This window comes from Neovison vison, chromosome 1, assembly GCF_020171115.1.
Source record: "Neovison vison isolate M4711 chromosome 1, ASM_NN_V1, whole genome shotgun sequence".
Taxonomy (NCBI): Eukaryota; Metazoa; Chordata; class Mammalia; order Carnivora; family Mustelidae; genus Neogale; species Neogale vison.
The window spans coordinates 171,381,495-171,669,852 of NC_058091.1; the positions used below are offsets into that span (position 1 = coordinate 171,381,495).

Below are 288,358 nucleotides of genomic sequence, written 5' to 3' on the forward strand. Positions count from 1 at the left end.
GGCCCCCAGAGCGGGTGGGGTGGTTTGCACTCTGCGTGTCCGGGAGCTGGTGGCGTGACTGAAGGCCAGACTTATCACTGTGCGGCCCCCCGCCAGCCTCATGGGACCTCCCTCCAGCCCTGTACCCATGGAGGGTGGAGCTTTCCCTTCTTAACTCGCCCAGGAGCACGGCAGAAACCAGCAGCCCGGCAGCCCTTCCAGGCAAGAACAAAGCCCCCACTCTGTGGGACATGCCCTGGAGGCCTGAACTGGAGCTGGGTTGTTCCTCACCCCTACTCCTGTGTAAGGCAAGGAACAATAACATGAAGCCATTTCTTCCGGCTCATCCACTGTGTCTGCTGTAGGATGCCTTCCCCAGCCTCCAGGAAACTGTCCTGCGGAGTTCAGAGTGGGCTCCTTGTGGGGAGGATGGACGGGGTGGTTCTTCCAAGGAGGAAACACCTGTTGCCGGGTCACCTGGCAGCGCCTGGCCCTTCTGCGGTGGAGAGTGCTCGAAGGAGCTGATCACAGACTGCGCACGGTTCCTCAAGCCCGGGGGGACCCTGCTGTGTATTTCCCTGCTTGCTTCTGGGCCCCACTAGGTAATGCGGGACATGCCCTTGGGGACAGCAAGAAGGTTGGGTCCTAGCACAGCCTGGTTCCCTTTCTAGCCTCTTTCAAAAGCAAAAATCATTTTCAGCTTTTAATTTTGTGCAGAGAACTCCCACTTTCGCGTCTCCTCGTTTCCTCTGTCCTCTGCGTGTGTGACGCTCAGGATAGACCCAGGTTTTGCGGGGCCGAATGCTTCCACACTTTGGAGGGACCGTTTTATGAAAAACAAATGTAAAATAACAATATGTCTTTCGGTATAACAGTAAATTGCTTTGAGTGTGAGAACGGAAGGGGCTGGAGCAAGTACCAGGTCCTGAAGCCTGAGCTTTACAAACTTCAGGGTACTTCTGGCCCTGAGCACAATTGATGTGATTTCTGCCGCTTTGGTCTGGGAGGCTGAGAGCCAGGAGCCAGAGCCTCCTCAGAGGGGAGGAGGAGAAAGGTCCCCCCTGGGCTTCCTGAGGGGACAGCCTTCCATGTGCCCTCTGCCAGGCCAGGGGCACCCTGCCAACATGGCTGCCGGCCACCATGTGTAGGGTTCCCCTCACAGGGTACCAGCAAGGGCATGGCCAGACTGCTTGGCCAGATTCAACCCTCCTGACCACAGAATGAGTGGGATACTCATGCCGAGGTCTCACCCTGTGTCACGTGCTACCCTCAGCCCTTTGATCATCCCGTTGGGGGAGCCCACCAGTAGAACAACAGGGAGACTCTGGAAGCATCCACCACCACTTCCTGTTTTCTCAAGGAGCACAACCAAACCTCCCCAAAGACCACTGGCTCTAAAATAGTCTCTTCCAATGTTTCCTTTTCTTAAAATGGCTACAGTGTACCACTCTTTGAGGGAAAGGTTGGTGTGAGGGCTTTTTACCCTACAAACAGGTCTAAGAGAGGATTAGAAAAAAAAAAAAAAAGGTGGCCAGGGGTGGGGGGTGGGTAACGAGGTCTTTACTGGGTAGTTTTTCAGGCCTTAGGAAGAACAAGAAAGGAACCCGGCCAAGTGTGGAGGACCTGATATCCAGAATTAATGCAGCCCTAGTTTGGGATCAGTCAGGCCCCGCTGCTGTTTTCCTTTATGGGAAAGCCTGCTCAGCCTGTTTTGGGTCATGTTACCACTCCTCGTTTATGACACACTGGGTCATTCTGAGCAGCAGTCCTGTCAAGGAGGCTTGCAACTCTTTCTGCACAGGCAGCAGGAGGGCTGGTACCAGGGGTGGGGACGAGGCTCAGGAGGCACCACACCAGATGTGGACTCCAGAGGGGGACGTCTGCCATCAGAAGGGACTCCCACCATTGGGCCATTCTCCACTGGGCAAAATCACGGAGTTGAGGGCAGGTGATGGAAGGTGGGGCTTCATGAAAGGTCTAGAACATGGAAAGTGATCACAGGTAAACCTGGGTGAAGGATCCAGGAGAAAGAGAAGATCTGAGCCCTTGAGCTTGAGGAGGATGCGGAGAACTGCATCACCGAGTGAGATGGACAGGCCAGGAAGAGGAGAACCAGAGAATGGGTTACAACCCCAGCTGTCTAGGGAGACTTCTGACTTTCAGACTGGAGTTTCTTCTGTAACTAAGCCCCATCCTTACAGAGTAGCCATTTTCAAAGTTTTATCTTGGCGGCCCAGTCCACGTGGGGTCAGAGAGTAAAGGAGGCAAGATCCAAGGAGAGGGTGATTTTGTCTTTAGTACCTGAGTGCGAAGCTCCCAGGAGCTCGCGTCTCTGCAAGGGATTCTGGGAGATCTGAGGTGTCGCATGGTCATAGGCAAATTTGGCCAGAGACATGTTTGTGGGGAGGTCATGAAAGCCACGGGAGATGATCAAAGGGTCATTCTCTGAAAGAAGAGAGAACATGAAAAAGGAAAAAAAAAAAGGCAGAGAGAAAATAAATCACTTCTGCATTTTGAGAAGGCAAACTTAGGACATGGCTCAGCCCTGTTGAAGGACTTACCGTGTCCAACAGCACGTCATCGTGAATGCTCAGGAGAGACACGCCAAGGTCCTGAGAGTCATAAAAGGAGAGTGTGCTTTTGGTATCCTATATTCCTTGCACGTTCAAACCATAGAACTATTTCCTTCTCTAGCCGGATTCTCCAGGCTCAGAACACATGTCAGGAGCAAATCCTAGCCTGGCCGACGGGTGCAAGGACCCTGGGCTGGGAACGGGCGGCTGCTGAGACTTGTCAGGGAGGAAGAGGGCATTTGGTTATTGTCAGAGACAGAGAAGTAAGCAGTCCCGTCTTTCTCCTGCAGAGAGCTGGCAAGAGGAACGTTCTGCAGCTTCGTGCTTCTTCCCAGCCTCCCAGGCTCTCCCTCTCCCTGACATGGAGAACAGGTGTATTTCCTGTCCTCATGCCCCTCCAACCACTGGGCTCTGCCTGGAACCTACTTCATTCTGGGCTCCTGTCCCTCATTCACCTGTGCTGCCCTTGGCTTTTTATGCAGTTAGAAACCTACAGCACTAATGGGAACAATCCTTTTTCTTCTACTTTTCTTTCTTTTCTTTTTTTTGGTCCTTTTAACTACAGAGAAGCAGGAGGTACCTGTGTGTCCTTCACCAAGGAATATATTTTTAGATGGCTTCCAAATGCATTCTTTTTTTTTTTTTTTTTCCTTTCCAAACTCCTAGATTTATTCTTGGAAGCAACCCCCCACTGCTGACTTGACTTCTCTTCTTGGCTGCGCCTAAGAGGACGTCTGAGCCAGAGTCCGTTGTTACCTGTTTTATGATGGGGAAGGACACACAGTTCTACTTTGCAAAAGAACACCGAGCTTATATGGAATGCCCTTGTTTCAGCTCCTGGTTGCTGTAGGTGAGGAACTGTGGGCCAATTTTTGACTCACTCTAAGCTTTCTGGACGTGGATTTAAGGACCATAAGCAAATACACAAAACCCACAATATGAGTTCATCCCTCCCTGCTTTAATATCTTTGATGGTTTTGACACCAAAGCCCAGATTCTTCAGCCCTCCTTCAAAGGCCCTTCATGATTTAAGAGCAGCCAAATTTTCAGGCTCCCACATGTTCCACCATGACCATGACCATGACCAGGACCATGCACACCACCTTGCATCCTTCTGCCAACGCCGGCTGCCAGCCAGTGTGCACGCTCTTTACCCAGGGAGGCCCTCCGCTGGGAGCTCGCCTGTGCTCCATATTGGTCTCCCAGGCACCAGCGTGCCTCACAAGTGAAGTTCACAGCTCCCGTCTATGTTTCCATGCTGGGTATTCATCCCTTTACCTGGACATTTAGCAAGGTGCATGTTAACTGTTTACTCAGGTCTATCTTCCTTGAGTGTGAGTTCCCCAAAGAAAGGGGCCACGTTCCTATTCTTAATTTTAAATCCTAAGGGTTTAGAAGTCTGGCCAGAGCAGGCGCTCGGTGAATATCCGATGAGTAAAATGAACAATTCCGCAAGAGCTGCTGCCTCTTCGGCACTGGATTATTAGTGCTTTTTCAATGGACACATGTCTCTCCGTCCTGAGCTGGCAGGAGGTTTGGGGAAGGACTCGCCCCTATTGTCCTTCCCTTGCCTGGCTCTCTGCAGGCCAAAGGGGCCAGAATTCCAGGGTGTTCGCTAATGCCTCTCCTGGTGATGCGTTTCCTGTTTCTAGCTAAAGAGAACTCTACGCCATTGTGTATTCTTTATTTTTTCTCTCTTGGAGGACGGGAAGTTGGAAGCAAAGACTTTGCTTTCTGGTGTAATTATTCTATAATTGTTCTATCCCCTCCCCCACTGCCTCTTGTCCTTCTTGGCTCTTGCCCTCTGGCATATGTTTTAGAGATGGAGTGGTGCTTTCATATCTGAGCCTTTCCCCGAAAGCCGGGTCACATCCCTTTGGAAGCAGGTGGAGTATAAATAATAAATTAGGGAGGAACATATGATCCAGTGCTCTTCTGACGCTGCGCGGGGGCCTTGCCTGCTAAAGCAGGACGGGGGGGAGTGATGCCACCCTGTGTGTGGGGGGGTGCTCCTGCCCCTCTGGGGGGCACACTCTGAATTCTTGGTCACACAAAAAAAGAGGCCTCTCAGTGTTCCTATGCTCGCTAGCCAAGGGACCAAGTCCCTTGGCTGTGTTACTCTCCAGAGCATCTCTCGCAAATCCCAGAGAAGGGGTTCTGTGCAGGCGGTGAATTCATCTTTACTGCGTGCTGTCCACCCTGACTTGCCTGCCAGGGGCTGTGTAGGAGATGTTGCAGAGGTGGGGTGATGAGAAAACGGTTATGACTCAGAACGACCCGTATGGTTTTACGTACAACATGGAGGGGGTCAGGAGCCCCAGCCGAGAAACCCGTTCTCTACACGGTGGCGTAAACAGGACGCTGTTTGAAGTTGGGGGTGAGGACACATTCATCAGGGCTACGTTACATGCGGATAAGTAAACACGTGGAACCTGCCAAGGAGAAGTGAAAAACAGAGCATTGTGATGGCGTTTCATTACGTGCTTTAAAACTATCGTAACTCTGGACGCCTGGGTGGCTCAGTCGGTTGAGCTCTCACTCCTGGTTTCGGCTCAGGTCATGATCTCAGGGTTGTGAGATTGAGCCCTGGGTCGGGCTCCGCACTCAGCGGGGAGTCTGCTTGAGATTCTCTCTCTCCCTCTGCCCCTGCCCCCACAGCTTGCTCTGCCCCCTCCCCCCTAAAAGATAAAGGACTGATCACAGGAAGTAGACCTCAAACAAGAGTAGGAGCTTGCTGAGAATTCCATGCAAGGCTCCTGTCTCTGCTGTTAGGGCCTGGTCACCATAGCGCAGATGGGAAGACAAGCCGGCATGGAGTGGGTGAGGAAAAGGACACACTGGGGAGAAGCAGCGAGGATAAGCTGGAATCTGTGAGAACCAGCTGGAACCGGTGTCTGACTCTCAGCATCTTGATTCGCGGGTGACCTGCCAGAGAGGCTGGAATTCCATGCTAAAGGGCCCCACAGGCAGAGGCATCTGGCCCGGGGCAGGGGAAGATGACGTTGCTTCAGGGCTGGTCAGTGCCCCAAGCGGATCACACGCAAGAGCCCCTTGCCCTTGACAGTGACCTTCAAAGCATAATGGCTGCTGTGTTACTTCCAACTTCTCATTTTTGCTCCTAGTCATCCGTAACCTGGAACCATACAGGAAAGGGAATTGGGGGAAACTACAGGTCTGTCTTAGCTGGGTTGACGGAGTTCAAAGAGATACCTTACTTCATTAAATAGGGCTAGAACAAGTTGTACCAGTTTGGAAGACAAGAGGCTTAAAATCACTCCTAATGCACCTAGAAAAAGAAATGAAGAAAACGGAGAAAATCCATGGGAAAAAAGAGAAAACATTCTCTTTTTTTCCTCCTAAGCCCACGAAAAGTTGCTTAACTTTACTAACATTCAGAAACATGGACACTAAAAACAGTTAGAATTTTTACCCATGAGGTTGACCAAACTTATAAAGAGAGAGGCCTGGGGCACCTGGGTGGCTCAGTGGGTTAAAGCCTCTGCCTTCAGCTCAGGTCATGGTCCCAGGGTCCTGGGATCGAGCCCCGAATTGGGCTCTCTGCTCAGCGGGGAGCCTACTTCCCCTCCCCCTCTACCTGCCTTTCTGCCTACTTGTGATCTCTCTCTCTCTCTCTCTTTCTCTCTGTTAAAGAAATAAAATATTAAAAATAAATAAACAAAAAAATAAAATTAAAAAAAAAATAAAGAGAAAGGCCTTCCAAGGGTGGTGAGCAGACGGGGAGAAGGGAAGTCACATTTGATTGTTCTAGACTGACTGTGTTCCTCCCCCCATTTTTTTTTTTAAAAGATCTTATCCATTTATTTGAGAGAGAGAAAAACAGAGTGAGAGTGTACAAGCAGGGGGAGGGGCAGAGGGAGAAGCAGCCTTCTCACAGAGCAAGGAGCCCGATACAGGACTTGATCTCGGGACCTTGAGATCATGACCTGAGCTGAAGACAGGTGCTTAACTGACTCAGCTACCCAGGCATCCCAAAATTTATCTTTTTTAAAATGAGGGATTTGGGGCTCAGAGAGATTAAGTCATTCCCTCCCCCAAATACCCCAAGCTTTTCAGTGCTCATTCTTGAACCCCCAAATCAGACTATGCTCCCACTTTCTGTCCTTAGATGGCACGTGAGCAGTTCTCCAGAGGACAAGATGAAGACTGATCTGCATGGAGACTCCTCGGAGCCAAGGTATGCTACGATCTGGCCAGGCAGGATCGCTTCCAGGCCTCCTCCGACATCAGCGATCCCAGCCATCGACTCCCGCCCCTGGGCTCTTATCCCAGTTCCCAAGGCTGAGCCTCAGAGAGGCTGGTCAGTTTCTGCCAAGCGTGTGCATAGGGAGGTGAGGTACTTCGGAAGCTCGAGCCACCGTTCTGAAGTGGCCGCTGTAGCCTCACGTGTAGATGCTAGGAAAGCAGCAGTCTCTGGGACTACATCAAGACAGGGCCCTGGAGGCCAAGGGGCCCCAGATGGACGCAGAGAGCACCCTCCTTCTTGACTTTCTATGTTCTGAGTTCCAGGCTCTCGTGAGCCCAGTGAACTCTGGCAGCCAGTATGTGTGATGACCCCACGTCCTGATAACAAACTGTGACTGTACTTAACGGAAGCTTGACGACGTGTCGTGTTAGTTTGGTGCCAAGTTGCACCCTATGTCCAGAAGGTTCAGTGCCCCCTGATTCACCAGTGCTCTGTGCAAACTGCCTTAATCACCATGCCTTCCAGAAGATTGGCAAGGATGATTTAGCGGAATGATGCTGCCTGTGGTCCCACTTGTTCTAGACGCATTGCAGCGGCTCAGTCAGTAGCTTCCGATTCCCATCTCACCTCCTCGTGTGCCGACACGCGCTCTCCCTCTCATACAGCGCTGGTCCCGGTCCTTAGGGGATGTGGATCTTCTACCATCTCCATATTTGGAGAAGCTTTTGGCTCTGAAGCCTGAGCCTGAGCTTTCCGGGATACATCTGCTGAGGCGTGAGTACTCGCTACGGAGGGCATCTTTCTTTTGAAGATTCTGGGGAAAAGCCTTTGGTCTAGCTTGGGCCACCTGTCCACCTCTTGTTTCGGGGAGAGAGAGCAATCTTAATGTATGGCCCCATCAAGATCATAACAAAGGGGACGCCAACTCTCCAAAAGAAAATTGGGATGATGCTGTTATTAAAAAAACAAACAAGGAAACATGACCTCCAAATGTCCACCTTAAAAAAAAAAGATTTTATGTATTTATTTGACAGAGAGATCACAAGCAGGCAGAGCAGCAGGAAGCGGGGGGGGGGAGCAGGCTCCCTGCTGAGCAGACAGCCCGATGTGGGGCTCGATCCCAGGACCCTGAGATCATCACCTGAGCCACAGGCAGAGGCTTTACCCCACTGAGCCAGCCAGGCGCCCCTTCAAATGTCCACCATTACCTGAGGCTTTTGTGTGTATCCTCTGCTCATTTTCCCCTGGGTCCTTACCGTACCAAGGCAAATGGGAAGGTTACTTTGTTCTCTCCCCATGTATCGCACTGTATTCATTTCATTCCAGTTCCAGCTGCATTAAAAATGTGTAGGCTGGGGTTGTAGGATCCCTCCAGGGCCTGCCACGTCCTTTCGCGTGAGCTGGATCCCATGAAGCCCTCATGATGACTGACCATCATGCCTGTCAATCTTCTTCTGTTGGTTTGGCATCTCATGGTTTTTTGTTTTCATTTTTGTTTTATTTAAGATTTTATTTATGTATTTGAGGGAGAGAGCGCACACAAACAGGGGGCGAGGGAGAGAAAGAGGGAGAAGCAGGCTCCCCACTGGGCAGGGAGCCCCATGTGGGGCTTGATCCCAGCAGGCTGGGATCATGACTTGAGCTGAAGGCAGCTGCTTAACCAACTGAGGCACCCAGGTGCTCTCACCGTTTTTTATCTTAGTGAAAAGTCTTCAGGTTCTGGGTTTCCCTCCTCCTTCTTGGACAACTGTCCCATCCCAGTAAGTAATCCCATTAAAGGTCATTATTAAGTGTGTTTCAAAGACCCTAAAGACTTATACTCATTCTCCTCAAAGATCCTGAATGAGACACAATGGTATTGTCTTTAATTTGAAGAAGTTTCCTCCAGGAATAGCATGCTTACCCAGACTCAGTGATAGTGAAGAAAGGGTGAGTGGGGGTCTGCTGCCATTGCAAGAGAGGGTCCATTACCAACAGTCCTCTGGCCCCACCACCTTCTCTGGGCTCTCCCCAGTTCTTTGCACAGATGTGGGGAGAGAGTACCCACGAGTGAGAACCTTTGCAGGAGGCTGAAGCCCCCTCCCACCCTTGCCCACCCACAGACACATCCCAAACTTCTTTAAAACAACATGATGATTTTCCTCTTCAATTTTTGAACAAGTAAAACTTGAGGCTTGGATGCCTTATTTATTTTAAAATCAGACTTAACTCCTTCCCACACAGCCCAGATGTTCCTTCACTTTTCCTATTTTGATTTCCTCTTGACATGAGGGATGAATGATAGAAACTGGGGCCACCGGAGGTGTTCCTGGAAACAGCCGTGAGCTCCTTGAAGGATTCCTGACCTGCAGATTCCCCCCATTCCTTGATCCAGAGTGTCCCTGCCACCTCTTGACCCTGGTGATCTTGCCTCTGAACTTGGGAAATGGGTAAGCCTGCTAATTCAGGCATCATTGGCCAGCCTCCATACCCTGCCACATCACAGAGACGGGTGAAGTTCCAGAATAAAAATAAACCTAAAATAAACGGTATTTGAAGACCTTGAAACAGATTAGTTTAGACTGGGTTTGAAAAAGAGTGGGTTGGCATCCCCCCCTCCCTTTCCTTTAATGTCTTCGCGGGGATTTGTTGTTGTTGTTTTTAAGTGATAGAGCAAAAAGTTCAAATTCTCTTCCTTTAATTTCTTACTTCAGATTGCTGCAGAGAGTAATGAAGGCTCAACTTGGCTCTGATATTTTTCCTTTGTGTAAAGCGGGCACTCAATTAACAAGAGGACACTCAGGCTGCTGGGGACCCGAGAGCTTCTCTACCCTTCTCGCTCTCACCGCAGGGAAAGGGAGAAGCAGATATTAAACACCGTTCCAAAAAAAAAAAATTAAATAAGTGAAGAGGAGTCCTGGTCCTTGAACTACCTCTAAGAGATACCGTGTTACATTTTTTCAGGGTTTCCTAGGAAACCGGTTCCGTGTAAAAACGAATTCTTTGTCTTCTGCTCTTTGCAAAATTGTTTGAACCATCATATCTCATAAAAGGTTGCTTCACAGGCAATTTGAACAGCATTTAAAAAAAAAAAGTTTAATCTGCAGTATGCTGCACCAACGAAGGCGATACACCTTTATCGGAGGCTTGAATGCCTGATTGTATTTGCTGCAAACGGATAAGATTATGCCATTATTTCTGAAGCGTCTGTGAAATCAAATCTTGTTGTCTTTTCCCCCTCCGAATCATGAGTCTCCCCCCCCAACACACCTAAGTTGCACTAAAATATCTCCTAAAATAGTTTTAGGAGATTCGTATCAGCACTTACGCAGCAAAGCATCGACGAAGGGAGAAATAACCCCCTCCCTCTCCCTCTCTCTCTCTCTCTCTCTCATATTTAGCGCGAATGGGCTTGGTCTCCAGAGCAGAGACATTGTGTGTCCCCAGTGTCACCCCCCACCAGGTCAGAATCCCACCAGGCCCTTTCTGCTGCCATGGGTCAGCTCTGATGTATATTCCACGAGCCCTGCGCATTCCGTGGGTGTGAAGGTTTTGCAAACAAGGGGGTACTTGACCGTGCCCTGGGGCGGGGAATCTCCAGACGGGTAAGGTTTTAGGGTATTGGAAAGTTTAATGGCTTTAAACATTTGAAATCTCAGCTCCTAAGTTTCCGTCCTATGTGGAAAAGCCCCAGGAAAATAGGACCGGCATGTCCGCAGCATCCACGCAGACGCGCCCCTATGAATGTGTGGGGGATGGGCTGCATATCGCTGTCTGGGTTGTTGGACATGTCGCTAAAGGCTTAGTCTGCCTACCATCCTCGGGGCCATTAATATGGGGTTCCCGATGGTGTTGGCTTTCTCTTGGTTTCTTATCTTTTTATTTTTTAAGATTTTAGTTATTTATTTAACAGACAGAGATCACAAGTAGGCAGAGAGGTAGGCAGAGAAAGAGAGGGGGAAGCAGGCCCCGTGCTGAGCAGAGAGCCAGATGCGGGACTCCATCCCAGGACCCCGAGATCATGACCTGAGCCAAAGGCAGAGGCTTAACCCACTGAGCCACCCAGGTGCCTCTTTCTCTTGGTTTCTTACAGGCATTCTTGGTCATGTTAAAAAAGCATCCCCTAGGCCACCTTGCCTGATCAGATCCAGGAGGATTAAAAACACTAGCCATGGGTTCACCCAAATGTACATTATGGGTCCATCAGTTAGTTACCAGCTCCCCGAATGTAGGAAAGTTCTTCAGTTTCTCTGTGCCTTATCTTTCAAATGCACGTAACAAAGGGTAGGATTCTCATCAAATTAAAGGAGCTCATCCTGGTGCCGGGCTTGTGCTGGTGGACGTGGGGTCCATGCTGCGGCTCTTAGGACGATCGTGGTGGTAATTTTGTTTCTGTATGGATGAATTGTTGTACACCTACTATATGTAGTTCCTGCCCTTGATATGCTAACAGTCAAATGGAGAAGCAGATCTTTCCAATGCATGGTGGTACATAATAGAGACTTTTATGCATGGGGTACTTTGGGGGAGGAGAGAAGGAGAGCCCCGTACTGCCTGGGAGCGCAGGGAAAGCTTGCTGGAGGCTGGGTTCCTAAACCAGGTCTTGATATAGCACATGCACTGGCTGATTGAGTTTTATTTTTGTAAAGTGTGTCTATTCATGCATGCACGCATTTATGTGTCTACAGCACGTTTGCACCATGCAGTGAGATGTATGTGTTCTTCTGTGTGCAGAATGGGGAAGCCTGCTGATTTTCTACAGGATCCATTCCCTCTTGTGTCTTTAAAGTAGTGCGTGAGGGCACCTGGGTGGCTCAGGAGGTGAAGCATCTGCCTTCAGCTCAGATCCCAGGGGCCTACGATCAAACCCTGCATCGATCCAAGGACACCTGGCCTCAGGTACTGGTGGTCATGGGCATACACCTCATGGACAAACGGGGTGAGTGACCGGGGTGAGTGACCTTTCAATTTTGTCCTTTGGAGTGCATTCTGGGGTCCATTCTGGAGACCAGAGAGTCTGGCTGGGAGGGAATAGTTCAGGCTGAGCAGATAGGAAGAGTCCTTAGGTAGGAGGCAGAGGGCCTATTTAGTGAGGGCACCTCCCTGTCCTCCAGAGCCCCGCATCGGGGAGGGAGGAGGAGGAGAGCAGCTCTCAGGTGCTGAGAGGACCCCAGCTCCCGCTGCTGTGCAAACATCCTGTGGCTGAGGGGGTTACACGCATGACAAAGAGCCAGACTCTCAGGCCAAGCTCCTCTTCTGTTTAACCAGGTCCGGCTGGCTGCTTTTGTTGGCAGATGAGAATTTAGGAGAGAGATTAAAAAAAGAGACATTTTCATTATCAGCAGGATGGGGACTTCAAGTCATTTATTTAATTTGAAGATTTGAGGACCAAGATCTTGGTTTGGAATGCCAAGCCGGAGGAGGAGGACACAGCGCGATATTTGAGTTTTCCAAGCGCTGGTAAACATTCACCTCGTGTGACTTTTCCACACTCCTGTGAGGCAGGCAGGGCAGCCGTAACTTAAATCGACTTTGCAGATGGAGAAAATGAACCCGGGGAGAGTTTGAAAGACCGCCCCCCCCCGAAACACAGAGGCCAGCTTGGACCGGAAGCCAGGCCCACAGACTCACAACGTGGGCGCTTCTGTCCAAGCTTCTTTGTGTTGTGAGAAGCAAAAACTCTAAATTGCCAGATTAGGGACAACTGCTCCTAGGATTCTCTGGGGGCTGGCCTTTGGAGGGGGAAGCTGGCTTTGGGGTATGTCACCCTCATGGTATCTCCCCCCCACCCCCCCCACTGAGCCCAGTTCTTCCCTGGGCCCAGGCTTGTCTGCTGCTCTGGCCAAGTAATTAGAGAGGATCTTTCTGGGTCACTCTTTCCTGAGGACAAAACAAGCCCTTTGGTTTCTCGATTAGAAAGCTCAACAGATTGAGTGACAAGGAAAAGTTTTTGATCTTGCTCTTAGAGTCACCTAATTAAAATGAAATGCAGATGCCGAACACCTAGTAATTTTCACCTCACTTACTTGGGATCCAATTACAGGCCTTCCCTACTGACTTACACTGTTTAAATTACAAAGTCAGGAGGAAATATGACTATTTACCTATTTCTGTTTATACATATAAGTCTAACACGTTATCTTTTCTCTCCAACCAAGAAATGTGATCACAGGTCTTCTCTTCACCCTGGAAACAGAGGGGGATGAATCCTGGTCCTTAAATAAAATTAAACACCAATAAGAACTGAATTCACCCAATACCTGGGTCCAGCTTCAATAGACAGCTCTGTTTCCCACACACCAAAATATGTATCCTTTCTCCAGGAATGTTCTAGAAGGCAGGTCTTTTCTGTTCAGCATGACTTTAGCATTTGGTGTGGTCCTGGAATGCATGCTTTGGCATAGAAGACTCCCTTTTCAGAGTCAGTCGGTTATTAACTGGCACCCTTCAGATTAGGGAAAGTCAAATGTTTCTGAAGGCTTGCTACCTTTCCTGAGAACAGAATTGAATAGGTAGCCCTGTGTAGCAGTTGGAATTACATACAAATTTTCTACCAAAGTTAGCAAAGTTGGTGGCAACCCAGCCTAAAACGCATTTTTTGTGTCCTGGGAAAAGGCTTGGTGGGAACAGGGCTTCAGCTGGCAAACAAGCAGACGAACCCAACAACAACCAACCAACCAAGCAGAAAGAGGACAATGGAGTTCTAAAAAGAACGGCCATTTTCCTCTCCCACTGAGTGACGTCTGTGTGCAGTTTCCTGTCATGGCGGCTGGTGGAAGATGCTGGCTTTCTCGCGGCACTGCAGAAGAGTTCTGTGTGGTGACTGGCTGGGCCATGCTGTCTCCCAGGCAGGAGGGAGGCCTGGTGTCCCATTGTGGAGAAGATGGTCCTGTCTCTTCTGCACTGAGGCACTCACACCAAGTAGCTTATTAATCATGGGAGGGCCAGTCTGTGGCCATAGCACATAGAATATGGACAGTGATATGGAGGAGGGAGAGACAATCTCTACCTTCTGTCTCTTTCTGGGCGATTTTGCTAGCTCGCCACCAAGTTATCCCACCATTGACACCAGAGAGGAAGTCTCGGTGTCGAGTTGGTACCCTAAGTGGCTGATGGTGCCAACTTGAAAAGACAACAGTGATATTTCTTACTTATCTTTCCTTTCACACTTCCTTTACCTCCATCTTCTATGATGGGAAGGGTGAGCAAATTCTTTACCCTTGCAAGTGTAGGGCTCTTCTTCTCTGTTCCTAATCAACCCTGTGTTCTCTTAGACGCTTCTTAAACTTCTCTTGTGATGTGTGCTTGAGTAGGATGAAGAAGCTATAAAAGCTGGCCTTCCACCTCTTTTTTGGTCCACTGAGAGTTTGTGTCAGTGCCCCAGAAGTGGCAGGGTGCGTCTCAAGAAGGGAGGTCGCTGAATTTGGCTTCGGCTCTCCCTTTTCCTGCTTTGTGGACGGTTCCTAATAACACTGCAGGCCCCAGGACTTTGCAGACGCAGGAAGGAAGAGATGTGTTCTTTAATGATGGAAAAATCTTAGAGCACAATGCCCTTAAAATAGAACGTGTGTGCCTGGCCTTTATTTTGGGGCCTTTATATTGTTATAATCATCTCTCCTGGGAAATGCTGTGGGAGGCTTTTCCCCTTTGGTGAAGCCTAGTGCTGGTGTAACCTGAGGTGTCCCCAAGAGGGTTGAGGGAGTGACATCAGCTCACAGGTTTTTGAAACATTACTACATTTTCATGGTGATCCATGATCCAATGGATTCCTTCTCTCCCAATCCCAGTCTCTGTAAACTGAGGACAATCGTACATGGGCTGACCTGCCCCACGAAGCTGTGAGGAGAATCAAGCCATATCATGGACATAATTAGGTTGCAAACTGTAAGATGCTATCAAGGTAAATTGTCATCATCGCTGACCATTGGAAGCCCTGCCTCCCTTGGGCAGTACCCTTCTCCTTCTAATGTCTTTGAAATAAACCTTAGCCCTACTGTTGAAATTCATGCTTTTGCACTATGTGTGTAGTAAGTTCAGTATCCACACAAGAGAACGGACACTAAGTTTGCCAAGGTCGGCTCACATCCTTACCAACCCCATAACACAATGAGGGCAGTTGTCACGATGAGCAGGAGAAAAGAGAGCGCTGGGCTCTCAACACAGATTTTCCATCATCTGGCTCATCCTAGGACCCCTGGGAATCCCGCCTGAATTTCTTTCATGTTGGTTTTCTGGCGTTTGGTATTGTGTCCAATGTCACTTTCCTCCTTTTTTTTGGCTGAAAATCGTCTGCGAGAAATGCTTCTGATTTCATGGTTACCTATTTTTCCCCTTCATTAGCATCCCCTTATTTGGACCATTATTGTGGCCCATTAACAGGACCTATGACTTGCTTTGGGTATGTTAATGATTCTCAAGAGACTCTTCGATGTGAAAGTGACGAGAAGAATGAGAAAGTCACTGGCCACCTGAGTTTATTGTCAGCAGAGCTGGAAGGGGCCTGTGTCTAGGCACCTCTTCTTCCGTCCCTGAGGCTATTGTTGATGACAGTTTCTTTTTTTACCAGAACGCGCTCAAGCGGAACCCACGTTTTACTAGGAAAAGGGGCAAAAGATCTTCCAAAGGGTCCCCCTTCCACAAACACGGGCTCTGACCACTGGGACATTTTGGGTATTAGACCCAAGAGGAGAAAGCTTCATGATAAGCATTTGTGGGCGCATGTCTGTGTGGACGTGTTTGCAGAGGGGGATGGGGAACTCCCCACGACTCAGCTGCCTCTCTTGATTTGCTCAAATTTCATTTCCATTTGCTAGAGGGACATCTGCACATTTTTCTGCCCAGCCACATTTAATGCGCATCAGTGCAGCCCAGCCCTCTGTGGAGGTCACCCACCCCCCACCCCCAGACATCCCCAGGGGTTTAGAGCTGAGGAGACACAATACTCTAAATGGAATATTGAAGATCCCCATCTGTCTGGCAGTCCCGATCAATAAATGGGAGCCCTTCCTTCCTGATTCTGTGCGAGAGACACGTCACCACCCGGGGTTAAGACAAGCGTGAGATGGAGGTTTCTAAGGGTTACCGAGTGCATGCACCCAGCTGTCACCGTGCTCAGCTAAGATGAGGATTATGTCCTTAATCATGTTATTTTGTTACGGAGGCGTTCTTTTAAATTCCCCTCGTCCCTTTCCCTCGAGCAGAAACATGCCAGTGCCTGACTTTGTAGGTGCCTTCTGGATACTTCTATGCTCAACTTCTCGTATGACTTTTTTTGAAAGAGCTTTTGTTTGGGCTGTTCAAACATAGGCACTGGGGTTCCAGGGTTATGCTTTGTGTGGCTTCTGCCAACTTATAAGGCTGAACTATGAGACCTGTTTGGGTTTACTTGACACGGAGGTTAAGGAAAGCTGGTGGTCTCAGATGCCAGCTGTGGCCCCCTAGGCTGCCTAGCCCGTTGGCTGTATTGGGACAGCCACCTCTTCGGGCCTGCGGTCTAAAAGCCCTCTGCAGACCCCGCTCACCCTGCCACCAGCAAGCAACAACCGAAGAGCTGGGTTATCTGAGGCACTTCTTGAGTCTGAGCGAGGAGATCCCGGGGGCCCCAGCGAAAATGCCGGCTGCACCTGTCTGTTCTTGTCACCCCTTCACCAGACCGGAACAAAGTTGACTGCGGCTAGAGCCACCGTCGCGGGTATCCGGTTGCAATGCAGGGATGGTCCAGCTTCTAACCGGTCTGATTCTAGCTCCAGCCCGCCCCCTCAACTCAGCCCCCAAGAAGGCATTTGGGGTGCTCCACCCGGGAAGGGGAAGGCGTGCTCTAAGGGCTGCGGGGGCATGGAGGAGGGGTTGGGCAGTGCGTATGGGCAGTGTGTTGAGGTCTCCCTAGCTAGTCTTCCTCTAATGTTATAAATGAATGCGGGTATGAGACAACGCATCTGTTCTTGGAAGAGCTGCTCTCTCACCAGCTCTGGAATCATGGGCAAATCCTTTCATTCCCTGGATTTCAGCTTCCCCATTTAAAAAAAAAAAAAAAATTCAGACGAGCTGTCTTTCAGTTTTATATTTGGCTGGAGCCGGGCAGGGCAAACCCATGGGTCACACAAGGGGAAGGAAGGTCTTTGGTTTGGCACATTGGGGGGACGGTCACAGAGCTGATTCGGTTCAAGTTTCCTAGGACTCTGAAATCAGGCGAGGAGTTATTGCTCGCGGTGCTCCTACCTACTTGGCGTGCTGTTGGGCACGTTGCCCCGTGGCCACGGCCTTTCTCGGGACCAGTCCATTTTCCACATTGCTGACCGGTAGCTTTCTAAAGCACAGACACATGGGGCTTCTGCCTCGTCTACTCCAGACGCTCTCTGCTGCCCATTCCGCTCAATTCCCAGCACACGGCAACCAAGCCCTTCCTGGTCTCCCCTTTCCCAGCCTTGCTTCCAGCAGCTTCTCTCATAGACCCTGCTCCAGGCCTGATAAACCTTTTGGCTCTCAATGGCAGCGCACCTGGCCACATTGTACACGTCATCCCTTGTTCCTGGTCTAGCTGTCCAGAGAGCTCATTCCCTAAAGAACCACCCCAGGGGCACCTGGGTGGCTCAGTCGGTTGAGGGTCTGGCTCTTGGTTTGGGCTCAGGTCATGATCTCAGGGTCCTGGAATTGAGCCCCAAGTCGGGCTCCACACCAGCATGGCGGCGTCTGCTTGAGATTCTCTCTCTCTCTCCCTCTGCCCCTCCCTCCACTCACATGCTTTGTCACTCACAAATAAATCAAGCTTAAAAAAACAACAACAACAAAAAAAAACCCAGTTCAGACGTAGTCTAGTGCTCCTCAACCTCTGGGCCACTCTCTCAGCACTTTGTTCCCGTGTCCTGGTGGCAGTTTCAGAGAGCCTGCCCATGTCTCCTTATAAGTGAGGAGCCAGGAACTGTATTCTAGACAGCTTCATGCCTGACACGCCTGGCCCTCTGGGTGGGATTCCCGAAATGGAGCTGGAAATACCCAGAGGTAACTGCATCACTATAGGGGGGAACCGAGGCCCCACCCATAGCTTCCCACATGCAAGCTGACTTAAAACACTTAAAAAAAAAAATGACTTCAGAGGGTCAAAAGTAAAATACTGAGGCTGAGGGCTTATTTAAATAATGGTTTTAAAAATACTCCAGAGGGGAAAACCTTATCTCGGCATTTCGCAGTGCTAGTGCGCAAAATAACAGGGTTACATCCCAATATGCCTCCACCCCAGTCTTCTGGGGTAACAAGCAAGAAATGCTAACAAGGGGTGAAATCCAGCACCCTTCCGCTTATTAATATGTAGAAAGGCTTAAGTCACATCTGGGCAAGGATCTATTTTTAGTGGACCCTACCTACTAAAATCCTAGTCTTGATCTCTTAAACTATCAAACCTGCCATAAATGTTTGATGGTGAACAAGCCCGTAAAAAGAAAATGCGTAAAATGAATGGAGGGAGTCAGTGCGTGCCCTGCCTTTTAATTACTGGTGGCTTCTGCTACAACCCAGCTCCAGGCTGGGGTACAAGGAGAGAAAACACATCATAATTTGGGTTGGGGGTTGAGGGCTGGGCGGGGTGTGAGTACTGACCCCACTGTTGTTTATGCTCTGGAAACCAGACAGCGATGGGGGAAAGAGTAGAATCCAATCCCAGGAAGGTGGGATTCAAAAAGGAAAGAACTAAGAGATAAATAAAAGCATTCATGACACAAAGGGTAATGTAGAACAGTCTTGTTTTATTACTTTTAAGTAATAAAGAGCCTTTTCCTTGCGTTTTTTTTGTCTTTTTTCCCTTTTTTTTTCTTTTCTTTTCTTTTTTTTTTTTTTCTTCCTGTTTTACAACATACATTAAGTCATGAATCAGATGTTACGGGATGTGGAGATGAAAGGAAAGTTGGTGACATCACAATATTTTTTACAACTTTACAACAAATAGAAATCTTGAGTTTGTTGCATCTACCAGTGTCTAGCAAGGGTGGAAAGCAAAGGCACACTCAGGTTTATGGACCCTCCCCCCACACGCAGTGGGGGAAAAAAAAAAGAAAAGGGAAAAAAATACTTAAATGTAAAAGACCAGCTCAATACATATGGGCATTTTAGGGTGAACACCACAAGTGATAAGTTCTTGGGAGGTAGGGACGCAGGATGAAAGTTTTGACACAGGTCTCTGTAACACAGCTGAGGCAGTGAGGCCCACCCGTGGGGACACAAGAGTGGGTGCTGCCTGGTCAATACTCTTGGGGGACAAGCTTCGGGGAGAAGGGGAAACAACGATGATCTGTTTCTAGAAAAGACTTCTTCGCAGTTTCAGGGGTACAGAGTTCAGGGGATGTGAACATTGATTCCACTAACAAAAGAGAAGAGAAACATAACAACACCAAACAACAGAAACCTACCCCAAAGAGCAGCAAAGCTGCGAGAGAGGTTTGCAGGAACGCAAAGCTAATGCGGGAGTGCTCGGACACACCTAGTCTCACTCTGATTACAGAGGTACCACTTTTGCACCAGCCAACTCAAAATTGTCCCCAGTCGTCTTTTTTTAAAAGATTTTTTTTCTTTTTTTTTTTTTTCTTTTTAAAGACAAGACCAAACCCAGAAGATCAAACTGGAAATAAAAAGAGACCAAGAGGCCACCAAATATACTGTTTAGCTCTTTAAAAACACAACAACCTCAAACAATGCTCACTGTTTACATTCTGTTGACAGTTCTTTTGTTCATGATAGAGTAAACAATAGTCCCCTCTGTGTCTTCGTGCTAATTAGAACCAAGGGGGGGGGCAAACACCCCCCCCACCCCGCCCCTGTACAAACAATAACAACAAATGGATGAAGAAGTTTGTTAAAAAATTAAAAAAATCCTCTTCCCCAATCAATGTTTTTGCAGCATCCATTGTGGTTGGCTTTGTACTTGGAGCTACTGTTCCATCACAGCACGGACCAGCCCGCCTGCATCTACTTCCATGTCATTTCTTTGTATGCTGAGTCCACGGCTTGGAGACACCTCCCAGGTGCCCAACAACTGCGCACACGGCATGTTCTCCAGCCAGTGGACCCAGCGGAAATGAGGGCTGGGACATTAGTCTCTTCTCTGCTGGTCAATAAGGATATCACCATGTTGAAATGATCTGAGAATACCGGGGAAGCAGGGAGCTCTGGAGGGAGACAGGGTATTGCCACCCACCACACTGGTGTCCATGCTGGGTAGCACGGCCAGGGGGTGGTTGGAGTTGGCACTAGAAGGAAGTGTGAATTGGAGGGTGTGCTGCCGCCTAGCTCTCCCAGGGGGCAGGCTTCTAACCACTCCCACTGCATTCTTCTTCTGCTAGATGCTAATCTGGGGGTGGGGGGAGGGAGGGTCAAATAAATATCTGCATTTATTTCAAAAGGCGGGAGGAAAGTTTATCATAACGACAGTTTACAAGTGTACACAACTCAGGTGTAAGGCACAAATTTACATGTGGAAAAGAGGCTATTCACAGATGTAACCCCACGAAAAACCCGTGTGAGCAAACCATTAATTTATGCAAGGTAGCAGCCAGCATATTAATTAGTTCACGCCTTTAGTGGATTTTGTTTGCTGTCTCACATGCAAGGTGAAATGAGATGGGTATCACAAGCTGGTGCCTTCACAGAAAGTAAGAACCACTGACAAAGCCATGTTGGCAGCAATGGGATGCAGGACGTGTCTTTCTAAAAGTTCCTCTCCCGGATGCTTTGTAAGTTAGGATCTGGAAGGACTTTTAAACTAATTAATTTTTTGCATGTTATAGGCCAGAGACCTGACCAGCAAATTAATGGGTTGATTTAAATAAATATTCCCCTCTCAACTTTTTCCTTTAGCTAGAGATCAGACAGTCCAAACACAAAGCTCAGAATTGCAGCTCCAACTTATTTACTCAGTGAATTTATTGTAAAAATAAACTCAATTATTCCAGTTAATGGATTTCCCGTTAAATAGTTTAACTTTCAAGGGGCCTTTCTGAAGCACTGTTCATAGGATGGTAGGTGGAAGAGTCCTTTCCTTAAGGAAAAAAAAGGGTGAACAATAAATAAAGAGTTACTTGCGTTAACGGTCACGTTATTTCATTAAAAGAGAGGAGCAGAAATCTATGACATAGTTGCCCAACATGGCATTCATCTGCTAATAACAGAAAGCTGTAACACTGGTGGGCATTTCACAGTATCTGCGCATAGTAAACTTCTGCCATTGTTAAAGTCTGAGTTAGAATTATCAAGGAATTCTTTATTTTTTAATTTTTTGTCTTTTTAATTTTCATGATTTTTAAAAAATGTGTTTTGTGTTTTGCCGGTGGAACGCCAGCCCTGGTGGGCAGCGCCCCGTGCAGTCCCGGACAACAGGTTGCAGTCATTGTTCCCCTGCAGGTGCGCACGGTGTGGGTGTGTGTGTGGGCGTGGGGCGTGGGGCATGGGGCGTGGGTGCGGGTGTGGGCCGGTGCGCCTGCGCACGTGCGCGCGCATGCGTGTGAAGGTTGGGCGGGGGGTGGGTATGTGCTTTTGGCTCATGTTTGTGAAGAGAATTCAAGTCTCTCGTGAGTCCGACCTGCTGCACGGCGTGAGGGGACAGTGAAGTCAGAGAATGGAGGTGAGTCCCGCGTCGCAAACCTTCACCCCACCATGTGGCCCAATTTTCCAGAGTCCCCCTGCGCCCCCGAGGGGGGGACCCAGCGTCCTCCGCGCCGCCGCGGCCATCTTGGTCTGGTGGGTACTCAGGCAGTGGAGGGCCTCGCCGAGCTGGGCGCGTGCCCGGCCGTTCCTGCTGGTTCGACACCTGACCCCTCCCCCTGGGATTATGTACACGCATCATTGGGCTTCATGGATGTGGAAAGGGGGGCGAAAGAGGGTTTGGGGGGCACGTCCGGCTTTAGCGAGGGGGTGCGCTTCAGCCCCGACCTCGTCAGCGAGTTGTAGGCGTTGAGGCTGGGCTGCCGCGAAACAGTCACGGCCTGGCCGGAGGGCTGCGCGCCGTGCACCTGGATCGAGTCCACCCTCTGCGGGGCGGGGGGCGGGTTGTCTCCCCGGCCAAAGCTCTGGTTTCTGGACAGGTGGGAGGAATTGGAGCAGTTAGTATTGTTTCTTTTGAGAGTGGTGGCCTGGTGGCTTCTCGTGAGCGAGTTCGTGGTGGGGTAGCTCCTCTTATAGTCAAGGCCGTAGGAGGAGGAGTGGTGCATTTCCAGCCGCTTGCTCAGGCCGTTCTGAGACAGGGAGGCTCCCGGAGGGCCCAGGGAGGCTTCCCGCTGGGGGACTTTGGGGGGCAGGCTGTCCAGGTTGTCCACCAGGTTCACCCCGTGGTTGGGGCTCTTGCTGCTGAGATGCTCCTTGATGGTTTTATACTCCAGGGTGGCGGCCTGGTCCTCCAGCGCCATCTGGGCCACCTCGCTCATTTTGGGCTGGTCCACGTACTCGTGCTGGTAGCCCTGCTGCGTGATGGGCAGGACCACCACGCTGGGGATGTGGCTGGGGGAGGCCCGCAGGGGCAGGTCCGTGGGGATCACAGGGGAGCCCATGGGGGGCATGTCCTTGGTGCAGGCGTTGATGAGGTTCTGGTTCCTCTCCCACTCGCGGCTGCCGCGGCTGGGCTTCCGCTTCTGCTGCAGCGTCGGCGTGGACTCGGGGGTGGGCAAGGCCGCCAGGTCTAAGTGGTGCTGATCAGCCTTGATGAGCATCTTGGCCGTGTTGCCGGGCGTGGCGAGCTTGCCGTTGTGCATGAGTGGCGTGAGGATGGCCTCCGGCTTTGGGTCTTTGGACTGGGTGTCCCCAAAGAGGCCGCTGAGCTTGGTGACGCTGCTCATGGAGCCCCGGCGCGAGTGGGTGAGCTCCTTCTCCTTGCGCTGCACGGCGGACCCGTCCTTGCGCCTGTGATCGCAGACGCAATAGACGATGATGCCGGAGAAGACGGCCCCCATGACAAAAGCCAGAATGACTGCAATGGCCAAGAGGGTGACCGGGACGAGCTGGTCATGGCCTTTGAGGTAACTTTCCCGAATCACTCCTGCAATAGACATCGTATTGGGTGTTAAGAAGTGAAAGCACGCCGCGGGGCTTTATTTTTGTTTGGCGTTCACCCCGTTAATTAATAACAGTAATAAGTGACAATAGCACCTCTGCCTAACTTGTCTTGGGGCGCAGCTTGCCAGACATTAACTAATTAATCCTCTCCAAGTCGCCTCCCCTCCCCATGACATATGTAAATAGACTTCATTTGTTGCCTTCTTTGTGTTCTGAAAAAGTGCTTTTTTCCCTACCCCTTCTCTCAAGCATATGCTCTTTCTGCTTGCTTCAGTCTGTGGAATAGGACAGTTTTCATTTACAAAATTTGTCCCCCCCCCCCCAGCCTTTTCTCAGTCTTACTCTCAGGAAATTGGGATAAGGGAGATACTTTGAGTCTGGGTGGTGGGTGGGGAAGAGGCAACAATTTTATGCCTGTTAAATGAACAAATGGCCCAACGCTCCAGGGTTCCAAGGTCTTCTCTGCTGACCCCTTTGTGGGCACCATGGCCTCTGTCTGGAGAAGAAGCTATGTGTGCATTTCAGGCAACTGGAAGAAAGACCTTGTGTGTCATTTATGGTGAAAAAAACAAAAAACAACAACAAAAAAACACCTAAAACTCACATTACAAATGTTTATGCTGATTTTGTATCATCCTTCAGAAAACAAAAAACAAAAAACCCATGCACACTCAATTTCAGGTAAATATGCTGAATATTTGAACTGAGCTTTTCCCTTACTTGAACTGAAAGAATATTTAGGGGAAAAAAAAAAAAAAAAGACCATTTGGGGCCCTGGAGTGGGTTTGAGAAGTGTCAGGTCTCATTATTACGGCTAGAATTTGCTGTCACGGTGAGATTCTTCAGCAGAACTAATCTCTTCAATTTAATAAAAATTATGTGACTACACCCGTCAATAATCTTACACTACATTAACCCAGAGGCTGTGTTTCTGAAGAAAGTTGCCTTCCCTGTTCCTGCTTAATCAGCCACCAAGCTGAGAGACTATAATCAAATGCAAACACTGAGACTTTTATTTTTTAATACCAAGTGAGAATACACATCACAATTGTCAGATCTTAAGTGCTTGATGCGGTAGCTAAAAAATAAAATCTCAAATACCTCAATTCCTGCCTCTGGAGAGTGGAAGAACATGAATACATTAGAGGCACTGCATGGGCTGAGGAAATGTAAACATTGTTCCTATTATGGAAATGATAGTAAGACAGAAAATGTACCTTCTCTGGTCTCAGGAGACACATTTTTCATCTGCTAAATCAACTCTTTCTGGAATATGTTTAATGTATTTTACTGGCAGATATCACTGGCACAGAATTAGAATGAAATGAAATAAAAACCTCTACCCCTTCCTAAACCCACAACGTGCAGCCCTTCAACTTCTGCTGAAATGCTTCCTGTGTCACAGCTGAGACCTTGAAATGCAGCTTTGTCATAGGGTCTTTCTGCTAAAATATTTTGATTAGGGAAGCAATGGTTTTAAATCTCAGGTACCTCTGCCTGTGGGAGAGAACATTCTCTTTCTCTTTTCTTTCTAAACATTCCTCCTCCCCTCTCTTGTGACATCACAGTTGGTTGCTGTGGAAATGATTGTCCCATGACAAAGGATTGCGACTTCAGGGGGAATAAATAGAAGCATCTCTTGAGAAACAAAGATTCTGTGATTAAACAATTGCCCTTGGTAATGAAGGGCAGGGCAGGGGATTCACCCCTGGGGGGAAAGTATGTGTAAGATGGCAAGACCCTGAATAATTTCCAAATGTGACACTTCTTAAATATTTCCAGATTTATCTTCATGAACTTTTAAGGGGTAGAAATGGAGAAGCAAAGAAACAGCAGGAAATTAGGCTATAACTCACACCTTTTATAACCCGGAGCTCCCCAAACTGTGAGGTGTCTTGCTTTCAAATACGTTTAAATACCTAGTTACCAAGAAACTGTGTTAATGAAAATTTCTTACTTAACTATGCATTTCCTTGTTGTAATGCTAAAATAGCAACTGATTTTCTTTCAGTTTTGATTGTTTGGGGTTCTGTTGAAGATCATTTTTTTTTTTTTTTAAAGATTTCATTTATTTATTTGACAGAGAGAGATCACAAGTAGGCAGAGAGGCAGGCAGAGAGAGAGAGAGGAGGAAGCAGGCTCCCTGTCGAGCAGAGAGCCCGATGTGGGACTCGATCCCAGGACCCTGAGATCATGACCTGAGCCGAAGGCAGCGGCTTAACCCACTGAGCCACCCAGGCGCCCCATCTGTTGAAGATCATTTTTAACCATCTATGTACAATGGCACAAAAATGTACACCTGTGAATAAAATAGGTTTAATTTCCATCATTGACTTGGAGATGTCTGGAATGTAACCACAGGGTAGACCTCACCGATGCGGGTGTGGGGGGTACTAGGTAGGTTTTTCATGGCAGTGGGCATTTCAGATATCCCCTCCTGGCAATCACCTTCATGGGGGCTATGTCTTCCCAATAAATGCATCCTTAGAATAACAGGTATCTACAATTGACTTTGGGATTTTATGATTTAAATTCACCTCTCAGCTTAAGAGGAACAGGGAAAGAAGGCGGCTCAAGTAGTTCATTTGTCTCATTCATTGTTTAATTGGGAAAACTGCAAAAATTTCAAGTTTAGTCATGGCTTTTTTTTTACTTAAAGCTATTCTTCTTTCATGTCTGAAGGTCCTTGACTATCTTAATCTCATGGAAACCACTTGCTCTTTCACTGGGTCAGACTTTTCTAGGGGATGACATTTGAGTTCAGGTTTTTGGCTGTTAACAAATTAAGTAGGATATGACCTTTGAGAAAAATGGTGTCTCAAACAGTCCCCCCACCCCCATCTCATTTTGTTATGTAAATAGTGCCCTTAAAAGCCTGCATCTCTTCACTTTTGAGATATCTACCCCAAAGCAAGTGGCCTTGCCTCATTTGCTTGTGCAAATTCAGAAATCCCATGTACAGAGTTAGAAACAGATCCGAGATTAAGTTGAAAGCACAAGTCAGGAAGATAAGTTTTAAGTCATTTTTGGAAAATGCCTTCCAAACTTAAAGCTTTCTGCTTAAACCTGGAAAAGAGCAAAGGGGCATTCATAGAAATGATTAAATCAACTTTGTGACATTGGCCACTGTGAAGGATTGAACATAGTGGTCTTGTCAGAGACGTTGGGGGTGGGTGATGGTACAAGCAACACCAGAGATCTCCACGGGCCTGGGGTCTTTGGAGCCCATGTACTGCTGGGTGACCTTTTGGCCCATCTCTGGGCCTCAGTTTTTTTTCATTTGTGTTGTGGGGTTAATACACTTAATGCCTTACTGGGTTCTTGCAGGAATCAAATGAAATAACGAATAAGAAAGAACTTAAATGCTGTAGTTTGCTGGACAAATCTGTAGGTCGAAGAAGCCACAAATGAGACCTGGTGGGCCAGCAGCTCATGGAGGGCTTAAGAGTTAACAGCTACAACCTCTCCATTTGGTTGATTTGCTATGGGTCTCCCAGGGGAGGGGGAAGACCTGTTCTTCTCAGCTCCAAACCTTGTACCATCCAAATGTTGCCAAAGGGATTATGTTGGGGCAACATAAGGGAACACGTACCTCTGTCTCAGGACTGCCCATAGGTCCTGCATTTTGAAATAAGTAAAACAACAAAAGCAGGAAATGTTGAGCAAAATGAAGCAATTCTAGTTAGATGCCTACTGGAGTAATAATCTTGCATCTGGCCCCTTGAGAGTGGGCCCTTTTTTTAAAAAATGCATTTCTAACCCTCACTGTCACCAGAGCTCCTTAGTTGGGCACTTAATAAATGATTATTGGATAAATGGTTTTGCAGTACATTGAACAGACACTTTCAAATGGGCCTCTAAACTTGGTGGGACATTTTTGCAGTGACCATAACCTTCTGAATTTGCAGAACCAAGTTATATCTCCATTCAGAATATATTCATACTAACATCCATTAGACAAAAGAAATCTATAAAGGTGCTCAGTATATGTTCAAAATAATAATATAAACTATTTCAAAAATGAGAAATTCATTCTGAGATAATTCCAAAAGAGATGATGAGGGTAGATAGGTTACTTGTAACTGGCTTGTCTGGTTGAGTTGAGTAATTGAATAATTTGAAATAAATACAGCTCTGCCAAGGGAGCTGCTTGAATGTCATCAGTGCTTCTTCACATGCTGCATGTAAACTCTGGCACGTGGAGGGGCTTTTGTAGGGGGAAAGTCCCTCTCCAGGTATCTCCCCTGCCCCCCACCTCCCAGGGAGACCAGTAAGACCTGGCGTCTCTATCCTGGAGCACTGAAGTGCCTTCCTTTACTAACCCCTGGGCCTTCAGCTCTCCGCAGTTGAAAATGGGGCATTATGATGAAAACAGTATCTGAAACATCCTTTGCATTGATTCATTAACCACCAGCTATTTCTCACCAGTCATGAGGTGCTAAATGGTTATTCTTTCCACCTTCCTATTGCTGGAAGCCAGGCACACAATGGCTTAGAGATTTCTCTGAAATCGGGCCTTAAATTGGCAGAACTGAGAAAGAAGAGAATCTTCACTTTTTTTCTCCCCCTGAGGTGACAGAGTTTTCAGATGCAGGAGGGATGCTAGAGGGAGGTCTCAGAGGGACAATGGGCTGCTCTGTAGAGGCTGAAGCAATGAAAAGGTTATGAAAAACCCCACCCTCCAGGCCCCACAAAATGTAATTAAAATAAGAACAGTTACAAAGCGTAAAGAGGAAGTCCAACACAGTTGTGAATTTTCCTATGATGATCATGTGAAGGCATTTTGAGATTTCAGACATCAGATTCTTTATTTAGAAAACAGTGAATGGTTTCTGGTAGCCCTGCTGTGGGATTGTCTGCAATTGTCTGGTCTGCATGGCAAGCCCAGTGATAGGCTCCAGGACGGCATGTCCCAGAAAAGATCTCCTAACTCAGGGTTGAACTGGGATGTTCTTAGTTCCTTTACTCTCATTGTCATGGCATAACAAGGGTTCAGCTCCAATCTTTGTGGGTGCCTCAGCAAACATTTCCTGAGCACAGACCAAAGCACTGCAAGGTGTTGGAGACAAAGTGAGGAGGCACAAACCCTGCCATCCACTAGGGGAGAAGGCCTGTGCTAATGCATGAACTGCTTCCAGAGTGGGGAAGCGCTGTGAGATGCCTTGCTTCAGGCTCAGGTTAGGATGTCCGCTGAAGCAGAACAATAAGAGCTAGTATATGGAGGGAAGAAATGTGGAAGCTGTGTTCCTTGTGAATGGCCTAACTCCCATCTAGTCTCTCATGCTCTAGGCACGAGCTGCTTGGCTGACCTCTCCCTTGCTTCTGGGCATTTACACAGGCTGTTCCCTGTGCCTGGAATATCCCTGCTCACCCCTCATTTTTCCGACCTCGTCTTTAAGGCCTTAGCTTAAATGAGGAAATCTTTTCTTTTTTTTTTTTTTTTTTTTTTTAAATTTTTTTTTTATTATTTTTTTATTTTTTTTAAAGATTTTATTTATTTATTTGACAGAGAGAGAGATCACAAGCAGGCGGAGAGTCAGGCAGAGAGAGAGAGAGAGAAGCAGGCTCCCGCCAAGCAAAGAGCCCGATGCGGGGCTCGATCCCAGGACACTGAGATCATGACCTGAGCCGAAGGCAGCGGCTTAATCCACTGAGCCACCCAGGCGCCCCGAGGAAATCTTTTCTAACTTACTCCAACCAGGTTAGTTCTTCTACGAGTGCCCCGGCGATCTGCACTTCTTTCTTAAAGTCACCACTCTTATATGTTACTTTATGTTTGTTTTTTTCACCTAGATTGTTTTAGGAGGGAGATTCACCCCTCAGTTTCCAGGGATGCAGGTGCACAGTAAGTATCTGCTAAATAAATAGTGAATGAATGCAGGAGGACTTGCAGAGGAAAAGTAAGAACAAGAGCTAAAGACCATTTAAAAGTAGGCCGTGGAAAGCCTTGAATGACTGAAAAAGAGATTTAGAATACACGTCCATTTTGGAAGGAAAGTTCTTGGTTAATTTACCTGCAATTTTAAGGGTTGTCTTGCCTGAGAGAGCTGACTTTCAGCTTATTCTGCCTGATGTTGGATCCACCCTTGAAAAACAGCTGGCTTCAGAGAGTCAGTACCTTTGTGTCAGGAGCACAGCTAGTCCACCTAAATTTATTTTCACTGTTTTTAAAATGAAAGCTTTTTTTTCACCTACACTTATCCCCTGCATCCTAACAGAAATAGCTGGGAGAGGGCTGTCCTGTCAAAGCATGAAATGAGACAAATGCAAACACATAAACTCAACTGCACCTGTTAAGCCACATGCCAAGGAAGAGCCCTCCCCACAGCCACCCCATTACCTTGCTCAGTACAGGAGCCCCCAGCAGCCAGGCCATGAAATGGTTAAGTGAGCACTTTCCCCTCTCACCCCTGCTCACTGGACTGCCTGTTTCGGAGCTGCTGTGATATGATGGATGTGTCTGTCTCCATAGTGAAGTGATTAATAGGCATCTGTGTAGAGCGGACCCGGTGACCACAAAGACAACAAAGCCTCTCTGTGTCCTTTAGAGAAATATGCAAAGGCAAAAAGGAGGATGGACATTTCCTTCAGGGCCAAGCCAGAGCGGGTTTCGTGTTGGGCCTGAGAGCTAACAAAGATGGCAAAACACCAAGAAAAGCCCTGGAGTAGGATCCCCTAAAAATAAACTCTTGATTTTCCTTTAGAGTAAGACAAGCCTGCAGTTTCCTTGAAATCCTCATAACAACTTGGGTGAATGGAATCTAACAACCCAATTTTTCTTGTTTGAAAATCTTATTGCAACAAAATGCCAGGCTCCCAGTCCTGCAAGGCAGTATGAATGAATGACCTAATCGTGGGCCAGGCATCATGGCTGCTAACCACAGAGGGCCGGCTGTAATCCCTAGTAAGGAGAGAAGAAAACAAAACGGGGGAAAAACCTCCTAACTGGAGACAATTTATCCTCAAAGCCACGCCCCACGGGTGGAGATGACTGCAGTGAAAATGCAATGGGAACTCTCTGTGGTTATCTTGGCAGGAAGGAGCCCTCTTCTTGTCTCAGGGCATAACGTGAACCAGATGGTTTAAGAATAAACTGAAGAGCCGGCAGCCATGGAAATGGGCTCAGAGTTTATAACTCAAACTTTCCTTTTCCTGCCCCCCACCACCCTGAAGATCAGGTGCTGGGAGGAGCCATGGTCCTCAAGGGTATCAAGTTAACAACTCACCAAAGTAGAGGCAACTTCCCAGCTGTATTAACTATCCTCAGTTCAGAAGCTATTTAAAGCTCACATAGTGAAATAGTGCTTACTGTGGTTGCCTGTGGATGAAGCCACTTCCAGTCTTGTCACCTGTGAAATTGATGCTTTTTTTTTTTCTTTTAATTGTTGGGATGCCATCGCAGGCCGGAAAGGAAGAACGGGAGTGAAATTTGTTCTGTTTCACATTTTTTAGAGGAGAAACAGCTTAATTTCTCTTTGTGCCAGCGGGGGCCCTCGGGTCTGTGAGGTCTCACACTTGGCACTGCCTGTGGAGGGCTACACCCTTGCATGGATTGGGGTCTTGATTGGGCCTCATGATAAGATGGTTTTTAAAGCCATGCCCTGAAGTGTTGGTCTGTGGTTGCATGTGTTAGAACTGTCACTGTCTTCGTAAAGGTAATGATTATTTCACATGGGCAAAGTTTTGTGCAATTTATGTGGTTTACTTTCCTTCTTTTTGAGGTTCTCTTCCTAATAAGACTGGAAACCCACCATCTAAGCAATTTCTCAAACCAGACAAAGCATTTGTTTTCCAGCTTCCTACTCCCATTGTCTTGCTTTCCTCTCGCACAAGGCATCAAAGCTACAAAATGGGGAAGTGGATCTCCCACTAAAATTTCACTAATATTTGAAATTCACGTGATTCTTTGAATCATATGCAGTGCTTAGATTTTTTTTTTCTCTACAAAGCAAAGATAAATATGAGAAAACAGGTCTGTTTGAATACTAAAGCTGCCACGGAAATACAGTTCTTGGGACCTGGATTATAGATGAGGCTGGGTGTTAACTGGTGAAGAACCTAAACCTAGAAGTCATAAAGACCTGGATTTGAGTCTTGGCTTTATATCTAACTAGTTTTGTGACCTTGGGCAAATCACTCAGTTTCTCTGAGCATCAGTATTATGAGATGAATGTTGTTGGAAGAATTAAGAGGTTAAATAAATGAATGCATGTAAAGCATTTGGCATTGTGGAGGACATTTGTTAAGGCCCGATTAATAATGTAATAGAAGGGGAGCCTGGTGGCTCAGTCGTTACGTGTCTGCCTTCTGCTCAGTTCATCCCAGGTTTCTGGGATCAAGCCCTGCACTGGGCTCCCTGCTCTGCTGGGAGCCTGCTTCTGTCTCTGTCTGTCTCTCTCCCTGTCTGTCATGAATAAATCTTAAAAAAAAAATGTGATAAAAGTATTTCTAGAATTTCTGACAAGTTACCTGCCTCGTACAGGGTCCAAGATAGGCTCTTTTAATCCAGCACTTTGCTAGGGTTTGACTGTGTCAGCCAAGAGTAGAAAAGTAAAGATTTAAACATAAAATCTTAGAGAATGACCTTCATTAAGATAACCCACAGCCACTTGCAAAGTGTCTTAAATAATTGCTGCTTGGGGCGCCTGGATGGCTCTGTCAGTGAGGCATCTGTCTACCTTTGGTTCAGGGCCTGACCCCAGGGGGTCCTGGTCCTGAACCCCTCGGGCTCCCTGCTCAGCAGGGAGTCTGCTGGTCCCTTTGTCCAGGCTTGTGCACGCTTGCACACTCTTGCTCTCTCTCACTCACATGAGCACTCTCTTTCAAATAAAATCTTTTAAAAAATTTTAAAAAAAAGTCATTGCTGCTCAGCAATCAGCGTCACCTGGAACTTGTTAGAAATACACATCCTTGGGTCCTGCTCAGACTTTTCTGAATCAGAATCTTTGGAGTTGAGGTTCATAAATTTGTGTGTGTGGTTTTTTTTTTTTTAAAGATTTTATTTATTTATTTGAGGGAGAATGAGTGAGAGAGAACATGAGAGAGGAGAAGGTCAGAGGGAGAAGCAGACTCCCCAAGGAGCTGGGAGCCCAATGCGGGACTCGATTCTGGAAGTCCGGGATCATGACCTGAGCTGAAGGCAGTTGGCCAACCAACTGAGCCACCCAGGCGCCCCCATAAATTTGTGTTTTAACAAGCCCACCAGGTGATTCTTATTTTCACTAAAACTTGAGAAACCCTGTCCGGTCTGACATGAATGATAGGCCAGAAAACACATGTTTAGCTTTAAAAGTCCAGCCTCAGATACCACCGAGGGAAGCCAGACATTCAGACTGATGGCTAATGTAAATAAAAAAATGCAGTCTTCCTTGGTGTTCAGAGCCTGGGTCTTTAGCAGGCCTTGGGTATGACAGCTCTTTACTGCAGTTCCCTTTTTCTGGCAACGAATACAAAATCAGTGTGATTTTATTGGAAAGACAAACAAATCCCTAACATTTTCCCTTGGTACCTGACAGAAGCTTGACACAGGCCTCAAATGCGGTGGCCCTGCTGTAGCAGAATCAACCCAGTTTGCTTAGAGCCACAGGCTGTTGGATAAACGCCTGTGGTTTATGTGCCCCAGCATGCAGACGGGGAGGGGAATGTCTGATGTGTCCCTCTCCCATCATAGGGGCCCTCCAGGAGGGACTGGTCCTACAGAGCCCAGGTGGGTCCTAGGTTCGGTCAGCCCCATTGGGACTGGGTCCCAGGGACAGAAGCAGCAGTGTCTCCGGGAGCTCACTCTAACTAGGCAGCCTCCTCAAGGGGCCTGTGCATGACATCCTGTCACCTGGAAACTGACTGTAGTGAGTGCGCACCGTCAGGCAACGTTTGACAGTGGATCAGGGCCTTCTTCCTCCTCTTCCTGCATGCTCTGACAAGAGAATTATGAAACTCCTAAAGTTTCTTTTATATTTCTGAATTAGAGGAGGGACTGGAGCTCATTCCTCAAATCCAAGTCCTGCTTTCTGATCATAAAGGTGCCGAGCTCAACAACGCACTGCATACAGCTTAGTGCTTCCAGATCTGCTGAGTCGAACTGAATCTGCAAATCCATAGACTTAAGATGTAAGACATCTTCAGTTACATTAAATTTCTGCTGTGTGCTTTTAAATCACGCAGCGCAAGGCCCATCAGCACTTAGGGTATATTTATTGCTGTAACAAATGTCAGATGATTGTGTCCAGTGTTATCCATTATTTATGAATAACAGAGGCTGTAGGACTGGAAACGACAAGCTTTAATATGTCCAAAAGGTTAGGCATAATGCAGAATGCTGCTCTATAAATTTCTTGACACTATTTTCCCTCCTAATAAAGCACTGTCAGTGCTGACCGTACTGAACTTTGCATTATTTCTGTACCATTCATGACTGCCTCTGCCTTCAGTGAAGACGTGTAATTGTAGGAACATATTTAACAAGAAAGCATCCTTTTAAAAAGTAGGAAATTTTAAAAGTAATCAGAGTCGGAAATTCCTCTTTTCCCATTAAAAATTAAATCTCTTTATGAGGACAGTTCCTCGGCTGTAGGCTTATGAGAGTTTAAGAAATATTAATTAAAGATGACAAACCCTCACACTGCCCATAATTAGCTTTCTGACACTGATTAAGATCCTATCTACCATGCACTCGGCATGTTTGAGCATAGCCACCTACTTTTTGCTAGTTAACTTTTCACTGGTTAACCTTTCTGTGACTGGAGGTGCTGAGAGGTTTACAAGTGATGCAGTCTGGGGGGATCTTGTCCGGCCTGCAGCTCGGCCCATATGCTTCACGGGACTTGAACTCTTATTCCCGCAGCCTGTCTCTCCCTGGGACCCACACATGGATACAGCTTTCCCATCTTCTCTCTCTCTCTCTCTGGTAAGGACGTGAATTGTGTATTCTGAGCAACACTTGGAGCTTTCGAGGCTGTGCTCCCGTATAATGTCAAGAAAAGAGAAGCCGTCCTCAGGAAATTTCCCAGTTCCCACTTTTTGGCCCTTCCTAGGCTACTTTGCTTATGAAACAGTAAGGTTTGCAAAGTGAACCTTGTAACAAACTCTTTCTTTAAAACAAAACACAAGGAAGTGAGGCTATCAGAAAGTTTTGAGATAAAGCGAATATTATTTTTCCATTATTATGCATGATCCAAAATACAAATCGACTCTTTGCTGTTTTATTGTTAGAACAAAACAAATCTTAGAGGAACACCATGCCGTCCAACCAATTAAAGAGCAAATTTTTAACTCCTCCAGAAGTTCAGTTAATAAGATCATGCCTAGGGCGCCTGGGTGGCTCAGTGGGTTAAGCCTCTGCCTTCTGCTCAGGTCATGATCCCAGGGTCCTGGGATGGAGTCCCGCATTGGGCTCTCTGCTCAGCAGGGAGCCTGCTTCCTCCTCTTTCTCTGCTTGCCTCTTTGACTACTCATGATCTCTCTGTGTCAAATAAATAAATAAAATCTTAAAAAAAAAAAAAAGGATCATGCCTAGCCTAGTCCCTATAGTCCTTGAAAGTTCCATTAAGCTGTCAGAAAACTTTATCATTGTGTGTGTTTTTGTGCAAAAGAGAGAGAATGGAAAAAAAAAAAAAAGATTGAGGGGAAAGGGTTGGGGGTAAAATGAATTCATGTCAAGGATGATGTGGCTTGGAAAAGTGGCTTCAGATTAAAGATAAGAGGCACCTCTAGAATGTGAATTGATTGGTAAAATACCCTAAGGTGTAAGTTGCTTATTTTAGAAGAAAAAATTTAAGTCTGCATAATCATAATTTCAGCCTTTTTTTTTTTTTTTTTGAGAAAATGGATGTTAGGTGAAGAAAAAGATTTTAGTTGGTATCTCTTGCAAAGAAACTTTAAATATTGGTGTGCATATGCAGGCAGGGAGATGAAATAGCTTCCTATACGAATGACATTTAACACCCCCCCCCTAACCTTTCCACAATAATCTCATCAAGACCTTAGATAAATTCAGCAAGTTGTCAGGAGGATACAAAATTCATTAGATCAAATCTACATCTCTGCCCGCACCGCTGGGCATGTCTTCTCTTTCCACGTGGGCTGCTCCGTCCGGCCCCTCCTCCCAAGCACGGGCTCACGGGAGCCATGCATATCCTCAGTCCCAACTCCTGGCACCCGAAATGCTTATGGTCCCGCTTTCCTTTGCTATTCAGATTCCGCCTTTGGTAGGTGGCTTGGAAATTACTAATCTAGTAAACCCTGGGTTATATTAGCGTTTCTTTCTCAACTTCCCCCAATCTCAGAGTCAGATTTGGACAAAAACTCGGTGCCATGCATCCCAGTGTTTCAACTAGAGAGACAGAGAATCACAAATTGGGAGTTGAGCTGGCTTGGAGCTCTACCTAGGATAGAGCTCGTAGCTTGGCAAGGAGCATCTACCAGGGAAATGCCAGTGAGGTGTAGAAACAGACACTTTAGATCCAAAACAGATGTAGAGTTCCATTTCCCCAACTTGCTGTATATTTGTAACTCATAACCTAATGTTATTGAGGGATCCATTCGTTGCATGTCTGTCATCCTCATGATCTCCGTCCTTCCTTCCCTCCCATGCTCCTTTCATCCCCTTTTCCCACCCATCCACCTTCTATCCGCCACTGCCCACAGCTACAGCCCAAAGCCCTTAGCGTAACTTTGAAGGCTCCAGACTACCATTTCAATCTCAGGTCGAGTTGTGGCCCTCCAAATAGTCCATCACGCTAGTCACAGCACACTCTGTCTTACACTCTGTACTTTCTTAGCTTCATGTTCGGTCATGTGGCTTATTTGGCCCGGAATGGCTGCCTTCCTCCTTGTTATCCTTCAGTACTTTGCAAGGCCTTTCCCTTAGATCCCAGCTTGGATTTGAGCTATGTCTCCCTTCCTACTGTCTCAGACCACCACTGGTCCCTCTTTCCTTCTCTTACTTGGAATTCACTCTGCCCCACTGGCTAGCTAGGAGGTCACCTGCACATAGCCCCTGAGAAACTGATTTCCTTGACTTGAAGACTTATGTGGAATTCAGATCTGTAGCCACTGTAACATTCAGTTATGGCTAAATGTTTGTGGAAAGCTTGAACCAAGAAAGTGAGGTTGCCCTTATGTCTTGCTTTTATCTCGGGTTTTTTGTCGCCATTATTAAACACATTTTCTGGTGCTTTCTAGATTCTAGTTGATCTCTTTCAAAGGCATGGAAATGAGAAATAGAAAAAAAGGGCAGCCGTGTAATTAAAGAAGAAAAAATTTAACATATTGGGTTAACATAACAGTTGATAAAAATCTGAGGTTAAATAAAATTAAAAAGAACCAATAGTTTTAACCATGCCCTTGTTTAGGAACAGTTTGATTTCTGAGTCTTTCTAACTTAAAAAGGACGTTTGAGGTGAGCCTGGGTGGCTCAGTCGGTTAAACATCTGATTCTTGGTTTCAGCTCATGTCTGATCTCAGGGTTGTGAGATCAAGTGGCCTTGGGCTCATTGCTCAGCAGGGAGTCTGCTTGTCCCTCTCCCTCTGCTCCTCCCACCACTCCATGCTCGCTCTCATTCAAATAAATTTTTTTAAAGTGGCATTTGAAAGTCTACATTCAGTGATAATCTGTTGAATTACTCTGTCACATTTCAAATGCAGGTATAACTTTAGTGATAATTCTCTGGTAATATTTTTCACAGAATGAAAATTTTAATTCCTTTTATATGGGTTATTCTAGGGTTTTCTCAGAGTTATAGGGTAGATGTAATCTAGACATTAGATTTTATGTATGCACTGAAGAAATTATCAGCAGTCTCTCCCCAAAGGATTGCCAGGTAGCAAGTATGCAGAACATCCAGTTAAATTTCAACTTAAGCGGAATGATAATGTTTTAGTATAAGTATGTCTCAAGTGATCTGTTGGATATACTTACCTAGTATTCATGACTTGTCTGAAATTCAGATTTAACTAGGAATTCTATAATCTAGTAACTTTACCCTGGGACCCATAAATAATGTACTCCTAATGATTCCCACAAATATTCTTTGGACCCATCTGTACTTTGGAGATGAAAATAACAGTAACAAAAATGGTGCCAAACCTTTATGGGGCCAGTATAGGATAATTTACAAATTAAAATACTAATGGACTAAATATCAAAAATTGTATCTTATTTTTCATCATCAGCAGCAGTAGCAACTTTAGATACTTTTCATGAACTTTGAAGGATCGCTTTTCTCTAACACAGCAGAAAAAAGTGCACTTTAATTCAGAATGGTTGTTGGTACAACAACCATTGTCTGAGCATGCCCACTCCTACCCGGTCCAGTGAGGTGTGGATTGTGGAGGGGCAGGTGGGGCCTCCTGTCCCATCCACTGGTAGTCTTCCCCACCAGACTGAACCCCGTGCTCTGAATTCTCCAACTTGAAAATGGTTTTACTAATAAATAAATGGTTTTACTAATAAATGCTGTGCAAATTATCAAGGGCTTCGTTTTTTTGGAACAAAGTTAAGGCTGTTGGAAAAAAAGCCCGAGTTTGGCAGCATTTCTACCAAACCTTAAAATGTGAATGCTGCATCAACCATACCTCCCTCCTCTCCCCTCATCTCCTCTCCTTGCTGTGTCCACTGGTGCATGACGCCCACAACATGGTGCTGAAGGGAAGGGCTAAAAAAATGGGTCTGAGAAACCGTCTTCCAGAAGCTGTGTCCTGACATCAGCCAAGCAGATGAGTTTGTCCACTACCTTTTTCTAAAATCTGCTGTGCGCACTTCAGCTTTGTTCACGCAGGCAGTGGTGGCCAGAAAGGCTTTTCAGGGCACGTCTTGACTATGTGTGCTTTGTCTGTCTGACAGTTTGCTGGTTCTTGGATAGGAGCCGCGTCTATCTCTAGTTTAGCCTCTGACTCCTTATTGGCTTCCCATACTGCATGTGCAGCCAGTCATAAATTTTGCTTGAGACGCCTCAGAAGACATTTTTGTTATGGCAGTGGTACTGAGGAAATGGCAGAGAATATCTGGCCCCAGTGTGGGAGTCAGGAGAGGCGGAGGACCTTGTTTTTCTTCCTTTACTGCTGTCCTCCCTAACAATTCTCTCTGGGTGTGAGATCACCTACATGAGACTTGATAGAAGCCAAGAAATTACTTTCCCCATAGAATTGGGGCACTTTAAAATCCCCAATCCATTAGATTTTAAGGATCAGAGGTTGTTAAAAAGCTAGTGCCATTGGGGCCATGCTCCCCTCAAATTGGATTTCTCAGCTTGTTAATGAGGAAAGCCTGGCTCTGAGGTTTTGAGGCTCAGCATAGGTAGAGTTTGAATGGGATCAGAGGGACAAAGGGGTCAGGAGTAGGCTACTGCCAGGTCAGGGGAACACTGTGTCACGAGTCCAGACTCGTAATGGTAAAGCAGATGGGCAGCAGAAATGCTGACGCTCAGCTTTCCCTCAGCCACAACTTGGGGAATCACTAGCTACAGGTATCCTTGCAGGGCCCACAGCTGGTCTGGAGAAGCTGCTCACCAGATGCTCAGCAAGACTAGAATCAGTAATTTCCTTTTAGTCTAAACCCGTTTTACTCTAAATTCCTACTTGACCAAACTTCTCATCCCCAGTCACAAAGCTCAGTAGTTGGAAGAGATGTCAGAAGTGCACTAGATCATAACATTGCAACACAAGGAGCCCAGCCCACAGAAGCATGGTGGTTATAAATCTTGTTCCTCCAAATGCCAGAAGCCATGTTTTGATAGTAGTTGAATCCCCACTGGACTCCTCTAATTGCCTGAGGCCAGAGTTACCCAAACTTTAGTCATGCAGCTACTAATACTACAGTTTTAGTGGTACCCGTGAGTCTTACCTACCATATTACTTAGTAATTTTATCCCCCTGGACTTCCCACATTCTCATTTACTTAGTATTTTATTTAAATTACCTTTAAAATGTCTTTGAAGTAGAAACTTTGTCGTTATCATAAATGGGGGTAAAAGCATCACTTTTCATGGATAGAAGGTAACCATAAAAAAGATAACTGAAAGCAAAACCACTGTAATTTCCAGTTGGTTCCAGCTGCATGGCAGAGCCCCCAGTCCAAACCTATTTATTCTTCTCAAAGTGGGAAGTGGCAAGTTAAGGGAGTTGTTAACAATGAAGCACCAAACTGAGACTCTTCCCTTGACATAACCAGGAAGGCCGAAAGAGGAATGAAAAGGACATGACCTTCTCGCACAGGATTCAGTATTCTTGAAGGCCGTGATGTCCCCAGCGACCTAAATCCTGTCCTATAAGGAGCTGCCTGTCCCACTGTGAGGCCCTACTGCTGGAGGCCACATGGTGTTGGAGGAACCATTGATGAACTCTTATCATCTAGAAAATTCTGTTCAGGATTGTTTTTGAAGTATGGACAACATACTCATCACCATACTTGACAGACCTTATGAATCTTGCTGCAATGTTATTTCCCAAAGTAGGAATTGCTTACACAAGTGGCTTGTACATTGATTAAAATATATTCAACATTTACTGTATGTTTTAGTTTAAATTATTCATCTGATCTCTAATTTAAATTCGGTTTCCACATCTTTTTCTTGTGTGCGGCAAGTATATTTCCTCTTGACTAAATGTAATTGATAGTATCTCAGTTTAGAGATTTTCCAAAATATATAAGCATACTACAGCGCTGGCATTTCCAATCAAATAGGAACATCTTTGTATATATTGACTGTTTTATCTGTTTTCTGACAGCTCACAAGAATCTATAAAGTCTTAAGTAGGGGATTTTCTCCTGCTCTGATGTATTGTGTCCTAACAGCAGTGGTCAGCATTTACATTTTATATTTATGCTACACAGCTCCCTTGGCAGATCAGTACATGGCCAATTTCCTCACATATCTCTCAGTCTTCTTGGAAATCAGGTTTTATGGTATTATTACTTTTGGTCAGAAACAAGAAGCACAAGAGTGGCTATTAATTTTCAGTATTGCTTAACCTAAAAAAGAAACCTCTTATTTCTTTCGCTGTGGGAAGGGGGTGGTGGTGGGGGAGATGAGCCAGATCTAAAAATAAAGTGGATTTTCTTTCTTATTCATATGTAATTAGAGCCCCTTTGTAACTACTCATTACCACCTCAATAGTTATAGGATGAATAAATAATATATATTTTTAAATGTGGCAAAACCAAGAAAGAAGTAGCCAGGGCTGCATCCAATTTCTCAACTTGGTGATTAAAGGGCTGGCTCTAGAGGCTCCAGACATCTAGGGACCCAGAGATAAAACAGAGCAGTTGGCTGTGTTTTTACTAATGAATCTAGGGCTTGAAAGGTATCAGGCAATTTTAAAGAAAAGCAGCAAGGGCAAGAGACATTAGACAAGGCCAGTAGGGTAATGAAGGGCAAGGCCAGTTACTGAGAGAGAAAATTACTTCATTTTCAGTGATAATGCTTCTGTGAGCCTTACAGGCCTCTTAGTATGGCCGTCTCTGTACACGTACAGTGTCAGAAGGCTACTCACGGTGTAGAAGGAAAGAGCCTTGGAACATTCCACAGAAGGGCAGAGGGCTTGGGTCTATTATTTGGAAAGGGGGAGGCTGAGAACAATGGTAGCAGAAGGGGTTAGATTGCAAGGTGAGGATTGGTGCTTTGACAGAATGTGAGGAACGCACAGGATTAAGTCAAGACGAAAGACAACAGCAAGGAAAAGAAAGAAAAAGACAAGCAAACATACTCTGGAAATGCAGAATTGTTTGGAGGATGACGTGGGACATAGAGTGGGGCTGGCTCAGCGGTGGTCAGCAGATCTGCAGGGCAGAGCTGCGGGCTCCTGGGCTTGGGGCCTCTTACTCAGCAGCCAGAATGAAAAAACAAGGCATGGGGCACTTGACTTCTCCTCAGCAAGCTGGTGAGTGGGACACATTTTCTGCTTAGCGGGGAAATGTGTGATGTTTTAGAGACAATTCCAGAGTATATTTAGCTCCTAAAGCTGGGGCACACAAATGTCACATTCCCATGAGACAACTGACCCAGTGAAAAGAGCACCCGCCAGAGGCCCTCACCAAAACCCATGAAACTCTCGCATCCTGGGAGATGCTTGCACACACGGATGTGACATCTTTAAGGGACCCACATCAGGAAATGAAAAGAAGCGAGGAGATCACGGATTGAGCCAAGTTAAGGGACGTCATCATTGAGTCAGAAAAGAAATAAGACTTTTCCAACGGAATAACGCCATCACCAAGTCATACCACACAGTGTTTAGCAAAACAGAACAGAAGTTGAAAATAAATCATGAACATTAAACAGAAAAACAATTCAGAGCAAAATGGAAATTAAAATCATAAAAATCATGGCAAAAGGAACATTAAGCTACAATTTTGTTTTGTTTTGGAAAAATTTTTCTGCATAACAACCCATTGTCATTGCCCCGTCAAACCATAATCAATTGTCAAAAACCAAACTTGAATTTGACAGGGCAAGGCAAGGAGTCAACAGCACAAGAACAGTGATCATGTTACACACCCATGCAGTCCCCTCTGCCACCATTGTTTGACAATTTGTAGACTGCTTCCAGCTTTGTCAATATTCATAATAAGACCCAAGAGAATGAACAATGCCGGATTTTAAAATGATCTGTCAAAGTGTTAATTGGACTCTTTGATAACCTCCATCCCTTGGGGAGTTAACGACTGGAGAAGATTCACGCCACCCGTCTCGGTGAAGTGAAGAGGAAATGATTGGAACCAACAGCCAGCTATTTGGTTGACATATTGAATGCTTTACGGGGATGGCTGTTTGGTTTTTCAGAAAGTCACAGTGGGCAAACACCCAGTGAGTTCACGGAGCCGTCTCTTCTGGAGAACTCGGCCAAGACCAACACATCTGCGGTCTGGAGCCACACATGACAAATAATGGCACGTGGTAGGCTTGTGGCCCGCCATGATGGTTCTGTCCCGCCCCCCGTGAGCCTGGCGCGCTCTCGGAACGGGAAGAGCGGGGATGCCTCCAGCTTCAGGAGGCTGCTGAGGCAGAAGCCACTCTTCTTAAGATTTGGGGCAGGGAATACGAATCAGAAGTTCTAGAGGAGTAAGAAAATGGACTTTGGAGGGGACATGCTCTGGAACAAATTACAAGGGCCGCACCTGCACACGGCAGCTTGGCCCACGCAGCAGCGGAGATGAGTTGCAAAAAAGAGGGCGAGAGTCCAGTGCATGGGTCAGCCTGGCAAATGGCCTCTTGAAGTAAAGATGGAAATATGTACATAGAGAACCCCGGGAGGGGGTACGCGGGACATGACAGAGACTGGCCTCCAGGGGTCATGGTGGCTGGTCTGCCCTTGAGACTCCAACCCCCGCTTGGATGAAACTCTTGAAAACATATAGAAGTGAACAATTCTGAATGAGGGGAAGCAGCTCACGACATAACTGGGCTTTTCAGGCTCTGATTTACAAGACTGTTTTCTGGACAAGTAAAGGCCTCTTCGATTGCAGCTGCAACTAAAGTAGGATGTGTTACCAGAAGCAGCCACCGGCGAGAAAAGAGAGGACATTTCCTGTCTCTCGTTGAGCAAAGAAAGCAGGGGAGAATTTAGGACAGTTCACAGTAGAGTCCCTTTCATTGAGCGCAGCTTCCTTTCGGTTTTAAATGCATAGCAATTCTGCTTGATTAAATGACATATTTTTGTCTCAGCCGTTGTCCTCAAAGGGCAGTTACAGTTACATCGCGGGATCACGGCTCCATTCAAATTCAGCACCACGCATGAGTGAGGGACGCTACTGGCCAGAGGACACTCTGGCCCACTGTTTCCCCATTCACGCAGGAGACGGGCCTTTGCTTGGATTGCATGCACATGCTGAGGCCGGCTCTGCCATCCGTCGGTTAACGGAATGGGGGAAGAGGACCTAGAATCCCAGAATGAGCTCAGAGGAATGGAGAGGGGTCTGCTTTGGGCCAAACTGCACCTCTTTTGGGTGGAGGGAGCTTAGAGGATGTGTTATTTGTTTTGTGTGGTTTCTCCTTGATGGTGGGATAATTTGGGATCAACCCGAGCACAGAGGACTGGATTGCGGTCTTTTTTTTTTTTTTTTAAGAAGCTTTCAATCAGAGTGTGTTGGAGGTTCCTTCAACACTGCACGGTTCAGCTGGAAGCAGTTACACAGTCCTCCTCACTTTTCCCCTCCCTCTCCCCCCAGAGGAAGAGTCATTTCCAAGGCCTTACCCTTCTTGTCTTGGTGATTACGGGAAGACACCGCCCCCAAAGAGTCTGTGCTGTCGGGTGAATGGAGCAGGTCCTTCCAGTCCAGCATTCCTGCCCTAGACTCATACCCCTCTTGAGCCGCCGTGTCTGACGTGGTGGTGCTGGGCAAGAGGGAACTGGAGTGCCCTGTTTTCATCACAAATACAGTTAGGGAGAACATCGCTGGACACCCCCACATTCCCTTTGCTCAGAGGCCAGGAGGGGGCCCCCCAGGCTGGCTGGAGGACTGAAAGGAGGTTGCCCTCCAGGTAACAGGCTTGGGAGTGGGGTTCTGCAGAAGACTCTCTGTAGGTGGAGGGTGAAGGGCCACAGCCTGTCTCTGCTGCTTGCTCGGTGAACCTGGGAGATTCACTTAATCTCTCTGGGCCTTGATTTTCCTTGTGCACAAAATGGGGATGATGATACCTTATCCTCCTCACACGGGGAGGAGGAGGTGACATCGTGGGGAAAGTACCCAGCAGTGTCTGACACACAGCACGTGCTCAGGAAGGACCGGTGGCCTTCTCTGATATTCGTGTAGCACGACTTAAGGCAGGATGTGTCCACTCTGGCGGACACCCTCTGTGACTAATGGGGTGGATGGATGGTAATGGAGGAGCCTCTTGCCTGTTAGGAACAACTCTTCGGTCCCAAGCCCTTCTCCCTGAGCCTCTCTCATGGAGGGTGTGTCTTGCGTTCAGCTTCAACTCAGCTTCACGGGTTCCCCATTTCTAAGGGAAGTGACAGCTTTCTAAAGGGACCTGCTCCCACCACCGCTTCTCTGGAATGATATCCTCTGCTGTCCCGTGTTGCCATGCCTGTGCCTTCTGTGTCTTGTTCCAGCAAAGTCAGCTGCATGGCTTCCTGACTCTGGCTTGGGAGAGGCCTTTCTTGAGGCCGCACTGACTGACATGCTTTAGATTAGAAAGGGACAGCTTTTTGACATCCAGAGGCTACCAGAGGATGACGTCAGGAAAAGCATGGCTAGGTTGGGAGTTAGGGCAGAAACTCTGGATACTTCTGTGAACACATTGCTAAGCTTTCCTGCCACCATCCCACAAGGTTAAATACAGGTCGCACCAGGTGCTTTGATGTAAACTGCCACAGTGATTTAAAGGAAGCCTCACTACCTGTTCTCTCCAGGAGAAATAAATTTTAACCTCTCCGTGATTTTCAACTTAAGTCTTTGGCTCATTAAACCATTTTCGCTATGGCAACCTCCTCTTTCACAGTGTTTGAAAGACCATCGAGGCAAATACTGTGAATGTGGAGTCAGTGGCTTTGGCAGAAAGGAGGAGAGTCACAGGTGGCTCCAGCCTTGGGCTGTGAATACCACGTATGTGACAAATAAAATACTGGTGACCAGGAAGGTAGATGACAGTGATCAGTGCACTGCATTCTTCTTTATGACACTTACTATAATAAGTTGGGTTCCCAGGAGACTCCAGTACTGCACGTAACAGACAACGTATGTAAAAAAGACTGAGGGAAAAGCAAAGAAGCCATGTGGCTCACCTACACGCTCATGATTTCTGCGGAAACACCACTCTCCAATGCCACCACAGCATGTGCATAACATTTAAGAAACCTCTTTCTGCGTAAATTTTGTTCGCCTCCACGCAGCTTCCAACGTTGGCTTTGGTGCACATAGTCTGGTTTCTATCCAGCTATTAGGAACATGTTCTTTTGCAACTCAAGAATGCTTGCCTCTAGACTTTCTCTTTTTTTATTTCTGGGTTTCACAGCGCATCTCTTAATACCGATAAGAGAACAGGAGTAGTGAAAATAAGCCAAACTTGTAAATGCAGATTTTCTGACTTCTTTTTTGCTTATATTGCAGTCTGAAACAGAGCCTCTTGTTTTCTACTCCTGAATTCTACACCGCTCTTAGGCGATACATGGTCATCCCAAGAGAGAATTCAGCACCCAGCCTAGGCAAACCGTTAGAAATCGCTTTGTAGGGAGTTAGAATGGAGGTGGGGTGGGGTGGGGAACAAAACCCTTTTCTCCAAGTAGCAGGAATTTCTTTTACCTGAATTGATACGCATTTTGAGTACTTTCAATTTAACTGTGTTCAAGGGGCAATTTTATGGTAATGCCATAAGTATGGTTTAGGGAGAACATTTCTTAATACGGTAATCTAGGGGAAATATATGCCTAAGGGACACATTCTCCGTCGAAAGATTTCCTGGACCATATGCTGCAAATACATGGAAAACTCATTGGTAATGGAAAGCTGTGGCTATGAGAGGAAATTAATGTGGACCAGATGGTAGTTAGGTAGAAAAATGCTTTACACAAATGTGAGAAATCAGCTCCTTCCTATTGCTGAAGTGTTAGTCTAATACCCACCGCATCCCCATTTTCTATATGTAAATCTAGAGAAACCGTGCATCTGATGTATTCAAGATTAAAGAAAAAAATTGAGCATACTGAGGTTTGTATTCTTTTAAACTTAGGCTTGAGATAGGCAACACGTGTCACTAGTGAGCCAGACAGTTGGAGAAAGCAATGCCTGATTCTCAAAAATTTTAGAACTGCCTTGTAAGAGCACAGTTAAACAGCAGTCCTTCGTTTGAAATCAGAGAGGTGTGTCATTACTACTTCTTCAAGCTTAAAATGTTAAAAGTAAATCACTTACATTCTTTCTTAAAATCTGATTCTACAGGCTGTATCATTTTTGTATATTCCCTAAGAGACTCCTTAACCAAAATAATGCTACGCAAATAGGCATTTATTTGTAGATATGGTGTTACAGGTCAGTAGATTTGGAGCCTATGGTTTTGTCTTGTTCATCCATTAAGAAGGGTCATATTTTAATCAGTGGAGCTTAAGATGTGTTCTTTTTTTTTTTTTTAAGTAATCTCTCCATCCAATGTGGGACTTGAACTCACGGCCCTGAGATTAAGAGTCGCATACTCCACTGACTGAGCCAGCCAGGCGCCCCTGATATATTATTCTTATCATATGCAAAGGAATAGATTTTAGGAGTTAATTTTAATATGCATCATATTGTTTCTCTATATCTACAAGTCTTTGTGACTCCAGAGGTTAGAGACCCTTCAAACCACTGTTATCTATTAACAATGATTGTAGCCAATTAGACACAAAACAAGAGATACTAAATCAATACAAGAAAGGGAGAGAGAAGGAAAATAGGGTCCAATTCACTAAAAAGAGGTTCTTGCAGTTGTGACTGCTGTTGCACAGAATTTTTGCCAAGCAGAGAGATTGCAAGACTTATCGCAATGATTCCTTTTTGTGAGTCAGGCAGTTCGCGTTTCATGGCTCTATGAGCCTCAGCTCAGCCACTGAACATTTTAGGGGGGATGTGCAAAGGACACAGCTAGAAACAGTGGGTGCATTTTAGACTTTGTGGTTGGCTTCTTAGTCTGTGTCCGTGCTCATACAAATAGCAATTTGGTCTTTGATGGTAGAAATACAGTGCCTAGTCCAGCGCCTGACATCATGGTGGGCATTCAACACATATTTGAGTGAATTAATTAAATCTGTTCTAGGTTTTTTAACTCTAAAATAAGCATCTCTTGGAATAGTTTGTGAAAAGAAAGTCTCCTGTGTTTTTGTAAGTACTGTCTGGACCAGTTCTTATTTTGGTGGTCAGTCAGTCATCTAGCCACTTGACGCTGGACAGATGTAGCTTAAAATGGACAGGATCATTAGCTGAAAGGAAAATTCCAACTCTTCTTTAGTTTCATCACAGAAGCCACTGATCAAGAGCTGAGGGTGAACAGGCATCATTCCTTAAGATGTTAATATGGAGGAATTAAAATGTTCCTTTTCCTTTGTAAAGGAACTAGAGATCCATAGTTTGGAGGGTGACTTTTTGTTCATAGAAAGTGTCCCATCGTCTAATTATTCTTTCTGTGTGAGAAATTACCTGGGAGTTAAAAAATGGTCTCCGTCCAATTGATGAATGCTCGGTAGTAGGTTGCTGGTTCAATTAGATTTAAGACCTGAATTCCTCAGTATCTGGTAAAGATTATTCAATTATAGGAAATGATTGCAAAGCATGATAGTGGAGGAGAGCAGATGCTCAGTGGGTTCTCCTTCTGAAGGTGAGCTAAGCTAGACGACATCTGCCTCCTGAGAAATTTTTGTTCATTGTTGGTGTTCAGCGTTCTGGCTTGAGTCACAGATACAACTAAGGGTGGATGAATTCTGTGGGCTCATCTGCTCTCATGGCCTCCCTTTACAAGGGAACCAGGCATCATTTCCCATATCAGCACAGCTCACTTAGGAGTGCACAGGCTTTAGGCCTTCCAAAGAGGCTTTTTATTTATGCTAATTAGACACAGGGAGTAAGAGTTTATTACATAGAGCTGTTAAACACATTTGTAGCCATCTTGAATTATTTCTCTGAATCCTAAACCTGCCTTTCTTTTCTCCCCCTCCCCCGCCCCACCTTCCTTTATTCCCTGCCTCTACATTTAAAGGCTGTCCTGGAATTGTTACTGTTAACATATTTTTAACACAAAAGCTATACAGCGTTTGTGCATCAGTGAAACTCATAGTCCCCATTATAATGCAAAGCTTCAGTCTTCCATCACATGTGTTTTCCATATTTAAAAAACACATGAATAGTTTATCCTATAAACGTTTGGGGGAACTCTGAGAAACAGCAGTGGAACACTTCAGTTCCATTTCAGTTTTTCTTATAAAGGGCTCAGAATATTTTGTTTATGGACTTCATGGCTTTGTTTAATGTAGTGTCTGTGTATTTCAGAGCAGGAACAATGGGTAAATCCTGTTTGCACATCGTTTCCCCTGCGTCAGTCTTCCTTGTATACATTTGGAAGAACTCTCACTGAAAATACGTCTAAATACACATACTCTTTGGGAACTTAAATTTCGATGGCTAATTTTCATGTGATATTGGAAAGGTCTGCCTCCTGAGAACTGGTCTCTGCATGATGTACAGATTTTTTTTCCCCCTGCAGAGGGCAGCGCCCTGAAAGTCAGCATTTTCGGGAATGGTTCCCTGCCAGTTGAGAGCTATGGCCTATTACTTACACGCACTGTTCTTTTATCTTGGATATACTTATATCCAAAAGCAATTTCTTCTCCCTCAAGAACTCATTAAATATATTCACCAAATTCCCTGAGGTTGGCGAATTTTGTGTTCTGTGGATTAAAAATGTAGAAGCCAGTCTCATATGTCAATTGTCTCTCACAGGCAGTGATTTTTGAAGCATCATGAGATGGAGAAATAATTTTAGTGAATTGGGGCCCTGAAGTAACAAAGAATCTGGTCCATGATGTTTAGGGATGAAAACTATAAGCTATGACAGGATAAGTGGGTTGGAATTACCAAAAAAAATAAAAAAATAAAAAAAATTCCGTAAACTGACCATATACTGTGTTGTAAGACATTTCATGATCTGGAAGAGGAGTTGAAATGTCTATAAAAAAATAATGAGGATAAAAAAATTAATTAAAAAAGAAACCTTCAAGGTTTGAAAATACTCAAGAGGATTAGTGAAACAGGATTTCCCACATAGATTTCTATCGATATTAAATTATGAGTAATATCTTTCTTACCATTCAGGGCCACGAAGGAATCTGGAAGACAAAAGGGAGGAGAAGGTTACTTAATGTTTAACACTCTGCTTAGCGTGACTTACATAATAAGCAGGAGTGAGCTAATAGAGAATTATGCTTACAAATGGTCCCCAGTACTAAGTGCTTTTTAATTTCTGCTTTATATCGGGTCCAATTTCACACCCTCCCATCTCTCCCCGAGTGAGTTTCCTCAAAGTCACTGCCCTTTGTTGTCAAGACTCAAATGCAAGAGTTAGTAGACGGAATGCGAACTGCTAGTGTATGTGATTCTGGGACTTGAGGCCTTACTCTAATAGAGAAGGACGTGTATGTGGGCAAAAGAAGTGACACCTGGACCACACTTAGAAACGCTTTTGTCTACGTTCTCCGTCGTGTCATCATCTTAGCCACACAGGTATTTGCATGCTGTGTGTCTGAGTCACGTCGCTGGTTCATTCATCTTGCTCTGAGTTCAGCCTCTGATACTGACTTCATGATTTCCTCATTTCCTCTTAAAATCCTGTTCAGGAGTCACTGTGCACCAGTTATCTAAACCCTGAATGCCTGTATGTGAACAGGTCTGTAACAGAAGTAGGTCATGCCCCAGCAGGAGCAGAGAGCAGAGAAGCCATCAGGAAAGGCAGCAGAGCGGGGGCTGTACTTCCTGCCCTGAGTGCCCCCCCGCCAAGTGCCTTGCTGGGACTGGAGTTCAAGGTTAGGGAGCACACCATAACACAGAGATTGAAGAGTAAATCGCGGGCTGGGGACCTGAGGGGCTCCCCTGCGTTAGATACAGAGGTTTCCTTTGGATTTCCTTTGCCCCAGAACACACAGGTCATGTGGACACGTGACAGAGATGGTAACAGCCATTTTCACAGTCATTCAGTCCATTCAGTCATTCAGTCCCAGTCGACACTCCTGTTTTCTACAGATGCCCATAGCACCAGATCATAAAAATAGGAAGAAAATTATTCACTGAAGTCAGCTAATTAAGTTTGCTCACACAGACGCACACACAAACCAGAACTTGTTTCCCTGAAAACGGAGCCATAAGGCTCCGTCCGACATGACTAACATGATTTAAGATCCACTGATCAAACATCAAGCAGTTTCACGGCACACAAGTAATGGAGGCCTTTTGGTGAGGACACTGTCTCCTAGGTACATTTCTTTCCCTAAGTTTTGTGTTTGAAGACCTAATAAAAAGCTTTGGCCAATATGTAATATTTGCAAATGAAATAATACAGCAAAGAATTTGGGAGATAAGGCTGCCTGTAGTCCTCTTTATTGGATTATTTTTGATCTCCAAAAAAAGGTAAGGTAGAAATTTGAGTGGTACCTCAGAGTCTGCGAGTTCAGTGCTCATGCCTCAAGGATTGAGGGTTGGATCTGTGATTTTCATTTTGGAATCAGGTATCAGAGTATACCTGATTTTAATTCCCCCAGGAATTTAATTCCCACAGGAGTTTAATTCCCTCAGGAGCTATTTTTTGGGTGCCATTTTGAATGAATAAGCTTTCTGGAATTCATCATCTATAACATGTAAAACACTGTAAACTATTTTCCAAGAAAGTGGCATTGTTCTCTAAATCAGCATTAATAAACCTTTTCAGGAGAATACCCATGTTAATCAGATCATAGGACAACTGGGCAGACTTTTGACCAGCATCTTTTATATGAAGTTCCAGCTAAAGTGTTACAACTTAATAACTTTTGAGATGAACTCCAAGGTAAGCATAATAGATTAATTCCTATAAAAAAAGGTTATTTGGAGTCATCTTGCACTTAGTGGGTTCTTTCTGAAATCTTTTTCTACTGTGAGTGGTAACCGATATCAATAAAAAAATAGTTTTTTATTAGGCATATGTTCAAGAACAAAACACTGCCATTCAGTTAAAAAGCTAGAGTACAGCGATCAGTCTTTTTATTATTCGGCTAAAAAGTATGGTGTAATAAGACATTTTTTAAAACAACAAAACCAGTTTTTTAATGGACATGCTGATTTGATTTATTGCTCGGCTATAATTAATATCCTCTGGAATGAATTGGAATGAATTGGTTATAACAAGGAAACAGGCGCCGGCACTTGACAGCAACAGCACTGACACACTGGCTTTCCAACACACTGTTTTTTCTCTCTGATATTTAGAAGATGATTCCTGTTACTTCTGCCTGGTTTGGGGCCATCCACACCTAGCCCCACATGTGGGGTCGTGTTTCTGGGCTATCCGACCAAAGGGTCTTTGCACAAAGATGAGCATGGATAAAAAGCAGTACTTACTGTGACAGTCTCCCAGGCCCTCTGTGCTGCCATGTTCTATGTCCTGTTCAAAAGTCAGTCTTAAAAAAAAAAAAAAAAAAAAAGAAAAGGGAGAAGAAGGAAACAAATTCAATAATGCACGTCCTTACTCTGGAATGAGTCTGAAGTTTCACTCCAGAAATGAACATGGTTTGATAAACTGAATGGCAGGTGCAAAAAAAGAAACAGATAACAGCTGGAAAATCTCTCTGAATTTTATGGAAACAAGTCTTTATGGGACTCTTCAAAGAGAAGGCAGGGTTTAAGCCACTAATACCGATATTATTCAGGGAGCTAATTAGTTGGTGGATTATTTATATGCTTCTTTTATGGATTCGTTGAGCATTTCTTAAACGTTAGAAAAGTTTAAATCTTAACATAACTTTTTTTTTTTTTTTTAAGATTTTATGTATTTGACAGAGAGAGATCACAAGTAGGCAGAGAGGCAAGCAGAGAAAGAGGGAGGAGGAAGCAGGCTCCCTGCCTAGCAGAGAGCCCGATGCGGGACTCGATCCCAGGACCCGAGATCATGACCTGAGCTGAAGGCAGAGGCTTAACCCACTGAGCCACCCAGGCAGCCCATAACTCTTTTTTAAAATATTTTTACTCCTTTATTTAATAGAATGATCACAACTAGGCAGAGAGGCAGGCAGAGAGAGAGGGGGAAGGAAGCATGCTCCCTGCTGAGCAGAGAACCCGATGTGGGGCTCGAGAGACCATGACCTGAGCCAAAGGCAGAGGCTTAACCCATTGAGCCACCCAGGTACCCCATATTAACCCCTTTTTTTTTTTTTTTAAAGATTTTATTTATTTATTTGACAGAGATCACAAGGAGGCAGAGAGGCAGGCAGAGAGAGGAAGGGAAGCAGGCTCCCTGCTGAGCTGGGAGCCCGATATAGGGTTCCATCCCAGGACCCTGAGACCATGACCTAAGCCGAAGGCAGAGGCTTTAACCCACTAAGCTGCCCAGGGGCCCCTAAAATGTTAACATAACTCTTTATAAGTGATATAGAAGTCTATAAATTAAAAAAAAAAAAAAAAGAAAGAAAAAGAAAAAAGAAAAATATGTCCCTAAAAAAAAGAAAGAAAAAAGAAAAGAAAAAGAAAAGGTCTCTTTCTCTTTCCTTTTCCTTGACTCCAGCACTGTTTTCCTAGACCCTCATCTGTTTCTTTGCCTAGAAAAGACCTGTGTGACAGTATGTTCCAAAGAACAAATGGCCAGGGGCCTGTAGCACCCTCGAGGGGTGTGGTGGTACATTGTGCCGAGACCCCCAGAGACCCTGCGACCCTGTGACCTTGAGAACCTTGCCTTATTACCTCATACTTGCCCACAAGCTCACTCTTCTTTCAGACCCCTTTGGTTACCATTGGGCTGCGCAAGGTATATAACAAGACCAGTCTCAGCATCTCTTTTGATTTTTGAAAGAAGCACGCTGGACTCACTCGGAGGAGTACTGTCCTTTTTGTGGGGACGCTCTGTGCTCCTTCGCACAACATTGTTGACACTCTGTTTTGCAACTGCCTTTAGAGTTTATTTTATGGACCGTCTAGGAGAACCATCTGGAAAGTCACAGCCTTGATCGAATCATTCACTGTGTTTGCTTTCCAGTGTTTTTCTCTGTTAAAAATCAAATTTGTATTCCAAAGATAAAGATTTTCAGAGGTATCGGAAGCCAGGATTCATCAGGCTCTGAAGGCCGTTTTCCAAAGGGAGTTCCACATGTTTTGAGCAATGAGATATAGATGTAGATCCTTAAGGGAACAATTTTGGAGTTCAGATGTTGACTTAAAAATTACTTTCTTTTTAAGATTTTATTTATTTATTAGAGTGACTGCACACAAGCAGGGGGCAGGGAGCGAGGGAGAGGGAGAAGCAGACTCCCCACTGAGCAAGGAGCCCAATGTGAGGCTTGATTTCTGCACCCTAGGATCATGACCTTAGTTTAACCTACAGAGCCACCCAGGAGCCCCTACCTAAAAATGATTTTTAAAAATCAGTCTTATCACCTCAGGTCATACCTTGAATATAGAAAGGAGATAAGTCATTTCTTAGCTTCCCTCCCATAATTTGTGACCTTTACTCCTTCACCTCAAGGGTTCCCAGGAAAAGATACAAATCTCTAACGCCTAGTATATCAGCATTGCTACTTGTGAAGTGATCTAATCAATGAATCATGAGGCAGATTGTCAGGTCGGACTTGACAACTGTCCTGAGTTATGTTTGTGGGAATACTTTCCCTCAAATTAGCGTGTGGTGGTCATCAGATCTGCTCTCCTGCCTCTCCAGCTATTCTAAAATGGGAGAGGAGGCTCAGAGTGATGCCAAGATGGTTCTTTGCCCTCTAGGATCTGGGGACATTGAAGGAATGGTTCAGATAGAACTGTGCTGCCATATGGCACCTTCCTTGAGTTGCCCTAACTTGTCAAGGACGTGCATGGGATTTCATGTCCACCAAAGTAAAGACAGAAAAAACAAAACAAAACAAAACAAAACCTTCTAACTAATGCCATCTAAGCATTTAAAGCCAGGGTAACAATTTTATGCACCAAAATCACAGGCATGATACACTGGCCTGATCTAGCTGATCTGCTGGACAACTGCCAAGAACTGATTGACTCCCTAACGAGTAATAGGGTCAGCTGTTCTTCAGTGCCTGGAATGGCTTATTGGACTCGCTGTACCGACGCATCGCTGAACAAATGCTCTGTGACCTCTTCTCAGCCCTGCACAGTCCATTAGAGGAGTTAGTTTGGCTGTGGCCGGACAGACCACAGCACTAATCTAATCGGGACCCTGTTGCGCCTTTCCTCTACTGTTCCTACGCTGCTGCGATCAAGGCGTGCACCTTCTTGTTCCTCTCTTCAGGGAATACTTAGAAGCCCACTGTGTTTCTTTTCCCTGTGTTTTTCAACAGTTTGAGGACGGATGATGAATCAATTGAAAATCTGCCACATGTGATGATGGCATGTTCTGTGAATGGGAAAAGGAAGGAGGGGGGTGGCAGTCCCACTGATGAGGTCTGTGCACAGAAGGCTGGGTGGCAGTGGGGTGACGGTGTGTCTAAGATGCATGGCAGCCTAAGGCTGCCTTACCCTCCCGCACAGCCCAGGCTCCTTACCTGCTGCTGGGTGATAGGTGGGCGCAGGCACCACCTTCCTTTACCCACCCGCAGTACGGGTCTCTGGAGGCGATGCAGGTTCTGCGGGAAGAATGGGACCGTGAGCTACTGGGACTGCTCTCTAAGCACTGTGGACCTTCTCAGGGTCAGCGAGGTCAGATACCTACTTTTTACACTTCCCGTGTCGTTCACACCGGCCAAGGGGAAGCTTTATCACACAGGTGGAGAATGCAACATACAGAGAGCTGCTGGCTTTGTCCAGCTGCATGCCCATGATCCTCTTGTCCTCCACTCCGTCGTAACTGCACCTGGTGGCACAAGGCAGGATGGTGCTGCTCAGAGTCTCTCTGGAGTCTGCTCTCTTTCTCCTGATATGCCCTCCCACCCCGCCTCCCAGCCCACGGGGTGGTGTCTTAGTCTGGTCTCACTGAAGGTGAAGCAGATCCTTTAAGTTGTCCCCCTCCCTTTTGTGTGTATTTAAATAAACACACACATTACTGGCAAGGAGAAAACAATGCTTTTTATGAACTAAAGTATTTTTTGCAAATAATATTAAAAGTCACCTAAACATGCTATCCTCAGATAGTCTCTGAATGAAAAGGATCATAATGACCAATAATTACTAAGAAAGAGCCAAAGATTCTACGTACTTTTCAGGGTTATAAACGCTCATCTCCTCCAGGAAAAGGCTGTCATTTAGGAAACCACTGTTTCCTACCCTGGCCAAGAACTTCAAGATGATTCCCTTCTCTGATCCCAGGAAAACCACAGTGTGATTCTGATATGGGCCGGCAGCAGTGTCCACTGCAATCTTGGTCAGGCGGTATCTAAAATGACAGGATCACGGTTTTTAGCTCTTTTGTCGGTCTGTCATTAAAGGGTCCCCGTTTCCACTTCAAACAGTTGTGACATAGCTTTCTAGTAATAACCCCAAGAAAAATACATGCATGTAGATAATGTTCTCAAGCTGTTCTGGTCCTTTATTTCCACATGCGGAGCATTAGGATGGCTCCAAGGGGAGGACGGAGGTATGTGTGGAGGCCAAGTCACATAACAAATAGACAGCCATCGCCATCTGCAACCGCTCAGCGGTGATCTCTTCCATGAGCAGCAAGGAAAGGCTGAGGTCTCCCAGGAAGAGGGGAAGAAATACTAACCAAACTCACTGAACATTTCATTAACCACTGTAAAGGCAAGCAACAGAGACCAATTTTCCGTACTCTGCCTCTGAAGTGCAAAGCCTTGTCAACAAATTGGAAGGCTTTCCACGTGTACATAGAGGGGCTGAGAAAGTGCTGAGGGATGGGAAGGTGGCGTGCTGATGGCACTGTAAATAAAGACAAGGACATGCAGGCCAAACAGGGTCCATCTGAAGCCGTAGATGAAGGACATCAGGCCTTTGATAAGTCCTGTCGGGCACCGTCTTTCGCGGGTATCTCTCAGCCATTGGCCACTCGGTGGATACCTGTTTGTGCCAAGCACTTTGGCGGAAACCAGAAAACACAGGCCCTCCTACAAGTTTTACACCACAGTTTCCAGTTTATGGGCGAAAGCCGTTATCGTCCTTTAACATCTTCCCTAACGTCACTGTTTAAAAAATGGTGTAAAGACGAGTAACATTTTGTTTGTTGGCTGCCACCAACAGGATGGTACTTGGGAAATCCTGTGGAATGGTTTGGAAAAAAACTCTAAAGAGATACAAGAAGGAGTATTTAATGCTAACATAAACTTCTGATCAGCTGTCCCTTCTCTTCTGGCCACCCCTTCAGATTACAAATGGTACAGTGTGACTCCCTCACTCTTGCGTCCTTGTGCAAGTGCCGTCCATCCCCGGTCTGTCTGACAGCTAACAAGCTGGGGACAGGACTTGGATGGGATCTGGAGCACGTTTTGCAACCATATCCAACCACACATGTATTCATATCCATCGACTGGCTCTCCTTCACTGCTTCTCTGCTTTTGCCCAGAAGGCTCTCACCCGGAAGGAGGAATCTTTGTTCCCTCTAGTTGCTGGCACGGGTCCTCTTAGCCTGGAGATATCAGAACTCTTCCCACTGGGAATGTGGTGATGGGGGTTTGGTGGCAGACCCCCAACTGGCCAGCATTTCCTAGCCAAAGCAACACCAAGGATAACAGAAGATGTTTGTGGCATTTCAGATCATGATGTACTGGCAGGTTCTGTGAGCATGAGATGGAGGAAGGAACAGCCCGGTTAGGGCGTGATCTTCTTGACACCCACCTGACCATCGTCCTCAGGAACCACGGCCTGTTGATGACAGAAGGCACGGCCTCATCCATGAGGGGGTGGGTTTTGATGAAGTTCAGGGTATCATCGGGAAACTCATTGGAGGTTGTGTATTTTTCTAAGGATGATGAGCCTGCGCAGCAACCTGGCCTGGAAAGAAACAAAGAGAGGGAGCTTTTTTTAAAAATGCCTTATGGCAAATTCTTTGAACTGACTCCTTCCCTAAGCATCTGGCATGAGGGAGAATATGCTGTAGGCTGAGAAGGGGAAGTTGAACGGTGCAGAATGCCACCAAACAAAATAGGCTTAGCTTCTCTCCTGGCTGCCTCATTCCATATCTAAGTTGCAGCCAGGGCAGCCTGGCTTCCCCCCAGAAGCCCAGACCAACCTCCCAGACAGTGACGGAGCTTCAGTCAAGGCGGGAGGTGTGTGCTCTGCCCACATGGCAGGAGCTCCGCTGCCCGTCCTTAAACCCTGCTGGACATCCTTTAGGCATATTTGCTCTACCAGAGGAGAGAAGGCAGCTAACTTCTGCACGATGTAGAAGACAGAGGTGCCCTCAGAGCGGCCAGCCAGCGTAGAGCCCAGCAACACTCACTGTAACTGGCTCTCTTTACCTGGAGCTCCAAGAATGTGTAGGGTTTGTCTTTAGTGTTTTTTTTAAATTTTTTTTTTTAAAATATTTTATTCATTTATTTGACAGACAGAGATCACAAGTAGGCAGAGAGGCAGGCAGAGAGAGAGAGAGAGGAGGAAGCAGGCTCCCTGCCAAGCAGGGAGCCCGATGCGGGACTCGATCCCAGGACCCCGAGATCATGACCTGAGCTGAAGGCAGCGGCTTAACCCACTGAGCCACCCAGGCGCCCCTGTCTTTAGTGTTTTTGATTGATTTGGGCAGGTATGAAAAGCCAGTTACACTGAAGATTCTCTCCTGAAAGGTCATTTCTTTATTTCTGAACAGTGACAGCAGAAAGTCATCTCTACAAGCAGTACCGTGGTTTCAGGAGTCTGCGGACAGCCTAGTAAAGTCAGGTCAGGGAAACCCGACCCCAGTCCTGTCCACACCCTGTCTCTGCCTGCTGGTTCAGGAGAGTACACTGGACCCTGATAGCCCTGGCATGATCCAGCCTCATCTATGCACTGTTTTACGGCACTAACACAGCCAGTCTGTGAAAGCATCCTGATGTCGGCCAGAGGCACAAGGAGGCCCGTGGAAGGATGGGGAGAAACCCATTGTCACCATCTGAAAATCACAGTTTGTGTCCTGGCGATAGCTGGCTGTCACCGTCTTCACACATCAAGGGGAGCAGTCTGTGAGTATTCCTTGGAATCTCACTCCTCCAGCCTAGCTCCCCTTCCTGCCTATTTGCAAAGTAGCTAACTTTCCCAGGCAGTGACTTTTTGGGGATCTCTCTGAGCCGGCCACAGTGTGCCTTTTTGCACCCGGTCTGCTCTCCGTGAGTAGCAGCGAATACACACGGCAGATAATTCGGGTGATGAAGACCGATGAACCACAGAGGGCTTCCTGTGGTTGGGGGGGTGGAGGGAGCTGGGTAACATTACCTAAGTCAGTTCAGTTGAATGGACTGGCCAGCTCTGTGTGGGGGACTGGTGGCTGGAGGAGAGTGTTGGAAACCAAAAAAAAGGAAGATACTGGGCTTTTCTGCAGAAGCTCAAAAATTCAGTGGAGGAAGCTGGACACACACGTTTCTACAGACCTTAGATAGCCTGTGTTCTAATGGAAGTGTGCAGCGCGTGCTCCATGGGGAGGGCAGGCGTGGAGGCGGGGCAGAGTCTCATCCTGTCCCTTTGAAAGAGAACGAATTAGCTGACTCCGTGCGAAGATTTCGCAGAGGTTACACAGGACCAAGAGGTCTCTGCATTGTCCTGGGACAGCAGGTTCCCCATGAAAGCAATTCTGGGGCTCTACATTTTGGTGGAGGGATGTGGAATATGTCTGGATCCATTAACAGACTAGAACCCAGTAGAGCAGAGCAAACACGATGGTCCACTGTACCCACTGGTCTCTACCCACCCTTGCCCCGGAGTCCTGGATGCAGCTCTGATCCAGCCTGGTTACAGAATCCAGGGATCACCATGTATATTTCACATTTGATTAGGGTGTGAGGACGTGGGTCTCTGTAGAAGGACGGGAAAGCAGGGTGGAGTGGTGGAAATAACCTACTCAGGTCTGTGCACTTGCACAAGACACATTCTGCCTCTCCGGGCCTCCCACTTCCCAACCATACACCAGCAGGGCTGGACGGGATGGATTACACTGGATAAGCCACTGGGATAGAGGTTAAATAGAAGACTTGAGCCTTGTTCTGAATATAGCTAGAGGTAATGCTGAGTTTAGGTTAAGGGGATGAAGGCAAATGGCCCTCTAGGTCTTTCTGTTGTTCCAGCATTTATATCTCTGGGGCCCCATGGAGGGTACAGGTGTGCGGTTCTCTAAGACATTCACTGTCAGAGGACCAAGGTGCCCATTTTTTGCTGTTCAGAATCTCCACAGAAATATTTACACATACCTGGGCTTGGGTACTCGTTCATCAGGAACTGGTGTCCAAGTGGAATCTGGAGACTTCTGCTCTTTGAACCTCCCCGTGAAAACATTGGCAATGTCGAGCATGTCGTAGGCACACACTGCAGACCCCGGGATGCTGTAACATAGCATTTCATGCTGCATTACTTTCACAACTGTTACACACGCAGCTTGGAAAACAGACTCCAAAGCACCTCTCCTGTTGTGGGCACTGGAAATTTCAAGTCTGCACCCCAATACTGTAAGGAACGCTGGTATACACAGGGAACGTTTCCCTGAATCATGTTTGCCATGGGTGGCTTTAAAGAAAAGACTGCTTACCAGCAAAGAGGAAAAAACCTCTTCCTTTGGTTATTGACTTTGGAACTGCGTTTGTTCATAACTGGTGGTTCAGAAATTCCCTGAATTTTCACTCACTAACCTTAAAGTCTTTGAAAAATGTTTTACATCTCTAATATTGGGGTACATTTGAAGTAAAAGTGTCTCCATTGTCCACTCATTGCTTTTTTGTATTCGGTTTATTCCATTCAGAGACCCCAGGAGGGGAATGCATGTGTGGGGAAAGCACGCTTATTTTCTGTTTGCCCACTGCCCATTTCAAGTTTTACTTCCTGTTTATTTGCATCAGACAAAGCAGCTTAAGCCTCTAAAGCACCAATGTTTTGCAAATAAAGTGCTCTATTACGTGCTAAATAATAATAATGGTGGTAATCTCTACCTGTAATTACATCCTTCTCTGGTACTCTTGGAAGGACTGGGGGGGTTTTTAATCAGTGGGGAGGAGGCATGAATTATTCATTCATTTGAACCCCTGTTTGTCTCTAACTATGGTCATTCCTTGATTTTGATCAAATAAATGGCTGGCACCAGCTGGCCGAGAGCGCTCACCAGACTTTGAGGTAGTGACCGAGGCATGGGCGGGAGCACCCGGGCCAAAGACCGGGCGCTGTGCACGGTGACTGCGCTGTCCAGGGCAGAGAGACCCGTTTAGTCTTGACTTCGCAAATATTGAAAGGATATGGAAATCACTTCCTAAGTGATTAGGGGAATTTTCTGCCATCTTTAATTTCATAACACGGTTATTGAAGTATTACTAATAAAGCAAGAATTAGAGGATTAGAAAGCTTGTTTAAAACGAAGTGGCAGGATGAATTTTCAAACATGTGGACTGTATATACATTGTGTATAGAATTGGGTAGATAAGACAGCGATCCCTTTGGTTTTGGAATCTTAGAACCCTAGCATTACTTACTTAATTTTGTGAAAGTCTTTTCACATCTCCCTATTCTAACAGTAACAGGGATACATAATATAAATATTGTGGTGAATAGGATAGCTACTGAAGTATTTTATGAGGCATCTCATAATAACTAAAGTTACCCTAGAGTTCCATAATCTTCCCAAGGTTAGAATCACTTGTGAAATCCTTTCGTCTTCCTCCTTTACTCCCTCCCACCTTCTGTTCATCTTTCCTTCATTCATCCTTTCTTCCCACCGTCTGTTCCTTTAGCGTGTATTTATGGAATCCCTAATCTCCAGCAGCAAATGCTCAATAAATGACAGCAGGTCTCCACTAAGACACGTTGGTGGGACTGGCAGACCTGGCAGAGGAGGGCACGAATGGGCACAGCACATCTAAGAACTACCTTTTAGCTCCAGCCCATAAACAAGTGCAGCTGGAAGAGGGGAAGGGCCTGACCATGGTGGGACCGCTATGCTCACCAGGGAACTTGGGTTTTGTCCCCAGGGCAGAGAGGAGCACCTAAAGAGCTTGAAACAGCCCTTCCCGACCAAGTTTTCGTGTATGGAGGATGGGGTGGAAAGGGACGAGACCAGAGCCAGTAAAACCAAGGGCACACTCTATAGTTGAAAATGGGTACGTGCATTGTTATCCTTTTCTCATTTTACTGAACAAGTAAGGTTTCTGAGAATGCATAAGCATGTACTAAGTGGGGGCTTCCTAGGGTACTTCTAAGAAAATACTTTAAACGGAGTATCTGTAATGGACAAGAGTCAACTACTGTGTTGTGATTACACGATATCTCCCCCTCAACTCCCCACCTAGCCCCCCATCAAACTAGAAACGTGCTCTGAAATTCCTCCAGCCCCTGCATTCCCATGTACCAAGACAGGTTCTTTTTAAACAATCCTAGATACTTGGGTTCCAAAGTATGAACAGTCACGGCCTAGATTTTGTATCTTTTCTGTGCTCAAGCCTAAAAATCCCTGCAGATGTTTAAGCTCACTCGGATGGAACTGAACACATCTCGCTGCATTATGGACTCATATTGTCACGTGTCTTCCGTGGAGAGCTCTTGACTCTCGCCCTCCAGCTAACTGAGGAACGTTAGTGTGTTCTTCGGTGTGTTCTGCTTCAGACTCTCCCTGGTTTGTAAGCATTTCTGTGTGCCGTCCTTCAGTCTCCTCACGCAGGTGCCTGTCATATGGACACCCCTCAGCTTCTTAAAAGTCTTCATCAAAAGGATGATTAGGATTGCAACAGTGTTTATCCAGAAGAGGGGAATATGGAACATCCCAGGTTCTCCACAGAAATGAGAAAGATATTCCATGTTTTAAGATTTTATGACCATGTCCGGTCATACAACAGTGCTAGGACTCTAAGGTTTAAGGTTTGGTAGAGCTTAGTACCAGGGAACTCTGCCTGACTTCCTCCTATTTTTTAATCTCTGTACAGTTCTGCTCCAGGAAGAATTTTTAGTTTGTCATTAGATTACTCAAAGCCTTAACCTAAGTAAACATGAACATAGGAATGAACAGGCTGCCACCATTTCTAGGTTCATTGCTGGATGATTTGTAAGTCCTCACTCAAGCCTCCGGAGTCAGTGGCGGTTGGGGTCCAGGTTCCTCGAACAGGGTAATAAGCAGGGCCCCTTAGGTAGGGTGCACGATGGACTTATTGGAATCTCACATGTCACTCTGTAGCCTTTAAATACATTTTCAGTGGTTTCGCTTCCAAAGTTTTCAAAACAGTCATAGAAATATTTGAAGTTACACAGAACGTTAGATGACCTTGAGGAGGAAGGAGGAATGAACGCTCTTGAGTTCCAGGGGTGCCTCTTTCATCTCCTGACTACTTGGACCAGGTGACAGAATTGAGGTTAGTTTCCTCAGGTGGTAAAAGAGGGCAACAGTATTCAGTTTCTGGTACGACTAGAGAGATTCAGAAATAACACGAGGCATGTTTCCTTGCGAGACATAGAAATAGGAGATACCGTTATAGTTTATCTAATTACTTCCCCTAAAATCCTAATCTAATAATGCTTGTGACTGACTGTTAATTTGTTGATGAAAACCGAGTGTTAAGTGCTTTTAACCACAAACAGCGGGCGGCATGTTTGGCGTCAGTTGTGAAGCTTGTGCACTGGGAGAGAACCCCCCCCAGGGAAGAGGAAGCCGGGAAGGACCCGCAAGGCGAGCACCGCCAGGGCATGGTTACCTGTTATAAGGTGTGGAGAAGGTTGCCAGCACGACATCGCGCCCATTGATACGAATCACATCCGTGACCGCTTGGAGTATGTTAAAATAAAAATGAGAGTCTCCAGGAACCGAGCAGTTGAGGCGAGCCTTCAGGAAAGACGTCCACTGTTTCTCCAGGACTCTCTGAGACCCCCCCATGTCATTCTTACACACCTGAGCCACTCTCGGAAAGACTACCTGCAGAGGAAACACACCCGGGACAATCAGATGCACGCAACCTGGCGAGATTGTGGTGGAATTTGCCTTTCTTCGAAAACAGAAACACAACAAGGTGCTTAATTTAATCCCATTTTTCTAAAATTAGTGGCAAAAAAAAAAAAAAAAAAAAGGCGGGGGTGGGGAGACTCACTGGAACAGTATGTTTTGAAAGATAAGGCTGTGGTATTTAATACAGAGCCACAAATCCTTCAGGGGATCAGCTCCCAGCCAGATAAACTCATTTCCATACAGAATGCTTAGCTTTTTATTTCCTCAAACAAAAGCATACTTGGAGGCGTCTTCTCTGCCATCCTCACTGGCTGCCTCGAGGCCCTCTCAGGCTCCCTATTCCTCAACCTTGCCAGCCGCTGGGCACTGACTTTGTGCCCTCCAGCTTCCGGACCGCGACCCACCCTGTGGTAGAGGTAACTGGAGTGGACATTCAGTAAACGTTCTGCTGTTTTTTGCAATAAAGACAATCAACACTCTCAGTTTGCTTAAAGGTGCTGGATATTTACTCTCCTCCTATGGAACAGCTCCGTTGAAAAGAAAAAAAAAAAAAAAAAAAGAACAAAAAACGATGAGTACACTGGGAAACCACCTCTCCAGACGCTTGAGACTCAGTATGAAGTCAACCAAACAAACATCAGTGGGTTGCATTTTCAGTAGAGGCGGTTCAGAGGTTCCCTGTGATCTGGGACTGTGCTGAAAAAGGCTCCCAGGGCCCCAAGGCAGAACTGTGTTTGTTGCCACCAGTCTTTGACTGAGTCTTGTCAAAATGATGACCTTGAGCTTAGATTTCTGGTTCTTCTTTAAAGGTTATTCGTCACAACATTGGGGCGAGTGAGACTTCACCCTCCTTACCTTTCCCATGGTGTTGTACTCCACAGCTATTTCCCTGAAGAAGAAGTAGATGTAGTCTCCATAATCCACTGCTTGGACAAAGTACGGCTCTATAGGCAAATGGCATTTTAATTGGGGACATGTCACACAGAGTTAAAAGAACTTCAAATCAGTCGCAACCAGAGACATGGCATTAATTAAAAGTGTAGGGCCATTAGCCATGGGGTTAACGTGAACCATTTCTAATGACCACACATGCAAGTGCTAGTGATTCCAGGAGGCACTCAAGCCTACCAATTCTATCTTTCAGAAGTGGTTGCAATGAACAATGAAGAATAAATGAATTTTCATATGTCTCTAATTTTATTTTCCACAAAAATCCCTGCATCGCATAAGGGATTTTGTACACGTCTCCTTGTGAACCCTGACTCATAAAGGGTCGTGAATAGCTTTTTTCCTGCTCCCCACCACCTCCAGGCCCTTCCATGAATGAAATATTCAGTTCCTTTCATGTTGGACTCTGAAATGAGAGCTCGAGGCAGGAAAGATGAATGTACTGTATTCTGTTGTAGTGACATTGGTTGTTGTGTTAATACTCTTGAAACTCACGGTAAGTGAAAGAGGGAGGTAAAGAAATCAGTTGGGGCAAAAGATGGCATTTCCACCTTCCTGTCTGTCAGAAGCCATTACTAAAATGAAACTACAGTCTGGTCTGTCCAGGCTCTAAATCTCCCTTAAGCTACGTATCTCCACCCCCACCCCCATCCCCCTCTTCTCTTAATTATTTGTTCACCTTTCAACCATTTGGAATCATGCTTGACGGTCCGTAGGGTTGGGCTGTCTCCAAGACTCCGGTAAATGACTGCATCGATGGCAAGGAAGTCAGTCACTGTGGCTGAGTATAGTTTTCCATCTTAGAAGAAACAGAAAAGAGGTGAGCAGGGTGGGAACAAGGCGGTGGGTGTGGGGGGAATAATAGAGACATCCCCCGGACGGCTTTCCTACATCAGGCAAATGAGATAGGACAACTGGGAAAAATCCAAGAGTCGCTGGGAAAATACTTGGCCCGCATTCCTAACCATTTTAAATTAGGATCTTGAGAGATGAAACATTTTTCATTTTTAAATTGCATGGCAATTTCTGAGCAGCAGCAGCAGCAGCAGCAGCAGCTCAGGGAACAGGGCAAATGAAAAATGTTGTTTGCTTCACTTGATGAGATGGACCTTGGCTGGAATCTCAAGGCTGAGGGCCCCTGGATGCTGTTGCTGCCACCACGCTGTGGCCCGCTGGATTAGGTGGGAGCCCGGGGAAAGACAGAAACTGACAGTATCACCAGAAATGTGAAATATGAGAAGTGATGGGAGTCCTTAGCCTGGGCAGGTGCGGGGAGTCAGAAAGAGGGGTTTCAGAAGCAAAAAGAAGTGGCTGAGTTGCAACTTCGATCATGAGACTCGTTGCTTCTCTTTACTTCAGTCGCGAGAGCCACGGAGCCCTGCCTATGGAGCTTCAAGAAGAGATACTTACTTCAGTGTTTCAAAGTCCTAAACCGAAAACATTCTGACACTGAAGATGCCAAAGCAAGGAAAAAAGGGGAAGGGATGCCCCAGTTCAGCCTGGCCTTTGTTTGAGAACTCATGGCTTTTGGGGGATGTGCTTTAAAGGTCTATCCAAGGCAGAAGAGCATGAGGAAAATTGAAGATTAATCCCTAGTGCTTTTGGTTCTCTTCCTGGATTCATAAAGATGCTGTGTACAAATAATCCAGTAGGATCATGTGGAATAGTAAAATCTATGCAAGTTGTGAGACAGAAACAGTAATTACGTTCAAAATAAAAAAGTCCTTCTGTGATTCATTTTTAGTGGATGCCCTCATCAGCTGTGTGTCCATGTGGCTTACATACGTGGCAGCACCATTTCAGCTCTCCCGCTGGTGGGATAAGCATCACGTTTTTTTAGAAAAGTTTATCCCAACAGATCTTAGCAAAGTTCTTGAGTCTCCTTTTGGTCTAAAAATAACTGAAATTTGCCGAGGTTGGAGGTAGAGCTGTCTTGGACATCGGCATCGTTAACAGCCGTCTGTCAATGACGTGCTGACTGGTTAGATCCAACCTGCAGACGGCAAACCTAGCTACCGATCAGCACGCGTCTACAAAAATCACAGCTTTTCTTCAAGAATCCATCAGAGCCCCAGGTCGTGCGGGTATGCTGGGGAGTGGGGGGACAGCGTGTGTGCAGCCATGTGTGTTTTATGTGTGTATTTTCTGTCCACTTTCTGTTATGCTTTCAGTTTTGCATTCAGCATTGGCTATCTCACCAGAACTTTTACTTATAACACAGAGCACTGTTCTGCCCCTCTTGCTAAGATGACAACCATTTTCCTTGCAACAAGGATCTTCTATTAATAAGGGCTGAGCTTTCATGAGATTTCCAACAGTCCAATGAAAAGCTCCCCAGGTATGCTTGTCGGGGGAGTAGGAGGGGTATTCGGCGTGTTGCCTGTTGCTCACAGGGCTTGCTCCGTGGAGTCCTGGAAGTTTCCTGGAAGACTGGTGACCTTAGCCACTCCTCTGATGCTCCCACCCCCTTTGATTGACAGTTAACTTCTATATGGCGGCCCATATCCTCCAGGGGCCCAGCAGGTTCAAGTGTCAGGAAAGGGGCTGTAGCAGAAGTTATGCACTTGGGTACTCTTTGCTCTGGCTTTGCTCCTGCCTATGCTGACTGATGGGTTTACAAGACTCTTCTACAGTGTCACATGTCCCCCTGATACTGCGCGCTACTACTGGGGAAAAAGCCTGAGGAGGCCTTCCTGGCACAAGCCATTTCCCCACCCTGGGACTGCAGCCTGAGGCTCACAAGCACGTGGCACTGAGGATGAGGTTCAGGGAGCTGAGCTTATTTCATAATGGAAGCCCTAAAGTTTCCCATCGAGCTGGGATGTGCCAGTTTTGAGCTGTTGTGATGGAAATTACAGCTAACTGCTTTATTACATGCTATAACCACCACTATTATACCAACACTTCTCCCCGCACCCACCTTCGCGCAGCTGGCAATGAATTCCTAAATAAATTCCTAATTAAAACACACACACACACACACACACACACACACACACTCATATGCATAAGAATCCCAATCTGAAGATAAACGGCTTAGTTGCTGCTGTTTTCTACCCTTGGCAGGGGAGGCAAGGGGAGAGGATGATGAATATACATCCCCCCCCATTATCTTTCCATCAGAGAGAAGCACACACCCTAATCAGGTCAGTGGTATTTGAGGTGTCTGCTGGAAACTTGCGGGCTTATGGACTCCTGCTTGGACATCTTCCTGCAGCTTTACCTTGTCTCCTCCCTTTCCCCTTCTATGTGTGGACAAGAACACACATGTCTGTGAGAGCAGTCCCTCCCTCTCCAAGGAAGAATTGAAAGAGCAGAGACATGAAAAGGCCCTGTGTCCCAGATCATGGCACTGAGCCACTGAATCATACCAGCCTCAAAGTCCCACCTTGAATAATCAATCAATCTACATTGGCCATTCAAGGGGGAATCTCTGATTATTTGAACCCAAACATGCCCTACTCAATGTGTCACACACTGAGTGTGAAGCCGTGATCCTTTCCTGAGGCACACAGGCATGGGGTGGTGGAAATTGTCTAGAAGTACAATTTCCATGCGAATTTCAAATGGAAGAGGTGCTATTAATTACGGTATTCCCCAGAGAATCAGAGGACAGCCATAACTGCACGAATCCTCCAGGGGACCTGCAGAGACAGGCATGTGAGAGCAGATGCAACGAGAGGAAATCACGTCGTTTACCTGCAAACAGTGCGACGTTGGCATGTTTGGCATCATATGGGCATCTGGCCATTCCACTGAATTCATCTCCAGAAGGTTCCAGAGTATCCATCTAAACGAAATAATGGGACTTCATTAGGAACCAATAGTAGTCAGAGCAACACATACCTGTAAGTCACTTAATACTTGAACTCATTCGTACACATAGTACAAAAGATCCTCAGATCCCCTGAGATAAGTCTGTTGGTTTCAGGTTTGGAAACAGCTTCAGAGAGATGAACTCACTTGCCTGAGGTTCTGCAGCTAGGAGAGCCTGAGACTCAGTCATGTTTCCTTGACTCTTAACTGTTAGAGTCAATAGCTTCCCGTATCCTTTAGAAATGGCCTAGAAATAAGTGTCTTTTCCTTGGAAAAGGAATTTTTAAGGGGGGGAAAAAAAAAGCCAAAAAACTTCCTCCTTTCCTCCCCTACTGCCTCTGAATTAAATGTTGAGTCATAAACTCTAGAGAATGATCTCAGTCTTTGGTTTTGTTTTGCCTGAGGAGCCCTGCCTTTGTGGGTTAAATCCCAGTAGAAGACACTGGAATTCTTCCTCTGGCTAGCTGGCAGAAGAGGATGGCGTCAGGAGAGGCACAGAAATGTTGATGCAAGTGGAGCTCTGGTTGGCCCTTTGCACCAACTTCAGAAACCTCTCCCACCCTCCAGTCGTGTAGATGAGAAGGAAAGGTCCAGAAGATGAGGGGCTCACACAAGTCAGTGGCAGTCAGGAGTGGGGCTGCCGTTTGACACCCACATGTGTGCTCACCCCAGGCCTTGTCCCTGCACGCAGAGGGTTCTCACAGGTCTGTCAGTGAGTTTTGTTTGGCCCTCTTAGTATGGAAAGAAAGAAGTGGGGGAGGGGAGGGAGAGAGAGAAAGAGGAGAAGAGGAAAGAAAAAAGAAAAACTGAGCTCTATTTTAAAACAAGGCGATTGCACTCCTGGGTATTTACCCCAAAGACACAGATGTGAAAAGAAGGGCCATCTGTACCCCAACATTTATAGCAGCAATGGCCACGGTCGCCAAACTATGGAAACAACCAAGACGCCCTTCAACGGATGAATGGATGAGGAAGATGTGGTCCATATACACTATGGAGTATTATGCCTCCATCAGAAAGGATGAATACCCAACTTTTGTAGCAACATGGACGGGACTGGAAGGGATTATGCTGAGTGAAATAAGTCAAGCAGAGAGAGTCAATTATATGGTTTCACTTATTTGTGGAGCATAACAAATAGCATGGAGGACAAGGGGCGTTAGAGAGGAGTAGGGAATTTGGGTAAATTGGAAGGGGAGGTGAACCATGAGAGACTATGGACTCTGAAAAACAATCTGAGGGGTTTGAAGTGGCGGTGGGGGGAGGTTGGGGTACCAGGTGGTGGGTATTATAGAGGGCACGGCTTGAATGGAGCACTGGGTGTGGTGAAAAAATAATGAATAATGTTTTTTTGAAAATAAATAAATTGAAAAAAAAATAGCAAAAAAACAAAACAAAACAAGGCGATTGTAAATGAAACCCGATTTCTTATTTTTGAGCAAGTGGAAAAGTCACCTCAAGCCTTTCTTACCCAAGTGGCAGCAACCAGCTGATGAAAATGGCAGGGGGCCGTTACTTCTCTTACAGCTGGTTGCTGCCACTTGGGTAAGAGAAGTAACAGCCCCCCCTGCCATTTTCGTCCAACAGGCCCATAGACCTCAGCACCAAGGCCTCTTTGCCCACAGAATGTGAGCACGCCCTGCTTGTCTTGCTTCTGCAAGTTACCCACCTAGCTTCCTAGGGTTTGCGGGTATGCTGAAGCCTCACCGAATTCTATTTCCCTTTCCTCCACATCACACGGAACTCCATTTCCCACCCTCTCTTGCAGTTAGGTGTGCTCACAGAATGCGCTCTGGCCAATAGAATGTGGGCGGGGGGAGGCTGTGTGCCCCCTCTAGGTCTTGCCTCTATAAACCTTCCATTGTCCTCCTCGCCAGGTCTCTGTATTCCGCCCTGCTAGATACAAAGGATCCAGTCCAGAATCCCAAGATCCTAGGAGATGGCTGAGGTAGGAGCAGGATGAAGTAGAGCCTTCTGCATAACCTAGTGGAGCAGAGCCTCCATCACTGACCGAGCAGGAGAGAAAGTTTTCCGGGCCAGCTCCTGGCCTCTGTCAGATGGGTTGGCGCATCTTGGCCAGTGATTCGGTGGTCTCTGCCTCCTGCCCTGTGGTCTTTCTCCTGACACCGTGGGATTTCCCTAGCATTTATAGCTCAGTACTAGAGTCCGCACAGTTATCTCCTCCACGTTGTTATTGTTTTTATAACCCTCTGTGGCTCAGTCTTCTTTCTGTAGTGGGAGGTATCTTGTTTACCTCTGGCGGTTGCGTGGTTTGACTACAGGGCCACAGATACAGAGCTGGGAGAAGAGAAGCCTGAGACAGCGCAAGTGCCCAGGGACGACCCGCTGAAAGGCACTGAGTCGGGAACCCTTAAATCACGGTATATGGACTCGTGCGGGAGGAGTGAGGTGCTTTCTGAGCAGCTGGGAGTGGTGTCCAGTTGTGTTTTTTGCCCTCAAGCCCCAGGAAACTGTTTCAGGGAGATAGTAGAAGTTCTGTTTTCTCAACTGCTTCGAAATAGCTCCTATTAAAGCCCGTCCTATCTGCTCAAACTCATTCACAATCCCAAAAGCAGTTGTAGTAAAAACACATATTTTTAGGGGAAAGATGTTCAGGTGAGATATCCTTTAAATGTACTCTTCTCCCCTCAGCACACTTATGAGAGGTTTGGTTTTTAAAAATTAAAAAAATTTTTTTTATCCCAATAATAGCATCGTGTTGAACTGTGACAGACTTTGTGGTCTGCGGGTCTGGCAAGCATCCAGAAGTAATGCTTAGTCCACAGTGATGCAGTGGAAATGCCTTTTCCCCCACCCATGCGTGCTGTAATCCTGGCAATGGGGAGACCGTAGACAAGGGGGGATTTATGTTATTAAGTGTGCCTACTTCTAAAAAAAAAGGGAGTCATAGCTATAGCAAGTCAAAGGCAAGAAGCAGTGAAGTATTAACGTTTCGGTTTGTGAGTCTGGAAAGGTCCAGAGACAAAACAACGCCATGGTGAAATCCTCTTTCCATGAAGTTAGAACTAATCCTTGTCGTAGTCTCCAAATCTTAGACTTAACAGTAGCCTCTGGAAATTAAATCACCATAGGGTACAGGTAATTATACTGAGAGCCAGCCTGACTTCCTGCACAAGTTGAAGAGGTTTAGAGAGCAGGAGGGAAAAGACATGGAGTATAGTTTTGGGTTTATAGTGGGTGGCCTGCGGACTGCTTCCCTAGGTAATCTTATTTGGGGCCTGTAATCTTTCTGATACATTTGGCTTACTTCTGTTTTAAAACTGTGCAAACTGGGGCATAGTGCAGAGGTGGAGACCAAAAATTTGTCACCGTCCTGCTTCAAGTTAGTATAATCCACTTGATGCCTCTGTGCTAAGAGACTTGGGTTTGGGTTTTTGGTGGGGGGAGGGGAGAAAGATGGGCCATTGTTTTTGCTTTGAACCTGTAGTCCTGATCTATTCATCAAAGGTGCTTAAGAGAGTCTGTCCATTCTTCCTGCAGTCAAGTACATTCTTGTCTTCTACTGTCAACAAAGCTTGCTGTGCCCTGAGTCTGGAAACACACTTCTTTGAGCACTGCCAAGACAGACAGAACTGTGCAGGAAGAGTGTCCCATGTGTGGTGTCTGAGAGGCCCAGGCTTCTGAACAGGTCCCAGCAGGTGTGGCTAGAACAAGGGAGAGGTGACGGTCTCGCCACAGGTGAGGCGTCCCGGGGAATGGAACATGTGTGGGGAGAATGAGCGAGACCACTTCTGGTCTGTGTGTCACAGTGCCAAGAAAACCTGTCCTTTGTCATAAAAGATAGCTTTCCAGCTAGGGAATTGGTTGGGAATTGTGAAGAGCATTAATCTTAATGAGTCCTAAACAATGACAAACGGGGATGGAATATTAAGTGGGAGAATGAGAGTCAGAATGTCAGCTGTCATGGCCAGAGGAAATGTTTGCACTCACTGCCTGCTGCAGACCGAATAGGTCCTGTTGTTATTAGAAAGTTTGCTATTTTAGGACAGTGTTTTTTACATTAATTTAGATTTTTCTGAATTATCACTTACCTTACCTTGCCACTGAATGTTTTTAGTAGGTCCCCTACATTTTGTGCCTGGGGTGAATGCCTCCCTTGCCTCACCCTAATCGCGCCCCTGCAGGTGCCCATTTCCAAGTGTCAGATGGAAGTTGAGCATGAGGTTAATAAGACAGACCCTCCCTCTGATGTCTGTGTGAAGGCTGAGGGTCTTTTTTCCCCCCTAATTTTAAACAATGATTTTATTTATTTATTTGACACAGAGAGAGAGAGATCACAAGTAGGCAGAGAGGCAGGCAGAGAGAGGGGTGGGGGAAGCAGGCTCCCTGCTGAGCAGAGAGCCGGATACGGGGCTCAGTCCCAGGACCCTGAGATCATGACCTGAGCCACCCAGGTGCCTGCCCAGGCTGATGGTCTTTTAAAACTGTCCCACGAAACGTTGCTTTGGATATCAGCCCATCATTTCTCTTTGCATTCTTTACACCCTGGGGCTTCACTTTATGCCGGTGATACCCAAATGTGTATTTCTCTCCATGTCTCTCCCTAAATTAAGGCTCACCCATCTGTCTTATTGTTAGCTCTTCCTGTTCACATCTCCCAGGCAGTAACGTCCACGGGGCTGGGCGTCCTGACTGAGCGGGAACCCAAGCCCCGCCTTCTGACAACCTGCTCCCAGCCCCAGTGCTCTTTCTCTCTTCCTCCCGGTTGGAGTGCGGGCAGCTCCATCCGTCCACTTCCCCAGGAGCGAGCACAGCAGTCATTCTTACCCCCTCTTTCTCCTTATCCTGGGCTGCTTATCCGTTATGACGTCCTACTGGTTTTTGTCCCTTGAGTAGTTCCCGAATCTGTTCTTCTCCCTTCGTCCCTAGGGGGCACCTACCTCTCCAGTCTCTGCTGGTACTACTTGTCGCTTCAGAGTCCAGCACTTAAGCCCACAGGAAGTTTCTCAAGCTCAACAGACCGTTTCTTACTCAGTGCCTTTGTTCCTGCCATTCCCCCTGCCTGGAATGTCCTCCTCTCTTTCTTTGGCTAAGGTCTACTTTAAAACAAAGGTTAGACGCCTCAGTCCCTGTTACCCCACACAAATGAATAGAGCATGCATTGGGAGGCACTAGGTCAGGACGTCGTGGAGCTTGAGGGTGTCTCCCGGGCTGGGTGCATTCATGTTCCCTATGTGAGAACAGCTGCGGGGAGCATCTCCAGAGTGGGGCCATCTGCCCCCTTCTGGAAGCCTTCTCTGATTCTGCACCTCAGGCTAAGGTGAGCACCTTTCTGTTGTCCTTCCATAATGCTCTGCCCCTCATGGAATTATAGTTTTCTTCTTCCTGTGTGGCTTCCCTAAGGATGGAGGCCCCCCTCTTTGTCCTTACGGCCTCAGTGCCTGGCCACACGAGGAACACAGTACATGTGTGCGGGAAGAAGGGCTGCAGCGGGAAGGACGGGCAAAGGGGGAGAACAGATGTGGGGCTGCTTCAGCAGCGCCTCCGTCTGCTGCTCAGAACTAACTTGATCTGTTAATGCTCCAAGACTTAATTTTGCTTTCCCTTGCATAAAGGCCACAGTGGCGAGTACTAAATGGAATTAAACTTCTGCATTCTTAGAAGTCTCTCCTAGAAGAAAGCCCACAGTTTGCACTGGTGTGTGTTTGAGATACCTCTTAAAACAGGAATCACTCACAACCCAAGTGTGTTTTTGTGCTCAGAGAGGATGGTGAAGTGGGAGGGAGAAGGTGGGAGGGAGAGAGGGGAAGTCCACATGGTGTACATGCAAAAGTCTGTTGGCACTCTGAACAATGAAGAATAGGGTCTTACAGAAACGAACTTTGCTGGGAAGGCTCCTTAAAGATGTGTCAGTCAGTCCTGCACAAACAGGAAGCTTAGGAGCCTGCTCAGAATCACTCATGTGGAGCAGTACATTAAGTCCAGTGGGTGAGAGGAACCCAGATGGTGTTGAATTACCCCTCTTAGGTTGCTGCAGGTACACTCACAGTAAATCATGGAATACCTCCGGCCTGTGTGGTTCTAGCAGACAAAACCGCACTTACCTTATAGTTTCTGCAGGAAGGGTTGAAGGCATTCGTTCCACAGACAAACAAAGTATCATCGTTTTTCTTTAGAAGAACTTTAATAAAGTTGTGACACTCATCCTGAAAAATAATTCAAACTGTTTTGTGTTCTGTCTGGCCAACAGAGAAATCCATCCTTCACCATCTCCCACCATCTGCTGATGGTAGGATTAAAGAGTTCCCCTGTTAAGAATTCGAGCTCCTCCTCATGCTTAACCAAAAAATGATGTGGACAACAACGGCTTTTTTTTTTTTTTTTTTTTTAAACAGTAACTAAAAGCACAGGGTAGAGAGAACAAGCGTGCAAGTGCCAACCTCCCACTGTATTAATTTTAATGCCAGATGTCCCAAGGTCCCTTGCTGGGCAAGGCTCCTAGCTGAAGTGTGTTTTTATGCTGTTCTGGGACTCAAGGTACAAACCCCTGTCTGTCTGCGCAGCTCTGTTCTGAGCTCTTCCTCACCCTCCCCAAGGACTCAGGTCTGTGCGGTGGGCTACTGGCCAGTGCGCTCAGAAGAGCTGGGGCAGCGGGCTTGGTGTCCATAATCCCTCGTGCCCCTTAGTAGTTCATGATGCAGCCCTAGCAGCTGTCGTAATATTTCATCACATTAAAAGCAAACTGTTTTTGCAAATTAAAGCCTTCAATACGTTGATGGAAAAAGCAATTACTGGGGGAAAAGGGACTAGCATGATCCATTTCACATCACGGTCTACGGCCGGAGATAACCGTCAAAAACTTAACCCAAAGTGGCAGCTGCAGGAGGAATGAAAATTGCCTACCTTATGTTTTCCCTTCATTCTGCATGTGTCTACATCAGCCTGTCTAGATTTCCATGTCAGTTTCTGCAGGGATCAAGAAAGAAATCAATTAGAGCCTAGAGGTTGTTGCATTTGATTTTAGAAGTAAGAGTTCCCTTGGGGAGATGGTGGCTGAACATATATTTATTGAAAGCTTTCCGCACCCTTTCTCCATGATTAATTCACCATAACAACAAAAGATTGGAGATGGGAACCGTTCATTTAATTTTGAACTCCTATCTATTCATTAAACTACAGAATGAGCTTCTTCTCCTTGAGATAAAGATGAAGGAGAAAAGGAAAAAAGAACAAACAACAGCATGGAAATTTCTCATAAAATAACCAAATCAACTTGCTAAACGACGCTCATTTTGATAAACTACATGTCCTTGCCCTTTCCTTTCAGTTGATAAATCAGTTTTCATAAAGCATGCTTTTCCCCTTAAAATATGGAAGTCATTTACTTAAACATAAAGGGGACATTCACTTTGGGTGGACAAAGGTTTAATTCAGGTTCCACTCCACGTAAATTCATGGACTGAAGGGATCGTCTACTTCTGTGGCAGATTTTATTAACTAAAATACCTCCATGTGGAGTTATAGGGGAAGCTTAAGTTATATTTTATGTCTTTCTGAAGTGGTTAATGATTAGATTCCTGAGCCACAACAGGCAAATCAAACTTAATACTGCAAGACGTGGAAACATAACATTGAAACATTTGTGGGGCAGAATTTTACATATGAAAACTGTTATTTTCCTGGACAAACATGGTATTATTTTTTTAAAGGAATTTGGAAATGACCTAAAACTCCAGAGGACACAGGCACACATATTTGGTGAATAAACTTTGAAGTAGATAGCTGTTTTCAAACACAGATTCATCCCATGTTAGTAGGACCGCAAAAAAAAAAAAAAAAATCCAAATTATTCCAAATTATTCGCCATGTCATCTCACTCAGTGCATTTCAAATACGTAATCCCTTCTAGAGCTATCCTAAACCTCTTCGTTTTAGAAAGATGGTTTTAAAACTACTTACTTTGCTACAATAGATTTCTTCTGTGTGTGAGGTGTCCATATCAACAGTATAAATATGGTCCCTGTAAACAATGAGAAATTGATACCGTGTCAGATACAGGGGTCAGGATAGTTAATTTTCTCCTGAATGAGTGTCTGTCTCATTCAAGGCAGATAAATCCATATCCGCTTTATTAGAAAAGAGACCTCTGCATGCAAGAAAAAGGGAACAGTTCAGCCTGCAAGAGATACCCCTCGGTCACACTTTGCTACTTCCGATAAGTCGTGGCATCTTGCTGAGAAGGACACCTTTTATGAAAACTTTGCTGTTGTCTCCCTCATACCAGTACTACAATCTCTGTATGTATGTAGTTCAGGAGAGAGGACTTTGAAAGTGAAACTGTCCCAAAACCCAGAACACAGGTGGGTTTCCCCATGCCCTTTCAGTATTTTCCAATCCATGTACCAAACACTTGGTAATCAACAGACCACCTTCCTTCATCATGGGAGCTAACAAAGAGCTCATCTCCGGCTGTTTCTCCCCGTATGAAACTTATTTCCGGCCTTAGCTTTGATGATGTGATTGACAAGATGGGAGATGATAAAGGTGAAATTATTTCCAGAAAGCACTGTTTTCTTCACACAGTGATGGTCAATTAAGGTCTAAAATGTGCTTGAGCTAAAGTTTACATTTCTTGCTTCTGTTCACCTTCCTGTTCTGCTGAGAATCTGGTTGCCTTTACGATCTGCTGCCAATCTCCCCCTGGAAGGGAAGAAACAGAATCAGCAGCTCAGGTGTGGGGCTATATTTAAACATCCCCTTCTGTGTGAGCCGAGTACAAGGGCGTTTTTGTCTGGGATTCAGAAGAAAGAAAAGAAAAGAACTCACTCAACTGAGGAGATGGGGGGCTAGTGAGGGAAAGCAAAACAGCTCATTTTCCCTTGAAATAACATTGACTTTTTCTAAAACGCAGGAAGTCCTGGAGCTGGAAAATTACCCACAGCTTTTAACCAGGACCTCAAGGCTCCCATGTACTTTTAGGGCGCCTCATTACTTAGGAGAAAGTGGAGAGAGTGGCGAAGGAAAAAAAAAAAAGAAGAAGAAGAAAGGAATGATCTGCTGTCAGGATTCCCTTAAATTCCCCCTCCCCCACCTTCTTTGGAGATCTGCTACTGCTTTTAGGAAAAGTACAACAGAGAAAAACAGAAATACAAACAGGCTTTCTCATGTGAAAATAAAAGTTGGGGGCAAGGCGGTTGGCTTACAGAATTTCCTTGCAACTGTGAGCCTTTGAGCCGTGTGTGTGTGTGTGTGTGTGTGTGTGTCTCTCTCTCTCTCTCTCTGTGTCTCTCTCTCTCTCTGTGTCTCTCTCTCAGGGTGGTGAGGGGGAGAATGGTGAGCCTGTTTTTGTAAATTGCTGAATTGGGAAGTTCTTGGAACCTCAGTAGGGTGCCAGAATCACCCTGCCCTTTAATTTCAAGGCAGTTTTATTGCATTCGTTTATTACTTGTTTGACTTTATTGGTGGTGCTGTGGGTCAGGATCATTATTGGGATGGAATTGCCTATTACTTTGGTATCAGGTTTGAGATGACTCTAGGTTTTTCCTTGCCCTTCCTCCCCTGAAAACTTTAAGTAGGAGCAGAACATATGAATTGTAAATTAACAGCTGATTAATATGCACTGGCAATTCCTCTGAAAGCTCTGGGATTGCTCCCTTCTGGCATGGCCTGTTTATGTTAATTAGCAGTTTGGAGATTACACAACAACAAAAAAGAATTTTCAAAATGGATAGTAATAAGGCAGAATTGAAGGGTCCCTGCCATCAAGGCTCACTCAGTCTCTGGGTTCTGGATGGGACTTGTCTTCTGATGACTGACTGACACCAGTTGTCTACAAGACTCAGGAAGCCCATTTTAAAAATAGAATTCTGTGAATGAAGTCTTTTGGACCACTGCAGTCTTTTTCAGTATCCAAGAGAGCACATTACCTAGCAAACAGAAAGCACACTTTATGCTAAACCTAAGGCCGTGGTGGGCGGTTATTCCCTCCTGTCCGTGTGTACATCTCAGGATTCATAAGCTTCTGAATTCAGTTATTTGAACACAAATTGACTTAGTCTGAGGACTTCCCTCTTCCCCCCCTTTAGTGAGCAAAACTGAATTGTGTTGCCGTGATTTGAGCCTGGGGGAAGGACTGGACTTCACATCGTGTCACTTGCTGCCCAGAAACTGGGATATCTCTGGGCTGTGCTGGGAAAAGGGAGGGGAGAGACCTTAAACATAGTGACCAGGAAAATTCTTCAGGAGTTTTCCCAAGGGTGGGTACTAAAGGCAAGTTGCTGTGTGTAGAATGGAAACCGATAGGTCAGTGCAGGGGTCTTACAAATTTGACTTTTATGAAAGGTCCGTTCTGACGTCTGCAGGTCTGTTCATTTTTTGGTTTTAAAAAAATGAATGTGTTTCTCTCCTTTTTCTCCCTTACGTTTCTCCTTTTGGCAGGGGGCATGGGGAGGATAACACTGTCTGGGTTTTAACGAGCTGGAATAACTGTCACTTTTTAAGTTTACACAGCACTTTGCTCCTGACTCAGGGGCCACCCTGGACCTGCAGTCCACACCGGCACTAAATCATCAGGTACGAGGGTCGTCTGTTATCCTGTTTTCACCCTTAGAGACTGAATTGCAGACTGAATCATTCATAGAAGATTCTTGACTCAGCCTATTTCTCATAGATCCAGTGTTGAATCATTTGTTTTGACCAGCCTATAGACAATCGACTACATGTGAAATCTTCCAGTGCTGCTACATTTAGGATCCAAAAATGATATTTAAAAAGGAACTGATGGGAGCGCCTGGGTGGCTCAGTCATTAAGTGGCTGCTTTCGGCTGAGGTCGTGATCCCAGGGTCCTGGGATCGAGTCCCGTACCGGGCTCCCTGTTTATCGGGAGCCTGCTTCTCTCTCAGTTCCTACCCCGACTCATGCCTCTCTATCAGATAATTAAATAAAATCTTAGGCCCCCACCCTAAAGGAAGAAGGACCTACTCTTCTACCAGAGGGTCACCTACTGAGGACCTCATTGCAGCTGAGGAATACCCACGCTGGCCGTGTTCCTGCACAGAAGCTGGGAGAAAGTTACTGCTAGGACCAGTGGTCCCAGCTCACCTCCTCAGCAGGCTGCCCAGTACTGGGAGTCGATGCCCAGCTTCTAGAGAAGGCCACCCTACTTCAAATCCTGCCTTTTGTCATTTTGGTCCCAGGCATTTCCCCTTCCTCTCCCTGGGTTTCTTCCTGTAAGACAGGGAGATAATAGCTTCTTCACTGAACTAGGGTTCTTTTCCAGGATCGAATGAACAAACATTTGTAAAGAACTTACACAGCACATACAACTAATATGTAACATGTACGTATTTGTGAAGTACAGTTGTTGGAAAGGGTTTCGGCATTGCTCCCCGGGACATGTTGTGGGGTACTCGCAGGATATTGTAATGTGGCCATCGGTTTTTGGTTTATGTCGCACAGCTTTTCGTTTGAGAACACCTAAGTGCTTTAGAAGAATGAACCACTGCTCTTATTGACCCGCTCTTTATCCACACTCACAGCCGTGCAACTATCACGGACATAATCTCTGTTTCTTCTTCCCACTGTGCAGTGATTCCTCGGTGTGGACCCAGGTGAAGATCAGTGTGGAACCCCACAAGATAGTGTTCTTTGTCACTTTTCATTTAGAATTTTTTTGAATGAACTAGGCACCTCCAAGATTGGGAATCATCCACTGTTAGAACCCCAAGGGACTTCTTAAAATAATCTGACATCTGATTTGAGAGAGGACACATCATGGCCAGAGAGGTTGTGGTCCAGGTTAATGAAGAATAAAGACATAAGCCTAAATCTGTATGAGCCCTGTTTGGGCTGTTTTCTTGCTATGCTATTCAGCCCTTAAGACACGGTCTGTTTAAATGACATTACCCAGTGGTTGAGTGTTTTGTTAACTAGATCCAAATTAAAAACTCTTTTAAAACTGGTGCTACTGTCATTCTATTGCAGTAATGATAAATACTACATACTCACTACAAAGTGACTATTACACTTACACACACACTGGATAATACATGTTTACACATTCGGATTAATTTAACAAGTATCAAGGATGGAAGTGCTCTCCTGGTTGCCTGATTAGCTATTTGCATATATTTTCAAGACAAACAGTGGATTATTTAAGTCTAAGCTTCTGCGTATGCAAACACTTCCATCTAAATCCACCTGTAGTTAAACAGACACAGAAAATCTTAAAAGCATGATTGACCAACAAAAGTAGCCTTTTTAAGCTCAGCAGCGCGTTGTTTGGGAACGTCATGGTCTTTAAAATGGTGCATCACAGGTACGTTCAGATCTGAGCCCTCCAAACGCTCTTCAGGCAGACATGAGGGAAAGGCCACTCACCTAGCAGCAACGTAGAGGGTTCTGTTCATGGTCATAATCATCTGGATGTCCAGTCGGTGCCTCTGTGTGGTGTTCCGTCCTGGCTTGTGGCCCACAAACACCGGATACTGTTTTGTATCTGTGAAGAGATGGGGCAAGAGAGGGAGAGGAAATCAAGCCAGGGATTGACAGGGCAGGCAGGGGAGGGCCCTGGCCCCAAAACAAAACCATATTTAAGTCAGTCCATGCCACCCCTTTCCCTATCCAAGGAGTCTTATTACTTTAGGAAAGCCTGTGATAGATGGGTGCTCTGTGAGGACGATCAAGTTACAGTTTCATTTCCAGATGATAATCAGCCCGGACTTCTGTTTCTCGGTGTCACAATTTCTGACTTGTCCCTCTTTTGGGGGGTTATACTTGCAAGTGAACCCTTTACATGAAGGTGCTCTTTTCTTCCAGTTTCTTTTCATCTTCTTTAGAGTGCTAAGCCTAAGGGGCAGCCTGCCAAAGATCTTGTCTCCGGACAAAACTATTTCAAAGCAGCTTTCCCATCAATCACCACAAAGGCAATGTGGTCTGGAGGCGAGAACCCTCATCCAGGAGCCAGAAGAAAAATACAGTCTCCACAGGCGTCCAGTTGGAATAATCTACTATTGAAGGCAGCCCCGCTACATTGGTTGGCATTCTAGGAACTGTGGGAAGTTCACTCTTGAGTTAAGCAATTGGCTAATCTCACAGAAGCGGGGGCTTTGACAGGACAGGGTCAAACGAAGTGTAGCCAGTCGGGTGATCTGGAATTTTCCCTGACTTGGAGATCCGTCAATGAACATATTTCTGCTTTCCTCCTGTTCTCTTGAGCTGAGAGCGGGCAATTTGTAATAATATCTGACCTTTAGAAATACCTACATTTCAAAAATCTCTCTGCCTTTAAACCTACACTCTCCAGAGCACTGGCAATCCTCCAGAGAAACTCAGAAGGAAAGAAGGATGAGTCATATTTAAAAATGTTTTTTGGGGTGGGTTGTAAATAATGGCTTGAAACCCATTCACAGATTCATGCTCGACCCCAGCACTGAAATCCCCGAGTCTCCGAGCATTACTCACAGTGGGTATTAGAGAGCCTCGGTATATTTGACTCACAGTCAGGCTTGGTATGGGATTATCTTGTGCGTTCCCCTGCACCCTCGGAAGTTTCATTTGCCCATTCATCAAGGAACTTGCTAAGATAGTTCGTGTCCCTCTTCTGTCAAGGATTTGAGTGTCCACTGACATTCCCATTTTCAGCAGCATATTTGGGCTGGGGACTCTTCTTTACAGGGGCACCAGAGATCAAATACCTATCCCAAATGGGGATTAATAAATGCGTATGAAGGTTTGGTACACTGAGTCAGGTGGACTGCCTCTTTAGTCATTTTGAACTCCACAGTTTGGTCCTTAAGCACGCCCTGACTTTTGTATACTCATTGTCTTCTGTGCCAAGTCCTGCCAGCTCACTTTCATGAAATTCTTTCCCTTTTCAGGGACTGTCCAGCTGAAAGCCACATATGATGGTTCTCCTTCATATCCCCTGTAGCTAAATACTTTCCTTAGGGTCTGTTCAGTGTTTGTTTTGGGATGGCTACGGGGAAAATGGATATTTGGGTAAAACGGCTCCCTTTCACCTTTACTACGATAAAACATTTTGTTTTTTGGAGGGAAGGGAAAGAAGTAGTACATGGGCTATTGGATCCCACGTGCGGGTAGGACTTTTCCCCTTGGATAGTCATCTGAACTCTTAATTACATGGCTCTCTACCCTTCACAGTGAAGCAGAGACCAAAAGACAGTTACAAATAGTTAAAATAGGTCCTCTGTGAATCCAAAGTCCCGCAAAGTTTTTACCTCTAAATCTAAGAGAAGAAAATAGTGTTTTTTTCTTGTTCTCATCTTGTAACAGGGCCCACATGTTAACCACACGTGAGAAGGCATGGTCCGGGCGATACCCACATGGTAGTGATACTTTCCCACTGCTGGTTTCCAGGCACGATCGAGGATGGCCTGCTTGTCGTGGCCAGACACTTCATCAGAGGGACTTGAGGAACGTTTCAGATCCTCACACACATGTTCACACAGGGGTCGCCCCGACAGTATTTAACTGAGTTACAGAACAGCCATCTCCCCAATTTGATGAGGCTCTGCTGTTGTCTACTAGCAAGTCTCCTGTTGTATTAAGTTTTAGAAAAGGTGGGTGTTTTGCTGGGTGATGCAACCTAAAATGCCCACAGAAGGAGTGAATGACAGTGATGATTGCGGGTACTTACAGTTGCCATGCGAAATACTGATTGGCTCAGAATCTTCTGGGAAGCCAGCCCCAGCGAAGTGTAGCAGTGTGAAATATAGCAGCAAGGCTTCTGACCTCATAGTAGTTCAGCGGAGAGACTTTATTTCTCTACTTCACCCTGCCAGAGAGCAAAGAAGGATATTATTAAATATATATATATATATATATATTTTTTTTTTTTTGTCAAGTCAGCTGTGTTCACCTCCCTAAAATGAAATGACCTTGAAGATAAATTTAAGAGAAAAGGGGTCTGTGTTTCATATCTTTTCATTTGTGAATTCATGGATTCCTGTGTTTTATATTAGAAACCTGTATCTGTTACCCACGGCAGCCTCCTTCCTGGTGCATCAGAGCCCTTTCACAAAGCTGCTCCTGGAACACAGGACCCAGAACCTTGTTAGTTCCTCTGTCCAAAGCCATCTTAAGGCTGTCAAAGGTTCCTATTCACGGTCATGAAAACGCATTCCAAAAAGTATGGATGACTGAGAAAGCATTTTTTTCTTTTTAATGTAAATACTTTTCTTCTCAGCAGGTTTAAGGCAGCCTGCCACCCGCCAGATGTGTTTTGTTTGTCGAGCTCTGGTTCTTTAAAAAAATTTGAAGTGGTTGCCAATACTGGGGGGGAGGGAGGAGGTTTCTGATAAAAATCGGAAGATCTGACCTCTTGACCTAAATGTGACTATTCCCTTCAGGCACCACACCCCACCCGCAACACACAGGCAGACTTGCTTACATGTGCGTGTGCTCGCGCGTGTGCACACACACACACACCATAATGAACCCTGTTTGTTAATTTCTGTTACCTGCTTCACCCCTTTGTTGAAATAATTCCATAATTCCATAGTAATTCTAGAATGACTTTAGACATAAATAAAACCACACAATGTTTGTTTAAAAAGAAAGAAATGTATCCTTTTAGACTCTGAAGAATACTATAGGGAGAATCTGAAACCACATCCTGAAATGGTATTTTTTTTTAAAAGACTTTTTTTATTTATTTGAGAGAGTGAGCACAGGAATTGGGAGGGGCAGAGCGAGAAGCAGAGACTGCTAAGCAGGGAGCCTGACCTGGGGCTTGATCCCATGACTTGGCAATCATGACCTGAGCTGAAGTCAGACACTTAACCAACTGAGCCACCCAGGCATCCCCTGAAATGGTATTGGTTAAAAAAACTTCTCTCTGTATATTTTAGTTTCAAATACTGCCTTGCACTGGAACAGTAGTGAATAAAAATGCCAGATATACTGTTCTGACCGCTGTATATATTCTTAAAAATGCTGTATTTGTGTAGAAAACTCTCCTAAATCTTAGAAATAAAAGCAGTCCCATTGGGGCTGCTGATTATGGGGAAAGAAGGCACATAATTCAGTAAATATCGCATAATTCTCAGGCATATTTCAAATAAGCCTTAATCTATAGGGGAAATCATGTAAAATGGGGATACCTTTTCATCTTTCCAGACTGGTAAAGCCTTTGAAGTAGCCTGCCAAAGATGATCTTTGTTGAACAAAGCTATTTTACAGTAGTCCATCGATCGTTTAAGATTTGTGTGTAGGAAGGTCAAACTTAGTAAGTGAGGGGTCTTTGAAAGTTAATTTGGCGAACAGACTGCCAACTTACACTTTTGAGAACACTTAATGTTAGATACCTGTGTCTCTCTTCTTCATGCCAAAAAAAGCAGTAACAAGTCCCAAGTGTAGCATCGCAACTTACAGTTTCACAGACACAGCTGGGTCTTAATCATTTCTTCAGTTGGAAAGTACACATTAATTAATTTGATTTATCTTGAAAAAGAGGGAAAGAGTGTGAGAGAGAAGCCCAAGCCATTCCGTATCTCCATCTCTGGTGTGGAGATTAAAATTAAGCTTTAAATGATGACTTGCTCACCAGGGCAATCCATTACCCAGAGACATAAGCATGTATTTATAGACAGGTTAAAAGCGATTGTCTGTTCACTCATTGATTTGCTGGTTCTTCCTATTGCAGAAACTCTGAACCCAAAGGGAAGAAGCCTTGAGGTCCCCTTGTTTGTTTCTCCTGGCTTCTGTTCAGTAGAACACTAAAGAGGAGAAATCAGTGATGGGAGTAAGCAAGACATAAACCAGATCCCAGTCAGCTGTTAGATGTTAGATGAGAAACTATAGCGGGCCGGCAGAAGTGGCAACATTTACTGAGGGCTCCAGAGTGGTATTGTAGCCTAATACAGAAACAGATACCTCAGGTCATTTGCAGCGGGTGAAGAAAGAATAACAGACTCAAAATTCTGGTTCTCAATCTTGGGAAATACATGTGTACTTTCAAAGATTAATTTGTCTCGACACGACACTTGAGTCTTTGGCCTTCCCCAGTTGGCATCCGTGTCTGTACATGTGCCCTACAAGGCAACGAGGCTGAGCCCTGCTATTTTATTGCATCTCCCAAGTTTCATGGTTCCCATGTTAAGACGGCATGGGGCAGACGCACCGTGCTCCACACCCAGAAGCTGGCCGGCAGGGTGATGCTTGCAGAAGAAACCTGTTCTGCGCATCCTTTAATCCTTACACTTAGCCAGGACTGAGGCTGCGATGGGGTATTTAAGTATCTCCAGGTTTACAGTAGGGCTCCATGCCAGGAAAAATAGCTGTTTTATGTGTCTTTCTATCATCATATCATCAGATTGTTAACATGTACATCATAGGGGAGGAAGCGTTCTGGCAAGACCGTGGGCCGTCCGCACGAACACTTCACAGTTGTCTTCGGCCGGGGTTGTGATGTATTACTCCCTTCCTACACAACTTTGGGCTCAACCCTTGTAAATACGTAGATAATATATTTTCTTGTTGAAACGATTATTTCGTGGAGAGATCCCCGTTCAATCACATTGTCATTTCCCATTCCACGGAATGCGGGCTGGGTCTTCCCACTAAGACTGCAGCGATGTAGACAGGCCTTGAGCTTAGGAGAACAAAACACAAACAGGTACTTGCCTCTGAATTTCAGACTCTGGAGCTAGCTGGGCTCTTGCAATTGAAGAGGTTCTTTAAGGAATTTTTGAGACTTGGAGCAGTGCTACCCACGGACCGTGTGTTTCTGGGCATCTACAGCCATTTGCTGGTTTCCCTCTCTGTTGACTGTGCTTCCCTGGGCTCCACTAGACTTAGACTTCAGCAGATACCCAGACAATGAGACAGCGGGGAGGCTGTCAACATGAGCATTTTTTTTTTTTAAGATTTTATTTATGTATTTGACAGAGATCACAAGTAGGTAAAGAGGCAGACAGAGAGAGAGGAAGGGAAGCAGGCTCCCTGCTGATCAGAGAGCCTGATGCGGGGCTCAATCCCAGGACCCTAGAATCATGCGTGACCTGAGCCGAAGGCAGAGGCTTAACCCATTGAGCCACCCAGGCGTCCCAATATGAGCATTCTAAACAAAAACATTTACTTCAAAAGTCAGCTTCTCCTGCCTGATTTCCCATCTCATCGTCTCAACTTTCCACTCTTCTGAGCCTGAAGAGAAAGGGCCTTTGTAGAATCCACCACTACTTTAAAGGTATAACCCTCCTCTTCTCCAACCTGCAGTATTTGTGGAAAACCTTAAGAGCATTTTTAATTTTAATAGGCATCTGCCGGGTGAATTTATTAGATCTGTTTGGATTCATCTAAAATTAGTTACATGACTTTACTCCGAGTCACATGGGCGAGAATTGTGTTGACTTAACTACACGCTCTCAGCCCAGATAAAAATTCTCTTCTACTGTAATTTTTCCCCTACAATTTTTAAGACCAAATTGACTTAACAGATCCACGGCGTACAAGTGGTGTTGGAGCTATTGGCTGCTGTGAGCTGAATAGTCTGTGCAGAATGCTGATTGGCCAGGAACCCAGCTTCCAGTATTCCAGATTGAGGGCTGAACAAAAGGGGCTGAAAGGAAGTCTGTCTGAAAATCCTGTGGCTGCATTCGTGGTGATAATTGTGTTTTGAAATGCTCAAGTATTTTCAGTAGTTGGAGCTTCCATCCACCTCCCTCCTGCACACCCCTGTCATATAGCAGCAGGTGACTGTGTCAGCAAAGCATGAAGTAAAGGGGATGTCACTGAGGTCACAAATGACCATGTCTTCCTTCTGATTAATCTGGTGCCATGAGGACTGGGGAGCCATGACAAGCCTGTGCAGCCAGAGTACCACTCACGCTTAACCCCAGTCCTCTGCCCAGCCATTCCCCCAACGCCTGCCCTGGAAAATTCTGCTTGGGCTCACAGACTGGTAGGACTTGGCCAAAGTTTGGCTCACAGAGCAGAAAAAAAGCAAAATTAGTTGCCAGCATTTCGGGGGAAATAAAAATTGGAGATTTAACATAGAACTCTGGGTTTCTGGCTTCTTAAAAAAAGAAAAAGCAGCGATCTGCCTTCACTGGCCAACATTTCACATGGCCAGTGCTCTGGAGCCGAGCGGTGGCTTCCCCAAGGAGAGCATGCTAGCCCTCTCCACTTGGAAACATTTCCGCCATTTTCCATTGTCTTAGGAAGCCTCATCACCCACTCACCTCACCTGTCTGACCCTTGAAGACTCTGAGGGCAGCCTTCATGCCCCTCAGGAAAAGCACATCAGCATGGCAGACAAGGGAAAAACAAGCAGAATAGCTCACATCAGTCTTAGTATGTGAGCCTTGGGGGACTCAGTGTCTGCACACAAACGTGAATGGATGTTGCTTGTTTTGAAGACCCACCGGGGTGCTCCACACATGGAGGACATGTGCCCCAGCAGCAGGGGTGCTTGCCTTTGTACCTGGACTTGGCTGGGTAGATACAACTTGGGGTACTGTCTTCTCGAGTGTTGGCATCCGATGAACTTTTTTTTTTTTTTTAAGATTTTATTTATTTGACAGAGATCACAAGTAGGTGGAGAAGCTGGCAGAGAGAGAGGAGGAAGCAGGCTCCTCGCGGAGCAGAGAGCCCAGTGCGGGGCTCGATCCCAGGACCCTGGGATCATGACCTGAGCCAAATGCAGATGCTTTAACCCACTGAGCCACCTAGACGCCCCCCCCATGAACATTTTAATAATAAGTAATAATAAGTGCGGACAGTGAGAAAAATAATTTATCTGGAGACTTGCTAATGCAAAGTACTCTTGATAATAACTCTATATATTTGTTCTAGGAATGAAGAGGATGATGGTAGTGGTGGGTTTTTTTTTTTTCTTACGAAGTAAATCATTTACTACTGTGTTTCAGTAATTCTTTTAAAAAACCCTTTTTCTGCTGACATCATAGAAGTTTTACAGCTAATCAATAATTCACACTGTCATTAAAAGAAGGAAGGGCACACTAACAGGGTGACTCTAGGCAAGTCACGTAGCCTTGCTGGCTCTGTTTCCTCACCTGTAAAATGAAAGCATATGAAATGTTATGGGCTCTGGAGTCCAGGCTCTGGGGTTATATGATTCTGGGTGATTCTGCCCTGGTGACGAACAGAATGAGTATGTGGTGATTAGGGAGCACAGGACGTGGAAGGAGTTTGAACCTGGGCACTCCTGTTTCAAGTTCCTTGAGCTAGAGCTGAGAAATCCCGGCCTGTGACACTTCGTTTCAACATCAGGACAAGGTTCAAATCCCATAAGGAGTTCTAATCTGGCCAGAGAGACGGCAGTTGTTACCAGTTAGTTATATTCTGATAGTTGGGTTTTACAGTAAGGATGACGTTTCCATTTTTATTGCTCTAGCTTTGAAACTATTTTTTTTCCTTTTTAAAAAAATTGATGTGTAACTGACATATAATACCCTATTAGTTTTAGGTCTACATCATAGTGATTCAGTGTTTCTATACATTACAAAATGGTCCCCATAATCAGAGTGGTTACCATCTGTCACCATATGAAGTTGTTGCAATGCTATTTGGCTCTGCTCCCTACGCTGGACCTTACATCTCATGACTGACTTGTTTTATAACTGAACTTGCAAACCTCTTAATCCTCTTCTTCTGTTTCACCTGTCCCCCTCAGGCATCCCCCCTCTGGTAACCCACAGTTTTATTTCCTGGGCCTATGAGTCTGTTTCTGTTTTGTTCTGTTCATTTATTTTGTTTTTAAGATTCCACATAGAAGTGAAATGTGTTATCTTTCTCAGTCTTCCTTCACTTAGCAGAATACCCTCTAGATCCACCCATGTAGCAAATGGCAAGCTTTCATTATATTTTATGGCTGAGTAGTATTCCACTGTGCATATATGTGTGCGTGCATACATGCACACACACACACACACCACTTCTTCTTTTTTTTTTTTTTTAAAGATTTTATTTATTTATTTGAGACAGAGAGATCACAAGTAGGCAGAGAGGCAGGCAGAGAGAGAGAGAGGGAAGCAGGCTCCCTGCTGAGCAGAGAGCCCGATGCGGGACTCGAACCCAGGACCCCGAGATCATGACCCGAGCCGAAGGCAGCGGCTTAACCCACTGAGGCACCCAGGCGCCCACACCACTTCTTCTTCCTCATCCGTTCTTCTATCAGAGGATACTTGGCTCACTTCCGTACCTTGGTTACTGTGCTCCAGCTCTCTGACCTCAAAGTTTGTGTCTTTGTAATGTCACTTTCTTTCTTTTTTAAAGATTTTATTTATTTGACAGAGAGACAGCAAGAGAGGGAACACAAGCAAGGGGAGTGGGAGAGGGAGAAAGCAGGCCTCCCACTGAGCAGGGAGCCCGATGATGGGCTTGATCCCAGGACTCCGAGATCATGACCTGAGCTGAAGTCAGATGCTTAACCGACTGAGCCACCCAGGTGTAAAAGCTTGACATTGGTGTAAAAGCTCCTCAATGAAACCAGACTATTGCTCACAATGTAGGTGACAGAAAGAGCAGAGAGTTTTGAATCCCACTTACCAGCTGAAGGTCTCTGAGCCAGATTCCTCAGCTTTAGGGTGGTCAAAACAGTATCTCAAGCTTGGATGTGAGCTAATAATGCTCTGAAAAGTTGTACCCCTCAATAAATGTGCATTCTTGGAATTCCTTAAGAAATTCTCAGGTGGACCCCAGATTAGCAGCTGGTATTGCCTTTCTTCAGTGGGAGAGGAAGCCCCCTCTTCTTCCTCCTTCTCTTTTCCTCCTGCCCTCACTCCGCCCTTCCCCTTCCAAGTCACGAAGCTTCCTGTCTCTGGGTGGGGGACCATCTGGGAGAGGCGGAGAGCCCATCTCAGAATGGCGTAACTCTCATCATGTGATTGTAAAATGTGAATCCTGACCGTCAAAGGAAAATAGCAGTGTGGAAGATGGGCAAGGGATGGGGTGGGCATGGAGCTTTATCACGCACTCTCTGCATACAGGGTCCATATGCATACTGTCTTATTTAAACACTGTGGCAACCCAGGTAGACAGGCCTTATGGTCTAAGGCCTTAGGCACACAAGGAAACTGAGGCTCCGGGAGGTTAAGGGATGTGCCCAGGTGCCACAGTCAATATTTACAGCACCATCAGTAAGAAGGGAAGGTGCAGACGCAAGCCAGGTCTGTGTGACGCCAAAGTCAGTGTCCTTCCAGGACATCAAAGAAAGGGGAACAGAAGGAAGGTTGGAAAAGAGAGAGCTGCTGACATAAATAGCGACTGTGCTTAAGATAGTAGTTGAATATATGTTGATGCATCACTGCTCCCGTGAACAGAGTGGCTTGACGTTCCTAATGGCTTCAGTAATAAAAATCTATCAGAGGAGTATGCAGTTGCTTCCACACGTGTAGGCATGCAAAGGCTCATTCCATTCTAGAGCCCCGTGATTGCAGGCTTCACGTAAGAAGACGCAAATGTTTCTGAGCCACAGCATTAGGAGAAGTGGATTGGCTCATGACAACACTGTGTTAAGTGGAGCCACTTGCCTGCCGGCCACCGCCTCAACAACAATGTTTTAAAGTCAGTACATCCTAGAGAACAGAGTCTGTTGGGAAGGGTAGAAACAAGCCCGCTTCAGCAGCTGATAAGATAAACAGATCTGGACACCCCTCAAGTCAGTGGAAGGAAGCTCTCTGCCCAGAGACAGGAGGGAGAGCAAGGATTGGTGCAGAAAGCCCAGCTTGCTGGACACTTGTCTCAGGGGACCCAGCTGCTGATCGTTCTCGCACCAGAGGACCGGTTCAGGAATTGAAGAGTGCTGAGGCAGCAGGTGGCCCTCCCCGGCCTGCACAGCCCTGTTTCAAGGCCTGCGGACACTGGGACGCTGCTGCTGTCCTCAGGATGCATAACCGGGCCACCAAAGAACACTTCCCGGGGGCGATGAGGAATGACTTGGGCCTGGCGATGCTGGTGGAAACCTCTGCTCTATCCAGGCTTCAAGGGCCACATCCACCTCTTGGGTGATATTTGCCTTGAGATCTAAGGGTCATGCAAATGAGAAAAATGGCCCTAACCTTGTAATGAAGACCTGGTTTCCTCCTCTTCTCAGCCATCAGCAGAAGCCTAGAAACCCCCATTTCAGGGGAAATGCCACAGACCCAACCTCAACACATTTTGGAGAATGGCATGTGCATTCAGTGGCATCTAATCATGAACAGCCACTGTGTGTAATATCCCATTTTAGGGCCAAAACCAGTTGCAAGGGAGCAGGAAAACAGCTTTGGATTCAGAAGTCCTATTAGGAAAAACAGTTTTGTTGGAAAAATCAGGCTGTAAAGCTATTTCATTTTTAAAGGGGAAGAGGCAAGTCTTCTCTTTCAGGAGGTTCTGTGTTACAGCGGCTTTCCTTGTGTTTCCTCTCCTCCCAACACATGCACTCCTCAGCCAGCACATCCGGTGGGCTTCACTTGGACATTTCGGATACAGTCCCCTATCTCACTGACGCTCCTCGAGTGAAGTCATGACCTTGGCCCCACTGTCTGGAGCTCAGAAGGCTACAGCAGTCCCAGCCACAATGTAGCCGCGTCTCCCACCAGCTTCTGGGCACCTCCATCTTTCCAGCTTTTATAACATGGTTGAACTCAAACATCTGCTCCAGAGGCAGAAACACGCGCCCCCTTTGTTTTACTGCTAAGGAAACTGAGGCCTGAGAAGGGAGGTCACTTGCCAAGCGTGGCACAGCTCAAAAGTGGCAAAGCCGAATAGCAGTGGACTCCTGACTCCCTCACGGAGCTCTGTCCCTATGTTACACTGCCTTCAGAAAGGCAGCCAAGACTCATTCATTTCTCCTGGGCTTGCTGCCTGGTGTTCACTCCTGCCACTGCCCAGTTCCCTGCCTTCTGTCGGGAGCCAGGCTCTGTGCTCGCTGCTGAGGCAGGAGGCGATGGGAGAAAAGTTCTCCTCGCACCCCCTGCCCCAGGATGTTCTCTTTAGTAGATGGACCCCACAGCTCCTGCCTGTTATCCCAAGATAGAATACATAAACAAATATCCGTAAGGTTTCAGAAAGAAAGAAAAGAGTCCTGGGAAGAATACTGTCTAGAGCGAGGAGGTGTAAAGGCAAGTAGCTGGGGTGATCACCCTAGGGCCTCCAGATGGAGAGAGGCTTGGCACGTTGCGGGGTGGGGGGTCAGTGTGGACTGGGGAGGGTAGAGGAGGCGCCGGTGGGAGCGGAGAGATTTCAGGTGGGCTAGGTCTAGAGAACAGTGTGTTACCATGAGCAACTCCATGCCGATCGGATTTTCAGACACTGGAACTGGACCATTTCCCTCTTTGCCTAAGGAATTTAAAGTATTTGTCTGAAGTAATGGGTGGATTTTTGCACTTCTCCCTAAGTTCAGTTTAAAGAATTATAGGTGAGAATAAAGAGTGTATCACATTACTCTTTCCTTCTAAGACTATGACCTGGGATGAAGAAGGATGGGGGCGGGGAAGCTCTGCAGCAGGAGCTCAGAATATTGGTGTTCGTTCACCTGAGGTGCTGATTATGGGAGTTTTTTCCTCATTACTCTCCCTGGTTTTCTGTACATCGCTAATTTCATTAAAAATGAAACAGGGCAAAAAAATAACAGGCTTACATTGAAGGTACTTTCCTTCTGCCTTTAGAAAGCTACTTGGAGAGTAACTCTATAGAGAGCAAACTCGAGATCAGTGTCTGGGGCTTTCCACGAAACTTTGTCAAAATCCGGAGTTGCTTTCAACTAAAAGGCAGCAGTTGCCAACCTTTGATGGGGTGACTCTCCCCAGTCACTTCTCCTCTGCTTGCTCTCAGCGCAGTTAATGGAAAACAGACTCTCCCAGCTGCAGCCCTCACCTTTCTGCTCCTCACTGGCCTGGGATTGCCTCTGGCTGAGTTGGGCTGCCGGGCTCTGTTCTTGCTCCTGTGGTTTGACGTCAACTTCCAACATGGCTCCGAGAGAAATGAAAACTACCTGCAAAGTCTCTCTCCTCCTTTGAGCTCAGAATAACAACCCAAAGTAACAATATCATCAGTCACACGTGATGGACGCTTTGACTGAGCCCTACACGTTTTATGGCCCCCCCCCGGCCCCCAGTTAAAACAGCCTCAAGATCAGGCAGTGAAAAACACCTTCTTGCACTAAACCTTATGAATCAGGTTCTCTGGTGTTGGCTGCATGCTGTCTTTCACTGTATCTCTTATCTCTCTCAGTGAGCTCTGATGCTCTTCCAGGAACGCGAAGGCCAAAAATAGTTTATGTTTGACGACAAGCTTCTAATTGTATATAGAGAAACATAATATAGTTTCAGGATCTGCTCCATAACCAGGCATGATATTGCCGACTGGTTCTTACCATCCCTGAAACATCTACATGCACAGTGGATTATCTGTGTCTCCGTCTAGACGAGACGCACCCAGGACAGAAACGAGATGGAAGCATTAGCTCTTGGCTTTCCATTATTTTCTTACATTCTTTAGGAAATTCATTTCGTTTATTAAGAGGAAAAACTGGTGGTCTTCATATCCCGGCGAATCGGATGAAAACCGCAAACCCATGCATTTAAAATGATTTAAATTTACTAGTGCCGTTGGTAGATAACTGCTTAATTTTCCTGAAATCGAATGAATGATATCTTTATTGGCTTTCTTCATGTTCTTTATTCGGCTGGCTTGATTGACTTCGAGCAGGTATCCCTTTGAACTGGGATAGAGAGAGCACTGTTCATTAGTTCCTTCTTTTCAGATCAAGTCCAATCTGGTGCTAATACTCCCTATAGTGTTCGTTTATTTGTAATGTGAAATCCTACCCTGAAAATTAATAATGATTTCCAAACATCCTGAAAATATGCTTCCTTAAGGCCAGTAAGAGTAAGTTCCAGGAAATTACGGGTTTGTTTAAATGTCTATGCCACTTAATGACTTGATTCCTTACATAGGTGACTTCGAGTTCACTGCACAGAAACTTTGAGATTTAAAGCCCTATTCATTGAGAGGAAGGCGGTAAGCATCTGGATGAACTATTTTCACAGCAGTGGTTGTTTTGAAAAATGCCTCACTTTTTCTTAAGTGTAAAGAAAAACAAGATTTGCTTTTCTGTTTCTCTAGATCTGGATGAAGCGAGTTGGTTTTTGAAATAGAGGCATACAGCCCCTCATTGCAGTTACAAAAACCAGACCAACCCAAACCCAGGGAACAAACCCTGAAAACCAAACATTCTTTCCTATTTATGTGGTGACAAAATTTGACCTAAATTGGCATGAGACCATCTATAGACTTTATTGATTCCTCTTGGGATGAGTATTTATACATTTCACTGCAAAAAAAAAAAAAAAAAAAAATTAATGGAAATGTAGTTGCCATACAGTGTTACTACATTCATTTCGGGTGTGGGACATGATCCTACAATTCTAGACATTACTCAGTGCTCACCACAGGTGTGTAATCACCATCTGTCACCAAACAGCATTACTGCAACTTGACTGTGTTCCCTGTGCCCCACACTTCAGCTCTGTGACTTACTTAATTTGTAACTAAAGGTGTGTACCTCTTAATCGCCTCCATTTCATCCATCTTCCACTCTCCTCCCTTCTGGCAACTACCAGGTCCCTGTTTTTAAGAGTGGTTTCTTGTTTGTTTTGTTTCTTAAATTCCACATATGGGTGAAATCATATGGGATTTGCCTTTCTCTGTCTGACTTCTTTCTCTTAGCATTAATATCCTCTAGGTCCATCCCTGTTGTTGCAAATGGCAAGGTTTCATTCTTTTTGATGGCTGAGTAGTACTCCATTATATTCATATGCTACCTCTTCTTTATCCATTCATCTATGGATGGACTCTTGGGCTGCTTCCACATCTTGGCTATTGTACATAATGCTCCATTGCCAAAAATATGAACAATTTGGTTACCGGATGCTGCCCTCACTGGGGTATATGTCCCACGCCACTTTTCTAAAATCTGAAAAATTAAAAATGCTGAAGCACATCTGTTGCAAAGCTTTGAGAAGGAGACTGTGGAACTATATTCCTTGGTTCCTGAGGAGATTAAAATCAGGATAAAAGACAAGAGCAAAGGAGATGCTTTAGAGCCTAATTCCCAGCCCTGGCTTTGCTAATAGCAGGAGCTCTCTAATTATCCTAGACCAGACGTACTGCATTGAGTCTCACAGTGAAAACAATGTAATCTGATTTCCCTCCCCCCCCCTTTTTAAAAAGTGTATCATATGATACTTGAAAGAATAATTCAGAGATTAGGAATTGCTGACTGAATCATCTTATTTGCATTTCCTCTGTTCTGTGCTCCTGGTGACGGGTTTCTGTCCGTACTAAGGGCTGACAACAGACTTTTACAGAATGAGCACAGCTCACGGAGCAGAGGGGATCTAGGTAGAGAGGGTCTCAGACACGGGTGGGTGAGTAGCGACATCCCCCACCAGCAGAAGGGACTGCCTCCCCAGGGGCAGCACCCCCCCTCCTCCCGCACCCCTGTGTGCTACCTTCCTCCTCCCACCTGACAGCCTTCCCCTCTTGCCCAGTGTTTAGTGGGTAGACTTCACGGCCATTTCTGTGCAGTTAGTGGTAGTTTCTCCAAAGTAGCATTCACAGTGCCTGGAAGCCTGGAATCTGGAATCTTTGTCTTTCCCCATGAAGTGACCCTGCTTGTGGCTTTTGCCGATTCCCATAATCAGAGGGAACTGTCAAATGACAGTATTTGCTTTTTGTACTGGCCTTTAGTTTTCAAATACCTGCAGCTTTGTTTTCATAGGTAATACTGGTCCATTGAAGGATCAGTTAGTAGAATGAAGCATTTGAATTTCAAGAATATTTTGGGAGGAGAGCTTTTATCTCGGGCAACAGGTGGGGGGAAGGGAGGGGACGAAGACATACTCGCTTCTCTTCTCTGAGGGCCTCTGCACAAATGATCCCCTCCACAAACTGCCTGCTTCCATTGCCTCTCACAACAGGGGCCTGGGCATCAGGCTCAATGGTGATCAATTCTAGCTCTGAGGTAAAAATAGAGGCAAATGGCGAATAGCAGATAGCCTGGACACAAGGTTAATCACGGCGGTCCAAATTATCTGGAGGGAAAACAGCACATTGTTATCAGCAATTAACCCCTAAATCTAAGAATGAATGAATGAATGAATAAATAAATCACAGTTCCCTTAATTAATAGCACAGCAGACAATCAGTATAATTACTATCTGTGTGAGAGACCAGAATCTGGAGAAAAGTGAAATTATCCAGGAAGCCTAAGCATGACAGGTAAAAGCCCAACCTAAGGGCTGAGGGTCAGACAAGAGAGAGGTGATAAATCTGGATGGAAGGAAGGGCGAGACCCCTGCCCAGCCCAGCAGACATGCCCAGGCGGCTGGTCACCCTGGGACAGCATGGGGGTCCCGGTACACACATGCAGCGCATTCCTGGGGGAGGCAGTGGAGGCACAGGAAGTGTAGAAATGGCCCTGAGAGCTCGCCATCCTCTGGTTACCGGACAGTGTAGAGGTCTGGCTGGGTCCTGCAGGCTTCCTCCCTGGGAAGAATCCCTGGGTCGGAGCCGTGAGATGGGGAGAGCACAGCTGTGGAGCACAAGGAGAGGGAATAACGCATGAACTTCTTTCTGAAAGGGAGATTCCCCAGGTTCACTTTGAATAAGTAAAAGACTAAGGCAGAATAATTTTCTACTCAAATAGCGATATTCTGCCTGTTGAGTTAACAGTCTTCAGCTCTCCTAAGAGCGAAAAAGGGAAGAGTCATTCAGGAGTGTTCTGCAAGGGTAGGCACATGGGCTTCCCCACATTTCTATTCAATCAGCCCTTGCCGGCAGCACTGAGCCAGGAAAGGAAGGCTGTCTCCTCCAGAATCTTATTGAGGAGGAGGCAGTGTACTGTGTGGCATGTGGCCGTGATGACCTAGGTTTGGACGCTGTGTCCCCGTCTGAAAATCAAGGCTATGCAGGTGCCTCTCCTCCCTCACGAAAGGTAGACATGGAGGTTGAGAATCACCAATAGTAATTTTTCCATTTTTTGCACGTGCTTTCATTCTGAAGGAATGTTGCTTTTGTGCATCATGGATTACTTCTTTAATGTTTGGGGAGTGAGCAGTGAGAACGTGAGACATGGGGAAGTATGAGCCGGGGTGTTAGCCTGGGAGAGGACGTAATTGTCGGTGTTCAAGTTGAATAAGCAAACGCCTTGGTTAGTGGTTCCCCTTCATCTGTCCATCTGCTCCACGCATGGTGGAGTCTCCAATGTGCCAACGAAGCTGGGACATGGGGATACTGAGGTCTTGGGCCCCATAGTGGGTTCTGCCCTTTCGGATCCCCCAGACCACTGTAGGAAGCGTGAACAGCTGTAACAGAGCAGACAGCAGCGGAAGCTCAAAATACTACAGGTTCAGAGGACTGAGAGGTAACACTGGGTAGAGATTTTACAACTGAAACACACCATATCCTTCCGCCTCTCCACGTGCTAACCTAGGACGGTCTTTTGAAAACTCAAGTCGCACCCTCCCCTGTATAAACTCCCCAGTGGCTTCTAACTACATTTACGCCAGAACTGAAACCACCAGTCCTGGGTGCAGAAAGCACCACCTGATCTCCGAGACTGCATCGTGTTCCATTCCACCTTTCACACTTGGCTCCTGCTGCCCTGTTTGGCATCTCATTCCTGCCTTACTGACCTGTGCCCCTCACCTTCCACCACTTGGAATTACCCCCCATTCTTCAATTGTCTGTTCACCTTTGTCCTTTAGAACCATGTTAAAACATCACTTCTGGGTGGCTCAGGAGGTTAAGCTTCCAGCCTGGTTGTGACCTCAGGATTCTAAGATCGAGCCCCATATCTGGCTCAGGCTCTGTGCTGAGCAATCTGCTTGAGATTCTCTCTCTACCTCTGCCCTGCTCCCTACTCCCACGCGCTCATTCTCTCTCTCTCTCAACTAAATCAATCTTTTTTTCTTTCTTTTTTTTAAAAGTCACTTCTTTGAACAGACCTTTCCTGACCTGGAAAACAACCCAATTCCCCCCCCCCCCTTGCCTTTAAAAAAAAATCACATTATTCTAAGTTTCTGAGTGGATTTGTCCTTAGTTGATATTTCTACATTTATAATCTTATTTGCTTTTATCTCTCCTTCTCCCCCTGCCCATCCATCAGAATGTAAGCTTGGTATGGACAAGCTTGTCTTGTTAACATATCTACACATTCTGGAACAAAGCTCATTACTATACAGTGAACTTTTAATAATATTCATTGAATAATATGTAAATGTTACCACAAGAAAGAACATCAGAACAATTTCTGACAGACAGGTGTTAAAAGGAAGTGGAGATGCAAGGAGCAAGGGTGGGTGTTCTCAGATACCTGAAGAGAAACCCTGAAGACAAGAGGGTAGAGCTAACATCAGTGGGTAGAAATCACCAGCATAGAATTTCTGCTCAAAATAAGGAGGAACTTTCTAGTAGTCCCAGGAACACAAAGATGGACTGGCTTGCCCAAGGGGCAGGAGGCCAGCTGAGTGCTGGAGTGGAAGGAATATTATCTAGGGCAGTCAGACATCGGATGTGGGGCTAGACTAGACAACATGTAAGGTCCCACTGGAGAGCCTTATTGCCTAGGTTTCTTGGATCCTCTGACAAGTTCTTCCTCCCACATACTGAGGAAGCACTGCTTAGAGCAGGAAACCACAGATGGTCCAGGAAAATCCTGCTGTTGACTCAGGCTTTTGCTGGAGGCTGCCCATATAGCTCTGTTGATGAAGTAACCTGCCTAGAACTGAAGGACCGAAGAGAAGGTTCTCAGGATTTGTCTAGGCCCCATTCTTCCAGGATCCCAGGTTGACCAGCGTGTGTAGGGGATAGGTCTGTAACCCAAGTGTGTGCGCAAGGAGAGGGATGGTCATAACCTAATGAACATCACGGGCACTAGCCAGAGGCCTTTTGGGGTGGGAATGTCCAGCATCCATACTCCCCCCACCTCTTCTCATCTCTGCTCAGAGGGCCCAGAGGAGGTCTCCAAGTGTGGGATCCAAAATTAAGCTCTGGTGTGTGGCCTTTCTGGGCGTGAATGTCATCCACTGGCTTGTTCCTAAGGCACTATTGCCAATGACATAGAGACCCCAAGAGATGATTTAACTCCACTCTTGTCTCAAATCCCTTCCTGATGACTCATAACTTTCTCTTGACACCAGAACAGCTGGGCCAGCCAGCTGGAGAGAAGACATACAGATGTTGCTGGCGGAAGCTGGAGGGGGTGGTGGGGCGCTCATCAGTGTGGTCAACCCACAGTGCCTCAGTGGGCTATAGGGTTGGGGGTGTTTCCCCCTTTGCAGACCAGACATGGGTGGGGATGTTGGCTTCATTGTGGCCCACGTCTCATCCTTAGCACATAACGTCTTTCCACAGAGTGCCACAGCTCTTCTGCAGCTTGCACAAGTTTTATTTCTTGGGGAACTTTAGATCCTTGAACCCATCCATCTGGAGAAGGTGTGAGAGAGAGTTCTTTGGCCTAGAACGTACCACCCACCCAGATATCTGGGCTTAAAACAGATCTCAAAGTAGGGAATATGTGAAAGACGCAGAAGTTAAAGGAGGGGGTTGGGGGGCAAGAAAGAGATGATCTTTGTTTCTGAAAAAAAAGATTTAAAGCAAAGACATAAAATTAGATGTGTCGATTATACACCAGAAAACCTGAAATGCGTGTGTATAAAATCCTCTGTACAAAAGCCTTGCTTAAGCACCATCTTGTACATTGGACGTACTTGCTAAATATTTGTTGATTGTGATTCAAGTGGCTTTGAGTATTTTAAAATATCATCATATTGAGTTCTACGGTGGTTGTGAAAGGGGCATTTTTTTAAAACAAAATTTAAATATAAGCCAAGACTAATTTTCTGAGGTGTTGTGAATATTTCAGTTCCATTATACAAATAAGTAGCAACCCAGGTTCGTCTCTGAGGGAGGGGGGCCTGGAGGTCAGATGTGGGAAAGAAACGCACTTTTTATGTTGTACTCGTCTAGGCTTTTTGAAATTTTTATTTCTCGTGCATGTGTTTCATATTGGGGGGAAAAAAACCCGAAACGAGTTATTTTTTAAAGTCTGTGTCTCCCGAGGCGAACCTGGAACTTGGGCCTACTGATACCTGCCAGTTCCCACAATTTTCCCCAGGATCCCATCCCTTCACAATCTGTTCAGCCAGTGGTAATATTCTGGAACACAGAGTGAGGATGGGGGAGGTTTACAGGCCTTGTGGCGTCAGTTGTGATAACTTTGGGGGTTTATCTGTGACACAGAGGGGAATATATGCCGCCTGGTAGTTTACACAACACCATAAATCCGCCTGTAAGCCGTGTGAATGGCTGCCTAATTTATCAGCTTTCAAATAAAAATGTAACCAACTCGAAAAGGCAGGGCACAGTGAAGTCAAATCCAAAGAATCAGATGAGCTCAAAGCAAATACCCTAAATATTTTTTATTTTCCATAAACAAGATTCCAGTACTGTGTATGGGAACTGTATTTTCCCTCCATTTGCATCTTCGTTTCTGGGCAGGCTCCTGCCCCCGCGTCCTCTGGCATCCCTGTCCCCTTTCTTGGGGTTCATCCCCCATGTCAAAGGAAGGCCAAAGGCTGCTTCTCGAGCTGCCCTAAAGGATGCCGGACTTCGGAGAAGCAGGATGCGTGTTTTCTTCTGGGAGTGGTCATCTTAGAGTGTCCCAGAATGACTGTTCCCCGAAAGGAGGGAACATTGACTGGACTAGAGATAAAATAGGAGCAGCAGAGCAAAGAGGGCAGAGTGGGATGATGCCCAGGGTCCTGGAGTATGGTCAGTGAAAAGTCTCTTTTATCCTAATGTCCCTTTCTGGGAGCCGAGCTCCAAGGCTCTGCTCGCCCTTCTCTCTCCACTTGTTTACTGGACAAACTCTAAGCGAGGCGCTGAGCCGGGCGCGAAGGCTAATTTCCTTGGAATCGCCTGGAGAGCTTCGCACATGAAGGGCGCCTGTGCCCCACACCCTGTGATGGTGACTTAATTGCTCTGAGGGTGTGACCTGGGCTTTGGATATTTTCATAGATCCCCAGGGGATTCTCCTAAGCAGACAGGTTTGGGAACTGTGGATATAAACAGATGGGCTCCAAATTACAATCCTAATCCTTCCATTTCGGTGTCTTCCGTTCTAACCAGGGATAATTGATCATGATTCAAAAACCTTGTACTCGTGCCAGCACAGAGTGGCTCTTAAAATCTCCAAGTCTATTTGGTGCCCACCTCCCCTCATGCCAAACCACTAAGAAAATAGAATTTAATCCATTAACAACGACAGGGAGCCAGGCGGAGACTTCTTCTCCAGCATGAGGCTTGCGATGTATTTTTAATGTAAACACAGACAATAGGTATGTTCTCTTTTATGACAGAGCTGAAATAAAGCAGACCTCATTAACCCTCCCAGATGCTGTGGTGTAGAGGCCCTGCGAATCCTGGGTTCAGAAGCCTATCTCCCAGCCTTATCGAAACGGCTCTTCTCTTCCACCGTGCCCCGGTAACCTGGGAAATATAAATTTTGATTACTGATTCCTGCATTTGTTAGTAACCGACGATGTATCATCAGTAGCTGGTCACCAGTGTCAGCCCAGACTTAATTATCTGAGCCGAGGAGAAAGTAACCCCACGAAAGAACTGCTTTCCAATTAAAGCAGCATGGAATACGGGATTTGTCTCTCCGGCGATATTCAATTCATACTCCTTTTCATGTTATTTGTGTGGTCTTCTTTTCCTCATTACAAGCTCAGATTTGTGAATCTTGGGCTCCCTAGCAAGAAACACATAAATATCAAGAGGGCAGCTGTCAGACCTTTAAAAAAAAATCCTGCACAGTCACCACCAAAAACACAACAGTAATTACAGTTTCCACTAGCAAATGCTACAGTTAAGGTTAAAAACCTCTTTCAATGTAACCATTTATTTTCACAGGTTCTTAACCTCTGTAGAATGTATGATTATGTGTATACAGACACACACACATACACACACTCTTAATTTTTAGAAGATACTGATTCAGGGGTCAGATGTTCTGTGCTTTGTCTTAGCTCTTGTTTCAGTGACAAGGGAAACATGTTTCTCCTAGCACAGAAAACAATATTTTGGGGGAAGACCTAGGCCAAACTCTTGACTCTTCTTCCTCCTCCCTGTCTTGCTCGTATTTCCTGCTGTTCCTCTTCCATTCTGCCCGCTGGCCTGTCTCAGGTATTGCTCCTTCCCAGGACCAAGTACAAAAGATGGTCTTCTTTGGATGGTCTTCTTAGGCTTTGGAGCTTGGGTTGTTCCAGAAAACAATCACTGAGCGCCTACTGTGTGCTGGCCATGTTCTAGGCCCTGAGGACAAAAGAAGTCTCTGCTCGATGGAGCTTAAATCCATTCTAGTGTGTTTCCATCCCATTCCTTCTGTCTGTGGCTCCGTGGCCTTGCGTTTTTATTTTGTCTCCATAAGTCCCACGTTTGTCCGCTGTAAGGTGGGATGAGGGTGATATCTTCATAGGGTCATTAGGTTGAGAAGAACCCAAGTACCTCCTATAAAGACCTGTTTAATCAATGTACGCTTCCATTTTCTTCTCCATCCCCTTTGAGCTCGGGGTTGGCACTGGGAGACCCTTATGTGGCCTTACGTTTCTGCATTTTGATTTTGTATCCGGACGCAGCGCTTGCTTCCTCAAAATACCTCCTCACTAGAGTTTGTTTTCCCGTCCCCCCCCCCCCCCCACCTCTCAACCACAGCCTGTGTGTCTCACGGGGCAGAGCTGCCCTTCTCTGGAGACCGCACTGCAGCCTGGTGCTCCACCAGGACTGGACCGAAGTTTAAATTACTCCTTGCAGAGGGGCGGGCTGGTACTTTCTGGTGATGCAGTTGTCAGAGCGGCGTCAATGGAAAAAGGAGGAACCCTTTGTGGTCACTGCTGTTAGTCACTATCGACCTGGCTCACTCATATGCCCCTTTCCAGCCACATTATAGGCACTTACAGGGAGAGGCCCTTTTACAAAAGACAACAAAACTGAGCATTCATTGCCTGAATTCATTAGCAAGACACTGTCTTAGGCACTGTGACCAGTACGAAGATAAGGGATGGCTAATGCACAGGAACTTGGGAAGTAGGCAGCATTAGGAGCCCTCTGGAACCTTCCTACCTGACAATCCCAGGTGAGGGCCTTGTCCTAGTGCTTGGCCGTGGCTTTTCTGCCTGTGCCCAGGGTTAAATACACCATGTTTTTGGTAAACTGCCTCTACCAGTAAGGTCGTGAATTTCTCACAATTCACTTGAATTGGACGAATTTGCAAGAATGGCTCCTACCAGATTTTCTTTTGCTTTCTTCTCTCTACTTTCATTCTTTGTATCTTGTACTGCTTTTCCCTTGACTAGGTTTTTTCCAGTGCTTTCCCCCGTGCCTCCCACCTGCTGCCCCAACTAGTTCTCCACCCCATTCTTTTTCCTGCCTTGGAAATTCCTACCTTTCCCTTAAGATACTCTTTAACAAATATCACCTCCTCTGTGAAGTCTTCTGGGATTTCCTCTCCACCCCTCCAGTTAATCACTAATCTCTTTTCTCTTTGGCAAGAAAGAGCTCTATCAGAGCAATCAAACTGACATTATTTGTTTAGTAATCTACCCGCCACTAGACTGTGAACCTGGCAAGGACTGACAAATGTTTGAGGGACAAACAAATGGATCCCAACGGGAATAATCGCAAATACAGTTACCGTCATCAGAGGATTAACAATTTATGGGGGACACAGACGTACTGATAACTAATTGCAAAATAAAGTACAAATACATATGTGCTATTAGAAAAATGCTACATATTTTAAGTTTTAATTTTTCTAGCAAGGCTTAGACGTACTCACGTAGCTCACTTCGTACTGGATTGGAGCCTTGAAGCAGTTACTACGCATTATACCAGAGTTTGTTTTTTGAAGGCCTTAGTGCTAGCTGGTTTCAGAAACCCTATTATGTCTACAGGCCCTGGTAACTCATATCAGACTGACATTGCACTAGCCTTTTAGATGCATATATGTACACACACACAGGCTCTTGAAATATACATGAAATGTAAGATGCTGGTACTGGTGCAGTCACAGGCAGCCCTCCACCTCCTATGAAATCCCTGACCTAGTTACGTTACTGAAAGCATAGCTTAAGTGCATACAATGCCCTGCACGTGGAAGAAATTGTTATCGTGAGAAAAGTAAATTTTACATTCCCCAAGTTCTGGATTATTAAATCTGTGACCTTAATATTGCATTAGAGTAGATATTTTATTCAATTGTGTGGACAATGAAATAAGAACTCAGAAAGATACAGCTGGCCCAGACTCCCCTGGGTGTGAAGAGATGATATTTATTTTATCTACTCCTGACAATGAAGTTTAAATTGTTACTTAAAGCTCCTACCAGCAAAATATCCATTCAGACAGAGGTTAATTCTTCACAACAGTACTTGGTGTTGAACATTTTGTCATCAGAGCTAAGCAACTGAACGTTTCTGCCCTAAAAATGGGTGGAGTTGGATCTTCCAAAATGCTGGATAAAGGAAATTAAACATGGCCAAAAAAGACAGCTATTGCCAAAACAAACAAATGGATTTGGGGCTGGCTAAATTCACTATTCCTAATGATTCAATGTAAGGAAATATGTGGACTTTCTTCCAGTGCATTGTGAAGTATTTCTCACCTAAGTACTCCGAGAAAGTGATTTTTCATACACTGTAGGTCATGAAAAGGTGCACGTCTACAGAGGCTGGAGAAGGAAATTCTTTTCCATTGTCCTCCGGACAGCTGATGTTCTAGCTCTGTGTTGGGACAAAGGGCTAGATACATGTCTTCATGTATCTTTGTCAAACCAGTTGGTTCTAATGAAGTCTGAAGGTTCCTATCATGCAGCCGGAGTTAAAAGCCTGCAGGAAAAGCTGGTACCAACTCTCAGTTAAAAGTCAACTCTGAGACCACAAAACCTTAGATGAGATTAAACTTTAACATCCAAACAGCTCTCAAATGATAACTCCCAAGTCCAAACATCATAAAGCCATCTTAGAAATGGAATAAAGATGCAACTTTGAGGGAAAAAAAAAAAAGGGAGGATGACTTGGGTGGAGGGTCAGGAAGAAATACAGATTTTGCTTTAATTAACAGCTTGGGCAGGATGTAAGTTGCAGGTACAGTTTCCTGAAGGTCAGATCATTTCAGTGAAGGTGGCCTTGGACAGCAGTTTGCACTGTGCAGGCTCAGGAGAGGTTAAACACCTAATCAACAAATGTGTAGCCCTCTCTCCACTGGCTTCCTTTTCCTTTTTGCATTTCCTCTCTTAACAATTGGATACTATTCTTGAGTGATTAGCATAGCGCAGTGGTCTCTTTTCTCATTTTCCAACTTCATCCTTTGGAACCAAAAGTGAATAACAAGGCTTCGTGAACTTCCTGCCCTGTGTCTAGCTCAGGAATAGAATAGAATGCAGAGTTCTGAAGTGCCCAGTTAAAGGGCAGAATGCCCCCTAAGCCCCAGAGGCCCTTTGAGCAGCAGCACCCCACACCCCACTCCATCCCCAGAGTCCCCTGGGGTATGGTGCTGAGACTGCAGAAGCAGTGGATAATCAGGCAGTCCAGCTCAGGTAAATTAACTTAATGAAACAGATGACTTTGTATATGTATTAAGTATACCTTTGAAACTGACGAGGTTCAAATTTCCACTCAGCTAATGAGTCTGTGATAGGACCTTGGCAGAAGTGTCATCCTTCTGCCGCCACTAAAAGCCTTTCTGCACCCCTGCATCCTATCTCTCTCTGTTTGGGGGGAGGGGAGCTGTGGGGGAGTAGGCAGAGCCTTAACAAGCTGCCAAGCTTCCAAAATGCAAACAGCAGTAGTGGCCTATCTGAGTTGTGATTGATGGTACACAAGAATGTGTGGCTCCTTCACAGACGCTCTGGCCGGCAGCAAATGAAGGATTTAAACCTTTGCGCTCGGCAGATAGCCAGGGTATTGTTGGGGACTGCTGTGGCTCTCTAATTATATCCAGCCTGATAATCATCCACTTGGCTGCTGGGAATGGCTGGTACCCGGGGACTTTAATTTCACTGTCCCCCTCCACCAGATAATGCCCGACCCTGTGTCATTTGGTGCCGCACACTGAAGGAGACAAATGAGTTTTCTTCTGACTCTTGTTAAATTAACTAATGGATTCTGGTTGTGAAACTGGCATGATGATAAGCCAGGCCTCGCTGTGGGTCCTGGGCGGACACGTAGACAGTCTCTTAAGGGTGTTGTTAACTTCAAGCGTTAAAGTAAAAGAGCAACAAAAACAAGAAGCTGGCCAGGGTGAGTAAAGAATCTGTTTACTATGAACAGTCATTAACTGGATGGTTTATATCTTAGCCGGTTATTTTAGTATCTCAAGATGCAGCTATAAGAGAGCTGTTCCAAGCTAGGTCTAAAACTAAGGATTAAGTGACCGGTTTTAATCAGTATCTTCCGCTTTTCTTTGAGTGCTATGTTTTGTTTTTATCAGAAGGTGGCTTTTATTCAAGATGGCGGTACCTCGGGCCATTTGAAGTCAACGTTGTAAATCCCGAAGGACCTTAGGATGAGAGAAGCTGCTCTTTACATCACTTTCATTCTACTATAAAGGCCCCAGCACTTCTAATAATTGGTGAAGGACATCGTACTCTGTATGGCAGGGTAACTGTGCAGATGCTAACATTGTAGCTGTGTAGACACTCCTGCTCCACGTGGCCTTAATTCTTAATATGTATTTTTCTTTCACTTCACTCAAATATTGTGGGTCTCGTTGTCATGCAGCTGAAAAGATAAATGTCCTTTCCCACGTCCCCATCAGAATTCTGTGTGCTCTGGGAGGTTAAAAAATTAAAACTCAGCTGTTCCATACTGTATTAAGACCAAAATTTGGCATCCCAGATGTGAATTTGTTTCCAAAAGGAAACAGAATCTGGTAATTTTTTTTTAGAGGAAAAAATATTTTAAAAGCTTAATTTATTATTTAAAAAGATTCCCAGTTTTCTGCTTCGTATACGATTGTATCCCCTTTGAACTTCTGAAGAGTGAAAACCCGTATTAATCTAAAATTTTTACCTTTAAAAACAGGCTGTGGAATTTATAGGAAGGAGTTGTAGAACCTCTCTTAATCAGTGACCAAAAAAGGCCTGCTTGCCGTCATTTTAGGTGACGTATTTTCAGAAGGGGTCCCTCTGCTCACGAGGAATTCACTTTTGCAAAATAATCATATTTTGTTGTGTTTACCGTGTGTCAGGCTCCGATCTAACGCTTTACTGTTATGACTCATTCAATCCTCAGAACACCCTGAGATGTGTGCCATTATTATCCCCATTCTACAGGCGAGGAGGCTTCCCCAGGTCACATACTAGTACGTGGGGCAGATGGACTTGAACCCTGGGCTAGCTGGCTCCAAAGCCCACATCCTTAACTACTGTGTACCCTGCCCTCTAATTACAGTATTTCCCAAATCTTAAATTCACTACACGTTTCCTAAGTGCCTATTTGTGCTCAGGGCCTGGTGGTGAGGATGTGGGGGAGGGTCTGGAGTGGGAGAAAAAGAGGGAACCAAGTTTTGAAAACACACATTTTCGACTGCGGTTTTGTAAGCCGGGTGGATCTGACCCAGTGGCCGTACTAGGATGCAGCGAACCCCAGCCTCTTCTGATCAGTCCTTGCAGTTTGAGGAATCATGGGACCCAGAGCTTATATAGTGTGTGTGAGGCTTCTGGGTCCTTGATGGGGGTATAAGGGCATGAACAGGCCCAATCTACCGGGAGATATTTGTAGGGCTACCCTTCAACCCTCCCCCCGCAGAAAACCCCAGGGGTAAAAGTCCTCACTTCCGTTCCAGGGCCTTGTTATTTTCCCTCAGACTCCTGCGGAGGTCAGTGTCAGTAACAATGGCATTGTAACTGCCGGCACTTCGCGCGCGGTCACACACAAGCCAGTTGTTAAAGTGTCATTAGCCCAGACCCAGACGGAGATGACAGGTATCAACAGTTTATAATTTACAAAGTGCAGGCTCAGGTTTCCCCATGCCCTCTGCCAGCAGCTCACCACCACACCTTAGCCTGGCCCTGGGTGGGGACTGTACACATTCTCACAGCCCTGTTTTCAGGGGGATCCATCCTCTGCACCTAGGAAACGCCCCTCTTTCATAACGTCTCGGTCTTCCCAGTCCTTTAAACTGTTCGCTCAAACTGTGCAAAGCTGTCGATCCATTTCCAGGTTAACATTTTAAAATGCCCCATGCAACAAAATAAACACAGGTGCCACGGAATTCTCCTGATGGGACTGTTTTTCTACTCTGTGTTGTAGGCTTCCTTCTTGGTTTTCCTCTTTTTAACCCGTGGTGCACCAGTGCGCTGGGTGGGACAGGTCTGGAATGACCGGCCTTCTCAGAGCCACGGCCTGGCTGCTCTGAATGCAGATTCGGATTTTCTGAAGCTCTTTCATTCAGCTTGCTTAGCTGCCTTCTGCCTTTTTCGATGCTGACATGTTTCAATAAAACTTGAGACTAACTGGAATACTTGGGGGAGGGGCCTTTTGGGTGAGTGATTTCCTGGTTAAGCTAAAAGTTGTTTAGAAAGCCCTTGTTATTGAAAATCTGTCCAAAGTACATCAGTGCGCTTCTCTCTGGAGTGAGGCAGCGCTGCCGGAGAAAACTGGTAGGGAGCTGCTGGGAAGGACAGCCAGAAACTCTGCAAAGCTGCACAGGGCTGGGTATCCCTCTCTTGCTCAGAGGCAGCTCCTCTCTGGGTTGGTGAGGCAGCTAGGACTCCACACCCTTACTGCTCTCTTCTGAACCCCTTTCCCATCTCAGGCCAGAGGCCTCACCTCTACGGTGGATAAAACGAAGGCTAGGAGGCCATCGGCTCTCCCTTACATATCCACCGCCAGACTTCCAGTCACCGCTTGCACTCCAGGCTGCTGCCCCTTCTTTCCGTTTGGGATCACCTCCCACCCTCCCCACTGCCACCCAGAAGTGCTCGGGCAAAGTCCATCAAGGACAGAACCCAGCAGCTTATCTCAGCCAGCCTGTCGATTCCTGAATACGGCTGGAGCTCCTTTCCCTCTGCCCACCCATGCTGCCACCACCACTGTGTTGATCTCACGTGCACAGAGCGTAAATCAGACCTTGTTCCTCACTGCTTAGGCCCCCTCAGAACAACAGGCAGTCTTGGGCAAGCTTGGCTCCTGAGAGCCCTGCCCCCTCTCTCTCGTCGCACGTGGGCTCGTGGCTCCACAGATACCCGACGCCCCTTCTTGCCTGGGGTTCCCTCTGCCTTACCCTTGGGCCGCCCTGCCTGTCTCCTCCTCCTCCCATGGTACCTCCTGATATCTTATTCTTGCCTTTTTATGCTAGTCACCACAGGCTGTAATGGAAAATGTACTTGTGTGCTTACTGGCTGAATTCAACTCCTTTAGTCCCATGAGTCCTTGGGTCACGTCCTTCTTATTCACCACGAGATACCTAGTGCTGAGCCCCGGATGGAGCACATAGAAGATGAAGGAACGAGTGAGTGAACGGACACACACATGGAGACTTTATACTTTTACTACGGAAGTCTTCTCCAGAAGGACTGCAGAAAGCCTACCGGAGAAGTAACTGAATAAAGAAGGTCAGGAGAAATCTGCATTGTAAGCTTTCTAGCGTTTGAAATGCCTGACCTATCCTTACCTACACATAAGTTAGGCCACTCCTCCTGGGGGAGAAGAGCATTTAGCCTAATACAAATATCTGTCCTTTTCTAAGGAAATGAGGTTCAAAAGCAAAGTACAGAGATGCTGTGTTGAGACTAGTGACCAGCCAGGGTGGCCTGAAGGCAGGCAGGAAGGAGCGCAGCCTGGGGCCCCTGTGAGGGGCCTCCAGTGTGAAGAAGCAGCAAGTGGATGGGGGGTAACCTTGCCCAATGGAGGAAGCTTAAGTTAGACCAAGTAACAAGGACTTCGGCCTGACTGGGAAACAGGGAAGCTGGATAACAAGTGGGACACAGAACTGCAAGTCTGCACAAAGAGTTGGCTTTTAGGGGAAGAGGACAGGAAGGATTTGGGTGGGGATGAACAGAAACTGCAGTGAGGAGCAGAAGGCCACAGTGGCGGGCGGAGGCTGTTGTGAACACAGACAAGTAAGCAGCAAGGGTTTCTTAAGAGGCTGTGCCCTTTGGAGTTTGCACAATTCAAAACTGACCCTGAGTTTGTGTTCTGGCTTTGCGAATGGATGTTTCAGATGGGAGTGAACGTCAAGAAAGAAGGCGGCCCCCAACCTGCGGGAAACAATGGGCAGCTGCCCATCAGCCGAGGTTCAGCTGTAAGGCTTCCCTATTGGTGCTGATGCCCTGCTCACTCCGGGAGAGCAGACATCAGCCCGAGAAATGGCTGGTGCTGAGCCGAGGGAGAAATCAGGCACCTTCCATCACAGGTTCAGCTTTTATACGGGTCATGATGTAACAGAGAAGGGAGCCACTGCTTAAGAGGCTCCACCAACCCAAGATTCTGGGACATAGGTCACACCCACTCCCCTTTGGTTTTCATCCACCCAGGTGTTCCTCTACTGGGAAACTGCTTAGAGCAGAGATCTTCTAGAACGTAGAATGTTCTAAACCAGAAAGACACCAGGCATTATGCACAGCCCTTCAGTTTTGCAGGCATTTTTTTTTTTTAAAAACAGGGGGAAAAAAAAGAAACGCCATCCTTGAAATAACTCCATCAGCTCACTGCTGTTTATTAAAAAGGAAGTGGTTTCGAATAGATGCCCACCTGGCTTTTAGTCCCCACCCCACCCCCCCCACCCTCAGCTCTGTCTACTTGCAAGGAAGATAGTAATTTCCCTGGCACTGGCAGCTTCTCTAGCATCATCAGAGAACACAGAAGGCACAGGGGCACAGCCACAGCCAGCACCAGTCAATCTGCATTCGTTGCCCTCCCTCCACCTCCCTGTTGCAATTTGATTTGTGCTTTGGTATTATTATAAGAGTGATTGGAATTTAATTTTAGTTAGGAAGATCTGAGTCCATTGTTTACTTACAAACAAACAAAAGAATCCTCTTCCCAGCACCAGGATTCCTGTTTGGCTGGTTTTAAATAGATGAGGCTGACCAGATATTTACCATCAGCTTGGTGAAGAAAGAGACATTGTCCTGCAGAACCAGAGGCCTGGGAACTGAGTCCACGCAGTGATATATTGCTAACTGGGAGTGGATGCTGACCAGTCGCCGGCTCCCTGTACATTTCACAGAGGTGGGACCAAAATGGGGAAAAAAGTCCCCAAGTCCCTGCGGGGTGGGAAAGGCATAGTTGCAGTCACCTTGTGAGACAAATGACTGGCAGGCAAACCATGAGAAAACCACAACAGCACACTGGCAACATGCTGATAGGGGTCTGACCAAGAAAAAAGCCCCCCAATCTTTCAGGCAGTGGACACTGGCAGAACTCCCAGGTCCTGCCACTCCTGAATCACGTCCTGTGTATGGCTGCCTTCAGGTACCACATTGTCAGCGGCGAGATGTTCTCAGCGGTCAGGGAACAGCTCACTATGCATGCAGCCCTCTGAATGGCCGGGGGTGTTGGGAGGGTTTTCATTCAGGTCTCATGTGATTGCAAAACAAAACAAAACAAAACAAAAACCCCCTACACCACTGGTGTTCTTTTGTACTTTGCAAAGGCTGTACTTTTCTGGCTCCAAGTTCAAGACTCCTGGGCCATTGGGAGAGGCAAGATGGACAACGAATTGGCGTGCATGGAAAAGTGAAGAGGAGGCGTGCCTTAAAATCGAGGCCCTAATAAGAGGAGCTCAACATTTGGAACACCTACCTAGCCAGAAGCCATCCAGACAGTAGTTCGAACTTAAGTATTTTGATTAATGAGTTGTTGATGGACACACACACACACACAGACACACACACACGCACATGTACACTTGCAGTGACCTATCAGTAGGAAACCACAGCACATATTCATAATAAATACGTATCTTAAGAGGGGGGGTAGGCACAGAAAATGACAGAACGATTGGAACTAGAGATCATCGAATCCACTACCCAAGTCTGCAGGAAATCCCGTTCTTGCGGAGCAGTTCAGTGGCTCGTCCAAGGACATACAGACACGGCACAAATCAGCAAGACCTGAACACCCCTTGGGGCACATCCTGGTACTTGGATGTTCCCCTCCATGCGGCATGGTGTTGAGCAGTCTGTGGAGACCAGATTGTGGGTTTTGCCAACAGTCCGGCTTGAACCCCTAGAACTGTTGTTTTCCTAGGGAAAGATTCCTCTACAGAATTTTTTTTTTAAAGATTTATTTATTTATTTCAGAAAGAGAGCATAGGCACAGTAGGGAGGGGGAGAGGGAGAGAGAGAGACGCTCAAGCAGACTCCCTGCTTAGTGCGGAGCCCCACTTGGGGCTTGATCTCACGACCCAGAGGTCATGGCCTGAGTTGAAGTCAGGAGTCAAATGCTTAACCGACTGAGCCATCCAGGCTCCCCTCCTCTTCTGAATCTTTTTTTTTTAAAATTTTTTAAATAAACATATATTTTTATCCCCAGGGTCCTCTTCTGAATCTTGATTAACTTGACTAAAAAAATGGGAATGGTAGTAATGCCTGCCTTCAGGGTTGCTCCAGAGATTAAATGAACCAATGAGAAACACTAAAAAAGCGTTGCTATTAGTAGTAGTAGTCCTCGTTGGGTTTCCACCTTCTTGGGAATTTTAATACATTTAGAAAAAAGAACAGGGAGGACATACAAAAATAACCACAAAGATAGATATAGGAGTATGCATATGGGTAATAAATGCAAGACAGATCACACGGGCAGAGCATTTAATGGCTGTATCTGCTCTTTAAAAACACGGGCCACATGCTCTGTGGGAGTAACTGTCTGCGGTCTTCACCAGTGAATATTATACCTCCAGTCCTTCTGCTTGGGCTCAGTGGTTTGAGTTTGTTTTTTCCAATGTTAGTTAACAGGCATTTGCTGATTTTTTAAAAATGTTCTATTTTCCTCAGAGTAACGGATTGCCAGACTTTACTATGTTCTTCCTGATGACCGGTGGATGTCCTGAAGTAATGAATTTGGGGGGCTAAGATGCAGGTCTTCCATTGGTGGAGCCACCCAGAGGGTTGGGAAAATAAATTCTTCCATGTCCCGTAGACTCTGCATTTTCCAAGACTCTTCTAGCACTGTTAGTTTGTGTGAGTTTTCAGGGTAGTTCTGTTCAGAGGAGCAGAGTTTCACTTGAGTGTGGTTACCTGTGTTTCTGCTTTCATCAATAGTTGGTAATATTTTTGTCTGTTACCTTGGTTAACATATTATGTATCTGTTTGAATATACTTACTAGGTGCTTTTCATATACTTAACATTAATCTTGGAGTTGACAGTGTTTTTCCGTGGAAGTCACTTGTGGGAAATAACATTTTCTTTCTTTCTTTTTTTTTTTAAATTTAAATTCAGGTAGCCAACATATAGTACTTCATTAGTTTCATATGTAGAGTTCATTTATTCATCAATTGCATACAATACCCAGCTCTTGCTACATCACGTGCCCTCCTTAATACCTACTGCCCAGTTAACCCATCCCCACCCACCTCCCCTCCAGCAACCCTCAGTTTGTTTCCTAGAGTCTCTCATGATTTTTCTCCCGCACTGATGACTTCCCATCCAGTTTCCCTCCCTTCTCCTATGATCCTCTGGGCTGTTTCTTATATTCCACATATGAATGAAACCATATGATAATTATCTTTCTCTGACTGACTTATTTTGCTCAGCCTAATAACCCTCTAGTTCCATCCACATCGTCGCAAATGGCAAGATTTCATTTCTTTTCATGGCTGCATAGTATTCCATTGTGTATATATACCACATCTTCTTTATCCATTCACCTGTTGATGGACATCTAGGTTCTTTCCATAGTTTGGCTACTGTGGACATTGCTGCTATAAACATTCAGGTCACTACATTTGTATCTTTAGGGTAAATACCCAATAGTATGATTGCTGGGTTGTAGGGTAGCTCTATTTCAAACCTCTTGAGGAACAACCGTACTGTTTTCCAGAGTGGCTGTACGCGCTTGTGTTCCCACCAAGTGTAAGAGGGTTCCCCTTTCCTAACCAACATCGGTTGTTTCCTGACTGGTTAATTTTAGCCATTCTGACTGGTGTGCGGTGGTATCTCTGTGATTTCAATTTGTATTTCCCTGATGGCTAGTGATGTGGAGCATTGAAAATAACATTTTCAATCATGTGTCCTACAGTGAAGCAGACTTTTCTTCATTGTGTATAAGGTGCAGTTTTAACCATCCACACCTTATCCTTATGTACCACAACCCAATGCCCCACCTTTGGAAGTCAGAATAAATGGCTTGCCTTTCTTCAACACCAGAGAGCTTTTTACAAAAATCGTGATGATATGGGCAAACATTGTGTGGTAGTTTTGTTTCTTAGAGCTGGAGGCGATATTGGGTTGGTTCGGTAGTTTTTGTTGGATTTTGCTGTTCTTCTGAAATATAGCTCACATATTCCTAATTTCAGGCCGTTAAAGTTTTATAGAGTATTGAGTACACACATCACCTGATGTGTGACGAAAAGCATTTTTCCTGTTTTTGCAATCTTACAATAAAAGGAATCACTCACAGTCATTGCTTGCAGAAATTGTCTTGCCCCTATAACTGGGTGAGCCAGCGTGTAGGGCTGCTGTCCATACTCTCCGGTTAGACTCCATAGAAATGGCTCCCAGTATACCAATGGGATAACCTGTACCTTTCATTGCAGTACATTTCAGTAATTCCTCTAATGCTGACTCACATGGCTTCTGAAAACATTTGTGCCTAATTAATTCTGCTCAAATCACACATACATGTAAAAGATGGATTTCCTTCAGTGACAGGATTTTCACCAGTAGAATTGTGGACACCATTTCTATCCATGGTGGATGCTCAGGTTAAATTATTACAGCTCTTTGAAGCCCAGATGCCTTATATTTTAGTTTTATTTTACTTCTGTCCTGGATATTCTTAACCTTTTGATTTTTACATAAAAATTTAATTATTTAGGTCATCGGTCGCAGCCCTTGCTTTTTCCAATGTATCATAAATTTACACTAGACACAGAATGCATCATATTGCTTTAGTTAATTTTTAGTTTGTTGAATAAGTGTTTTTGGGAATCCTCTGATGTCATTGTTGTGTTAAGTCTTACTTTCCATTACAGGTTTATCTTAACTCATTTTCTTGTACTAAACTGTGTATTTTTACTTCTTTCCTTACATTGTAACATCTTGGTTAGGTAAAAGATGGATCTTCTTTCTATGCTCTGATATTTTCTTTAGGTAATGAGATAGCATTAAAAAACTCATTGTTTTCAGGGCATGTAGTTATTCTGAAACAGAGATAGAGAAACCAACAAGGTAGATAAATGTGTTTTTAATTGGGAAAAGTATCCATTAATCATGCTTCTGATTCACATTCATTTCAAATACCACTTCCAGGGGCGCCTGGATGGTTGGGTGGGCTAAGCCTCTGCCTTCAGCTCAGGTCATGATCTCAGGGTCCTGGGATCGAGCCCCACATCAGGCTCTCTGCTCAGCAAGGAGCCTGCTTCCCCCTCCTCTCTCTGCCTGCTTCTCTCCCTACTTGTGATCTGTCTATCAAATAAATAAAAAAAAACTTCAAACCCAAAACTAAAACAAATACCACTTCCAAGTAGGTGAGCAAAACACAAATATGGTAAATGCAGGCCATCTGAACCCTGTTCTCATCCCCAACTTTGTGGCTGGCTCACCATTTTCTGGACCCAGCCTGTGGGTTGGATCCACCATTGGAGACCACTGGATAAACGATTCCTGCATAACCTCCTGCTAAGGGTGTTTCCAAAGATCCCCTGATTTCTGGCTGTTGCTGCCTTTCCAACCACTTTTGCGGGAGGGGCTGTCCCCTTGTCCTACCCTGAAATGCCACTTCAGTCTCTTGTGGTCAGAGCCAGGACATGGCAGGATGAGGGGGTGGGGCATGAAGCTGCCTGGGGTTGTTGCCCCAGGATTCCTTGTTTGCTTGTAATTGGGCATAGCTCACAGAGACTGATGTGTTGTGTAGGCCTGTGTTATTGCATACCTAATTTCAAGAATGGGAGAGAGAGAGAGAAAACTTGGCCCAGATTATCATTTTTCACTCCTGTCTTCCTTGGCAGGTTATTCTCCTCTGACTGGCACCAACACCAACCCACAACTTCTACTTGAGATCAGCATCTTTTGGCACTCAGGTGGCAGTCTCTTTCTGCATGGCTGAATGCAGACAGGAAAAAGTCTGGTGTAAATAATATTTTCCATTAGCAACATCAAACTGATGTCAGAGCTCTCAGTCCGTCCCAAGACAGTGAAATTCACAGTCACGGTCATAGTTAAGACGGCAACATAAATGACTTACAGTGGAGATTGTTGGGCCCCACTTGATACTGACTGGAGCAGAATAAACGAGTCACATCGGGATCGTGTCCTGCTCAGGCTGCAAAGGCTTGATAACATTCATGTGGATCAGTGTGAGGACTGGTGGGGGTGGAGGGTGAGCACAGAAACAGTCGACTCACAAGCTGGCCTGGCTGCCCAAAATGCTAATGAGTGATGATCCCTGTGCCCGGTGCATTTTTAATATTTAAAATCACAGTTCAAATGAGCAGCTTTTCACCTAAACTGGTTGGGTCTGTTTTGTTTTTGTTTTTTGGAAGTCCTATTATGTCTGTTGTGTGCTGGGGAGGAGAGAGGCAGAGTCATCAAAACCATTATTTTATTTTTAAAATAATAACTAGCCTCCAAGGACATCTGAAACAACAGATGTAAAAGGCAACAACCCCAGACTAACATGAGCCAATAAAGGGTTAATTGCTGTGCATGCTTCTATGCTCAGAGGCCACCCACACAAGTTCATACTGTCAGTACCCAGCCCCAGAGTTACTGTCATTACAAGTTCAAACGCTAATTAATAGTTAGAGTGAACTTGGTAACATCTTATACATGACTGGGTATCTAGGACAGAAGAAAACTTTTGGAGTTGCTTAAGATGCTCTCTTTGTCCAGTACAGCAGTTCTCATGTGGAGCTAAGCCCATGTCTTGTCTGGGTACGTGCATGGAGAGTTGCCCATTCCTTTGGATAGGGAGTTTGAGATCATCATTTCTTACATCCCTTCCAGACAATGTTTGGTAACCCAGACTGTGTTAAGTTTAAGAACTATGCCACCAGCACTGCCCCCCACTCTGGTGTTTATAAGAAGGCCGGAATCTGGCTACTTCTTTGGGAAGTAGAGTTAAAGGACACTCAGCATTTGCCTTTTCATCTTACTCTGTTGTGTCTTACTTCTTCCCAGGAGACATCCTCACTCCCAGCCTCTTTATGTGCAGATAGCATTTTCGATAGCCTTTTTAAAGGACCTAACAGCCCCCTTTTCTTTCATTAACAGGGTTCAGAAAACACTGGTTTTCTCCCCCTCTCATTTACCTTAGACTTCAGGGAATTAAAAGCAAAAACGGTTCTGCTGTTCAAAGAAACGAAGTAAACAAGTACGCAAAATTTGAAAAAGGGCAGCTGTCACACATCAGGATTCCAAAAGAATTCGGTCTTTGAAGGTGAAGTTGGCCTGTGTGCAGATACCAGTGGGTCAGGGCCAAACTGGTGGGGTTTTTCATAGCTTGAAGCCTTGAATACAGCTGGTTCCTGTGATGGGCTTGGAGAAGCTAGACGTGTCTCTGGCAGAGCGGTGAGAGGTGCGAGGAAGTGAGGGCTGTCCAGTGTCCTCTGGAAATTTAGGGCTACTTCCTGCACTCTCCATCTTCAGTTCCCTAGACTGGCACCCACTTCCTTTACTCCCAGAGGCCGACCTTGAACCCTTGCCCTGATATTTGTTTGTTATTTTGGCGGGAGCATCATTTTTCATTCTGAGCATTGAAATTCTGTGCATGTATGTCTGTTTGAATATCACAAAGCACAAGCAGCATATCATAAAGTTGAAGGTTGTTTTTTTTTTTTCCTGCTAAGCTCAAAAAATACTAGCTTTTCTCTTTCTAGATGATGTCAGTTTCATCTTTTAACTGCTGTGGGATGATGATCCCTTTCCCTGTTAGGCCTGTAACTGAATTTCTTTAAGTCAGGGAAGTGCTGTTTTCCTATTTTATGACTAACTTGTTGGTAATGTTTTTGAAAAACTCTTAGGACCCCTGGGTTCAGTCGAAACCCCTTTCCCCTGCACCCTCCCACAGAGCCGGTGAGCAAAAGGACCCAGCTCAGGAGAGGTTCTCTACCTGGAGCCCCTCTGCTCTGGGGGAGTCTTCCAAACTGTAGATGGGTCTCAACTTCTGCTTTTCCTCTTCGTCTAGTCTAGTTCCTGCCAAAAATACTTTTTTCTTCCTGGAATCATTCTTGTTACTCTTGAAACAAAACAGGCTGTATAGAAATACCCACTAATATACAAACCCTCATCTGTAGCATCTAGACTTTTAAATCAGGCCAAGAATTTCTGTTTTAAATTCAGAGTGGTCAAGACCAATCAACAGCAGGTGCTCAAGACAGATCTACATGGGATAATGTCTTCTCCAAAGGTTAATAATCTGACAATCTTCCTGACCTTCCAGGGCTGTTTAACCCAGATTAGGTAGCAGAACTAGCACCCCCGTGTGCTGACCAGAGTCTGTGCTGGAAGAAGAAGGAAAGGAGGACAGTAGGATAAGGCAACCAAATGCTCAGATAAGGTGGTCCAGCCTCAGGGCTCTTAATCAGGTCTCTTGTGGGGTTGAATTTAGGGCCAAAGTAGACTCTTTCACGTTTGTGGTGGATTTTATAGACTCTCTCTTCTCCTTTACTTCTCCATTTAGTGCTTTAGTCTTTCGGGCAGCTCTTAAAAATACATCTGGAGGGTCTTTGATGATATGGCCGTCAATGTTCTCTGCCTCATTTCTCATTCAGATTAAATGCCCCTTGTCTGGGTAGAAAAAAAAGAACTCCCTTTGGTCCCTAATACTGCAAAGAAATAATGTGACTACCAGAAAAGCTGGAATAGACTCAAGGCTTTTTTTTTAGTAACAGATTCACACTTCTGGTGTCTTACTGTTGAAGGTATTCATTCCTAACTGCTGGCCTGCGGGTGACCCTTCCTTATCAAAGTGGCTCTCTGGGGTCACTGAGGAATCTCTTTCCCTATCCTCTTTCCCAGTCCTGGGACTGGGCACAATCTAGGGCCCAGATGCGGGGTGCAGTTTCCTTGTGTGTTTCTCAGAAGAGGCCCCCCACCCCCATGGACTCTCAGGATGGGATGGGTTCTGCCTGCCTCACAGGACTGAGATCATTTTATCAATAAGTTACAAGGACAAAAACTTGTGTAATTACTGTGATATCACCATTTCTAGTCAATGTTTGTCTAGCTTGGTATTTATTGCTTTTAAACTTTGGCACAAAAGGTGAAGTGTCTGAGGGTTTATCTACAGCCATACCCACTTCTGTTGTAGAAAACTCCTCGAGAGCCTTATTGGACTTAGTTGCCCAGGAAAATGGCAGCCTGGGGTGGGAGATTTAAGACAAGGGCCAGTCTGGTCTCTGCATGTATTCCTGGGGATGGCACTCAAGATGGGGCGACAGTTTGCTCTGCAGAGAGGGGGTCTTGTCATCCCGCCATCATCTTGGCCCCATCCCGTTCCCTTGTCCATGGAGATGGTGGGGGTGATGGCAGAAGCCAGGGAAAACATAGTACTGAACTGAGTTATCTCGTGAGGCTGTTGTGATGATTAAGATAGTTTTGAAAGGGCCGTAGAGCATTTTGGAAGCAGGAAGCTTTAATAAAATGGTAAGTCATTTCAATAATAAGTATGTGCTGGAAACCAAGGGCAGAGTCTTGGTTGACTGGAGTCAAAGCTCTGGAACCAGACAAGAGCCATAATCTGCAAGGCCACTGAGATTAGTGTCACTTCTCTTACCTCAGCTCCCCTTGCCTATGTGGCCTCAGGGCCATGGGGCAAACTTTGGGCTCCTGTGACTCTAGAAGGCTTCATGAAAGATAAACTGCTGACGGGACATGCTCACAGCCCTACACCGTGGTCAGCTAGCTAATCTAGAGAGCCTGCTCCATTTTCTAAGACAGCCCTGTTTTTGGACTCTACCCTCCATGTGTTCTCCTAGCTCATGTCTAGGAGTCTTTTTGACTGGTGCTTCTCACACATGGACGTGGACACTAGCCACCTTACTGAAATGCAGACTCTCTTTCAGTCTGTCTGTCGCGGGGGCCTGAGCATCTGCATTCTTGTACGCCCTCAGGTGGGGCTGCTGCTGGCTGGTGAGCGAGCAGGTTTCAGATCACCTGTCCACTGGACCACAGGGCTGTGACTCCCTGGAGCCAGCTAACTTTCCAGATTCCCTGGAGAGTCCCCAGACTGCTCACACGGACCCTTAGCCTCACAGCCCTCCTGCAGTTAATACAGCAGCCTAAGGGAGAATGATGGGGCTCTCAGAACTCAGGGTTCGGATCCAGAAAGCTGTCCCAAGCCCACCCACCCATTCTCTCCGGCTCCCAACTCCTCACCCTTCAGCCATTCCCACCTCTTTTTACGGCTCATTATCACTAGTCTGAGCAAACACAAGCTTCAGCCTGATAAGCAATCAACTGACTTTTCCATAAATATAGATTGCCATGAAAAACAAAAAGAAAAAAGAGAACAGAATGGAAAGGTGTTATATATTCAATTTATTTTCGGTTCCAAACCTATTTTTTCCCCTAGACTTGTTGCCTGATTTCCATTAAGTCATCTTGTTTGCTCTTTGCTTTTGCATCAGTTTTTCCTGCTACTCTAGAAAGATTTTTTAAAGGATTAAAAAAAAAAATCTATTAGCTTTAAAAAAAAAAGAAAAAAAAAAAGGAAAAACCTATCCTTTTTATCCTTGTGGCCTCAAAGAAATGGTAGGTCATACCAGACCTGTGTACTAAGTGTCCCGAAGGGCCACAGCCCCGGTTCCACTGAAAAACCTCGAATTCAGTTCTGTGGAAATAATTGCTTTCACGCTGTTCTTCCATGTCATCCTAACTGGACTCCTAGTTGAGGCCTGTGCTGAACCCTGTAAATGTGTCCCCCCGACATTTGTATTTGTTTATTTTTCAATATTCAGACATAAAAAGCGAGTCCTAAGAATTAACTCCTGAAGTGTCAGCAAACAAGGGGTGCGCGGAATCGAAATTTATGGTTTGTGTGTCGATGCTCCAGGTGAAAAGGCCTGTGTTTTAAAGCACTTGACATCTTTTTTTTTTTTTCCCTCTCTTAACTATTTGATTAATATTAACATGCTGATTAAGAAAAGGCCCTTGTTTCTGTCTGTTAAGGAAGCTTCTACAACAGAAGCTTTTATTTTATAACAGTATTACTGAGAAGCAAGCATTAAGACTGGCTAATAATGGCTTTGGATCTAAACCAGAGGAGAGGCTCCAATGATGTAAACTGCTATACATCTGATACTTAATAAAAGAAGCTGAATAATCCCTTGAGTCAACACCCATGAGCAGGAAGCATTCTGCAAATAAGGAGGGAGCATGATTAGCACTGGAAACGAAGGTATATTATCCCGAGAACCTTGCACTATGTAAGCTCCTCTTTGAGAGGAGCTCAGGTGTCTTCCGGGGCTGTAAATGATTGCCATCAGCAGAAGCACTGTACCTTCTCCCCCTGCGTCCCCTGGTGCTGGGAGACTGGCTGCGTGACTGTGACGTTTCTTGTGTGGGACCGTCTACCTTGCCACTGACATCTGCACCCGCAGACCGGGATGTCTGGCAGCCTTGGGACTTGACTGTCGAGTTTTGGGTTGATGGGTCTTGAGCGGGTTCCAGAGCTCTGTGGGCATCAACAACAGCTGGCCTTCCCGCCCAGCGAGGGCCCGGCTGTAACGCCTTTACCCTCGTTGACAGCTCTCTTTTTTCTTTCTTTCTTTGCCGTACTTGAGGCTTGATTTATGGACCTTAACTCCTGCTTCCAGGGAGGACTGGCACGGTCCTGATACTGTCCATTTAGTGGCCATGTGCATGTCGGCCCAGCGCCGGTTCTGTGTTCTCAGGGCTCTCAGTGCCTTTCACTGACTATCACATTTCTTGTCACACTGGAGCAGAAAACTGGCTTTGGAGTGGGGTCTGGAGGAGAGTTTTAAGCTACTGCTGTGGAGGACAGGAACCATGCATGCCGTTCCAAACAGACAGCTTTGCAGTGGGCTCTGTAGGGACACCGTGGGCTGCTAACACATCTCTGGGTTTTCGATGGTCAAAAGTTATAAAACACACCTCTCCGTGTCTGTATTACATTCAAAGCTCTTTTCAATCTGTAGTCTGTAAATTTCATGGTCTGTACCATACAGATACTGTTGTCATGCTTAAATAACACATTTGTCATTGATAAGGCCTCTCCAGCTGGAGGGCTTTAAGATCCGTTTCCCAGCATCCCCTTTTCAAAGTGGAAAACTGAGGCCAGCCCCCAGATTATGGCAAGTCAACAGAAGATATAAGCAGACAACTTTATTTTCTTAGGCTGTACAGCTTCGATTCACCCAAAAACAGCCCTGCTCCACCCACTCCCATTCCTTAAGCCATAGTGGATAACCAAAACAGTTTTGTCCAAATGATTCAAAACAGTTTTAAACTCTGTTCTCATATAAATGCTGCCTTGGAAGCTAAAGGAGTTAATTGGACAGGCCCAGTCTTCTCTGCCCGCAATTTTTACTTCTAGAAAGAAGTGTATAGTAACTAAGGTGTCATCTTGTAGCTACAATATCCTGAACCCCTAATTTAAGGTTCTTGGGGCTAGCTGATGGGAAGAACAAATCAGCACTTTTCGGCCTCTCAATGGATCGACTAAAACTAAAAATCATTATAAGCAAACAAGAAAATGGACACGATATATCATCTCTTAGATGTCTCTGAAAATGAGGGGTGAGAAAGCACATACTAAATTCCCTTAATATAGCCAAGGAGCATGTAAGAGGCTGCTTTATAACCCTGTGCCATTTGAAGACTGAATCAAGAAAGAAAAATGTCTCTCAGAGACTGAGGACTTAGCCTTAATGGATAAAGTCTGTTTGTCACCATCCCAAAGCCTATGGAGATCACAGATCCTGTAGCACCATTCAGGCTAAAGCCTGCAGAGAGATAAGAAACAGAAGGATCTTGGTGATTGTGAAGTATGTCCTCTAGGGAAGTGTAAACTTCCACGAAACCCTCATGTCATTTAGAAGCGGGAAAAGCATGGGGGACCCGCATGGGGATGGCCACTAGCACCCACAGTTCCCCGCTGTTGCCCATCCTCTGATTGGTGGGCTAGAGATGCTACCTTTCCACCTCTGCCAGCACTGACCCAGAGAAACAAAATGGAAACAGAGCTGGAACTGGAGATGGGATATATAGGAGATAAAAATGATTTTATTTAATATGGACATTGGGGAGGGTATGTGCTGTGATGAGTGCTGTGAAATGTGTAAACCTGGCGATTCACAGACCTGTACCCCGGGGATAAAAATACATTATATATTTATTAAAAAAAATAAGTTTAATTAAAAAAATGATTTTATTTATAATAAGTGAGACATGACACTCTCCTCTTCTAATGAGGTGTGCATTTCTAGTTGTTGTTCACAGAACATGGCACCTGAGTACTTTTCCAGTAGCAGTGGGAACACAGTACGTCTTTCATGGGAAGTCCACAAGAGCTTTCCCTTACATCACTCATACCACGTATAAATTCCAAATTTTTGGAGTCTATAATGGTGCACATAGATGATCAGAATGCTCGGCCAACATGGATGGACGGTCACAGATGCTGTTCTGCCAAAGGCCAGTGCAGCTTTTGAAGGTGGTGACAGCACATACTCCCTTCAGTGGGTTGTGACTGCTGTCACCATTCACGGGCATCCTAGGATCGTGTCTAAATCAGTGATGGATCCTAACCTTCAACAAACAGAAAATAAGGAACTGCATTTCTTTAGGATCTGAATGGAAAGGGGCTGGTGGCTGAGGAATTGATCCATCTAGAGGCATTTTAAGCCACCGTCTTTTAAAAATATAAATCTTGTGACTATTACATTATTATCATTATCAATGACCTCAGATCATTGACTTCTGACCCTCCTCAGTTGTATTTTAAAAGCGAAATAAACGTATCTACTGAAGGTTGGTCACAAGTTTCACACGGTCAGCATGTCTGGATTATTTTAAGAAAGGAGAGATTACCTAGAGAAGGATCCTGGCCAAGGTTATCTGACACCATTACCCCACCTTTTAGTTCGTGAATTTGAAACCAGGTTTGTGAGATAATACTCTAAAAGTGCTAATGTTAATAATATCTTAATGGTAGAGAACCCCATGCCAGGCTCTGCGGGCTTGAAACCTTGCCTTTGACCGGCTTTACTGAATCCTAGCCAAAGCAGAGATGATGCAGGAGAGATGTCTCCAGTGACCTGGAAGCACGTGCCTGGGAGACAGCTCTGTGCCCTGCAGACCTTCCATGGCACTCAGGTAGTCTGCCTCTAACAGTAAGAACAGTGCCTTGGGTTCTCCTGGGGCTTTACACGGTATAAAAACGTATCATATCACTTATTCTGCACCACAACCCTGGGACAAAAGATGGGTTGTCTAATCATCTCACACACGAGGAACATCATTGTCAGAATGATTCATTAAATCAGAGGCTCCCAAGACTTATTGACCATTACAGTTACCTGAGGGATATTTGACTCTGGCAGATTCCCAGGCCTTAGCCCTAGGGATTCTGATCAGGTTGGCTTCTGGCAACCCTGTTTCCCAAATAGCTTCGTTCCTACAGTCCGTACCCTTCAGGGTAGGAATCCAGCATTGGCGAGAGAGGTCTTGGATCAGCTCTGTTTTTTTTAAAGTATTAGCTTCCATCCATTAGCTTCCATTCAACAAGTAACTCTGAACGCAAAAATCATTGGGTATAGTCTCTGTTCTCGGGGACCTGAGAGCGGAGGATCCTTAATGAATTCATAAAGCCTCACTTAGATGAGATACAGGCCATGATCAATGGAAACATGGGCAGAAGACCCTGAAGCAGGGGGGATGTGGAGGAGGGTAGTGGCAGAGCAGGGCACTGGGTGGAGAGAAGGTGTCAAAACGGGTCAGGTAGGCATCAGAAACCGAGTTCACCCATGTTAGAGTTCAAGTGTGGAATCAATTCTCCTTGATAGTTTCTAGTGCATACATACACACACACACACACACACACACACACACACTTTCTCTTTGCAGCTTATGCCTCATCAGCATGCTTACATGAACAGATTGTGGGTTTAAAGAGTAAAAATAGGAGATACTTAGCTAGCACTTACTATAGAACAGGCCCTTAAAGCAACTTACACATATTGACTCCTTTTTCCTCATGGCAACACTGAGGCAGACACTATTACCAGGCCATTTCACAGAGGAGGAAATGGAAGCACAGGGAGGCTAAATGGTTTGCCTGAGGTCATGCACCTGTTGAGTGGTGAGGCTCCTGCCTCTCTGCAGGTGACTGCGGACTGGCCTGACTTTCTCTCTTCCCTCTCTCACCCTTAAGTTCTGACCTGATTATTGAATTCAGTTATAATAGGCACCTCAGAGTATGTAATCACAACAAGCTTGCTCTCCTGACTTCCTGTTTGCAATTAAACGCAGACCTCCTACAACAACATCATCAATAATCCCACGAAGGAATTGGAATGTCTGGGCTGACACGTTCAAGTATCAGGTGCCATCAGCTTTCTGACAACTAGGGCAGGGCTGTCAAAAAAGTACCCACTGATGTTCGCCACAAAGACCCTCCTGAGAGGCTGTCACAGAATCCTGTCTATAGATCTGCACTCAGTCATTTACATCAACGTGAAGAATGGTGACGACAAGAAGTGTAGACATCCCACCCCTGGTCATGGACACCAGTGGCAGAATTACTAATTAACCCAGAGAGAGGGAGCCTTTGTTCCTCTTTCTTTAAAATTTCCCAGAATGTGTAAAATAGCTCTATTCCCAGCCTAAGGCTGCCTCCCATGTTTATGTTTCTTTTTTTTTTTAAAGGATTTTATAGCCAGCTGTCCTTTTCAACATGTTTTAGTTTGCAAAGTTGAATATTACAAAGCGCCGTAGTTGGGCATAGGGATGAGAACACGTGACTTTACCTCGACCATCCCCTTATTCAGGAGGAAGAATGTAGAATGTTTCTTCTCTTCCTCCTTGGAAGGATGAAAGGGGGGGTGATGCCGCTGAAGAACCCTGAAGGGTCTCACTCCCATTATTAAGTCCTTGCAGGTCAGTGGGTGCTTTGGTACAAAACGAAATTCTCCAAGGTTGGGCCTGTTGGGAGCATGCTCATTCCCGTCTCTTGGGATAGCTGCACGAGGTCAAGGAGCAAGTTGGATAAGTTCCTCAAAAAGTGAAAGGTGAGAGAGGGCTCCGTCTTAAGCGGGGGCATTAGGCTGCATGCTGTCTTCCTGCAGAAGTGTTCACCCTACATCAGCCTCTCAACCTCTGAGCCCAGGTCAGCGTCACTCTCAAACTCTTCTGACACCAGTGGGGGACAGTCACGTACACTTATTTCCAGGAAGTGTGAATACTGGGGCAGTTTCACTAACCCAGCAGAGACTGACTTCCTAAGTGGTGCCACATGTTGCCAGAGGGGCAGAAATGGAAACATGGTCATGCGACCATTGCCAAAATGCAGGGATAAATAAGCAATGGTGGTGATCCTTTCTCTAGGAGAAAAGTGTCTCCCTGCACTGATGAGGGTCCAGGGGGAGCTGGCTGTGCTCTAGAGAGCACTCACTCATCCCCAAGGATCCTTGTGAGTTGCCAAAGGATGCTTCTCCATTTGGAAAACAGAGACAGTATTGCTGGCTTGCAAACTGCCTTGAAACCTATGCAGGAAGCCTAAGGAGGTGTCTTCCCTTTGAATAATGTATTCTACATTACATAACCTTGATCAGACCTATTTTTTTGTGGTTATATTGGGAAGCTCTCACTAATACATTCACTTTAAACCCAAATATCCACCTCATTGACTTTTAAACACTTGGGTGGGGGGGAAGCCCCAAGCCTAAGTTTTAGCTGAGTTTCTTATAAACCTCAGTGTAACACAACAGGGAGACCATCTCTGAACTCCCAGGTTCCGCCCCTTGAAGGTACGAAATCTCAGACCCGCCCTCACTTGGACCACTTTGGCTGATCACACTTGGTGTCCTTAGGGTCTGTGGACTATGGCACTGATGCCTTGTGGGCCCTTGCGAATGGAGGAGAGCACAGCCTCGGAGAGCAGTGAATTCTAATGGCCTGCCGCAGGACTGTGTGGCGCTGCCGGTGACAGCGGCCAATGGGGAAAATAGGAAAGCATTAGAGAGGGTCTGTTGTACTGACAAAGTGCAATTCCTAGAACACACTGTGCTATAAAACGAGATTTGGCTCCACAGTGCTGAGAGCAAACAATGGGCTCAATAGGGCCCAGCACTGGTTGCTGGGCATATTCTAGCTCCTTCAGTGGGAGCTGCCTTTCATTCAAAGAAGCAGGAGCCACACTAGAGAATGGGAAGGAGGGGGTGTTATTCCTGGCCCAGAGAAACCCTGGGAGTAAGATGTTGGGGCAGGGGGGAGCCAGAGACTTTCAGCCGAGGGAAAGATTACAGTGCAATTCCGTCAGATGCTCAACACGCTTCAGCCAAGTCGATCCTTTGGGATAGAAGTCACTGCAGAAGTGACGAGTAGAATGTGTCCGCCCTCTTTTGCTGGGTTAGTGTAGTATAGGGTGTGTTTGAGAAAGACCTGGGTGGACGATGGGTCTTCCTTAGCTCTTTCTCTCTGGAAAGGCGTGGGGCCACAGAGGCGTTAGTGAGCGTGAGTGGGGGCTGTAGAGCTTGGGAGGGTCTCTGTTCTTTGTCCTAATCCATGTACGTATGATTGGAGTCCCCGGAAAGCAAATAGTGAACAGCAGCCTCCGTCAAATATGTTCTAAACCACCTGCAGTAAAACTACATTCCGCCTCAGAAAACAGTTTTTTTGTCAGTATCTAGCTGGGTAACAGATTCTGGTAGGAAGAAGCCAGGAGTTAAAAGTTTGCTCCCAGCTTGCAAAACAGAGGGAAAAAAGAGAGGAGAATAATTCCTACTCAAAAAAGTGCTCCGGGCACTCCAACGACAGTTGAACTGTTGAAATCAAAGACAGTAAACTGTAGCCTGTACATGTGGGGGCAAGTCCACCTAATTATGAACGGGTCATTGTCAAACCAGTTTGCCCCTGAAATCCTCCCTTTAAACTGATTTAGGTTTTTCAAAACTCCATTTGAACCAAAATCTTTGGGCAAAATCACATTGCAGCTATTACAGTTACAATCAAAGGTATGAGATGAAGTAACATTCTGCTTGAGGTTCACATGAAGGCAATACATAATTATTTCTGTGTAGAAACTATCTGTCCAAGAATTACCACATCAAAACCAAATTCATGGAGAAAATCTTGCACTTTAAGACTTGCCTCGAGGGGCGCCTGGGTGGCTCAGTGGGTTAAGCCGCTGCCTTCGGCTCAGGTCATGATCTCAGGGTCCTGGGATCGAGTCCCACATCGGGCTCTCTGCTCAGCAGGGAGCCTGCTTCCTCCTCTCTCTCTGCCTGCCTCTCTGCCTACTTGTATCTCTCTCTGTCAAATAAATAAATAAAATCTTAAAAAAAAAAAAGACCTGCCTCGAAAGGAGAGGTGGGTGAAAGGCCAAGGACCCTCGATTTGGCCACCTTCTCAAAAAATTTCATTCGTTAAGCACGTCCCTACAAGCATACATAGACACTAGAACAGACAATGAAATATCTCTTTGGGAGGTTTTATGTCCAGGAGCCCGGGGATCCCCAAACCCCTGAGCAAGGAGAAAGCTGTTTCCCACCAGGCCTTCCCCGTAAGTGGGAGAGGCAGGCAGGCCAGGGTGGGGAGGTGACATGGGCACATCCCGCCCACTCCTGCCTCATTTGTTCACATCATTAGGAAGGTGCCAATTAGCGCCTATTTTGGTGAAGGTTTTGTGTTGGGAACATCTGTCCACTCGCATCTGGCCAGGGCCCAAGTCCATTTCACAAAGAACACCAAACAGCTGTCAGATGGTCTTGGGTTTGGATGGAAACCAAAGGAACAATCCTCCTGACCACCGGGGAGGCGGGGCCACCGGGGAGGTGGGGCCCTAGTCCCTATTCTCCAACTCCGGACACACCAGTCTCCAAGCTCTGACTTGTTAGCATATTCCCCAACTCCCAGCACACAACTTCCTGATTTTTGTATAGACAGCTTTGCCCATCTCAGTAAATACTCGGGATGGATAAAGCCAGAATTAACTTGTGTTTACTCGAGAGCTAATGAGCAGTGTGGCCCTTGTTTTTCTTCCGCGATCACCCAGCTTCTTCTCTGCCTTGCCCTTACACCACAGGGAAGTCGGGGTGAAGGCTGGTTGGACTAGGGATTTACTTTGCAGTCCACCCACTTTGCTGTTTTGTGGTTCAACTACTAGGTTTTCTGAAAAACAAGGGTTTACAGGCAGTGAACCACTGTGACATTTTCCATTTATTGGTATAAGTGGGCAGTGCCACATACTCACCCCAAGTCCTGTTGTAGAAAATGACCTTTTCGTATGTATACATTGGTTCTGAGTCAGATACTAAATTAACAGAGAAACCTGAATTTTGTGATTTTAAATACATTAACTACAATCAAAATACTGCATATAGAAACTCAGTGATAAAATCTTAGGTATTATTCTCTGGGAATTTCTACATCCTCTATTTCCAGAAGACAAGAAATTTATAGCTTGGGGCATGTGGCAGAAGCCTGATAAAGGCAGGCTTGTACCTGAGCACCAGACCCCCCAAAGGCAGATTAAAATGGAACAAAATCTGCTCACCTCACCTAACTCCATATTTAATATTTTGGAAATAACCAGTACGATCCAGTCTGTAATATAGCTTGATGCACATAGTAGGTATGCACTGAATATTTCCTAAATAAAATAAGGAGTAATGATTCAGTTAGTTATTATGAATCATGCCCTGACATACAAAAGAGCAGAGAGACAGAGACAGAAGCAGGCAGAAAGACCCTTCTGGATGCTATCATCTTGTCATCATCTTGTCTTTTCAGTTTTAATTTATATGCCAAGAACCATACTCTGCTGGTGACACAAAACACTGAATTTAGTCAATTCTAGTAAGAGAACCTGTTGTCAAATTATAATAGGCTCATTTTTATTGACTGCTTATTATGTACCAGATATCGTTCTGGTACCTACAGTCTCATTTAGTCATGAGAATCGCTTTATGAGGTAGGTGCTCTTAGTATTCCCATTTAACAGATGAGGAAGATGAGGCATGGAGACCTTGGTAACTTCCCCAAGATCTCAGCCAGGAGAATTGGAAACTCCAGAGCTCATACTTTTAACTACTCTCTCTTGTCAGCCCTTCAGAAGACAAGAAGTCAACTCCCAACTCCCAAGGGGAATGTTGACCCTCAGCTCTACTCTCTGTGTGTGTAGCCCTCCTGTGGTCTTGTTCTTCCTAAAGGGAGTTCTAAAATGGTAGAGAGACCCTCATGGTCATCAGTAACCATTTTTATTGAATTCGTGTCAGTCGTTCTACTATGAGCTGGATGTTCTTGGAACCTTATCACGTTACCTTCGGAGCCTGCTGAGAACCCGCTGAGATAGCCACTGAGTGGGAAATCCACTCTCTCCACTTACTGTTGAGTCTGGAGTATGCTTATTCTGACATCCCAGAAAAAGCAGAGTTGGCACTACCGTCAGAAAGTACTTAATGCCACAGTTTAGGCTGTAGTGCGTGCATCTCGCCTTCCTATCTTCAGAGAAAAAACTACAGAGGTCTGGAATGGGGTCTTTGAAGGTTTGGAGCAGGGGACCCTATGGACGGTTGAGAACTCTTCTCCGAGGGCTAATCATGCCGGAGCCTTGGAGGCCATCTGGTCGAGCATCTCCCACCCAATGGTGACTGAACGTTTTTCTTGACTGTTGTAATTTTTAGTTAAACTTAGGAAGGCCTTTTAGATGTATTTAGTCCGAGTTTATCATCTGTCGCTCTTCTGTGCATGCACACACACACACACACACACACATACGTGAAATTGGTAACATCCTCGCACTTCTTGTTCAGTGCTTAACTTCCTCTTCGGGAGCTCGACTTCAGTGTGCACGTCATCAGGGCGTGTGGTTCTGGACACTGTTGTCCTTTGTGCCGTCAAGAGCCTTGGTGATGGGCACCTTCAGATTTGTTCACGATGTATAAAACCTGAGCCGCTTCAGCTTCTTGACCCCGTAGTTAGAGACGGTATCTAGCTGGGTTGGGTTCACTGCAGACTAGCTGGTGGGAATCTGTTTATGTTCTTTCCCCTTTCACGGGAGCTGAACAAAAGTGGTTGTGTTGAGATGAAGTAACACTAGAGGGCAGCCTACAAGTTGGAAACAAATCGCAGGACACCAAAACAGTGATTGGGCACACACCAATAGGTAAATAACCCATGGTTCAGTCTCTCAGCACTCGGAGACAACCTCATCTGTGGGGGCCCCCACATAATGAAACTGCTCCTTAACATTTCATTTGAGTCGACCTTTAAAAATGAGACCTGAAAGCAACTGTACGAAACTTGTCTCCCTTCTGGAAACTCCCTCAATTTTTTAGAGCCGCCTGATGAGACCCAGCGGGTTTTGTTTCACTTCTGTTCTTCAACCTTTTCTTAAAATACAGACCAAAACTTTCCCATTACAAGTTGTATTTAGAAACCCCTGAAAGAATGTGATGTGAAGGGTAAATATAGAATCTCCCATCTTTTTAGGATTCTTTTTCATAGCATTAGTATTAGTTCTTCTCAACGTGTAAGGGCATCAGGGGATTCTGCGGGATAGCTCTGCTATACTGACCCTTATCTAGAGGTTGAAACTATGATGTAAAACCCAGGATACCTCAGTCACTGATGTAATGAAGATTTGTTTCTTCCCAAGTGAAATCTTATTAGACGCATTTTTTTCTTCCACTCTGTAAGCAGTGTCCAATTTTAGCACAGTGCAGCAGATAAGGCCTTGCGGTCTGCGAACGCTGTGTTATTAAATAAGCAACACAATTCAGGTGTTATTTGTGTTTTGTGAATGATGTCATCTGTAACATTGTATAAGGGAGCCGAAGAGGTAAACACATACACATATGCCCCAGCACAGAGCGGGGTGGGAAGGAAGGGACCAAGCATGTGAGTCTGACTTCAGAGCTCCAAGTAAAATTGTTCAGAATGAACAATTGTTCAGAATGAAGTAAAATTGTTCAGAATGAAAGGGACAGGAGCAGGGAGCTTGGTATCTGATCTCCCATGTGCCCATCCTGAGCACTCACCTCCCCAGCGCTGTGTAACCCATTTTTATAGATGCGCTGGGCGGTGCTTTGGTTTTCCTCTGATCACCCACCTCCTGTGTTGGTATTAACCTCCCTAACGGGGGAGAAAGAGGCCCCAGCTGCCAGACCAAATGGGACAGTTGAAACGCTCTAAATTTCAGCCTCTTCAGCACTCCCTTTACAGAGCTTGGTGTGAGCACAGTAGGGCTAGACTTTGGCGTCTGGCCTATTAAGTGTCGTTTAAATACGGGGTATGTTGGCTGTGAAATGTGTACTCTCTTGCGTATAAACCTGAGTTTATACGCTGGCCCCCCACTATCCTCTCAGTTCCCCCAGTAGGACAGGGAGGAGCCATTTTTCCTCCTCCTTCCTTACCCCATATGTCCAGCTGGTCGCCACGTCCTGACGGTGTATCTTGCCAACACACTCTGACTCTGTTTCCTTTTTTCTGCTCCCAGTGCTAGCAGACTGATGTTTCTCAGACACACATCTGATGACATCATCTTCTTGCCAAAAAGCTTCAACAGCCTGCAGCTCTGGGTCCCCCTCCTGAGCCAGGGACAGCCCTCCACAGGGAGCTCCCAATCTCCTGTCCTCGGGCTTCCATGCTACATCCCCAGTCGCCAGGAAGGCCCCCTTGCTGCTCAGAAACCGAGTCCTCCATTTCCCTGCCTTGGGCCTTGGCTCCTGCTCTTCCCCCAGACCCACGGCTCTTCCTCCCCTCCTTCCCACCTCCTGAAATCTCCTTCACGCAACTCAGATGCCTCCTCCTTCACAAAAAGTCCTGCCTCGCCTCCCAGCGCCCCTTCCTGCCCTTCTTAGCATCCTCAGCTCAGGACCTTAGCTTAGCAAACACACTCTGCTGTGGGGATGGAGAACCGTCGGACCTTACACCAAAATGATTTTTCACGTTATCTCCCTTGCTTGCCAGACGGGGGCCCACTGTCCGGCCTCTGTTATCCATGCGTTCTGAACTAGGTCATCACGGTGTCTCTGCAGCACCCGGAACTTGCCTAGAATAAGTGCCACCTCTGTACTCCGCTGCCTTCAGTAGATCTGGTAGCAGGGACCAGAGAATAAAATGACCTTTGTTGGAGGGAAGATCCACCCACATTGACCTAGACGGTGTGTGTCCTCCTTGCTAGAAGCTTGCGTCTGTTTGATGAGCTACAAGTTATGGGCCCCGGGAGGATAATCCTGCCGGAGTATCTTGTTCAACTTTCTGCCCCTCAGGATCCTCCCTGTACCACAGTCGCCGTTTATTTGTGGCCCTTCTGTAAAACAGGACCAGAAGCCCCATCAAAAACATCCTCAAACAGCCTCCATTTTTCAGTTCATCTTGTTTCAGAGGACCACTCTAGCCCCTAGGAGCCTCTGGGGACAGTGTCCTGAAATGGCCTCGCACTGAGAAGCAGGAACTTGAAGTCCAGTTGCACTGACACCACACTTGATGTCCTTGGAAAGTTACTTCTTTTAAAAAAAAATTATCCTTATTATTATTTTTTTATTTGAGAGAGACAGAGAGAACGAGCAGAGGGAGAGGGAGAAGCAGGCTCCCTGCTGAGCAGGGAGCCTGATGTGGGGCCCCATCCCAGGACCCTGGGATCATGACCTGAACCAAGGCAGATGCTTAACGACTGAGCCACTCAGGCACCCCTTGGAAAGCTACTTCTGAACTTGCTCTTTTTCTTTGTTAAACCTGTGTAACAGGCAGAATGTGATGGCGTCTGTGCTTAGGAGGCTGTAATCATTTTTCAGAATTGTTAATGTATTGAGGAAGTGCAGTGGAGTGGAGGTGTTCAAAACTCGGACTCAGAAGGTTGGATACCCTGTTCCAAGCCCTTCCCTCTCTGGAGGTGTACTCAGGCAAATAATTTGACCTCTTTGAACGTCGTTTATCTCATCTTCAAATTGGCATCACAATCCCTGCCCTGCCTAACCCAGTTTGTAATGATGTCCAGTGAGGCAATGTTTATAAACGCACCTTGAAAGATATCCTTATAAGTAAGGTCTTTTTATTCATAATAACTCTCATTTACTGGTGATGCTGATGGTTATCAGCTAGCCTGATTTCGGAATGTGATAGCCTTCCTAGGCTGAACAAGTCCCGTGTTTACACTTTGTTGCTGGAAGCCAGTCCATCCTCTCCCTCAAAAGGTACCACCCCGGGAAAGTGTGTCTTCACTTGAAACACAGGCAGTGAGAAACGGTGAAATATGCAAATGCATTATGATTACTTTCAATAGAAGAAGCACTTGGAGTTACCACCACTAGGTAGGGTCAACAACAAGCAAGAAAAGATACTGTCCTAGTTCTACATTTAAAACCTTTTCAAGTTCTGCTCAGAAGAATTTGCATTTCAATAACACTGTGATAATGTCAAGCTATTCACAACATTTCAAAGCCTTCTCTTGCACACCTGGCAGTTGTAGGAGCTGCTGGGGAACTGGATGTGGCTGTTTCCTACCAGCAAAGGCAATTATGTTGTCCTTTTCATTCTCGGGAACGGATGTGTTTGGGCAATATTAACAGGTCTTATGTTCTGGACATGACAAAATATGGGAACGAAAGCTCCACCCTCCAAGATATCCCACGAGAATTAATTAATCAGCATATTCAATATGGTGAACTTCCCCTCACCACAAATGAGAGGAAACACCTTGTAGATAAAAGTTGACTTTTGAATAGAAAACCTTTCCCTGTACTCTGTACATCCCTTTAAAGAGAAAAGGATCCAGTGGATGTTTGTTACCTTTTTTCTTCGCTACACAGGAAACTTACTCTGTTCTTTCTACTTTTGATACCAACAGCATCTCCCCTTGGCTGGGAAAGCCCGAGATCTTTGGGTAGACTTTACTTCCACTAAAAGTAAAGCCATATTGAATGGAACAGGACAACCATCTTTAAAATTATCTTAGATAATCACTACCCTAGAACACAGTACAGCAAATATGACAGATCAATTTAACTTAGGTAATTTCTCATTATAATGCTTATAGATTGGTAAGATTAATTGTGAAAGTTAAGCATTTATAATTCATAAGCACAAATTATGCCAAACTAGATGGGCCATGTGCTATTAGAATTTTATATAAACTACAGAATGATTTCTCACACAGAAAATTAATAAGAAATTTATAATATATCTAATTAATATATATATCTTTTATTAGACCCTTTAGTTAAAAGTTGAACATTAAGTAGTGCATTAACTTGATAATTCAGCTTCTTGGTATCTGTTGTAGAACTCATGACACAGTATGAAAAAGTACTTTTAACCAAAAGTAAGACCTATTTCTCTCCTGTGCTTACAGTATTCCCCAGTCATTACATTTAGCACATGGTAACAGGCACTTTAGGGCAAAGGAAATCCCACTTGGCCCACCACCCCTAGTTCTTTCATTTGAAAGAACTCAAAGTCCCATTCAGTCTTGGGAAGGAAGGGCCTTGGGTCCCCCTAGGAGCCAGTAACTATCAGTTTTGATAAGTAAATTCCTTTAAAATGAAAAATGATTCCCCCAAAGATTAAAAGTGCTCTGTATCATGTAATAAATTTCAGTTGTCCCTCAAGTGATACTTCTTCCTTTGACCATTTTGCAAATGATGCAGAATCACATTCTTCACATAAGAATCTAATATGGTTTGCAGGGCAAGATAATGGAAGCATGTTCAAGTCACTGCTGTCTGGAAATGTTCCACCAAAATACAGCCTCCAAGGTGTTGGTGTCTTGGAGGCACAAAAGAAAATCTGTAATCAGAAATCATTAATTAAGGTTAATTAAAGTCCACATTGTATCTGACTGACGTTCATACAAAAGTATTGCTTACTTTTCTTTAGGCTACATGTGCAGTACTTTGTCTGCCCGGATACCAAAGAGTAACGACAATCTTGGTATTGCCGAGAGGACAGCCAGTTGAATTCACCAAAACTCTTCTTCAAACGAAAAAAAGCTTCTGATCTGAACTATTAGTGGCAATGTCCTCCCCATCCCTTTGCCTTTTTAAGAAACCCAAAAAACAAAAAACCAACTCACCTAGGAGAATACTCTAAAATGAGCAAGACCTATTTTCTACCCTGCCAAATATTCAGAGGTCCATCATACTGAACTTACAAATGCATGTTTTCTTAGCTTCCCAGAGATATGGGGAGGGAGCCGGAGAGAAAGGCTGGGGGGAGGGGGGTACAGTAATTGCAGCCTCTGGGTAAACCAGACCACGTGATCAGAAACTGCTGTGACACTTAAAAGTGTTTCTCCTCAAGGAATTCCGGTGCCCAGAAGCCTGGTGAAGCCAGTAGCAATTAAGGCCATGTTATCCTTTTAATTTACTTGAAATTATTGGCCTCTAAAATCAGTCATTTAGTGTGGTTGCGTGGGGGAGGGGCCAATATAATAGGCACGTGCATTAAAAATGCTTGTTGATCTTATAAAAAATTTTGGCAGGCGGGATCTGGGGAATTAAAAACGGCTGCTTTGAAGCTCACCCTGCAATAAAACCCAGTCATTTTCTAGTAAGGAAAAAAAAAAGTGACTAATTTTCTAGATGAGACCCATTTGTAGTGAATTCAAGGTTTCCTCCCTGTGCATCTGCCTGGCTTTGTATCTGATGCCTTGCATGTCCTGAATTCAGAGCTGTTTGCTTCAAGTGTGAGGTGGTTTTATTTTATGTTTTAATCTACAAAGGAATGAAATGGCTTGGCTTGGACTGGTAGGAGTCCTTGAAAGTCCACTTGAGAAATGGGAACTAAAGCATTAAGAAGTGTACCAGTATCTGTTACACGAGGCCAAATGTACCTAACAAAGGAAAGCTGTGTTCTACATCACCCACGAAGCACATAAATCACAGAATGTGTGTCTCTCTGTCTTGCAGCAACTTACTCCTGCCTGCCTTTCCTTGACTCGGTTGCCCAGTGTATGTACACAACCGGACAGCTTTTCCTGATCAACCCTGAAGTCGCAAACCTAAAGGCAAAACAGCCAAAGATGCTGAGTACAGAAAGGAAAGAAATGCTCCCATACCCAAGAGCTAACAAAGCAGGAGCCCCCACCCTCCCACTCCCCTCCCCAGGACACTGTCGTGAAATGCGGTGAGTGGTGAAATGGTCGTTAGTAATACGCGCCAACCCTGAAAAAATAATAGAGGTTAAACCTGAAGGAAAGCCCAGAATGTTTCCACTGCCGTACCAGAGCACAACACGGCCAGCTCTCCTGAGGTCATTCTGTTTATTTAGCCATCCGCAGAGCCGAAGCCAAATTACGAACCTGAAATTGTGAGCTAAGCCATGAATGCCCTCATTTACCTCCACACTTTTGAGGAGGCTTAATGAAGAACTTGCACCCTTTGGCTTTCTGGTGGAAAGATGAAACTGACAGACATCAGTCCCTGGACAGTACTTTTTATTTTTTTTTTACCACCAGGACTGAGCAAGAGGCAGATCCTGGAGTAAATATCAGCTGGACGTGCACATAACAAGGTCCAGGGAGACACTCAGAAGTTGCCTCTTCTAATCCAACCCTGAATTACATGCGAGGCGGTTTTTTTGGTGCTTTCAGAGCCCCACCAGCGCCAAAATAACTGCCAGGCGTGCAAGCCCCCGTCTACCTCAAACCTTTCCCCAGATACCCCAACACTATCTGAGGCACTGAAACTATGGCAACCGAATAAGAAAGCAGCCTCCATGATTAATAGATGAAGATCCCAGCGACAGTGTCTAGCTAGGGCCATCATTCATGACGCGAGAAGAATTAGCCCAGAATCCATCTCGCGGACCATTTACAAGTATTCTCCTTGTCAGAATCCACCCAACTGCCATTCTGCTGCATAGACTCCGGTTCAGAGCGCGAGAAACAATTTGGTTTTTATTTATCGCTCGCCCTGCAGAGATGAGAATGTTCTTAGTAACTCACATGCTCACGTTTCTGGAATAACGAAAGGCTTCCTAGACTGGTTTTCCACCTGGATATTTGAGGCCCAAGAACAAATGCATTCAAACACCAAGATACGTGAATGGAGTCCTGTGGTTCTCCGGGGTAGAAAGGAGGAGAGACAGTTGTTGGATTGTTTGAGAGAGAGAGAGAGAGAGAGAGTGTGTGTGTGTGTGTGTGTGTGTGTAATGCAGTTTTTCATAAAGCATTCCATTTTCAGGAAAGGAACGTTTCCATTCACCAGCTCAATCAGTATTCTCTCAGTTTCCTCATTCAAGGACGGTAGGAGTCTGGGGGAGGGGTGGGGAAGCACTGGAGTCGTTGCAACATTAATGAAAAGGTTGAATCCTCTCCTTAAAGAAAGACTCAGAATAGGAAAAAGGAAAGGAGAATGGATGCGTCAAAGAAAGCTTGTCTCTAAAAAAGTCTTATCAAACATCCAACTGTAATTAGTACCTTCTTTATTTCGTCCCAGTTCCTAAAATGTTGGTTTTTGGGGGGGCATGTTTTCACGGTGTTCAGTGTCAGATCCTGTTGTGTTCTAGAAGTGCTTCCCATCAAATCATGGCCAAGACTTGGTTTTAAACATGGAGGAGGGCAAAAGGGATGAGAGGGGGTGAAATAGCATCTTTTAAGAGATTCTGCTAAATTTTTTTTAATTCGTGTGGATTCTTTGAATTAAATTTTCCACAGATGGCAATGATAGGTTAGTTGGAAACCACGAGAAAGTGCCGAGTTGTGTTCACTGAAAGCCTCAGGTCCATGGGCTGTACGTGGAAATACCTGTTAACAATATTTTCAGAGCATACTTGCTGCTAGGAAGACGTTGCCCTTTAGCCTTTGGGGCATGTTAATTGTGGATTTATTTCACTCTCTGGACATCCTCTTTCCACTTACAAAGTTTAAGAGACATTTCTTTTTTTTTCTCCTGGGTGAAAATAACTGTAATTCTAGGCCAAGGAGGGAGTCTTGTTCCCCCTGGGTGCAAGGAGGAGTCTGTCAGGGAATTGTGGTGATCATACCAATTTATTGCCCCTTCTGCTGTGCCTTTTAGAAGTGAGATTCTTCTCACTGATAAGAACTTGGATAACTATCATTTGAGTCTGATGTCAGGTAACGGGACAGGATACCAGTCAGGAGAGTAAATACCAGCTCTCTTGGGGTCAGCCAACTAACTCTTTGCTACAGTTGGTGGGAAAGGTTAGTGTTTTGCTTCTACATGGAGACTCACTGCTCTCCCAAAGTGATTTCAGGCTTGGCCACGGAAGAGTGACCCTGCATGTGGACGGAAGGCCACTACGACGGCCCTCGGGCCCAAGTCCCAGCCACAGCCTTCTGGAGCAGTCAGCTGATGAGCTTCTCTCCTATGACAGGTAGGGCCCTTGGGATCATTTCATCTCAACCCTGAACCAACACGACGGGCTGCTCTCAGATTCTCGAGTGCATGCAGACTGTGTATTTTATTTTAAGATGTTTGAAGTGAAGGGGATCCTTTTTTTCCTTCATCCTTTAGGCTCTTGTCTAATATAAAGTCTTGTGCTGCCCACAGTGGTTTTATTGGTATAATGTCTTGTCTTACATATTCTGGGTGTGAGATGTCAACATCCAAAGTCAGGAAGAGGATCCCAGCTCCTCTTCCCATGCCCGTGACTTGTTCACAGGCTTCCCAGCGCAAAACCCCCGTCACCAGGGCCAGCCCACAGTGGGAATGTTCATTTCTCCCGAGGTGGCTTCCTTTGTACCCTCTCTGACTGTTACCCTTTCTACTCTCCCCACCAGGGCACTCTCCCGGACTTTTGTCACCCAAATAAAAATAGCATGTAATGTTTCATGAGCAAGTATCATGTGCCATACCTCAAGGCTATGAATTTTACAGATGTTACCATATTTGCTCTTCCCAACAACCACATTGGCATCCTATTAGCATCTCATGGATGGAAACTGAGGCAAAGAAGTAACTGGCTCAAAGTCACGCTATTTATAATTGGCAAAAAAAAAAAAAAAAAAAAAAAGTGAATCCCAGTGTGTTGAGTCTGCCTAAGAAGTGTGGTCTCTGCATTGTCCCTTTCGCTGCCCACTGCCTTCCCCGACCATCCCTTCACACTGTAAACCCGATGTCGCCAAATCTTAGTGAATTTGCCCTTATTATGGCAAGGACCCAAACTCCTCTCCTCCTACCCCTGGTTCACCCTGACACTTCTGTCCTACATTAATGCTTACACTGACATGAATTGTTTTAGGACCCACCTCAGCAAAAACAATGCCCTTACTTTTTCCGATGCCCTGGCTGAGTGCCACGCCCGCGACCTTGCCCTCTTTACTGGTCACACTGAAAGCCATTGTTGCTTGAGGCAGTTGGCCTTTCTAATGGACAGGGTTGCTGCTCTCCATGCTCTGTGAAGACTGAATTTCCAGTGAATTTGAGGACCTTATTTAATTTCACAATGTGGTTTATATGAAAATGTGACATCCATGGAATATAATCTCTCTTTTATGATTTAGAAAACAATGAAGCAAGATCTCTGCTAGGCCCAGGATCTGGGGTGGGGAGAAAGGAACTGGCATCAGAGTCTCCCAGGTCTTCAGAGTGCATTTTCTGATTTACCAAATACCTTCACATCTGTGACTTCCTATTACTCTCCCAAAGGTCCTACAAGGTGGAACACACAGGTTTACTCTTCACAGATTTTGTTGAAAATAATGCAGCCTCAGAGAGGTTAAGTGACTCATCCAAGGTAGTAGAGTCTGGAACTCAGGACATCCAAGTACAGGATCTTTGACTATAGTGACCACAGGACAGGGCGGAAATGTGGGTTCATAAGCATGTTGTCCTCTCCTGCCAGAAAGGTGAATTCCAAAAAGGACCATCAGCAAACTACCAAAAAGCACAGCAGTTCTGTGGCCAGTGGTTAGAACGCAGAACAAATGAGGCCAAGGTCAAAAGCTCAAGCCCCATCAGTGCTGGCTGTCTTCCTAGCGCTGTTTCTTGGCAAGTTGCTTTTATCTAACTCTGAATCCCTCCTGCTTCAACCAGGTGTCCTGCAGATGTGTGCTCTCAGCCACAGGAGGGGACTGGGTGAGAGTGTGGGAATGAGCAGGCTTCAATCCATCACCAGGGCTGGGAAAACAACCCGCAGTGAATGCTCCACTAATGGTGCATGAGACAGATCACCTGCGTACATGGAAGACATGTCCCACCCCCCCCACCCCCGCCCACGGAGAAGTGTTACATTGGATGAAAACTTAAGATAGAGAAACAAGGGACAAGGGGCACGTGGGTGGCTCAGTCAGTTAAGCATCTGCCTTTGGTTCAGGTCATGATCCTGGGGTCCTGGGATCGAGTCCCGCATCAGGCTCCCTGTTCAGTGGGGAGTCTGCTTCTTCCTTGGCTTCTGCCCCCTATTTGTGCTTGCTCTCTCTAGTGGTCTCTTTCAAGTAAATAAAGTCTTTTAAAAAAAAGTAAGATGGAGAAACAAAAGCAGATAAGAGAGAAAGAGGAGATGCTTGTAAAAAAGATTTGCTCTTTTTAGATAGATGAATCAATTAATTGAACAAACACTTGTTGGGAAGGGCCATTGGCATGCCAGGCACAGGTGCTGGAGATGAAACAGTAACACATGCAAAAGTTGTTCCTTGTGGCATATGTTCTAGTGGAAGACAGAAGATAAACAGGAACAACGTAGTCTCTCAGGCGGCAGAAAGTGAGAAGGGGAAAACATTGAGGCAGGCCCCGGGGTTAGGAAGTCTTGGGGAAAAGGGTGGAGTAAATAAGGTGATAAGAAAAGGCTTCATGGTGAGAGTGACATTTGCAGAGAGACTTGAAGTGTGTGAGGAGCAAAGCACACAGCTATCTGGGGAAGGAATCATCCCAGGCCATGGAAGAGCACATGCCAGGCACAGTCACATAACCCTGAAGACCAGGGGTGGGGGATGATTTGAGAGGTGTGGTCAAGAGAGCACAAATGGCATAGGGCTGCGAAGGCCCATAGGTTGGACTTTGGCATCTGCTGGGCGAAGATGAAAGAATGTGAGCCAGGCCTTGATTTAAAACAAAAAAACAAAAAAAAACCACTTTGGCTGCTGTGTTGAGCATAGACTATAGGGGTCCAAGAGCAAAGCAGGGGGACTAGTTGGGAGGCTGGTACAATAGCCTGGTGGCTCAGCCAGTGTGAGGGCCTCAGAGGTGGAAGAGTTTGGAGAAGGCCAACGTGCTTTGAAGGGAGTTAGGGTGGGCAGCAGCATCTGCCGCTGGGGTGGGTGGGGGCCTGCAGTGAGAGTCAAGGATGACTCCTTTAAGTTTCTACCTGTGAGCAGCTCCAGGATGGCAATGCCATTTACCAAGATGGAGATTATAAGAAAGCATACTAGGGGAAAGAGGTCCAGAATTGGTGCTCTGGATGTGTTAAGTTTGACACGCCTGTTAGATCCAAGAAGAGCTACCTAACCTGTTCGATGTATTAGTTGAGAGACCCAGGAGAGAGGTCTGGGCTGAAGAGGTTACTTGGGAAACTCTGTATTGAGTCCTGACACTTCTAGGACACTCTCCATTAGTATAATGGGAATTACTCTAATCAAAAAGTTTAGCAAGAACTCACCTGCTTCACAGAGCAGGATACCCTTGTGTATATGCGCTACTGTAATGGTCCCATGCTGAGAGGTATCCTGTAAGCCCTCTCCCCTTGAGGTTTATGCGGTATGACATCTTCCTTGCCCATTTCAGAGGGATTAAATGCCTCCCTCCCTCCCCTACCTTACCATATCCCCAGGAGGCCACCAGTGTGGTTGCCAGCAGAGAATAGCTCAGTTGATGAGAAAAGCCTTCACTCTGGAATAGAAACATCTCTGAGACAGCTTGGCTCCAGGGAACCTCAGAAGAGTAGGGGACACTGATACGGGAGGGTGAGCAGGCAGGACGTTGCAAGGCTCCACCTTCCTCTGGAAGTGGGAACACCCAGGGAACACCCACTCTGAGAGGAGGACAATAAATTGTCTAAACCTGGGGCGGGGGAGGCAGAGGGAGAGGCAGGCAATCTCTCTCAGGCTTTATACTGCTGCAAACGGCAGATGCTTAATTAAAGCATTTGCAATTAGTTTGGCTTGTTCTGTGATTCTTTTCTGCAAACAAATAAGATGGGAGAATATATTCGCCTTTGGCAATCTAGTTCTAAAAAACTTCTCCTGTGATCACGCTTTTGTCCTGTTCAGAAAAGAGCTGAACCGCTATGCACACATAGTGAAATATCTGCCTTACCTCCTTGTTCAAAACAGTATTTTGCCTTTTATTTCCTCTGGGAGTGCAATTACCCATTTGCTTTTAAAGCATGCGTATTTATTTTGAATTTAATACAAGTTCTTAATTTGGGTGGCTTATTTTTATTCAATGAAGATAACAGTCTTGTAATTCTTGCTATCCTTCTGATTCAACATACTAAGAAATGTTATCCGCCTACTCAAGATGCAAATGCTATATTTTTTTAATGATGGGAAAAAGCATTCACTAGACTTGAAAAGAACTCGAGGGCTGTGTGTTTGTGTATGTGTGTCACTGTGTATGTAAATACAGAGTTGCACTTATTGCCACTTGATAAGAACCACTCACTCGAAGCCACTGTAGAGGGGGGAGACAACCGGTCCACTCTTAGTGGAGAAATGGGAATTCTGTGGGCCCGTTTCTTTCATGCATCTATTCAACATTTACTTGGGTTTCTACTCCAGTTCTTAGGAATTTTTAACCTATTGAAATGTAGATGTTTTATCCAATAAGTATATTCTGCAGACGGCTCCTGAGACAATGATTCTTGGGTGGCTGCTGGAATTTGCATATGTGCTTCATATGCATTCTTGAAGACTGTGGCCCATCTCTACAGGGCGATGGCTTGCAACACACAACACTTCAGGAAGACTGTCACCACACAAAAACCACACACACAGGAGCTAGAGCGCTTGCTTTCTATCAAGCTGAAAAAAGACCTAACACAGAAATGAGGTTTTAAACCTGATACTCCATTCTCTGCTTTCGGATTGGTTTGCAAAGTGCCTCATTCAAGAATATCGTAAAACCGGAATCATAGTACAGAGTGGGGGTTACTCAAGAGTCAAATAAAAGTCACCATATAAGCAAGCATGGGTAAACCAAATTCAAATAGTGCAATTACCTTTTAACAGATAGTTTAAGTTAATAGGTGGAGACACCGTTCTGCCACAGTATTTAAGGTTAGGTTAATAATTAACTTTGGGGCCTGGAGTAGTTTAATCAAAGCTTACTATAAATCATAAAACTCCATGCAGACTAAACAGGGTATTAAAAAAACACACACGAAATGCTTGCAGTCTTGACCTGTCGTAGCCATTTGGATAAGGTGCAAAAATACGATATTTTCATTCAGAATTGAGCCCAGGCATCTTTACTCCGTGTGAAAAAGCCTAAATAAAGGATGCATGTGTCTGGAACCAGCAGTCTTTCCCCTGCCATCAGAGTGGATTTGACGCCTGAGATGTATGTCTGAAGGAAGACCGACAATTACCAGGATTAGAGAAAGACAAGGCAAAGACACTCGACCTTCCTACCCCGGAAAGACTTAAAAACCAGCATTGGGGGGCATTACATAGCTTTCTTGAGACGGGCTGGCAAAACACTGCAACTGGGTTAAACATCTTTTCAGATTAGAGTCAGAGAAAGTTGTGCATACAGCGTAAGCGTCTGAGTGTTTGTGTGTGTGCCTTTGCCTGCGTTTTAAACCTTTCATGGATCACAGTCAATAAGTAGCAACTTGATTTCCATCTGGTGTAAGCAGAGAGTGATCCCACGGTGGCCATGACTGGCCACCGCATTTTCAAAGCAGCCACCTTGCTCCCAAGGACCGACTCCAACGGCCACTGGGGCTGCCCTCTGGATGCAGGCTAGAGGCTGCTGCTGGAAGTTCTTTCCTTGGCTGTGAAGACAGCAGTTCCTCCCCTGCTCCAGGGACACCTGGCTCCCTGTTCGTTCCTCCCTGGAAACCCGCTGCCTGGAAAAATGCGCGTGGCACCGGGGGTGGGGGTGGGAGGCTGGGGATGTTGCACTTGGAATTGGTACCTAGTCCCGGCCTGTGTCCACCCGCACCCGTGCGCCAGCCGCTGTCCAATGGCCGCACCAGCATCCCGAATCCTGCCCCTGAACTTCCCTTCCCACCACCTCGCCACTGCTTTCTCGACTGGACCAGCAAATGCGGCGCGGAGACCCCAACCCAGCTGACTGCTGGATGGGGAAGCCACTGGCTGTGGACCAGACCTAACTCCACGCATCCTGGGCGGCCCACCCTTTTCCCTCTGGGTTCGGTTTCCCATGGGCTGCACAGGCAGAGCCCCAGTACTGTCGTGCCCGCCGCCCCTGACTTTCAGAGAAACTTTCCAGAAGCGCCGGGTCGAGTGACCCCGTGCTGGAAGAGGCGGCTCTGGGCGGAGGGGTGGCGAGGCGGCGAGGGAACGGGAAAGACGGCGGAATCCTGTTTCCTTTCCCGAAACGCGCAAGTTCGGGGCTGCTCCCTGGCTCCCCCTGTATGGCTCGGGTCGCAGAAGGAGGGAGCGGACCTCAGGATCCTGCTTTGCAGCATATACGACAGTGGGGAGCTGAGAAAAAAAGCAGAGAATCTGGAACAGAGACACTTGCCACCCCAGCGGGGTCCTACAGGCAGGGTGGGCACAGTCGGGCTAGCTTCCCAGCGCCCCACTACCCTCCAGACAGCTCTCTAGGACCCAGCTAGTAGTTCGGACATCCAGACCCCGAGGCCCGGACAGAGCTCTCGTCCGGGTAGCAAGCATGGGTCATCTTTTGCAAGTCTTTCCACCCTTCCCCCTCCAGGACAACTCCTTTTAGAGGGACCTCGTAGATTTCGGGGGAGAGCGCAGCGAGGCGGGCTCTGTGCTGGAGGGGGACGCAGCCGCTACAGATGCTGTCCTCGCCGGCCAGAAGGGAGGGACGGCAGCGGGGGATAGAGGACCCAGGGCGGGGGGCGCCGCGCCACACCGGGAGGAGACCATTCCTGGGCACTCGTTCGAGCAAACAAAGCCCGGAACCCCTGGTGCCAGTGGCCGCGAAAGCCGGGATGTCACCAAGTGGCAGGGCGCACGGGTACCAGGGCCATTACAAGTTTCCCGCACTCCCGGATCCGGAGCGGACAACAAAAGATTCTCTTCGCTTTCCCACCGTCTCTGTGGAACCCCTTCTCCCACCACAGAACCCAAACCTGGTGCTGGGCGAAAACAGCGCTCTTCTAACCAACGTCCTCCAGCCCTCGAGGGCAGAGCCCTTTCCCCAGCTCGTGCACCAGGACCCGGCGCTTCTGAGGATCCCACCCTCTCGGGGCCTCTCTGCTCCCTGCTGGCCCGAAAGTGAGGACGAGCCCCGGGTCCTGCACACACATTCCCCAGCCAAGCAGCACCGCGCGGTCGCAGTCCCGGGCGGCGCCGGGCGTGTGCGCAGCGCGGGTGGGGAAGCTCGCAACGCGGAGCCCCGCGGTCTCCCAGGCACAGGGCGGAGAGGAGCGGCGGGCTGGGCTCACCACTGCTCCCCAAGGGCCGGACAGCGCTCGGGAGGCAGACACCAGACAAAATAAAACACAGCTACCACAAAGCCGGCAGCGAGTGCTGGCCGCGGCCCCGGGACCCGATACCTGGAGCCGAGCCGCCGGGGAGGTGGGGCGCGCCGGGGCGCCCCTGCCGTACCTTTTCGGTGCATCGACGTGCAGGCGGCCGGGGCTCGGAACGGGCTGGTACAGCGTGTATCCCATTTAGTAATCCATTATCGAGGAGATCTCTCCGGGCCGCAAGCTGCGCTCTCTCCTTTGCAAGCCTTTGTCATTCCTACATGTGTGCTTGTCTCTTTGGGGGTAACAGTCGCGGCGACTACTTTCTGGGAAGCAAACGCGCCGTGATCATCTCCAATGACAGGCACAGAAGGGGAGAGGAAAAAAGAAAGAAAGAAAGAAAGGAAAAAAAACCCAACAAGGAAAGAGTAAATGTTCAAGAAACTCTTCTTCAAATCCAAATTCCACTTGGATTCCACTCCGGTGAGTCCCTTCGGTGGTGTCTGCGCGGATTAACAAGTCATTTCAGGGTGGGGGGCGGGGTGGGGGCTGGGGCTGGGGGCGCGCTGTGGCCCCGCTCTGCGACCGCGAGCGCCGCTGCCGCGGGTGTGGCGATGCTGGCCGCTGCCGCCGCTCCTAAGCGGGCATCGCGGGCGGTGGGCCCCGCGGAGAAGCGCCGCTGCTGCGTCCCGAGCGCCTGGGCAGCCGAGTGCGCGGGGAGCGGAGTTGGCTGCAGCCTCACCCGGTGCCGCTCGCTACTCCTCTGTCACCGGAGAGGCCGCGGCTCCCGGGCGGAGCCAAGTCCCGGACTGGATTACGCAGAGCGGACTCTCCTCCTGCAACCCCGCCTCCTTTGGCTGGCGTCTCCTCCGACCCAGAGGAGGGCTGTGGTGTTTGTGTGTGAATGTGAGCGTGGCGGAGAGAGGGAGAGCCTACGCAGTGTGGCTGCAGGTGGAGCCTTGCACCGACTGGCCCGCGAGGCTCCTTCCGCCGCGACTCCCGGCCCACGCCGCGCTCTGGGTGGAGGTCCCGGTGGGGTTGGCTCCGGCTGGAGCGCTGTCCCAGCTCCCCCCACCCCCGCATCTGCTCTAGCCCGGGGGCGGGGAGGGGCGGGGGGGTGTGGAAATCCCGGACAGCATCGCTGAGCCCTGCCAAATGAGAAAAATAAATAAAAATAGACGTAGTGCAGGAGCGAGTTACAAGAAAGGATCTGTTCATCGATTTTCTTAAATGGAAAAGTTTTAAAGGAGGAGGTTAAGTGAACGATGGGCCTTTCTAATTCTGATTACTGTATCAAGAGGTAGATCCCAGAAGTGATGGACGCTCGATGCACCCAGAGGAACTGGATAAAAGCCGGTGCGTGCGGTTAAAAACACACTTCGAGGAGATGAACACGGTTACTAGTTAACGCACAAAGAACATGTTAATAAAGCATTTCAAGCAAGCGAGGAGACTGTAGTACAAAGAACGGGGTTAACAACAGCCGTAATCTGTTGTCAGACTTGGGACCTGTGCGGACCGTCCTCAGAAATAAGTAAACTTCAGCAGTAGAACGCAGACAGTCCCAGAGAGGATCCAGCAGCTTCGCGGGAGAAGTACATCGCAACTTCTTACACGCGCTATTGTTACGGCCGCACGGAGCAGGGCAGGCACAGCCATCCTCCGCCGCGCGAACTTGCCGTCGCCCAAACGCCCTGCAGTTCCCGGCTGGTGCCGCGTCCCCCCCTGCCCCGCCCCGCCCCGCTCCCCCGTGGGCTTCGCAGACGGTGCGGGCCGGAGCCACAGCCTTTACAGAAAGAAACGCTGGGCGGTCGAGCAGTTTTCGAAGCCGTGTTTTACCAGTCGTGGGGGCGGCCGGCCGAGAGAAGCATGGGGAGGAGGACCAGGGTCTCGGGTGCCCTTAGGCCGAGGGCCTGCAAAGTGGATGCATTAGAAACTGTACCTGTTCCCTAATTGGGGCTGGGGCCCACGTTCTCTTTTCTGCGGGGGAACCCAAGTTACGTACAGACATCTGCTCGCGAGGAATCACGAAGAATAAATGCACATGCGACAACACCCTGGATCTACCATATATATATGCATATACATTTACATATATTCCACAAACCACCTGGAAAGGATGTCGAGAACGGGGAGAGCAGTTAGTCTCCCTGCTGTTCGCCAGAGCTGCCAGCAGGGGCCGCTATCCCCACCTTTCCCGAGTGAAAGCCACAGATTCTGGGTGGCTGGGGGCGCGGCCCTGGGTGCGCGCGCAGCCCCCGCAGCACGCGGGCGGGCTCCGGGAGCGTGCACGGGGCTTGGGGGGCGGGCGGGCTCGGCTGCGCGTTCCGGTGGTTCGGGTGGGGGCCGGCCCGCCCCGCGAGGTCTTTCTGGGATCCGGACCGGGTTGGGGGAATTGCCCTCGCGACCCGGGCTGGTTTGATCCTCAGCTGCGCTATTTAACGCCCCGATTTCGGCTGGTGACGGCCGGGCCATTGCGAACCGGTTTCTGGAGCCAGTCCGTGCGTCCCCGGCGCGCTTCCTCAGTCCCAAGGTCGAGACCAAGAGGCTTCGGGGGAGAAGGGGGAAAGGGGTTCTCGCCCAGCACCTCCACCCCGCCTGGATCATTGAGGCCCCTTCTTCGCTCTCTGTCGCCGCTTTACATGCTAATTGTGTCTGGGAAAAGTTCTTTAATTGGCAGAATTAGGCAGAGCAAACGAATTGTTTCACAGGCTGAACCAAATTAATTCCGGGTTTAGCTTCTTTCCTTGGAGAAACAAACAATTAAGCTGTCTTGTTTGCTTTATGGATATATTGGAAATGCCCCACATCGAGTTTCAGGATTTGTTTTTAAAGGGAAATTATTTCCATTATTAATACTTGCATGTTTAATTTGCAGTAACGCTGAGCCAGGTAGGGAGAGATTAAATTCACCTGATTTTAAATTATGGAATACAAGAGGAAAAGAATTTGGGCTCACTTTTCACAGGGCTAAGAAATACCACCCAGAATCTTCCTGGCAATTGCTAGATCCCAAAATTTCACCATCCAGTGAGGCGCCCATCTGTCCTGACAAGGGGAGATTACATTTCCACCTGCCAGCCACCAGAGAGATGCTCTGGGAGCTGGAAGAAAAGCCAGCTATTGTGTCTCTCCCAAAGCCCTCAGGGGAGCACCTGTAGGGAGGCTACCCAGTGAAACCTCATGATGTCATTTCCCCTTGTCTGCACCTCAGACTGGCTACCAGAGCCTGCCTTAACTTTTCAGTAAAACCGCTGCCTTTCCAAAGCCTTCGAAGTCTGCAGTCTACCCTGTCCCTTTAGGGAAAGAAGGCCAGTGGGGGTTAAAGAGTCCCAGAGTGTAAGAACTGGAAGGAAATTTAGACTGCTTGTAGGTAAATGGCATGAAATGTAGTGAAGCAGGCTCCACTTGGTCTCTGAAGGGGGGCTGTGCTTACATAACTTAATAGCTGGTGACCTTGGGCAAGTCACTTAACCTTTCAGAAGCCCCAGTGAGCTCCTCTCTCAAGGGGATTCATGTCCTCTCTTCCCAGGGAGCGTGTGGATTGAATGAAAGGCCAAGTATAAACCGTGAGTCTGAATCTAGGGCCTGGTGCACCCCACTCTGTCAAGGTTAAGTGGTGTGGCTGTCATCCCGTCCTCCACGTTGGTCCCACCAGCACGTTTTCCAGCAGTCAGATGGAGGTGCAGGGGAAGGACGAGGCTTGTTTTTTGTCTGAGCTGGGAGCTACCCCTCACAACTCTTCCACAAATGTTCCTGTGATGACACCACCTGCTTTCCCCTCCACCCCCCACATCACGTGAGCAAAGTGTGGAGGAGCATTAAAAAGGTAGACTCATACGGATCCTTTTAAAGACCCCATCTTGTTGTTCGATCAGGAACTCTGCTTTAAGACAAAAAGGCATAGTGGACTGGGGAGAAGAGGGGTCTGCTAGGCCTACCATTCACCTTCTTGTGAGTATGAGTTCCTTAGGGAGCCTTGGGGAGTACTGTGTGTACATTCACACAGGTATCAGTCGTAATCAAAAAACCTCTGGATCTGAAGTACTTTCTCCAAAATTTCCATCAATTCCTTTAAAATCAGTGATTTTAAAATCCATTTGATGTCAGAGTTACTGGTGAACTTTTATGTGGTTTTGTTTTTTTGACAGAGATCACAAGTAGGCCGAGAGGCAGGCGGGGGAGGGGGGGGTAGGCACCCCCACTGAACAGAGAGCCCAATGTGGGGCTCCATCCCAGGACCCTGACCTGAGCTGAAGGCAGAGGCTTAACCCGCTGAGCCACCCAGGCATCCCTCTGGTGAACTTTTAAGTGCCACAGGTCCCCAGGCTTGAGAGATTCTGAACTTACCAGGCTGGGGGCAGGACCTGGACATGGTTATTCTTTTCTAAGCTCCCTTGGTGATACCAGTGTGTGGCCAGAGATGAGAACCACCATCACAATGAATCCTGGCTGTGTCCTAGAGCACTCCTGGAGCTTTCCTTTTCCCTCTTGGCCATTTATTGCAGTGTTGGGAAGTAAGGTCATTGGCTTCTCAGATCATTTCTCCTCTCTAAAGCTCCTAAAACTTTGGAGTCTGTGTTCTACAAATACATTGATGCTGTTTATCATCCACAGACCTCATTTTGTGCCATTTTCCAAAGACTTAGCACTGGGTGAAATGTCCCCCAGGGGTCCCACCACCTGTCACCACTCATGGAAGTGTTAGTGTCCACCTGACTGCTGACCCTCTGTTTTTCCCAGGTTCTTGCCTCCCTCGTCTACACGGTGCTTTTCCCTTGCTTACTTCTGCCCCCCCCCACTCCATGCTGGGCCTTATTATCTGAAAAGGCTCCATTCCTTAAATCACTAATTCAGACATCCCACTCTCTAGACACAGCTTCCTCTCATCACTTGTATACCCTCTGCATGCACTCTGATTTAATGAAAGCCTGCAAGCTGTGGGTCCTTCCACTCTGTGTCCATCCGTCTGTCCATCCCTCCATCCCTCTAGCCAGCCAACCAGCCAGCCAACCAGCTGTTTGTCCGTCCGTCCATCCATCCATCCCTCCAGCCCTCCAGCCAGCCAACAGCTGTTTGTCCATCCATCTGTTCGTCCCTTCATCCATCTATCTCTCCATCCCTCTAGCCAGCCAGTCAGCTCTTCTTCTGTCCATCCAGCCAGTCATCTGTCCATCCTTCCTTCTTTCATTTGCTTCTCCATCCAGCAGAGCTTCATGATAACAATGTCTCGTGAGCAAGCACTTCAACTTCCTTGAAAACCAGACTGTTGGTCACTCCCATCTTACTGAAAACTAATTCCAAATGATATAGCTATTGACCTACTTTGCCTTCACACTGGCCCCCGAAGCCTGATAGAACACAATTTCAGTTACCAGCCTCAGTTGGTTGAATACTGCCTCCTTGTCATCCTCCCTTTCTCTCGTTAGGCTCTCACTATCTCCCCTTGGCCACATCTTTTCACCTTGGTGCCTCCTACTTCCCTGAAAACCCAGATTCTGTCACGTGGGAAATTTTTGCCCCTGCACTCATTCTTTCCTATATATCTCCTTGTCCAGGGGAGGTCGTGCCTCTCTTCCAACCTAAGGCCAGGCCCTCCACCTGTTTGATCCTTTACACTTACTTAGAAATTCTTTGCTCTCTTTCCACCTCCACTGTATCTCCCCAATGGCAGGTAACCAAGCTGGAGCTAGTCTTCCTCTAGTCTTAGAAACAAGCCCTCCCTGGGTCCTACATTCCTTTCAGGCTTCCCCTTCTCTCCTTCTTTCAAGGGTGGCTCAGTTGGTTAAGCAGCTGCCTTCGGCTCAGGTCATGATCCCAGCATCCCGGGATCGAGTCCCGCATCGGGCTCCTTGCTCGGCAGGGAGCCTGCTTCTCCCTCTGCCTCTGCCTGCCTCTCTGTCTGCCTGTGCTCGCTCTCTCCCCCTCTCTCTCTGACAAATAAATAAATAAAATCTTTAAAAAAAAAAAAAAAAAGCCAGATCTTACCAAGGATTAGTGGCAAGCACCACTGCTGTTCCCTCCTATCCTCTTCACTCCTTCCCATCTAGATTCTCTGCCCAGCGCTCCAGTGGCCAGGCTTTTGCCAAGGTCCTCAACAGCATCCGTGTCCATAAATCCAGTGGACACTTAAGAGTTTTCCTGTTATTTGTATCCTGAGCAGCAATGAACAGGACCTCTTCTTCTTCTGTGAAATGCTCTTTGCCCTTGACTTCTACAACACATTGCTCTCTCCTAGTTGTCTTCCTGTTTCTCCCATTCGTTTCTTGAATTTGCTTTTCTTTTGAGGAAATAGGTACAGAAATTTTCAGAGAAAAATCGAACCTCCCAATTTTCATTACGCAGAGTTAGCAGCTGTTAATATTTTGTCATATTTGTTTCCTGTCTTTATTTCAAGACACAAAATATGGCATCGAAAGCTTCACTTCCGGGGTGCCTGGGTGGCTCGGTGGGTTGAGCCTCTGCCTTCAGCTCGGGTCATGATCTCAGGGTCCTGGGATCGAGCCCTGTGTTGGGCTCTCTGCTCAGTGGGGAGCCTGCTTCCCCTTCTCTCTCTGCCTGCCTCTCTGCTTACTTGTGACCTCTCTCTCTGTCAAATAAATAAATAAATCTTTAAAAATAAATAAATAAATAAATAAAGCTTTACTTCTGTGTGGTCCACACTGCTCCCATCCCCCTTCACCTCTCCTGAGTCTTCTCTGCACCTCAATTCCTATTCTTTTACATATACCATAGGTACCCAGAACCAACATACAGCAATGTTTTTGGTAATTTTTCCTCCAAAGTTAGGTAAGTAAGATCCCATTTACTCTTGTCCTCAAATTCATTCTCCAGATTGTAGCTAAAATGATCTTTGAGAGAGGACTATCTGATCACATCACTCCCCTGCTTAAAATACTTCAGCATCCTGAGGCCTTCATAGGGTCTTCAAGGCTGCACATGATTTAGTTATCATTTACCTCTCTGGTCTCTTCTTTCTTCCATGCTGCCATCAGTTTTGTTTCCTTGAAATGTTGCTGGTGTGAATGTTCCATGCTCCTTTCTAAACACAGACCTGCCCTTGTGCTTCTGCCTGGAATACTTTACCTGGTTAACCCCTGCTTATCATTCAAGAAGGACTTCCCTGATGTTGCGGAAGACATCATACCCTTTCATCATGTGTTCACAGTCCCCTGCCAGATGAGTCCATGTATCACAGCTAGAATTAACTGTCAGTGCAAATATTTGTTTGGATGCTTCTCCTTATTGTTAGGGAAGAAGCTCCTTGGGTCCTGGGACTCCATCTCTTTTGTGTCTCCTGTATCTCCAGCATCTAGAAGAGAGTAAGGCGTCGGCACAGAAAAGAGTAATGAATCAATGAAAGCAGTGAGTTCTTTTTCAAGGATTTGGTAGGAAAAATAATAGATTTTTGGATGGCATAGGATCCTTTAAAAAGGGAAAGAGAAAACAGCAACAACGCTAGAAAGTTGTTTTGAGTTTCCAGTTCTCAAGATGCACGAAAAGTAGGCTTTCTCCCAACTTTGAACTTCTAATGGGTAGCATCTGATGGTAGCATCTGATTCCTTGTTGGAATGAGGAAAAAGGGATTTGCAGTTGTAAGTGATGGGTAAATAACCACAATTGCAAAACGAGGGGCTTGAGGATAGAAAAAGGACTTGGAAAGACCTGTGGAAGGAGATAAAGTGCAGTTTGAATCCACTGGGAACAGGGTCAGAGCATCTCGGAGGGCCACTCTCCCAGCAAGCTGGAGCGCCCTAACAGTGATTTACTGTCTGCCCTCCATGAATAGCTTCACGGGTGACACCCTCTCGGGCTAACAATCCCTCCACTGTACCACCCAGAAGCTGGGGCCCCACTCACTTCTGATACCAAATGACCGTTTGGAAAATAAAGAGAATGGAAGATTCGAAATAAGGTAATAAATGAACAATAAATGTTAAGTAAACCAGAACTCCCATTTCTCCCCCCTCCCCTGCCCAGCAAAAGGTCTTTACATTTAACGGGAGTCTTTGGTTATGGAGGACAGAGCGAAGGCTGACTCTGGCCTTGTGGTCGCCTTGCTGTTCCAACATAACTGCTCTTAACTGCCCTTCTCACTAACATTTAGACTTAAAAGTATCGACTTGGATATAGGTTTGTTTAAAAAGGCAGTGACCAAAATGTAATTCATACTTTTCATAACCAGATAAACCAGATGATTAAACACCACTTTGGAATTTGCTGTTTGGCCAAAAGAATGATGAAAAGCAAAATAGAACGTTTTTGGAGGAGAGCCGTTTTCGAGCCCTTTGCTCCCAGGTAGTGGAAGGCCTGGCTGGAAGAGGGAATTGTTCTGCCTCATGCTTAACTATAAAATTAGGCTTCAACTGTCTCCAAATCTACATCGTAGATAATGTGAGAAAACACTGAACTGATAACAACTGAAAGACTTTTTCCAGACTGTTCAGGATGAATGTGTGTTTAAGAGTAATTTTATAACCAGAGAAATGGAGACAATGAGGGTATTTTGTTTGCTTTAACTTTAAAACAGAAGACAGCTGTTTTAAACATCTAAACTTTGGCTGGATAATGGTGGACAGTGAAAGTACCTAAAAAAAGATCCAATCTGCTCAGATCTTAAGTCGGTTTTTTAATGAAGTTTAAAAAATGACGTCATTATATACGAAGTTATCCCCTGAAGACTTGCCTGTACGTGTGGTTGTAAAACATAAAGGTGGTTTCCTAGTGTCTTAACCTGATGCTGGATTTCGTACCTGGGCAGGTCTCTAGTTAATAGTCCCATAAAACATTGATGCCACTCAACGAGGTAGATTTAAGAATGTTTTCAGAGATAACTTGCGGGTAGAAATGAGCGCGAACATTACATTTTGCAATAAGTAACGTATTCTTTGGTACTTCCTAAAAGTTTCAGATGATTCACTAGTTTTTCATTCTCAATTTGTACTGGACCAAAATTTAAGACACGTGAAACGATTGATGTCAGTAAGTGAAGTCTTCAATATGTTTTTTCATAACCAGGTACTTATTAATATAAATGAGAGTGTCACATCTTTACATCTGAAGACCTACACACCTGTTTTCTTTAGAAATCCTGTGTCAGGAACTGTTAGTAAGACTCTTATAAAGATACACGTTCATTTCCTCATAGCCCCTTTCTTTTCCATGCTTCAAAGCAATGGAGACATTTCCTTTCTTCAATTATAGCCTTTTAAATCCTTTTCTTGTTTAAGAAAACTTTTGGAAGTCCCTAAGGCTTTGCCTCTTCCTCACCACTATTGTGCCCTCTTTTTCCCTACCCTCCAAACACTATTGCAAGCAGACATTTTTCAATTTATTTTAGTCCAATGTTGACATTGCCCCACTGGATTCCTTGCCTCAGGGACAATCTTTAATCAATACATTACTTTTTCCAGTTGCTTTTGGAGGGGGTGTGTGTGGGAGAAAATGTTTAGCTATTTTTCCTACAAAACACAGCAGAGAAGCTGTCGTAAGAATGTAGTGTGGTGGTGTTCATTCACTCAGATGGAGTGAGAATCAGTCTTGTGCTCTTCACTCCCTACTGGTGCGCTATTGGGCGACAGTAACCCACACGATGGTCCTTGACTTATCAATATCATGTCTCTTGATCACAATGCAACATCCTCCTTCCGGCTGCTCAGGCCCGACCACTCAGAGTCATGCTCGACTCCTCTCATTCTCCCATTGGTTACATCAGCTTCCTCAACCAATCCTGTTGGTTCTACCTTCAAAAATATATCCAGAATCTGACCTCTTCTCTTTTCGACCATCACCACATGGGTCCAAGCCATCGTCCTTCTTATCTGGTGCCTTTCAGGAGCCTCCTAACTGTTCTCCCTGCTTCTGGACTTGCTGTATTGTAAACCCTCCACTCTAGTCCCCAAAGAGCAGCCAGAATATTCCTTGAACTCTTCTAATGAATTCCTGTCACTCCTCTGCTCAGAACTCTCCAGTGGTTTCTTTCCCTTATCCTTCAGAGCAAAAGCCAGAGCTGGTGTCCTGTGGCTTCCCCTCCCCAGCCTCCCCTCTTCTTTTACCCTCACAGTTGCCACACTGGCTGGCCTCCAGCCTCCTGCATATAGTGCCTCTGGCTCTTCTTTCTCTTCCTCCCAAAACACCATTTCCTCAGCTATCCCTAGGGCGGCTCACAGTCTTGGATCAAATGCCAGTGCTCCTTGACCACCATATAGGAAATTAGCACCCCTCAAGGTGGGGTACTTCCTCCTCTTCCCCTTTCCCTGCCTGGTTTTCCTCCTAGCCCTTACTGCCGGATGACCCTGTATGTCCTTAGTCGTTCATTTGTTTAGTGTCTGTCTCCTCCCACTCAGATGGAAGCGTCCTCAGGGCAGGAACCAACTTTCACCAGCCACCATATCCCCAACTCTTAGGACAGCACCTGACACACCCCAGAAACCCAGTAAATATTTGTTGAGTGAACGAGTAAAGCACCACACCATGCCTTACCAACATTTAATGTCAGTCACGCAAGGGTCATAGGGTACATGCACTGTGTGCCCCGTCACAGGGCAGAGCAAGGAGCTCTCTTGTCAAGAAATGCCCGTCGATGGCGTTCTCCTTGACAGGCTGTCTGCCTGCTGTGACTATAGGCAGCATGAGGTGTGTTGTTGTTTTTCACAGTTTACTTTGAGGCAGTTTGTGCTGTTCGGTGGTAAGAGAAGGAGCAGGGATGCTGAGCTGGGAGGTTCTGAAGGAGGAACCCTTGCTTGTGGACGAGGAAGATTTTTGTTGCTACTGGGCAGTGACTCACGTGATCACATGAGTCTCTTAGTGGAGACCAAGAGGAAAAGGAGAGCTAACCTCCCTTTTAGCTTGGCCTGCATTGGTATTGCATCACAGATGGGCTGTCTTAAACAGCACATGGTTCCTTTCTCACCATTCTGGAGTCAAGAAGTCCCAGATCAAGGTTCTGACAGATTCCGTTTCTGGTGCTCACTCTTCCTGGCATGCATGTTGCTGCCTTTTCTCCCTCTCCTTGTGTCCTTCCTGTGTCCTCCCACCCATGTGAGACGGTGAACTTTCTTCTGTCTCACTGTTGAAGGACACTAATTCCCTTGGATAAGGGCCCCACACCTGTGACCTTACTCAACATTAATTACTTACTTACTTCAAATACAGCTCCCCTGGGAGTTAGGCTTCAACACAGGAACACAGGAAGAACACATGCAGTCAGTCCCCAACAACCTTCCTTCCAGGCTTAGCTGAATCCTGGGACATCCTCTGCCCACTGCCCCCCGGCAGGCTTTGATACCACGGAGCGGCCTGTAGGCCATTTGCTGTGGGTCTCACATTCAAGAACATTCTCCACTAATCTCTTTTAAACTTTTCTTCATACCATATTCATGCACGCACCCATACCATATACAAGAAATATGTGTAACATATGTATGTATGTAAAATATGTAGAATATATATAACCCATAAACTGCCATGTTTTTATTTTATAAATTAAATATTTGTACAGTGCTTATGAGCCCATTTTAGCACTTCTTATCTTTTAGTATGGTGGGACAGCTAGCCTCTCATCACAGGCACTGCCTTCTGGACTTGGGGCGCTGTGTCCATCCTGCGTGACATCCCTGTTACTCTTGGTTATTGTCCAGACATTGGCTCTGTCGTCCAGCGATCCTTCCCTGTGTCTGCCTGTCCATACAGCTGCATGCTGCTTCTCCCCCAGCTGGGTCTCCAGCTCCCTCCTGCCTTCCAGACCTCTCCCTTCATTGTCCTTTCTCTTTGACACTTCTGCAGAATGAAGAGTTCCCCGCCATATCCTCAGCGTCACTATTGACTAATCTTTCCAGCTCTGTTTCTCCCTTAATATGGCATACAATAGGATTCTGGGCTCTTTGTGGCCATTCCTGGGTGATGAGGACTTCATCAGTTGTCAGGGAAGAGCCAAAAACATGTAGGGCTCATGGTGGGGTAGGGTGTGCAAATAAGGACAGAGGCCTGGGTTCTATAAAATAAGGGCCTCTGCTAAGATACGGGGGGGGGGAATGAGGAGGCAGCCCATGAGCTCATAGCACAGGTGGGGCTCTGGACACCCCTCAGATGTACCCTATGATCTTTTCGCTGAAACCTAGCACAGTGCTGCTTACAAAAAACCCCAGTGAGTCCGCATTAGCAAGCGCGCTCTCAGATCTTACTGGCGGGTAGGAACTGCGCCAGCCGGGAGCGGACTTTTCATGGCGACTGTGAGAGAGGATCCCATGATGGAGCCTCAAATTTCCTTGGAATCAAGGTGAAGTACGGGGATCTGGACGCTTTCCTCATCAGACTGGCCACCAAGACATTTCCCAGGTTTCTTTGACAGTGAATTTGGGACGAAGGCTCTATTTTTGAAAATACACAAGGAAAAAAATAGTAGTAAGAATGAAAAAGATAAGTGGATCTGAAAACATGGGAAGTTTTTTCAAAAGGACAAAAGTGGGGCATTATGAAAGCAGCTGTCTGTAGGGCCAAAGGCTGCCTAGAACACTGAACACTGGTCATGCTGGAGATTTTTCTAGAGCTTTCTGGGTATTAACCATTTTGTTTTCCAATGATTCAAATAGTGAGTGTTTTTATTGTCCGAATTCAACATACAAGGCAAACAAATATGGCCAAGGACGCCTGGGTGGCTCAGTCAGTTGAGCATCTGCTTTTGGCTTAGGTCATGATCTCAGGGTCCTGGGATCGAGCCCCGCATCGGGCTCTCTGCTTGGTGAGGAGCTTGCTTCTCCTTCTCCCTCTCCCACTGCTTGTGCTTTCTCTCTCTCTCTTTCTGTCAATTATCTTTAAAAAAAATATTTTAAAAAAGAAAAAGAAAAAGATAGAAAATATGGCCAAAGCAGTGTGGTTATATGGTGAGTAAGGTGGAACTCAAGCCCAGGTCTCCGGCACCCAGCCACCGGCCGCACTGAGCAGTAGGGCAGAGGAAGCGTGCATGCTACGTGCATTTGTTTCCCTGTTCCAGCCCTTTAGAGAAACACATGGAAGTCCACAGCTTCCTTGAGGCATGTGGTGTTTAAGACTGCTGCTGACTTGACAAAATAACGTCTGGTTCAAAATGTGTGTAGCATTATGGTGAATCTTCCTGTAGCCCGACTTCAGAAAATGCTTTAAATGTAAACGTGTGCTCATTCAACCAAAAACCCAATTTGAAGAAAATCTTAATTATAAAAGAGATAAAGCAGAGGTTGATAATTTAATTTATAGAAAAGACAATTTGCTGTTGAGAAGAAGCGTCAATGTTGAAGTGATCTCTTGATTCTGGGTTAATGTTGTGGAGAGCGCTGGGTCTGGCTGTGCAGACCAGCTCATTTCCTCTTGACCTGGATCCAGAGACAGGGAGACAGATACGTGTTTTCTCATCTTGGAACTTAGGCTCCCTACAGAAAGAGTCAGCTCCCAGGGTGCCTGGGTGTCTCAGTCTGTTAAATGCCTGACTCTTGATTTCAGCTCAGGTCATGATCTCAGGGTGGTGAGATGGAATTCCACATCTGACTCCGTGCTGGGCGTGCAGCCTGCTTGGGATTCTCTCTCCATCTCCCAACTCCCCGCAAAATCAACTCCCTGCACTGGGACAACTGACCATCCATTTGAAAGATAGTAAAGTCAGCTCCTACCTCACATCATTTTTGAAAGTAAATTCCAGATGGATTAAAGACCTAAAAGGAGAAGGAAAAAAATGTAAGAGAGAAACGAGTATGTAAGAATATATACTTACGTTCTTGGCACAGAAATGGCCTTCTTATAATACTAAAAGCAAAGTTGTCTAAGGAAAAATTCAGAAATTTTGACTCTTTCCAAAATAAAAACTTTCATAAGGCAAAATGTACCATAAATAAAGTAAAAAGGCAGTTGGCAGATGGGAGACAATATTTGCAACCTAACTAACAGACAAAGGATTTGCATGTGTATGAAGGAGTCCTACAGATTGAAGAAGACCAAGATAAACAATTGGATAGGAAAAAAATATGGTCAAAACACATGGAGAGGCAGTACTTAGGAGGGAGTACTTAGGACTTGGCAATAAATATCCCGAAAATGCTCAAGTTCACATCGAATAGGGAAATACAAATTTAAATAATAAGATAACATTTTGGGTACTCATGGGGTTGGCAGAGAATATTCAAGTTTGATCATTTCAAATGTCATCCAGGGGGGTTCAAGCAGCCTCATAAATTACTAGTGAGAACGTAAATGGGCCAGCCACCTTGGAGGCCAATTTGCCAGGATCTATTAACATTGATAATGTGCATGTTCTGTGATCTGGCAATTCCGCTTCTGAGTATCTGCCCGAGAGAAACATTCACCTTTGTGCACAGAGATAGGTGTAAAGATTTTTATTGCAGAATTGTGTGTATCGGGGAAAAAGATCAGAAATGACTTAAATGTTTGTCAATATGGTGGTAGTTATTTAAAGTAGCTGTTAGCTGTTAGGGGACACCTGGCTGGCTCCATGGGAAGAGCATGTGTCTCTTGATCTCAGGGTTGTGAGTTCAAGTTCCATGGTGGGCATAGTGATTACTTGAGAAAAATAATAAAGTAGTTAATAGGATCTGGTAGTCCTTTTTTAGAATATTATGCAGCAGCTAAGTCATCACCATCATCATAAAACAAGTTGAAGAGGTCTGCATTCAGGAAGATTTTGAAAAGTGCGCAGAATAAGCCTCATACAATCTGTAGGTTATTATTATTTTTTTTTTTCTTTAAAAAAAGAAAGTCTAGATATATTTCCGTACCTGAGGCTTGGTCATGGTGTCTTTTTTTTTTTTTTTAAAGATTGTATTGATTTATTTGAGAGAGTAAGAGAGAGCGTGTGTGTACAAGCAGGGGAGAGGCAGAGGGAGAGGGAGAAGCAGGCTCCCCACTGAGCCGGGAGCCCGATGCAGGGTTCGATCCCAGGACCCCGAGATCATGACCTGAGCCGAAGGCAGAGGTTTTAACCCACTGAGCCACCCAGGCGCCCCCCTCATAGAGTCCTAATTGGAGAAGTAGCATCTGGGTGGGGGAAGGAGACAACTGTTGTCATGGACTGGTTGTGCGTGTCCCTCAGAGTTTTTATGTTGAAGTGCTAGCCCTCCAGAATGACTCTATTTGGAATAAGGAAGTAGTGAGATGAGGGCATGAGGATGAGGTCCCCCTGATGAGATTAACGCTCCCGTAGGAAGCGACTCCAGAGAACCTTCTCTCTCCCTCTCTCTCTCTCTCACTACTACCATGTGAGGACATAGTGAGGAGGCAGCCATCTGCAGACCAGGAAGAGAGTCCTCACCAGAAACAAACCCTACAGGAACTTTACCTTGCACTTCCAGCCCCTGGAGCTATGAGAAGACAAATGCCTGTTGTTGGAGCCACCCAGTCTGGGGTCTTTTGTGATGGTAGCCTAAGCTTTAGCCTTAGCTGACAAGTTAGCTCTTTTAAATTTATTCTGGGATGAGAATGTGTTTACCTATGACTGTGTGATGAAAACACTAACTTTTTTTTTTTTTTAAAGATTTTATTTATTTATTTGACAGACAGAGATCACACATAGGCAGAGAGGCAGGCAGAGAGAGAGAGAGGAGGAAGCAGGCTCCCTATGGAGCAGAGAGCCTGATGTAGGGCTCGATCCCAGGACCCTGGGATCATGACCTGAGCTGAAGGCAGAGGCTTTAACCCACAGCCACCCAGGCACCCCGAAAACATTAACTTTTTAAAGTCAATTTAATCTTCCCTTTTCCTGTGTAACTGGCCTTCTCTGCATTTCCTTACTTTTCCCTGAGCAGTATTAATTCCAGCAGAACTTTCCACGAGGACCTCCTTTCAGGTCAGGGGGCCCACCCATGAACCTCTGAGGAGACACCATTAAATGCACTTGAGGTCACTTCACTAGAGCAAGGCAGTGTGAATTGGTAAGGGGAAGTAGTGTGGTGAAGGGAAATCGCTTTCTATTAGTGTTAAAGGACAAGGCTCAAGTGAAAAAGTCACTTACTGTCATCTTTGACTACATAATGTACACTCAGTGTTTTAAGTGCATTACCCTAATGACTTGATGGCCAACATTAATTTCTTCCTCAGTGTGGGGCAGGCATTCCATAAACATTTTTGTTTGTTTGTTTTTAAAGATTTATTTATTTGAGAGAGAGTGCACATGCATGCAAGGGGGCAGGTGGGCAGGGGGGTAGAGAGAGAGAACCTCAAGCAGACTCCACACTGAGCATGGGGCCTGATGAGGGGCTCAATCTCACGACACTGAGATCACAATCTGGGCCAAAATAAAGAGTCTCACACTTAACCAACGGAGCCACCCAGGAGCCCCCCACCAAACATTTTATATACAACCTCTGACTTAATTGTACAAAACCCTCATGAGGAAGTTGAAATAGTCATTCTTAAATCATAGTGTTTTCTCACTAGATCTTATTTATTCTTAAACAGTGTTGTACCAAGATCACAGGACAATGAAAGAGGAAGCAGCTTTCCTCTTCCCCTCCACTGTAAACACAAACACAGTTTCCATTTTCGGTGTTCCTTCCTAGGCTACATCTCCATGCTTTGATGCGTCTCTGTTGTCATTAAAGGCTTAGGTAAATTTGTACATACCTTACTTCACTTAGCATCCTGGTTATGTGCGCTTTGCAGTTGTCATTTTAATGGCTGCCCAATGTTTCATTCAGTTGCTGCTTTATAATTCAGTTACCTGTTCCCCCGTGGTTGATGTCTATCCATTTCCAACTTGTTGTCATAGATGATGCTGAATAGACATTCTCACACATGTGAACGTCTAAGTTTGGGTTCGTTCTCTAGTATTTTCCCAGCTCACCATCCACACCCTTGCTCTAGGAACAGCAGGCACCCTGAGTTCCTCTGGTCTCAGTCTGAGTGGTTTGATAGGACCTCTGTCCCATCATCAGATCCGAGGGCTGAGATGTAATCCAGCATTGTGTCCATCCCTCTCACTGTCTCTTTCTTTCTTTCTCCCACACACACATATACACATGCATAGAGGAATGGAATCCACAAAAGGCAAGCAGAGCCCCAAGAAAACAGTGACTGTAAGTTCTGTTTACAGTATTTGAGTCCCTAGAGCCAGCTGAACCTGATGCCACTTACCCTTGAAATCAGGGCCGCCATATTCGGTTGAGCAATTTGTTACCTCTGCAGGGTTCCCAGATAGTGGGTTCTATGGGGATGAAATCCGTATGGTGCACTGGGGAGCAGGGCTGCACCTACCAAGAGGAAGGGATTGTGTTTTGTTTCGTACAAAGGTTCCCCTTGCTCGCCGAGCCACGTGCTCAGTTGGGACTTCAGTTTCCCATTCCGCAGAAGGGGCTCTGGGGGTTGCTGGTAGCTCTAGAGCTACATGAAGCAGCGGAGCTCATCCCACCTGTCGCGTTATGTCGGTTTGAGGTCTGCTCTGTCACTTGGAATCGAACTCATCCCAGTTACTACATCAGATCAAGAGATTTTTCAAACCAGAATAGACTTTAAAAATTCCAGAGTACCTGTGGGTACGTGGCAGGTAAAATGACTTGGGGGAGCAGAGTCAGTTGCCAAGGGTCAGGCCGTGTGTCAGGGCTGGCCAGGAGTTAAAGTCTGCTTCCCAAGGTAGCATTCTTTGCAGTGGAATAGATCGCCCCTCCTTACTGCCTGCAGTGCCGGTTCATAAGCTTGGCTTTGAGAGCCTCACCTTGCAGAGACACCTTGTCTCCTCTAGGCTTCCCTGCCTCCTGTGTCAGGGTTGGCCTCTTGGATCCAGTTTTGTGACCCGACCCCGTACACGTCTCCATGGCCAAAACTACAAACATGGGGTTCAAGTTGATAGATTGATCACTGTGTGTAAGCAGTCAACTCAGAAAGTGCCAAAACAGTGTGAATACTGTATGACCAGGGATATTAAACTTCTGTGCTCTTTAGTCTAGATTGAAAGAAAGAAATGTATTTAGATGTAGTTGCTCCTGTCCTTTGGCTATCACCAAAATCTATTTAAGGGGTGCCTGGGTGGCTCAGTCAGTTGATTGTCTGCCTTTGACTCAGCTCATGATCCTAGGGTTGTGGGATTGAGCCCCACATCCACCTTCCCGCTCAGTGGGGAGTCTTCTCTCTCCCTTTGCCCCCTGCCCCCCCTTCCTTGCTCTCTCTCTCAAATAAATAAAATCTTTAAACACATGCATATTATTTGATTTGTGTGTGGTCTCTTCCTGGGCCCAAGTAGAAATTCATGAACTAGGTCCTCTCAGACTCCCAGATGACGTGTCAGAGGGAGGTTTACCGGGCCTGTGCCCAGCTAAATGCTGGAAGGAATTACTCTGTCTCCTGCTCTCGACCCATTTGGTTGGTCATTTCCCCCTACTTATTTGGACTTGCTCGAATTTAATGTATCCTGGAGAATCTGTCTTCTGTTCTTTATGCCTCCTTAAGCTGGGAACAGGAGAGAGCTTTCAGCGTTTCGGTAAACACGCAGAAAAGGCTACACAATCTCTCTAGGTTTCTGTCAAAGCCTGTTATGGAGTTATGAGAGTAATTTTCTTCTACTAGACAGCCTTCTTCCAGCGCAAATTTGCCCTGTGACAATACAAAATCAGATTCTGTGCCAGATTCTATAGATAGCCTCTTGTTTTGAGGCCTCGTTTCTTTGACAATGACCTTTGAACAAATTACTTCTCAAGAAGCGAAGCCCCTTTCCTTCTGCTCCTTGTGACATGTGCTGGAACTGAACTCTTCAAGGTAGCTCCTCCCCTGTCTCACTTTATCAGTGAAGTAGCGATCAGACAAAGGTGTGGAAAGGGTACTATCGAGGGGAGCCTGCCCCTGCCCCAGGCGCAGATCTCCCCTCCTTGCGCTGCTCAGGAGCACTCTACTCTCCACTGTCTTCTGTACCTGTGAACCACATGTTAATCGTGTCCAAGGCTCACTCACGTAGAAAGCCCACTTCTTCACCTGAACTTTCTCCCAGGTATCACCTTCCTTGCCTTTATTCTCTCCCCTTCATCTCCATGTTTGCTAAATGTCCTAACTTCCACCCCTGCTTACTCGGGTCTCCCTAGGTGTCCTCCTCCACCTCTCCATGAAAGCAGCTTTGGCTGAAGGTGTTACTTAAGGAAACATCTGGACGTCCGAGTGGCTCAACCACAGTAGACCTTCTCTGAACACTCAGTTTCATTTCCCTGCTGGCTTTTTCTCCTCCATCCAGTCTCCGAATGTTGGGATGCATTTGGGCTCTGGAATGTCCCCTCCACTCCGCCTCCCCCGCTTTGCTTGCCAGTGTCTGCATTCCAGGTCATGATTTTCAAGCCCGTCACTATGTGATAGCTCCTGAATGCATCTCCAGTCCACAGCTCTTCTCTAAGCTTCGGATTCATACATTCGTTCATGACCCACACAGGATTTGGCTTTTCTCCCCAAACTCAATGCACCCTTGGTCTTCTACATCTCGGTGTTCAGACCGGAAGCCGAGGGATGCTTCCTGGTTCTCTTTACCGCTTGCAGCAGCCCATTGTGCCCGTTCTTTCTCTGGGATCTGTGATGTCACCCTCTTCTGTCTCTCCCATTCCAGCCACCAGCCCCACCGAAGCCACTGCCCACTGTCAACTGCTGCACTCCAGTGGCCTTCTCACTGGTTCCCCTCTGACCCATTACTCTGATGGCATCTAGAATAAAGATAGCCTATCCTATTCTATCATTCTGTTGCAGAAAAACATTTAATTATTTACCATGATCTGTAGGACTTGGCTGAGCCTCTGGACCGTAAGCCTCATGAGGACAGGTGTCTCTCCTGTCTCAGTCTCTACTTTATCCCCAGTGTTTCACGAACGTAGCGTCTGGAAGACATTCCATTAATATTTATTGAAAAAATGAATTACAGACCCTTGACTGGGTGTTGTTATTTATTTAAGGTGTATTCACCCAATGAGAATATAAGCTCTGTAGAAGTAGGAGCCATGAATTTTCTTATTTGACCTTTTACATAATAGCTAGAAAACAGGCTTATCATTAATTTACGAGAATTGGAAATAATGGAATGGGTGTCTGAGTGGCAGTATGGCCAGATCTGAAAACATACTGCTGGAATGCTTGGGTGGCTCAGTTGGTTAAGCGTCTGCCTTCAGCTCAGGTCATGATCCCAGAATCCTGGGATCGAGTCCTGCATCGGGCTCCCTGCTCAGTGGGGAGTCTGCTTTTCTCTCTGTCGCTCCCCCTGCTTGTGCACATGCTTCTCTCTTTCTCTCTCTCTCTCTCTGACAAATAAATAGATAAATAAAATCTTGTAAAATAAGAATAAAAATAAATAAAAACTGCTGAGCAAAAGCACTGTGAAAGGAAATTAGATCTATCACACAATGCCATTTTAAAAAGTTAAAAATACATGCACTCAAAACAGCAGTTTTTCAAGAATACCAACAAAAAAAGACTACATTAACATATTAGAGTGGCTGCTTCTAGAAGGGAAGGATGGACATGGGAAATAAGATCGAAAAATAAATGAAGTAGGAGGGACAGGCGTTTGTTGAATGAACAGTGTGTGCTGGTGGCATGAGATTCCAAGGTGAGTGAGCATGGATAAGGAACAGCCAGACAGAGAACGGATGGACGTGACAAAAATGCGTCTGTTAGCTGGGAATTCCCCGCCAGGTTTTGAAAATAATGATGGAAATTATTACCAGGCACTTACGGCCTGTTGCTTTATAAAAGACAGAATTCCTTAGCACAGACAAAACAGAAAAATTCTGATTTCCACTAGCATCCCACGTTCCAAATAACAGTGCGAAATTGTTCTCTCTGTCCTGAAGGGCAAAGTCCTGGAGGGGAACATTCCACTGTTCTTTCCTCTTGTGCGTGCTCCGCAAGAATGGTCACGTTGTCGTGTCCTCCGAAAAGTGGTTTCTAGGTCTGATTTTGCTGATCACCCTGAGAGCTCCATGCATGCCTCCTAATTCTTCAGACCAAATTTGTTTTAGTTGACTTTAATTAGGACAAGTAAATTTACATTCTGCAGCACTTTAAAGAGAAAAAAAATGGAACATCACAACAAATCAGTGAGGCTAGTCATGATAGGTGGGGCCATGTTGTGTTGGAATCGAAACCTTGGGCCCTGTCCAATGTCATGGAAAGGTTTGAGGCCATTTGACAATTTTCCAAGGTCATCATATGATCTATTAAGGGCTCAGCCTGGGAGCATAGAAAGCCTGTGCCCAGTGAGCCCAGCACCTAGAGCACTGGCGGGGCCAGAACAGAATTTAAAATCTAAGCAGAGGGGACACCTGGGTGGCTCAGTCAGTTAAACCTCTGCCTTCGGCTCAGGTCATGATCCCAGGTTCCTGGGATCGAGTCCCACATTGGGCTTCCTGATCAGCGGGGAGCCTGCTTCTCCCTCTCACTCTGCCCCTCCCCCTCTCGTTCTCTTGCTTGCTCGCTCTCGCTGACAAATAAATAAATAAAATCTAAAATCTAAGCAGACATTAATGAAGGAAGAAAAGGAAAGCAGGCACAATTGCAATGAATCTCATTATAATGAAGTTTATGAGTTTTATCCAGGAAGGCCAACCTCGCTATCACAGATACGCACACACACACACAGACTCATTTTGTTGTATAAATTAGACAAAATTCTAAGGACGTTTTACCGCTGCAGGTTTTCTCATGAGGTTTACTATTTGGTACCTGCAGTGATAGCATGTAGTTGATTATGAAATATTTATAAATTCAGGGGCTGTGAGGTCCGTGCTTTACCACGGAATTTCTTGTATCAATTTAATGGTCGTCATAAACTTGGCTTAGCATCGGGATCACCACATCCTGGGGGTCTTGATCATCTTAAAAGTTCCACCGTCTGCATTTACAAAAAGAAGAAAGCGCAGATATTGCCTGGGGATCAGTTTCCATTTATAAACTACGACCAACGTCTTTTGTAGTGACAGATAGGACCAGACTGTTTTACTTGGCTGCAGTAATGAGTTGGCCCAGGTAGTTGGATTGAAGTACTAGTAACTCCTTTTTCTTGAATACTCACTTTGTGCTGGGTTGGGTCAGTCAGGCTGGTCTGTCCCAGTGGTTCTCCAACCTGAGAGTATTAGTGGACTCACCCACGGGGGCTTATTACAACACAGATCCTAGGCTCCATCTCCAGACTCTCTGAGTTCACGGTCAGTGGTGGGCATTTGCATTCCCAGCGCGGTCCCAGGGGATGCTGCAGTAGAAAAGAAACTTTCAAATCTCACTAACGTAATACAACCAAAGGTGTGTCTCTGGCTTTCGTGAAGCTCCATGTGAGTGGGCAGCCCTCCTTCACCTCCTGGTTATACCACCTGTAGACACAGCCTCTAAGAACAGAAGAGGAGCAGTACCTTTTCCACCTGCCTGCACCACGGGTCCCTTGGCTCTCGATCCACTGACTAGAAGCAGAAAGGTGGGTGTGTGCACACTGGGTTCAGAGGAAAGAAACTGGATCTCCGGGGGAGACTCATCCAACATCAGTTGCGGGGCCCCACAGTTGCAGGCTGCGGCAGACTCCTTCCACAGCCCCTCTCTCCATATAGTTTGCAACCTGAGAGTCCCTTGAAGTAGAACGAAACAGCTTGTATATTTTTACAATGGCTTATGCCCCTGCAGTGGCTAGATGGTTAGAGGAGAAGGATCCAGAGAAAGAGAAAGAGGTCTTGGGAGGAGAAACCCCGAGAAGATGGCAGAAGAGAGGTCAGTATGTCATTACGGATTCACTGCTCAGTTGGGAACACTGACCAGAGTCTGCCTGGCTCTTGGTCTGGTCTGTTGTTTGAAGAAATGCACCTTTTCTCCCCTCCTTCTGTCCTCAGTGCACCTCCCAGTAAACAATACCTACCTGATGTTTCAAATATAAATCTTGACTGAAGCAGAACACAGTGACGCCCACGTGTTCAACCCGCCCTCCCCCTGCCCTCCCCAACACATACACTGTAGTTCTTCCGTTCCTGGGACACGGTTACTTAGTACTGCTTTCACTGACTCCCAGAATGGTCCTGTCTGTGGACCCTGCCTGTTGAGTTCTTTCTCCAGTTCACTCCCTCTGGTTGGTCTAGTGTTTAAAAGAGCTTTCCAGAGAAGTTGGTGTGTTACAGAAGATAGAGCCAAAGTCATTCCTTCCACCAGTCCACCCATGCATGTCGCTGTCCTTCTAGTCCTTGCAAGAGAATTAGTGGCAAAAGAGGACTGAGAGGGGCGCCTGGGTGGCTCAGTGGGTTAAGCCGCTGCCTTCGACTCAGGTCATGATATCAGGGTGCTGGGATCAAGCCCCGCATCGGGCTCTCTGCTCAGCAGGAAGCCTGCTTCCCTTCCTCTCTCTCTGCCTGCCTCTCTGCCTACTTGTGATTTCTCTCTCTCTCTCTCTCTCTCTCTCGCTTTCAAATAAATAAATAAATAAATAATCAAAAAAAAAAAAGAGGACTGAGATATTGTCTGGAAATTAACATTTTCTGTGGATTTGCTGCTCTGTGGCTAATTGAGAACTTAGAAGATTTACCAATTCCACCAGTTCTCTAAGTGAAATTTCGTGTTCCTAATAAGTCATCCAAACTTGCATCTGCTTCTTTAAGGGCAGGTCTGTAGAGATATCTGATCTAATACTCTTTCAGATAGTCTTTAAAAAGCATTGTTTCAACATTTCTAGGGGCAATTTAAAGTTCAGTTTATTTCATTTTGCTTACACAATAATAAAGTTGGTATCTTACTTCAGTATTAATGAAAGAAACCCAATCCTAAAATATGTGCCATTTAAAAGGAATCACTGACATGGTAAATAAAAAATTAATGTGGTATTGTTCCTTCTTCCTTTTTGGTTCACAAAAGTAAAATTAGCTTTATCATAACAAAAAACAAGTGTAGAAGGTTTTTTTTTTTCCCCAAGAAGATGTCATGAAACTGCTAAAAATGAACATACCCATTTGGAAAGAATATTAAAGTTTTTGAAACTTTCTGTAAATGAATAGGCACATTTTAACTATATTTGGAAATACAGTGACTGGACATTAAGGAAAATCATGTTACTGAGTGTTGTGATGTCTTCATCCATGATCCAGTATGACTCTTTGAAGAAGGCCCTTCTGCTTAATAGTTTGGTTATGCTAAAGGTAATTTGAGCCTTTAACAAAATTTTTTGACCGCGAGGTCAGAAAATGTATGTACGTTTCACAGTGATGTAATTTGAACAGATACAGGGTTTATCAGACAAGCTCATTTCAAAAAGCAAGCCTAAAGAAAAACATGCAGATCAAAATAAAGTGAAATGAAGCATTTTAAAGTTAAAACAGACTAGGAGAAAGAGTTTGTAGTGTATGTGACAAAGACTGAATTTGATTCCGGAATGTAGTTTTTAAAAATGTCTATAAATCAATAAGAAAACAAAAAGTGGAAAAATCTGTAAAGGTCATGAGCAGACAGTTATCCACATCAGTTCAAATAGAACTGACAGGTGTGTGAAAAAAAATTCGAATTCCCCAAGGATCAAAGTTAATCCAATTGAAACAAAGCAAGATGCCATTTCTTGGGTTTAATTCTTCTTCTTTTTTTTTAATTTATTTTGTAACTGGAGTTTGTACCTCTTAATTTTCTTTACCTGTTTTACCTTCCCCCATCCCTCTTGCCTCTGGCAACTGCAAGCGTGTTCCTTGTGTTTATGACTCTGTTTCTCTTGTGTTGTTTGTTTTGTTTTTTAATTCCACATGTAAGTGAAATAACACAGTATTTGTCTTTCTCTGACTTCTTTCATGTAACCTAATACCCTCCATGTCCATCCATAGTGTTGCAAATAGCAAGATTCCATTCATTTTTTATGGCCGTGTAATATTCCATTGCATATATATATATATATATATACCACTTCTTCTTTATCTGTTCATCTGTTGATGGACACTTGGCTGCTTCCATGTCTTGGGTGTTGAAAATAACATTGCCCTAAACACAGAGGTGCATATATATGGTGGAGTCATGGTGAGCATCTTTTCTTGAGTTTGTTGGCCATCTGGATGCTTTCTTTGGACAACGTCTTTACAGGTCCTCTGTTCTTTAATCAGATGGTTTGTTTCTGTGTGTGTTGATTTGTATAACTTTGCATATTTTGGCCATTAACCCCGTAACAGACATATCAGTAAATACCTTCTTCCATTCAGTAGGTTGCCTTTTGTTTTGTTCGTGGGTTTCCTTCACTGTGCAAAAGCTTTTTAGTTGGATGTTGTCTCAGTTATTTATTTTTGCTTTTGTTTCCTTTGCCTCAGGAGATGTATCTAGAAAAATGTTGCAGAGGTTGATGACCAAGAGATTATTTCCTATGTTTTCTTCTAGGAGTCTTATGGTTTCCAGTGTTAAATTTAGGTCTTTAATCCATTTTTATTTTGTTTCTGTGTATCATGTAGGATAGTGGCCCGTCATTATTCTTTTGCATGTAGCTGTCCAGTTTTCCCAATACCATTTATTGAAAAGACTGTCTTTTCCCCATTGTATATTTTCCCCATCTCTGTAGATGAAATGACCATATACCCATGGATTTATTTCTGGGCTCTCAATTTTCTTCCATTCATCTATGTGTCTATTTTTGTGTCAGTACCTAACTATTCTGGGGGTTCACTTTTCACTCCAGCTTTGATCACAGTAACATCAACTTCTTTTGTCATGTAATTTGGGGAAATTCCTCAAAGTGTACAGTCCACACACAGACACTGAACTATTGATAATGGCTTTGTGGCACCTTTTGAGGTTGTTCTCTAAGTGGTAAGGAAACCTAGTCCAGAACAATACTGAAGTTATATACGGAGGACATTTTCATATGAAGATCTAATCAGAAGCCTTCTGGAAATGTTGATGTATTTTAATTAATATCAGTCTGGGCCGTGGCTCTACCACAGAAATAGGTTGACTTCCACAGTTCTACTACTGCTGCTGCTAGCACTGTGACGTCTGCTCTCAACCTGACGCTGTTTACTAATGCTCTTCCTCTGCTCTGACCACTGTGTATACCCTCCACAAACATCCAAATTCTGTTTCCCTGGGGTCTGATCTTAATAAGGATGAGTTTACTTATTCACGCATTCATTCCGCAAAGGTCCCCTGAGTACCTGTCTAGGTAATCGTGTAGGTGTGTGAGATCCAGAGGGTCAGAAAGCAAAGTTTTTACTTTAAGGAGGTTTGCTTTCTATTGCAGGAAATACATAAGCAGCAGTTGAGAAAGTAATATGATTTTTCAACAGTATTAAGTCCTAGGAAGGAAAAAAAAAGGAAGAGTAAGGCCATGAAAGCAACCCAGTCAGGGAGTAGGGAGGGAACGTTATTTCAGAGGGTGTGTATATGTTTCCTATTGCTACTGCCGCAAATTACTGCAAACCTAGTTACCTAAGATAACACGACCTATTATATTACTGTTCTGCAGGCCAGAAGTCCAAAATGAGTCTTACTGGGCTAACGACAAGGTGTCCACAAGGTTGCCTTCCTCTGGAAGTTCTAGAGAGAGGGAAAAAAAGAAGGTTCTAGAATTCACTTCATTCCTTGGCTCATGGCTCCTTCCTCCATCTTCTAAGCCAACAGCCTAACATCTGCAGATCTCTCTCCCTGACTTTGACTATTGGGGAGGCCGTCTGGAGGACATGAGCCCTGGGTGACCCAGGAGCTGGACCTGGGCAACGGGAGGCTCATCACCCCCACACCTGTCCTTGGAATGTATGTTCTGCCCCCTGTTCTGACAGGATGAGCTGTTTTAAGCACTCAGCCTTGAGGGAGAACGGTATTGTTGGGACCATTTGGGTGGTATACATGACTGAACCCAGTTAAGGCTTCTATACAAGAGTTTAAGAATCTGATGGCTGGTATGGAGATCCACTTGTTTCAGGTTTGCTGAAGACAAGCCTTGTGTGTAAGAGTTCCCGTGCTTATGGAAATGGCCACCTACCACTCTGGAGTGGTCTTTTTCTTCAGATTCTCTTTGTCCTTTGTGTATGGGAGTCAGTTTGCAAACCAACACTTACCCTCTTATGAAGAGCCTTTCAATGACACTGGGTCCACCTGGATAATCCAGGAAAGAGCAAGTACAGGAACCATTCGGCAGGATGAGCTGGGCACATACATAGGAACAGGAGCAAGGTTGGAGCAGAGTAGACAAAGGGCAGGAGAAGGCAGGGGCTGAGGTCCTGAGAGAAGCTAGAGCTAGCTATATGAGCTTTTGTAGGTTTTCTTAGAAAACAGTTGGGAATTTCATTTGGAGTGGGGTAGAAGGCTTACTGGAGCGTCCTGAGAAGGGGAGGCGGCTGATCTCATATATTTCTAGAAATCCATGAACTTGTACTCATTCCAGTCTTAGCAGAGGTTTTAGGAGCACATCGAACTGCTTTCTAGGCTCTGGTGAGTCAGTCACTGAAGCAAGCAGTAGGTTCTAATCAGAGTGAGATGTCGTTCATGTCCCTTCCCTCGTCGGAGGGACTGAGTCCCATGTAGAGGGGTGTTGTTGGGTGTTGAAGGTGTCTGATGGGATGGAAAGTGGAAAGTGACCGATATTCCTACTAGCTGAGTGGAAAAGCTGAGATGATCTCTTCTCCTTTATTTTTTTTTCCCAACACAGAGAAAAGACCAACGGTGTGTAAGGGTTGGGAATATAAGCCTTCCGATAGAGACCTGAAAAAGTGTACATTGCATAAAATAGTTTGTTAGCAAGGATTGTTCTTAATTTAATTAAAAATCACTGTCCTCCTGATTTATCACCCAAGTCCTTAAGTTAGCTAAAGTAAGCTACATAGAAATATTTCTGAACTGGTATACCTTGATTTTACCTTGACAGTATATTGGTCCAGCTTGACTTTCCCATCACACAGCCATATTGGTTGGTGTTTCCTCATTACTGCTTATATTCTTCGAGCAATTTCATATTTAATGTATCTCTGATTTGGGCTGGCATTAGAATCAGGTGGTATGATCTAGTATTGAAAGCATTAATTTTTCTTCCTTAAATTATAGAGGATTTCAGGACAAAGGTATTTTTTTTTTGTAGTCATCTCTAAGCAAAAAGGAAACCCAAACATTCAGATGAACATGAGATAGCTCACTACCTCCAGAACTCACGCAGTGATGATTTTAACTCCGAGATATTTTCCCTTTTCTTTTTGACACTGTTTTTTCTTAAAGAAGAAGCCAGCAGGTTAGGACCAAGGACAATAACATTCTCCATTTGGCAGCTGGTTTTCCTGTTTGTATGATCCGAGACGACAGCTAGCCCTACAGTGTTATTTGGAGAAGAAAAAGCCTTCTCTGGAAAGGTGGAAAAGCCATCCAGACAGCAGCATCATGGGTTCAATGCTGTGTTCACAGCAGGACTTCAGAAAGGCAGAGCGTCAATCAGGAATTTAGGGGAGATTGCATTTGTCTTGGCAAGGTCCAGAGTATTACAAAAGACTGTGGACCAATGTAGACCATAACCGTGCCTCCCAAAATACCCCAAAGTCAAGAAAGGGTGTAATTGCCGTAATTACAAGTAAGTGGCCCAGAGGCATCTGTATTATATCACGGGGGGTTTTATATACACTTAAAACATTGAACAGATTGTTAAAAAAATCAATTGAAAAATAATAGAAAAAGCGTGAATAGGTAAATCCGAGGCTGCTCCAGTGACCTTTCCCTGGAATTCTGCCACAGACGTGGTCGGGTCGATCAGACACAAAGCAGCCTCCCAGCAATTTTGAAGCCATTTTATGTCTTCAGAGGCATGGCTGTAGGGTTTTAATTGAAAACTTCATTTGTTCTGAAGCCACTCATTTTTCTTCTTGGAAAGAAGAGGGCTGGAAAGGAGAGTACGCTGTTTTAAAAGTTTTATGGTAGAGGTTGTACTAAAGAAAATAGTCACAGTAAAAAAGAGAGAGAGAGAAGAAGAAAAAGTATAAAAGATAAAGAAGTTAAAAGAAACAAACGGGGGGTGGGGGGAAATAGAAGAAAACGGAGAATGTACTCCAAAGAAGAAGTAGAACCGGGAAAGTTATCCTGGAAAAGCTAGGGAGAGAGAGGGTTTTATTTTCTCTGTTAGTCTTTAGAACACAGCTCATAGTTGGCTCTTCTCTGGAGCTAAAATCGGCTGACTGCCAAATGCAGATGAAACGTGAAGAATGGAATCAGTTATCCAGAGGTTTCCAAATATCTGGATTTTTGGCATCAAACAGATAAATCAGCTCGGGAATGGACTGAATTTTCGGCTGTGCTTGTGTGTATGTTGATATCATGGGACAGCTGGAGATGGTCACCCATATGGAGTGTGTTTCCAGCTTGAACCTGTCGCACATAGAGTGACACCGAGGGCGTCCTTGCCAGCCGTGTGTTTGCCTGGGTTCTGGCTTCGTGCCGTGCTGCCACAATCTTTGTAGATCAGAAGAATTAATGTGAAGCACATTGTCATCACCCATGAAAAGAGGTGACAGTGTTTTGAAAGATATTGCAAAATACTTGGAAAGAATGAGAATGCCTCTCTTTCAACAGCTTGGTGTTCGCTGGGGCTCAAGAATTTCGAAAATCATTTTGATTTTCTTCTAATCCTTGGGAAAGATTGAAGAGGACATCCCAAAGCCATTTGGGGAGGTGGGGAGCGGGGCGATGGGGCACAGCAAAGCGGGACGGAAAATAGTTTGGGCTCTATGGGCCGTACCATCTCTGATGCTCCTTTTCACCTCTGTCGCTGTGCCATTGGAAGCAGCTGTAGACCGTCTATACATGACTGAGATTAGCTATGATCCAATAAAACTTTACTTATGGACAATAAAATCTGCATTTCATGTAATTTTCATGTGTCATAAAATCGTTTTCTTCTGATTTCTTTCCATCCGTCTAAAAACATAAAAACAATTGTTAGTTCCCTGACGGCACAAAACAGGTGGTGGGCTGGATTTGGCCTACAGGCCACAGTTTCCTAACCTCTGCCCCGAACAGGAGAGATTTAGATGAATAAAAATGCAATCATCGTAGTAAACATTTGCAGTATGTTTACAATGTGCCAAATGCTATACTAAACACTTGACGTGTTCTATCGCAGTTTAATCCTCAAAACAGCCCCATGAGGTAGATACTGTCATTTCCTTCACTATATGAAGAGGAAATGAAAACAGGGGTTGGAACTCATAGAGCCACTGTGTACAATCATGTAGATCGCTTCCTGAATGTGGATGCTCAGTCGCCGTGGAGAGTGGAAGTCAAAAAGGAGCTCTCCAGCCTCCTCGGGATTTCCTCTGCCCGGAGGGACACCTGTTTCCAATTGCAAGGAGGTCTTAAGAGCTGGTCTTTGAAGTAACTTGGCCAAGGGTGCACAGTCATTAAATGGCAGAATCAGAATTTGAATGCAGGATTTGGTCTGTAAAAACACTGCTGTGCTGTTGAAGCAATTCTTTGCATGCCTTCTGAGGATATTTTATGTTCCACAGGTTTGGGGGGTTTTGGTGTGTCTGTGTATTTTTTGTTTTTTGGGGTTGTTGTTGTTGTTTTGCACAAATCTTGTTTGTTGTTTTTTAAATTCTCACTCACTTCCCCAGGACTAACAGATGGCAAGTGTTCCTGCAATTGGACACGTTTGTCTTCACAGTTGCCTTGTACAGTGGTGTGTCTAAGTGTGGGAAGACATTAAACAGCAGTACCACCGAACGTTACAAGAAGGAAAACATTTCACTTTTGTAATTCCTTCCCAGCGCAAACCAACACAGCACATTTCCTAAGGGACTAAGGTGAACAGCAGCTTAAAATAGCAAGCTAAAATTTGTCACACGACTCTTGCCGGTCACATTACTTAGATGGAACGAGCTGTCTTGTGCCCGGTGTCATCATTTGGTTGGACACCCACCTAAAACAGAATGCTGAAATGACTATCGCTCCTTGAAGTCTTTCCTTCCGCTCTTTTATACCCTCATTTCTTCTTCCGTCCACCCCGAATGCAGGCCTTTCCTCGTGTCTTCCCTAGGTCACAGAAATGGTGCCCCATACTGCTGCCTTCTTCCGTATCACTGGCTCTTCATGCTCTGTTGATTCCAACTTCATATTAACCTTAGAATATAACTTCCAGAAACCATTGCGCAGTCCGGGTCAAGGCTCTTGATGGCCTACCATATCCCATACAGATTTTGGAGCCAGACCTTCAAGACCCTCTGGAGGGCAGCCCCCCTTTTATTTTGCTGGTCACCTACTCTTCCCTCAGTCCAGTCTACCAGTTGTGTCTCCTTCTTAGCCTGCTTGAAGATGCTCGCGCTCAACTCTGAGTCCTTGGGTGCTGTCCCATCGCCTGGAAAGCCCTCCCTTGTCCCCTGTACTTGCTGGTTTTACTCTGCTGAGAGACCAAGTCAGAGTCTCCCCTCACCAGAGTTTCATTTGGGGCGCCCTTCTCTCCCCACTACCACACATTCTGCCATTTTGCTCCTTTCCGCATTTGTTGTTGTCAGATTCGCTTGGTGTCTGTAGCCCACAGAGACGATTATAAACTCTGGGGTAGGATTCACTGCTGGGTCCTGGTGCGGCCGAGAGTCTCCTACCCCCAACTCTGGTATACAAGTGATGGTGCATCTTTTCACTTGGGAGGTCTCATCCTGAGATCTAAGATTTGCCCAGTTGGTTGGACCCATAGAAAACAAGCCAACAAGCAGAACGCAACTAAATTTCAGTTCTTTGAGAGATATTCTAACCACTTCCCTGAAGTTCTGGGATGTTCCACAGAGCCGAGGGCTGGGGAGGCAGAAGACAGTGGGTCCTCTGTTAGTGCTCCAAGACAGCGGAGGCCTGAGAGCTTGTGTCTCTGTGCTCAGTTTTAGCGGTCCTCTGCTATTCCCACGTCCTGCTGGGGGCCCGGGAATCTTCGTGAAGGCTGCTTATATTTCTGTCAATGTGCACAATGTAGCCGTCCCTCTCGGGGCTGGCAGGCTTCCTAGCAGCCTGCTTAATGCGGGGCCCAGCTTGCTGCTCTTGGGACTGGTCCCAGACTCCCGCCTCTTGCACACTTCCCCTAAGCCCAGGGACCTAGGAGAGTTTAGAGGAACTTCTCCATTCCTGTGTCTCTGGGATGTGAATAGAGAATCTCTTTCCCCCTGGGTTAGGCTTTTGTACAACAAAGACACAAAAGCTGTGGTTTGCCCTTTTTTCCACTCTATTGTGGGCCCTTCCTGAATGAGTGGAGATCTGGTCTTATGCTGGAATGGGGTGGGGTGGGAGGGCTTTACTGGGAAAGGAAGAAAAAATGAAAAAATGAAAAAATGAAAAAAATTTAAGTGAATATTTTAAAAAGTAGTAACACAAGGTGGTGGGTATTATAGAGAGCACGGATTGCATGGAGCACTGGGTGTGGTAAGAAAATAATGAATACTGTTATGCCAAAAATAAATTAAAAAAATAAAAAATAGTAACCTCCAGGCCTTTTTTGTTTGTTTGCTTTCTGTCATGCTTTATGCAACATTGGTGATAATGTGAAAGGAGCTCACTACAAACTGTCTCATTTAACTCCTTGAGCTTTTAATTTGTATATTTATAGTGAAAGGAATGGGGACATTCACTTCTAGCATTGAAACAAAACAAATGATCAGAGGAGAGGATAAAGAGAGAGGCAAACCAAGAAACAGACTCTTAACTCTAGAGAACACATTGATGGTTACCAGAGTGGAGGTGGGTGGGGGATGGAGGAAATAGGTCATAGGGATTAAGAAGGGTGCTTGTGATGGGCACCGTGCACTGTGATGTGCTTGTGATGTTGGGAGCTGTTGGATCACTAAATTGCACGTCTGGGGCTCCTATTAACTCTGTATGTTAACTAACTGGAATTTAAATTAAAAACTTAAAAAAATTTATTAAAAAGTTTTAATGCATGCTTCTGTTGTAGTTACTTCTGTAGCTGGGTTGGGTTTAACTGACATTGTCACAATTGAAGCAAAAAAGATCTCTTCCGAAGAGGTGCCTTTCCATCCTGGATATAAACAACATCCTTGTCTGTAGGAGTGAGGGAGAAAGGTAGAATCTGTTTACAGAGAAGAAGCCTTGGCTCTCAGTGACATCACCGGTTAAGTAGGTGGCCGTGAAGTCTGTGCAAGTAACTGGCAGGAGACCTCCTTTTGTTTACCTAATTCCTTGGCGTGAGTCATTTGCAAACACTGTCCATGGAGGCTCTGCCAGGTACATCCCTGCCAGGACATCTTGCTTCATCCAGATGAATCCTAGGTATGCCCACTGGTTCTCAGAGGAGGCTACACACAGAGAGCACAGGGAATGCCCAGTGTCGATACTGGGGTATTTTTACACCTCTCCTTACATTAGGGAACAAAATGGCGGACACTGCAGTGGGTGACAGTCCAGCACTGGAGCCAGACCCTTTGCTTGAGTTGCGGCTGGTATTAGCAATAGGGCAAGGGGCAGGGGTGTGGTGTTTAAATAAGTATAATATTACCATAAGATGGTTCTGAGGAGTAACTGACTTAATATGGCCACTGCCAAGAAGACTGCTGGGCACCCAGTAGGCACACTGGAACATTAGCTGTCATTGTAATCGGGTCAGTGTTCTTTTTTTCTCTGCCATTTCCTTCCTGATCACACCTCTTTATTCCCCCCTAAACACTCCGAAGGCCCAACCTGCAATTCGTCACAGTTTACCTTCTGTTCGACATCACTGGAACCACAAGAGCACCTTACTATGATCTGTCATTTTGGGAAGCGTAGACTCGGGCTGCTTAAAGCCATTGCTTTGAAAAGGGCATCTGCCTTCTGATTTTTTGTGTTCCACGTAGGTCTTTAGGCAGCTGGGTTTCCCAATCAGTCTGCAATTGTATCTGTTTAAATGCATCTGATGCAAAGATTCAAAAAACCAACAAAGACACACTTCAGTATTAAAAGCACGTGGAGGAGCCTGGAGAGCCCCGCAGCACACAGGTAGGACAGACCTTGGGATTACTTCAATTCAGTAGCTCAGCGAAGCAATCAAGGCTTCTATTCATCTCTCCTCTTGGCTCACCACAACAGAGGGTTCACCCGTAGGCTGGTCTTACCTCGTGGGGGTAGTCTGGCTGCTAGCAACTTCTCAGGATGCTTGCTTCCACAGGTATTCTTGGAGAGGTCCAGAGAGACGGCCAGTTTCAGAAGTGCTCTGAAAAGAGCAAGGATGGGTCTTTCTTAGAAGTTACAGAAGAAAAAAATTTTTAAAAAAGCTTCTTCAGTCTTATTAGCCCATAGTTGTCCACCCATTTGGTGGACAGCCCACTTGAACCAATCAACGGAGCCAGGGGAGAAGAGCACGTGGATTCTCTTGAGCCCAAGCTACATGGTCCATCCTCAGTGGGAAGAGGGGACATTCACCTCCTTGAAAGCACGAGGTACTCATGGAAGGTATGGCTACCAGGAAACAGACTCAGGAGAGTTACCAGGAGAAGCAGGAACAGATGCTAGGGGGTGTTTTCAATCTCAGGTACCATAACCGTGCCACCTGGCTCGAAGCTGGATTTTAGCTTGTCTAAAAGCATTCATCGGCTCTCTGCTAAAAATGTCCCTTCAGCTCATCACCCTCGACAAAACTGGTTTTGTTTTTGTTTGTGCGCAAGTTTGTTTCATTCTGTATTGAGAGTGCACCCAGATCCGCACTGTCTTTGGTTGCAGCGCTGGGACAGAAGCCTCGACCCTCGGCCAATTTCGTATTAGACCGTACTCAAAAGAGTTAAGTGCCTACCAAGGCTTAGTCATATATTTTAAAGTAATTCTTTATGGTGCCCCACTTTCAAGAGAGGATTTTAGTGGAATGAGACTTTCATAGGTTGGAGGTGTGTCCGGATACATTCGATTTCAGTTCCTAACTAACCCGAGGAACCCATGGTGGGTCATACACAATCCGAGAGGGAGGCAGCTCCGGTGTGATAATCTGCTGTTCTCAACTCACAAGGGAACGAAGAGGTTCACCCTGAGGACAGGCTCCCGTGGGCCCTTCTCAGAGCATCTGTGTCTCCTTCACCCCCTCCCTTCCCCTCCACAGAAGCTCATCAGAATGCAAGTGAGTGCAAGACATGTTTTTACAGGTATGAACTTGAATCTGCTCTAATTTATAAAAAGAGACAGATGACTGTCAGACCTTAATTTTTGCATCAGTCAAATTAGGCTGGATTACGCCGTGGTCAGAAACAACTCTCGGTGGTATAACGCAACATTTTGTGTCTTACTCACTGGGAGCTTACGGTGGAGGGGGCCTTCTGCCATCAGGGACCCCAGCTGGCAAAGGTGCCGTCTCAAAACAGCTCACACAGTCACAGAGCTGGGAGAAGAACCAAGTCCCCATCACTAATCCCAAACTTGTTCTTCATGGTCTTGCTCTGGAACAACGCACATCGCTTTTGTTCCCCTTTTGTGGCCAAGATAAGTCACGCCAGCCATGCTGTGTGGAGACAGGGAAATGCTGTCCTATGATTTGCTCAGAAAAGGAAAAAAGGAATATTTGTGAAAGCCCGAGTGGCCACTGCTGATTTAAAAAGAAAAAAATGCTTAGTAAGAAATGAGTTATGACATACATCACTGCTCTGTGCATTAATTGTACCTCCTGCTAGCCAAGAAAAGCTCCACCGGGCAGCCCCATAAGCAGACTAGTGCTCTTCTTGTTTCGTTTTCTCTTTGTTTTGCTACGTGGAAAGAAGGACTTCTTGGCTATTTTGCTGATAGGGGTTCGTTGCACACTGTAGTTGAGCGGAATCTAGAACTGTGCATCTGTACACAGGCACGCAAGCATATTACACAGATAAACAGAGGGCTGCTTTATAACATGTGCTCAAAATCTGAAGATGGGAACAGTCATCCAGGCAGACAGCAAAGAACTGGGAGCTCAGTTGAAATGGCTCCCCAGTATCACACAGTGCTATCTCCATCCTGTAAATGCCCAACTATGTATATGTGTTAATGCTTAGGAGAAAAACTGGAAATTGAATCACTAAAATGCTGAAAGTGACTTTATGAGGTTATAATAGTGAACGGAGTATTAGTTTGTATTGAACTTCTCTTTCATCTGTATTTTCTCAGTCCTCGATAATAAATGCCTTCCGTAGAAAAAGGACTGCTGCTTTTGCGGTTAGGCGAAACAGCTGAAGAGCAAATTCTGAGATGGCCCCAGGACTCTTGCCCCCAGGGTGTGTGCCTGGAATCATCTCCTCCCCTGAGTGTGGTGGGACTGCGAGTATCATGGGCTGTCACTCCCCCACCCTTAGGTTCTGTGTGTGGCTAAAGAAGTGTTGGCTTATACCATCAAGGTGTGATCCATTGATTTTGAGTTCCTCAGAAGGGGAAGGATCCCGGGTAGACATAAGCTACTCAGGTGGGCTTTGCAAGGTGGCTTCATCCTGAAAGATCAGTCCACTCCTGGCATCGGAAAAGTGAGCTGCCATGTTGGCAGAGAGGACTGGAGGGTGACTTCCAGGAGCTAAGAGCAGTCCCTGCCTGACAGCTTGCAAGAAAACAGGGACTCAGTAATTCAGCCATAGGGAAAGAAATTCTAGTACGCTGGGGAGAGGGTTCTGCTGCTCCAAGGAGACAGTAGCCGTGGCCTCTACCTCGATTTTAGCCTGGTGAGGTCCAAGTTCCTAGCTCACCCGTGCCTGGACTCCCAGCCCCTGGGCATTAAGAGAGAAGACATTTCTGTTGTCTTAAGTCGCTGAGTTTGTGGTGCTTCCTGACACGATAATAGAGACCTAAACTTCTATGTCAACAACCCCCAAAATCTGCTATTGAGTAGAATCAGGAGAACATGAGAATGAGCATATATTTGCAAAAGGAGAAAAAGATCCTTCAACTAGAAATCAGTGTTGCACACTTAACTTCGTGAGGAGTTTCTGGGAAGGTGCAAGGGGAACTCGGGAGCAGTGCCGGGAATTGTTGACCTCTTGTCATGGGGACTTGATGTGGAGCGCTGGTATGTACACATATTACAGGGTATTGAGGCTTACGTGTATATGACTTGAGTCCCAACAAAAAATAATGAAAACCCAGTGAGCTTGATACTAATCAGTACCAAAATTTTATAAGGTAACAAACAGTCTGAGTGTCTTGTGTATGGTAGGCATTCAAAGAATACTTTCCCAGTGTGGTGTAGTAGATGTCACATGAAGTTTACCAGTTTAATCATTTTTTTTAAAAATGTTGTTTATTTATTTGACAGATAGAGATCACAGGTAGGCAGAGAGGCAGGCAGAGAGAGAGGAAGGGAAGCAGGGTCCTTGCTGAGCCGAGAGCCCGATGTGGGGCTCGATCCCAGGACCCTGAAACCATGACCTGAGCTGAGGGCAGAGACTTAACCCACTGAGCCACCCAGGCGCCCCCAGTTTAATCATTTTAAGTGACATTAAGTAGATTCACACTGTTACTTTATACACCCAGCTCCGCTATCCATCTCCAGAACTTTTTCATTATTCCAGACTGAAACAAATAGGTTTTTATTGTTGAGAGACCTGGCTTTAGTTTCTTTTCGCCACGTGGACAAGCCAAGAGGCAATACAGTGTGGTTATGAAGGCCACGCTAATATTATGCTTAATTTATGTGTGAGGTTTGCCGTGTGCTCTCATATGCTTCTGGGTTTTAGTGGAGTAAATATTCTTGGAAGACCGCCATTTATTTTACCTAGTTTCATAAACTGGGATTTCTAGAATCCCTTTCCAGTTTCCCCTCTCATCGCTTCCTTGCTCAGACTACCTCCTCCGTTGTAAAAAGCTTGGTTCTCAGAACCAAGACCGTTGATTCTTGTTCCCGACCCCCGCCTGAAATGCTGTCATGTCATCCCTGGCTGACTTAGTTAACTCATTGAGAAAATTCTGTTAGGCACTTCCACGTTTAGGTGCAAGGGGTATACCAGCGGGTGTGACGTTAAAGGACTTCATCCTGTCGTCCTGGCACTAGTCCTTTAAATCTTCCTGCAGATTTGTGAAGGAAGATATGTGAAACTCTTCTCAGTCATCCTTCTGTACCCTTCTTACCCACCACCATCACCTGAGGCTCTTTTAGCGATTTCTACATACACCCCCCTCTTCAGAAAAATCCCTCCCTGTATCACATTTATGTGTATCTTCGACTGCCCTGCTTAACCGAAAGTTCCTTGAAAATTGGGCTCTTCCTGGTTCACCTTTGTGACCTGCGTCCCAAGCACCCTGAGTACTCATGGAGTGGATTGGTGTGGGTAGGGACATGAAGGTTATAATTAAATTAGAGATGCTTATTCAAAGATCATGGCTCCTTCACATTGGTAATCGCCTAAAAAGTTTAGTTAATCGTTAAATGGGTAGAGAAAACGAGGAGGGCGCTTTTAAAGTCTCCTTCTGATGGATTTATATTATTAATTAAACAGAGGTATGTCGGAACCTGTGAACATGTACTTCTTCCTCCAGAAATCGGCTCCCTTTCTTCTTAATTAAGTTGGCTGTGGCACGGTGTAAATCTCCCTATGGTTATTCCACTCATTTCATACATACTAATGAGGACAGGCATATGAGTGTGGTGGTGGAGGTGGAAATCATTTATTCAGCTGTGGGAAAAATAACATCAGGACTTGGACCCCCTGCTGACTTTGCACACAGTTTTTCAAAGCTTTAAATTGGCATGCTAATTAAGTAGCTGAGTGCATTAAATAAAGGGCACACCATCGGCCTCCTGGGGGTTGGAAGGGACTCCTTGTGTTTCTCCACTTCACATCTCGGACGTGAGGGTGGAGAACATGGGCCCATTCTCCACATTCTCCACATCTTCCCTTCAGATGTTATCTCCCATTTACGAGTTTTCTGCTTCCGTCAGAGACTAATCACAGGGAGTTCAGAGGATTTTCAGAGTTCCCGGTAACTATAGGAGGACTAGTTTTGATAGAAGATGTCAGTTATGCGTGTCACTCTAATACTGTGTGCATTTCACACTTGAAAACGTGGGTGATAGTTCTCTTATCTAGGAAAGAGTGTCTGAAAACATCTACTCTTGACTCTTGAACAACAGTGGGGTTAGAGACACGGGCCTCCACCCCATCCCCTCCCCACGCAGTCGGAAATCCATGTGTACATTCGTCCAAAGACTGAACCACTAGTAGCCCATTGTTGCCCAGAAGGCCTACCGATCCCGTAAGCAGCCTTTGTATGTTACATGTATGATGTACTGCATCCTTACAACAGAGCAAGCAATAGACAAGAAAATGTTATTTCAGGAAATCTTTTTTTTTTTTTTTTAACATTTTATTTATTTATTTGAGAGGCAGAGATCACAAGTAGGCAGAGAGGCAGGAAGAGAGAGGGGGAAGCAGTCTCCCCGCCGAGCAGAGAGCCCGATGCAGGACTCTATCCCAGGACTCTGGGACCATGACCTGAGCTGAAGGCAGAGGCTTTAACCCACTGAGCCACCCAGGCGCCCCTATTTCAGGAAATCTTAAGGAAGCACAAATGCGTTTTCTCTACTCTCCTGTGCTCACTGAAGAAAATCCACTTGTAAGCGGGCCCATGCAGGTCAAACCCGCGTTGCTAGAGGGCCAACAGGATTCTGAAAACAAATATTCAGATGTGGTGATTACGCTTACAACATTTGCTAACTTCTAGTAAGAGATAAAAGGTTGGGGCGCCTGGGTGGCTCAGTGGGTTAAGCTGCTGCCTTCGGCTCAGGTCATGATCTCGGGGTCCTGGGATCGAGTCCCACATCGGGCTCTCTGCTCAGCAGGGAGCCTGCTTCCCTCTCTCTCTCTGCCTGCCTCTCCATCTACTTGTGATTTCTCTCTGTCAAATAAATAAATAAAATCTTTAAAAAAAAAAAAATTCTTTAAAAAAAAAAAAGAGATAAAAGGTTAAGTCCCCGATTCATTGTCGTATCTGCAGGAAATGGTGTGAGCTCTTCCTGGAAGAGAAATGTGTGTTATTTTCTGTAAGCCTACTTGCTTAGTCAGCTCTGTCTATACCCCAGCGAAGGTTCAGGATGGCATACCTGAAACCTGGCAGTGTTAATTTCACAGTCTATCCACCTCCTATTTTTTTTCTCAAATGTCAGGACAAATCTTTCTTTAAATCACAGGGAAAGCATTTGTGTGTGTGTGAATATGTAAAGATGACTTCAGTGATTTCCTAGGGACACTGAAATGAAACAACCTTCCTATAAGAAAGCAGGTGACTTACTGTCACAGTGCTCTTCCCTCCCGTGTGCTTCTCTGAATGTTATGGGCATAAAAAGGTCGGAACAATTCATGCCAAGCAAGCACTGGTGGATTGATAAATTGGTTGAATGTGTTTTGATGGTGCCGGGACCAAAACCTCAAACGGAGGGGCTGGAAGCAGGCAGTGTCTTGGCCAGTGTCCCACAGCTGGTTAGCAGCACAGCCAAGACCCGACCCTCAGCTCCCACTGCTAGTTGGAATACCATTCTACTGGAGATCAGAGACACAGTTGCCAAAACTTCCCTCTTTCTTTTGTTTCCTTATTTATTTTTTCCCCACGTTTTCCTCCGTCTGTATCTTAATATGGTATATATTAGCAGCAGTAAAAGAACTCACTTTTGTTTTCATTTCTAATTTTTCTTGAGGCATCCAATTTCCACCCATCCCGCCCCACAGGGCTCCCACCCAGCTAACTCTTTCCACCCCTTCACCATATTCTTTTCCTCTGGGAGCTGGGTCTGTTTTTCATGTTTTCCTGGCTGAATTGAGAAAGCAGGAAGAATTGGAGCGCTGACTTTGTCTTGTTCCTTATTTTACTAGAAAGTAGAGGGAGATGGGAGGTAGGGAGGGAAGTCTTAGGTAATGGTACATAACTGCTTTTTGTAACTCTTTCATAAGAGGGTCTTCCCATCATACCAGTTACCTTGTAGTGCTAACTCAGGGGTGGAACCCGTTTTCCCATCTGTATTGGGAAATGTATTTCCCATGACCGTATTGGACAGGATGGGATTATGTTTTCACTCTGTGACACCCTCCTGGAAACCGGCACCTCAGCTAGAGAGACGTGGGGGGAAGCATCAAAAAGTGAGGGGATGTGTCTGACGTGTCTTGGAAGAAATGTAATGTACCCCTTAAGGACAGGCTTCAGATTTGATCTTGGAAGGTCATGACCTCTTTGTGTCCTGTTTCCTCATCTGCAAAGTGGGGACGAAAAAACCCATCAGGTTAGGTTGGGGAGATTAAAGTGTTTGGCACAACCTGGAGTTAGTTGAGATTTTTAAAAGTTTTTTATTGTTGTTGTTTTGTTTTTTAAAGTGAGAGAGAGAACATGCGAGTGTGTGGAGGAGAGGAGGGGGAGGGGCGGGAGGATCTCCAGCAGACTCCATGTGAGGGCGGGACCCAGCACGGGGACTCGATCTCACCACCCTGAGATCATGACCTAAGCCCAAATCAAGAGCCCCGTGCTTAACCAACAGAGCCACCCAGGGGCCCCTTAAGTTAGTTAAGATTTTTATTAAGTGGCACCAATAGATAAGGCATAGTTTCTGGGAACACTCACAGATTCTCGCTGAACTTCTTAGCCATGAAACAGAGCTGTTTCACCAAATTGCCTTTTTTGTGGGCTGAGGTAGAAGGTGTTCATGCTTCAGGAAGGGTGAAGGAGAAGGATGACAAGACCTCGATAGGACATCAGAGCCTCCCTCAGTCAAAGGGCCCGAGTCCCAGCTGTGCTCTAACCGTGGGAAAGGACTGCAGTACCAGGCTGGAAACTGAGGCAAAGGCCAAGCCCCAAGAAGAGCAAGGCTCCTTCCAGTAATTCCCCTGCCCGCTGGCTGGAGGTTCTGAGCTCTCTGCTAAGGACTGCTTCCCAGCTGGACCTGTGCAGTAATGGCGTCCCTTCATCCCGCCACGCTGACTTCGGTTCCAGGTTCTCTCACCACCTGGCAGCTGGGGGCGCCCTCCTGGCATCTCCACGGCTGCAGTCACGTGGGCCCCCTCCCTGCACCTGTGCATGTCGCTTTCTCGGGTGCTCTAGGTTGCTCTGCTCCCTGACGAGCAGCACCAGACATTCTAGGCTCCGCCCTCTGGGCACTCGGAAGGTTCTCAGGTTCTCGTGCTTTCTGGAACGGTGGCTCCCTTCATCCCCACATTGTAAGCCCTGGCGTTTCCAAAGCTACTTCTGTATCTGCTGTTCAGTTGTGTCATCCCTGCTTCCTGTCTACACAGGAAATGCCCCCCCACCCCCCACCCCCCACCCCCCCCCGCAGAGAAGCAAATAGTGGCTGCTGGTCTACAAGGGCCCTCAGCGGACCTGGAATCTCTTGTCTCAGAGGGACTTGACAGGATGCCTCTGTGGGCCATTTCTAGTCACGTGGGGTCTAAACTTCCAGCCCCAAGCTTCGCTGAACCTCTTCCCTTTCTCGTGCCCAGTGTGATGAGAAGGGTGATGAGGCCCGCCGTCCTGCAATGCAAAAGAGCGGAGAGGAAGCAGAATCCAGGGTAGAAATTCATTTTTCTTGTTGCGATATTTCTTTGCTTGTTACACTTTCTTTGCACCCTCCAGCTCTTGTCAGAGACCCATTTGTGAATGGAGACATTTCTGCTTTGAAGTCATAATTTATCCTGCAAGAGCTGCTAAAAGAAGCACTTTTAAACTCGGATCTGAGCGTAGGCTGGGAATTGTAAGTCACCTCCTAGCACTTGGGCAAATTGCAAAGAGTGGAGTCTTTTTTACCTCAGGGAGTCAATTTTAACTTATTGCTTTTTTTCTCCGAAGATACTTTCCTCAAACACTTGGCCCACCCCCCTTGCTTTCCTTGCAAATTCTGACTTAGGTTGTATGAACCAGCTGTCTGCCATTTATTGATGATGTTTCGTTGGCTGCAAGTTAACTGGTATTTACTTTATCATGAACCATCTAGCTAAACCGGAATTTTAAAAATTAGTCTATGGAAAGCCTAAGGAAACACTATATTTTTCCAATCTACTCCAAGAAAATTATAGTTACCACCAGTCATCTCTCTCTTCCAGAGCCTCAGAGAGGGGACATGGCAGAGGAGGAGAGGTGGTGGATGCTGGCATCTGCGTGCCTGGATTCAAACCGTGCCCTTAACCGCTTACCTGCTCTGTGACCTAGGGCAAGTTACTGAACCTCTCTGTGCTGGAGAAGTGAAGCCCCTACTTCCCTCGCGTATTGTTGCAAGTAGTAGCTGAGTTCAGATACAGCTCAAGACAGAAGGGTGCTTGGCACCTAGAAAGGAAAAACGTAAGTACACTTTTCTTCTTGTTAAATTGTCTTCTAAATGTGTAATATTTGAATTCTTGGAGGAGCAAAACCTACAGATGGACCAGGACAGCACAGATTTCTAAAAACAGCTATCTTTTGCTTTTATGGTTTGACTGATTATAAAAATGGAGGTTAGAAGCAGATCAGATTGAATGCAAAGGGGTTGCTAGTCTTAGTCACTGGACGTGTTTTGTTTTTTTGTTAAATGTGGTCAGGTGCATTATCTGTTTGAAGCTTCTGCGTCTTTTGAGAGTGCTTTTTTGAGTCTTCTGTTTAAAAGATTAGACAGAAATGTGTGAGTTTGCACAACACAGCCCATCTGACCCAACAGGACTATATTAAGTGGCCAGCCAGCGCCTCTGGCAGCTCTCCCCACCCTACCCTTCCCTACCTTGCCATACCCGCTCTGGAGCAAGGGACAAGGAGCACAGTTTATGTAAGCTTACAGAAAAGAAACATCATAAAAACATGTATCTATCTCCATATGTTCCCGCTCTTCCTACACGCTGATGTTTCAGGGTAACTATCTTATTAAATTTGCCTATTGCTGACAAAGCTATTCAGGGATAAACAATACCCTCTGTCATTTGCTAGGCAGCCAGATTTCCCTCAGAAGGTTCTTTTGGGGCCCCTTAAAATGTACCTTTGTTGTAATCCACAGAAAGTCACAAGAGAACAGCTGAACTGTGTAACTGAGTTTAATTTATTGTGTTTTCTCTCTCACACACACACACATACACACAGCGTCCTTGTCCCTCATTCCTTCGCATTTTTTCCTGGGGGTGGGTAGCCAAGAAATGTGGGGCTCCCTCTACAGGCCTGGGGACCGTGACTGCTTTACCTTGCTGGGAGTTCGCATACATTGCAATCATTTGTAATCTTCACTGTGACTTCAGCATAGCTCTCCTATCATACTCGTTTTATTGCCAGGGATTTGGCCATTTTGGTGATAAAACATAGTCATCACTTGGCAATTGTGTTTCAGCCACATGGACGCAAGCAGCGCTTAAATTTTGTGGGGAGGGTTCTGAAGGACAGGTCATGTCACTTGAATTTGGGGGGAGGGTGGGGTCTAGGGAGTGGTTCAGACAGTCTCAACCTGGGGGCTCAGAGTTCTGTTTCTAAGCACTGTTCCCTTCCTTCTGATCCCATGCACACAAAGGTAAAGCCCTCCTCTATCTTGGTTTCCGTGTCTACTGAAAGAATTTTCTGCTAATGTGTATCATGTAATAATCCTGTGCTGGTCCTTATGAGCACCCAAATAATCTGTTTTCTCCAGGAGGGCAGCAACGCCCTTAGGAGAATATTGACTAACCACTGTATTCTCAGCACCTAACCTGGTGTCTGGCATACAGTTGGTGCTTAGTAAATAATGACTAGTTGAGTGCTGTCCTCTTTATGCATGTTTCTTAGGGCACTTCTGTGTGTCCTCCATAATGCCATGGACTCAGTGCTGATGGGGGCCAGATGTGATAGGGGTGGTAGAAATGATCACAGAGCTCTCTGGGCAGGTGCGTGTTCCACCAGCTGCTAGTTTAACAAGAATTTATTAGATTTGCACTGTAAACTTTGGTTGCTCTCAGCTAAAAACTTGAGGGAGGGACGCCTGGGTGGCGCAGTTGGTTGGACGACTGCCTTCGGCTCAGGGCGTGATCCTGGAGTCCCAGGATCGAGTCCCACATCAGGCTCCCAGCTCCATGGGGAGTCTGCTTCACTCTCTGACCTTCTCCTCGCTCATGCTCTTTCTCACTGTCTCTCTCTCAAATAAATAAATAAAATCTTTTAAAAAAATAAATAAATAAATAAAAACTTGAGGGAAACATCAAAAAATATAATAGTATCCTTGCCTAGAGAATTTCCAAGCCTAGCTGGCAAGGTGAGTCTTACCTATCTGTGGGATTCCGGGATAACTCAGTGCTAACCCAAAACCCCACCCAAACCTGAGACTGATTCTAAGGGAAATAACATTTCAGAGAGTTGGATTGCTGAAGGTGCTTTGAGGTGGTGGGAAAGGTTCATGCAGAGTTAGATCCTAGGTAGGAAAGATGTGTGGAGTTGGGATGTGTTGAGGGGCAGAGATGAGACTTCACTTATGGCAGGGGTAGGGGGGCAGAGAGAGCATGAGCAAAGACGTGGAGCCTGGTGTGAGGACCTGGGCACAGGCGAGGTGAGGAGGGAGGCCACTAACCTTGCCAGAGTGGCATGTACTTGAGAGAGGACATCAAGGCCAGGCAATGGAGAACACAGACCTGTGTTTTATTAGCATGATACCACTCCTTGATCAGCCCTGTCAGGCTGGGGGACTTTGGCGCCCAGAGTGGCCGAGAAATAATTTGGACAGTAGTGGAGTTTGGAGGGAGATACAGGAGCCTATCCTCGTGCCTGCACTCCACAGCCACCTCTTAGTTTTGATTTCACTACAGTCAGCAAAATTTCCTATTGATGAGCGAACCTCCTCTCTCTCTGTAAGGCAGTGGTGCTCAGACTTGGATGTGGATCAGCATCCCTTTGGGGTCTTACCGTAAGGGCTGATTTCTGAGACCTGTCCCCTTCCCCACACCTGAGTTCTCATTCAGTAGAACTGGATCAGGACCTAGGGATCTGCGTTTTTGCAAGGTCCCAGCACGTCCCATGGGCTGCACTTGGTGAATAGAGCCCCAAGGAGTAAGTGGTCCAAAGAGGCAGTAAAAAACAAAAAACAAAAAACAAAAAAATGGGCAGCCAGCAAAAGATATTTGTAAGAGATGCAAGCTGCACGGTTAGTTACTAAGACTCTGTTCTCTGATGAAATTTAAACACTGTCCAAACAATTCTTATCTGTCTCATCATTTGGAGCTTACCTTAATTTGATGGGCAGTGTGATACGTACAATAGGCATGGAAATGATCTGATTTCTAGAAGCCCCGATAGGGAGAATATTAAAGCTCACCTCAGTCCAAGGACATCCTAAGAGCAGCTCTTGAATTTATTCTTTGCTATCAGCTGGACCCAGAGTAGCTCATTTTACACTACAATTAGTAGCAAATTACAGTCAGACCGACTTTCAAAAGAGCTGGTTACATTCTGCTAGGAGACAATTTAAAGGATCAGATTGGTGCTCCATTAAATCAAGCAAGCTCATCTGGCTCCTGAGACTTGGGTCTCCCAACCCTGCAAGGCATGCACGTTGGCTTCCCTTTTAGCAAAAAGCTGAGCTCTGGGCTTTGGTGTTTCTGATCCATGTTCACTCCAACAGTGGCCCCATCTTCTTGGGCTGGGTGCAGACACCTCACTGGCAAAAACACAGATTGGTAAAGACACCAGGTCCTTGTACATGTCCATGTGGGCAAAGTGCCAGTGACTTCTGGGGCACCTGACCTGGTTTCTGCTGTCGAGAGATGTGAAGTTTCTGCAGACCTCACTCCTAGGTCAAGAGGGCTTCCTGGGTGGATGCAAAGGAGGGGAACTCTTCTCTGTCAATGGTTTTTTTCTTATTCAGTACACACTGAGGAGGTGGGCACCTGGGGGGCTCAGTCCTTAAGTGTTTGCCTTTGGCTCAGGTCATGAGACCATGGTGGGAGGGGTATGGAGTCCTGCAGTCAGATTCCCTGCTTGGGGGCGCAGGCGGGACGGGGTGGGGGTGGGGGAGGGGTGTCTGCTTCTCCCTCTGCCTCTCTCAGCGCTTGAGCACTCTCGTTCTCTCTCTCAGATAAATAAAATCTTAACGCGCGCACACACACACACACACACAGGCAGTGCAGAGTAAAATCCTTCCAGTGGGCTTGGCTCAGAGTCACACCATTGCAGTGTGACGCCTGGAACAGTGTCCGCTGAGACGGTGAGGTACAGGTTGGAATGTGGGCTGCACAGGGTGGGGCCCGGTTTTGAATGGGTGAACCCCCTCAGAGTCTGAATCTGAGGAAATTGCAAAAAGCCTTGTATTCTTACAGGTATAGGAGGGAGAAGCCTCCATAATACTTTACGGGCAGTCTTTCTTTTCTTTGTGTTTGCCTCTTTCCTACAGTTTTATAATGAGAGAAAGCAGAGCAAAGAACTCTTAATAGTGAAGAAAACACATTATAGGACAATTCTGCTTCTCTCTCTTTCTCTCCCTTTTTTTTTTTTATAAGTTGCCAGCAAGAAGTGTTTGGCTTCATTTTATGTGATGGTGGCTGGGCCGAGGCAGGCATTCATCAGGGAGGCAAGCATTCACGGATCTGTCTGTCTTAAGGTTAAATGGGTCCAGCATGGCTACCTCAGCTCTTTCATGCCCAAGTACAAACACCTGTGATGCCTGGAGTTAGGGAAACAAAATCCCCCCCCACTTTTGTGGAACTCCAGCCTCAGGCACTAAAGGTCCCCCTCAGCTCGCTCAAGGACAGGCAACCTTTGGCTCTCCCACAGGCAACACAGGGCAGGGAAAGAATGTTGTTGAACTGCACTGATTTTGAATCCAAAGCCAACACCCTTTTCAAAAATGGAAAACATTTGGCGTGTGTAGAATATCTGCTAGGCCCCGATGGGTCCCCCGATGCTGGCGGTTCTCCAGGACCACCCAGTTCTTGGCCTGCCACCCAGGTATCTTCCAAACTCCGGCTCAAGTTAAAGGAGAGACACCTAAAAGACCTCTCCTTTCTTTTCTTATTTCATTTTCTCTGATCATTCACCGCCTAAGACAGGAGAAAGTGAGGTGCCTGGGGGCTCAGTCAGTTAAGCGTCTGCCTTCAGCTTGGGTCAAGATCTTGGGGTTCTGGGATTGAGTCCCACCTCGGGCTCCCCGCTAGGTGGAGAGTCGGCTTCTCCCTCCCCCTCCCCCATCTCCCCTGCTCATGCTCTCTCTCTCAATTCAGTAAATCAATATTAATAATTCAGTCTAAGCCAAACTGTTTGGTGTCACCACAAGGGACCAAGACTGTATCTTATTTAAAAAAAAAAAAAAGAACTGATGAGTTAACTGTCTTAAGGGTGGCTGCAGACGGAGTCTGTGTCTTCTGTCCTCAGCTGTACACTGAGGAAGAAAGAGACACAAACCCTGGACCACATGCTCCTAAACATTTTGGGAGTGGAGGGAGGGAGATGTGTCTTCACCCTCCTAAGCTGGGCCCTTCAAGACCCAAGGAGAGGAGGGCGGGTGCCCCTTCTGAACAACGCCTGGTGTTTTTTTCACCCCCGAGCTGCGTCAAAATGAAACCTCTCCCTCGGCTGTTGCCTCGCTTCACCTGTATCTGATACGAAGGAAAGGGTAAATTCCCAAGGTAAAAAGGGAATAAGATGACCCATTTCCAAGACGGAAGGGGAGGCTAGAGTGTGCCCATCATGTGACACATGTTCGGTACTTCGGGAATCTGCATGTTGAAATCGAAGCTGTCGGGGATATTTGCAGTCTACGCTTTGACATGTCTTCAACATCCCAGTAATGCCGGTTTGAAGAGCGAGGCTGGAGGAGGGTGTCTGTGCAGCAGGGATCTGCTTGAGCCTCTCCTCCGCCTGTCTACCTCTCGTCCTCTAGGCTCGACAGAAGGTGTGATGGGAGCCAAGGAGGTAGAAGCATATCCAGTCCAAGTGCAGCATATCCAGTCCAAGTGTGTGCTGTTGAACTTGTACCCTGCCTACGTTGGTTGAATTGGACTTATGCTGGTTGAATTCTGGATTGGCATCTCACTGGGACCCACAGGGAACCCCTCTGGTCTTCTCCAGGGCTGCATTTTTAGTCTTCGTGGAATTCTGTGGACTGTGATCCCGTCTGCCATCCTGCTTTGAGAGCTGCCATTCCTGAGCTCTCTTACTTCTTTTCTTCAATCTGGAGCGCTTCAGTTCTTGACAGGATCATCAAAACTGTGCAACCCAGCCTCTTGACTTTCCAGCTGAGGACGCCGTGGCCATGAAGCTTGAGTAACTTGTGCATCCACCTGTTTGTTCCTCTCCTGATTCCTGTACCCCTTGTGTCTTGTCTTGCCTTAAGTGTGTGTGAGAGAGAGAGACAGGAGGACCCATAGTTATTGGGATCTTCTGTGTGCAAGCTTCTTACCTGTTGTCTCTCTGAGCCTCCTATCAGCTCTGTGAACTAACTTACTGCCACATGTACTGTAGGAGAAAATGAAGGCGCAAAGAGGTTGAGTAACTTGCTCAAGGTTACACATCTCTGGGGAGCTGGGGAGCTGTGTGGAGCCCAGATGTCCCAAGGGAGGAGGCTCCTTCTCCTGGGGGGCTAGAGGTGGCCTGGCGGGAGCCAGTGTAGGCCCTCAGAGGATGGGGTCTTTACCTTGGGAGCGTGATTGAGGAGACAGTCTGCTGAGGACAGCAATCCAGGCCGGAGAGGCTGTTCCGCTGCTCCTGAACTACCTGCCCTACTTCTCTTCTTTCTACTTTGAGGATTACTGCCCCCCCCCTTCTGAGTGGACATTGGGAGGAAAAAGGGATCTGGCAGAGGTGTTAAGGATAATGACAGTAGTATCAGGGTCCTGAGTCTGTGGTATGGTGGCACAGGTGCTTGCAGGAACCTGGGTATGGATGGGGAAGTAGAGGAAAAGGAAGGGTGCGGGCGTCCTCCCTTTGGGGGACAAGACTCTGAGGTCACCGAGCCTGTCCGGTGGCCAACAGAACAGGAGGATGCCATTTCCCGGGCCGTCGGCAGAAGGGGCTCTTGGGGCAGCACCTCCTTTGAGGCAGTGAGGCTGGATTCCACCCCCACCCCTGGTTGGCCCTCTGAGAGAGGGGAAAGGAGACGATCGAGAAGAACATTGACGTATGTTGACCAGGTACAGTCTGTCCTCCTGGCTTTCCCTGCCCTTCTTCAGAACCAGGGAATCCAGTGCTTTCTGTCCCGGGGAGATGCTGATTGGGACCCTCTGTCTCCGTCTGCTAAGACTCTCTCTGTGAGGTCAGTGTTTGCTAACGGGGTGCTTCTCTTGGAGGCACACCTCTGCAAAGGAACACCCCTCATGTAGGAAGGACGCAAGCTCTTCATTTTCCTTGCTTTCTACCATCATTCATGACCCCTGCCTTCTTACCCCTGGGGACTGGAATTCATCTCACCTTCTCTCTTTCTCCAGGGATTTGACTAGAGCTCCTTTTAGGATGGCAAATTGCCAAAACCTTTTCTCCCCCACCCCATCTCTCCCAAAGAGGTCTGCAAACTGGTGGAGCTGTTGAAATGTGCATCATCCCCGGAAAGTTCGTGTCATCCGTTCAGACGTGGATTTTACTTTCAGAAGAGTACAAAAGTGACTTTTAGGAGTTCACAGGAGCCTGAAGTTATTTTATTATTTTACACAGGAAAGCAAAACCCCGAGATCTGAGAATAACATCAGACTGGTTCTCCGGCCTTTTAATTATCACGAATACTTGCTGCCCTTTTCCCCGCACAAACCTTGTTAGGAACACTGACATTACTTCTGCTTTGACAGCCTGGAAAAGTCCATGGGCAGGCATGATTCTGACGGGCCAGATTCTCACTGAAAGAAAGCCTACAAAAGTGTGCGTTTTGAATGGCTAGGACAGGCTTTTAAATTTCTGTGATAATCCCTCCTCTGTGTTCTCCTTCAGTACAGTGGGGACTGACCTACTTTGTCCCCCCATTCCTGAGTTTTGCACAGGTAACAATAGCAAGATGAGGAGGCTCTGAGGTTAAAACTCGTCCCTGACACGCAGCAAGCCTTCTTAGCTTCAAATCCCGGGGCCAACTTCGTGGATTTTATTTATGCATTCATTTATTTCTGTGACGTCTGGTGCCGAGACCTGGATAAAAAAATGAAAACGTCGGTTCATCAGAGGGACCCGGAATGGAGCGGGATGAAAATTTGAACCCACGAACTTTCTGACTCTTTCTGCCACAGAAATAACAAGATCCTTCCTGATCGGCACAAACAAAGGAAGGTCTCCTGCTCCGGACAAAGGCGGACCTGAGAGTAGTTACACCTCTCCAAACATCACTCACAACATCCCAGACCAAAACAAAAGCAGTGTGCCAAGGGGCCAAACAAACAGGCAAGAAATCAGCAAGCCCTGGTGAGTTGCCAAATTTGGCTTCTGGCTGTTTGCCCTGCAGGGAATTACGTAATTCCCAGAGGAGAGCCCTCCCCTGCCTGCGAATCTCAGCCTCTCCTGGGAGGCTTTTCCTCCTAAGGACTGGCAGCCAAAATAGGTGAGAATCTCACTTCCTCTGCCGTGAGGCGGCTGGTTTTTTATGAGCTGATTTTGTTGTCAGTGCCGGTGGGTTGGTGTGGAAGGAAACGCCATGTTTGTGACATTACAGGATGGGTTTCACGCCGTTCTTCCGAAAGAGTGACTGAATTATGCCCTCCGTGTGATACTCCTAAAGTATCCACGCTGAGCTCCAAAACAGGGATATCCAGAGCAGGAGGCCCTGATTACTTGGTTCTTACAGCAGGATCGCGAGCTCAGCCCACAGAACTGGCCTCACATTGTGGGGAGTTCACTGAAGAAAGAAGAAGTGGGAGGGGGTTGAAGCTGGGGGCTGGGCTCAGAAGCTGTGTTCATGAAAGGATCATGGGGCACCAGGATTCTCAATTCATATCCGTGTCAGCCCTATAAAGCCAGTGTTACTCTCTTGTCACAGTGGAGGAAATTGGGTCTCCGAGAAGTCGGGCAGCTTGCTTGCAATCCCGCAGCTGGTCAGCGGAGACCTGGCCTGCGTGACTCCAAAGCCTGTGCCGTACCCCAGGCCGAGAGTGTTACTCCATCAAGTTCAAGGGGTTTATGCGGAAGCATCCAGTGCCTCCATTTGCTCTGTGGGACCTTGTATGATTGAGCCTCTGAAGGTCTTTCTCTCCGGGATGAAGGCCTCTGTATTCCATAGTTTCTGGGCTGCCCACTGCAGTAGCCACTAGCCATTTGTGACTATTGAAAATTTGAATTAAACAACTCAGTTCTCGAATGACAGCTTTCTAGCAGCACATTAGAGTTTTTTTTTTTTTTTAATTTTTAAAATTTATTTGAGAAAGAGAGCAAGTGCACATGAGCAGGGGAGAGGGGCAGAAGAAGACACAGACTCCCCACTGAGCAGAGAGCCCAGTGTGAGGCTCAACCCCATGACCCGAGCAAAAGGCAGACACTTAACTGACTGAGCCACCCAGGGGCCCTGCCAGCAACGCTTCAGTGCTGAGTCATCATAGGCGGCCAGCGGCTATCCTTCTGGACAGCACAAACTTCTAGAACATTTTCATCTTCACAGAAAGTCCTGGTGGACAGCAATGACTGTCCGGAACATTCTAGTTGTTAGTGGGGCCTCCCCTTTCAGGCTGCACCTAGTCCTTCTCAGCCTGGAGAATCTGCTCCTCCTGCTTATCAGACAGGAATGCTCAGTCCCCTTCGGGGCTCTTTGGGAGGAATTTTCCCCAAGCCCATTTCTGACCTCTCCCTGCCTCATGACTCCTGCTCGCTGGAGGTTGGAGGTGCTTCACTGCTCGGTTAATTTGGGAATGAGCTACCTGTGGGAATACAAGTTCTGCTCTTCCCCCAGGGCTATGCCACTGTGCTGGGCAGGCTGTGGGGTGTCCTCAATATCGTCTGTGTGCCTTTCAACACATTCTGTGCTCTTCACCCCGAGCTAAGCTCTGGGAAGCTCCCTGTCTGACCCGCCTCCTTTGACCTCTGTCAGCCCCACCATATCACGAGCTCATGCACTCCCAGCAGCAGTTGATGGTGGGATAGAAGACTCCGCCTGGCCCTGGACTCGAGGGGGGTCAGGCGCCCGAGGAAATCATCTTAGCAGGTGACACAGACGCATCTCACCTACCAGGCTTCTACCGGTGCTTCTCATTCAGCTCCCACCTAAGGCTGCAGGGCCGTGGGAGGGTCTGTTAGTTTGCAAGCTGGCCTTTGTACATAGAGGGCAAGGAGAGACCAAATCAAGAGGCAGACCATTCCAGATGCATAGACCTGGGTTTAGTAAGCAAGGAACTTAGGCATGAGGCATGTTTTGGGTGGCCACATGTCAAACAGATCTCTGCACCTGCCTGCCTGAGTCTTCATAGTTTACGTAGAGACCTTAAGTGGGTTCACGCAGTTGTACAGTCCACATGAACTCAACAACGCACGGCTCTCTCAAGGCTGTGCCCTTGGGCGTGGCTCCCACTGTGGGAACAATGGGCAGATCATACGTTCCAGGGGCGGGGTGGGGGGTCAGGAGCCCCTAGTTGTGTGAATCCACCTCACAACTTAACCAGCAGTCATGTCCTCTCAGTGACCTCTCCCCCATTAAGGTCCCTGTGACCAGCTGAGGAAGGAGGTAAAGGGCCAGACAGAGTTCTCAGATGAGTTGGTTCTTAATGTTGGTGTAAGCTGACCGTGGGCTGCTGTCCTGTAGCTCCATTCTGGGTCATCCCTGAAGGAAAGAGTGAAGAGAAATCCTTCTAATGGGGACTTGGGAGATGTATCTGGTTACCCACTCTATGTGGAGACACAAGTAGCTGAAGTAACAATCAGTGTGGGCTCATGGTCAGAAATCAAGGGCTTGTCTGTCTAGTTGATGAGGTTGGTCCAGAAGGAGAAAGAGAAGGGACAAGGAGGTCTGGGGAAGAGGGCTATGGAAGCATCTATGGGGGGGGGGATGTGAGGGGTGACTGACTCCATATTTAACAGTAACACCCAACAGAGAGCATCCATTGACCATGGAGGCAGCACCAAACCACCAGGTTGACAGAATGACTCAGCCAGTTGATGTCAATCCTTGGACACTCCCAGTACCGGCAAGATGGGCTTCATGCCACAGGGATGGAGACGGAAGTGATGCTTGGACCCAACAGCCTGGGTTTCCTCTGAAACCCAGATCACTGAGGGTGATCTGCCCTTGCTGAATGTCTGCCTCTCTCGGAACAGAGACCAGTAACATCATCCCTTATGGAGGAGACTTGGCGGCAAGTGACTACATTCGACAGCCCCCATCTTGAAGGAGCAGCAATTCGTTTTGACTGAATTTAACCCATATACCAGATAGAAAATAGCTTTTTCTACCCGGAGGCATCTGCCAATGTGACTGTCAGAGGGCATCCTGAGTGCTTGATTCACTGACGTAGGTTCCCAGGTCATTGGACTGAGAGACCCAGTGACAGACGAGGTGTGACAATAGGTGCATGACAAAGTGCTTTGTCACTCAGAAGTTGCCAACTGTGGGGGTAACTGGGTGGTTCATTCTGTTAAGCATCTGCTTTCTGCTCAGGTCATGATCCTGGGGTCCTGGGATTGAGTTCCACATCAGGCTCCCCTGATCTCTGTCTCTGTCAAATAAATAAAATCTTTAAAAAAAGAAAAGAAGAATTTGCCGATAGCAATGAAACAGCTTCTAAACAGCCTCTGAAGATTCAGCTTGGAAATAATAAGCTGTGAGAATGGACACCGTCCTCAGGATACAGTACACACCCGACGTCAACCCCCATTCTGGGGGGCTGTGTCAACCGTGGGTAGCAAGCGTGAGTCTGGAAACCAAGCTGTGGCTCTGCTTCTGTCATTCCCAGGAGACCCATTTAGGGCATTTTTGCTTCCTGTTAACTGCACTTCTAGGCTTTTCTGGGTTTAGACTTCTCAGTTTCCAGAGGGAGGACATTTCTATCAGGAAACTCAGCAGGGGTCACGTTAAGCCTTAAGCTCTACCTGCTGACTGACCTTTCTGCCAGTGTCTGCCAAACAAGGGAGATCATCTGCATCCAAGCAGGAGTAATGGACTCAGGTGATTGGGAGGGGAGAAGTCAGCTCTCACATCCTGGGGTGTCTCTTGGAACGCGCTTACCCATGTTTCACTATCCGTGGTCTAAGGCACTAGTCATGCCTGAGAAAGGCATGGTGACCATGGGCTCAGATCATCTTATTGGTGAAGGTCAGGGTGACCCCACCAGGTGAGCCACTTGGACCAACAGAGGTGCTAGCTAGCCAAGAGCCCGAGGAATCTGAAGCAACCGGGGAAGTGGACAGTGATGTATCAGTCACCTTGAAGCCACCTGCAGCAACGGGAACTGTAATTCATGTCACTAACCTTTCTCTTGTAAGTTTATCCAGAAAAATAGGCCAGCCAGAATCCCTCAAGGAGCTGTTCCCAGATTTTACCTTTGAAGAAAGTGGATCCAACTGACCCAGCGCTGAGCCCTCGTGAGCGCTGTGGGGCAGGGCTGGATCCCCCGTTTGGACAAAGGACATCATCTCCCCACCAAGCTGCTGAGAATGTTCATGACTTGGTGACCTGGGCCTCTCAGCCAAGGCCATCTCCAGGACCGCCTTGCGCCAAAGAGAGCCGAGGTCACTCTCTCCCCAGCTCAGTGTCCACTCCCCACAGGCAGCCCCCATTCGGTGCGTGGTCGGCATAATGGCGCAGGACATCTGGGAAGGTTCATCCCAGTCCTTGGATCAGTTGAGGCCTTCACTGCGACTTCTTTGCAGCTCTTCCCCTCCCTCTGCCAGTTCGGCTTCTTTCACTTCCCCCACACTGTCTGGGTCTTGAGTGTGCTCCCCAGTGGACGTCCAGCATGCTACTCCCTGACCCTGAGCTTTTTGCTGATAGCACCAACTTAAGACGGTGCTGTTCTTCACCTCAGAATACTTGCTCTGGCCATACTAGTCGGAAAGCACCCTCTGAACCCTGCTGGAACCCTTGCTGATTGGGGGAGGGTCACGGAGTAGGCTTGCTCTGGGCCTCTGACCCCTCTGGGACAGGCTGCCTGATTCTAAGACCACCCATTCACAGGTAGAATCCATAGCCTTAAACCTACTAATGTCAGCTTGATAAAGATATTTTGGTCTCTACATTCATTCTTTGTTTAAATTATTTAAAACAGGAATGGGGAAGCTACTCGGTGGTGGCTTCTTCAGAAACCCTAACCCCATCAAATGCAGTCTGTGCCAGATTTGGGTGAAAGTGTTTGGCCTGTACTGGGGCGCCTTTCAACACTGTGTTTGTGTGGAGTGTGGGGAGTGTATATATGGTGTGATATGCGTGTATGTCTGTAGTATGTAGTGTGTGTGTGTGGTGTGTGTGGCATGTGTAGGGTGTGTGGCGTGTGTGTAGTGTATCTGTGCGTGTGCTGTATGCATGTTTGTGTATGTGTGGTGTCTCTTTGGTTGTGTGTGTGTGGTGGGAGTGTGGTGTGTGTGAGGTGGGTGGTGTGTGTGTGTGGTGTGTGTATGTGTGGTGTCTGTGGTGTGTGTGGTGTGTATCATGTGATGTGTGGAGTGTGTATAGTGTGTGTTGCCTGTGGTATGTGTACGGTGTGTGATGTGCTGTGCTGTGTGTGTGTGTGTGTGTGTGGTGGGGGTAAGCATCTAGGAAGTTCGGCCTCCTTTCAATAGGACATCTACTGTCACCTCTAGACGGGCCCTCAGAGGACAGGCAGGTAGGCTGGATCTCTTCGGTTCTCAAGGGGATTTAAGCCACTGATATATTCTGTGTCTAAAAGCTCTTTTCCAAGAATTATTTTTTATTGCATAATTAATAAGTGAACTCATTCTCTTTGTTTAAAAAATAATTAAAACATTCCAGATAAGGCTCAAATTCCTTTCAGCTATCCCCAGAAGACAGACTATTACCCTCCAGACCTTTTCCAAATTGGCAGTATCTATTGAAATTAAAGTTCATTTTCCTTGACCTGGAAATTCCACTTTTCAGAAGTTATACTTAAGGAAACCTATTGAATGTGCATGAGAAAGAATGAGCCAGGATATGTCTCCCGGCATTGTTTATAATAGCAATAAAGGTAAACAACTTAATGACAGTCTAAATAAACGGGTGTCTATTTTTACAAGGACACTGTATGCAGTGGTAAAAGCCTTGAGGTGGGTCAGAGTCCCAATGTGGAAATGTCTTCAGGAGGTGGCATTGAGTGAAAGAGGAAGCTGCAGAATGATAAATGTTTTATCAGGGCTGTTTAGGAAAATGATTGCCTAATACAAATGGCCTGGTTAGGGACCGAGGAGCATGGGGTAAGGGAGAACCATTTCTTCCTCATTTTCCTTTATCATGTCTCCCTCCCCCTTAGCTCCCCATTCTTCCCTCTCTTAATCCTTTCTCCTCACGGGTTCAAAACTGGGAGCCAAATCTACAGACGGTGCACTGTTTCTGTTTACTCGCATTGACAGCCAGTTGAACTCGGTTTATCAGCGGCGTGGCCAATCCAAACTGGTACTTAAAATGTCAAAATAAATGGCTCCATCGCCTGAACCCCAGCTCCCATGATCAGGCTGATGAATCATTGATTGAGCAGCAGCAATATGACCTGTTGGACGGAAACCTGCTTGCCTTGGCTACTGGAAACGCTTCAAAGATAAACCAACAATTTGACGAAGTTCCAAAAAAAATACGTAAAAAAGAAACTTTGAGTATGGGCGCCGTTACGGAAGTCTAGTGTTTGCATTAAAGGAAGTGCAGGTTGTATTCTGTACTACTAGAACATGTAGATTATTTGAATCAAAGAATTCCAATCCACTGGCCGCTTTTTGTATTAGAGTGAGGAGTGGCCCAAGGAAGTGAGGTTGCAGAGGGGGATCCCCAATGTGGCTGTTTTCTGAGGACATATTTTATAGACATTACATGTGTTTGTTCTCCGTTACTTTGGAAATGATCTCGTTCTGGTATGGTAGGATGCAAGCCTGTGTTCACTCATAGGTCTGTGTTAGGGGCAAAGTCTTTATGGGATGGACCAAAATGGTGGACACAGTGCTGAATGGGGTAACAGCAGGAAGGACGAGGTCTCAGTCACTCGGAAGCTCTGATTTAAGGACACGTCAATGCTAGAGGGTCTGGGAATAAAATTATATGGGAAATGGTTATAGGAACTGGAAAGTTGGATTTTTTTTTTTTTGAAGATTTTATTTATTTATTTGATAGAAATCACAAGTAGGCAGGAGGTAGGCAGAGAGAAAGGAAGGGAAACAGGATCCCCACTGAATGGAGAGCCCAACGTGGGGCTCAATCCCAGGACCCTGGGATCATTACCTGAGCCAAAGGGAGACGCTTAACCAACTGAGTCACCCAGGTGCCCCAGAACTGGACAGTTTTAACTAGAAGAAGAAATCTAGCAGTAGGTACATGACCAGATATATATAGGGCATCAGTTACATTTGAATTTAAGATAAACAGGGGTACCAGGGTGGTGCAATGCGTTAAGCATCCAACTCTTGGTTTTGGCTCAGGTCATGATCTCAGGGTCGTGGGATCGAGCCCCATGTCGGGCTCCGTGTTCAGCAGGGAGTCTCCTTGAAAATTCTCTCTCTCTGTCTCCCGCTGCCCCTCCCCCTGCTCATGCTTGCACATGTTCTCTTTCTCTCAAGTAAATACATAAATCTTTTTAAAAAATATAAGCACTTAATACTTTTTAAGGATAATTGTGCCCCAGATATTGCATGGGACAAACTTACACCAAAAACAGTATTCGTCACTTACCCGAAATTTAAATTCAGTTGGCTTTCCAATATTTTTATTAGTTGAATGTGTCAAGCCTATGCAGGGTACATGCTGCTGTACTTAACTGGCAATGTCTTGCAAGCCAGTTATTGAGAGTGGGTTATTCCACATGCTTCTTTGTCTCCCTGACTCTGAAGTTATAAATTATGACCAATACTTGGAACTCAAACAGTGTTGGCCATTACATCAATTCAAGGACACAGTTGCTAATAACTAGGGTATCCTACGGTGGAACAGATTGCCTTAAAAATAGTGCATCTCTGAGCCAAAGATAGTAGCGTATCCACATTTTTAATAGCAAAAAACTGGGAGGAACATGGAAGGTCATGAATAAAGGACTGTTTAAAAATGTTAGGGGCACATCTATGCAGTGGAATTTTCCACAAGTAGAATTGCCCTCTCTAGCCTCGGTGCCTTCTAGCTGCTTGAATGACAGGACTGTTACTGTTCTCATGACATGACCAACTGTTGCCCCAACAGGCAAGTGACCTTCAGGACTCCTCCAGGTCACTTCTCGTGAGCTCTAGCATGGTTTCCTGTGTGTACATAGTGGGAAGATTGCTAAGTAGATGAAATTTTAAAAATAAATAAATAAAGAGCAAAACAGCGTGCAGGTGAGACCCATTTGGGTAAATTTTAAGAAGCAGAATCATAAATACAGGTTAAAACGTAACTTTTTCTGGTTAAATATCTAAGAAACTCTTTTTTTTTTTTTTTAAAGATTTTATTTATTTATTTGAGAGAGAGCATAAACGAGAGGGGTAGAAGGAGAGGGAGAAAGAATCTCTTGCAGATGCCAGCTGATTTTGGAGCCCAATGCAAGGCTTGATCCCATGACCTTGAGACCATGACCTGAGCTGAAATCAGGAGTTAGACACTTAACCAACTGAAGCCACCCAGGTGCCCCTAGATATCTAGGAAACTCTTAAGACTGTTTATTTTAGGGAAGGGGACCAGTTATTGAGGGTAAATGAGCAAGACTTCATATTTATTTTATGCCTTTATGGGTCAGATGAAAGAATAACTGTGCCCATCGAGCCAGGCTGGAAACATACCCGAAGGAAGACGGGGATAGCATTCTCAGCAGTGGGCTGGGATATTGGGTAGAAGGAGGTCATCACACATTACTTTTGGTTTAAAGACTGTGCCAGCTTGAAGAGCCACATTAGATAGTTTGAGTGAAACCACGGATGACTTTAGGCACTCTGTGCCTCCCCTGTGCACCTAAAAGCTCAGGCGAGAAAAGCTGTTCCCCAGTGTGACCATGGGCCCGTTGTCCACGTTGGCCGCTGAATGTGTGTGCAGCACCCAAGGATAAAGAGCACTTAACGGATGAGCCCTGGGTCCACAAATCCACAAGCATTTCTTGGCCTTGGGCTCAGGATGGGCCCAGAAACTTAAAAAGACAGGAAAAATAAACATTTTATCCCTTCCTTTATTAATTCAAATCACATGAAATTGCTATCGCATAGGCAATAAAATTGTCTAAATATCAGCAGTTTTACGTGATTCAACTAGTACTACTTCTGGGACCTCCTCCCCTTGACTTTCTCCCCTGATCAATTAGGAAAACAAATTGAAACAGCGGAACTATGTCTATTTCCAGGCTTCCAAATTCTTCTTACCCTTTATATTACATTATCTATTATTTATGACAATTATATGTATTAATAGCAAACATTATACAACATTTTTGGGATGCCAGGTGTTTACATCTCTAGGCTCACTGACACTTCACAGTAAAGCTATGAGATGATTCTGTCTATCCCCTTCTGCTGGTCAGACACCTGTGACACCGAGTGTAAGCACTCTGCCTGGGTTGCTGCTGTGCTAGGTGCTGGAGCAGGCTGGCCTCGGAGCCCAGGCCGTTCTGGCTTCTCCCATCACGGGGCCTCTTCTTTGTCCTGGGCTGTGGTAGGCCTGACATCCCTATCTTGTAACCTGACCGAGGAGATGGGTTGGTTGTTCTGGATCCCACAAGGGCACAGCTCACACTCTCCAGGATGGTCCCCCGGAAGAGACATAGGAGTTTCACCAACCACGCCATCTGGCCAGTCCATCCTGGTGCCCTTGTGTTTGGGATGCAGGCCCTCGGGGCGGCCCAGTCCTGATCCTTCTTTACGCCCATGGCCGGTCTCACTCCAAGGAAATGTAGTACTAATGTTTGGGCATGGTCACATGCCTTCACTAGCTCCTGGATGCAAAGCCCAGGGTCACATGGAACACTTGGGAAAAGACAGAAAGAAGCAGAGCTGGGGCTGGCGTCCACTTCTGCACCAGACTGGGTCTGTGGGGTGGACTAACACAGCTTTTCCTGGCTTATCCCAGATGTCCTTTTAACAACAACCACCGCATTAAAGGGCACCTTTTGACTTCCTAAGCAAATCTTGGTATCTGAAAGCGAGGCAGTATTTAGACCCACTGTGTTTCCTTCTAGGAGCCTGGAACTGGGCTGGTGTTGACATCTTGGTCGGGTCCAAAAGAAGTCCAAGACATCTTCTTGATTCACTCATCCCTTCCTCTGGGGAGACATGGAGGTGTGACATTACCTATGTTGGGGAGCTTCTCCTTGCCTTTCTTCTTTCTCTTGGGGTCTCATGTGGTCTCTTCTGTTCCTCTGGAGGCTGCTCCCCAGACTCACTGGTTCAGAATCTGTGCAGGGAAGACAGGTTCCACGTCATGGTTTCTGTTGAAGTATGAGAGCATGGGATTTTTCTGAGCAATGCATCTCAGAAAGCGCATTAGAATTCAATTTCTCCTTTGTTCACAGACCAAGCTTTGGCTTTGCCAGAAGTTTCAAATGCTAATTGAATGCCGTGCATTGCATATATTCAATATTTTAGTAGGCAGGAGCTACTGTGTTAATGGGAACATTTGAGATTTGCTATTTGAGATATTTGAATAATTTGATACTAGAATATTACAGACATCCATGCTGATTTTTAAATATGTGATGGCATGTTAGATTTTTTTCACTAATTTTTGTGACTATTTTTCTTTTTTTTTCTTGAGGCCATAGACTCGGTTTTGGAACAAAACTAACACAATATTCATTTTAGTGTGATTGAACTGTTGGCTCACTGATGAAATGAAGGAGTCTGTTCCCTCAAAAGCACCTCACAGTTTTTTAAATCAAGTAAAATTAACATACGGAAAAGTGCATTATAATGTAACCATCACCCAAACGAAGAGAGAGAACATTGCCAGCCCTCCAGAATGCCCTAGCAGGTGGCCATAATAACAACCCCCACAAACTAAATTATGACCTTGACCTCTCACGTCATACATTAGTTTTGCTGATTTTTGGACTTCATATAAATGCAGTCATACAGTATGCAGTTTGTGATATCTGGCTTCTTTTATTTATTTATTTTTACAGAGGGAGAGAGAGGAGGGGAGGGATGGAGAGATGTTTAACCAACTGAGCCACCCAGGTGCCCCTGGCTTCTTCTAATTAGCACCACCATATTTTCTTTTCATATTTGCAGATAATGCTGTGATGGTTTCTAACCCAGTTCTTGGAGGAAAGGAGGGAGGCGGGGAAAGCAGGAAGAGAGGGTGGGAAAGAGAATGAGAGGGAGTGTTCGTGGGTACCATTTGTCTGTAGCTACTCCGAAACAATGTAGTCCATGAAAAATTCTGGGAGAATAGAAACAAGCTACATTAGCCAGTTCGTGACTATCTTAGACCTTATCTACACGATGAAATACATTCGCTCTAAATCAAAGTCTTGGTGAACTAACTTGCTTTGGCTGTGTAGTGGGGACACAGACACATGGGCACGTGATTCTGATGTCTGTGCTCCTTAAACAGGACCCCAGGGGATTGGCCTGGCTGGATTTTACAGGACTGCCCCTCAGTCTCCTTTGCCTTAAATTTATAGTCCTGTGCCCCAAAGTCTGAAAGAAATCTCCATGGGGACATGTTTCCCTCTAGGTTTTCATCATAGTCTTAGACAGCATCCCAGCTCCATTATACATCACAAGTCCTCCTCGGAACACTAGGACATTTTGAGTATGAGGGAGACTGTGTTTGTCATGGCCATAGTCACGTGATAGAGTCAGGCTTCAGGATGGAGGCAGCCATGTTTGTCCTTTCAGTGCCCCTCAAATCCTTAGCCTTCTGTTTCTGAGGACACACCCCCAGCACTGGAGGAGCCTTTATGTTGCTTATGGGTCAAGGTAGAGGGGGAAGTTAGGGAGTTTACACAGGATACCAAGTGAGAAAGAATCTTAGTCTAGCTGTCTGACTTCCAGTGTGATGGTCATTTATTATGCATATATTATACTGCATGGAGGGAGCCTAATGGTCATAATCTACCTCTTCAATTTTTCAGGTGAGGAAAGGAGATTATATAACTCTTCCAAAGTCCAATTCCCTTTTTTCTTTTTTCCTTTTGTAGGATTTTATTTTTAAATGATCTTTGCACCCAGTGTGAGCCTTGAACTTAGAACCCTGAGATCAAGAGTCATATCCTCTACCACTTGAGTTAGCCAGACACCCCAGCCCGGTGCCCTTTTGACTACCATCCCATCTCTTGTCTTCCTCACCTCCTTGACAGCCCCTACCCAACTTTGCGCTGAGCTCCTACTGACATCTCAGAATAAGTGTGTGTTTTAGCTACTTGACTGCACTATTCTGGACTAATAATGACGGAGTCTAAAGGCAGCTCTAGTGGGACACCTGGGTGGCTCAGCCCATTAAGCATCTGCCTTCAGCTCTGGTCATGACCCTACGGTCCTGGGATCGAGCCCCACAATGGGCTCCCTGCTCTGTTTCTTCCTCTGCCTACTGCTGCCCCTGCTTGTGCTTTCTCTCTCTTTTTGACAAATAAATAAAATCTTGAAAAAAATAAAACAAAGATAGCTCTTGTAAGCTAGAGAGGAAGGAAAGGTGTTGCCTTGGTATTGAGGTTGGAAAGCTACTCTGGGACAAGAGAAGCCCATGACATCCCTAAAAACCATGCCATGTAAGTTCTCTTATACTCCACTGCTGCACAGATTTTGTCTTCACGCTATTCATTCAGAAATTACTCATTGAGCACCTTCTATGTGCCAGGCAGTACAGTCTAGGGGTTTACAACACATCTGTGAACAAAGCAGACAAAAAAAAAAAAAAATCTCACAAAATCTTGTGAGATTTATATTCTAGCAGGGAGTGATGGAGAACAAACAGTAGACATTATAAATAATAAAAGGGTAAATTAAATGGTCTGTTAGACAATGAAAAATGATAACAAAAAAATAGAGCAGTTGATAAGAGGGAGTGGGAATGCTGAGAGACGGGTCACTGCAGGTCGAATTGAGTGTTCGAGGTAGACTCGCAGAAAAAATGACATTTGGATAAAGACTTGTAGGCAGTAAGGGCATAAGCCATTCACATATTTGGAAGAAGAGCAGTCCACAAAGAGGGATGAGCCAAGGCAAAGGCCTTACTGTGGGATCATGCCTGGAACATTCGAAGTAAAGAACAAGGCCAACGAAGGAGGCGGGGAACAATAAAAGGTGAAGTCAGAGAAGTAACCAGGCGTCAGACCATGTAGTGACTTGTCAGTCATTGTTAGGGCTCTAGCTTTCCCTCTGATTGAAATGGGAAAGCACTGCAGGGCTTTGACCAGAGGAGAGACATGACATGACTGATATTTTAACTAGTTGTTTTGGTTGTACTGTCGAGAACAGACAGTAGGGAGGCAGGAGAGAGAGGGGGAGACCAGGTGGGAGGCAATTCTAGTAACCAGTAATGGGAATAGCTTGAAACAGTGGAGAGAAGTGGTCATAGTCTTGGGTATAGGACCTCCTGATACAATGGATACAAAACATAAGAGATGGAGAAGTCAAGCACGACTGCAGGGTTTTTGGTGTACGCAACTTGAAGATTGGACTTGCCATCAACAGAGATGCAAAAGACTACAGAAGCACAAGGGCAGCAGGTAGACAAGAAGTCACTGCTGGACATGTTAAGTATGAGGGGGTTCCCAGGCATATAAAGCAGAGATGTTGAGTCTGGAGTTTGGGGAGAGAGTTCTAGGTGGTAAGACATTATGGGAGTTGTTTCCCACATAGAGATGGTAATTTAAAGCTTTGAGACTAGAAGCTTTACAGGGGAATGTCGAGGTAGTTGGAGAAGAATTCCAGGTCTAAGCTTAGTGCACTGAACATTAAAGGCAAAGAAGAGGAGAAGGAACCAAGAAAGGAGACATAGAAGGAATGTCAAGGAGGTAGTGGAGGGAAAGTGTAGTGTTTTGGAGGTCATTTATGTATATGAAGGGGAAGTAGGATGTCCCCTGCATGCTGATGGGTCAAGCGATATGGGGAATGAGAATTGGAAACTGGATTTGGTACAGAGATGGTCCAGTGGTGACCTTGATAAGAACATCTTAGGTAGAGCAGTAAGAGTGAAAACCTAATTGGGATGAGTTTAAGAGAGAGTCTGAGGAGACACAGATCGAAGAGTAAGTGTGAACAACTCTTTCAAGTAACTTTTTATTTTATTTCAATGAAGGACAGAAACCAAATGAGCTGGTGGGTCAAGATAAATATCTTCTGGGCGCCTGGGTGGCTCAGTGGGTTAAGCCGCTGCCTTCGGCTCAGGTCATGATCTCAGGGTCCTGGGATCGAGTCCCGCATCAGGCTCTCTGCTCTGCAGGGAGCCTGCTTCCTCCTCTCTCTCTCTCTGCCTGCCTCTCTGCCTACTTGTAATCTCTCTCTGTCAAATAAATAAATAAAAATCTAAAAAAAAAAAAAAAAGATAAATATCTTCTAAGATAGGAGAAATAGCATCATATTGATAGGCTATTGGAATTGGTGAAAGGGACAGAGGGGGATGGCCTACGGGGAGCACCATGGTGGGTGGGACTAGAGCCCAGCATTAGAGCAGAGAGACTAACTTTCGAATGGGGCATAGATTGCCCATGGATGGCAGTGGTGGGAAGACAGAGGGACGATGGGGGTCTCTAGGGCCTTCCTTTGCACTGCTCTGTTGTTCACAGAGGGAGTAAGTTCACCACCAGAACAGAAAGATGGAGGAGAAGATGTGGAAGGTTGAGGAGAGAGGAGAAGGTATGAAACAGACATCTGGGAGGGGAAGGACTAGGGAAGCACAACACAAGTGCCATGTACAAGGGCCTCCTTGATGTTCACGGTCATGGAGTTAACATGAAACCTGTGAGCATGATTGTATGTTTTTCTCCAGGGAGCTTCCACTCATGTATAGGAAAGGGGCAATTGGATCTTTTCTCCTTTGGAAATTTTTTAATGCAGTGATTTAAATGTTTTGAGAATGAAAGATCCACTTCAGTTATGTGTACCATTTGGCCTTCCAGCTTCTTCCCCTCCCCCACTCCTCCCCCACCTCCTCTTTTTTTTCCAGAAACACTTGTGAGTGTCTCATAGGTCCAAAATAAAGTTGATTCTTGAACAACACAGGTTTGGACCGTGTGAGTCCACTTACAGGCGGGGCTTTTTTTAAAAAATAAATATATTGAAAAAATTTTTTTGGAGATTTGCCACAACTTGAAAAAACTCACAGGTGAACGATGTAGCCTAGAAATACCCAAAAAAGTAAGAAAAAGTTAGGTGTTATTTTTAAGAACATAGTATATAATACATATGACATACAGAGTATATATTGATCAACCCTTTATGTTATTGATAAGGCTTTCAGTCTGTGGTAAGCTATTAGTAAAATTTTGGGGGAGTCAGAAGTTATCTGTGAATTTTCAACTCAGTGGGACAGGGGTTGATGCCTGAAACCTGTGCTGTTCAAGGGTCAGCTGTAGTCCTACCTGAAATAGGTTTCAAACAATCCACAGTTCTTCCATAAACTTTATTGTGGGTTTGCGAAGTGCCAGGAGATCTGTTAGGTACTGTGACGATACAAATAGGGAGAGAAAACCCCTAGAAGCTCATAGAGGATAGAGAAGATGGCACATGTCTGTGATAATTACAATTTAAGATGGAAATCTATAAGCCTCGATTTGAAAATCAAGCATTGTGAGACTTTTTGAAAAAAAAAAAAAAATTTTTTTTTTTCAGCTCAGGTCATAATTCCAGGGTCCTAGGATAGAGCCCTGCATTGGGTTCCCTGCTCAGTGAGGAGCCTGCTTCTCCCTCTCCCTCTGCCCTTCCTCACTCTCCACTTGTGCTCTCTCCCTCTCAAATAAGTGGAATCTTTTTTTTTTTTAAAGATATCCTTGGGTGCTTGGGTGGCTCAGTGGGTTAAAGCCTCTGCCTTCGGCTCAGGTCATGATCCCAGGACCCTGGGATCAAGCCTCTAGTAGGGCTCTCTGCTCAGCAGGGAGCCTGCTTCCTCCTTCTCTCTCTCTGCCTGCCTCTCTGCCTACTTGTGATCTCTGTCTGTCAAATAAATAAATAAAATCTTTAAAAAAAAAAAAGAAAGAAAAATATCCTCGCCATACCTACATTTTGAAAAGAGTTAATACCTTTTAAGACAGTTTCATATTCATTAGTTCCTTCTTTCCTTTAAAAACTTGATGAGGTGGAAAGAGCTAGAATTAACATTCCCTCTTGTGAGATGAAAACTGGAGGTAGTGGATATTTAGGGCACTTTTCCCAGGTCACCCCGATGCCTTAAAAGATTAACCAAAGTTCCAGAAGAGATTGACTTTCATCCCTCTGTTCTCCCTGTTTTGCATGAAGCTGGTTCCGTGAGGACAGTTAATGGACCTCCTACCTCCACCCACGAAAGTCTCTGCATTCATTAGGAAGCTGCGGAACAGAAGCAAGAGTTCTGGAGCAGCGTGATGCACACCTTGGCTCTCCCGCCTGCAGACTAGATGGTCACCACTCCAGTCTCTTCCCTGAGTCCTATTTCTGCTCCCCTCTAAGGGATAATAATAAAGCGATTATAGGAGAGTTATAAAGCAAGGTGTCATGTAATTGGGAAGTATTACTAGTCTACTTATTCATGCTCTAGATTCTCCTTACCTGTGAAGACACATAGTGACCTTATCCTTGACGATTACACCTCATGCTCGTTCAACATGTGAACAGTTTCATTGCAAGGTGGCCTCCCCTTGCTTGATCCCTGTACATGGGATTCGTGCCGTCAGTCCTTCAGGCTTGAATCCCATTTCCCGCAGCTTGTTTTTCTTGCTACCTGTTAAGCATGCAGTAGTAAAGATGTTCGATTTCCAAAGAATAATTAAGCCAAGGACACTGTGTCCCATCTTTGATGAAATGCAGATTTCACATTAAATTCAGATCCTTCATTTTTAAAGGTTGAATAGAATAGCGTCTAAAAAAAGAATTCCCACTGGTTAAATTTAGGCTGCTGGAAAAAATTTAAAAAAAAAAGTTTAATGTAAGATTATTCTTGGTACAGAAACATTTTCACTTGGCTGTAAATTGGATATATTTAAAAATCATTATCGGCTCTTGCCTTTGGAATTGTGTGTGGGATCATCAAACAGTGTGAATAGACACCTTGGGTTCAGTAACGCTGCTTCCCTGTTTCTACCGAACTGTTTCACAGGGTGAGCCAAGTAACAGTGGTCTTCTGTGTGCAGGTGCGTTTGTCCTGCATGATGGGTCAAGAGGAGCTAATGCTGATCTTACACCCACTGGTTTCTGCATTCAGGCTGGCCTTACCCCAGGATCTGGACAGGCAGGACAGTTGTCTTGCTTATTTAAAGCTATTAGCCTTGTGGCTGCTTGGGTGGTACAGTTGGTTAAGCATCTGACTCTTGGTTTTGGCTCAGGTCTGATCTCGGGGTCGTGAGAGTCAGTGCGGAGTCTGCTTGGGTTTCTCTCTCTCTCTCTCCCCCACTGCCCCTCCCTTCCCCTCTCAAATAAATAAATTAATTTTAAAAAGCAAACAAAGCTATTAGCTCTACCTGTACAGGCCAAGGCACTTAAGTACTTTGTGGGCAGCCATTTCAAGAGACCTACCAGTTTGGACTCTCTGTTGTGCATCTTATGCATATCATTATAATAATAGATGACACTTCCTGAACTCGTACTAGGTCCCAGGCACTAGGCCGATAACTTTACACAGTGTTTTTCACTTCATGCTGTGAACATAGAAGTTACCGAGGAACATAAAATGACTCGCCCGGCCAGGAAGTAAATAACACTTCGTTATACACAAGTGTGACCATCACTGGTGGGAAAGCAAAAAGAGAACAGGGACCATCTTTCCTTGAAACCTACAGATTTTTTTTACTTTCTTGCTGTTTTACCAAAGGAAGAACTCTAAATACAAAAGTAGGATCGTTCTTTCTCATCCAGTCCTGTTGCATCCGAAGTAAGAAAGTAAAGACTTAGGCTAGCCCCCTACTCCCCGTGTGTGCCCTAATGGACTCAAAAGAAGAAAGTCATGCTACAGGAGAGCATCTCTCTCCCCAGCCCACCCAGTTTGTACCAGGCAGAGCTATTGGCATGTGGCCATCGGGCAGGCTGCCCTTTGATCAGGACTGTTTCCTACAGCCACTTGCAAAGCCTGGTCACACTGTCAGTCCTGGAGGACCTTTCGGGGGAGGGGAGCAGGCATAATGAGGTTGGGTTGCTTTCCCTGCTGTGGGCTCTGGGGCTTTGGTCATGAACCATGACGATTGACAGAAGAATGGCTGAGTTATAATCATACCTGTCCTCCTCCCTGCCGCAGGCGTGTCATCAGTATGAGATGACATCATGGATATAAAAGTTTTTTTGAAAAGTATAAAAACATAGGTCAAAATAATAAAAGAACAAAAAGCACTGTGATTCCAGTGATGTCAGAGCCTTCCACCCCAGGACAATTGGAACGCTTGATGACCAGCCAAGTTCTCTCAGTCAACCTGTGGGTTTTCACCCACGTTTTTAATAGATTTTTGTGAAGGAAAAAGAAGAATGAAAAAGAGCAGTGAGGTCCTATTCTGTGTCCATACTGCCGTGGATTTTCTCTTACACACACATGCACAGCCTCAAACCGATGTGTCTGTAAGACGTACGCAAAGACATACATCAGTGTTGTGTAACTGCCGAGAGAGGGAGAAAGTGCGATCCAGATGTAGCTAGAAGCTCTCTGCTCTGATAGATGGGAGTCAGGTGACCTGGGTCTCCAACTCCCTAGCAGGGAGCACCCCAAGTCCCTGTAAGATTTCTGCGAGTTCCCCAGGTTTCTGACGGTTACACAAGTTCTTCTGGTTTCTGTCCTTGGCTTTCTGCATCCTAGAGGCAGACCCTGCTGCATGACCTAGAGAGACAGCACGGAGAAACTCAGCCCCTCTGAGGCCAGCGGTCAAGAGTATCCATCCCAAACACACGGCAGATCATGTAGGAGGTGGGGAGAGTGCGTTGAGTGTGCAGGTGGCACTCAGTGTGTTGGCAACAGTGAAGCCGGGAGTTCTCTGTTCAGGACAAATCCCGCGTCACCACTCCTTTCCAGGGTGGATTGAGAGCCTCTTTCCAAAGGCTGACTCTTCTCCTTGTCCCTCCTTGTTTCTGTCTGCTCCCCATACCCTCATCCATCCCTGATCCCACAGATATCTTCTCCTTGGAGCACTCCCCACACACACCCATCCCCAAACCCCAATGGTGGGTGGGGCTCCTCCCCCTCCAGAAAGCACTCTTTCAAACAATGAAGAGGGCTTCCAAGTCAACCTAGGGAGTGAATTGTCTTCCTTTCCTGACAAAACTGTGAAATATTTACATGTTACTTATAAATTCTAGGGCATCTCAGGACTGAACACTGATAACAGAATCATGTCCAATGCACTTTGACTGTGACCCTAAATAGGTCTTTTAGTGAAATCTTCCGCTTCGATGCCACTGTGTGGAAAAACTAGCTGAGGTAGATTCATTCCATGTTGCTCTGTTATTCTACTGAGAGAAAGACAGGGGAGGAAAAAAAAAAAAAGCTTTATTTCTGTCAGTAGAAAAATGATGAGCTGTCTAAAAATAATGTAAGGAGAACACCCACTGCTCCTGTCCCTTCTCAGATGTCACATCACATTGATCTTGGTAAGCCAGGAAGTCACTTAGGGCATTCTTTAAAGAGTCACACCGTCCAAGGAAAGAAGGACACCTTCTTTTCACTTCCAATCAGCCAACCCGTCACTCCTGTCCTCCATTTGTAGGTTTGCAGAGTAATTTAAGAGGTATGAGTCATGTTCTGAAAATCAAAAAGCACATGCAGAGCATAGAAAATGAACCTGGAGCAGAGTAGGAATTAGAGACACAATGTGGCCCTTTGTGAAGCACAACCACATCCCTGGGGACCAAGGTTTCTGAGTGTTGTGGAACTGGGGAGGGATAATGACAGGGTTCGGAGTTTGCCAGAGAGTGTGTCATAACATGGAGATTTGGGGAGAAGTGCTGCAAGCCTTTAATCAGGCATCCGAGGAGGTTGCTAATGGGGCCCTGTCTGTCAGTTGTTTATGCGGTGGGTGGGCTGACATCAGAACATGACCATTTTTTGTTGGGAAAATTTATAGGGTGTTTATCTAATTTGTGTCTTCTGGAAGGGCACATTTGCAGAATGTGAATTATAGAGATTCTAGATTTACCTTTCCTGAAAAATGGATTCTGGAACATTACTTTTACTTGAGGTCACCTCTCTTAACTGGGAACTTCAGTTTCAGTGACTTGGCATGTCACTGTGAAGGACTATCTGTCAGTCTGAAGGGATCCACTGGGAACCACCACATTTTGTTTGGGGTGGGGAGGGGGGTGGGGTGGGGGAGGGGTGTTATTTTGTGCTGCATATTTTGGCTGCTGGACAACACTTGGGGAGGAGCCCAACCCCACACAAATTTCTCCTTGTTATGACTTACAGTTTGGAAAGGTAGTTATTACCTTCTTTTTTTTTTTTTTTTTTTTTTTGTAGTGGTAGTGGTTCAATCACAGAGTGTCATGGTTGAGTCCTTGATCCCATCACCCAGTTAACTGTAAAACTTCTGAATGATCCCCTGTATTTCTCCATGACAAAGTGACACTGTCAGGCAATTCTTTTTTTTTTTTTTTTAAGATTTTTATTTATTTATTTGACAGCCAGAGAGAGATCACAAGTAGGCAGAGAGAGGGGGAAGCAGGCTCCCCGCTGAGCAGGGAGCCCGATGTGGGTCTCGATCCCAGGACCCTGAGATCATGACCTGAGCCGAAGGCAACGACTTAACCCACTGAGCCACCCAGGCGCCCCACCATCAGGCAATTTTTATTGTTGTGGGTAATTGTCAGAGAGAGAGGAAAGAGGATAGAGGGCCAGAATAAAGAATGAAAGTAAACACTCACGGGGAACATTCTGCTTTAGAAGAAGGCCCTGCACTGTAATAGCATAATGATTCCAGTCCTGGATCTGTGGTGATTTAATGAAATAAGCAACATGCATTTGTTCTAAACCTATGTTGACAGAGGCAGATTGAATATCAGATATTTCCATTGTAAGGTAGTGATTTTTGTGTCCAAAATGTCAGTATCTTCAAAAGATAGTCCTTTGAGGTCGGAAAATACAGATAGTTCTCCTTTTAATCCTCCTGGAGCTTAGAACTCATTGTTTCATCTTGGAAGATACTTGTTATTTCCACGTATAGACATCATAGTAGGTTTTGCATTTTAGCAGTCAGCAGTCCCAAGGCTGTTCTGATAGAAAGGCTGGTGGAGAATGTGAAGACTTCTTATTCTGGCTCTCAGAGGTGATGATGGGGTTTACAAAGGACTTCAGCTAGAATGACAAGTTGGACAAGGAGAATTCAAACCCCAGTCCTTTCTAGTCAATGTCACATTCTGCTTTTAAGTACAGCTGGCCTCTTCCCTCTTCTTCATTTGCCAAGTGACACACATTTCCTTAATATCTGGGGGGAGAACCCTCTGCCAAAGCGTGATGGGAAACTCTTGATTTGGAATCATGTCAGACGAGAGAACCAAAGGAAGGGGTCTAACTGGCTAGCTCTACCCGAAACAGCTCTCCAGGGTTGATGCCGCGGATTGTACCATTGATGGCAGAGAAGGGCAAAGCAAGCACAAAATTGTGTTCATGTGGCAACTAATGCTTTCCTAACCATATCTGCCAAAGGTGGGATGCAGGATTTCACTTAATAGTTCCCCTAATAGTTTCCCCTAATAGTTCATCATGTCATGATTTGAAACTTGGGGCCCTTTTCCGCACAGAACTAGGAATCTTTCTTTTGGTTTTCAATAGGATGATCATGTCGTTGGCTACTCATCTGTTGCTTCCTTCCAATTGTCATTGTTGGGCCATACTTCTTATGTTGGGTTTCAAGCAGTATAAACTATTTGGTGTTTCATTTTATTTTATTTTATTTAAAGATTTTATTTATTTATTTGAGAGCGAGAGAGCATAAGCAGGGGAGAGGGGCAGAGGGAGAGGGAGAAGCAGATTCCCCGCTGAGCAGGGAGCCTGACCTAGGGCTCGATCCTGGGACCCTGGTAACATGACCTGAGCTGAAGGCAGACGCTTAACCGACTGAGCCACCCAGGTGTCCCATTGATGTTTTAAATTATACCTGCACTTCTCATGTTTCTTTGAGGGCAGATCTAGGAAATTACCATGGAATGAAGAAATTCAGCAGCTCTGGTTTCATATTTTATTGTCCAGAGGCCTCAAATTCTTTTGCTTATTACTCCAGTCTTCATTTACCCCAACACTAGCATACAAGATTTCAGAGGTCCCTTTTCCCATTAAATTCTCCATGTTTTTGTTTTGTTTTGTTTTGTTTTTTGACTGGAAGAAAAGCTCTCATCATTCACCCTAGAATTCATCCAAATTTGAAGAAGGGTGGTTAGAAAGTTCAGCTGTTATTCCAAATGCATGTTAAAAACAAAACAGGACCAAGCAAAACCAGACTATCAGAATGAAGGTAATATAGAACTGGCTAGGAAAGAAATGCTTCCCTTTTGAATAAACAAAATTCACAAGATTCTTTTTCTTAAATATCAGCCTTTTCAAGATTTAGAGTTTCTAGTCATTGAAAAGCTTGACTTATTTTCTATGATGGTAACATATATAGATACCACAATTATTCACCCTAGACAAAGACCAAAAAAAAAAAAAAAAGGGGAAAGGAAAATAAGAGGTTCCCTCCACCAACCCGGCCCCCATTTCTCAGTTTGTGTGGCCATTCCAGATGGGGCCCATTATGTAGATGTTGTATTTCAGAAGGGAAACATTTCTTAAAGTTGCTGAAAAAAGTGCCCCTTAAGGAAATAAGAGCTGCTGAAGGAAAGACACAGGTTATCTATTTCTTCAGTTAGTGACACAGTCCTGTTCCTGTTCCTGAAGAACTGTGCGGTTTCTAATTGAAATATTCGAGTTCCCTCTCTTTTGCACCCCCCACCCCAATGCTCTGTAAAAAGGGAGACAGAATCTCAGGACTCTGTCTTGGGAAAACCCAGTTCTAATTTTGTAGCTACGAAAACAGAGTTGCGCCATTTCGCTGATAGTGCCGTTTATTAAAAGTTTTTCTCAGTAAGACAGCAAGCAATTACGTGGAACAGCTGGGTTATGAGGAGGACCGATCACATGTTATTACATGCCAAGGAATTATGGATTAGGGAAAGATGAACAATGTAATTATGTTCATGGAGTGTCACTTATTAATTTTTAAGGTGAGATTTCCAGTAATTTCATAATAGCTGTAAAAATCAGAGCAAATGCCCAGGTTTCTAAGGGTCTCCAAGGTTTAAAATTGGTACAGGGCTTTCATTTTGTTAAAATGTGGTGGTGGGGATGACAACCTTCAGTGTTGCAAGGAGAATGAAATCCTACCAATGCCAAAGACAAAATCTCAAACTTTTAATCTAAAATTCTCATTTCATTAACTTTCATTTATCACAACGCTCCTCCCTTCCTGGGTTACTGTAGTGATGGACTCATACAGGATAGCCCACAGCTGTCTTGAATTTCCTCTGAGTAATTATGCAAAGTGAAAGACACCATAATCCCTGAAGTCAATTAACACCTTTTCTGGCTTCACCATCTAATTATTTGAGAAGCGTCACCTCTGAGAAGCCTGACAATCCCTCAAAACTTAGGGCCATCTTTGCCTTTCTAGGGGCCCTGCCCTAAGTGGTTTCAAATAATTTTTCTCGAATATTCTTTCCATTGCCTCCTCCACCTTCTTGCTTCCAGTGTCTTGTTAGCATGGTTGCTAATTAGGCTCGCTTTTTCAAACAGGGTGAGGACAGTCTCTGTTGCCAGGTTAAGTAGGTGGTATTTGCCATAAGCAATTAAAATGAGCTTTGCTGAATAAAAAAAAAAAAAGACTAATAACAATAGTAAAACAAAAACAACAGCAGCAGATGAGGGTAAAGAACTGAAGTGATGGAGAAATTAAACTGAGTGAACTGAGGTGGCCTAAAAATACAGTGGGTGTAGACAAGTGGGTTGTCTGAGCAGTGGCTTTTGGCCATCTCACATAAAAGTAAAAAAAAAAATAACAAAGGAATCCAGAATCTTTACTACCTCCCATCTGATAAATTTTTAAATTTCCCAACTGCTACCTAGCTTTAATTTTTACCTTTGAGTATTTTTCTCCAAATGGTAATAACTTTATTTATTTTTTTTAGCCTCTAAATGCAATACAATAGGTACTCACCAGGCAAAATTCAAATTAAGTAAGAAGCTCCCAAAATCCCCACGTGAAAAGCTCTGCTAAAATTTAACGTCTATTTTTCCAAGCACTTTCCATATGACACATGAATACAAATGGTAGACACAGATCTTTATCATTATAGATGTAAATATTATATGCATTTTTAATAAAATGTCATTTATTCAGCATAGTATAATTGAGCCTCTCTTGTGTTATAGGCGATGGGATATTGTGGTGAGCAAAAACAGACATGGTCCCTCTTCTTGTAGAACCTAAGTGCCTACCACAAGAGAGAGATGTTAATTAATCCTATAATATTATAAATGCAACTGCAATAAAGGAGAGGTACATATTATAAGATCTTATATTGGGGACTTAATCTAAGGGCTTAATCCAAGATACCATGGATGGTCTCCTGGAAGAAGGGATGATAATTGAATTTAGATTTTTCTTTTTTAAAATATTTTATTTATTTATTTGACAGAGAAAGAGATCCCAAGCAGGCAGAGGGTGGGGGGGAAGCAGACTCCCCACTGAGCAGGGAGCCTGATGTGGGGCTCCATCCCAGGACCCTGAGATCATGACCTGAGCCAAAGGCAGAGGCTTAACACTCTGAGCCACCCAGGTGCCCCTGAATTTAGATTTTAAGGAGGAGGACAGATGATACCTAAAAAAGATGGGGAGGTCAAGGAGCAAGAATTTCCTGTCCCCTTCTAGGTACATGTAGCTGGACTAAAAATCAAATTGATATAAGACCAATTAACAGAAAATCAAATTTACTTTCCTAGAACGTGCTGGGGATTCGCACAGACACAAACTGCAAAGATAATCAAGCAACAGGAGGTGTATCATAGCCTCCTGAGCCAAGGAGAGGGGTAGGGTCTGGGGATATGAAGGGGAGAAGGGGAGGAAGACCATTAGCAGGGAGGTGAGAGGAGATGTTTGAAAAACAAAGGTTGCCTTATTAAGCAACCTTATTACCTATTCTTAGGTAAAGAGGAATCTTTTGTTAATAGGTGTCTTCTTGGTAGAGGCTCTCCTTTCCCATATAAATTTAAGCCTTTGAGGGGAGTTAAAGAGCTCCTCTTGAATCCCCTGGGTTGTGATTGCCTTTAATTCAAAACTATGTTCAATGCCCAACTGGTCCATCTTGGGGTGGCTTCCCCTTGGCCCCTGCAGGAGTGAGGGGAAAAGAAGGATCCAGAGCAGCTGAGCTTTCTAGGTAGAGGAAGCTGCTAGATTGAAGGCTTTATGGTAAGAGGGGGCATGTGCATTTGGGAAAAATAAGCAAGGCTAATATCCAGAGAGTAAGTTTGTCACTGGGGAAGATAAATTCAGAGTGCCAGGCTTTGTGGCGCCTTGTAGACCCTGCTGGGACTTGGGTCTCAGCCCCAAGAGTAATGGAAACTATGATTCAGTCTTGGGGGTGACATGTGTTTCATCAAGCTCAGCCTGGCTTCAGGGTGGAGGGCTCACTAGTTGCGAGGGGATTCCATGGGAGGCCATCATAGAAGAAGGGAGAGGGAAAGGGAAGTGACCATGAATTAGGGTGTTGGTGAAGTTTGAAAGGAAAGAACTGGTGCTGTATTAGGGCCCCTGGGTGGCTCAGAGGGTTAAGCCTCTGCCTTCGGCTTGGGTCTCCATCTCAGGGTCCTGGGATTGAGCCCTGCATCAGGCTCCCTGCTGGGTGGAGAGTCTGCTTCCCCCTCTCTCACTGCCTGCTTGGGATCTCTTTCTCTGTCAAATAAATAAATAAAATCTTTTTAAAAAGTAAAAAATTACATTCATATCAGATACCCTCTTTTCCCCACTATTTTGAAATAAATTCCCATACCCAACACAGACACAGCACACACCCTACACAGACACAGACGCATGTGTATTTAGGAAATGGTCAATACATTATTCTAGCTCATTGTTCTTGTTGACTTTTCTTGTGCTAATCATGTGGTATTTCAGTTAGTATAGCTTCACTTAATTCTTAAGAACAATATTGTTAATTATATATATATATATATTTTTAAAGATTTTATTTATTTATTTGACAGAGAGAGATCACAAGTAGGCAGAGAGGCAGGCAGAGAGAGGAAGGGAAGCAGGCTCCCTGCCGAGCAGAGAGCCCGATGCGGGGCTTGATCCCAGGACCCTGAGATCATGACCTGAGCCGAAGGCAGTGGCTTAACCCACTGAGCCACCCAGGCGCCCCCAATATTGTTAATTATTTTTGTATGTTTTCTTTCCCCCCAGACATCCAGAGAACTACCTTGTCAGTTCTAGGAAAGAAACTGTGGGTGTTTTACTTGAGATTGCACTGAATTTATAGACTAATTTGGAAAGAATGGACATTTTTATCACATCAGTTCTTCCTGTCTAGCAATGTGGTCTGTCTCCATTTATCCGTATCTTCTTTTATGTCCTTCAGTAAAGTTTTATGATTTTATTCATATAGGTCTTAAGGCAAAAGCATTTTGTTTGACTTGAATTATCTTATAGTTTCCTACTTCTTCACTTCAGCTAAGTGTATGAACAGACCTGTCTTCTCTGTTGAAAATATCTAGGTTGGTAATTTCAAGAAGTTTGTATACCTCTGGTAATTAAGATGTGTCCCCTCTCTCTAAAATGTTTGGCATTTGTTCCTAGTGGGTGAGTATGGGGAAGGTAAATTTTCCTTTTCTTGGAATAAATACCTTTTTGGAGAATTTCAACTCAATCTCTGTGCAAGTGATAGCCTAACTTCTCTAGGACAGTGTTTAATGTGGACAAAGGCTACGGACCTATGGCTGTACAGCTCCATCTTTAGAAACACTATAATATGGAAATTGGAAATATTCTGGCGTAATTTTCCTGCTGGTGCGTGTTCAAGGCCCAGCTTTAGAATCACTCATCCTGGTTCTTGTATGTTTATTTGCTTGCTGATCCTTCTCTGGCTTCCTGTCTCTTAGACTCATTGCAAGGCTGAGGAAGTCTAGCCATAGGCCCTTAAGAAACTGACCCTGAATTTCATCTTCTGTGTTCTTGAGAGATAGTCTCCTCTTGCCCCCTCCCACCCCCAACCTGCTCAGGCAAAGAGAAGAGTTACCATTTAGATATTATGGTTGATTGTGCACATGGGGGCACACACAAAAAAAGCTTAAGGACTCCAAGCATGTTTCCCTGTTTGATGGATCCAGTGTTCTTTGTTCAAACAGCTCTGCTCAAAACGGTTCTTTCAGTGTCCAAGTTACGCCTGTGTCTGATATCGCGGACTTCATGTAAATTAGAGCGACGTGGTGAATTCCCTGGGAGAGCTGGCAGGAACAAAGCTGGGTTCCCTCAGCCTCTCTGTCTCCTCTCTGTTTGCCCTCAGCCTCGCCGATGTTGCTTGCTTGTGAGAGTCCCTCAATGGTAACTTGTGTCTTCATTTTGTTGCCATAGCCTGGGCTCTGCAATTTGCAGCTTACTATCGATTTCATTTGGGGTTAATACTTTCCTATTATACCTATTGTCTGGCCCTCACTCTCCTGCCTGGTACCGTAATACACAGCTTTCAGTATTCTAATGGGATTGCATGGGTCTGCCATCGCCAGCTTGATTTTTAACAGGAAGCCAGGACAATAAAGGCCTTGAGAAAGCAAATGTGAGAAATGCATGCTTCTGTCTGGGGACATAAGTGCAAAATGAAAACAATACTGTCTTTTTGCTGGCTTCTGCCGCCCCATTTTCACCCACGAGGAACTAGCGCCCTTCTCTGTACCATGGGCGCAGACAAAGAAAAATGGCCTTAGCCATCAGACATTGAACTACAAGATATAAAATACATTTCCTGGTAAACATGTAATGGCTACCTATCAGCTGCTTTCTTTCTTTCCATTTAGTGCTCAACGCTAAGAGAATTTGCATACCTTCATTAATAGTAGTAATAATAATATGTAGCATTTTGAAAGAGAAATTCAGAAAACCTAGCGAGCAGGTAATTATTGACAACTCCTTTGTGCATTAATTGAACCTAAGTGGTTGATGCAATCCCGTTTCTGTGGGGGGACCAGCTCCACGCACAGCCGGCCTTTGAGAAAGGGGCCTCTGGTTCTTTCCAAACCCAGTTAACGGTGTTCTATTTAATAACGACAAGTTAGCGAGACTTTTAACAGCGTTTGGGGACACCTAGGGGAGAAGAGCACTGAAGAAGGAATTCTAAGTATTCACTATTCTAAAGGGTGTAAGTAGGAGAGTCAGAAAGGTCTCTGTTCGAGCTGTTAGACATTGTCAGCTTTGCTTAGAGGGTCCTTATCCTCCTTCACTGCGGTTACCTGGTTGTTCTTGCTGACTCCTCTTTCCTTACCCCGGTTTTTAGTGATACTCTTCTCTGCCCTCACATGCCTTCCCCATCTTGTACTGAAAGAGACGGACACTTAGTTCTTCCCAAAATTCTGTTCCTCCTTTCACCAGTCCTAGCGTTTTGGCTTGGTCTGTGGTTGCCTGCCTCAAAACTACATTTCCCAGGCTCCCTTGCAGCTCAGATTCTGGGTATAGGTTAGGCTCCTGGTGGAAGTTCTCATAGGAGATTTAGAAGAAGAGGGACGGGGGTAGTGGCCACCTCTTAAGCTGATCTCCAGTCTCTGAGCACACCCTCTTCTGTCCTGCTTCCTGCTACAGCCGGGACCTCAGGCTCTGCCACGAGGGTAGCTCTGCCTCTGTGTTTGCTGCCCCTCAGTGAGGCTGGGTCTGGGTTGTTCTGGGACTCCTTCCAAGAAGCTCTTCTCTCACCTTCAGTGATGTTGCAAGCCTCTTCACTCCTGTATTAAACCCATTTTGTTTAAAATAGGTGGGGCAGAGCACCTGGGTGGCTCAGTAGGTTAAGTGACTTGCCTTTGGCTCAGGTCATGATCCTGGGGTATCAGGATCAAGTCCTGCATCGGGCTCCCAGCTTCATGGGGAGTCTGCTTCTCCCTCTGACCTTCTCCCCGCACTTGCTCTCTCTCACTCTCTCTTTCTCTCTCTCTCAAATAAATAAATAAAATCTTTAGAGAAAAAAAAATAGGTGAGGTAAATTCTGGTTCCTGCACTGCCCCCACTGCAAATAACATTGATTATGTCCAGTCCCATGGAATTTGAGGGTTAGACTGTCCTGATACAGTAGTAGGCCCTCACAGAGAACCAACAAGTTCCATGAGCCAGGCTTCACATGAGGAGCTTGACATACATCCTTTCATTGGCTCATCCCAACCCCCCTATGAGTGGGTATCACCACCGTTTTGTCGAGGTCCCGATCTATAAAAGTGAGGTTAGGGAGGTCAGTCACTTGCCTAAGGCCGCAGAGCTAGGAAGTGAAATCCCATCCTTCCTTCAAGCCTTGTGTCTTGTCCCAGCTAGGACCAAAAAATGGTTAGAGTCTCAGTAATAATTGCTGCCCACTAAGATCTCAGGATAATTTCTTTCATTTTCAAGTGGGGAGACAGAGGACAGAGAGACATGACCTCACTTTGTGGACTCGTTGCTGTGAACATCTCTGCCATGCTGAATGAGACCGGCCCCCTGCATGCAAGTTCTATGCCTCCGCATGATGTGGGGGATGGAGACTCGTTTGCTCCTCACAGTCTCCCCTTTACCCCCCCTTATTCGACTCTAAGAAGGAGTAGGTGCTATCTGTAATCAGTCTCTTATAAGGACTGCCAGTGGCTAAAGATTTCATTATACTCTTTCTTTATTAAAAATAAACAAAGCCCCAGTGCTAGTGTCATGAAAATTCCAGAAGCTCCCACAAGGCAGGCATGGAAATGAGGACTGGGACCTCACCGGCAAGCAGCCTGATTTTCGCCTGCTCTTTCCCACATCCTTTGCTTCCATTTCCTCGGCTGGAGATTGTTTTTGTTTTTAAAGATTTATTTGAGAGAGAGAGAGCAAACCTAGGAAGGGGCAGAGGGAGAGGGCGAATCCCAAGCAGACTCCCCACTGAGCACAGAGCCCCACATGGGGCTCCTTCTCATGACCCTGAGATCATGACCTGAGCTGACATCAAGAGTTGGCCCCTTAAGTGACTGAGCCACACAGGCACCCCTTGGCTGGAGTTGTTTAGGTCTCAGGAGAGCCAGGCTTCTCGCTGGGAGGCTCCCCTCTCTCGCAAGCTGTCCAGCCTTGTGCGTGCACACACTCTAACTGGCTCATTTTGACTCAGGCTCTATGCTCTGGATGAGCTTTGAGCTTTTCATCAAACCAGGATGGGAGACCTATGATTTGGGTTCTGTGCTAATGGGATTCTGGGGGCATTCCAGCCATGCTAACCTAGATAAGGGCATTTTCCATGGGTCTAGCTTAGCTCCTGACTTTACACTAGGGGCTGAGGCAGTAGGCAGGAAGCTAGAAGAAGATATTAGGTGACCTTGCGTGGCTTTTTCTGTACACGTACACCCTTCAGGGACCTTCGAGGAAAACGACCGGAGAAGCCAACACAGAATTCTGGTACTATTACAGTTCTGCTTCATGATCACCCCTTATTAGCTCTCTCTCTGGAACCATCTGGCACAGTGTCTTTGCAAGCGCCTCCAACCCTGGCCCAGGTGAAATGGATCTTCTGTGAAGGCTCAGCTCAGTGATTCCCCCAACCAGGAAGCCTCTTTGAGACATGGCCAACAGAAAGAATCCTTTTGTTTTTGACAGCCCACAAGCTTTGTCAACACAACGAAATAGTCCTACAGCCTTTAACACAGTGCGCTGTAATGAGGTGTTTACTTCTCTGGGTTTCCCACTACGTATTGACCTCCTTCAGGAGAGTGACTGCATCTTACTCATCTCTTGTCCTCCACAGCTATGTAAATATTTGCTAAATCACATTGAATTCCCACCCCCAATTCATTGCAGTACAGAATTCTTTGATTTTTAAGGAACTCATGCTGGCAGATGCACTTTGATTTAATAACTGTTCGGGGGTGGATAGATAAATCACTTGTGTGTGTATTCCCTTAAATTGGCTACTGATGAATGGGGATTCTGGGCCCCAGGTCCGTAGTGTCAACACCTGCTCCCCCACTGACAAACGGGGGCCTTGAGCAAGCACCATAACCACTCCGAGCCTCAGTTTCCTCACCTACAAAATGGGACTGAGAATTGTGTCCACATCTCAGTGTTGTGAAGAACAAATGAACCAACACTTACAGAGCACATAGAATGTATCACGGCACACAGCAAGGGCTAGTTAAATATTTGTTCTAATTATTATCCCAATATCAGATACAGTAAAATGCAAAATAAAAAAGATACCTACTCGAAACTCAAAACAATTTAACATTCTTAAAAGCTGGCTCAAACAACTCTGCATTCAGAGCACTTTCCACAGCATGGGCTACCTCTGGAGTTGACCTTTCTTCTCGGGATTTGTGAAAGGTTACTCTTTGCCCTCCTTCCATATGGACCTTGCCTGCTTTTCTTGCGTTATCATTTTTCTTCCTTCTCATCAGTCTTTATTTCCACCTGAAGGGGTGGCTCAGGATCGTGTATGGTGCATAACATCAGCTGGCAGGGAATGGAACAAACAGTAAGCACATAATAAAATAGTAAATGAACAAATGAATCACTGCCAGAACCCACACACAACACCTGGAATCAGTGACTAGATACCGTATAGTCAGATACTTGGAGTTAGAACCAACAGGTCAACCAATGAGCCCCCTCTTTTCTGTTCCAGCTCTGACAGGCACATACTCCTGTTTCAGTGACAGATCTGAATGGATACCAGGTAGCATCCACATCTTGTGGCTGTTTCCTCAGTTCTTTGCTTTGATCCCTTCCCTTATCCAAGTTGAGGTATGGACAGATTTCTTTGTGCTCCTCTTCATTATAGTTCCCCCCCCCTCTTTTTTTTTAGAGAGAGAGAGAGAGTACAAGCATGCCTGAGTGGGGACAGGTGTGGGGAGAGGGGAAGAGGGGAGAATCCCAAGATGGCTCCACGCTCAGTGTGGAGCCCTATGTGGGGCCTGATCCCACAACCCTGAGATTTGACTTCAGCTAAAATCAAGAGTCGCATACCCAGCTGACTGAGCCACCCAGGCACCCCTGCTCTTCCTTCTCAGTTCAGTTCTTGCTCCACTTGGTGCTTTCTGCCTGCCCCCTCACTGCCCTCATTGTGACTCCCCTACATGAGCCCTTGGCCTGTACACATGACAACTATTTCCGCATCTTCTTTACATCCAGAATTTTCAGTTGACCGTTTAGACTTTTGATGCTGTCTTTCTTGTGTGTTCAGCCCTATGAAGGCCTGAGTTTGCCTGCGTTACTACCACCCCACAAATCCTCTAGGTGCTACCACTGGAAACCATTTGACTAATACTTCAGATAAGATATTGGCACTGCCTTGTGTGACTTGTTACGTAAGAGATAACAGCATAGATTATATGGCCAGTATAATGGCTCACTCTTGTACTTATTAGACACCTGTAGAGCCTGTGAGACTGAGTGCCAGATGCTGACAGCCTTAACTAGAGAGACAAGATTAAAAAGTGTTAAAATATATCATTACTTGCAAACTAATTTGACCTGACATTGTAGACATTCGGTGAAGGAACCATTCCCTGGGGAGTATCTGAGTGGTCACAGTCGACTTTCATGAAGAGAGGGGAACATTCCTGACTTTGAAGGACTAGAAGATTCAAGCCTATGATGGAAGATAGTCAAGTATTCAAGAAGAAGAGTGTGGCAGAGAGGCAGGAACGAGCATGCCGCACGTGGGAGTGAGACCAGTTTGACTGGAATGGAGAACAGGAAGTTTGAATGCTAGGTCCAGGTATTAGATGTAGACTGAATCAGGTTTCGGAGAGGGGAGTCATGTGGTAGAATCAGATAGGAGAAGATAATCTCCTTCCGTTTTGAAAATACAGTTGGAGGATTGGAAGCATAACCATGGGGAGGACAACTGGGAATATAGCCCATGAGGAATGAATCAAGATGGCAATATGGGAATGGAGAGAAAACATGGGCACGAAGACACTCAGAAGAGCTGAGCCTTACAGATCATCCTTTTTGTTATTTGGTTAGGCTTTCAGTACATTTTCTTGCCTGTGGAAAGCCCATAATTGCTTTTACTTCACATTTCTCTAATTATTCTGGCCCCCTCATCTCTCCTTAGCTCTCCTTATATGCTCTTCACATAGAGTAACACCATGGCAGAGTGTGGTAGGTGGTAGGATGGTTAATTCTATATGTCATTTTGCCTGGGCTACAGGAGGCCCAGATAACAAAGTAAGCATCATTCCTAAGGATGTCCATGAGGGCATTTCTGAATAAGATTGGCATTTGAATTGGTAGACTCAGTAAAGAAGACTGCCCTCCCCAATGTGGGTGGGCCTCCTCCAATCTGTTGTGGCCTAAGTAGAAGCAAAGGTAGAGGAAGGAGGAATTCATAACCCTCCCCCTTTTATTTTGGCCTTGTCACTTTAACCTGGGACATCTCATTTCATCTTCTCCCGAGCCTGGGCTGGGATTTACCCCACCAGCACCCCTGGTTGTCAGGCTTTCTGACTCAGATTGAAATATGCCACATCGCTTTCTGGGGTTTCCAACTTACAGATGGCAGATCGTGGGACTTCTCAGTCTCTATAATCTCTTGAACAAATTCCTCCTAATCACTCTCTATATAGATAGGTAGGTAGGTAAGCAGGCTGGTTTCTGTTTCTCTGGACAGCTCTGACTAATTCAGGTAGGGAAAATTCAGTCATGTAAAACACAGGTGTCTTTTATTGGGCTGTGTGATGATGGTGATGGGCATTAATGAAATGACCAGGAAGACCCCCACAGTCGGTTGGCCGGCCTGGGACTTTGTGAATCTTCCTGGTTACGATTAGAGTATGGCATCATTGACAGCTCCCTGACACCCTTCCCTTCTCTGCCACACCCCTCCCTACTTGTAGTAAAAAAAGAAGAACTGGTGCTGGATGGGGGATAGGAGCCAACCAAGAGTCAACCCCCACCCTCCCCATTTCCCTTTATGCTCCGTGTTTGCTGTGTTATTTTTGTGACATTGCTGATTCCCCCAGGTGACAGCTTATTGAAGCTGCTCTGGTAAGGACTCCACTGTCCCAGCCACATGTAGGACCTTGACAAACGTCATCGCTGATATTTTTTTCCCACTTGCCTGAACTTTAAAGGTCTTTTAGTCGCTAGAATGGTTCATGCTCATAAAAACTGCTAATATTCTCTGCTGTTGTTTGACGATGTTCAGTTTCCTTTGAGATTCTGCCATGTTTGCACTTTTCCTTATGCCAGGCGTAGATGCTCGCTAGGCAGTGGTGAAAAGGAATGAGTGAGTACATGATCCGCTGGAGTGTTAGTTGTAGCAAAGAGCTCATAAAGACAACCTGACTCTTTGGGCTGGTTGTGATTTTTGAAGGACTAAGAATAAAGGTTTTCACAAGGATGCAGATAAGGCCATTTGGGACATGAGGGTTGATGTAGCTTAAGCACCCAGTCTCAGTAATACAGACTTCAGGTTAAATGAAGGGAGGTGTGGCAGAGCTAGCCTTCTGTCTTGGTCACAGATGTGTCGACATTAGGATTTGAAAGATCCTGGAGTCGCACCCAAGAATCAAACAGCACACCTCCACTGGATGCAAATTGCAAGAGGTTTATTGGTTACACAGGCGCCTGCGGACGCATCAGCCTTTGTGGGCTGAGCGTGCCGGGCTAAGTTGGGAAGCAGATTATATAGGGCAAGGTTGGGGTGGCAGGAAGCGAGTTTACAGAAGCAGATGCTTGGTTACAGGGATCTGATTGGTTAACCTAAATCAAGCATTGTTAGGCACTGTAACGGTTTGTTCTGGCGGGAAGCGGTGGTGGGAAGTGATCCTACAGAAGCAGATATGCATGGTTACAGGAGTCTAATTAATCAATTTGATTCAGGCATGATTGGGCGTTGGGGTCAGGGTGTTCTGGCGGTTCCTTGGGACAGCACTCTGGAAAGTCCCGGTACATTTCGTTTCTCATTTGTCTCTCCTTTTGACAGACCGGGTGACCACAATGTGTTGCCTTCAGGCTATGGGGACAATAGGTTGCTAAAACAAACCTTACCAAGGAGGAAGGGGGTCCTAGAGGAAGGGGATCTTTCAATAGGTTGCTAAAACAAACCTTACTAAGGAGGAAGGGGGTCTTTCAGATTCATCTACTCTGAACTTCCCACTTCTTAACAGAACTTTAGAGGGAAGAAATGACTTGTGCAAGATACCGTATCAGGTGGTAGTGCCTGAAAAAAAAATGTCGGGAATGGGCAATTTCTAAATCTGCTCTCAGGTTGCCATATTTGGGACTGCCTCCATCAGAGACCCGCCTGGGAGATGCGTGCCTGCTGCTCAAACTGGCATCGCCCAAACTACCTCTGTTCCAAAGTCCTTGGCTAATGGCTCTTCCAGATCTTTGCCAGTTGATGGAACAGAGAAAACAGAAGTGCCAGCAACAGAAGGAAGATTATGGCTGGAAGGAAAGGCCAGGGAAAGTGGGACTAGGACTCGCGTAGAGACACTGGTAAGGGGAGGAGGTCTGAGAACAAAGGCAGTGGTGACCCAAGTTGTTACCGATTGAAGGTATGTGTCCCTGCCCCCCAGTGTGATGGTACTGGGAGATGGTAGAGCCTTGGGGAGGTAATTAGATTTATATGAGGTCAGGAGAGTGGGTCTCAGTGATGGGACTTAATGCCCTTACAATAAGATGAAGAGACTAGAGCTCTTCCTGTGTCTTCCAAGAAAACAGCTGTCTGGAGCTATGAACTTCATCAGCACCTTAATTGTGGACCTCCCGCCTCTAGAACTATGAGAAATAAATGTGTGTTGTTCACACCCACCACCTCGATGGTATTTTGTTGTAACCGCCTGAGCAGGAAGAGCCTCTTTCTGCCGCCGGAGCAGAAAAGAAATCTAAGTTTCCAGTGAACCAGATATTCCAAAGAATATTTGCAAATTTATTCAGAGATTTTTTTTTTTCCAGTTAAATATTTCAACTGGAACATGATAAAAGTGGGACTTTTTTTTTTTTTTTTTTGCCCAGGGCGTGGAGAGGCAGGGACAATTACCTTCATAGAGAGAAGAAAGAAGCCACCTTGCAAAACAAAGGCAAGATGTGAACCCTCCAGGATGGGGGATAGAGTATCTTTTCATTCCCACTTGCCAGTCCTGGCCTGAGTCCCCAGGTTCTTCCTATTTCACTTAAGCTAATTTAAATGAGTTTTGTTTCTTACAACCAGATCGTCCCTGGCTAATGTCTAGAGTCACTAATTGCAATTCTTCACCTTCCTTCTCCCACAAACTGAAAAACACCTCATCTGAGAATACAAAAACCGAAATAACCAACAATGAGACACTGGCGGTTAAGTTGTTAAACTGTTTACTTTTGTGACATTCTAGCTTTGTTACTCATTGGCAAATCACTTCTCATGTCTTCCGTTTATATGGTTATTGCTCTATCAAAATGCACCTGGAGGTCTCAACACCCAAGTTAATAATTGTTTAAACTTGTTTAAAAGTTAATGTTTGTGAACATGGGTGAAGCACCCCCGTCCATTTGGAGGTTAAGGGTACATTGTCAAGACCAGGGATGGGTTTGGGTCTCTCAGGGCTGAGTCACTATTAGCTGCAGGACTCTGGACGAGCCGTTTAAGCTCTTTGAACATCAGTTTCTTTGATTATTCCTAAAATGGGGACAGTAATATTCTCACCATTGGATTGTTATGAGGAGTAAATGACTTCATCTACAGAACAATGACTCTTTGACACATAATATAGATTCCCAATGAATGGTAACTCCTTCTCCCCCCGCCCCCCATTTTTCTTTTCTTTTCTTTTCTTTTTTTTTTTTTTTTACCATGGCCAGATGAGTTCTACCCATTGACATAAATGATCATTTTCTCAGTTTGTCGGAACTTCAAAACCTCAGCTGTGTGGTTTATTTTTGCAAAGTTCAAAATAGATGAGAGTTGACTTTCGCATGACTGATAACCCTCTTTCAAAGTATGCTGTCTCTTCTGTTATTCCAAAAGCCCTGGATTATTACTGACCTTAGAAAGAGAAGACAGTTTCTCTTTTTTTATTTTTATTTTTTCCCCCAAAGGCAGTTGACTAAATATAAATCCTAACTCAAAGAGTTACCGGTAAATGATTCCGGTATTATGTAGAGTGTTGACTGCGGCGTGGAGGTATGAGGTCTTTGAGAAAGCAACAGGAGTGTCATCGTCCTCAGATTCTTTTTACAGTCAGCTGGAGGGATTCTGATTTGATTTAGGTACGATTTAGTTTGTAACTGGATTAAACTTTGCACTCCATTAAAAACCAATCAGCTGACTTGCCCTGCGGGAGTTTTGCTTTTATGAAGAAGACTTCATTTCAGAGCACCCCCCCCCTTTTTTATCCCCCTTTCGGATGAGTTATTTAGCCTACAGCTTTCCTGCTTTCCTTTATTGGTGTCTCGTATCTTCATTTGAATAAGGACATGAGTAAATTACAGAATCCCTGTTGGCTATGGTTTTGTTCTTTGGAGTGGAGATGAATTTCTTAAGAGTTCTTTTTATCCCTTGTACTGTGAATTCTGTCACTGGGGAGGTTGAGAATTACCGTGGTGGGTCTAAGGGTCTGGGTTTAAGAAGAGAATGGAATGTTTTTAATAGCAGCTATCAAATGATTATCACACAGAACATTGGGAGAAGGAGCCTGGTGACTTCAGACAGGGCCAGAGAACACACCTGGTTGATTTTGAGAGTATAAAGCTTGTTCCCTATTTCTTCTGTGCGTATCATGGACCTATAAACATATATGGGCTTGAAAATGTACCTTTTTTTTTTTTTTTAAAGATAGAGGGACCGAGCATGGAGCAGGGAGGGACAGAGGGGCAGATGGAGAGGGAGACAGAGAATTTTTTTTTATATATAGATTTTTATTTATTACTTTGTCAGAGAGAGAGAGCACAACCAGGGGGAGCCCAGAAGGAGAGGGAGAAGCAGGCTCTCCACAAAGCAGGGAGCCCAATGCAGGACTCAGTCCCAGGACCCTGAGATCATAATCTGAGCTAAAAGCAGATGCTTAATCAACTGAGCCACGCAGGTGGCCCAGAGATGGAGAATCTTAAGCAGTCTCCATGCCTATGGAGTCTGACCAAGGCTTGATCTCAAGACCCAGGAAACATGACCCAAGCCAAAACTGAGAGTCAGGCCCTTAAAAATCAAGAGCCCCTTAACTGACTAAGCCACCCCAACACCCCAATAAATATACCTTTTAATAACATTGTCCATCAATGCATGGGCTATAGTCAAGCTCTTACATCTGGGTACGCCTCTGGACATTTATTTTAAGGAGGTCACCCGTCCTCGTTTTGCAATAGTCATAATATTAACAACAGATATAAGACTAAAATAAAGAATGGGAAGCATCGCGCAGTGCAACACCTCCTAAGTACTAACTCTATGCCCAACACTGTGTCAGGCATGTGAAATGCTTATTACCTCTTTTAATACTCAGACCCACCCTATGAAGTAGTTTCTGTTGTTCCCTCCTCTTTGCCTTTGCTGAGAATCTCCTGAACTCCCTTGCCCGGGGCCACACAACTGGCGTGTGGTGCAGTGAGGTTCAAACCCAGGCAGCTGGTCTGCTGGACAATGTGTACTTGGTATCCAAGTCCACAGAAGATAACTCGCTTAGCAAAGTCAGGCTGAACTGATTAGTGATGTGGGAACTATTCAGCAGATAGGACATTTAGAGCAGTTGAAAATTCAGTTAGTGACAGATGTTGTCGAAGGTGCAAGTTCTTACAGACTGCTTGCTTCATTGGTCAAACTAAATTTTATAAAGGTGCCAGTTCATTGACACACTTGTTTCATGTTGTGACCAGATGCTTGTTCAGTACTTGAGAATCTTTCCTCTTGATTCAGCCTAGTGGGAAATTAACAAGTGATTTTGGGGGAAAACAGAAAATATGGAAGGGCTGGGGTAGGATACAGATAATAATCTTGTTCATAAAGGAAATGCCAACTGCCCTCCCCCCCCCCATCCCTCTCCCCCACCAGGCATCCCAGTTGCTTTGTCTTGATTGACACAAAACTCTGTTGTTTGTCCAGCTGTTGCCAAGTGACACTTTGGCATTTGCATAGCCAGGAAGTCCTGGAAAATAGGGCTCCAGCATTTCCTCGTATTATTTTAATAGTAATTAGGAGTAAAAGTTATTTTTAGCCTTCTGGCAGCGAATTATTTATTGCAGCTTCTATTTTAACTTGGTAAATAAAGTTCTATTTCCTGGTTGCCTGGAATGAGAAGTTTACGACATAACTGAGTAGATGTCTTTGTGGTTTTTATGAGACGAATTCCAGGACTGAGTAGCAGTAAATTCTTCATGGAAGCACATTTTCAGTGGGAACATAGATGGGAAAAATTACTCACTATGACCCATTATGACATAACAAAAATATAGCGCTTTTCTTGTTTGGATTGTTTAAAATGTGCAAAGATTGGTGATTTTTATGGAATCAGAAAAATCCCTATATTGTTCTGGCAAATTAGTATGTGTTGCTTTGGCTCTGCATCTTTCTTGGTTACACACTAGCTCTTGTTCTATTTTAGTATACTGAGTTTATTTCATCTTTGAGTCAAGCAAGCATCCATAAAGATATTATAAAGATATGTATTATTTTTCTTGCTGCTTTAGAATGTTCTTTGCTTTTTATTTTACCGTCCCTGTCCTCTCTTGTAATCTCATTAGCTATTGCCTGGGAAGGAAGGGCTTGACATCAAACCATTGCATGTGTCTAGGGTACACTTGCCCCATGATGAGCACTGTGAGAGGGACTCAGGAATGAACCAGACATAGTCTGTCCGCTCTAGAATAAGGTAGCAGAAGAGTCACCAGTGCGAGTCCTCCATGGGAAGGAGGAAGAGAGAAGGAGAAATGGGCTTTTTTTTTTTTCCCCTTTAAGATTTATTTGAGAGAAAGAGAGAGCATGAGTGGATAGGGAGGGGCAGAGGGAGAAGCAGGTTCCCCGCTGAGCAGGGGGGCTGGATCCTAGGACTCTAGGATCATGACCAGAGCCAAAGGCAGATGCTTAACAACTGAGCCCCCTGGGGAACCCTAAGAAAGGGGCTTCTTAAAATATGCATCATCACTAGGAAATCTACTCTGCTTCTCTCCAGAGTTTTGGGATAGAAATATTGACTTGTCTGTAGAATCTGACCAGAAATACCAGTGACTTAGCAGCTATTGACTTCTACCTTGGGAACTTTCAGAATTGAATATCTCATATTCTATTCCCTTGGTAGGTTAGAGAATGCTTTTTTTACTTGACATATTGCATAAGTTAACAGTTTCTGAAAAGCACTAATTGACTTATCAGAAATAATCTCTGAATGCACAGCAAATGCAAAGTCAATCAAAGAAATCTCCTGCAGGAAACTCTGTGCCAAGTGATTTAAACATGCCTCTAAAATGTGGAGTCTGAGCGTGGTTCTTCCTCCTAGATTAAGAAGCTGTGATGTGCCTGAAGCCAAAACAGAACCAGAACCGTTTATGGTTTCGTTTGTACTCTACCCCCATTCTCATGGCCTCTAAGTACCCTTGTTTGTATTTCGGTTGAACGAGGGAGGTGATTATGTCTTCAGCATGTGACCCTCTCAAATGTACACACAGGCTTTTTCATCTCTATGAGGTCATAGAGATATGCCCTCAACCAGTAAGTTCCTGAAGTTTGGACTGGGTTTTGGACTGGAGGCTGCACCAGTCAGATCTCTATCCACCCGGATGTCCATCCACAGGCCTCAGTTCCTCCTGGGTGTCAGTTGGAGGCTTCTGTGTTTCCACCACAGGCCCCCCTCCATAGGGCAGCTCACAGGAAGGGGTGGGGGAGGGGGAAGGAGGACAGAGAGAGAAGAAAAAAAAAGAGAAAGAGGTTGAGATTGAATGAAAAAGCAAGAGTGCCCAGAAAGCCACGGTCTTATAACCTGATCTCAAAAGTGACATATTATGGCTTCTACTGTATTCTAATGGCCACGCTCACCAAACCTGATACCGTGTAGGAGGAGACTACACAGGCGTGTGAATCCCTGGAAGCAGGGACTACTGGAGGCCGTCTTGAAGGCCGGCTCTCCTAGAATGTGGGTTATGGTTTGGAGAACTTTCTGATAAAACTTTGCTCTTTATATTATGTTGGTAATGGATGCTGTAAGGATGGGACATTCAGTGACATTCACATTCAGTGTGGTCTTTAGCTGTAGACATTTGAAATGATGCAACTGTGTTTTATTACACTTGCAGTCTGATGCTTTTGAAAATAAGATCTGTTTTATTAAACTAGTAATCGTTGACAGCACATCTCAGAGAATGTGGGTTTGGAACCGGTTGCCAGCCCAACGCATGCGTAACAGCAGTGGTGGGAAGGAGCCCTGTAAGGCCCACACACTTGTAAGTAGCTTCATATACCTGGGAACTTCCTTGTCAGTATTCATATATGAGATTTAAACTTGCCTATTCTTTACTCTTTCAAAGTTATTATACTTTTTCTCTTACATTGTTTCGAGTTTGCTATAATTCTGTGCAAGGATAAGCATGCAAATAGCCTATGTCGGAAATACCTTATTTTCCCCCATTTGATGGACTTAACACACTGTCCCAGTTGTGTTTTGTGGAGCAGGAGAAAGTATGTGTCACAGTAGGTCCTGACACCATGCTACCTTCCATCAGCTGCCTTCTTTTATTAAGTAACATCCTTTGGAGAATGGTTTATAGGTGGGCTATGAGAGAAAAAGAGAAGTCCAGAGATATCGGAATCACTTTAGGACACTAAACCAAGTCTTGTGTTGCAGAAAAAAATACCCAAGAGCTTTAAGGATTGGAAGATAGAGTGTATTCTAGTAAATCATGTTGAGCTTGGTTTTCATTTCCTTTTATCGTCAAATGTCTGAGGAGCATGGCTTCTTGGAGAAACACAAATGAGGACTTGAAGTGATGGGAGGGGCTCTGGGATTTGATTCCTCCTATCTTGAGGTTAAGTAATAATAGGAGTTAAACCAGGTGTATGTGACGGGATATCACAGTTTCTTTGCCAGGGGACTCTGTCCAGCCCTTGGAGGAAGACAGCTGCATGGGGAAGACTCATGGCACATGCTTTGTGACCCTAGCAGGAATTTGGCTCTTCTTCAAGGGTACTCTATCCTTCTCGGGAAGAAGTTGTTTAGAATGAAAAATCTTGTTTAGAATCCAGTAATGGACTGGTCAGGCAGGGTTGGTCAGAGCCGGGTACCCCAGAATCTCTGGCGGTTTGGATCATATGCCTCTTTGGCTTCTGGAATCTCAGGTTCTGGAGAGTCTTATTACACTAACCCTTTGTCTATATAGGCTCTGATGCTATCTAGTTGATTTCTTGGATCCTTGGCAGGGGTGAATAATTTTTAGGGTTCTTTAGGAAAAGAGTGCACAATTACAAATGTAAGTTACATGTAAAAAGAAATAGGAATTTAGACTGAGAAAAGAAATCACAGCAAATCATATATTTTAAAAAGCTGTCACATACCGCCACTGTCACAAATCCAGAAAAAAAGAAGAAGAAGACAACAGAATGGCTTGGGAGCTAAGTGTTACCCAACTTTTTCTCTCCCTTGCCACCCACAAACTTTTGGTGCTGGGCGCTGTGGGACAAATTCCCATTATAATATTATTTCAGGCTTTGTCCCTTCATGTCCCAACACTGGGAGAATTGGTCCTGTGGGGATGGGACCATCTCTGAAGGCATTTGTAACTCTGGCGTGACTAGCAATTGCTTAACACAGAAGCTTCCGAAAACCTCCTAAATATAGCATCCTAAACCCAAGCCAAGGGATTCCCAGTCAGCTTCCCCTTCTCAGATACTCACCGTAGGCATGGCCTCTCTGGGACCTCCCAATGTGGGGATGGAAGTCAGAGTGGAAAGAGACAGTAGTCCCTTTGGTAATTAGCATAATGGCAATGGTCGTTAAAGTACCTTGCTTCCACAAGTTTTATCAAAACCTGTGAGCATGAGAATACATACTTAGGGTCCCTCACAAGGTCTGGACAAAGTGCGGGGTCCTGAAGCCTAAGCTTGGCTTCATCGGAAACCTACTTCAGATTTTCAGACTTAAAACCATTATATTGAAACACATTGACAGGCAGAGACAGACTGGGGTTCACCCTTTCGGACCCGGATTGGCAACCTTAGAGCCATCAATGCTTCAGCTGGGCTCCCTTCCCAGACTCACTGTGCTCTTCTCTGTTGAACTCAGCATTCAGGCCCTGTGTTTTGGAAAATGAAGTGACAGTTTTGGTAGACCATGGCCAGGATTGGCTGTAACATCATTTTCTTTTGGACTCTTCTAGTGGACATTGAACCCCAAAATGGGGTGAGGCATGCTGGTTCAGGGCCTGCTTGATGTCACTGTACATCCAGGGAGAAGACTTAAGGGGATTCTAATTCTCCAGAGACAGGATTGAAACAACTGAATTCTTTCCAAGATAGATAGGAACAAAGCACGATCAGAAAGTGAGATTATTAGCTCTCTGGACCTTGGAGAGCATCAGCATTAACCTGATGGATTTTAAAAAGCAGGCTTGACTCATCTCTGCCTCCCGTCATAAACATTTTTTACCGAGTGCGTGTGTGTTAAGCATGCATCTTGCAATGTAATAGATATCCCAGGTTAGATTTTCATTTAATCCATCAGACATGTCCATGAGCATAAAGAATTTTGTGTTGCACTCCCCCCCCCCACCCCGCAAGGGAAAATGGTGCCCAGTCATGATCAGACAAGCAGAGCTCTGAGGACCCTGGTTTTCCAGGCTATCACATTCCTGTCTTGCTTCCCATTTTCCTAATTTCAACTAATTATCATCCTCCCTAATCTAACGCCTGGCACAAAAGCTTAGCCTCCCCTGGAGGCCCACAGTTAAGATTTCTTCCTGGTTTTATTTCCGTTCCTTCCGCCTTTCTTTTATTTATTAATCAATTCCTAGTTGAACAAAAGTCTCATCTTTCTAGGCCAATTCTGAATTTTCACTGGAGGCTGGCAAGATTTTCTGATCTCTCCCGGAGGGAGACTCGGGCAAAAGTTGGGTCCCCTGCTGTCTGGAGCACCTGGCTGAACTTGGAAGGTAGACTAGGTAGCATGTGACAGTTTAACCAGTAGGCCTGGTGGTGTTTTTGTTTTCTTTTCCTCTTCTCTTCTTTCAAGCTCTCAAGTGCTGTATAACCCCAAATAAAATCATGCACAACTTATGTATATGTTTAATTCAGAAGCGTTCTGTGTAAAGATAAAGCTGAAATTTCATCTTAAATGGATCTATTCATTCTGTGCTTTGGAGGCCAGCCAGGAATGAACTCCAAATGTGAGACTCTTGCAACCAAAAGTACATGCTCCATGTGACTCAAACCTATATTTTCCAATGGCCAATAGAACAAGCTTCAAATGCTCTCAAGCTGTGTCTAGGCTCATACGGGGAGATAAACAGAGGCCCCAAACTGTGCACAGAATATATAAGTCATCAAAGCAATTTTAAAATCAATTCAACATTTGACAAGGAGCCAATATGGTTCCCTTGTGATTAGAATGACATGCCCAGGCTACTACTGGGGTAAAATTCTGACAGCAGTGTTTTGTACACGCTGGAACGTAGGCAGAGCTCCCCCCTTTTCCTCCCCCATCCGAGGAAAGCCATAATGCAGCATGACAATGGTGTATCTGTGAGATCATGAACACATGGGCGCCATTCGACTGTGAGGGTATTGATGAAATCCTAGTGACTGGGCAAGAGAACCCAACACCCCAGTGTGGATGGGATGGCCCCAGCCACATTGATAGCGAGCCAAAGGAACAATCTTCTCTGAATCTAGAGATAATAGAAAATGGTCTCCGTCTAAGGTTGGGGATTTGTTTTGTTTTATTTTGTTTTTTGAGGGAGGTTCTAAGTCCTTTTTTCTAAATTTAAAAAAGTTCTCTTGGCTCCTCAAGGTACAGAGGAGACCTGGTGTGGAAACCGGAGGGAGGAAAATGGAGGGCTTGTCATACCTAGCTTCATTTGATGGGTTCATTTTGATCTTGGCTTTTTCCATTTTTTTTTTTTCTCATTAGAACTTAAGAAATAATTACCTCTGTTTCTACTTGGGGAAACCAAAAGAGACAAGTGTCCCACAGCTGTGATTTCTTTTCTTTTCTTTTTTTTTTTTTAAGATTTATTTATTTATTTGGGTGGGGGAGGGGCAGAGGGAGAGAATCTTTCAAGCAGACTCCCCACTGAGCAGAGAGCCCTGAGGTGGGCTCGATCCCATGATCCGGTGAGCTCATGATGGGAGCCGAAGTGGAGAGACTGGACACTCAACTGGCTGAGCCACCCACAGGTGTGATCCTAATGCTGAGTCACTCTTTCACTGGAAGAGGCACAACGCCATATTTTCTCCTCAGCCTTTCTTTTCCCATCTTGGAATCTCAAACTCATCACTCCCAATCATTGCATAGGCGCTCTTGCCACCGCCTGGCCTGGCCAGTGCCCCGGCTTCCTCCTCCTTGCTTGCATCTCTGCATGGGGCTCCAGTTATAAGAGTCCTTGTTGGCGCTATTCCAGTCTGCCACCATGCCCCAGGTCCTCATGCTCTGACAAGAGACTGCTGACAGAAGTAAATGCTGCACACACGGCAGTCATACCCTAGAGACTTGGTTCTCTGTTTGGCCCCGCTTGGTCCCCACGTTGCTGTAGACCCTCCTGCACCTGGATAGCTGATGAATAATGTCGCTACAGATGCTGGGTAAGATTTTTCCTAAATTAAGTTCACTCCTGTGGTTTGGGAAGCTTCCTGTGGAGGATTCCCCAGGAAAAGCCAAGTTGGGAAACTGCTTTGCTCTTCCCCAAGGATCTGAGGAGCGTGTTGTGACGACCTCCAAGGTGGGGGTGGGGCTTGCGGGGGATCTCTTCATGGTCAAATCATGCCAGTCTCCTGGGAAATAGTCAAACTTTTTTTCATGACCTGTGAGGCCCTATAGGAGCTTCCCACCTTTCTGAACTCATTCCAGGCACCTTCCTCCTCCCCCTTTCCCCTCCCTTATATGTCCCATATTGCATGTTGCTCTTCCCGTGCCTAGAATACTTTCCTAACACGTCTTTCCTGCCTTCCGTCATCTAGGTTTGTTTGTTGTTGTTATTGTTTTTAAGATTTTATTTACTTCTTAGAGAGAGCATGAGTGGGGGTGGGGAGCAGAGGGAGAGGGGGAAGTGCTCCCCACTGAGCAGAGAGCCTAGATGTGGGGACTTGATCCCAGGACCCCAAGATCATTACCTGAGCCAAAGGCAGACACTTAACCGACTGAGCCACCCAGATACTCCTCATCCAGTTTTTAGCTTAATTATTACCTCCTTGGTTTGTTGTTCCCACCTCTTCCTCCATTTTTTCGCCTTGCAATTATACCTATGTTACTTTATATGCTTATCTCACTTGTTTATTTAATTATTTTTGTCTTCCTGTGGTAGAGTAGTCTCTGTTCAGATAGAAACCTTGGTGTCTCTTTGGAGGTAGTTTAGACAAAATAGAAACCCAGCATGTATGCTTCTTCCTCTTTGTTCAGTGTTCAGGTTTACCATTTGACCTCTGTTACTCCTTCACACTTGAAGTCTGCTCACCAATCTTTGGATCCACTGTCTAATCTCTAGGTTTGCTCCAGACTCTTAACAGGTCTCCCTGCCTCTGCTCTGACCTGGCTCTCCTCTATTCTCCACACTCTTGCTAAAATGGTGTTTCTGAGCTTGAAATCTCAGCATGTCACTCCCCCACTTAGAACCTTCACTGATGCCCAAGACTGTAAATGTGACCTTCAGTGCCCTGAAGTGAACTAGCCTTGGCCAGTCTCCCACCTGCATCCCCTCCATGACCCATCCCTTTTCTACACAGCAGTCGCAAATTTGCATGTTCATTTCCCTCCGTGGCTCATGATCTCACTTGTCATATGGCTTGCTCACAGTTAACTCCCTCCGCCTGGACCTCCCACTTATGTCAGGACCTGTTCTCCGTGGAGGCTCTCACCCAAATCTGTCTGGTTATACACTTACTCCTTGCCCCTAGGTTCCTATGGCCATCCTCCTTTGAAGCGTTCATGGTTCTGTATGCATTTCCTTGTCCGTTGCTCACACTGGAATCGGAACCCCTTTGAATATAGGGACCGTGTCCAGCTGAAAAGGAAAGGAAAAAATGAGCCAAAAAAATGGTAAATGAATGGCCCAGTAAGACAATACAGAGCATGTGCTGTAGAGTTTCCATGGTTGTTAAAGACACCACAGAGAAAGGACTTTGACTTTGGGCTTTGAAGGATGGCCAAATGCATTCTACAACCAGGGAGGAAGTATGATTGTTTGGGCTGAAGGGAATGGAAAGGGGTCCAGGGTGGTTAGAAGGTTGTAGAGGGCCATGGGGTTACATAGCTTACAGCCAGATCCCTGGCAGTCGGAATGCTCCAGCATGAAGTTAACACCAACTGTGAAGGCCATGGGGAGTTGCCTTTGTTTCTGTATAAGGATGTGATGTGGACTGATTTATGGGTCAGAAAGAACCACTTCACAACAGGGTGACAGATGGAGTGCAGAGGGGAGAGGGTGGGATCAGTAAAGCCTGCAGAGCCCGAGTCAGTCATCTGGGTGAGCGATGATGAAGAAGCCCAGGGCTGAGACAGGGCTGGGGTGGTGCGGGTGGTGTGGATGAGGTGGGGGGTAGGTAGGAGAGACCCTGTGGGAGGAGAACAGACAGTGTCTACTGTGGGAGAAGAAGAAGGAGCGTTGATCAGCTGGGAGGATGGTAAGGCAGACGTTCAGCGGGGCTGCCCAGCCGAGCATCTCAAACAATAGCCCACTGTATCCAATGCTGCTGAATGCCTAGTGGGAGGAGTGTTGCTCCAAGCTGTGCGTTGCAATTTAAGAGGATGTTCAAAAAAATGTAGCCAATTCTGGAGCAAGGAAGGGCCTGGAAACCTTGACCAAAGACAAGGGAACTCCAGAACCCAAAGTTGTTAGTTTGGCACCCACTCTCACAACGCCAGGGGCAGTGCCATGGCTGCCTTTGTGGATTTGAAGATGGACCTGACGAAGAGATATTGCACCTGTCCGCAGGGCAGAACCAATCCTAGGGGTGAGCTAGGACTGACGGCAAAAGCGTATTGTGGCTTCCTATAGGGGAGGTCTTTCTAAGAGGCAGAGCTGTGAACTACCTTGCCGGCTGAGAGCTTCTGTGAACACGTGGCCAAGCAGAGAGTAAGAGACCCTGTTAGGATCCCTAGAAAGGGATATTGGGGGTCAAAGGAGAGATGGGGTAGAGTCTTAGGGCTCCAGAGGCTTAATGTGTCCTGCCATGGATGTCCTAATTCACGCCATCTTTTTATCACCTGGTGCTGGCAATGGGACTTTGATGGGGGAGGGGACGTGTTATGGGCACCCCGCTGTCACCCATGGAGGAAGAGCTCGGGGTATAGAGGACCCTTTGGGTACTGGCAGCCATCTGCCATCCTCGATCACTTCCTTCCTCCTCTTCTCGGCTGTGCATGGATTTGTACTCAGAGCTGATGTGGCTAGAAGGGGCTCTAGTCATTCTGGGCCCTCGGTACCAGCCATGTAGCAGTCCAGGAGAAGGCCCCCAGTTATTAAACTCGAAATTCGTTCTTCCTTCAGTGTTTTCACACAGAGAACAGGCCAGTCTGGTGTCTGGGTCTCTTGTGCAGGGAGTCCCTGTTTGCCTACAGTGGAGTTCCCCTTCTATCTCCTCCTTCCATATTCATCTCACAACCTCACTAGCTAACTACCTCTCTTCTCTCTCTCATTCTCTTTCTTGCTCTCATCTAGGGCTTTATCAGCCATTGACAGATCAGAAATCTTCTCTTCAGTGGTCTGGCAATCAGAGAATATGCCCGAGTGTTAACAAACATGTGAATGAAAGGGGGCCCTGGGTGGCTCAGTCAGTTAAGCATTTGACTCTTCATTTCAGCTCAGGTCATGATCTTGGGGTCGTGGGATCAAGCCACGCCTGACTCCATGCTCAATGGGGAGTCTGCTAGAGATTCTCTTTCCCTTTCTATCTCTGTCTCCCCCTGCCCCCTCTCAAATGAATAAATCTTTAAAAAAAAAAAAAAGAGAAGATTCTGTCTCTCCCTCTCCTTTTGCCTCTCCCCTTCTAAAATTATATGTTTATATATTTAGTATATATGATTTATAGAACATATATACAAATGATAAGGATTTCATAATTTATACAATTGGAGCTAATATTTCTCTACCATTTGCTAGGGTCAGGTCTCAAAACAGCCCTGTGATCTTAAGAAACAACCTTGGTGAAGTTAAGTACGTTATCCACAGTCCTTCCTCTAGAAAGAGGCAGAGTTCAGGGTCTAGGTCCAAAGCGGAGCCTTGACCTTGAAGCACTACACTAAACCACCTCTTTTTGTCTGTTTCTTCCCCTCCCCAACCCCCTGGCCCGCCCACCCCTGGATAGACCTTCAGGTAACTCTAACTCACAGGCAGAGTCTTCAAACTTCCGCTGTCTTTTGAGACTGAAATTCCCTGGGAACAGGAACTAATCTCACCTTGAGGCTAAGAGCCCCCCCATGACTGCATTGTCTAATATACAGTATTAAAATCACTAATACGTTTTCGTATTTCTGTGTGTTGAAATGATGCTATCTGGGATATACTAGGTAAAGGGGGTGTTAAATTTAATTTCCCCTGGTTCTTTTTTTAAAAAACGTGGCTATTAGAAAACTTAAGGGTTACATTCTGTGGCTCTCGTCAGTTTCCCGGGACCTGGGCACTGTGGGAGAGGTAGGTGGTGCCTTTTCTTCAAGCCCAACTCAAGTGTTCTATTGAAGGGAAGAAACCAGAAGGAACAACCGGAAACCAAATCCCTGTAAATTCTGTGAATGACATTCCATGTGACCAAACCTGGCGTGTCACCGTGATTTCACGTTCTATGTCCCTTTCATCCTGCGGACTCCCTCATGTTTGTTGCTTTTGTCTTTAGAAAGTGGCCTCATGCTTAAAGAACCCCAGGGTCCTTCTGGCCTCTGGCCTGCCCTCCTTTCCAGAAAGTCAGCCCTGAGGCTAAGTGCACAGCTTCCCTTCTGCCCCCTGCTCCTTCTTTCCACCTGGTTCCCATTCTGCGCTCACTGGGCTGTGGAGCTGTCTGGGGCTCTGAGATCTAAAGGGCACAAAAGCATCCCTGGAAATGTCATGAAGTGGGGACATTTATAATGACCAGAATTCCTTTCTGGGTGAGAATGGCTTTGGTTGAATTGTTGGAATAATTTGGCTTTGGGCTCTGCATGGAGTGGAGTATAAGGAACCCAAAGGCCTTAGGTGGGTCCTAAAGTCACTAAATGGCCTTTAAAGAGTCTAGATTTGGTTAATTGTGGGGCTTTTGTTCTCTGGAGGTGGGTGTGCAAGTTTGAAGGAGAGGTGGATTGCTTGGGGCGGCAGAGAGAAGGGGGTGGCCACGGGGATTCCACTCCCCTCTTCATTTACGCAGCAGGTGCCCTTCTGTCAATATTTTAATGAATAGCCCTCCTTGAGAAAGCAGATCATTAGTGTCTAGGGCACCCACAAGTCTTAGGGTGGCCCCAGCATTCTCTGATGAAAAGCATTTTTCCTGTAGTTGTTTTTTTTTTTTTTCTTTTTCCCCAATTTATTTATTTTCAGAAAAACATTATTCATTATTTTTTCACCACACCCAGTGCTCCATGCAAGCTGTGCCCTCTATAATACCCACCACCTGGTACCCCAACCTCCCACCCCCCCGCCACTTCAAACCCCTCAGACTGTTTTTCAGAGTCCATATCCTGTAGTTGTTTTTACTGTTTGACCTGCTTTGGGTAGACCCTGGGCATCTGTTGACCATCAAAAAAATGACAGCTGTGCGTGCACGCAATGCATTTCTATGCTCTAAGAAGCCCTCTCCAGGAAAGCAAGGCGAGGACGTGCACATCTTCAAAAGAGACTATTGATTTCTAGGATTTAGTAAATAGACCTGTTGCCTTAATGAGAAATGCAAACAAATACATCCTTCAGCGGGGTTGTGAGGCCAAAGTAACAATGGAAGAGGTAGTGAGAAGGCCTGAGAAATATTTGCTTAGACTATTATCCGTCTGGTCATTATGAAAAGAAGGAAAAAAAAAAAAACAGAAACCCAAAAAAAAAAAAAAAAAAAAGGACCTTTCATCAGTCTGCTCTTTCCATCTGCTTCCACCCCCCAGATCCTAAATAGTCCTGTTCTTTTCTATAACCCAGAGCAACACCATCTCTAACTGCTTTCTCATTGTCCCTCCCCATCCTCCTCAAGCACTTAAACTGGTAATCCGCAAAGCTTGGATGCTGGTGAAATTAACATAAGGGACTGAAAAGGGACTTGTTGGCCAGGCCTGGCAGTGAGGGTGCAGTCGTGATCAGTCCTAGTCCACCTGGACCCCCAGGACTGATTAAGAGATGCTCTCTTCTAAAGGCCAGGGAGGGCTCTGCAGAGCACCGGACTGCCGGGCCGATCAGGCACATGATCCTGGCAGAAGCAGGTGGCCCGAGCCTGGGGACCCGGCTCTTTGAGCTGTGCCTGGAGAGTGTATGAGGCACTGCAGCTGGGCACTCCTGGGCCAGTTGGCTCTGGAAACAGAGGAGGGGTGGTAAGTCTGCTGAGCCACAAGGAGTTGTTCCAGATAGTCACAGGTCTCCTTAGGGTGTCTGGGCCCCCGGGCTTGTCATCTCCACACCCTCTGAGGGGTCTGCTCTGCAGAGATGTCCCTGGCAGTAGTCCCTCTGTGGGAAGTCAGAAGATTGCCAAGAGAGGTGCACTCCTTCCAAAATGGAGGCATAGGTTAGTCTCTTCTACTGAGCAGGGTGGCAGCAGTTGCCTGGTAAGATTAGTCCCATGAGCAGATTCTTACGGGGACTTCCTGTGTGCCCATCCTAGGCACAGTGGATGCACTAAGAGTATTAATTTTATAACAATTCTGAGGTATTGTCCCCTTCTTATAGATAGGGAAACTGAGGCACAGAGTGGTTAAGGAATTTGGCTAAGATCACACATTTGAAGAGAAGAATATGCATTTGCCCCGAGTCTGGGCTCTTAAGCACTTGCTAAGTTGCCTTTCATCGTAGATTTTCTCCCTGGTGCATTTCTTTGTTTAGACTTTTATTTATGTATTTACTTATTTATTTATTAGAGAGAGAGAGCCTGCGCACAAGCAGGGAGAGCAGCAGGTAGAGGGAGAGGGAGAAGCAGGCTCCCCACTGAGCAGGGAGTCTGAGGGACAGGGGCCTTGATCACAGGACCCTGGGATCATAACCTGAGCCGATGCTTAACCCCCTGAACCACCCAGGTGCCCCTCCTTGGTGCGTCTTTTTGTTTATTTGTTCCTATCCCAGTGAGGGGAGACCGTGGCTATATTTAGCAGTCCTAAGCAGATTCACTTTAGAGACTGGTTCCGCCCTAAGGCTCAGGCCTCTCTGACTCTGTACAGAACTTGGCAATGCTCCAAAGAGGACTGATGTGAAGTGCTATACCTGTCTTGGTTGCAAGCGTGTGGCGGGAACTTGGGTGGACCGCATTTTTATGGTCTGGTCTGTCTGCTCCTGGTGTGTAGTTGTGGCCTCAGGTGCAGGGTCATTATAACTCCATGTAAGTGCAAATCCCAAGGAGGAATCCACAGCCCACAGTAGGAGTAGGAGTGGGTGATGGAGAAGGGGCTGATGGTCCCAGGGGAGCTCTGAGCTGGGAGGCGAAGGGTAGGACCCAGGATGGGTCTGGCTGGGAGCTGCTGGGAAGGCATACTGGAGGGGAGCTTCCTCCTTCCCGCTTCTAGTTAGCCTTAGCCGTTGCAAACCTGGGAGGTGGGGGGGGCAGCCTGCAAGGCCAGTTTGCCCACTTTGGTCATTGCTTAGAGGCTGAGCACGGACAGGGCTACAGGGAAAGGGCTAATAAAAAAATCCTGATACGTTAGGGGAGAACAGTCAACGTGAAAGACAGGCACTGCGTTTTACAGAAAAAGGAATATCTGAAGAGATGTAATTAAGAGAGCACCGGAAAGGAGACTTTAGAGTGCGTATAATTAGTATTTTCAGAGGGCTCTGAGAAAATAGCATTCTAGACCACATCAACCTGCCATTCAAGTAGCAAGGTAAAGCAGAAATGTTTTAAGCAACAAAACACTTAGAAATATGCCACTTGTGAAACTTACATGAAATGATTAATAGACAATATACTTCAGCTATATTAAAAACTCAAAAGGAGGATATGGAAATGGTAGTGAGCAGAAAAATAAGCATAATTTATAATGGAGCATTAATTATTTAATTGAATGTTAATCATTTAAAATATAATAAAATTTAGAACTAAATTCCCATATAGTTTCACGGTGTGGAAGCTCAAGGGAGTAGGGGAGAGGACAGGAGGTTATAAGTACCGATTGAATCCAGGCTTCGGTAGATAAATGTGAGCCTTCCGTACGTGCAACCTAAATTTAAATGTATGTGTTAGACATTTGAGTAAACTACTAAGTAACAGAAACAGGAGTACAACATCTGAGCAATTAAAGCAAAAGCATGGAATAAAAACAATGCATAAAACAAATAACAATCAATCTGATACATTTACCAAAGAATAAATAATAGGGAACAATAAATAGAATACACACCAAAGCGATGACTAGGAGAGAGAGAAAGTCCGAGAAATAAATGTAAATGGTTTAAAGAACCCTGTTAAAAACCAAAGAACTAGAACTTTGACAGGTTTATATCCATCTGTGTTTTTTATGAGACATGAAATGAAATGACCCAAGAGAGATGAAAATATAGAATGAGAGAAGATAATGTAAGCAAAAGCTATTAATGACCATAATGATAACAAAAGCCAAACATATTAATATTGGAAAATCAAATCCAAGGCTAAAAGTACTGAAAGGGAAAAAGCAACCTATATTGTGGTGATAAAAGGTTGAAACCAGCAAGTAGACCTGTCGTGAGCCTCTAGGAGCACCAAGTTTCATACTACTGAAGGCAGAAACCTCTAAAAATGAGAGAAAATGTACATGACGTTGTTTTAGAAACTGAGAGATCGTATGAGCAAAATTTAAAATGAACTGTAGAGAATATGAATAATAATTATCAAATGATATGTTCGAATTATCCGTATCATGAGTTGGTTACTTGGGGCTTTATACAGAATTGAAGATGCGTTTTGTTTGGTAATTTCTTTATACTGTCTCGGAGTCCCTCCCTCCCTCCCCCCACTTCTTCAGTCCTGCCCTCCTTTCTTAGATCCCCTCTTCCCCTTTCCCTCCCCATTCCCTCCCTCCCTTCCTTCCCTCCTTCCATTCACATCCCTTTTGAATTTATTTGTGGCAAATGATTCAAGACAGTAGAGGAAGAATTCTCCATCCCTCAGTCTTCCAGTTCCATATGCACCTACGATTTTCACTTTATGTGTCCTTCAGTATAATCTGTGCAAAGACAAATTTATACCAGTAGGTATGCACTTATGTATTTAGGTATATCTCTTTTTTTTTTTTTTTTTTAAATGCATATATATGTGGACTCACCTGGCTGGCTCAGTCGTTAAGCATCTGCCTTCAGCTCAGGTCATGGTCCCAGCGTCCTGGGATCCAGCCCCACACTGGGCTGGGCTGCTTGCTCTGAGGGATGCCTGCTTCTCCCTCTCTCACTCCCCCTGCTTGTGTTTCCTCTCTCCCTGTGCCTGTCTCTCTGACAAATAAATAAATAAAATCTTTAAAAAGGAAAAAAAAAAAAGCATACATATATGGATATATGTATTTCCCCATAGTAATAAATATTTTTCCACAAGTGTCATTTTAAAGTTCTAAATAAGGTTCTGTTGTAGGGGTGTATTATTTTTTTTTGTAGCTATTGTGAGTAAAGTGTCTATGACCACTCCTCTACACATTTTGGCAATCAGTTTCTTCTAAGGACCTATTTAACCAGAGGCTTCCGTTCCATTGTTGTTTAACCCTTAAACTGTCCCTGCTCCCCTTCCCCCAGGGGATTTACTTAAAAACAAGTCCTGGAAACCAGCCTCAGGTAACAAAGCACAGATACAAGGATAAGTCAGGCCAGGTGAGACATCCGATTGGTGGAGGGTTGCATACTGTCTCCTAGCTACCAAGGAGTATGGGCCCTGCCCTTTGGGAGCCTCTTGGGCGCCAGTCCTAACCAAGGTGATAGGCTGGGTCAAATGTCTACTATAGGGTAAACTGTAATTCATTTGGTCACCTAGCATCACTGTGCAGCTTTCTCTGTGTGTTACAGTTTCATTGGCCACCTGTGCGTGGCCAGGCCCAACCGCATGGCCTTTGCCCTTAAAAGCTAGTCCGTAAAGGAGAGCGGGGTCGCCCTCTCTGTAAGAGGCGCGGCCCTGGTGGGCCAGTTTGATTCTTGATGCTTTAGGCGAAATAAAGCTTTGCTTGACCTTCGCTTTATATCAGTCTCGCTCCTTTAATCATGGACCCATTATTGGGGCATAACAGTTCTGAAATTGGAATCAAATGTGGATCAGTGGAAAGGGACATTTTTAAGACTTTTAAATATGTGTTGCCACAATTTCCACAATATTTTATTTTTCTTGTGGATTCAACACGAGTTGTTCAGATACTAGCATAACTTGATATTTAGAAAGTAGCAAAGTCTTAGCTAGGAAATTTGCTAGCGATGACCTGAGGGCTGAGGAATACCAACCACTTTCTCCCTGAAGACTCAGTCTATTTTTGTGTGTTCAAATCTGCCAACCCCAATTTGCTGTCACCAAGACCAAGCTCTGTTTGTGTTTGTTTCTCACCCAAAGGCAGCTAAGCTGGTGGGGAGACAGTGGGAGGGAATGAATGAAGAACTCAGTATACCTTGGCTTCCTCTCAAGTTTAGCCTTCAGTGTGCTTTGTAAATTTGTAATAGGATGAAGATGGAAATAGTCTTTAAAAAAAAAAAAAAAAATATATATATATATATATATATATTTGAGAGAGAGCTGGGGGTTGGGTATAGTTAGGGTTAGAAAGAGAGGAAGAGAAACACTCATGCAGACCCCATACTGAGTGGGCAGAGCCAAAGTATATTATTCTTTACAGAGGCTGCGACAACATGGCAAATTTTGTTTTAAAGGGTTATACAACTCTTTTAAATAAGAAAGGCAAACAAAACATGTTTTAGAGCCTAAAGCCCCAAATTTAGGATTGACCATGGGGTGTCCAAAGAACAATATAAGGATTACAATTAAAGGATAACAGTATTATCCTTTATATGTCCCTAATATCACCAATGAAAGGATTTCCCAGAAAAATAAATTTAGAATTTGAAAATACTACTCATTCCACCAATATCTTGAAGATTTGTAATTGACATTAGCATAATGATGGCTCTGGAAAGTCCAGTTTAAAAAAAAACTTCCTTAACTTAATTTACTCAGCATTTTTGAAGTTTATTTCATCATTGACTGACCCCCACCTTTTAAAAACCTGGTAAATGCCCTCAGAATGTGTGTTCTGGAGAAGACATTTTTAGAAAGGCTGGTCTATAATATGGTGGATTCATTGAGATAAAACCAAATATTTTGTTGGTGCAGAATCCTAGTAGCTATCTTGAAACTACTGAATGGCAGGACTGGTATTTTGGGAGCCATCATTCGGCTGAGTCAGAGAAATGAGTCATGCTGAATTAGATGGCTTTACCCTCTCATGTCTCTGTTGAGTACATCTTAATCCTATGATATAATTAGCTTGTCCCTTTAATTATGAGCTGTTAAAGAGGTTTTGTGATTTTTTTTCAGACACCTGTGACAGGTATAGGCTACATGACGTAGTAATACTATTTTGTAGAGTTGACATTTTCTATATCCACTCTGATCATAGTCTTTGGATGTCCATTTATTCTCAGAAAGACAAATTGAAGCAGGCAGGCAGATTAAGGGAAGAAAGAGGAAGCCATTGTAGAAGAAAGCCCGTCCCCATACAGATCATGTATTAGTCTGACATCAGGTTGTATTACCTGATCAGTAACGGCTGACAGAGATTCCTTAATTCTACCTGTCAGTAATTAACAGGAAATACCTTAATTACATGCCAGTATTTTTAAAAATTATAAATAGCATAGATCAATCTTTCCACTTCACTCACTACTCGTGTCTTTATTCTTTATTATGCTATAAATTACTTCTGCTAAACAGATTTAAAGCAAAGCTTGGGCTTCGTTTTATTTTTATATCTTTACCGCTTGCTTTTTTTTTTTTTTTTTTTTTAAGATTTTATTTACTTGAGAGAGAGCACAAGCAGAGGGAGAAGCAAGCTCCCTGCTGAGCAGGGAGACTAGTGTGGGGCTCGGTACCAGGACCCTGGGATCATGACCTGAGCCTAAGGCAGAGGTTTAACCCACTGAGCCAAATAGGCACCCTATTGCATGCATTAGCTTGCAAACTGACAGATACTCATTCTAAAGAATTCAAATAATCAGAAACATCTAAAGTAAAAATTACATGTTCACCTTTTCTTTGACCCGACTCTTCAAGTAATCAATATTGATGGTTTGACATGTATACTTTTAGATCTGGATAAACATACATTTGTATTCATTTATTCACATATACTTTTTATTTTTACAATTTATCTTTACTAATTGTATGTTCCAGAACTTGCTTCCCCCCCACCTTAACTATTCCATTTTGGCCTATATAGATCTATCTCATTGATTTTAGGGCTCAACCTGTGTGGTGGGGGAGTCTTTTAGGACTGAATCCTTAACCTGTGGGATCTGTTGCTCTCTCAGGGTAGATAGTGTCGGAATTGAGTTGAATTCTCAGACATCTTGCTGGTGTCTAAGAATAGCTTATTAGAAATATGGGGGAACCCTCCCACCCTTTGCAAGGAATTGGGTCCAGAATAACTTTCACCATGTGGAGTACAAATCTTCAAAGTCATGCATATGTATAAAAGTATAATATATACAGTATCTATGTTTAAATGTATGATATATGGTATATAATAGATTTATATAATTTACAATGATTTAATTATATATATAGATATAGATATATAAAAGAATGTGTGGTTGCATTCCTCCAAGTGTGGAGATTTTATTGTACGTGTGTCTTTGTGCTCATGTATAAGAACTCAAGATCTTCTACATAATTTCCCAGCCAAAATTTTTTTTTTAGATGTAAATTTGATCATATCACTTCCCTGCCTGAAACTCTTCATTGGCTCTCAGCTGAACTTGGGCAATATCCCCGCTCTCTAACACGGTCCATATGGCTCTGATCTATTCACCCCTGCCAGCCTCTGCAACTCCCATCTTGTGATACTCTCCCCATCACTCCCTGGTCTTGAGCCATCTCCGTTTCTTCAGTTGGTTGAATGAGCCTTCGCATAGCCTCTTCTGGAATACTCTTCTTCCCACTGAGTTTTGGAGAATGTTACATGACTGCCGAACCCTACTGTTCCTTTGGCACCTTTTTTATTCCCAGCTATGATTCTTCCGTTAGGAAATGTATATAATTTTGAGAGTATATGTATTTGTTGATTTAGTCAACAAAATATATGGATATTTTTCTTCTATTATTTTAGTCCATGTTTTATTTATTTCTGCTCTAATCTTTATTATTTCCTTCCTTCTACTAGATTTGAACTTTGTTTTTCCATTTCCAGCTTACTTAGTTGCAGGGGTAGGCTGTTTGAGATTTTTCTTTTTCTCAAAGTAGTTCTCTATATACCACTATAACCTTCCCTCTTAAAAGTGCTTTTTCTGCATCTCAAGATTTTGGATCATTGTGTTTTCATTTTTATGTGTCGCCATGTATTTTTTTTTTAATTTCTTCCTTGATTTCTTGGTTAACCCATTCATTGCTGAGTATCCTGTCATTTAGTCGCCATGTGTTTGGAGTTTTTTCCTTGTAATTGATTTCTAGTTCCAGAGTGTTATGGTCAGAAAAGATGCTTAATAGGATTTCAGTCTTCTTCAATTTAGTGAGAATTGTTTTGTGGCCTAAACATGTGATCTATTCTAGATAACATTCCATGTGCCCTTGAAAAAAATGTATATTCTGCTGTTTTTGGATGGAGTTTTCTGTATATATACCTGTTAGGTCCATCTGGCCTAATGTGTTGTTCAAAGCTGCTGTTTCTCGTTGATTTTCTGTCTGGATGATCTATCCATTGACTTCAGTGGGTGTTACAGTCCCCTACTATTATTGTTACCTTTATAATTCCTTCCATTGGAATGTAAGTCTCATGAAGTTTTCAACACTACTATATCCTTAGCCCCTAGTGTATAACAGGTACTTAATAAGTAGTGGTAATAATAATCAAACAAACCCTTATGAAGCTCTTCATAACACTGCTCTAAGTGTGAGATCTACAAACACAATTATTCCTCACTATGGTCCTAAATTGTTATTACTATTATTCTCATTTTATAGATGAAGAAACAGACATGGACAAATGGTTAAGTCACCTGCTCAAGGTCATACAGCTGGGGAGTGGCAGGATGGGGACTTGAATATAAGTGGGTTAGGTCCCTGCATCTGTGCTCTCATCCAATGAAACAGTGTTTCAAAATGTTTAATGTGAGAGCTTTAATACACGTCAGTTTTTAAAAAAAAACTACTCTGGAACAAAAGTGTAGCAACTGTTGGCCATTTTTATATTGTCCATAGGGTTCTTTACTGGTGTAAGACAGTTTGCTTTATTTGAGCTTATTTTTGAGGTATTTTATCATGGATCATTACCCACATTATGTTCAAAACTATCATATAGAATAAATGTTAAAAAACAATATGGGTGTATTTATGATAGGAAAAGTTTTGAGTTTAAAAATGAAAAGATCTAAGAAACCCATGATTATTCATAGTATCACTGCCAAATTTCCCTCCAAAAAGGTTATGTTGCTGTTCTTCACTTTTCATAGTTTATGAAAGTGCTCTTTCCCCACTCTATCCCAAACACTGTCTTAGTCTTAGCTTTTTGGTCACTTGGATATTTGTTTCGAATGAAGACATCAGTCATTGTTTAAAGAGAAGTCAAGTGCATGTGTGTACTTGGTAAGTGCTTTTTTGCTAAGAGCTTGGTATTTTAAGAGATTTGCATAAATCATCTCATTGAGGCTTCACAGCATTATGTGTGGGGGGTGTGTGCGTGCACACGCACATGTGCACGCCACTCTAGGATTCTTTTCATCCAGCACAACTATATTCTTAGTTATATGTTTGAGAATAAAAAGGTATACCACTTAATCTCTGCCCTTAAGGAACATGTAATTCAGTGAAAGATGCCAGACTAACACTTAGGACTCGGAGGTGAACAGTGTAGAGCAACACATGAGTCAGTATTAAACTGCGGACCACAGGCCACAAATGACAGATCATCCACAATGTGTTTTGAGTGCCATTATATGCAGGACACTAAGATAGGCCTTCAAAAGAGCCAAGAGAAGAGAGCTATAGTGCCTAACATCAAGAAAAGCAATGGGCAGATGGAAGTCAGTGATGGCTGCAGATGCAAAATCTGATGAGACCTTGAAGAACAATAAGATTTAAAGAGATCGGGGTGTGGCTCTTCCAAGGAGGACCACAATGGGAGTGAAGAGACAGGGCTAAGAATGAATGGGACCTGTTTTGGAGACTGAAGTTTTCTTTCCTTGTGAAGAATGATCCTACAGATAAAAATCACCTGGCTGTATCTGGAAATGTAAGAGATAGTTGGAACTAATTAATGAAACACCATGTAATTGCTGTATGGTAGAGCCATCAGGAATCATCTAGTAGTATTCACTAAGGTAATTTAAGCCAGTTTTCAAGGATGAGAGGAACTGAACACTGAAGGACTTGATAGGATTCCATTTGGCCTCAACAGCTTCCTGAGTGTTCCACTACCCCAAGGCATATGGCAGGTATTTCTAGGGCTCCATATGAGGGTTTATGTAAATTTAGCCTACCCGGTTGCCCTTAAGAAATTAAAATAAGCAATTTGTTCTGAAAACCAAAAGAAGTCTTCCAAACCCTACCTCTGTGTATCTAGTTACCTACCACAAACATAGAATCCTGAAAGATGAATTCTGTAAATAGAAAAAGAGCTCACCCATCTTCTTTAGTAAGTTGACTTTTTCAAGACGTCAGTAAAACACATGAAGAGCGCCCAGTTTAGAACTAGCAATCTTCAGTCTCAAAGATTCATTACAATGTGTCCAAGAAGTCTGTGGCTATTCCCTTGTGACCAGAGTGGGAGAGGAGGTGATGATCCTCCTTTGTAAACCTTGATCTCGAAATTGTGGACAGTTTTCTTAACCTCCTTTGTGAAATGAGGATAATGATATCTATTCCATACTTGGTCAAATAAGAGAGTATTTAAATGTACAGTGGTTTCCACACTGACCACATTTTCTAGATACCAACTGCAAGATATGTATGCTACGTTGTATGTGTGTTTTTTTTTTTTTTTTTCAGAGTGGATTACAGAAATTTGAGAGAACCAGGTAACCCCCCAGGGAAAAGGGAAGGTAACTAACCTTCCCTGGGTGTCTATTATATGCTCAGTGGCTTATAACACTCAGTTTTTGGCTGAAGAGTAATGTTCACCCATATGTGTAAGCTGAACCTAACAAGATCCTTGCTAAAGGATCTTTAGCAAGATAAGATAACTTGTTCATGTTGAATATGCACAGCAGGGGTCCCTCAGTGGCTCAGTTGGTTAAGCATCTGACTTAGGCTCAGGTCCTCATTTTGGGTCCTGGGATGGAGCCCCATGGCAGGCTCCCTGCTCAGTGGGGAGTCCCTTCTCCCTCTGTCCATCCCCCCTGCTTGTGCTCCCTCTGTGTCTCTGTCTCAAATAAGTAAAATCTTAAATAATAATAATAATAATATGTACCACAATTTCTGCTATCATTTCAACCCGAATTTGAAATAATAGGCTTTGACCAGTGTTACAGATTTAAGAGAAGGATAGAAAACCCCAGGGTTTTCACATCTGCTAGGCTGGTGACACACTATACTGTAAGATCAAGTTGTTTTTATGGCCTTTGCTTGGGTAAATATAGGCAAGTTATTTTGGAAGTCGCGAAAATGGCATTATTTAAGCAAGGCTTTTTGGCTGTTACCCTTAAAGGAGGAATTTGCTTTTTGCTTGTGTTAGAAATTGCCATTCTCTGATGGCTCTCCATGATTATCGCTGGTTGGACACTTAAAAGTATTTCTTATCAGGAAGATATAATTGGATCCTCCTACATTTTGTGTCTTCAAATGTATCTCTGAATGGCCACCTGAGAAAGCATTCTGCAGGAACACTTGCTAATGGATTTTTCTTATCCTAGGTTTACTTCTAATGTAACAATAATCACATATATTTCGAAAGTGCTTTTATCCCCAAATACAGCAGAGCCCTTTACAAACTAAATGTAATTCTGAAATCTCTTCAACCCACCCCATCTGTGTGACTCTCTCTGGTCCTAGAGCAAGGGCAGCCACAAGGAAAAGGGAGTGATTCAGGACTCCCAGGATGAGACTGGACTAGGAGAGGTGAGGGGGAGGCGGGAAGGGGGCGGTGGGGATTGTTTTCCCTTGGAAATGCTAATCTCCTAGTGTTTAAGATGAATGCAGATGAGCACTCCAGGAATGAACCATTCTGCCCTGGGCCAGAGTTCGGGCTTTACCTCCATTTTCTTTTGTTCCGCATTCACCAGGCTCTTAATGCACTGCAACCAGGAAACAGGTCTTAGTTAAGGAGAAGAGTGAAAATTGGGCTGAAGAAAAATCAGTGGAACTAGGTGTTTCTGTATAAAAACACTGGTATTCCTTCGTTGTTTTCCTCTTCCTTTCCTGATTTCCAGAAACTCTCAGTAATGTTGCCCGCTTTTTAATTTAGTAAAAATAGAATCCCGTATTATGTCTTATTTTGTGTCGGCTTCTTTTGCTTAAAATTATGTGTGAGAGTCATCCTGAATCTGGATAGAGCAGCAGTTCCTTCATTTACGCTTGTCAAAAGTATTATATTATATGACTAGGTCACAACTTATTTGGAATGAGATTATTACTAGGTAGACACATCTGTGTAACCACAAACGAAGTCAAGAGGTAGTACTCCAGGAAGAAACCTCTCACATCCAGGCTTCCCTTTTCTCTTACTTTCCTGATTGCCAATAGCATGAATTAATTTGAACTGTTTTAAAATTTTTATGGAAACGGAGTCACGTACTATGTATTACTCCTAGCAGGCTTCTAGGTTTGGATAGAGCCCTAGTTAATTTGGTTACACTGATGAACAGCATTGCTCCATGGGATGGATATACAGTAGCTTACTCACCTCTTGTATTGTTGACAGATATTTACATTGTTTCTAGTTTTTTCTATTTACAAATCTTGTTGCTGCGAACATTCTTGCACCTATCTTTTCCTTTCTGTCAGTTACATAACTAGCATAGAATTGTGGGAACTAGGGCATTTTTTTTTTTTTTACCAATTTTAGTTTTAATAGATACTGCCAAGCAGTTTTCCATATTAATTATACCAATTTACACTTTCACCAGCAGTGTATGAGAGTTTTCATTGTTCTCCATGCTGACAAACACTTGGCCTTGTGATTATCTTTAATTCTAGCCATTTGGGCTGAATAGTAGCGTCTCATTATAACTTTATTTGCATTTCTCAATTACTAATGAGGTTGTGTCTTTTCCTATATTTATGGGTCATAGGACTATTGAGAATGACTAATTTTCACTTACTTATTTATCTTTCAGTTATTGGAGGCAATTTTACTGCATGCATCATTCAGCTCTCCACGATGTTTTTGTCGCTGCAAACAGACAAGTGAGAAACTTGCCAAAGCTTACTCCTTATAGTGATCTTATAGGTGTATAATTGAAAGATAGCAGAAGACACTTTGGCTAACCCTGGGGAGTGTTATACCACCAGCCAGCCACATTATCAAATTGCTACTGGCCCAATGAGTCCATCCGTTGTGACAAGGGCTACAAAGAAACTACATTGGCTGTTAAAGAAGAGGGAGAGCGAGGGGTGCTTGGGTGGCTCACTCGGTTGGGCATTTGCCTTCCACTTGGGTCATGATCCCGGGGTCCTAGAATCCAGCCCCGGGTCAGGCTCCCTGCTCAGTGAGGAGTCTGCTTCTCCTTCTTCCTCTGCCCCTCCCCCCACTCGTGCTTGCTCATGGGACTCTCTCTCTCTCTCTGCTCTCTCTAGTAATAAATAAATAAGAGGAGGGAGAGCGTCGAGATGGGGAGGGGCTATTTTAGACAGTTTTACTGGGAAAGTCTCTTTGGGAAAATATTTGATGTGAACGTCCTGAAGGAACTGGCCAAATGAAAATGGATTCCGTTGGACTGTATTGTGCGTGGGGTACCTGTGATAGGATGAGATTGCGGTGCTGTGATGAGGAAGGGAGTGTGATGTCCTTAGCAGATAAAGACCTCTTTAGCAGATGACTCCTGCTGCTGGGTCAGCAAGGGTCTTCAGGAGGTGCCACAGAGGAACAAGGAGATTTCTGAAGGAAGGGCTGGTGAGTGATGCTGGTGACATGGCAGGGTATTAGTAGTGCAGTTGCCACAGAGGGACCAGGTTCTGGATCCATCTTGAAGATGGAGTCCAAGTACTTGGAGAGGGATGATGGGAGGCCGAGAAAAGGGAAGGGACTGAATGAAGCCTGGGCAAGAGGGTGAGTGGGACTCGCGTTTTACTGACTGGAAAAACTAGGAGAGCCTGGCGTGGGAGGGTGGACAAAGGAGTCGCCTTTAGAAAATGTTAGGTTTGAGATACCTATTAGACATCAAAGTGGAAATGTTGAGTGGGCGGTTTATGGATGAGTCCAGAGCAAAGGCGAGAAGTCAGGCAGAGATGTGAATGTGGGAATCAGGTGAAGTTTAATCAAAGGCACAGATTTTGGTTAAGAGACTTATGGATAAGTAAACATAGGAAAGAGGGAAAGGAGAGGAGTCGGGATTGAATCCTGGAACATGCCAGTATTTAGAGATGTGGAGGAGGAAGGAAGAGTCAGCAGAGGAAACTAAAACAGTGACCCATCAAGTTGGAAAAAAAACAAGAACGGTTTTTGTTTTTGTTTTTGAAAGACCAAGTGAAGAAAATATTTGACAAAAGAAAAAAGGAACCAGATGTGTCAAATGTTGATGAGAAAGGGAGTGAAATGGTGTTTGGTGAGATGGAGAGCCTCAGTCATATCCACAAGAGAGGTTTCTGTACAGCGGTGAGGACCAGATCCTCACTGGAGTGGGTTGAGGGGAGAAGGTGAGGTGAAGAAGCATCGACTCTTCTATCAAGTTTTGATATAAAAGGAGGCGGAGAAATGAAGCAAGAGTGGAGGGGTTCATGGGATTTATGCACTTTCTTTAATGGAAGAAATAACAAAGTGTGCGATGGAAATGATACAGTGAAGGAGGAGAAGATGATAATTCTAGAAAATACAATGAAAGGAAACAAAATGTAGATTTTTAAGAGAAATGGAATTTTAAAAGTTTGCTCAGGGCGCCTGGGTGGCTCAGTGGGTTAAGCCGCTGCCTTCGGCTCAGGTCATGATCTCAGGGTCCTGGGATCGAGTCCCATATCGGGCTCTCCGCTCGGCGGGGAGCCTGCTTCCTCCTCTCTCTCTCTGCCTACTTGTAATCTCTCTCTGTTGAATAAATGAATAAAATCTTTAAAAAAAAAAAAAAAAAAAAAAGTTTGCTCAACTGCAAAGGACACTAGCCAAAAGGAAATGATTCATAAAACTTTGACTATTTGAAATTAAGAAAATAGGTTTTCTTCCCCTCAGAAACATTATTTCCCAAAGCATGAGTCATGGATCTTCTGTTTTCTTAGTGGCTATGTTGGTACAGGATATCAAGATACAAAACATTCAGATATTCATTCTGTATGCTGGTCTGAACAATTACCCACATTATCCATGGCTTATATCTCTATAGTTAAGCCATAAAACTGAAGATTTTCTTCCTTTCTTTTTTTTTAAGATGTTATTTATTTATTTGACTGACAGAAATCACAAGTAGGCAGAGAGGCAGGCAGAGAGAGAGGGGGAAGCAGGCTCCCTGCTGAGCAGAGAGCCCGATGCAGGGCTCAATCCCAGGACCCTGAGATTATGACCTGAGATGAGGGCAGAGGCTTTAACCCACTGAGCCACCCAGGCGCCCCAAGATTTTCTAATAAGTTGCCAGATCACTATAAAGAATATTCCATCAAACAACCCAGTAAAAGAAAAAGCAGGTTCAGCTGGCATTTTGGTGGTATCTCAATGTCTTTACAAAGCAGTTGTGTCACTGGCTAACTATCTCAGCAGTTTCAACAACTGTGAAAGTTGACTGAAACCCTTTCCTAGTCGCTTTTCAGAGATGTGCTAGAAGGAATTCGTGTGTTGCATGGGTGTGTCCCCTCCTTTTTCTTTCTCTTTACTTCTGCAATCTTTTGTGTTTCTGCCTAGATTAGTAGATGTGTTTTCTGAGATTCTTTTTTTTTTTTTAAAGATATTTATTTATTTATTTCTGAGAGAGAACACGAGCAAGGGGGAGGAGTAGAGGGAGAAGCAGGCTCCTCGCTGAGCAGAGAGCCTGATGTGGGACTCGATCCCAGGACCCTGAGATCATGACCTGAGCTGAAGGCAGGCGCTTAACCAACTGAGCCACCCAGGCACCTGAGATTCTTTTTTTTTTGAGAAAGAGTGAGAGAGAGTGCCTGAGTTGAGGGGGAGGGGCAGAAGAAGAGGGAGAGAGACTCTGAAGCAGACTTCACACAGAGCCCAGAGCCTGGCATGGGGTATGATCTGAGTCAAAACCAGGAATCAGAAGCTTAACCAACTGAGCCACCCAGGTGTTCTATGTTTTCTGAGATTCTTAATTTCTTCCATCAGCCTATTTCATCCATTTTCTGGGCTCTGTTGACAAGTTAGTAAAGGAACTGTGTAAGCAGCACAGCTATTTCTTGTTCTATAAATAAAGACCATTATTAAATTTATTTCTTTGCAAAATTAAGAGGGAAAAGTGTGCAAAACAAAATAGCTTTCCCAGTACTCGGCTATCGCATACATAATTAGATGTTCTTTTCAAATATCAAACAACGACTATCAGCTATCTAGAAACACTTTTTGGATTCTTTTTCTTTTAAGGAGCTAGTTCTGCTGCTTGTTTCTATTTCTTTCATTTTTCCATTTCTGACTCATCTTGTGCCTTGTGTGCTTGGTGTAACAAATGCAGTTCTACACCTTACATTTCCATATACTCATTCGTAGTGTGTGGTACTTCACAGGTTTCAAAGCTTTTTCTTCCTCACCCTCTGCCTCACTTGAACTTGGCGCTGATACAGGCAAGGAAGCTGCTGCTTTCCAAACTGGGAAACTGAGGCTCAGCAGCTAAGCTGGGTCCGAAACCCAAGTGTTCTGACTCCCACCATATTGGGAGTTATGCCACCTGCCTCCCCGCCGTGTGTTTGCTCCCACGTTTAAGCTTACCACAATTTCTGAAAGACTTTAATTTCAGGTTGGCTTTGGTAGGATGATCATAAAATTTCATTTCTTTCATTTCTTTATACTCATTGAAGAATTTAAAAATGTACTTTCTCTAATTTCACTATCCGTATTATTTGTAATCATTTGTTTGAACGTATGTATTGGAGATGGAGGTTACCTAGACTTACTGTGGTGATTATTTTGGCAACCTGTATGCAAATATTGAATTGTTTTGTGTTGTACAGCTGAAACTAATGCAACATTACATGTCAGTTATATCTCAATAAAAAGTATATACTGTACATTGGATATGAGCTAGGCATTGTTCTAGTTTCTAGATACAACAACATGGGAAAAAAAGACAGGTTCTTGACTGTTAGGGAATCTGCAATCCAAATGCAGAGGTTTTTTTCCACTAGAGGGTGAATTACCAAAAGTCATCCTTCTTGGATCAGTTGGAGGGAGATTTCTGGTGAGTGGCCTTATTGGGGAAGTCATTTGTACTGTATGCTTGAGGTCATTGGTTTGGCTTGGTCAATGGTTCAGGTTTCATGAATTTTCTAAAAATGGTGTATGGTTCTAGTGGTTGAAACATGAAACCATGGATCATCTTTGAAATTGATATGGGCTGTTCATTGTACAAGGTATGGATGGTATCACTCTTGAAAAGCTAAAGGATTGGGATGTTGACATGCTTTAAAGAAAACACGTGAAACCCATTTCTGTTTAGAGATTTTGCTAAATCAAGACAGCGTGCTTATAACATACCATCTAATGATATGTTTTATTCATTGAGTGTCAGGTTTGTGGTGAATGCTTTGTAAGAACCATCTTACAATTCTTGGAGGAAAGCATTCTCATCATCATCTCCATTTTAAAATCGAGGGACCGAGCCTTAGAGAGAGATTACGTAATTTATCTGCAAAGTTTCAGAGTTAGAATTTGAGCCTTTGAGATCTAATTCCTAAGCTTTTGCTCTAACCATTATGCCGTAACCCTCATAGTGAAAGACACCTGAAGCCTTCCATTGTCAAATCAGGAAGGTTAGTGATGCATGGTAGAGTTTGGTTTACCTAAGAAACTTAGAGAAATCGAGAGCACTAGCAATACCAGTGTATCACAGAGAGCCCCAGACTCCTTGTGTTTTTGCAGTTGTAATACCAGTCCGTGGTCTAGACATTGCAGAAAGCACAGTTGACCCTTGAACCGCACAAGCTTGAACTACAAGAGTCTACTTTTACTTACTACTCTTTTTAAATGACTACAGGACAATGCAGGCCGTGTATAGTACTATCCGTGTATTTTCTCTTTCTTTTTTTTTTTTTTTTAAAGATTTTATTTATTTATTTGACAGAGAGATCACAAGTAGGCAGAGAGGCAGGCAGAGAGAGAGAGAGGGAAGCAGGCTCCCCGCTGAGCAGAGAGCCCCATGCGGGACTCGATCCCAGGACCCTGAGATCATGACCTGAGCCGAAGGCAGCGGCTTAACCCACTGAGCCACCCAGGCGCCCCTGTTTTGTCTTTCTTATGATTTTCTGAACAGTATTTTCTCTAACTTATTTGAGAATAAGAATACAGTATATAGGGCCACCTGGGTGGCTGAGCTGGCTGGGTGTCTGCCTTCGGTTCAGGCCATGATTCTGGAATCCTGGGATCGAGCCATTTTCCTTCTCCCACTCCCCTTACCTATATTCTCTCTCTCGCTGTCTCTCTTTCTGTCAGAAAAAAAAAGTATATAATAGATATAACTAATAATTATGCCTTAAGTAACTGTTGATGTTATTTGTAAGGCATCCAGTCAAGGGTAGGGTACGGTATTAGTAATTAAGTTTGGGAGGGGAGCGTGCAAGCTACAGGTGAATTTTTAACTATGCTGAGTGTCAGTGCTGCTAACATCTGCGTTGTTCAAGGGTCAACTATATTTCAAAAAATTGGTGCAACCCATTGAGAAGCTCAGAAAACTGTAAAAAGTCCACATTTTAGAAGTCTAGTCTATTTTTTTTTTTAAGATTTTATTTATTTATTTGAGAGAGGCAGATGTAGTGAAAGAGAGCACGAGCTTTGGGGAAGGTCAAAGGGAGAGGGAGAAATAGGCCCTCTGCTGAGCAGCAAACCGAATGCAGGACTTGATCGCAGGACCCTGGAATCATGATCTGAGCAAAAGGCAGACACTTAACTGGCTGAGCCACCCAGGCATCCCAAGTCTTGTCTACTTTCACAAAGATCTGTGGTTGATATATCTCAAAACGGAAAACAACTCCATTTAGAAATTTCCATAATTACATATAAATGTGGCTTTCACTCTTGCTTTCATTTTATGATTGTCTACTTAGCATTTGTGACTTTCAACCGTTAGGGTTTTTTTGTTGTTTTCACCAACTTCTTAGGAGTGGGTAAAATTCTGATTTTGCCTTGCCAGACTTTTGCTTTGGAGGCTAACTTCTTATCTAGATTACTCCAAGCAACCCATTGATGAAACAATGACTATCATGCTTTTTACATAGAAGAATGGGCAAGTTTGGCTTTGGTGAATTGTATAAAGCGTCTTGTCTACATAATCTCATTCATGTTTTTGGCCTTTACTATCTTCCGGACAAGGGGCTAATTGGCTTTCAGTGATACATTATCTAATAAATCCCTGTAAAAGGATACTTTTTCTTAGCTACTCAGCCATGTTTAAAAAATGCTTCATAAATCATGGAGAGAAGACCTTGTTGCATTTGTAGGTCTTGAGCAAAAGTTCATTGTGGATCATGTTCAAGGTGAACTTGGCCAAAGACAAGTAAAAATTTGAAGGATTTAAATAACACAGTTAATCAACTTTATTATATTTCTCTATTTAAACCCAGTAAAGAGGGAACACATATATTTTCCTCTTATGTTTCTAAAGTGTGTACAAAATTTAATTATATACTTGGTCTGCAAAAAGACCTTAACATTTTTTTCTTAAACTGGAACACTTGTAGGACACATTCTGACCAAAAAGCCAAAATATTAGATTTCATTGGTAAAACAAAATAATAAAAAACCACTTAGAATTTGAAAAAAAGCCTTTCTAAATGACTCTTGAATCAAGAGGAAATAAAAAACCAAGATTACAAATGCTTTAGCAATTAATGCAAATGAGCTCTCTTTACTAAAAAATCTCCATGATGTGACTAGAGCTGTACTCAGAGCAAAAATTATGACTTTAAGTGTTTTTTTTATTTTAATACAAATGACTTAAACACTTAACTTAGGGAACTAGAAAGAGAATAACAAAATAAACCACAAATGAAAGCCAGAGAGCAAGAAATTAATAAACATAAGACAGAAATGGCTGTATTTTAAAAAACCTGCTATTGCAATTTTCAGATACACTGGACTTTATTAATTTAAACAAAAAAAAATTTTGGGGGGGCGCCTGGGTGACTCAGTGGGTTAAAGCCTCTGCCTTCAGCTCAGGTCATGATCCCAGGGTCCTGGGATGGAGCCCCACATCGGGCTCTCTGCTCAGCAGGGAGCCTGCTTCCTCCTTCTCTCTCTCTGCCTGCCTCTCAGCCTACTTGTAATCTCTGCCTGTCGGATAAATAAATAAAATCTTTAAAAAAAAATTTTTTTTTTTTAAACAAAGATGCTTAATAGATAGGCTTGCCAGATAAAATACTGCACACTAAGTCAAATTTGAATTTCTGAGAAATAACACATTATCTGGGGCAGGTATTTCAAATGATGTCCCAAATCGGGACATACCTGTACAAAAATTATTTTTTATTTTTATCTGAAATTCATGTTTAGCTGTGTGTCCTCTATTGCTATTTGCTAAATCTGGCAATGTTACCAGTGGAAGAGAACAGTTCTTTAAGTTTGAGAATCTAGATGAATTAGATCATTTTGTAAGAGAATTAAAGTGACACAAATTGCTTCAAGAGGACAAAACCCAAACTGAACAAAGAAGTGATGCAGAATGAAAAAGGATATTAAGTATCTGTCATCAGAAAGGCATTAGGAATTCTGCTTTCAGCCTTGGAGGAGTAACCATGACCAGGTTTAACCTTCTGCAGTAAAACTGGACAAAGTATATGGCACAACTATTTTTAGGTTTTGGACCACATTCATCACACACCATATCCTTGAGACAAGGAACAGATGAGGTAAGCCCTAAGATCTTGGCTTATTGCTTGGAGGAAATATTCAGACATATGCACAGGGGTCAGAAACCCAAGAAAGAGAAAGCAAGCTTTGCTTTGTTGTGGAGGATGGGGAGTGGCGTTTGGGTGTGGAGGTTGTGGGGTGGGGGGTGGGGGTGGGGGGTGGAAACAACGGAAGTTACAATGCAAAGTTCCAGGAATGAAAGTCCCTGCAGAGAAGCAGAAGCTGCAAGACCAATATGGCATTCTGTTAAGGTTTTGCTGAGAGGGCATGAAGAGAAACTCCACAAAGCAGGGCAAAGGATGACTGGGGGTTACATGCTCAGTGATTCCTGGAGCGTGAAGCATCAGGAAGCACACCCAAATGACAGTTAGTCTTAGTGATGACTACAGTTGCAGATATCTTAGACCACACACACACACATACACACACACACATATTTAAAGATTTTATTCATTTATTTGACACACAGAGAGAACAAGCTGGGGGAGCAACAGAGGGAGAGGGAGAAGCAGACTCCCCACTGAGCAGGGAGCCTATGTGGGGCTTGATCCCAGGACACTGGGATCATGACCTGAGGCAAAGGCAGACTCTTAACCATCTGAATCACCAAGGCTCCCCTTGATGTCAAGTCTGGATCTCAGAGTGGGGAGTTCAAGCCCTGTGTTGGGCTCCTACTTAAAAAATAAAAAAGTAAAAATCTTAAAAGAAAACCAAACCAGTATAAGACATAAATAACAATGACCCCATTAAATACTAACTGTATTCTCTTTAAATTGGGAGGGGTGGGGGATGGTGTTCGTGATTCTTTTTTCCCGAAAGTTTTTGAAGATTCTAATTAATGCAATAAGATAATAAAAAAACTGCATTTGTGCTAGAGGAGATACAGTTACCGTCCACTATATGCAGAAAACATGACCAGGTGCCATAAAGTCAAATGGACCTCAGTGAAGTAGTGTTCAAACTAATAATAAAGTTCACAAAGGTGTCTGGAAGCAAGGTGAATATCTAGAGATAGTTTAATTATATCAGCAATAAATAATTAATTTACATTAGCTTTTTAAATTTCATTAATGATAACAACAACTTTGGGAAGTCTCGGACTAGATGTAATAAGAAACATGTCTTCGTGAAGTTAGCAATGGCATTTGTCCAAAGAGATTTAGGGCTAAATAAATGTAGCTTTTAGGAGGGCATCTTTCTTAAATTTGTATTATCAACCTTCTGAAACTCCCATCATAACCTTAATGTAGTTTTGGTGAGAAGTCAGTAGAAAGAGACTTGCCAAGCTGTTTTTTGTTTGTTTGTTTGTTTGTTTGTTTTAAGATGAAAGACTATGTATGGAAGATTACTCAAAAACTTTAAAGAAATTTCAAAAGATTGAACAATTTTTTGAAAGTGATTCTATTGTGGAGAGACTTACCTTACTAGATATTGAGAAGTTCTATAATAATATAATTAAAATATTTTGGCATTGGTGTAGAATGTACAACTAAATCAATGAAAAGTAAAGAGGGTCCATTAAGATTTAAAAAAAAAGATTGCATTTGAAATCTATGAAGCAGGAACATATTTTATAATATATGACATTAGGACAATTAGATTTCTCTTTTAAAATAAAAAGTTAAGGGGCGCCTGGGTGGCTCAGTGGGTTAAGCCGCAGCCTTCGGCTCAGGTCATGATCTCACGGTCCTGGGATCGAGTCCCGCATCGGGCTCTCTGCTAAGCAGAGAGCCTGCTTCCTCCTCTCTCTCTCTGCCTGCCTCTCTGCCTACTCGTGATCTCTCTCTGTCAAATAAATAAATAAAATATTAAAAAAAAAAAAAGAAAATAGAAAGTTAAATGTCTAACTCATACCAAGGTATAAAAATAAATTCCATTAAATTAAAGGTTTAGATGTAAAAAATAGAAAAATGAAAATACTAAAGGCAATACTTTATTATTTGCAAGGTAACTAAACCTTTTAAGTGTGAAATAGAACTCCGAAATCATAAATAAAAACATTAAGATATAGCACTATATGAAATTTTAAAAGCATGGCATGTTGAAAAAAAAAGCACACAATAAATAAATTAACAAATAAATGACAGATCAAGGAATAACTTTTGAGTAAGTACATTTATGATAAATATATATTTTAGTATTATATCAGTTAAATGTGAAGAGTTTTTACAAATTAATGAAGTGGAAACAATACCCAATAGGAAATGACACAAAACCTATGAACAGGTGATTTGGAAGAGTAAATTCAGATAATCAAAGTGCGATGAGAATATTCTAATTATTGCTGATAATGTTAAGATTTGAATTTAAATGAGATATGATTTTTTATGTTTTATCTATTGCATTTCTAGTCATTTAATAACTTAGAATACCCACCGGTGGTAGGGTTATGGGAAAAATAAGAATTTTCATGCACTTTAATGCTTACAAATTATTACATTTTAGAAGACAATTTGATAGTATCACATTTGAAAATATTTTTCCTTTTGATAGAAAAATACCATCTCAAGGTTTATTATATTAAAGCTCTTCTACTGACAAGTGCAGGGACCACCTGGATTATTCTGTCACCTTCCTCTTCTTGGTCTTGAAGTCCTCGTACTCTAGGATCCATCTCCTGGGTGGCCCCCTTCTGGTTTTTGGTATTTATGGGTCAAATGACTACCCCACATTCTTTTAGATTCTTTTAGATGAATCCGTTACTCCTAGAATACTTTCCATTCATAAAATTTTTTCTTCTTACCTACTATTATTCCCTTGTATATGATTTCTTAGAACCAAGACGATGTTTCTAGCATTAAAACTAAGCTCCTGGGGCGCCTGGGTGGCTCAATGGTTGGGCCTCTGCCTTTGGCTCAGGTCATGATCTCAGGGTCCTGGGATCGAGCCCCGCGTCGGGCTCTCTGCTTCACGGGGAGCCTGCTTCCTCCTCTCCCTCTGCCTGCCTCTCTGCCTACTTGCGATCTCTGTCAAATAAATAAAATAAATTAAAAACAAATCAAAACAAAAGAAACTAAGCTCCTGGGCTATGACTTCTTCATATGACTATGACTGCCTCTAAAGACAATGTTTCTAGCATTAAAACTAAGCTCCTGGACTATGACACAGAATTCCTCTGTTCATCTAAAACCCAACTCAGAAATAAATCACTGTGACACCTGGGGTGTATATGTCCTTAGTGCATCCAGTTACTGTTAAACCCCTGGTGTAAATATATCTTAACCATTATATTTCACATATGTTAAGATGCAGAGTTTTTTCTTCATTTAGCATCCCTGGAATCATGACATGCCTGAGAATCAATGGCATATTGTAAATGGTCGTGTTTTTTCCTTTTTTAGGACAACATAAGGTAATAGTGCATCTTATAATCAATGATATTTCAGTTTTGATAAATTCAGTTGTTATACATAGTTTAATGAAACTGTCAGTCCAGTGATATTTTATTTTGCTAATGAGATATGTCACATGGAGCTACATTAGAGACCTTGCTATTTTGGTTAATTCATCATCATTATCATTTATCATTATTAGTCTCTTCTTAATCTGTTACCTCATCAGTGTTTTTAGATTTTTTTTCTTCGTTTGAAAGCTGATTTTTTTTTTTTTTAACCAAAAGTAGATATTTGCCACTTGATAATCTGCTTTGGGATTATTCATGATCCCTGACATGAAAGTAAATTTGGGTTTTTTGGTTATCACTTTATTTGGCGTTATTTTATTTAGAGTGTTGGTTCATTTTCTCTTTCCCCCATCTGACGGAACTATTGTTCCCTTACTTTGGAAAGATGGCTAGGAACTGAGATTCAGGTAAAGTGTTTTGAGATGGGCTAAATCCAGGTTACGCTACTTAGTAGCTAAATAAAATGGGCAGGTTCTTGAAATTCTCCGGGCCTCAATGTTCTTATTTGTAAAAGTCTGTTCACTGCAGCGTTCTTGGGAAGAGAGGCTAAGGTAATAATACCTGTGGACATACTTGCTTAAAGCTATGATATTTCCGGGGATTATTAATAGTCTCAGAGGGCACCTTCAACAATAGCTAGCTTTAACTAATTTCCCAGGCAATGACGCAAGGCACCCCACATACTGAGATGATCTAGGATGAGTTCCTATATTCCTGCTGTATCTCATTATTGTGTCTTCTCATGCCTGATGGTCCCTGCTCTGTGTTCAGATAGCCTTAAGAGAAATGGAGTTACATCAAGGTTACATCACGAGCCTCTGAGAAAGTCAGGGGAAATTTACCTCTTTCATAAACGAGGTTGCTCTGTCTTCAACAGATCAATAGCTTCCCCTGCACAGGGTGTTCATTCCATGCATATTTCTCAAATGAACATTCTGCTTCTGAAATCTTGTAATCAGTCCGCAACCAGAGGATCAAGTACAAATTGCTAACCAACGCCAGGCTCTATTCACTACGCTATTCTATGAACAATGGAACTGTAAGTCTGGGAGAGACTTGAAGTCAATCCCTTTGCCCTAACGCGTAATCACATCCGAAGCATCTAAGACAAATTATAATTTAGTCTATTCTTAAAGACCTCCCGAGGTGATTTTCCAACCTCTCTGAGGAACACATCCCAATATTTAGCAAATGATACTGTCACTGAATGCTCCTTTGTACCTCAATGAAATTTCTCATGCCTCAGAGTAACTTTTTTGTTATTTTTGTTTCTACCTCAGTCAGATGAGGTCATACTGACAACGTACCATCTCTTTGAGCTGATCACTGACCTTCTACAGCCCCTTTCACAAAGAGCTTCCTCTTGCCTGTGAGATGACATTCAGACTCCTCAGTGTGCCATCAAAGACCCAGTCAGAATCTGCCCCTGGTTCTGTTTCTAGCATCTGTTCCTGACACGCCCCCTTCATGTATTTGTTGTTTAATTGTGTGAAAATGCTTTCCGAATCCAAGAATTTTGCGTTACCATGTCTTGGCTTCACGCATACCAAAATGCCCTGGAGTGTCTCTTCTTCTCATTTCCCCCATGGACTTTTACTTGCATTTCCGTAGTCAGCTCAAATGTTACCTCTTCTGGGAAGACCTCCCCCAGCCTCCAAGTGGGCATGACATTGCGCTTTTGCCAGACTTCAGTTACAGTAGTTGGTTATTTCAGATGATGTTGTTTCTTGGGTGTTGGCTTGCTGTTCCTCACTTTTCTCTAGACTGTGAGGCTTGAAGACGGGGAATGAGTCTCCTTCATGTACTCTTTGTGTACAACAACAGACGTGTAGTAACTGATTAATAAATGAGTGCAAGGAAAGAAGAGGGGAAGGAAGGAAGGGAGGGAGGATGGAAGGAAAGAAGCAAGGAGGGAAGGGAAGAAGGAATGTCACAATACTCTCCCTGGTTATCCAGGGAACCAAAAGGTTCTTTGCCGTACATCAAGAGGAATACAAAAACACGAAAGACCTGCCCAAAGCACCAACACACTAAGTATCAGTAAAATTTATCCTAATTCAAATTAGCATTATCAGAATTTTCTGAAGAACAATTGCAAGTATGTTCATCTCTTTGAGAAACATCATAAGAGATCTCCATTTGCCATCCCTAATATGAAAAAAACTTCACAAAGCCAGAAGGTCAAGCACTGATGTTTTATTATCAAAGAGTGGTTTTCCCATTGGCCTTCCAGTACCCATCAGCAGGACATTATGTGAAAGCGTGTGGACGTTGGCCACCAGTGGCGCATCAGATGCTCACCATGAAAGCTGATCAGGCAGCCTCCCAGTACCATCAGAGGCTCCGATGGCCAGAGCTCAAGGCCCGAGGTCTCCTTAACACAAAATGCTGGCATAGAATTGTGATATAAATATCCCGCACGCTGTCATGTGGTTGTTCTGATGTTATTAACACATCAATAATATAAGAATGTCCCAGGGAAGATCAAGTGAATCAGAGCTGGGAAGGAACCTGAGACTGTGTTGCTGTGTTTGTTAACCAATTTGCAATTCGGTTCAGTTGCGATTTGCTGTTCTGCTAGAATCTTCTCTTCATGATATACTGGTTGCTATTATTTCTCCATGGTTTTAAAGTCTTTCTATAGCCTGCCTGCCTCCGAAAAGGGTATGTTTTTGATGTCATTTAGTTGGGAGTTGAGGGAGTGCCAAAGGGAAAACAAAGGACTTGTGTCATTTACACACTGGAAAAATCTGCTGCCTGTCTCCACCCCCATTACTGTGACTTTCGGTGGCATGAATTAGATACTTGGGGGATGACCCTCTCTGGACCCATACATCAACTTTCAAGTCATCTTTCGGGACTCAGAGTGTTTCTTAAAGGAAGAGACAAGCTATAGGTCTTTTTAGTAATGGAGGGTGTGTGGTTTCTTGCACACAAACTTTTCAAATAAGCAGGCAGTAGTTCTCTTGCTTCTAAAATTGGCTTCTGAGAAGTTAAACGGAGGCTGCTTTCTGCTCTCTAAGACCCACGTATTTCTTTTTAGGAACTGTGCATTGCTTATTTTCCCCATGGGAGTAGTAGTACTACTATCCAGTTCTCTAATGAAGTTATTACTAAGGTTCAGTGATTGATTTCATGCATCAGTCATGACACTAGCTGTCCTATCTGTATTCGCAGTGGTTAAGAGCCTTGGGTGTAAAGCCTTGGATTGGGTGCCTGGGTGGCTCCGTCCATTAAGCATCTGCCTTCAGCTCAGATTATGATCCCAGGGTTCTGGGATCGAGTCCTGCACAGGGCTCCCTGCTCAGTGGGGAGCCTGCTTCTCCCTCTCCCTCTGCCTGCTGCTGTCCCGGCTTGTGCTCTCCCTCTCTCTCTCTAGTGCTCTCTCTTCCTCTCTCTCTCTCTCTCAGATAAATAAATAAAATCCTTAAGAAAAAAACCCAACAACATAGCTGGTTTTAACAAGTGAGAATATCCATCCTACCTCTTCAGTGTTTCAGAGAAGTTGGGTCTGGAATCCTTTTCATTAATCTATGTCAAATACGTCTAATCATCACTAAATTGTTTCTTAAGTTGTCTTTCTGAATCGTCCATGCTTCAGGGGAGCATAAAACCCTCTGCACAGGTGGCCTGTGTGAGATGAGACTCTTGATCATGAGGTTCTATCACACGTGTGTATTTGTATAGTTCTTTGCATCTCTTTTCTGACTGTGTGGATTTCAGTTGGAGTCAATGTCTTCTAATGTCTGTCTGCATCAAAATAGAATGGGTATACGGTATCTTTTTGAGATTTACAGGGCAGTTAAGCCCGAACAAATTTCTAGCGGAGGGATTGCAGATGGAAATTAATGTCAGTTTTCTCATTATTGCCTAATCAGATATTCTCAGGCTTCATCTGTTGTCTTGACTGATAGATGTGGGGCTGTATTTATGAGAACTTTCACAGATTCACTCATGAACAGACTTTCCCTCCCTCAGTCCTTCCATTGAGTTAGTAGGATAACATTGGTTGTAACTGACAGAAACCCAGTTCAAACTAAAATTTTAGAAGTGGGGGGGTGGTGGTGAGATTTTTTGGTTCTTCTAATAGTCTAGGAATTCATTTCTTGACCTGCCTCTGGCCCAGCTGGATCAAGGGAGTCATACCTTGTCTGTAGGACTTGAGAACTCCCAATATGCCTCAGCCTGACTTTGCTCCATTCGGTTTCCTTCTCAAGCAAACCCTTGACCCTGTTGCTCTCAGCTTTGCTATCCCAATGGAAAGAGCTCTTCTCTTTCCCAGTCCTTCCAGGAAAAAGCCTCAGGTCTAGGTATGATTGCATGTGACTTGGATCATACCTGTTCCCATCCTAATCATCACAGCTAAGGAATAGAAGACAGTGATTCACGAACCTAAATAACATGCTAGTCCCCCAGGGATGGGGGTCAAGCACATTGTGAAAACACAGAAATTGGAGACAGGTCATTACCTCAAGGAATGATGGGGAACTGTAACCGGAAGAGGAAACACGCTGAGCGGTCATAGGACAGCAAGTTTCCACTGTTACCTCGTTAGGTCCTAAAGTCCCTTTACTGTGAAGCCTCCCACCTTGGAGATTTTCATCAGGATTTGGGAGTCTTAGCAAGGGAAGACAAGGCTGAGATCTCTTCTTTGGGAGAGACCCAGTAGTTTTAGAAGGGTGTAAATCTGCTTTTGCCCCAGACTCTTCTTCTAGCGATTTATACAGTTCGTGTCTAATTGTTTGCCAGTGCGATGGGGAGATTTGAATTCATCGGAAGGCTTTTGCACTATGCTGAAGTGCCATATTTCATAATATTTTATTATTATTATTTTTAATTTAAGGTAGTAAATTAAACTAAGCCCAAGGAGAGCAGGCCACAGGGAAGAAAATTGTTTTCCAGGAGCCTCTCTGTACCAGTAGGTCCATATTTAATAATATTTAATAGCAGTTCATAAATTATATGCTGGGCCTCCTATTATGCAAAAATAGACATTTATTTAGGAATTCAACATGCTTTCAAGCAGGCATAGGCTCTCCTTTTGCTTTTTCTACTTTCTACCCTTCAGGAACTGGTATAGTTCCCTGAGTTTCCTGATTAGTAGCTTTCTGGACTTGACTGAAGAGACTTGATTTCATGCATTCATGTCATCTCAATAAAGGAAATCCGTGATATGCAGATAATAGGTTTTTAACTATTGTCTTGATAAACTTCTATGTATAAATGTTTAAGCATCCAGGAACAATTAAACCATGATTCGAATTTGTGCTTCAAAATCTGTGATCTCAGATGCCCCATGACCCACCTTCTCAGCACTGCTTGGGTGGCGAGCAGAGATGTTGACACACCATCCTTGCTTGGGCAGAAATTACTCCCAGTAAGGAAGAGAACCCTACTGATGGTCCTTCCTGTGACTTAAGATGCATTAAATTGAAGACACAGCCTTTGCTCACAAGGATGTTAAAATTGAGGCAAGAATGGACAATTCATAGGAGACAAAGAACAGACACTTCAAAGAGGGAACATGCAGTGTCCCTGGGAGCATAGGTTGGTATAATCTCTTGCCAAGACAATTTATCAATAACTGTAAAAATTTGAAATGCAAAATCTATAAACATTTAAAACAATGCCAGAAAAAGATAAGAAAACGTTAAAACAATCACCTCCAGGTGGGGAAGGCATTTCTATGCACAACATAAAGCCTTTAACATCAGAGACTTATAATTAGACTCTCTACAAATCCATTTTTCCACCTAATGGAAGAGTAAAGTCAAGGACAAATGGCAAGTTGTCATTTACAAGTCACACAAAGGGCTACTTTCCTTAGTTTACAAACATTTCTTACCAGTCAGTGAGGGGAACTCCAAACCAACAGAGGAAATAGACAAACTTGAAAAGTCAGATCACAGAAAAAGGAAATATAAATTTTTTTTCAACATGTTAAAATGAGGGGTGCCTGGGTGGCTCAGTGGGTTAAAGCCTCTGCCTTCAGCTCGGGTCATGATCTCAGGGTCCTGGGATTGAGCCCCGCATCGGGCTCTCTGCTTGGCAGGGAGCCTGCTTCCTCCTCTCTCTCTGCCTGCCTCTCTGTCTACTTGTGATCTCTGTATGTCAAATAAATAAATAAAATCTTTTAAAAAAATGTTAAAATGAGTATTTGTAAGAAGAGATGCTCCGACTAATGCCATAATAAAATACCATTTAATTTCTCAGTTTGGCCAAGATCAAAAAGTTCCTTCATGCATTATGTGTATTCTGGTAAGGTGGGAGTTATGGGAAGACAGTCACTCCTAATAAATTTCCACTGGAATACGAATCCAGAGAAGGTGATTTGGATATAGTTACCATATTTCACAACATAGCTACCTTTTGCCCCAGTAGTTTTATTTCTAGAAATGTATCCTCCTTTGGACATACTTGTCCTTTTGCCAAATGATGTGTCTAGAAGATTATTTATTGCAACATTGTTTGAACTAGCAAAAACAAACAAACAAACTGGAAATAACTTACAAATCCATCAAAAGACTGGATTTCAGACTGGCTGAATTAAATTATGGCATATCCCTCTACAGGGGTGAGAAAGCATGAGAGCCTCTTTACATGCTGACATATAGCCATATAGCCAAGATCCATGGCTCAGTGAGAAAAAGGAAAGGTGTAGAACGTTGCATTTCTTGACTTACAGAAAAGAAGTAGGTAGCAGAAGTGATGGAAACAGAACGGCTTTCAAACAGTGGTATTCAGGAAGCTTACATTTTCCTAAATACACTGTTACACCTTTGTGCTATTGTACTATGTGAATATACTCAATCTCTAGAAATTAATATAATTTTAAAAAACCCAGTAAAATGCCTACATGAATTCATGAGGCAGTTCTACCACTAATAATTAATCTAATAGCATAGTTGATAATTGCAAATCACAGCCCAGCAGTTGCTCCAGTAGTCTGAGTGGTGGTGTGGAATGTCCTTCAAGACCTAGTATCTGGGGTACCTCGGTGGTTCAGTCAGTTAAGCATCTGCTTTTGGCTCGGGTGATGAGCCCGAGTCTCAGGGTTCTGGGATGGAACCCTGCTTCGGGCTCTGGGCTCCATGCTCAGTGGGGAGGTTGCTTCTCCTTCCCCTTCTGTCCCCCACACTCGTGTTCTTTCACTTACTCTTTCTCTACCTAAAATAAATAAATAGGAGCACCTGGGTGTTTCAGTCATTAAACATCTGCCTTTGGCTCAGGTCAGTTCCCAGAGTCCTGGGATCGAGCCTCACTTCGGGCTCCCTCTTCAGCAGGGAGCCTGCTTTTCCCTTTCCTTCTACTGCTCTTCCTGCTTATGTTCCATCTCTGTCAAATAAATAAGTTCTTTAAAAAATTAAAATAAAATAAAATAAATAAAATATTTTAAAAAGGGGGAGCAGACACAGTGTTCAATTAAAAACTAAATGCCAAAGCAAACTACAGGAAAAACCTATGGTATATTCCCTTCATGGGAAAAAAGAAACATGTATATAAACAGTTAGTGTAGGGATGGGACATCCACGAGCATGAAAAGAAACACAGGTATTTAACAGTGATAGACTCTGGGCCTGTAGCCTGGGGGACTCTTGCTTTACAGTGTATCCCTTTATATACCCTATGAATTTTCAGTTCCCTTGTCGAGATAAAAATTAGTTCAACAAAAAGGGAAACATAAAGGCAAGGACAAACATGTAGTTTTATCAGTCTGTGAACAGCTGAATTGACCTTCTGGACCAAGAGAGGCATGCCAAGTTAAAAATCAATGTCAGAGGAAAAGCTGAGCTCACAATGTGTACGGCTGGAGTCCCAGAGACACATCTTTAATTCCAAAATGACCAAATAGACGTGGCAATCACAGATGATCGATGGCTTTCCATTTGGAGCAATGATAGGCTGAAATTTAAGAGATACTCAGCTGTAACAATTTCCTTTTCATAGAAAATGTTGTACTTTTTGTGGAATTTGGCAGATTAAAAAGAAAAATTTTAACTTTTCCATGTTGCCTGTTCCGGAAAATTCTGAAATATTCAGAACACAAGAAAGGCACACAACAGGCACAAGGACGTTAAAGAAATTCTTGGGCAGATGTATCTGAATCTACTTCGTATCGCTGATGTCCTTGGCGAGTGGGGGAGCCAACAGCTGGCTAAATGCCTCCCCCACTGCAGCTGGTCTAGGGATGTGCCTTAGCTTTCACCTTCAAGAGGAGGAGAGAGCAGGATGGTGGGAAGTGAGGGTCAGATGCCAAACAGAGGAGGGTCTGAAAAACACTCTGAGCCTACCTGCAGCAGGAGCACTCCATTTGGGGGGAAACCCAGAGATGAGGGTCCCGCCTCTAGGTGTGAAAATAAGAGTTCGGGCAACATTTGCTGCACGTCAGCTGTCATTTTGTCACTTGGGTAAAATTCCTGTCAGTCAGAGCTTGTTTGTGCTCCCTCTCCTGTGAGAGAACTGTGTCCAAGTCTGGCGTTCCTAAGAGGCCTGAAATAGGGACACGTCCGCTCTTTAAATGTTGACCATTCCTCATATTACCTGATCTTTTTAGTCATGAGTTTCTTTCCTTGGGCCTTTCCCATCCTTAGACTTTGACCTGTCTGCTTCCTTCTTGTTCTAAGATGGAGTCCAGCCACAGATTCCTCAACTTCTAAGGTGAATGTGTGGGACAGTCCTGCTCCAATTCCATTCTTTCTTCTTCTCTGAGCCTTGGGGAGCCATCTTCTTCTTCTTGTTCAGTCCGTGTAGTTCGTGTAGTAGACCTGTGAGTCTTCCAGTACCCCTGGGCCACAGTGGTTGGTTTATGACCAACTGATCTTAGCATCCTGAGAGAGAATATCTGGGACATGTTCTTTCCCATTGAATTTGAACTGAGCAGGGTGTGAGCTGGATCAGTCAGGCTGTCCCACGTGGGGTCTGAGGGTGAGGGGCGCACCCCTGATAGCAGAGCCAGAGATGCAGAGAGACCAGATCCACAGGCACTGTGTGATGGGTGAACCTGGCCGGGTCCAAAGCCACATGGACATTTTGGCTCTAAGAGTCCCTGAAACCCAATTCCCTTTTACCCCTCCTGTTTCCTTAGGTTGGATTTTCAGTCATCTGCAGAAGAGGGAACTCTGGATAACATGCCTCCTGTGGGGATAATCAGAGTCCCAAATGTGGGTCTTTACTTCTTCCTGTACACCTTCATCTTCGTTAGCTCTTGGGTTCTGCCAGCAAGCCTGTACAATAGTCAGGACAGTATATATTAAATTCCATTTATATTAGGGGGCATTGAGGCTCATACAAGTTAAATGACTTGCTTGGGATTATAGCTGGTAAGAAATAAAGCCATGACTTACCCTTCTCTTGGGCATTGCTGGCCTGTAAGCTCTGAGGCCTTCTATTCCCCTCAGAAGGTAGGCACTGGGGGCCCTGCAGGCTCAGCCTGAAGAGTGTCTGAGGTGTGGGTTGGGGGAAGCAGAAAAAGGAGCCTTCTGCTGATTAAATGGGAAACAACCTGCTTCTCATCCCAAACAAGGGCCAGCGTAGAGGTTGGCTGACTGTCAGAAAGAAACCATACCCAGGTAAGGTGGGCACCAAGGGGCAAAGCCATGGACAGGGAGGCTGAGGGAAAGTGACCTTCCTTGGCCGCAAAGTGGGCTTGGGGGAAGGAGGGGAGGGAGAACGCAGGTGACGATATTTCCGCGTCTCTGCTGCCATCCTTGTGAACATCTTCTCAGATGGGAGCTCCATGCCCTGTGGCTTGCCACTCAGAGTTCCTGACCTGGTTCTTCCACATCCTGACTGTCCCCTCCCCTGCACGCCACTTACCTCATCTTTGCCTGGTGTCTCCTGTGCTCAGGAATGATAGAAACATTAGCATGCGTGATGGTTACAAAAGAATAGAATAGGAATTATTTCCATGTTTCTCTTTTGTAAAATCAGAGGAAGGAAGCCATTTTATGTATTACAGCAAGGTGAAATTCCTGGATGAGTTTTGAAATCTTCTCTCTGCAATTACCACTGTCTTTGGGACATGGGGGATTCAGGACCTCAAGCGCCAACCTGATTACAACAGCTGGGTTAGAGAGTGAAGTGGAAGCAGTGCTAGTTAGCGTGTTCTGTAAGGAAGATCTCTATTTTTTTTTTCTTTTAAAAGTTCACCCCCACTGCATAAGTGATCAGCGTTGGTTCAGAATTTTGTGGGGGCCCAGAGGAAGCGGCAGGGTCAACGGTGAGCTCACCCTCCCTTCCCCTCCCACACCTAACCCCTGCCGACCCCTCCAGCAGCCCATAGTGTTTCTTCTCCAGGATGTGGCAGGTAGTTTGTCATGCTGATCTTAATCAGATCACTGTGTAATTATGGAGGGACTGTCAGGGTATTTTCGGTTGTCATCTCCTAACAAAATGCAGATCGCATGGCATGTATACATAGAATTACTCTGTAATTCAAAGTAAATTGACATTTAATTTCAATTTAATTACACAGGAATTACAGACATGACAGATACAGTCTAATTAGGAAGCCAAAGTAGAAGAATCTGTTTATGGAATGAAAATCCATATCGTGTCACACTTTCAACAGAATCAAAATAACTCCTATGCATTTTTGTAGAGCATATGTAATAACGAGCACAGCCCTAAGAATTAAAGCCATAATTCTGGCCCATCTACTGGTACCTGTATGTATTTCCTCCCTTGCTTGCTCTCTCTCTCTGTCTCCCTTTGACCCTCCATGTCTTCATCCTTGCACTGACTAAACATGCTTCCTGGGGCCCCCATTCATCAGGCTCTGTACTGGACCCATGTGTGGAAGGCCAAGGGAAGCGAGACAGTGTTGTTGCCTTGTGGGGTTTACTCTGCTCGTTCTATCCTCTTCTTCTAGGACCTCTCAAGCAGGCCACCAGGCAGCTACATGGGCAGTGGACCCAGAATGCTTGGCTACACATGCGGGACTCCTCAGGAGGCAACCATGTGGGGAGGGGCAGGAGTAGGTGGGGAAGGGTGCTGAGCCCATTTTGTGGTGGTTTTACCTTCAGGATGGTTTCGCCTAAACTCTGGGTCTCCCTGGCTTTCTCTTCTCTTCTGGTGGGTCTTTGTTTTTGTTCGTTTATTATTTTTTTTCCCTTCTTCTCATCCCTGAGCTCGTACAAACCACGTGACAGTCTGGCCAAGTTCTTGCCTTCCCAAAACCTAGGCCCATCAACCTAATGGGACAGTAGAACTCTCTTTCCAACTCACTAATGTTCTTTTTTTTTTTTTTTTAAAGATTTTATTTATTTATTTGACAGAGAGAGATCACAAGTAGGCAGAGAGGCAGGCAGAGAGAGAGAGAGGAGGAAGCAGGCTCCCTGCAGAGCAGAGAGCCCGATGTGGGACTCGATCCCAGGACCCTGAGATCATGACCCTAGCCGAAGGCAGCGGCCCAACCCACTGAGCCACCCAGGCGCCCCTCACTAATGTTCTTTAACCTAGCTTGCTTTTGTTGTCCCTGATCCTTCCCCCCTTACCTGACACTTTGTAATAGGCTCTCCCTTACACTATCTCGTTTGATCCTTCAGCACAAGTCTGTGAAGAAGTCAATATTTCTATTATATCCAGTTTACACGTGGGGAGTTCGATAACCAGACTTTCATCCCCTCCTGTGGCTTATTCGCCAGAGTACTGGTCTCAGACTTAACTCTTCTTCCTTTTTTTTTTTTTCTTTTAAAGATGATTTATTTATTTATTTAACAGAGAGAGAGAGAGAGAGAGAGAGAGAGAGAGATCACAAGTAGGCAGAGAGGGGGAAACAGGTTCCCTGCCCAACAGAGAGCCTAATGTGGGGCTCGATCCCAGGACCTTGAGACCATGACCTGAGCCGAAGGCAGAGGCTTAACCTATGGAGCCACCCAGGAGTCCCAGACTCAACTCTTTTTGATGCCAAATTGGTTTTGAGGCCATCAGCTTCATGTCTTGCATTGATGACCCTTTACGCTATTCCTCCTGTTAGCTCATCTGTCACCTTTAACATATAACCGATGCAAATTTATTTATTTATATTTTTACATTTATTTTCCCAATTTTTAGTAACATGAGTCATTTTTCTTTCAAATATGAAAATAATTTATTTTTTTAAAAGACTTTTCTTTATCTCACAGAGAGAGAGAGAGCACAAGTAGGGGGAGCGGCAGGCAGGGGGAGAGGGAGAAGCAGGCTCCCCGCTGAGCAGGGAGCCCGATGCAGGGGCTCCATCCCAGGACCCCGGGATCATGACCTGAGCCGAAGAAAGACGCTTAACTGACTGAGCCACCTAGGCGCCCCCTTAAATTCATTTATTTTAAATGAGGCCTTCACACCACTGCCTCAGCAGACAACTAGTTTCTCTTGGTAGCGAGAGGTCCCCATTCATCCACATAGGGCAGAAAGCGCACTTCATCTCTCAGTTGGAGCTAGTTACTGTGGCTTGGCCGCAGTTGAGACCCTGACCCTTCCCTCAGCCGGAGCGAGAGGGGTGTGAAATGTCTACTACGACTCAGCAGAAACTTTGTCCTTGGTGGAGTTGGAAGCCCTGAAAAGGAACTGAAAATGAAAGTGAAAGCAGAGAAGAGTGCCCTCAAGATTTTTTCATGTTCTGTGTCTTCGTAAAAACACACAGATGCCCCCTTTCTGTCCTGTTGTGTTTCCCATGAACTCCGCTCTCCTTGTGTCTACACAGAATACCCAGAAGGTCGCGTCCCCTTTGTGAGGTGTCACCGACGGATACTCACCGACATAGCGTTCTTGGTGCTGCAGGACAGGCCCAATGGCCGCAGCCCGACACTTTCAGCCGGGGGTATGAGGGGATTATTCTCTCTTAGATTTCTTTTAGACTTTGTACAGACTTATGTCTATTACAGAGGAAGGTACCTTATCGAAAAAACACAGGCATAAGAAAAAACGGGCTCCTCGAGTGCTCTGGAAACCTTCATGGGCTTCCTTTGCCTCCCCAGACTTAGATTTCAGCCTCCCGTCAGTTAGAAGGTCGGATTTGGTTTGCTTATGGGAAATGAAAGCCCGCCATGCTGAGAAATGGACCATTTTGAGAAGGACATCAAGCGTCTCCTTGAAAACAGATCTTGATGAAATGGAAATGATGATATAAATGAATCAAACCCAGTGGAATAATCACATCATTAACATATCAGTCATCAACAAGTGGAGTTGATAAAAAAAAGGAACTGCTCCCACACATATCTTGGAAATTCAGACATTGTGCTACTTTAAATCGTTTCTAGAACCAAGCAGATGTACATAGACCAATAATAAAATGACAACAATCGGGTCCCTTATTGTAATTGCAGGTCTTTAGGTGAAGAATAGAAGTACATAAGGCTTCTTCTGCGGGACCACAACCGCTGTTCCTGGGATCCTTACTCCTTGTTCAATTGCTGTCTTAACCTCGTGGAAATGAAGTCGAGGAGGAGGCGAGCCACTTCAGAAAACACACAGAAGATTCATCCTAACCTTGCAGGAGATAAAAATCAAAGGATGCACTGCTCTCCTTCTGCTTTTTCATCAGTTTAGAAAGAGTGTGTGCAAACAACACATCTGCTCATGCAAGGGGTGAGCCCATCAAAAAGAGATCAGAGGCAATAAGTGCATCTCCGCCAGGTACAGGACCTGGGACTCTGCAAAGAGACAGAGGCATGGTGGATAGAGAGCAAGGAAAGAGCACATTTCCACAAAGTAGGAAGCGATTCACCATGTCACGCACCCCCTGCCTTTGGGATTAGGAAGGAAATCCATGCTTCTGCTCTGTGCCAGGGCTGGTCCTGCCCGCCTCTGTGCATAGCACAGAGTCCAGGGCGGGGGGGCAGGGGTTGCGGGGGAGAGAGTGCCTCTCTCTGATACTGTCTGGTGCTGAAGGGCAAATTGTCAGTAGCGGGAACTGGGAGCTCCAAGAGCTCACCGTGGTGGTTCCGTTATAATCAGAACTGTCGAGTGGGTTTTTGTGGGATCTCCATAATCCCTTCTTACTTGGCAGCTTCCTCTTTTCAGACTCGGTCTACAGCTTGGTTACCCTGAAGAGAAGATGCCCCATTCTCTCTGGATCAGAGGCTCTTGCCTCCCTGTGTCTCAGTCCTCATCAGGAAATATCCATCCATGCCCTGTGTCCTATTGCTGAAGAGACCAAAGTTCAGGGGACCACCTGAGACACCTGCGTGGGAGACTTCAGTGCGTCAGGGAGCAGATGCTCTCCCGAGCAGTAAAGTGGAAGGTACTGCTGATCTCCGAGCTTGCTCAAGTCAAACACATCTGTGGGGAGGCTTCCACCATCTTCTCCTGGCTCCCAGTTTGGAACCCTTGCCAGGTCTGGTAAAGAATCTGATAAAGATAGTGGGATTAAGGTTTTAATGAATATGATTGACCCAACGTGCTGTCTCTCCCGATGGCCCCCTTCAGCACCCTCCTCCCACGCCCCTAGATAAAAAGGATTTGCATTCCGAAGAAAGAACCAATCATCTGAAGGCGAAATGATGTGTGATGGGTGTATGCGGGACAGGAAGGCAGGCTGAGAAAACAATATGCACTTTGATGTCACAAACACACCACAGAAAGCAAAGTCGGGGCATTGACCTTGAAGTTGCACTCCCATTCTCTGCCCTTGTATGGCAGCCACTACTCAGGGCACCTTTGCTTGCTGACCCTGGCATCATCAGCCCAGCATGGCACTCCTGGGAGTCACACTGAGTACTTGGGATTGGCAGGGAGGAGAGGCAGTGTCAGCACCCCAGGTGCTGCTTAGTGAGGGAGGTCCTTGTAAATTCACTCCAAAACTCCTCAAAGGCCTGAATAACTCTCCAGCTCCACTGAGAGAGTCCCCTGTTAAGAAATCTCTTATACTGCAGACACCTGGCTGGCTCAGTCCATGAAGCATCAGACTCTTGCTTTTGGCTCAGTATGATCTCAGGGTCATGGGATCGAGTCCCTCATCTCATTCCGCATTCTGCTTTGGAATCTGCTGGAGATTTTCTCTTCCTTTCCCAATGCCTCTCCCACTGGGTGCTCTGTCTCTCACATACATAAATAAAAAGTGTGGGTTTTATTTGTTTGTTGTTTCTTTTTTAAGAGATCTCTTAAACAGTGTTGCCAATGATCCCCAGACCCTACTGAAAAATTGGATTCCAGTGGTGAGTGTGGTCCAAAAGGCCTGCTGTGGGATTTGCGAAGTCTGAATTCTTGTTCCCATCCCTGCATTTATTAGTTGTGAAACCTTGGTCACGTTGCCTGACTTTTCTAGACCTTGAGTATTCTGCCATTAACGTTTCTAACTCCATCACTGCAGTAGAGTTGGAAAAGAGAATAATGGAACTCCTGTCAAGGTTGTCTGAGGCTCAGAATGAGTTGCTGTATGTAAATATCTTGGGCAGCGTCCCCAGCGCTTCACACATGTTCAATTATTCCTCTCTGGCTATTTCCAGATGTCAAAATCAGGTGCCATGGAAAATTGGAAAGGTCTATTCTTATGAATTCTTAGTCTCCCGAATCCAATGGAAAACTATCAGGCCGGGTTTAAACCTATGTATTTTATATAGTGGAGGTGGTTTTTTTTTTAAATGCCAAAATGAAAGTTTTACTTACTCCAGAACCTGATGGAAATGAAATGAAGTCTGCAAGAATATTAAATGCTTAACCTATCACTTTCTTGCTCTTGGGAAATATATATATATAAAGAAACCCTGTGCATTGTGTTCTGTCATCCTGTGTCTATACATAATAAAAGATCTGTTTCACCATCCAAGATAATTTAAAGTTCAGGAGGGATAAATCTCACCACTCTCACAAATGTGCTAAATTCATGTTTTAATAAACTAATTTACGCTGCTTGGTTCTTGCAAAATTAAGAATTGCACACATTCGCTTTCCAGGAAAAGTAGTGAATTGCCTGGCATTTGTCTGGACTAAAATATGATCGTTTCCCCAGCAAAGAGGAAAAACAAATGGCCTATAGTTAGCACTGCTTGCTGACCTTGGGGCCAGCTGGTGGCAAAGGAAGAGAAAGGGAGTTGGACATTGTATAGAGGTAGCCTCAAGAGAGCAAGTCTTAGAACCCTACCTTTGGAGGTCTGTAGACCATATCTGTTTTCTCCTCTTTGAGTTGGCCTTTGGAATTTCTGATTGCCTTCTGAAGCAACTTTCCTTTTTAATTTGTCTCAAGCAATTAATTCTGCTCAACATATTTAAACTTTTGATTTCAAGTCGAACATTCGTTTCAGCATC

At 45.2% G+C, this 288,358-nt stretch overlaps 1 protein-coding gene and 1 pseudogene across 3 annotated transcripts; both read right to left on the reverse strand.

The window, feature by feature from the left end:
* Positions 1 to 18,453: 18,453 nt before the first annotated feature.
* LOC122917220 lies at positions 18,454 to 21,447 on the reverse strand (annotated as a pseudogene).
* On the reverse strand, positions 18,454 to 146,578 carry SEMA6A (semaphorin 6A). 3 transcript variants are annotated; one of them, XM_044263290.1, is made up of 20 exons: positions 146,209 to 146,578; positions 81,824 to 81,961; positions 79,546 to 79,663; positions 75,126 to 75,186; positions 74,070 to 74,132; positions 73,271 to 73,372; positions 67,089 to 67,179; positions 64,069 to 64,188; positions 63,297 to 63,385; positions 62,194 to 62,411; positions 58,723 to 58,854; positions 56,186 to 56,341; positions 54,597 to 54,773; positions 54,114 to 54,254; positions 53,947 to 54,027; positions 50,810 to 50,868; positions 48,529 to 48,549; positions 48,339 to 48,389; positions 42,952 to 43,116; positions 18,454 to 22,747 (listed from the first exon to the last, which is right to left on the reverse strand). In XM_044263290.1, the coding sequence occupies exons 2-20, from the start codon at positions 81,921 to 81,923 to the stop codon at positions 21,546 to 21,548; spliced, it is 3,147 nt and encodes a 1,048-aa protein (XP_044119225.1). In that variant the 5' UTR covers positions 81,924 to 81,961; positions 146,209 to 146,578; the 3' UTR covers positions 18,454 to 21,545. The 3 variants fall into 3 exon arrangements, with proteins under 3 accessions (XP_044119225.1, XP_044119233.1, XP_044119242.1); XM_044263298.1 differs by lacking the exon at positions 48,339 to 48,389 and having other exon boundaries at positions 146,209 to 146,577; XM_044263307.1 differs by lacking the exons at positions 42,952 to 43,116; positions 48,339 to 48,389 and having other exon boundaries at positions 146,209 to 146,577.
* Between the last annotated feature and the right edge of the window lie 141,780 nt (positions 146,579 to 288,358).

Excerpts from the sequence above, each read along its gene's own strand:
- SEMA6A (XM_044263290.1), bottom strand. The coding sequence starts at position 81,923 with ATGAGGTCAGAAGCCTTGCTGCTATATTTCACACTGCTACACTTCGCT. Across the intron at positions 54,028-54,113 it reads CGACACGGGAAGTGTAAAAA|AACCTGCATCGCCTCCAGAG; the intron begins GTAGGTATCTGA and ends TTCTTCCCGCAG. Across the intron at positions 50,869-53,946 it reads CACCTATCACCCAGCAGCAG|ACTGACTTTTGAACAGGACA; the intron begins GTAAGGAGCCTG and ends TTTTTTTTTAAG.